Genomic DNA, 288,358 nt, shown 5'->3' on the forward strand with positions numbered 1-288,358 from the left:
AACCACCCATCGATCGTGAAGTCTAAATACAATGTGCATTGATGGATTGCGCACGTTGAAGTATAATTTCAGTGAAATCAAATGAATTTTCTCTTTGCGAATGATTCTGGCAGGGACATACATGACATGGCACACTCTTCTAGAGTGAGGTGTTTCTTTCTGTATTTAGGTGAAGAAATGAAAAATCTCAATGTTTTGTTGGAATTGTATCTATTTTTAAGGAAGAGTTGTCCACATGCACAATATATAAAGTTATCACAGGGTTATTTTGGTTCTGCACAAAGGACGAGAAACAGATAGGGTTCTAGAACTTAGTGTGGGATGTGAAGTTATGAACTTTTTCCCCAGAAAAGGTAAATTTACTTCTTTTTTATTTTACTGTTTAAAATTATTGATGTATATCTATGGGAATGAAAAAAATTTCTCAGGAAAACAATCCAACCTGCCTTCGTCATTTTAACTAAAAAAAAATTGACAGAATCTTGGATATTTCTAAATTTTAAAATATTAGTTGCATATTGAAAAGAATGTTTAGTCAACTCCAACCCCCCCCCCCCCAACACATTAAAGTTCTAGAACCAAATCTGTGGAAAAACTTTTGTACTGCATCGTGTCAGTATTTTCCTGCACTTTTTTCTACTCATATTCGGGTTGTACAGTAAAGAATACAATTTTGAAATAAAAGAAACTTTTCAACCTGCTTTTAATTTTTTTTTTTTATTCTACCTTATCAAACTTTAGTCTTGTAACTATGAACTGTAGATAACATCACGAGAATTCACTTGTATATTATAAATATTTAAACAAAAATTTAAAAAAATACCTGATTGTACATGTTTTATGTGTATTTTCCGTCCTGTTAACTCTTAATCACCGTTGTTGGAGTATAAAAAAAATTATCTGTGAGATGTAACTGTCTTCTTTTTTCTTTTCGAGGGATGGGGGATTTCTTGTTTTTTTTTTTTACATTTGGCTGGTATTATTTTGCTGTGAGTTGTGCATGTTTTTGTTAAAGGGCCCATGTAATGTAAGTTTTTAAGCAGTCCTTGGAAATACAACTCTGTGTCCCATTTAACCGTATTTTCAATGTTCATTTTGCCATTTGAAAGGCATTTTGGTGCCTGTTTGGTTTTTATGCTAATGAAAATTTCCATATTCATGAGCAAAAGTGTGGCGTCATTTTAGGCAGAAAACTCCATGTTACAGCTATTTCAGCACCAACATTTGCAAGAATTGTGGATATTTTGCTGTTGTAAATTGTCTTTTCTTTGGTGATTCGTTGTTGGTTCAGTACATGACAGTAAGCCAATGAGCAAAGTTTTCTCAATTGTTTCAATGAACACATTTTGGTTTCATGATTTGAACAGAAAACCCCTATTAAGTGAATAGTGTCTTCCTGAAATGACAACACTTAAACAGCACCCACATTTGTCAGGAAAAAGCATGACAACTTTTAAATGTTTAAAGAAGTGCACTTTTCAATACATTTAAGAGGAGTAGAATGTTGCACAAATTATGTTCCCAAGTAAAATTCATGTCGTGTGCCCTTTAAGCAAGGTGTATAAACAAGGAGAGTATTGTCCTTTTGAAAAAAAATAATGTGTCTAAACAAAATTGAATGTATAAATGTTTAAATACAACTTCAAATCTCATATGTCACAGCCTCCCAAGAATTTTTCTAAAAAAAATCCTTTTTTGTCTCCAAAATCTTATTTAGGTGTTTCTTCCTAATTTAATTACAGTGTTAGCTTTAAAATATCTGCCAAATTCCAACACCTGTTTTTTTTATTGATTCTGATAGACTCAGGACTTCGTAGCCCAGCCAAAAAAAAAGAAGACCATTGAAGGTACATATGATCATTACTTTGTACATTTTTTTATATTTGAAGCAACAAAAGTGCTAGAAATCCGAAGTATCGGGTGCAGAACAACTAACCAGAAAACAAACTTGCAAAATATTTTCAGTCTCGTCAATTTTGGGCCGGGGCACACAATAAGTGTGCTGGCACACTTATTTTAAAACCACCTTCCATTTTCTTTTGATTGGAACTATTTCAAGCGGAATAGCAAGATTTTTATCATTAAATCGGTAGGTGTGTTTCTGTGTAATAAACAATGTTCATACGTGCCTTTAATTCACACGAGATGACGTCCAAAATGTAATCAGTTGGATAACTATATGGTTTTGGATTTTTGTGGAATAAGATTTCTTTTTCAAACATTATGGGTTTCGGTTAAATGATTTCAAATGTTATCCACTCGGACAAGAAAGGGAGTAAACTTCGAGTGTGCTTATTATTCTTCCTTACACTCTAATAACAGTAATTTTCTTTACTTTTTCCAAGGCGTAACTTCCAAAACAGGAATTCTCAAAAGTTATTTTGTTTAAAATGCGTTTTGGGTCATTATTGAGTTATTTCTGTATTTATTAAAAACGACCGTGTCCTAATTAATTCTGCACATTTTTGTTGTCTGTAACACCACGCTATGTATCTTTGAAAAAGTTTGATGTAAATTAACTGTATGAAAGATCTAATGTCCAGAGTACAGTCAATATATTCAGGTGTTTTTTTGTAAATAAGATAAATGAATCATTGTGATTTTTCTTTTTTTAAACACATGCACCCTCTTGTTAAAAAAGGTGAATTAATCTAATAAAAATGAATACTGTAAAACATGCTGGACTTCATAACATTGATGGTGTCATTATTTTCTTGTCATATTGTCAGTATTTTTATGTCTGGGTTTTATCTGAGGCTGGAAGTTTTGCTGGTTTGAAATTTTGCATTATGATTGGCCGGTTGGCTGGCTGGCTGGCCAATTGGCAGGCTGATTACTGGCTGGCTGGCTTGCTTGCAGGCTGTGACTGGCTGGCTGGTTGGGGAAAAAGCTGATTTGATAGGTAATGATTGGTTGGTTGGCTGGCTGGCCAATTGGCTGGCTGGCTGGCTGGCTGTCTGGCTGGCAGGCTTGCTGTGACTGGCTTGCTGCCGGCTGGGGGAAAGCTGAAACTAGGTAATGATTGGTTGGCTGGCTGGCCGGCCAACTGTCTGGTTTTCTGGCTGGCTGGCTCCCCTATGGTTGGCTGGCTGGCTGGCTGGCTGGCTGATGAGTTGTTTGTTATAATAAGCTGGTTGGGTGGCTTGTGTGCTGGCTGGCAGGCTGGTCACCTGAAGGCTTCCCTGCAGGCTAACTGGCGGCTTGCTGGCTACTAGACTGGCTTGCTCTGTTCCTGTTGGAGTGGTGGCTGCCTCTGGATGACTCTGGCTGGCCGATTTAGGTGGCTGGCAGTGATTGTTACCGAGGGGGATGCCCCCCCCCCTCAACCAACTCAGAACTTGTGAGTCTTTATTATGGTCCCCCCCCCCCCCGAAAAAAAGACACCTTAAAGGGAATATACATCATTTGCTTTTGCTGTAATTTTCAGAAATGGATGGAATTGGGGGGTTGGAAATATAAAGCAAATATAGCAGCACTGACTTTTTGGAGGTTTTGGGTTCGAAAATGCTATAAAAACCAAGAAAAACGATCATTTTCCTGTAGTCTGGTTCCCTGACTCCATATCAGAAGAAACAGAGCAGTTTACATACATTGGGGAATTGTAAGGTCAGGGAACCAGTCTAGCTGGCTCGTACCCGTTCATAGGTTTGTAATCGATTGCAAACAAGTGCAATGGTCAATTGGGGCCAGTATTTGAAAAAAAGCCAGTTGTTTCCAACGCTGATCGGCCGATCAGCGTTGGAAATTGATACAAAAATACCACTTTTCTTGAAAATGACAGTATACCAGGTGCCATAATTTTACAGGATGCTTTAGACTGTCATTTACCAACATCCTATTAAGGTATTTCGCAAAAACTTGGTAGTTTTATTTTTCGATGTTTGCAAATGTTGTATATTCCCTTTAAATGCATCTTCACACAAAATATACCCAAGTGATGCCACTTTTGGCCAATAGCTTGCTTTCCTTCCTGAATATTTAGTCTTGAGGACAGCAACAATCAACATTCATATGTTTGCCATAACAGCACAGCAAAAACAGAATACAAGACTACTCTGAGGGTATTTTAATTTGGAAGGGGTGGGGGTTGCCTGTGGGGTGGAGGTTGGATTAGGGACTAGATGGCCGATTTTGAAGGGGGGGGGGGCCGGACGGCGATCACAGATCGATTCAGAATGTTCATTAAAATTGTGATTTTCAGCAGCCCGTGCATTCTTTAATGACTCGATCAGGTGCAGCCTCGGCCCTGTTTTTTTTTTTTTAAGTGTAAACTTGTGAGTGGGGGTTCAATGTTTATTGCAGGGAGGCCGGCCGGGCACTGACTAACGAACTCCCCCCCCCTTTAAAATGTAAGTTTTTGTCTCCTCTACAGGGCTAGGGAAGGCACCCCCACCCCTTCCCAGCCCACACCTAAATGGAGAGGATGATAGGCGGGGCACCCCCCCCCCCCCATGTATATTTTCCCCTTTTATTTTACGTCTTTATATTCATGCAAAATGTTTACTATCCAGCTTCACTGGGACCACGGAAGGAAAAAAAAAAGACACGACAACCACATGGCTACGCATATAACGAGGGCGCTCGTTCACTGGTCTAATTCGATGTGATACGTTTACGTACATTACTATACGTGGCCGTACGACGTGCAGTGCGTCGTCTTGTAATGCACCTGCGAACTGCATGCTGCATGCATGCGATATATGCACTGAACCGATTACCAAAATGGCGACAGGCGGTGGATCTATACCTTTCAATAAACGTTCGAAAACTAGCCCACTCGAGCCATCTTGTTCGTCAGAAAAGGTAAGTAGGCTTCTTTGATCATTAAGGACACATGAGAAACGTGCGATGACACGGTTTGGGGATGTATTGGTATGACTATTGTAAATGTTTGAAGATGAGGACATGGATGGAGTGATCGTGTGTTGTTGCGAGTGATGATTGTGTGAAATGACCCGGAAATTCTTTACGCAATAATGATACTTAGTGCATGTGGTAGCGGAGTACTACTGCGGTACGTTTGAGCCTTGCCCTTGAGGCGCGTGTTATGTTGAACCATGGAGGAAGGAACAGAGATGAAACTATCGCAAAATTCTTTGTGGAACTTTCAAAGTTAATGCATCTTTTGTTTACTTCCACTGGAACTTAAACAAAAGATGCATTGTTGCCTTTTTGGTAGCCCCATAATGTGGCCTATTTACTTGACTGCCTCCGTAAACATAGGCCACACATCCACATGTACAAAAATCGTGTCGACTTTGCCAAATTTTGATTTTCACATTTATGATTTAGGCTTAGGCCTAAAAAAAAAAAGAGTTATGTTGGCGTAACCCGACCGACCCTAAAAATGCGGCCGACCCTGGATATTTTTTTTTTTGAAGGGAAGAAATATAATTAAAATCTATAGAAATGAATTTTAAATGCGTTTTGAAACCATTTCTGACCGTTTCTCCTCAATTGTATGATGATAGCGCGCGTGGAACTTTGGAGTGCACAATGTTTTGCACCTTCCTCTCCATGACACAACGAACATGCAGAAGATCGCTCAGGCCGCGCCAACAGGCAGTGCGCGTGCGGAGATCGATGCACCATGCATGCATGATAGATGCACATGTACATGTACAGTACATGTACAGTACATGTATAGCCTCGTCCTAGACTGTTGCACGGCGCGAACTGCTACATACACTATTGAAAATACTTCGCTATTTATTCCATGTTAAAAAAAATAGTTCATTATAATATAAATTATTTTAATTAATTTCCCACTATTTTACACGATAACAATTGATATATATTTATTCTAAAATTGGTAACTATTCTTAACCCCGGCGGCCGAGGCGACCCGCCGGCCGGCCCCCGGCGCGCCGGCCCGTGGTGGTACGCGCGTACCGTACGCCGTCGCATCATGGCGCCCGGTACCGAAGCGTACAGTCATGACAGTGTTTCCATCAAGGGCAAATGGGGATCTTCGGTCATTTTTGACCGTTTAATCGTGGAGGTAGAATTAGTTTAATGCGGATAAATTTGAGTCTAGAGCTGGGGGTAATCGCCCAGAGCTGTGCCGATGGTGTAAAAGCGGGTTACACCGTGCTAAAAATACAAACTTCAAAGGAAGAATCGGGTCCATATAAAGATGTCGATGCAGATGAAACGGCTAACATTTTGTCTGATTTTGGATTCCGCTTTTTGATATGTACCTTTGGAAAGGTTGATGATGAGATTAAAAGTATACAAATATTGTGTGTAGCCTTGTTTTCTTTTGTTATCGTGTACTACTACCGGCTTAATGTCATTTTCGTTGCTGGGATTTTAAAAAAAAAAAACAAAACAAAACAAAACACGAACCTACCTACCCTATTTTTTTTGGCCCGTTACACCAACATAACTTTTTTTTTTTTAGGCCTTAGTTTGTAGGATTTTTTTGCTTTAGAAGCATACTCACCCTCTTTATAGGCTAGTCAGAAAGTGCTGCCTTTTTCAGATGTCTAATTTTTGTGAAATTTCATGTTGAAATTTTGATACGCAAACGTGTAAAAATGAATCTGGAAATTTCACGAAAAATATACATCTGAAAAAGGCAGCACTTTCTGATTAGCCTATAAAGAGGGTGAGTATGCTTCTAAAGCAAAAAAAACCCTACAAACTAAGCCTAAATGTGAAAATCAAAATTTGGCAAAGTCGACACGATTTTTGTACATGTGGATGTGTGGCCTATGTTTACGGAGGCAGTCCAGTAAATAGGCCACATTATGGGGCTACCTTTTTTGGGGGAAAAATGTAGTGCTTGGCCTAATCCTGATGCCAAATGTGTACAAAGTTTATAATGAGTCCGAAATTGTTTTGTTTTTTGCACACATTTGTAAGCATTTCTCAGTCCAAATTTCTTTTATTCACTGAACATTGCTATATTTATGGAAACCAACCATTACATGCATGCGTAAGTTGTTCCCCGAAGTTATGTCCATTTAAAAAACCTTTTGAGTTGTGGATCACAAAGAGAAATTTAATCTAATTGATTGAGGTGTTGTTCAATAGCAAAAACAAATTTGTGTAACTTTTAACATGCGTACATCATGTCCTCAGTTAAACTCAAAGGGTCCATGAAATTATTTGTCTTTGGAACCTATTTTGTGCAACTTTCTACTTTTCTTAAATGTATAAAAACTATTTGACATCTCTTTCTGGTTGAAAAGTGCCCTTCTTTAAACATTTAAAATTGTCGGTGCTTTTTCGGACCGCTGAGGGCGCCGTTGCTGTGATGTCATTTCAGGAAGACACTTTTCAGTTGAGGGTTTTCTGTTCAAATTGTGAACCCAAAAATTTGCTCTTTGAAAACATCTATGTGAAAAGTTTGCTCATTGGCTTACTGCGGCCATGTACTAACGTACATGTATCAACGAATCACCACAGAAAAGAAAATTTACGACAGCAAAATATCCAAAATACTGGCAACCTGTGGTGCTCAAATAATTCTAACATTGAGGTTTCTGCCTGAAATGACATCACGTTTTTGCTCGTGAATATGGAAATTTTCATGAGCATAAAAAAAACAAAAAGGCACGAAAATCCCCTTGAAAAGGGCAAATCAAAGGTTAAAGGGAGCACAATGGTGCAATTTTCAAGGATTGCATTAACCCTAACTCCCTAAGGTGATTTACTAGGAACCTTCCTCATCCTTGCAAATCCCAACACCATATGGTAAACTGTGCACATGAACAGTTGGACTCTGATTATTGGTGGTATGCCTAACCCCATGTAAAGCACAATCGGTTTACTAGTGCAGTACTCTTCCTAACAGATCCCAACAAATCCTGATGTTGGAGTTTGGCTGGTTGGGGATGGTTTTACAAATTGCATGGGCCCTCTAGAGGGACCTTTCATCTAGAATGTGCCAATTTGGGCAGTAAAACAGTAAAAAAAAAAAACACCTGTCTCCCTGAAATGATAATTATAGTTGGACATATGTTGGAAAGATATGTACAGGACACATATATCGCATCACACACAGGGTTTTTCAACATTTTCTCTTTACGTTACAAAGACACATAATTTTCTATGACCTTGACTTTTGAAAACTGGCTGTAAACAATTCAAAGCTTACAAGTTTGGCAAACTTTCAATGAAAGCACACCTTGAAATTTAGGTCAGTTTTATGTTTAAGCAGTTTTTGTGTATACTTTGTAAATCCACCCTAAGGCCGAGTAAAAAAAAGTAAGTAGTTTCTCGTCTGTCCATTTTGAAAAAATGAAGGAGGCAGGTTTTGTTTTTTGTTGCTTTTTTTCTTTTACCCAAGATGGTAGCTTTTTCAAGATGGCGGATGGATGTTTCAATTTTCTCGACTATTTTGCTAATACACAATGTGTCCAAAGCAGACATGATCCTTTCTTCATGTAGCTACAATTTGTTGGAAACAAATAAAAAGACAATATTTATTGACAATATGCATGCAACATATTGCAAATGTAGGAATTTAAAAAAATATAAAATAAAGGAGGCGAAAAAAAGAACGGACAGGGATGAGAAACTGGTTATTTGTTTACCCGGCCTAATGTACACAGAAGAACAACATGTTCGTCAAACTAGAATTCAGCAGTAATCCCACAAGCCAGAGAGCATCATTTCAGTTTGATACCAGTAGTCAATCAATATGATGCTTGCCTGCATGTACATTGTATTCTGGCCCATCCGATGCATGGCCACAGTTTTATCTTATGTGTCAAGCACTGGACAAAAGAAAAGGCGGGTCAAGTTACTGAACCTGAACCTGAAATATACTCTTAAATTGGGTCTCTACCAGTTTGTCCCAGTTGGAATGCTTGTATATTGTGCAGCAAACGTTGTGTGTACATTTGTTTTGTACAACAGGGACTGTTGTTTCTATGATGGTTAATTTTAGGAAGTGAAGAAGATGTATCACATTTTCTCTTAAGCCCTAAGGCTACTGCCTATTTTGCACAATTAAGGCCAAAAAAAAAAAAGTCTCCGGTTTCTGGTATGTGCGCGCGTCGCCGTAGCCATGCGCGTCGGCAAAATGAAAAAGTTTTTTTTCAATAAAAGATGATGTCTCAAAACCGCCAAACTCACTGGTTTGACTGGAATCCTGCTGCTGCACAATTTTAACGTGTTTTTAGATGGGGTTTTGATCGAGAATAAGCTTTATGTGGCCTCTCTGGCCCCCGATATATTTGCACTAAGTTTAGTCGGGCACCACTTGCAGTCATCAGCCGACATTTGAAGCAAAAAAAACAGGTAAAAAAAAAAAAAGCCGCGTCGCCGCACCACTTTTTGGGCAAGCTCCATACCAGAAACCGGAGACTTTTTTTGGGGGGGGGGGGCCTAAAATGGCTCTGCACCAATTAAAGTTGTATTCCCTGTACTATCTTCAAGTTTCATCTCAAAAAAATTGATTCCTTTTCTAATTGCTATTTGTCTAGCAATACCAAAGTTATTCACTTTTGAATGAGACATCGACCAAAAAATTCAGCCCATGCAAAGCGGATCTGTTTGAGCCCAAAACAAAAACATTGTTTTTCAGAGTGTTGTACACAGACATCAAAAAAGGAAAAAGACATAATTGTGGGATGGATTAGAACTTGCAAATTGAAAATGTATTAACCCTAATCCCATAAGAGTTCATTTGGGGTAAAGTACCACATACATGTACTTCTAGTACTACAAAAATTGTGTATGCAGAAAGCCAGTGCTGTGCCCACTTACAGGCTGAAGTACTGCACACTACAGTTTACTACTAGTATTTTGTAGCTTTAGATGAGGTTAGGGTTAATAGAAAAAAATGAATTTGTTAAAGAGCACAGAGAATGCAACTTTAACCTGATGTATGACCCGACTGCCAACTTCCTTTAGAAATAAGATGTTGGTTGTTACGGGTACATTAAAGGGAAGATGCAACATTTGCAAACATCAAAAAACGAAATGATCAAATTATCAGAAAATATCTCACTGGATTGTTAGGGAATGACAGTCTAAAACATCCTGTAAAGTTGTGGCTCCTGGTGTGCTGACATTTTCAAGAAAAACTGTATTTTTCCAACGCTGGTCGGCCGACCAGCGTTGGACAAAACTGGCTCTTTTCAAAAAGTGCTCGTAATTTTTTCATATTTAGTTCGTCTGCATTTTCTTTGCAATTGATTACACACGTGTGAAGACTAAATCCTGCTAGACTGATTCTCTGATCTTACAATTCCCCAATGTCTATAAATTGCTCCGTTTCATCTTAAGTGGGGTCAGGGAACCAGACTACAAGAATATGATTGGTTTTCTTGGTTTTTCCAGCATCTACGAACCTAAAACATGAAACAAGTCAGTGTAACAATATTTGCTATAACATACCAATCCTCCAAATCCATTTATTTCTGCAAATTGCAGCAAAAGCAAATGTTGTACATTCCCTTTAAGGTAACAGTCATGTGTGGCTTATGTACATGAATGTGTACGGAGATACATAAAAGATGTCAGTGTTATTACCGGTAGTTGTTAGAAATTAAACTGTAATTTAAACTCAACATACAATGTACACATGGGGTTAAATACACGCCGTACACATCATATACTTGTGCAGTGACTAACACATGAAAAGTTCCTTTCTGAAAACACCTAGGGGAGATTGGGATGCACATGTATACATTTACTTAGGGTTAATCATTGCCATGGGTGGTTATTGAAAGATTTAAACTCCCAATCAGTTTGTCCTGTTGCAAAACGGGTACAAGACTCTGTGACAGTACGCTGGACAAATCCACGAAAAAAAAACTTCCAAAGTAAAAGAAAACACAGTGATCTTCTCCCCTCCTCAGTTTCTGGTTTTCCAACTCAATCAAACACTTAAAATGCCAAGTCAAACCAGATGAATTAACCCGACTCTCTCAGATCATTCACAATAACCCAGGAAGTTTCAAAGCATCAGGTTTAGAAGGATAGAGCAAAGCCACGTTTTATACACATACGGGATACATGGACCTTAACCTGGGGCTTGATGCCCATTGAAAGTGATACGAAGAACGGACATGTACCATTGACCTTGCATATTGCAGGCTTTCAAGAACATGTACGGTATTCCTACTTTTTCATGTTTTTTTTTAGCACTACATTTCCTTTTTTCCTTGAAATTCCCACTTTTTCTACTTTTTTTGTCCTACAACTCCAAAAAATGAAATCTCAATGAATATTTTTCATAATTGTCATTTGTGAATCACACAATGAAGGGCTTGGGCGCAGGAGTACTGCCCCAAGACCTTAGTTGAGGATGCAGCACAAGTGTTGTGAGTACAGAACATCCCAAATGAGGCTTATGATGCTGTGGACGTGGGTGAGTAGCAACGAAAACTACTCCTGAAAGCCCGCAAAAGTCCTACTTTTATCCTGATTTGTCCTCCAAAGTCCTACTTGGACCTTTAAAAAAAAAGGTGATAATCCTACTTTTTCACCTGGGTCTGCTTGAAATCCTGACATTGGTTAATTTTGGAGAATTGAGCAAAATGCACTGTGGTGACGTGTTGGGTTAAAAAGGCATGACAAGACATCCATCTCAATACATGGTTAGAAGTACATGTACATATTTAAATTTACTCATGCTACCGGTACATTACTGACATACCAGTTGTTGGTAAAATTGTTTTGTCACAAAGTGGATGAAAACATGTACATGTAGACTTTGTGATGTTCATGTCTAGAATATTCTACACACAATCTGAAAGGCATGTAGGATCATCTGCTTCTCAAGCATTTTGTTCGTTTCCAATAATAACACCACTCAAAATCCAAAGAAGAATGTTCGGAAACCTATTAATAATTAACCTGTTGAAGTTTCAGCCGAGTGGATATTACACTTTTCGAGAAAACAGTGAAAAACCATGCGCAACCTTTTGATCACGAAAAACGATTTCGTCAGTAGAACTCCTTATTCTTCTGAATGACATCAAGCCAGACAGAATTTCACAGTATATTAAGTACCGGTACCAGTACAATCTATAGTCCAAGTAAGATTTTTGATAATAATTTGGTTTACTTTTTGGATAAATGCAAATGATCCTTAAGATCCTATCCTTTAAAATGTCCCCTACCAGTGTTCAGGCAAATTATAATAATCTCATTTACTAGTTTCATTATTTTTTTGAGTTTGGGTGATCTACTTGGCACCTTTTAATTTATTTTGTACAATATTTTTGGTTGATGAACATATTGAATGCTCTATTTTTGGTTCTCATTTCTGGCCAACCCTATTGTGGGCTCCCAACCCAGGAAAAAAAAGGAAAAACCTCTTTGGAACCCCTAGATTATTACCCCCCCCCAAAAAAATTAACACATTAAAAAAAAATTGAGAAATCAGGCTCTGTGTTATTTGAAAAGCTATTGAAAATGAATACCAGATTTTTACATGAAGTACAGCATAAAGCAACCAATGGAATACCAGAAGATGAGAGGATGTTGCCTGTCGTCGTATTAGGTGTCTGTAGTATACCTTTTCTGGTAATGGCTTCCACTACAGCTAAAATGTTAGTGAGCTGCTAGGTGCAAATATAATGTACCGGGCAAGTCAACTACATCTTGCCAAATGTGGCTTTATTATTGTATTCAGTGATATCAACTCATGATAAACTCATCGCAATTATAAACAAAACTAGAGACAATATGCACTTGGCATCATTTTATTTAGCCATCTATGTGGGAGCAACTGTAATTTTTTTGTCTTCAGAATTTAATTTTATTCAACCAACTGAATGAACGGATTCTACTTCAGAGGCAAACAAAATATGAGCACCATAGAAATCAAAAGGGATACCTTTACTACTTTGTAGCTTTAGGGGAGGTTTTTCTAATGAGCTGCAGCCGATTTCACAAAACTTTGTGCAGCACTTGGCATAACTCCACTTATGCAGCATTCTGTTGCGCAAGTTTCAAAACATTCACATTTGGCAACATTTCAGTTATGACGCATTTCACAAAAGCTGCACAACGGGTAAGTCGGCGACTTACACAACAAATTATTGCGTAACTTACGCGTCATTTTAGGTGGAGAACGTTATGGTGTAACGAAGTGACAATGTGCTATTTTAGTTACCGACTAATCGTGATTGTTGTGGAGCCTGTTATTGTCCAACTTAGCAAAGTCGATACAAGCATACTTACAGTCACAGCTTTGTTTCGGAGTTAACAAATTGCTATTTTATCTGTGACAAAACTTAATAAGAGTTGCCACAGAATTCCAAAGAGGCAAACTTAATTCCAGAATGGCGGGCGGAGGTGATTCCATGACTGTTTCATGATCAAACAGAAATCATACGGAAACAGACGTCGTAAAAAGCTGTTACTATCCTCATCCAAGTTGTGTGAATCATTTAAAATGTTGTGCAGTTATGCCAAGTTTTGTGAAATAGCTCGCACGTTTATTGCGCAGCTATGCAACAAATTTGTTGCATACATCCTACCGGTAACATGGCGTAGGCTATGCACTGTTTCGTGAAATCGGCTGCAGGATTTGAAAAATTGACATTTGAAGCAGAATTTTAACCCCCTGGCTTCCAACTGATGTTAGGTGACTGAAACTGTTAAATATTACTGTTCAGTTAATATGATTCAGTTAAAATTTTTATTTTTTTCAATGTGGACTACGGTACGGTACCTATACCCAGTACATACATGTTGTGCCATATTTGTTTGTACTGGGATATATGGGAGATCAGTTGTGTCTGCGAATAGGCCACTCATATACCGGTACATTGTACAGTACAATGTAAAATATCAATAGTCACGATGTGTCATATTAGTTTGGAGTTATAAATGATTTGTATAGAATCAAAAGTCTGTGGTCAAATGTACACAGCATGTCCAATTGAATCCTCTTCAGGTGCAGGTGATGGTTTTGACATGAGTCATTGAGAATGATTTGCTGCATGCTTTTGGTTTCCAGTCTCGTGAAATGGGCCACAGTTTCAACAGGGTTAATGTGAAAGTTCTCCCTTTGATGTTGACATGCTAGTGGAATGTACTTTTCACAAGGACACACACATATGGCTTGTAATGCACATGTACTTAAGTACATGTGCATGGACTGATGGAAAATTTGCATACATGCAAAAGAACCATAGCAAAAATGTGCTAATGGTTAGCATGTTTCTTGGGAAAGCAAGGGATTTTTTCTTGTGTGTGTATGTTATACAAATATTGAATGCTTTGAGTGGTGTAGTAAAACTAGCCTCCCGAGGTGATCCATGGAGCATTCTATTTTCCCGAGGCGAAGCCGAGGGAAAATAGAATGCTCCATGGATCACCGAGGGAGGCTAGTTTTACTTCACCACGAGATAAGCATTCAATATTTGTTTTATAGCCTAACACTTCACCCACAGATTCGCTTGGTTTTAATATTTTTAATTATTTAAATCTGAACACCGTTGAAATAAACTTCAATTTCAATACAAAATTGGTGGAAAATGTATTTCTCTCTTCCAAACTACCCCTTCGCGAAATGTTTGAACCCAACTCTGTGGCGCGCTCTCTTTGGAACAAAACGCGCTACATGTACCCCCCCCCCCCCCCCCCCCCCGGTACGTGCAACGCGCACACCAGCATGCATTTGCACACAAATACCGCGCCGTGGTACTTTGGTTGCTAATGGTATAGTACTTTGGTTGCTACGGGTATAGTACTTTTGGCCGTGCACAGAAAGATAGCAAAAATAGAAAGTATTATGTGACTCGCTCTCGGCCAATCAAGACACAGAATCTGCGGGTGAGGTGTTATAAACTATACTATACACATGCAGACAAGAAAAAATCCCTGGATTTCCCAAGAAAAATGCAACCGTTAGCGTCATCCTGTTTAACAGATTACAGAGAATTCTGTGCTGATTGGTAGGGTTAACTCATAATTTCTGCAAAAACCATTTAAGTTGTCCTCCATGTACATGTACATGTATGCACTTGTCATCAAATTTGATGACAGTTTTCTGTTATGGGCATCAACAACTCTCTGATAAAATGCTTTAAGTTTGGTTACAAAAACTTATGTACATAATTTGCTTCTGTAACGCTAAGAAGAAAAACTACCTGAATGATTTTTGGGCTACAAAAAATTTGTGAAGTAACTGTAGTTCCATATCAAAACAAGAACAATTCTTTGTTTCATGTCTCGTTCAAAAGGGAATATAGTGCTTTTGTTCAAAAGTGAAATACTTACATGTAGTTGTAATTCTTTTGTGCTGCTAGAAAAAAAATAGCAATCTAAACTCAAAATTAGCTTTGTGTGAGCATCTCTAAGCAGTGGTGACTATTAAAGGGAAAAATACATTGTGCACAGAACAGGCCTTTTCTGTGGCACTGTAACTGTTTTTGCTTAAAATTATTAACAAATTTATGCTTGGCAAATTTGTGACCTAAGCGAAACAGCTTCAGCCTTCGTAAAAGTGCACCTTGTCAAATCGTCAGTTGTGATGTTTAGTGCCTGTCCACTGGCATTAGTGTTTTAAAATTGGTTTATGCTAATTTTTTGTGTCCACTAAAATCCATATTGTCCGTTTCTGAAATTCTGAGTGCGGTTCTACTGTAGGCCTACTGCGTCTCTGCAGACGGCAATATTTTCCAACCCTTGTTTTGGGTAAATTTGTCGTACCTTGCCGGCAGGCGAAATTGGCTCAAGACTTTTAAGATACTCATCAGTTGTCGTTCTCTAAGGAGACACACAGCTGGAGGACGCGGCAAATAGGATTGTCTTTTGCGTCTATCTCGGTGGCCGCGGCGTAGCCACGGGCTAACGTGTGTCACTTGGCAGTCAATTCCATGGCTTGAGAGCGAACAAATCAGATCTGATACACTCACAGCCCGGTTGTTGAGAGTTCCTTAGTGTAGCTGTGGGTTTGCTGAGACGATCGGTGATACAAAACGCCATTAAAGATGCCATCTCAGAGAATCTTGAACTTGCGACTGGCTATTACAGTGTAGCTTACATGTAGCATCTTAAATATGTTGTTTACGAACATACACCGGTACATGATGTCTTTCACATGTTCATGTACAGTAGCCATTTTTTTCCCGCCCAGTTGTTTCATTTGCAACTTGGACAATCATGCCATACATGTACATTGTGTTAGTACATGTACATGTATGTACACGTACATGTACAAATTTCTGTTAAGAAAGGGGATGGGTAAAATGATGAAATCAATTGGTGAATTTGTGTGCTAAAACAGGTAGGGGGAGACGGGGGTTAGTTGGATCCATAACACAAACAGGTTTTTTGCAAGAAACAACAACTATGCCAATTTATTCACACACATGTGTGTTGCTAATGTAGCATATAAAATTCTCAGAATTGTTGATGGTTATTTAAAAAATCCATCTTGATCACAACTACGACATGTGTTCCAACTAACCCCTCCTATGGGGTAAGTTGGAACATGGTATGGGGTAAGTTGGAACTTGGTATGCTGTTAATCTGAAAGTATACTACATTTACTTAAAAACTGCATTTATATTTGAGTCCAAGTAAAATAATTGTTCCAAGCACTGGTGATGCTCGTAACATTTTTTTAAATTAACAAACTGGCAAGAAATGGCACAAACAGCACCAAGACAAAAAAAAACACAGGAAAATTACAAGGCAAGAGTCAGTTACAAGCCTTAACATAAAAAGACAACATCAAAACGGGAAATTTAACTCCCCAAAAATAACATGAAAAGCTTGCATAAAATTTAGGTAAGGTCAACGTGTAGGTCTATGTGCTTTCAAAATTGTTTGCCAAGTCAGAATATTTCCTCAATTATCATCATTATGTTCCAACTAGCCCCCATCAAAATGTTCCAACTAGCCCCAATGGCCCATGTGACATTTGTTCGCTCACTCTACAAAACAGGGGCTCCAATAACATATCTTTTTAACCTTATTTTGTAGCTTAGTACTGGAGCATATGGTTACACCTCTATGTTCCGACACCCCTATGTTCTGACTGCACATATTCCTATTCCTAACCCTAACCCTAACCCTAACCGGGAGTAACACAATCTAGGTTGTCGGAACATAGGGGTGTCGGAACATAGAGCAGTCACCGGAGCATATAATATCCCCAAACTAGTCACTGTTATCTATTAACACCATTAAGAAAGTACACATTTTTTGAATGGTGAAAAAATTACTCAAAAGGTGAAAAAACAAATTTATCTTTCCCACTTGAGCACTGTTGTTGCAGTGTTGCTGCAGGCAATATGGTGTATGGCTGTTGCTAAGGGACACCTCTTGAGGGCATCATTTTATAAAATTTAATTAAGCTGTGCAAGAAAATTCATTGTTTCAACTAACCTCGTGTTCCAACTACATGTAACCCCCATCTCCCCATGTACCGGTAGCTTTGTGTTTTTACATAAATTTGTAACATTGTATACATGATACCATGATACACTTGTAACATGCAATGTGTATTATCTACATGTACATGGGGAGTACATTTTAGGTTCCTTACATACATGCTGTACATAATGTACATGTAATTCTATTCTTCCCAAAACAATTTTGCATCTTTTTAAAAGTATACCAAGCTTGATATATTTAAGCAATTTGTGTATGGAACCTGTACTACATGTACTGGTAGTGGCACCAGTTTGTACAAAATAGCATGTATATGTACAGGTATTTCGTGCATGTGAACACGTAGTAGATATGTGCCATACATGTATTGGTACAATATGAGATTATGGGAGGTTGTGGACTTTTGCATGAATATGCCACATTTACGGTAATACAGAAAGCCATTTACCAGATGCTAACTGAAATCATTTTGTTACTAACTCCCCCCTCCCCTAAAGTCTGACATTAGGAGCTTGACCTCTAAGGCAGTTTCAGAATTGTGTGGGTCTTGCATGCTTGCTGCATATTGCAGCAAGCTTTGTGAAGGGCATGGGCATCAGTCAGGCTCCTACATTGTAGTTCCAGCGTGTAACCACTAACCACAGAGCAAGGAACCACTGTTGATGTTGAACGCTGTGTTATCATTACATAAGAAGGCCGAGAGGCTGAATAGGTCAAACGTATTCGTTAGTGTACAATTACCTGTGGCACGAGCAAATCCGGCCTGTTCTTGACCCAGAGTCCATTGAGTCAATAGCAAGCTCAACTAGGTGCCTGAGCGATAGCCCCTAGGGGAGGTTGGGGGATAACATCCTGACTATTGACTGGACTCCTGGCTGGCTGCAAATGATTGAAATATTAATACACAGTCCGAGGCAATCCACTGCATTGATTTTTTTTTTTTAGTAGGGCAATATGTTTCCGGATTGCTGTGTTGAGGAATTCAGATGCATACATGGGATCAAAACCAGTACTATGATTGATCTCTGAAGTGCTGCACAAGCAATGCTTTTGGCAGGCTGCGTTTTTAATGCCAGTGTTGAATGTTGATAGACTTCCTGTCATGGGGGGGGGGGGGGGGCGGCGTTTGTTTGACATGTATGCTGAAAATACATGTATGTTCAGCATGCATACATGTCAAACATTTAATACTACACATGTACATGAACATTTTTGCCTGATGTCAGAAGACAGTTTTGTTCCTTACCCATATGATTAGTGTTTTTTGCATGAGATTTTATGCACATGTCAAAATGTTCAACTTCTTTTAAGCGATGGTCAGTGCGTGGAATGCTACCTCCATGGTCAGTGTGAGAGTTCCACTGCACATCATGTATACAGACAGCTTTTTTCCCCCCGGAAAATACCTCACCCCGGAAAATACATGTACCTCAGGCCAAAAAAAAAATTAGTTCTGCTTCCGATTACATGCCTTTCCAAAATAGGTTCGGTCGGTCGGAATTTATTTTTTTTTTGCCAATTTTTTTTATGCAGCTTGTATGGGGTATTCAATTATATGCGAAGTTTTAGCCTGAACTATTTCTATTGCACTACGAAAGCTATACACGAAATGGCAACAAAAAGTGAGTAAAACCTACCTTTAATTATTGTCAACATATTTACGTTCGATAATTTCAAAAAATAATGGAAAATTCAGGCCATTCGCACCATATGCACAACGCTAGTCAAGACGCGGGGAGCTGGCCAAAACTCCGAGGTGTGTGATGCGTGCGTGTGTGGCGAGCGGCCCACCATGGGCCGACAGACCTGTTTTTACCGTCAACAATTTCGGGAAACACGCGGCATGTATCACTCCAAATACGAGTAGTGCGATCTCAAAATGAACTCTTGAACACAGAAAATACATACATGTACACAGACAAGCTAGAACAATTCTGTAAATTAACTTGCAAAAATGTTCTTTCTCCATCGGTGTTTTCTTGGCATTTTTACGATGTCGAATCCGACCAGTTGACAGTGGCCTGCACTGCACTGTACGCGCTATCGGTCACATAGCTAGCTATGGACTGGTTACCGCATTTTCATTATGTCTGGCCCATGCGCGGCGCGGCGGGAACCAGTCGTCGCCACGTGATTATAGTCACCGTGCGTGACATCGAATTGCGAAGTAGTTATATCGCGAAGCGAATTTGTAATAACGGAGGTTTCTTTTGAAAAAAAGGGAATGTAAGTAAGAAAACAAATAAATACAAGCATTTTTGGATGCAAAAGGGTTGTTGAGAGGTATTTTGTGAAGACAGAAAAGACAGATTTTATTTGTATTTATTCAATTTTTGTTTTTGTTTTTTTGTTTTTTGGAATTGCCGATAAAATTTTTAGGGTCGCAGCCTAAAAATAGGGTCGGTCGGGTAACCGGAAGCAGAACTATTCTTTTTTTTGGCCTCACCCTTCATGCATTATTTCATGCTTGTTTCATTCTAAATTGCATATAAGTTGATGTGCTAGTGAAATGAGTAGCCTAAATGTCAGTTTCCCTGTGGCACGATGATGTGTGGTTCTCAAGGGTCTTTGTATAATTTGCCGGGACTGAATACCGAGGACAGTTAAATGGGCTGCTAATCTGCCATTGATCTGCAGGGTTGTGGCCACTAGTCCAATAAAAGCCCTGAAAAGGTCAGGCTGCCGCTGAATCAGGCTGAGGTAATGCCTACATAATGGTGTTTGGTTGGGCAGGGTTTAATCCCTAGACATACAATAGTACATGGTAACTGTCTGTATGGCGTGGCCACTTGTGGTTGAGCACGGCTGTTTGGTTGTCTGGAGCAAAACTGTCAATTGAAAGGCGTTCCAGTCATTTTATCTATTTGCTGCAAGTTGTAAAAGTGACGTCTTTCTGCATTGTTGAGTTTCATGCCTCTGGGATGTTGTTTACATTAACATGCACATAACGTGTGCATTGTGCTGGATTGTTGTTGGTTAACTAGCAGGTCCAAACATAATATATTTCGGGTATTAAAGGGAAGATACAACATTTGCAAACATCACAAAAAGAAATGATCAAATTATCATGAAATACCTTACTGGATTGTTATGTTAGGGATTGACAGTCTAAAGCATCCTGTAAAATCGTGGCTCCTGGTGTGCTATTAGTCTCAAGAAAAATGGTATTTTTCCAACGGCTTTTTTTCAAAACCTGCTTCTAATTTTTCATACTTAGTTATTCATTGTTTTCTTTGCAATTGATTGCACACCTGTGAAGGGGTACAAGCCTGCTAGACTGATTCTCTGACCTTACAATTCTCAAAAGTCTATAAATTGCTCCTTTTCATCCTAAGTGGGGTTGGGGATCCAGACTACAAGAACATGATTGGTTTTCTTGGTTTTTCCAACATCTACAAGCCCAAAACGTGAAACAAGTCATTTTAACAATATTTGCTATAACATACTAATCCTCCAAATCTATTTATTTCTGAAAATTGCAGAAAAAGCAAATGTTGTACATTCCCTTTAAACAGCACTGAAAACAATTTGTAAAAGTAGAGGGGGAAAAGTTGTTTTTGAACATTTTTTGATTCAATATGAAATCAATACTATTTTACTCGTACTTAAAACTGTCATGCGCTATAATTTCTGCTAAATACTTTTACATTGAAATTTTTTTAAAGAATTTACTGTTTTAATTTTGAAAAGTTTTTTTATTGGCATTATTATTAAAATGGAACATATCAGAAAAAGTATTGGTTCTCACTTAAAGCTATAGTCCATCATTTGCAGCCAACCGAAAAAGTAACTGGCGTATTATTGTTGAAAAACATACTTGGTTGAAGGATAGTAAGTGGACTAAACTCCCTGTGAAATTAATCTTTCTGGCAAGCTATCATTTTGAAGTAATCAACGAAAGAAGGCCTTTGCAACGGTGCGTCTTAAGACGCACCGTAGGAAAATTTAAATTAGTAGTTCGTTTTGTTATTCGGCGCAGCGCACGCAAGCATTGGCACGACGCACAGGCGCGCGCGGTTGCTATAATTCGTCGGATCAGTGCGCGACATCGCGTATCGCGTAATTCAAAACAATTCAAAACATGATTCAGCAACTTTGATTTGAAATTGAGATCCTGGAATGCTGTTTTTCTCGGAATATACAGCTGAAGCTGAGCTGAAACTTCATCAGGTTAGTTGTTCAGTATCCTTCATTAGATTTTGAAGATTTTGTTGCTTCAAACGAACAAAATGCACAAATTACAAATGATGGACTAGGCCTACATATCTTTAAATGTGAATAAATAGAAAGAGAAAGATGATCAGACTTTATCCACGCAACTAAAAGAACTGGGATATCAGGATCTTAGTGAGCATACCGTAGGTACCGGAAGGTAGATATACATGTAAATTTGCTAAAACAGGGATGGCAGTTTTCCGGCTTTAGCTGGAATTCCGGCTTTTCATGTCTTCAGGCATGCAATTTTTCCTCGGATCCCCTGATTTCCTTGTTTTTTTTACTTCTCATGAATGCCAATACAAATTAAAACAATACTGTACAAATTCTTTTGTGGTTTGGAGTGTCCTTGTTTCTTTTCCAAATTCTCAGTTGCATGCTTTTGTGTTTTGGGGAAAAGATCTCTGGCATTCCATCCCTTTGCAGACTTGAAAATAAATCTTTGTGTAGTGTGCATGGAGAAAACAAAATGTCATCCACCCATTAGGAAAATCCGTTTTGCATTGCTTGATAGTCGCTCATGAGCCAATAATAAAATTGAATACAAGCTACGTGTTGTCAGCGTGATAGACTCGAACCGAGTGCGCTTGGTCAAGCGTTAAGTTTTCTGCATTAGTGCATTCATATTGTGTGGCAAACGATAGTTTAAAACCCAAGTGTACTCGTTGTGTGAGTCTTGGATCATTGTGCATGTGTGCCTGCTTCACAACGATTGCCATGCTACCGGTACTGCTAGAGTACACGAATGTATGTATTGTATGCTCATTGTCGACATAGATTCATGTACATGTAACACGTGGGTGGTACCGGTATTGCGGGGATTGTGTTATTAGGGGCCCTGTTTCTTGTAGAGAACAAAAATCCACTTTTAGGTTATTGAACAAGTACCAAAATACATGTCCATGTATGTATGTAGTAAGCGACAGTCCTGAATCCTCCAATTTTAATACGATTTTGCATACCCCCTAGAGAGTTACATGTAGGGTTATTAAAAACCAACAGGTATGTGTATGTGGTACATGTAGATAGAGGGCAGGGTTTTGAATTTTTTAGGGAAATGTTGCGGACAAACGATGATGAAGATGACAAAACGCAACACGAAAACAAAGATGGTGGGCACCACAATGCACCATGAATGCATGAAACCAGGTCGATTTGTACGGCACCAACTGTAAAACGCGTTAGAAAATAGCATTTTTTTCCACAAGAAACTGTTCATAATTACAAGAAATAGTTTCATTACAATTAAGAGAAGTCTGCTTTAGGTAGAAAAAAAGGATTTTGGAATGATAAAAAAACAACTGCGACTCTAATTAGACCAGAGCTGAAGAGGAGCCGGTAAATACATGTACACAACCGTCGGTATGGCGACGTATGTATGGTGTATTACGATCGTGGCAAATTTTTTTCCGGCCCTGCAGCAAAAACCCACTGACGCCCCTGATTGCATGTGTGCACAAATGGTGCAATATGCCCTTTCTGGCTCTAATTGTCACTATTATGTTAATTAATTCCAGTCGTGAAAATCAAAGATGTGCTCTCAACTCTTACAGCAAAATATTTATCCTGCGACATACTGGTACATGTACCTGTCCCGACAAAATTTGCCATATTTCCAAAAGCAAATTTACTGAAAGGGGCACTTTATGAGATTGTCCTCGAATTCGTTCAAGGAATCTGACATCATTCCACATTCACAAAATCAGCAAAGTAAAAGTTGAGTAAGATCATGGAGCAGGCTGGTAAAGGAGAAAAGAAGCTGTTCCATATATTTAAGAAAAAAAACAGTTGATATTATTGTTTTAACCCAGTGCCGGCAAATCTGGCGACTCCGGAAACTGGGTCGCAAAACTACAGCGATAATGGTCACGAATGTCAGAACAAATACCGCAATAATGGTCTAACTTCATACCACATGTATACATGTAAGTGTTCATGTTCAGAGGTCAACATGTTTACAGCTTTCAAAGCCCAAACGAGTATCTACATGTATACATGTACATGTACATACCCACATGTACACCCTACACATGTACACATGTACATGTATGTAATACATGTACAGGCTCCACCAAAAAAGGTATTGCATGTAAGCCATGCTGTGCATTATCGTGTAATGGTCCACTCAATGTTGAGAGGGTGAAAATTTCGTCAAAATGATATTTTCATTTTTTATCACGAATGACATCTTTAATACAGGTAGTTTTAGGTTTCACTCACAGAAGTGATGATTTTGATGAATAAAGTGGGGACAAAAAAGATTATTTTGTGTGCCTCGTTGTGTTGTTCTACAATGTACAACAGAGCCAGCTATTTCAAAGCCTGTTTTCTCAGTTGTGTAGGTTGAACTCCAAGGAAGTAATTAAAATGTAAATACGTCATATATCCAGAACGGGAGGAACTATGGAGCTCTATTATATACCAAATGAAAGCTTACGTTGTTGGCTTTCCAACCAGGTATATAACTCAATTCACTTTTTTGCGACATCATACCCTTGTTTGTGGAGCTGGTTACAAATGCAATGAAGTGTTTAAGTGTACACATTGTACACACTACACAGGTAAGTGTACTGGTACATTCACCTTTTATAGTACCCTGTTGTTTATCAATCTGTGTGATGGTAAACATAATTCAATAGGCGGTCAAAGGCGTTGTATGCGTAGGCTGCACTCTAGACACTACTACATGTAAATGTGCATGTACTGGTACATTGTGCTCTCTAAGTATCCCATTACACCTGATGGATAAATCAATCATATAATTATGATCTCAGCCTCTTCTCCTAAGGCGGTGGGAGGAGAAACTGTCACACATTGCTGTTGGGACAGCTAGTTTTCTCCCCCTTGGCTCTAGGGATCTGAACGCACTAGACTCTCACCCCAGCACAAAGTGTGTGTTAGCTGGGTGTAGTGTTACTGAACTGTCTCCAGTGTCAGGAGGGATAATGTTGAGTGTGTCTGAAGTGGATGTCATTGTACAGGATAGAACGGAGAGTCGGGAAGAACAGAGAGACACATGTTGAGCTTTTTTGTTTTTGGCTACCGAAGGGATGACGAGTGTATAATTGACAGGGAAAAGAATCCAAGTACATGTACATGTAGCCTACTATAATGATTCTATTGCTCAGAATACCGTGTAGCTGATTCAATTATCCCAAGCTCGAAAATGATGTTTAAAAGATGATCATTTTGCTGAAATTGGTTTTGGTGGTCAGAAATTGCCTCAGATCACACCACAAAAAAATGCTTTTCTATAACTGCATGTCTTCTCAACTAACCCCCATTTACATTTAACTCCCCACATTTTCATCCCCAACACTACGCCCTATATACCCGATCTATGATCGGGTAAATCAGCTTGTTGTACATAAACGTGTGCATATGTTTGGAAAATGTACACGTACAGTACATGGGTGTACATGTATACATGTGTGTAGTGTAATTAAATGATACAGTGCATGCGTGAACGTATGAGATTGTCCATGTTTAGTTGAAACATAAATTTGTTGTGACAATTGATTTGAAAAAAAAAAATCCAATTACATACATATGTTTACATTCGTTGGTTGGTTTCGCACACGTGTATACCAGTTCATGTACATGTACATGTATGTTGGTTGACATGTACCCGGTACTTGTACACAGTTAACCCTAACCTTCCAAAATCCTCCAAAACCCTCCAGAACGGTTTTGGAGGTTTTTGGAGGATTGAGACTGAAATGTCAAAAAGTGTCACTTGATTTTGGAGGATGCATTGCGTCCAGTTCATGGGCTGTACCCTGCATTGTTTATGTTCAGCCATGCATGTTTGAGCCATGCCCCTGCATTATGAACGACATCATCCCCACAGCTTCTGAATGTCATCGGCACTGCCTCAACCAATTAAAAGTGATTGTTGGAGGATTTTGAAGGATTGAGGTGATGGGCACCCCTCCACTGCACAAATTCAAGGAATAACGGAAGATTTTGGAGGATTGAGGCTGCATCCAGTTTTTACATGGTTGCAATTGGAGGATTTTGCAGGATTGAGGATGGTTCCTAGCCAAAAGGAGGGTGTTCTAGCTATGTTTATTAGCTTTTTGCACTGAATGGTACCCGGTAACTGCACATGTACACATTTCGGAAATGAACAATTGAAGCGTGCCGTTAATACCAACCTACATACGTGTACGTGTAGGATCATACACATGTTGCCCATGCATGGACCATAGACAAGTTTGTGTTTTATGTCCAGTGTTGGCAGGTGAATTTATGTACGCTCACCTTAATCTAAATTCCCAGATTACCAATCTACCGACCGGTATGCAAACAAAATTTCCTCACTTGCACATTTTGTTTTGGTTCATTTCAGATCCCAGTCAAATGCCCAGTGGCCGGAAATGGTAAAGTCTCCAACGGCAACATGGTGACCAATCACGAGTCTGTCTCCCCCAGGAAGGAAGCTAGATCCCCCCATGGCTCAGCCAACAAGAGTGCCTCGCCCGGACTTCAAAGCCCGTCTAATAACCGACGGACGTCTCAGACCAGATATGACACTCTCCACGTGGATGTGGACCTTGCAAACCGGCGCTTTGAGACGGTTTCCCCCGGTAGGAGATGCATGTCAGACTCTAAACTCAGTGTCGGTAAGAGACAGAAGAATATCCAAGCATCGTCGAGTCACAAGAGGAAACTTGAGTTCCCATCTTCAGCCTCGCCATTGTCAAAGAGGAGGCGATCGGACGGTGGGAGTACTTCTAGCTCTCCGGCATCGCCTTTATCAAAAAGAGATGCCTCAGGCAAGCACGTGGACCATAACCAGAACTTCAAAGAAGTGAGAGAGTGCACCAATAATAGAACTATCTCCACAGCAAGCCGAGGGCAGGAGTATAAATCCAAGCACAGTATTGGCCACAGGAGGGCCTCCGCACAGATCGGGACATTGTCAGAAGCCATGCTGACAAGCCCACGGAAACGTGTGCCAACTCCCCCGCCTCAGACTACAACGATGACGCTGATGAGCCACAAACTGGAGATAGAGGATGACAAAGGACACAAGTGTGTGTGGGAGACCAAGAAGAAGATCCCGGATCTTGGGAATTTGTCCAATTTACCGTCCGTTAAGACGACCACTCCTAGCACACCCGACAGTTTGTCGGAGGACATTAGCGACAAGTTCCTTAAAGTCGACAACGACATATTATTTAAGAAAGAGTTGGCAATAGACATTGTTGTGACAGACTGTGATGGGGAGTCGCAAAATCCTGAGGTACAGCAGCAGGATGTTTTAGCGAATAGTGCACTTTCAGAAAACCCAAGTGGAAATGTAGAGAAAGAGAGCCCCTCAGATCCGCACTTCAAGCAGATGCCGTCTGATAGTTGTGAAGACGAGTCGTCTGTTTTCACCGAAGATTCGAACACGACGGATGACAGCGGCCCAAAAGACGCAACAAATACTAAATCCAAGAAACAGTATGTTAAAAAGAAGTGGCAAGACGTCCAGCCGCGGGCACCGAGGAAGCGTCGAATTGCCAGCCTGACTGCCGAGACTAAAGTGCATCTGCTCTATGAGAAGGATGAGGTCGAAGGACCAAAGAAGCACACTGGTGCTAAAACTGCCAAGAAAGTCTCGGAAGCACTGACCGTCTCAGCCGCAACGCCTGTGATGCCAGCCCAGTGCATGGAAACGACACCCTTCACATTCTGCAAGCACCAAGTCGTGACTCAGTCTGGTGCCTCCATGCCCTGTGCCGAGTGTGTACAGCTGTACTATTCCCTGTCCCTGAAGCAAGCCCAGGAGCAAGATGGGCCGTTGAACTTGGTCCTGAATGACCGGAGCTGTGTCTGCGGCAGCCATTCCTGCGTGCAGAGCGAGAGTCGCTGTTGTACATGCACAGCACCGGCTAGGACTATGGGTCCGGAGGGTCACTGCAAACCCACCAGTGACACTAACAGTCTGGTCCAAGCGGTGCACAGCCCGATGTCAGCCCCAGTCGTCAGCACCTCGAAGAGACCCACACTGGTCCCAACCAGCATGAGGAGGGCTACAGTGGACACAGCCGAGTGCCAGAAGTTGACGTCATTCTTGAAGAGCCCCCTGATGCTCAGGATGTCCAGACATTCCACCGACGGAGAGAGCGCCCCCAGCGACATGCCGGGATTAGTCAACGAAACGCTGGAGCAACTTTCCATGTTACAAACAGGTAAACTAATTTCACAGTTTGTAGCACAGTTTTCAAAACTCTTGTGGATTTTCTGCACACAATATTAATAGTACCATTTCCAAGGTTTGCAAAATTGCATCTCATTAGTGCTATACGCAGAGTGTGATATGGACCGTGCTATGGATTCCAGTTAGCTTGAAGGTAAACTTGTACACGTACCACGCGTAATGTACAATATGTACATGTGCATGTGGGCATTTCCTCACTAACGGGGTACAATTGACTGCAAATTTGGGATGTGAGATGGGGACACTGGAGGGTACAGCAAAGCAAGATATTTTGTTCAGTTGCTTCCTGTGCATTCCTGAGACCTTAATGATCATGTGTACAAACAATATATAAAACCTTCTTGCAGGGGCCATCGTAAAAATTATGTGCGTAACAAAAGACACGACACTAATTATCATGTGCATGAATTCACCCAAATTTCATCTCATTCATATTTATAACCCATTGAGGAGTGCTAACAGCCACAATGAACACAATAGTGTTGGTCTTGAAGACACCTGTACGTGTATACAGTAGGTAACGTACATGTACGTAACATGGACAGAAATGTTGTGACATTTCTCTGTCCATGTTACATACGTCATATGCTGAACATAATACCCTGTGAAATAAACAGTTGATTGTCTTGGTTTTTACAGGTAACACTGCTGTGTAGGGATAAGAATGAAAAAGGCACAGTATTTGATAAAGACGTTTATTGTACCGTAATTATAACTTTCTATCAATAATAACAAACTGTCTGTCCATGTTACGTACATGTACATGTACAGTACGTAGCACTGAGCATAAATATCTTGTCAAATTTGCCTGGAAAGTCTTAAATTCTTTAAAAGCCCAATCCTCCACAATGGGGTGGGAATGTACAAGTGGAAAATAGGACAAACAATTTGGCATTATTATCCTGCCTCATTTCCCAATCCTATGTCACACTCTTGTACCCCTTCAGTGTGGAAAGGCCCATTGTACCGGTACAGTGCAAAAAGACTGACCCTCACATAGTATTTCATCTGTAGTGCACTTTGCACTCGTATGGGCAGCTGTTCCTCAATCCTACACAATGTATACATTTACATGTGTGACATACATGTACTGTGCACGTGCACATGAGCTCTGCATCTGCTATTCAATTGTAAAGTACATACATTGTACAACATGCTACATGCTACAATACTCCTACATGTTGTAATCACAGTAAATACATGTATAGTATGCACATGTATGCAAACAATGCAGAACAAGAAGCTGGACCAGTACATCACTTACAAAACACCCCACGGCTTCAACAATTATACATGTACAGTACATGTATACGTGGCCAAACCAGACTAGCTAAACTGTCTATCCATGGTCTACAGTACATAAACCTGCTTGTAGTCCGCCCCTGTAAACATTAGCATTGCTGTAGCACATGATTCAGTTACTGTGCAGTGCATTGTGAATGTAAGTATTGTCCAGCTTATAAAAGGTGGAAAAGTTTCAATACCATCCATCGTGTGAAGTAAAGTGATCATTAGTACTTGCAACAAATATTCCATTGCAACTTTGAGCAAATACCGCATATTACCATAGAGCTACCGTAGCATGCGGTAGATCTTATGGCTAGATTTCAGCCCGTTTTTGTGCTTCGAGGAGCATGTAAAGTTTAGTAATGAATTGACCAGCGATGCTTTACCTGCAAAATCTTGGTAGCCCGTATTGTGCAGAGTAATGCAGACATTATACATGTACATGTATAGACCAATATTGTTGATTGGTATTGAATGGTTCACACACAAGTGGGTGTCATTTTGACCGCAGATCACAACTTACCGGTACCGGTATTTGAACATGATCGAATCATGATACAAAGTACATGGAATTTATGGATGTGGGGTCAAGACGTCGGGATCCAGGAATAGTGATGACATCGGGGTGTTCAATACATTTTTGATTTTGCCTCTCACAGACTTTCACAGAATTAGCCTATATTTTATAAACACTGTATACTCAGTGTTGCCCTCTCCCAACCCCGAGTGATTGTGAGAATAAAATCACTCGGGTGGGACTCAAATCCACGACCTCCTGCTTACTAGCGCACACGTCTTACCACTCGACCTCCGAGCTTGAAGGGACAATTTCTGCTTCACAAAAATCCACAAATGCTACCCCTCTGTAAATGTTTGATGTCATAATAGCCAATTTAAAAGTCAGTGTGCAGACAATGGTAACATTTTTCCTATTGTGATTTTAAGTAAGATTTGAGGCTTTGCATGGTGGAGATACTAAATAATGAAAGGTTTGCGGAAACACCATGTGCGAATAATTTCTCAACTAAGAGAATGGTTCTGAAAAGAACCAGAGGTATAAACTCGACGTTCCGGTCAGTATGCTCTGACCTCTCCTGAAGACGGTCAGAGCATACTGACCTGAAGACGGTCAGAGCATACTGACTGAAATGTTGAGTTTATACCTCTGGTTCTTTCAAAACCATTCTCTTAGTTGAGAAATTGTGATTTTACCGGTAACATCTCACAGAAACAAAAGATTACTCCAATGCAAACACAGGTTGACAGTCTTTGCTGTGTGTGGTCTCTTTTCAGGCGGGATGATTCCCCCTTTACTGGCTCCTCCTACTCTGCAAGCCCAGCTCCTGCCCACCACCAACCACCTCCCCAAGTCCCGTATTCCCAGGAAGATCCTGAACACGGCCAACCTGAAGCCAGGCAAGGCGGGCCGACGCAAGTCTACCAATGGCTGGAAGGGTGTCGGGGAGCCTGTTCTCAGACCCGTGGTTCTCTTGGTGAGTCTGCATTGGTCTGAACAAGCTGCATGGGCATGCAAGGCTGACAAATACAATCTCTGTCATAAATTTTAGGCCACAGAAGACTTTCATGTAAAGGTAAAAACAACAATTGCAAACATCAAAAAACAAAACTACCAAATTAATTATGAAATGCCTTACTTGACTGTAAGTGAATTGAAAGCATCCTGTGAAATCGTGGCATCAGGGCCCCATTTCACGCTGCTGCAAAGCACAAAAATTTGCTTAGCACAAAAAAAGCCTGGCTTATAAAAAGCACTTTACTAGCCAAAACTGCTTGTGATTTTCATGCTATAGCAAACAACAGCTGAATACTAATCACGAGCAATATACATCACATGGGAGTTTTGGCTGGTAACCTGCTTTTATAAGCCAGACTTTTAAAGTCTGCTAAAGTCTGCTAAGCACATTTTTGTGCTTTGCAGTGCCGTGAAATTGGCTTTAGCTGGTGTGCTGTTATTTTCAAGAAAAGTGGAATTTTGTATCAATTCCCAACGATGGTCGGCCTACCATCGTTTGACAAAAACTGATTTTTTTTCCTCCAAATACTGCCCCCAATTTACCAAATTTAGTTAATCCACATTTGGTTTGCATTCTCATACGCTTCCATAAACGGGTGCAAGCCAGCTACAATATAGTCTGGTTCTCTGACCTGACAATTCCCAACGTCTATAAATTGCTCAGTTTCGTCTGAAGTAGGGTCAGGGAACCAGACTACAAGAACAGCATTTTTTCTTGGTTTTTCCAGCATCTATCAACACAAAACTTTAAAGAGATCAGTGTAACAATATTTGCTATAAAATGCTGACCCCCAAATCCATCCATTTCTGAAAATTACAGAAAAAGCAAATGATTATATTACCTTTAAAATGGAATCCTTGACAGCTTTTCATGTAAATCAAATTAAGTTTTTGCCCTTCACCGACGTATACTCAGTGCATTACCTCCCGATTGTAAGTTGGAAAAAATTCCATCTTATGAATAGCTTTTCATGTGTGAGAAAAAATATTCTCAGCCAATCTATATTGGTATAAACTTTTTTGAAACTTTCTTTCAAAAGTTTGTCACTTTGGCCTTTTTAAGGGGGCCAACATCTATAACTACTTAAAAGGATATTAAAAAAAAAAGTCTTAAGTGACTTTGCGGTTACATTTAAATAAAGCCAGAGAAGATTTTTCAAATTACATTCAGAGATTGACAACTACACTGTATGTGTATGTTCATGTTTCTCATTAGATTTGTTTGTCTGTGCGCATTTATACATGTAACAGAATGATGCAGTACGCGAGTATCGCTACTGTTACGACGCCATCCGACGCAAGGATGACGAGATTCGCACGCAGGACTGCGTGCTGCTGAGGGCGTCAAGCAACCGCCGGAAGGAGCCAGCGTATGTTGCTAAGGTGGCCTCTCTGTGGGAAGACCCTGACTCAGGTGGGACACTAGAGGGCGTTTTTTTTTCTGAACCGTAGGTTTGACAACAGTAGTTGATCCATGAGTATAGATCTTCCTTTAAACTTCGACTCCCTGTGTTTGTTTGTTTGTTTGTTTGGTTTCTTCTTTTTTTTTTGGGGGGGGGGGTGCTTTTCGCTACGAACATCTATGCATCATCCTAAATCATCCTCTGTGTTGGAAACAAATGGTACTGTACGTTCTCCTTACTTTAAAGGATTTGGGTTAATGTAAGTACAATACAATGTGTCATTTGTGATCTCTTCAGTGAAAGATTTGGGAGAATTCAGGATGGCCCCCAACAAACAAATTGGGCAAATTTGGTAAAAGACAGTATGCCTTGTCCCAAGAACGATTTTCAACCAGTAAACATGGGATTTTACCATGGTGCATTTTCGTAAACCTTTCTAGACTCCCTGTCAAACTTATCTGTTCACATTCATAAAATTGTGGACGGTGCTTTTGTCCTACATGCAGCAAGACTTGTGCGGCCCGCTAATCTTCCCCTTCAAAATGGAATTTGTTTCTACGAGTATCTCATAGACACTTAGTCAAATGATAAATGGGAAAATAAAATAAAAAATTGTGCCAGCAAAAAAAAAAAAAAAAAAAATCAAAAAAATCAACGACCTTTGACAAATTACTTCTTGACTTTTCCCTGTATTATTTGTCGGCCTAATAGTGCCAGCTTCATGTGGACTTTGATGTCTATCAAACTTGAACACACACAACAAATCACAATGTACTTGTCAGATAATTGATAAAACCCAGTGTACACGTATGTCGTCAGTTTTCTGGATAATTAATATTTTATGAGATTACTAAAACAGAATGCTCATATTGCAGGCATCTTGAATACATAATGGATCATTTCCTGCCCCAGAGTTATTAGGCAAATGAGGTGGCTGTTGAATTCCACACGTCAGCCCCTTCTGCAGGCTCCGTAAATCATTCACAGTTGATTGTCTGTCTGCATCTTGAGGAGGGCCATTGATATTCATGAGTTAAGCATTGACAAGTGAGAGGAAATTGGATTGCTGTTTGTTTGTGTATAGCGGGACGCTGACATCACACCTGCGTGTAATGGAGTCGGTGCCCAGATATGCTGTTGTGGATTTTTTGTGGCATTGATGGCACTGAACTGTTGCTTCTTTAGTGTTGGACTTGTAACACATGGAGCACGCCATCTTGAAAGAAAACTTGATTAAAGCAGGAATATATGAGGCGTTCTGGCAAAATGAGAGAGAACTGGGCAGAGGTGGAAATGAGGGTTTGCTGGTATTTAGAAAGAGAGTACAGTTTTCCTTACAATGCTGTTTGTTGCACTTCAGTACATTGTGTTGACAAGTTAGGACTGTTTAAAGTTCTCATGTATCGACATACTGAGAAAAGGCACCCTAACCCACCTCACTCCTCCAAAATCCTCCTGGCGGTTTTGGAGGATTCTAGAGGATTGAGGATGAATGGTGATTGAATCAAATGAGGATTCTGGAGGATTGAGGATGAATGGTGATTGAAGCACATGAGGATTTTGGAGGATTGAGGATGAATGGTGAATGAAGCACAAGAGGATTTTGGAGGATTGAGGATGAATGCATTTTGAGGCAGGACTGTCTGATGATTTTGAAGGATTTGGCGTTAGGTTATCCTTCATTTAAACACGAGTGCAAAGTTTTGGGATGAGGAGGATTTGGAGGATTGAGGATGAATGCATTTTGAGGCAGGACTGTCTGACAATTTTGAAAAATTTTGGTGGAGTTGAAAAATTTTGGAGGATTTTGGAGGATTGAGGATGGTTGTAAGCAACAAGGGCCTAGGGGGTTAGGGTTAAAGTTTTCAATTTTTTAGTCATGAAAATGGAAGATGCAAATTGTTTTTTTCCTTAAAAACACTTTTATTCCCCAATTTTCATACTATTTCTTTAAAATATGTGTAGTAAACATAGCAAAGATTATAAATATAAATAAATCTGAAAATCTGAAAAATTATCCACATTAATTTTTTTTTTTTTTGGCATTTTTCTCCCCTATGATATGGCATGTGCCCAGTACCATCACATTTTGTCAGAAGGCCTCACATGTGTTTTAAGTTGCATGATGCTCCCTTAACACTCCCTAACCCTTCCAGAAGATTCAAAATACACTTGTAGAATCTTGAACGATTCAGCGAGATTTCTACTTTTCTAGTAAAAATCAAAGAAACACTTCCACCCCCCCCAAAAAAAATAGTGCCTCTCAGAAATGTTATTCCAAACATTTTGAAGCTCTAGATTTCATGACCTTTTAAAGATTTTATTTTTTTTCTCTGATTTTCAGGGGACTTGATGATGACGCTCCTATGGTACTATCAACCGGAGCACACGGAAGCAGGCCGATTACCTCATCATCTTGATGTAAGGCCATGTCCAAGTCACTGGTTTTGCCACTATGCTGCTGTGGTTTTTGACATAGACACACTACAACAAAAATACATAGCTGATGACCAAAAAAAACACCCTTTTGAGACACAACCTAAAAGTCAATGCAATTCAAGTTTTCAGATTTAGGTAGTTTTCAGATGTGCAAACCCGGCCCGAATCCGAAACCAACCTGACCCAAACCCGATTTTGGGTCGGGTCGGTTTGTCCATCATTTCAGTCGGGTCGGGTGGGATTTGGGTAGTTCAGATCGGTTTTGGTTTATATCAATAATGTTTCGGGTCGTTTTGGCCTGGTCAACCCAACCCGATGCACAACATTACTGGGAACTAGTCTACTCACAGGGCAGATCAGCAATGGTGAACAATCCAGAGTAAAGGTATTTCAGGGGGTTGTAGACAAAGGGGAAAAAGTATTGTTTTGCTAAAATAAAGCATTCAGCATTATGTTAAAAGAGAATAATCTTTACTAGTAAAAATGAATGTAGATCCGATGTAGTTTCAGGCAGTCTCATAACGAAAGGTTTTCACTGGACAGTCAAAAGCTAGAGAGTTAGTGGTGTGAACTGTTAATGTAAACAAAAAAATAGGTTTGCCCTTTTATTGACATAAGATTTTAAGCAGTGAATCTAGCTGGATGGATTCAAACCAGCCAGCAGATCTTGTCAGATTCAGTGGTCAAGTAGTTAGTTTTTTGCCCTAGTAAGCAGGTGGTGGTGGGTTCAAGTCCCACCCAGGGGAACTTGTGAATTTTTATTTTTCATGCGTGGTCCCAGAGAGCACTGAGCACTGCAGATAACATAATGCCGGTGAAGGAAATAGCACAGTGATACAGTTTACATCGACGCAATCCAAAATTCCATGATACACGTACGTGATTTTTGTACTTTTCTGGTTGCCTTTGCAGCACGAGCTGTTTGCCTGTCGTCACTGGGATGTCAACAGTGTAGCTTGCATTGAAGACAGGTGTTATGTACTCACACCAGCTGAGTACTCAAGGTAAGTCCATCAAAGTGTTTTGAGCAGGGGCGTAAATCCTGAGGGGATGAGGAGGATGTATCCCCCCCCTCCCCCCTCTCCCCCCCCCCTCCTCTCCCCCCCCCCCCCCCCCCCTCTTTTTGGAGCGGGGGGGGGGGGGGGGGGGGGGCATTGGATCATGTTGCAAGACTTTCATGGGTTATCCTGGCCAATTGCTGAATAAGGCCACAAAAAAAAAGTCTCCGGTTTCTGGTTGGAGCTTGCCCCAAAAGTGGTGCGGCGACGCGGCTTTTTTTTTTTACCTGTTTTTTTTTTTTTTTTTTGGCTTCAAATGTCGGCTGATGACTGCAAATGGTGCCCGACTAAACTTAGTGCAAATATATGGGAGTCCAGAGAGGCCACATAAAGCTTATTCTCAATCATAACCCCATCTAAAAACACGTTAAAATTGTGCAGCAGCAGGATTCCAGTCAAACCAGTGAGTTTGGCGGTTTTGAGATATCATCTTGTATTGAAAAAAAAACTTTTTCATTTTGCCGACGCGCATGGCTACGGCGACGCGCGCGCATACCAGAAACCGGAGACTTTTTTTTTTGGCCTAATCATAAATAAATAATTAAATGGATTCTTTTCCTTGTCTTTTGTCTTACGGTAAAGGTATCGGGCCAAGCTCCAGAGACAGAAGGAGGCAATCGTCCCAGGGAGGCCCTGCGTGCCGGAGAACCCCGACAGCTACCCCTGGACGTACCGCCTGCCTCCCGATGACATCAGCCCCGAGAACGTGTTCCTCTGCAGACAGGTGTACGACTTTCGGCAGAAGAGGGTCTTGAAGAATCCATCGTGATGGCAGGATCCCTCGGTGTGGGTGGGATCCTCAATGGATACAAGGTAGAAATGGATGGATGCAATCGGTAGTGTTACAGTCGGATGCTGAGGCGGACTGCCAGTAGAGTCTCCACACTGTTGTGAATAAAACACCTGGTAGCAGGACTCAGCTATTTGTTACAAGTGTGGAACTTGTGCTGTATAGGGCAGTGTGCATTCTGTGGCTCTTTTGGAGCAAACGTTACTGGGGAATGGTTATTTCGTGTGCATTATTTTCTGGGTTTTTTTTGGGGGGGGGGGGTGGGCGGTGTTTCCTAGGTTGCTAGTGTGCTGTTCATTGGTCTGGATTATGCCATAAGCAAATCGTGTGTCTCGGTTTCACTCCAGAACCCCACAAATTTGCACAAAACATGTTGTGATTGTGAACATACCACTATTCATTTAAAAAAAAATAGTTCAGAGAAAATAATCAGCCGTAGAAGTACTGCAGAGTTGAAAATGTTGGGAAAATGGAAATCCAAAGCATACGCACGGATTTGGCCAACTTTGAACACAAAATGACAAATACATACATGCCATTCAGCTTGAGTTAACAAATTCTATACTGACCTGTTAGCATAAGCCCATATGCAACCTTAATATGTGGACTGCTGATTCTGTCGGGTATCTCATCAATGCATAATAGGGCTCGCTCAATGACGGCCATCTCTGTAAGAGAGCTGTAAGTGTGTATTTTACGCAATCAGGCATGCGTTGCGCAGTGTTGGAAATGTTCCAAACACGTGTGCTTGCTCGAAATGTGTTCAAAATACGACGCAGCCGATGCGCGTTATGCAAGTTGACGATCAAAATGCCCATGCACGTGGTTGGTCTGTAGGAAATGACGTCATTTGAACGAGACCGATACTTTGCTGGGTGTTTTAACACTCCCCCCCCCCCCCACCTTGATGATGCTGTTTAAGCACTATTTCATGGCGTGGATGTGCTGACGGTTGCGCTGCATGGAGATTTCTATTGTTTCTACTTCACTGATTTAAGCAACTTTTTCCTCTGGGGTTAAGCATGCTTTTGCGTGCTTACTGCTTAACAGTCTCTAGACAGAGGCTCAGTTGGTACAAAATCAGCTGTTAAGCAGTGCTATGAGATGGGGCCCTTTTTAGTTTGAAATTTAGTTTTTGAAATAGAAAAGGAAAAGGGCAAAATGTGTGAACTCAAATGATAAGTGTTCTGTATATATGCGCCTCGGTATACTTTACTCACTGACTCAGGACTGGCGAGTGCAACACATTCAAAATGCTTTGTAAGTTTCGAGTATTTTTACTCTCTTTCAAAGACTTTGTCTTGTGACCCCATGCCTTGTTATCTTTTTGAAATGCCCTTTAGCTGAGATCTAGAGAACTGTTTAAGTCTGAAGTAGATCTAGTACTCAAACAATATCTGGGATGCTACATCTGTGTTATAGTCAATTTATAATCAATTTCGTATTGCAAACTTTTACATCACAATAAATGCACAGCATCACACAATATTTTTGATGTAGATTTTCTGGTATTGAACCCCACAGTATGCCCTGTTGAGATTTTACTTGGGATCTTACGTGTTTTAGAATTCTCCATGGGCGTAAATCTTGGGGGGGGGGGAGGATTTTGAGGTTATCTTGTAACTTTTCAATGGTCGCATGTATAAAATTATTGTGAAAAACGGAGAACAAACGGTTAACTTTGCAATGGTCAAATGTATACAATTGTTGTGAAAAAAACAAGAACAAACGGTACAATGCCCTGTTTGATGTAAGGTTTAGGGACGTAAGCGTGGAAGTTTCCATTTAAATGTACATTTTTGTGTCATGAAAAGCGCCCCCTTGCCGTCACGTGGTGTCCAGCACCTCCCTCCCCCCCCCCCCCCTTGCCGACACGGATTTACGCCACTAGAATTCTCAAACCCAAGGTTTTTATGATGAAAGAATCCTTTGAGATAGTTTACTTAGAATCTTCTAGAAAGTCTCTTTTGTAATTTCTGTTCATTTTCTCAACTTATCTATTTGTAGGTGCCAGGGGACATACATGCACACTTTAGGGTTAGATATTCAGTTCGCCCCTCAGTCTCACAGAATGATTTACTCGCGTCTTGTGACGTGTCTGAAATAGATTATTGGATTATACAATTGAAACTTTCGTTTTTGTTTGAAATATTATTATAGATACATGTAGATTCATCATGTAAGTTATTTATAAATAATTTGTACATTTCATGTGTTCTTTGCTATTCATTGGGAACATACTTGGAGATATATCGTGTGGTCACAAATTCTATTCTTCCTTGGTTTTTTTGGTGTGTGTTTTAATTATGTGAAAGTTTACCAGAGTTTCAGAAGTTTGCCTAGAAGCTGTTTTTTTGGTCTAGAAAAGCTTTTGAGTGAAACCAAACATAGACGTTTCCATTTATAACTTATTGACAAATAAATAAATAAATAAATCTGTGTAAATCACCTTTTAAATAAAAAGATATATAAGTATTAGGTTTAAACATGTACAGTATTTGATGTATAGCTGTCAAACGGATGGAGTGTAAAGTGAGCTGTAAAGTCAGGGTACATGACCGGAATAGTAGGGGTCTTAGGATGATATTCATGTTATATTAGTGTGGTACCATCCCTGTAAGAGTCATCTGAGATATATTTTAGTATTCTTCTATGCACTTTCCTGCTATATTTTTTTGCACGTGGAATATCAATTGATGGAAAGATGACAGTTTCTTAAAGTGTGAAAAGGGTGTTGTTTCCTCTGTGTGCCCCCGGAATGGGGCAATTTTAGGTCAAAGTTGCTAGTCAGGTTTACATGTACATGTGCATGTACTTCTAAGGGAAAAAAAGTAAGCTACGTTTATAGAACAAAGACATTGACAAATTGGGGAACCGCCAACATAGGGCTGGATAGCTCAGTTGGTAGAGCACCAGAACGGCAATCCGGAAGTCGCAGGTTCAAACCCTGCTCCAGTCAATTTCTTTGTTCAACTTTGTAAATTAAACTGTTTAAAGTTTGAAACGATCCACCATCTAAAAAAATGCCCACATACTGGGAGCTTCTAAAATTGAATTTGTTGTTAAATTTTGGGTGAAAAAAGGCATATACACAGCCAAATGTTTTGAATTTTTGCTAAGCCTGGCAAATGGTTGGGAAAGACCACGGAATACTTTCCATTTATTTCCAGTGGGATCCCTTTATAGAAATTGAGGAAAGAAACATGAAACTGTTTCAAGAGTTGTACTGCTTGATGTTCTTTGAAGAATGACCTGGTTTTGTTTTGTTTTTTTGTTTTTTTGAGGCAGTGACTTTTGAAGGATGTTTTGATTGCTCTCGTTCTTGGAATTTCATTTTCAGAGTGTCTTGACTTTTCTCAAATCTCGTGAACGAGAGCATTACTCCAGGAATTCGTGACATGAATGTGGAAGTCTGTTTGCCATTTGAAAACCTAATAGTTGTATTTTCCGTGAAGATTTGAGCTTAGAAGAAGCCAAAGCAATACGTATGCTATGTTTGACACCTCTGCTTAGAGGCATATACCGTAGGATCATTTGCTTTTCATGCATTTTGTTTCCAATAATAACACCGATCAAAATCCAAAGAAGAATGTTCAAAACCTTAACCTGTTGAAGTTTCAGCTCAGTGGACATTGCACTTTTTTAGAAAACAGTGAAAAAGCATGCACAACCATTTGATCAGGAAGACGATAACATCCCTATCACTCTTTATTTCCAAAAATGAATCAATTGACTGATTGTTTCTTGACTTCTTCAACATGCCAGCAAGCCAGACGGAATAATTCCACGGGGTGTTTGGTACCAGTACGATCTTTCATCGAAATCAGTTGTTTTTTTAATATTATATTTCGGCAGGTTAAATGCAAATGATCCCGTATATCTATATTCGTGTGCTTTGGAGCTTCTTAAGATGATACTTGTTACATCCACGTGTGTTTGAAACTATTTTGTTATGATGTGTTAGGTGGTGGTGGCGATACAGTTACACTTCCCTGTTTGCCTCATAGGATTCTGGTGTGGATTTTTACCCCTTAGATCTAGCATTTAGCTAGGTATCCGATTGGATCACCCTTACATGGTATTTATACGGAGCTTATGCGTGTTTAAAGCTGATTGGACAATAGTCTGACAGAGGGAGTTGACGACTATTTGAAATTAGGCTAGCTTTACTGGAAGAAACTGACAAGACAGTCTTGGCCATATACTGGATTTGGAATTTGTTTTTGTTTTTGCCATTAACATTTGTTGACCTCTTCTTTAAAAAATTGTTTTTAATTTTTTAAGCATTTCAAGCCACGTTCATAATGTTTAAAAACACGGTTTATAATGTAGGCCCTCTTTTTTATGAATCCCATGGTTTGTATGGTTAAAGTTAAAAAGCGAAGACTGATGTTTCTAAGAGTACCCTTATGATAAGTATATAATCATTCTACAAAAGGAAAACAAATTGGCCATTTGATATGTATTTTCAACAATTTTATTGCTCAGGAAGTTACTGTATTTGTATCCAAAAAAAAATCGGAAAATACATCTCCAAATTTTATTATTGAGTACCCTATCAAACTTAACAAAAATGAAAACATTTTTTGTAAAAAACTTAAAAAGAATCTGTTTCACTTTTCCAAAATTAAACAGTTTGAATGTTTTAAGAAAATTCCTTATCGCTGGTTTTTAAAACTAATGAATTCCTTAATCTAAACACCTAGGGTTTCTTTCGCTGGGAATCCTCCCACATTTTCCTCCCAAAATCTAAACCGGTTGCGAAATCGTTCAGACCCCCCTGAAACGAGAGTTGTTGGGTATCTAATCTTTCAAAGTATTGCATTGCCCAAAGTGGTTTTCTTCAAATGGGAAGATTGTCTCTCTTCGAAATAATTACATGTGTCATTCCCAAGAATTGTTGAAGGATATTTTTTTTTATGTATGTCTTTTAGAAGTTCACGGATACCATGCTTCAAAATGCCACATAAATGGTTGTGTAGTGAATCCTTCAATATCTTACAAAATATGGTATAGAATTTTGGAGGGCATTACCGGTGTTGTTGTCAGATTGCCCTTCCATTAAGCATAAATGAAATCACGGAGAACAGAATTCAGAAAAGTTCAGTGTTTGAAAGATTGCCTGTTCACAAAGTTAACCTGCTTGCAAACCTTTTAAACTACATTTTTTATTCAATGAGTTAAACAAAAAATGACTCAGATTCGCTTATTCATTGGTGTAGTTGGAAGAGAAAGTTCAGAACAGATTTTAAAGTAGATGTAAAGTCGGTTCTAAATGTACATTCATTCTTGGAGTACACCTTAATTCATGAAATATTGAGGATTAACTTTATCCCAAGAATCTGCAACTTTAATTAACTCTGTCATGGTAACTGTTCAACAAACTGTAAACATGTAAAGAATATGTACTATTAAAATACTATACTTGGAACTCTTTGAGTGATGGTTTGTTTTATTTTTCTTCGTTGAAATGGGGTAGACATGCCATAAAAATGGAGAACAATGCAGTTATTAATTTTGGAAAAGGGGTTCCTTTTTTTGTGCCAGTATTAAAGTTGAACTACCAGTACGGCAGATCAGATCAGGTGATGGTAATATGCCTTTGATGATACAAGCATGGAATTTGGCACACAGAGTATGTCATGAGAAAGATATTTGGCTGTAGGGCCATCGCAGATTTGTCCTTTGAAAAATACAAGCAGAGGAACCATTTTGAAAATTGCCTGTTATTCTACCTATATTTTTTCAAAGGACAAATCTGCGATGGCCCTATAGCCAAATATCTTTCTAAGACATACTCTGACTGTGTGCCAAATGCCATGCTTGTATCATCAAAGGCACAATTCCCCAAATATATCCCCTATCTGACTTTTTTTTTCTATTCTGGACGTTTTCAATCCTCTGAAAATATGGGGTGCTTTTTTGCCCATAAGACAGAAAAGATACAACTGAACTATTCTCGGGCTGCAAATAATTCGAAAATTATAGCAATTATTCTATTCTACAACGTGGGCCATGCCCCCCCCCCCCCTAAAAAAAAACAGGTCGTAAAAAGGCAGCCACTGCGTACACCACCCGCAAAACTCAACAAAAGCAATACATTTGCACCCCTCCCCATGCTGTTCATATTAAATTTGGGGCGGAAAATTTTGGACCCACGTTTTCGGGGAAAAAAATGTTTTGCCCCCTCCGAAAAAAATTGTGTTCTGGATCCGGCCTTTTATACTTGAATCCGTATGTTTTGATTTTCAACACACACACTCAATCATAGAGATTTAATATTCCGTTGTACGTAAAATACCAACATGAAATAGTGTAATCGCTTAGCTCAACAGTTGCGCCTGAACTGATCTCACCTTTGTATCAGATTTATTGGGTTTTGCTCTATTTTTAGGGAGTATAAACGATTGCTCTATGTTAAAATTGTCCATCACGAACTGCCAAACAACACTCGGAACAATCTTTTCAAAGTAGCTGTTCAAAAGTCCAAAATGTATCGTCAGTTTAAAAATAGTTTTATTGAAAATGCCCTTAAAATGCATAAAATTAATCGTTGATATATGACCAGTGGTACGCCTGTTGTCACTTAATCGCCGTCATATAAGACGTTGTGAGCAATGCACTTCAAGAACGTTACGTAACAGCACAATGTGAGCATGGACAGCGATCCGCGGGGGGGGGGGGGGCTTGTGGGTGGGGGACGCCGATAAAATGGGACGCGTTTTTATAATTATGTGTACTGTGTATTGATTCCACCTAACTTCCGGTTTGATGAAGTCACAGCATTACGATGCCCATCTTCGATATAGCTGACATCCCAAATGGGTTCCGATAATCGATTTTAATGGGGAAAAAGACCGGAAACTGACCATTTCATGACAGTGATTTCTAAGAATGAAAAACAAACAACTTTCAGTCCTGTTTTGAGCATGCAGGGAGCTATGGTTCTTCTTTTTTATTGAAGGCCTATTTGTTGTCCACAAACCTTGAACTTGGCCTTGGAAGTTCATGATCCACAAAAAAAAAACGACATTAAAACCAAACGGCTGTTTACTCTTGGGTACCGGGTGAAAATCGCCTGTTTTGACAGGATGTCATTATTGCAAATTAAAATAAAGCATTCAATTATGTTACTATCATGGGATCGACTAGTCTGAGTATCACCCGTTATCCACTTGACTAGGGAACGACCGGTTGGCCCTCAAGTATTTTGATCATTCATGTTTTGGCGCGCATGCATGAGCTCGAGAGCCAATGAACGTCTTGGGGATAATAAAAAAGTTTCTTCGCGAAGTTTCAGAACAAATACGTCATCGTACCAGAAGTTATGGTAGGAAGGATGTGAAAATTATTAGATCCGAAAGTGTTTTCAGTATGGATGAGTATGATTCCTTCCTCCATGGGATGAGGCCTATTTTTTACTAAATGTATGAGTGATCATCTTTTTGGGAAATGTCATATCACCCGATTGTCATCAAAATAACCGCCGATATCGAACAGAGAGTGAATGATGGCTAATTGAAGCTTTGATTTTTCTGTTTGTGTAGAACAACTCGAAAACTATTTTGCGTATTCTTGGCAATAAATAAAGCATTTGCTGTATCTTTGTAAAATTGTAGCATAAATGGCAAAGCATATCGCAGGACCGATCGATGATCCACATCAATATGCACAACTCCAACGTAAACGCGCATCCCTGGTTTCCGACTTCTCGAACACTAGAGGGCGCTAGCGCTCTTCTAGGCAGGATTTAGACAAAAACTTCTCACAAAGTCGCGGATGAAATGTTGACGTCTTGATGGTGTTCGTTTTTGTTGAATTCTGTTAAGTTTCTTTTTGCATATCCGGGGACAATATTGTCATAAACTTCAAGATGACCACTGTTCGCCCTTTTACATGCGAAGACCTGTTTAAATTCAATAATGTGTGAGTATTGAATTAAAAAAAAATATGTCCAGTTTCCGGACATAGCATAGCCTACCTGCTTGAATGTCGGTCACTTCGGCACTTAGCCAACTCGGCACCTTGCCAACTCGGCACCTTGCCAACTCGGCACCTACTCAGCACGTAGCCAACTCAGCACCTAGCCAACTCGGCACCCAAAATCTTTGAAGCCCTCTGCAGTGAAGCGCGCCCTCTTGTGTGCGCTCTTCATCCGCGGTCGCGTATTGCATCCGGGCACTACTCCTAGAACTATGAGGCTCCACGTAGTGGAGCCTCATAGGTTCAGAACCCCGCAAAATTGTTGTCAGCACAAAACACTAATTAAGTACAAAAACGTCCATCCCAACGAAGCCGTTTCCCATAGAACCGCTGCACAGTTTGCCCCTAAACTCCGTACAATACCTCATGACATACTCACGCTATGTGCACCCAACAAACATCGGTGGATTCTGTCGGTTTTTTGCAAAAATGATGGAAAATATGCCCTTTCCGCACTGAGCCATCCTGACACTTGAAATTTGCACGCGCGCTGAATGATCGCAGTCATTTTCGGTCCGATCGCTCGGAGCGCGCCGCGGGGGGTATGGTGTAGGAGCGGAACGATAGTATGCGCATGCGTACAAGTGCGAGTACGTACCCCCCGCGGCGCGCTCAGAGCTATCGAACCCGAAAATGACTGCGATCATTCTGCGCGCGTGCAAATTTCAAGTGTCAGGTTGGCTCAGTGCGGAAAAGGCATATTCTTCATCATTTTGCCGAAAAACCGACAGAATCCACCGATGTTTGTTGGGTGCACATAGCGTGAGTATGTCATGAGGTATTGTACGGAGTTTAGGGGCAAACTGTGAAGCGGTTCTGTGGGAAACGGCTTCGTTGGGATGGACGTTTTTGTACTTAATTAGTGTTTTGTGCTGACAACAATTTTGCGGGGTTCTGAACCTATGAGGCTCCACTAGTACGTGGAGCCTCATAGTTCTAGGAGTATCCGGGCACTTCACAGAGCGCCAAAGATTTTGGAATGACAGGTAACAGCCGCGGTGCGCTTTGCCAAAGTTGATGCACGCTCAGTAGATGATTAAAGCTCTTGTCTTGTTCCTTGACCCCTTTGCCGGCCTTTTTTACTATTATTACGGTGGCCGGGAAACAGTCTGTTAAATAGCAGAGACGCCATGCTTGTTCAAAACCATCTGCATTCTTTGACGAATTAACATGATTTTCGGTACCGAATTTAACGATTTTGTTGCTATTTAGCAGTCATACTATAGCTGGGTTGATTTTCTGCTGACAAAATAATTTTCTGCTCACAGGCCGTACGTGGCTCTGTGACTGATATACGGAGGTAGTCCAGTATTTCAGTCACATTTATGGGACTAAACATGATTAGTTTGTAAAACATCATGCAGCCGCGGCAGCGGTTACCAGCATGACCGGTGGACCGGGGCGGTGAGTGTACCGGGTACTCTGTGGGTGGTACTGTGTGCATCGCAACTCGCGCGCTTGAGCACCAAGATCGATTTGCATAAGCGCGACGTCACAGCTTTGGGGTCATTGCTTCTTACATTCAAAATGGCTGCTATCAACAGACGATTTTCGTGTGCGTATGTAGTAACTGATTCATAGTAGTTACTGATTAATAGTAGTTACTGATTCATGTGTCATTATTGATTATTGACCATTTTTAATTTCATTGTAATTCTTTTCTCTGCAGAAATCTCGATCCTCTTACTGAGACAGTATCCTTTGAATGAAAATGCAAATCTACTTTTATGTAAACTTCTAGTACATTTCATTAATGACTGTGAGAAACGAAAGTGTTTCTTCAAAGCTAACTGATAAGTGGCAAATAATGGAATCCAATATTAGGTGTCAGAACTTCAGAAGGTTCAGCAACTGCAAAGCCAAACTGACGCATTCATTCTTCCAGTAATTCAACCCAAAAAATATTGACCTTATCATAATTATGACTCTTTGAATGTGATTACAAATTAATGGGTAGCGCTGTAGTAATGGGGGAGTGTGGCCTAGTGGTTAGGTTTTGTGCCTCGTGATCAGAGGGTCAGGGGTTCAAATCCAGCTACTGGCCATACGTTGTGTCCTTGGGCAAGCCACTTTACCCTCACTTACCTCCCTCTACCCAAGGGAGCAAGCAGGGGGCGTATGACCTACTGTAGTGGTTACGGTTTGTGATACATAATCAGAGGGTCAGGGGTTCGAATACTACCACAAGCCATTATGTTGTGTCCTTGGGCAAGACACTTTACCCTCACCTCCCTCTACCCAGGGGAGCAAGCAGGGGGCGTTTGACCTAGTGGTTACCGTTTGTGATACATAATCAGAGGGTCAGGGGTTCGAATACTACCACAAGCCATTATGTTGTGTCCTTGGGCAAGACACTTTACCCTCACCTCCCTCTACCCAGGGGAGCAAGCAGGGGGCGTTTGACCTAGTGGTTACCGTTTGTGATACATAATCAGAGGGTCAGGGGTTCGAATACTGCCACAAGTCATTATGTTGTGTCCTTAGGCAAGCCACTTTACCCTCACCTCCCTCTACCCAGGGGAGCAAGCAGGGGGCGTTTGACCTAGTGGTTGCGGTTTGTGATACATAATCAGAGGGTCAGGGGTTCGATTACTGCAACAAGCCATAATATGTTGTGTCCTTGGGCGAGCCACTTCATCCCAACTTGCCTCTCTCTACCCAGGAGTATAAAGGGGTACCGGCATTAGCTGGGGAGTAACCTGCAATGGACTGGCATCCCATCCAGGGGGAATCAAAATATTTTCAGTCGTTGCGTGGCAGGGAAACCGGAGATAAATGCCGGCCTGACGGGCCATTATGGCTCATGACAGACTTTACTTACTTACGGTGCAATTAATATGTGATATCTGATTTCACTACCTATTCAAAATCTACTCAGCTGCTGTTCTGAATCACTCCAAAATGTGAGACTGACTTGTCTTACAATCACTCTTGATCGTGTAACCCCTAATCCCCACCAATCCCACCGCAGTGTCAGTGTTTCTTCAGTATGTATCCTTGACACAGATGAACCAGTATGGAGTTGCCTTCTATCTACAGTATCTGGCCCACTGGCCTGAGTACTTCCAAGTGTGTGAGTCTGCATCGGGAAAGATCATGGGATACAGTGAGTGATAAGTCTAGTACAACTGGGCAACACTTATTAGGGTTGTACACTAAGGCCAAAAAAAAAAAGTCTCCGGTTTCTGGTATGGAGCTTGCCCCAAAAGTGGTGCGGCGACGCGGCTTTTTTTTTTTTTTTACCTGTTTTTTTTTTTTTTTTGGCTTCAAATGTCGGCTGATGACTGCAAATGGTGCCCGACTAAACTTAGTGCAAATATATGGGAGTCCAGAGAGGCCACATAAAGCTTATTCTCGATCATAACCCCATCTAAAAACACGTTAAAATTGTGCAGCAGCAGGATTCCAGTCAAACCAGCGAGTTTGGCGGTTTTGAGACATCATCTTGTATCGAAAAAAAAAACTTTTTCATTTTGCCGACGCGCATGGCTACGGCGACACGCGCGCATACCAGAAACCGGAGACTTTTTTTGGCCTAACCCTTACCTTCCCAAATCCTCCCCAAATCCTCCAAAATCCTCTTTGCAAAATGAAGGATTTTACAGGTGTTGAGGCAATATGGCAAAAACGTGTGGCTGATTTTGGAGGATGCGCTGTGTCAAGGACTTGGGCCGGACCTTGTGTTGTTTATGCTCAGCCGTGCATAAATATAGACCTAGATTATACTTGAAATCCTCCGCACTGCCCCAGGATGTCACTGGCTCTGCCTCAACATATTGACAGTGATTGCTGGAGGATTTTGCAGAATTGAGGCAGTGGTCACCCCTCCAAGGACCACATTCAAGAAATAACAGATGATTTTGGAGAATTGAGGCTGTATGCAATTTTACATGGAGGCAGTATGAGTATTTTGCAGGATTGAGGTTACATCCTAGCAAAAATGTCTACGGAGTTAGAGTTAAATAGAATTGGCAAAATTTCTGGGCATGTTATCAACGTACACTCATGAGGCCCCCTTCAATGGAGAAACCACTGTGCGCGCTATTGTACAAAGCAACTGCCCCGTACGGATTATCTGAACAATGGGTAGCACAATGCTTTCGCCATTGAAGGGGGCAACGGTGATAGAAATGACAGCATTACCGGATTGGTCTATGGATAGCACAACTTTTCTGCCAACCCTTTTTGCTGGTCGAAATTGATTTCCACCACTGGTCCAGCTAGCAGCCGACTTCACAAAATCTTTCACAAAAAATTTATTGCGTAAGTTGCGCAACATTTCACTTATGACTCATATCACGAAAGTTGGATAGTGCGTAAGTCCGCGACTTGCGCAATAAATTATGGCGTAACTTGCGCGATCATTTTAGGTGGCGTAAGTTGTGTCGTAGCGACAGAAAAAGACATATATTACCAGCAAATCAGGACTGTCATGGAGCCTGTTATTGCACAACTTAGCAAGGTTGATACAAGACACTCGCAACTTTATGTTTGAAGTAAATTAATTTCTATTTTACTCGCAACGTAATTTTTAGAGTTGCCGACAAAATATAGTCGGACAAAATAATTTTCAAAATGGCGGGTTGAGGAGATCCAACGACTGTTTTTCGCGAACCAGCAAATTCACACACAAACAGCCGTCATAAATGATGTTTTTATCCTCGTCCAAGATGTTTAAATTATTTAAAACGTTGCGCAGCTACGCCAAATTTCGTGAAATCGATCGTAAGTTTATTGCGCAGCTGCGCAACAAATTTGTTGCGTAAGTCTTTTTTTTGCCACACTTTTTCGTGAAATCGGCTGCTGGTTTTGCAATAGAATGTCATCACATCATATCCTGCACGAATAGCTTTTTTTCTTTATTTTTGATCAAACATCCACATTGACGTTTCGCTCCAATCCACTTTTGTTTGCAGTTATGGGTAAATCAGAGGGCTCAATACCCCAGGAGACATGGCATGGTCATGTGACCGCCGTGACGGTCGCCCCCGAGTATCGTCGCCTGGGTCTGGCCGCCAAGATGATGAACTTCCTGGAGGAAGTGTCTGAAAAGTAATTCATTTTGATTGTTTTCAAAACTTTTGTCTTGTTCTATTAGCAACTTGCCAATTTTGATGGGCGTAGATTGAACAATGACTTGAAATTACCAAGAATAAATTAAGTATCAGTTAGGTATAACAGAAATTGGTGTCATTTGAATGGTTAAAATTTGAATAACATACTCGTGATAGGCTAACAAGTAATTTTTTCTTCAATTCTTTGGATAGTGTTTGGTCTAGATAATATGTGACCTGTTCTGTCAAAATCAGACTTTTCTGGGCATAAAGTCAAAAATGAGATTTTTGCATGTTGTTAAAAAAAGTTCTTTTGCCTTTTGATAGGTGGCTTAAGTTTTGAAACCGGTCATTCCTAGGCAGAGTTATGCTATTTTGAAGTTCATTGTGTCGAAAAGTAGAAAACGGAGAAAATGGCCACGAACGTCACAAAACAGTAATTTCTTTAACTGATATACCTAAGCCAATCATCAAAAATACTATATTTAGAGTTCAGTTAGGGTTTCAAACTTTTATTGTATATTTTAGACATGTGCAGGATAACAAATATGCAAGAATTAGAAAATCCAAAAAAAGATCACCCCCACAGCATTTTTTGGCCCTATCTTGATTTCAACCTCTGCCCAGAAGCGTCTGCTTTTGACAGAACAGGTCACATATATGCAATTGAATGTACTCTGGAAATATAAGCAAGTCAATCTCATAAATGACGGGATGTACTGTGTTTTAGCAAAAGAAAAGCTCCAATTTGAACTGGATGGTTTATCATGGTACATCTGCTGCATTCTTAAATATTTTGCATTGCCTCCACAGGCAGTCATGTTTCTTTGTAGACCTGTTTGTCCGCGTGTCCAACGAGGTTGCTGTCACGATGTACAAGCGCCTGGGCTACACCGTGTACCGTAGAGTCATCGAGTACTACTCGGGAGACCCAGACGAAGATGCATTTGGTAAAAAAATAAAGGCATCTGGCTGTGTTACCTTGATTCCTTTTGTGAAGTTATGGGGAGAGTCCCTCTGGTTGTTGCTGGCCGCCGTGTTTGGGGTTCACGGCTTAATACGTCCCCTGTAAACCAGGGAACACTTCTCTTACCCTCTCCTGTGAATTCCACTCTCAACACTAAAATATCTCAAAAAAACAATTGAAAGGCAATCGGACTGGTTTAGAACTACTTGTGACTTATGCTACTTCAGTGTTGTTATTCCGTATGAATGAGATTTGAATGAGATTGTACTAAAAGCTACTTCAGTGTTGTTACTCCGTATGAAAACTTACAGGGTGAGTCAAAAAAAGAAAACCCAAATGGCTGGACCAATTTTTTAATGAAGTTCTGCATGTAACATTATCAAAATCTAGGATATGAAAGCCCAATAAATATGCTTTCTTTTAGGACATGACTCATTCAAATCACTGATGTACTTTTCAAGTTACGGACTTTTGAACACAACCACCGTTTTAAAATCTGTCCACGGATCACAAAAAGGTAATTGTGCTTTCAGCAAAACGAAAACAATTCACATAGGGATGCGTGTCAATTGTTTTCATTTTGCTGAAAGAACACACTTTTTTTGTGATTTGTGGACAGAACTTAAAAACGGTGGTTGTGTTTAAAATTCTGTAACTTGAAAAGTACATGAGTGATTTGAATGAGTCTTGTACTAAATGAAAGCTTGTTTATTAATTGGGCTTTTATATCCTAGATTTTGAAAGTGCTACATGCAGAACTTTATTAAGAAAATGGTCCTGCCATTTGTTTGTTTTTTTTTTTTTTTTACTCACCCTTTACAATAAACACTTGCAATTGTCATTTTTCTCCTTTGTAGTTCCACCACTTGCCCAGGACTCTCCTGCACATGTTAAGAAAATCCCAAAATGTCTCCACATATTCTGTTTATTTGACATCTTGCTTTTGTTTTCATTGCAGACATGCGCAAAGCACTGAGTCGAGACAAGGATAAGAAATCGGTCGTACCGCTGAAGGACCCTGTCTACCCAGAAGATGTTGAATGACGCTAACAAGGTGAATCCATGCTGTAAACATCAAATCGTCGAATCCTGAGAAAGGAACATCTGTTTTTCACAATTTAGGTAGTTCCTACTGAAATACATACACCAAGTTTGGTATGGCACTCTGCTCACTGTACTTGTAGACTTGAGAGCCCCAGTCCTTACAAGACAATCATAAATTAATCTCGAGCAATCCCATATTAAGTTAATTGATAAGCATTTCTTTTGAATTGTGGCAGAGACATGTCATTGTCATTGTTTATCCTGTAGTACATGTGACCTTACACATGTTTTGACTTGCCGTTAACTTCCGATTTGTCTTCTGGATCTGGATCTCAGTGGATTGTTATACTCAGACTGTCGGACAAAATGGCTACCTGCATCACATCAGACTTTCGTTGGGCTCCACTAAATTGAGTTGCAGTGTACATATATAAATGTACAAGTTGGTTTACAATTGCCATATTTAGATCTGAGCTAGAGAAACGTTTATTCAGTAAATATTTTATGAAGTTTACAGCATGGATTCACCTGGAGAAATTTTCATTTGTTTGTACAAATATGTAATTTTTGTTACTTAATGTACCATGAATTTAAAAACATTTCTGCAGTCAAGCTACCGCTGTTCTAAAGGACACCAAAACTTATAGAAGATGCCGTGGCATTGGGCGAAAATGTTCAATGAACCATATTTTTGAGCCAATGGGTTTTTTTGATGTGTTTTCTGTGTACAAGCATTAGAAATATCCTGTTTTGTGAAGCAGTTAAGTAACTTGACTTCAAGCTAAAAATTTAAAATTGTTAAATTTTTGTTTTTGAACTGTATAGTAATGTGTGAACTCACATAAGGAGTCATGCCTGTTTATAGACCCCGAAATGGTGTAAAACTCCGCCATTCGCTCAGGAATGTGGCTTATTTTAACACTGGGGCTGTCAATTTTGAATAATTTAGTATTCGATTACTTGAAACTGCGTTTGACCAAATATTCAGATATTCGAAACTGCCAGCTGTAACTTGCGTGCTGCGTCTATAAACATTTACATGAAGAGCGCGCCAGTTAAAAGTTGCCTGCGGCAATCGATATGGGGCGATATGAGTGTTTTGCAGTAAGTGTTTTATATCTTTAAAGGGCTTTAACCTCCCAACAGGATGTGAACGATGAAATGCCGCCGACCAGAAACAGTTGCCATTGACAAAAAAGTGGCGCCTGTCAAAAAGCGCTGAAACTTTACGATAAAATAACATCACAGTTGTGTGTGTATTTGTGTAGTTTTTAGTTTTCGAATATTCAAACCGGCTAAAAGCTATTTGAATTTTCGGTTGATGATCGAATATTTGAGTATTAGGTAGATTCGGGACAGCCCTATTTAACACGTATAACAAAACGTTTGTTAAAATGACACACTAACATTTTTGCAATCAGAGCTGTACGTTGTCGGAATAAATTTATTTAACGGAATGAATTTATTCATTTATGTTATCAGTTTTTGAAAATTGGGACTAACCCTCTGAACACGATTGGCATTCGAAAGTAAATGGAAAAATTGTTCTGCTTGTTTTTTTTCAAAGCTAGGAAAAACTATATTCCTTTCCTGAGAAGGAATGTTTTTTGTTTTGATTTTAATCAATGGTAACTCAGTTAAATGCTTAAGGCTTAAGGTATGATTTTTTCTCCATCTCATATTTTTTTCCCCAATTTTGTCATTTAATTTAGTATTGTGTCATTTGTTTTATGCAATAATGCTTATAATGTGGAATGGATTCAAATTCAGGCTAATGTCGTCCTCATCCTCTTGTTAGCTTTTACTTTTCCTTTGTTCTTTTGTTATGTTTGATATTTTGAAAATAAACCACATTATCTAAATTAGAAGAAATATGAGTTGTATCTGTTGAACTTGAAGTTTTTACAAAGTTTAAACTGCTGAATAATCCCCAAATGAATCCCATATTGGCAAAATATTTCACGAGATATTTCTATTCTGTACCTTTAATAAATTCCATATTTGCTCATAATAATTAATAACCACTTTGATTCCATTTTTGGCATCTGTAACCTTTTGCAAATAATTATGAAATGTGTAAAATAAATGTTATTAGGGTGGAAATCTGGATGTCCATGGCTTTATGGGGCATTTGTCTTTGTTTTATTTTACGTTTTCATCAAGAAATGGAGGGAAAACATGCACAGTAATTAAGCTTATATATTGCAACTGCTTAGGTTTTTCAATTGCAAGGAGCACATGTGGGTCCTTGCAAAACTGGGAGCGCTGGCGAGAGTGTACGCGTACAGCGCCCTCTACGTCTGTCAAGTGTGCAGGCTGTCAAGAAACAAGATGGCGTCCCCCAGGTGTGTTGCGGATCCGGAGGTTTTGGAGTATCAGAGATTTCTCGATGATGGAGTCCGTACGCATTCTTCAGATGAGCAGGTAAAGCACTGAGTATCAGACTGAAATAGGGGGATAATGTCGATAGATTTGAGTGTTGAGGGGTTACTGTTTCACAGCAAACGAGAGCGGGGAGTTTGCAAAGTGACTGCAGCCTTGAACTTGGACTTGGTGCAGCAGGCGAAAAACAACTCAACGTGCTCAACCCTTTTGGCGATCGTGTAGTGTAGGACCCCTGTTTAGTTTCGATCCAATTAGTGTCAAGGGTGTTTTTTATTACCCAAAAATGACCTTTTTCCACCTAGAGCAGACTTCTTTCAATTCTAGTGATACCCTTTTTTGGAGTAATTGCAGAATACCCCGCCACTCGGAAATACACCCCTAAATTCTCTCTGGCTGGAATCACGAGGTTGGAATCACTGGAAAAGAAACAATTCAAGTCCATGCCAGCTACGCGGATACTGAGTGGGGGTCCATTATTTGAGAACCAAGCAACACAAAAGGAATGGGAGTTGCTGAAAAAAATTCTAAGTCCAAACCAACCACCCTGTTGGCGGCTACGCGGATACGGAGTGGGAGTCCCCTTGAATATGCTTGAGAACGAAGCAACACAAAAGGAATGGGAGTTGCTGAAAAAATTCTAAGTCCAAATCAACTACCCTGTTGGCGGCTACGCAGTTACAAAGTGGGAGTGCAATGGAGCATGACGCATAGTACATACAAGTAGCGCTGAGAATGTTTATTGAGGTCAACCAACCGTGACCTCGTAGCCGGCTACGAGGTGGATAGATCGAGTGGCGGGGTATTCTGCAATTGTGCCCCTTTTTTGTAATTTTGAACAGTTTCTTGGGGTAGAAATTATGATTTTCCTATGCGGTTTACTTTACGGTTGGGGCCGTGCGATTCAGCGCACCTTGCGCGTTCATGGTACGTCGCACGGTGATTGCCATCTTAATTTTCGTGGTTGCATTTTGTGTTAATGTCGCCAACTAGTTTGGTAGGTCAAATAATTTAAAAAGTGGATTTTGGGAAACAATGTTGCTACCTGACGCACTTTTTTTCTTCATATATCATCTCAATGAAGGTCAGTCATTGCAAAAATGATGATAAGACATGAATCTGGGACTGAGAAACATTTACAATTTTTGAGGAAATACTTCGAAAATTTTCTTGACTCTCCATAGACTTTGTACACAACCCCTGAAGTGGCGCGCGTCAGGTTGCAACATTATTCCCGAAACATGTTTCCTACCTCCATGCTGGAAATATTCAGCTCACTAGGGCTAGGCTCATGGAGATTCACCAGTATAGAGCTGGAAAGACTGCCTGACTTAATAACCAGAGGTTTTCATTTTTAGGTCCGATATTTTCCATTTTCATTTAACTTATCATTGTACAAGTAGGCTGAAACACTCCCCCGCATGACCAGGGACAGGAGTTTTATTGTACAACAAAGGATCAACTCAAAATGAGAATATGATCATAAATTCAATTCAGTTGACACTTTCGCCAATAAACCAATACAAAGTTGGATAATATAATACAGTGATATTTAAATGAATGGGAAAAAAATATGAAGGTAATTACCACCAGAAACACAATAATGCTTTGAATCTAATTATTTAAATGAAGATTAATAGAAAATGAAATTAAGAAAAGAGTATTATAGGAGAGTACACGGCTGTTCACATAAGCCAAGTCTTGTAGGTGGAACAGCCTGGACAGACTATACAACATAATCACAAGAACAAAATGACAGACACAATTGGACACACAGACAAAAGACTAATAAAACCAATGCAAGTCATAAACCAAGCTGATGCAAGATGAAAAAAAAAATGCACAAAGATAATAACGAAAACGAAAGAAAAACTAAATATTAATTTTTGTTGTTGTTTACTTGGCCTAATACTAAAGATGCAAATTTAGGGGTTGGGAGTGAGAAGAATATTTCACTCTTTCCATCGAAGCCGAATCCATGCGAGGTTTTAGATTTGTGAACCAAATGAAGTGGTTTGGTAGCTGGATAGGATAGACGCTTGTTTTAAGCATTGTAGCTGTGTGTTTGTTTATGCAACTCAAGTAAAATTTATAAACATGTTTCCATGCAGATTAATGTGGAAGAATCTGTGGCTGAAATGTTTGAGACGTTCCTGTTGTCTAGAGACGATGACCATCCAGATAAGACAAAGTAAGCTGGCCGATTAATGTTTCCTTCCTTTATTTCATTTTGATGTAGGCCTATTTAATCAAACGCAGTGGCTATCGTCACAGCAGTCAACTGTTTAATTCCCTGACCTGACAATATTCAACGTCAGGATCTTTATCTCTTGGAACCAGACTATCTTTTGCAGAAGGAAGAATTTTAATCTCCATACACCCCCCTCCCATCTCAAACCTCCAACAGACGTCCCATTTTCTGTCTCTCTCTGCGTCTATTCCCAATCTAAAATTGATTTTTTTTATTGATTATTTTACCCTATACATAGTCAATCGTAGGCTATAGTTTATAAAAAATTGAAGAGCGTACATAGCATTTTCCATCGTATCAACAATCTCAAAGCGCTTTACAATTATTCCCCTGTTCATCAGACCACGAGACCACGCGGCAGCCGATATATCAGTGCATATTCGGTCCTCTACCCTCACAGGTGGAGAGAGGCAATTGTAGTTCAGTGTCTTGCCCAAGGGCACAAACACCATGTTTCTGGCAGGGTTCGAACCCACGCACTTTCGTACAGGAGTCAAACACCGTAACCACTGGACCATGGCATTTATCAAAGAGCAAGTCAAAGCATAGTTGACATTATTTGAATTTTGATTCTAATATTTTGATCATTTCTTTGGCTAGGCCCAGGTTGCATCGGAAACGCCACATCAACTTCCTGTTGAAAGGCCTGGTGGCACTGTCCGAGTCCTATGAATGCTTGGATGCCTCCAGACCATGGATCTGCTACTGGATTCTGCACAGTCTTCACCTGTTGGATCAGCCAGTCCTGCCAGAGGCCAGCTCGGGGTAAAGTCATGCTGGGTTTTCCCGGTAGTAAGGATGTGACGTTTATACGTTTAAAAGTTTAAACGTAAACATTTCTAAATCCGTTTACAAATTTTCCACAAACGTTTAAACGAAAAGCAAATTATAAAAAGGGACCTACAGTCACACAGTCTTCCTTTGAGTTAAATCTACATAGCACAAATAATGAACAATGTTTTCAAACCTATTTAAACCTTCCAAGCACTTCAACACTTGATTACATTCGGGGCCCACGTAGTAAAGTTTTTACGTTTTCAATGATTGCCATTGTTGGTTTATAATGTCAATCACACCGGTCTGCGGACATAATGAACATGTGTCAGCCTTTGTGAATAGCTAAACGTTTAAACGATTCTGAAAATATTTTCTAAACGTTTACAAAATTTAACGTAAAGTCACATTCTTAATTGGAAGTGGTGTAATTGGCATAATAATATGAACACTCTGAGAGATATTTAAAACTTGCAGACAACAGGTAGACTATTTCAGTCACCATAATTCAATTTTGTGGACAATGCATCTCGTAATGGTGAAGAAACCACTAACCGTTTGAAACAAACCTTCAAAATGAAACTTGAGAACAACTCAGTGGCTGTAGCATTTTCACAGTGTTACAAACATCGTAATATTAAACCTCATGCACATGCAAGCACGTAATTGGAGTAAAGAATCCTGCTCAGGAACAAAAAAGGATCCAGTTCTTTCATTTTTGTTGCTAGTGGTGTAATGAAAACATTGTCCTCAGTAGTAAAGATTGTGATTTGATCATCCCAATCTCTTCACTCACACACAAGTCAACTTTTTTTGTCAGGATTATTATATTTTCTTCTCTTTTTTTGTCCAGGGTGGTGACATTTTTAGCCAGATGCCAGCATCCTGAAGGTGGATTTGGGGGTAAGAGATACATGAATGCTCACAGTGATTAACTCGCAGATTTTTCTTTATTGTCTTTCTTGTTAGCAAAGTTGTCGAGGAGTAGTGTGGCCTGGTGGTTAGGGTCTGTGGCTTGATCAGAGGGTCGGTAGCTCAAATCCAAGTCCCGGGGATGTGTTGTGTCCTTGGGCAAGCCACTTTACCTTGCCTTACCTCTTTCAACCCAGGAGTATAAATGGGTATTGCATTAACTGGGTAGAAACCTGCAATCAAGTTTCAAGCGTAAAAGAAACCATTCTTGGTCATTTATTGCCAAGCAAACTGGAAATAAACACAGCCTGATGAGTTTAATCAGGGTTTGACCTTAACTTTTTAAGCTCTGGCAACAGAGCTTCTATAAGTCACTCGGGTGTCGGTTGATCGGTTCCCCAAAATAATTGACCAAAAATTGGCCCCCTAAGTGACCCATAAAACTGTCAGTACCAAATTGTAACTGTCCACCAAAAAATTCAAACAAAATACATTAAATATTTGACAATTGTTTGTAACAATTCGTGGAGTTCTTTATGAATATTGTGTGCATGGAGGCAAGAAAATGTGGTAAATGTAACAGTCACGTGGTATGTAATGCGCTAGGAACTTAGGGACTTCTACACACCTGTAACTATACATTACCCCTGCCTCTGGCCCTGTGTCAGGTTTACGAGTCTCCATGGCCTATAGGGGTGAGGCCAAAAAAAGATAGTTCTGCTTCCGATTACATGGCATTCGAAAATAGGGTAGGTAGGCAGGGAGTTTGTTTTTTGGCAATTTTGTTTGTGTACGATCATATGGAGGCGTCTGCGTGTAGTCAAGGGTACAAGGTAGTAATTGATGGTTTTGGGTGTTGTGTTCTCATTTTTTCCCATAAAAAAATTAGGGTAGGGGCTGTCAATTGTCAATTACGACCTTGAAGTGAGTAATTGTATCATTTCATGCAATCGCACTTGTTTTTCGCTAGCCAGCCAGGCTACTGAAACGGACTCTTAACTAGCCCGCGGGCATTTTCACTAGCCCGCATGTTTTTCTTTTATAAATTATAGAGTGTCTCATAAACAACAATGTGCATACATCTAAAACGTGTGTCCTGAGGCAATCTTGTCAGTGTTTTTGAAAAACAGATCTAATAATTTAACCCTAAACAGTTAATAATATTAGACACAAATTGATCAGGTTTGCTTTCTGAATTTACATGTAATGATTTTTTTCTTCCTGTCCTTCCATCTTTGCCATAGCCCAATAATTTTTGACTCGCCAGCCGGGCTACTTAAGTAATAGTTTGGCTAGCGGGCTACCGCCAAAGTCGAACCCAGCTTCTAATATATATTGGCTTAAGCAAGACCGTACTTAATAAGTTTTTATATATGAATTTTTTTGGAAATTCAGCTCATGCATTTAGCAGAATCAGATGCTTAATATTTGGAATAGCCTGTACAGGTAACAGACACTGATAATCAGATGCCAGAATTGAGTTGAATTTTTGCGTATCTAACTTCTTATTTTCTAGGAGGTCCACACCAGTTTGCCCACTTGGCTCCCACATACGCTGCGGTCCTGGCCTTGATGACAGTAGGCACCCAAGAAGCCTATCAGGTTATCGACAGGTGAGAGCACAGACCAGTTGCAAATCTGGGGACCCACTACTGCATGTGCTGTAATGTCATTAACCAGTTTGCGTCAGAGGATGTGATAGCACGCACTGGCTGTTTTTATACACAGGCAAGGCTGACTGGTTAAAACGTCAAGATTGCCTTGACTCGCCTCCGGGTGATGTCTAAACACGCTAATCCCTTGTGCCTTTAGTACACACACACAAAGTCGGGAAGTCTGTGGAGGCCGACCGTGTGTTGATCTTGAATTTGCTGTTGTGCACGGCCCTATTGTTGTACAATTTAGGCTCCAGTGCACACCTCGGAGTATTGAAACATATGAGGTTTTGGCAAGAAATATCGTACAAATACTGTTGAATTGACTCTTGCGAATCAGTATTTGTGGCGTTTGGCTGTATATCAGAAGTTGGCTGGAAAATTGTGCCTTTTGCGAAAATCGAAATTTTTGGCAAAATAATCCCGGTGCAAAGTGGTTAACATGCATCTATGTTTGTAAATACTTTGTTGCAGACCCAAGTTACAGTCTTTTCTGATGAGAATGCGCTCACCAGAGGGGGCTTTTCGCATGCATGATGGTGGCGAGGTTGACGTGAGGTAAGTCTTCACTCGAATATTGCATACAGGTTCACACTCAGAATTTACTTGTGGAGGGGTGCTTGTTTTTTTGCCATCGAAGGAAAAATCGTTATGCATGTACATGTGCACATGCACATGTACGTACACTGTATATGTTTTACACCCATCGATCTCCATTTAAAGAATCTGGATAGCTCAGTCATCCATTCCGAGCTGCACAGAAAAGTGAAGCTACGCACTGGTTTCCGATCCCTCCATTCGAATGTAGGGAGGGAACCAGCCTCAACTACTCCCATTGTTCAAAATAATGAAAACAGAGTACCCTGAGGCTGAAAGTCGAATCTTGTTAGTACAAACTCTGTTAATACAAAATTCTGGTTGTAACAAACACAAAGCCTTAGTCCCGACTGTGCATTTATGTGCACAATGAATGGGACTGATGTTCCTCTTAATACAAAATTCTGTTATAACAAACAATCTGGCTAGGTCCGAACGAGTTTGTATTAACGAGACTCGACTGTATACAAAACTGCTTCTTTTTTTTGTAAACAGAAATTTTATATAAAATATATTTTGTTGCCATTTTAATTTTTTTGAAAACAAAACGTAATAATTTGTTGAGTAAAAATTGTAAATTAAATTAAATATCTTTCCTTACAAATCTATTGTTCTTGGAGTGTTAATATGGCTGATGGCGACCTCACTTCTAGCAGCCAACTCTAATTGGGTGAAATCTGAATGGGGTCCAATCTTATTGGGGTCAAGTCTAATCGGGGTCAAATATAAATGGGGTCAAATTGATCTGAATGCACAACTGGTCCACTGCAGTCTTTATTCCTGGTTGAAATCTCAGTCCAAATTGGAAATATATATGCACAACACTTGGAAAATGTGATGATAAACCTTTTTGATCTACATGTACATAACTGTAGTTTAAAGCCAAACCACTTGTTATAGAACATTTTTTAGTGACCACTATAGTCTGCGTGAACAGGAGTCTGTTTCAGATGAAGAGCTTTTGCATTGAAATCCCAGAACATCGCTTTACACTTACATACTCATTTGACGTCGTGAAACAGTTGTTGAAAAATTCCCTGGAGTTGAAATGAAATTGCGAATTCACGACGCAAACACTTGCCGTGACGGCACAAATTGCAATCCCGTTTGCTTTCGCGACGAGTATGAATTCTAATCTGAACAGCCAGCAGTTTTTTGTTGCTGCCTCAGAAATCAGATGAGGTGGCTTTTAAAAAAACATTTTTAACCGTTTTCTACATGTATTCAGCCATCAAGACATCTATTTTCATGTAAATTTAGATTCTTTTGTTTTTGAAATTTGGTTTTAAAGAAAAAAGAGGCGAGGATTTTACCAATGTATTGAATTTAACATCATCCTCATGTTAATATGCAAATTGTTTGCTTGGCAAACGAATACTCTGAGTACAACCAACAGTGACCGTTGAAATTTTATGTACTTTACATGTTGAGTAACTCTGCTGCTTTTGAGAATTGTACTTTTCATAATATTACTAGCTGTCTGAACATACATATGCAAAATATAGATAATCATATTTATAAATGTTAAAATATTTCAGAAATATAATATAACATAATGCAACTGCATAAAAGCAGAGTTGTAGTAAAATCCTCAAAAGCCAACAAACAGACAAGTTCATCACAAGTTCTGCAGTCTTGAGTCTTGTCACAAGAAAAATTGTCATAATCTCCAATAACCTGTGACTTTACTTGTGATTAAATTATGTGACTTGATTAAAAGACTTGCTACACAGCTCTATGTACATGTAAATATGAAGGTTTTATTCATTGGTCATCATCTTCACCATCAGACATGTCGTCATCTTCATCATCATTGTTTTCTAGCTCATCCAGTTCTTCCTCCTTCTCACCCTCTCCCACCGTCCTCCCATCTTCTTCATCATCATTTTCATTATCCTCATCATTATCAGTATCATCATCATCATCATCCCCATCCCCTCCTTGTCCCTCCCCCAGCTCATCATCATCTGCAGCATCGTAATCATCATCTTCATCCTTATCTTGCCTCTCAGCCTCCTCTCCATCATCATCATCATCTTCATCATTCCCAACTTCCTCAAATTCCTCTTCTTCAACTTCTTCAGCCTCACTGTCCCCCTGTGCCTCCCCATCCTCTAAGTCCTCCGCATCTTCAAACTCCTCTTCTTGCTCTCCATCCTCTTCATCCCCATCTTGGCTCGTTCCTCTCCCTTCATCATCACTATCAACATCATCATCCCCGATTTCTTCACCATCGTCTTCCTCGATTTCTTCACCATCATCTTCCTCATTATCATCTTCGCATCCATCAAACACATTGCTTCCTTCGTCATCGTCAATTCCTCCCAATTCCTCTTCCTCCTCATCCTGGAACTCCCCCTCCATCTCGTTGCCAGGGTGATCCTCCTCCCCCACCAGTTTCCCAGATGCAGTCCCTGTTTTTGTCTCCATCTTGTTGCTACATGTACATTGGTCTCCATCATGTGGCTGTTTCTGAGGAGTTGTCTTGACATGTGTCTCAACGCCAGGACTTTCCTTGGTTGTTACCTCCTTGCAGTTTGATGCATTCTGATGATCGTCTACATCCCTCGGATGTTGCCGTGCATCCTGGCTCTCTCTATCTTTAACTGTCTCATGTTTTTGAATGTCATCTCTCTTTGGTCTTTTCTTATCACGACTTGTAGATACCGACATTTTGGTGGGAGGTAGTCCAATAAGTTCATTTAGCATCTCATCTGATCGGAGCCCCTTCCTCTTTTCAAGGAGTTTGTCTGTTATTAACATAAAAAAAACCTTTGGTTATGAAAGAGACCAAAAGAGACTGAAGTACTTGTACAGTTTTTGTTTGCCAACCATTTAAATTCCTGAAAAGTGAAACAAGTGTTTTTTTTTTTATAAATCCAAATAGAGATGTATGTAAGTAAGTAAAAGAAGTATGTAACATACATACTTCTCATTGTATACATATGTATTTTGTATTGTTACCATGAAAGCTTTTGCGGGGATTGAAGTTCATACAAGTAATGTGTGGCCATGTACATGTACAATTGTACATGTATACAGAGTGGAAAAAAACCCCCCGAAACCCAAATGTCGGGACCATTGTTTTAGTGAAGTTCTGCATGTAGCACTTTCAAAATCTAGTATACGAAAGCCCCATTCGTAAGCTTTCTTTTAGTACAAAAATCATTCAAATCACTCATGTACTTTTCAAGTTACAGAATTTTTAACACAACCACCGTTTTAAGGTTCTGTCCACGGATCACAAAAAAGTTCAGTGTTCTTTCAGCAAAATGAAAACAAATCACATAGGGATGTGTGTGAATTGTTTTCGTTTTGCTGAAAGAACGCAAACCTTTTTTGTAATCTGTGGACAGAACTTTAAAACGGTGGTTGTGTTTAAAATTCCGTAACTTGAAAAGTACATAAGTGATTTGAACGATTCTTGTACTAAAAAAAAGCTTATGAGTTGGGCTTTCAAATCCGAGATTTTAAAAGTACTACATGCAGAACTTAGATAAAACAATAGTCCCGACATTTGGGTTTTTTTTTTTTTACTCACCCTGTATGGTAAACCTGTATGAAAGCAAATAATGAATGACAAAATTTACAGATTTTTTGCCGTCTATTTTTGGTGAACTGGTACAATAGACATACAACCTCATGACGTCACGCTTTGTTTTATTTGCCCATTCATATGAGAGCCAGGTGGGTTTTGCATCCCACCTGACTCTCATAGGAAAGTGCACATGTAAACAAAGTGTGACGTCATTAGGTCTTAGGTCTATTTAAAGTTGGAGTGACCTCAACTTTTTTATTGTTAGCTGGTACCCATCTCTTACCCATCATTTCAACACCCATGTACAAGTGTACCGGTCTAGAAGTCTCCACTTTCCTTTCGCCATGTTTAGGAAGACGATTGTTCTCAATGTCCATGCAAGTCTTTGGAACTTCAGTCCGGGGGCTAAAGTCCCAGCTGAAGTTTTGGCTGTGTGCAGCCGTTCGCCGACCTTGTCTTGATGTCTGGAAGAGGTCAAAGGTCGAACTCCTCTGCTGGTCTTTCCTTGTTCTCTTTCCAGTGCTTTTGCCGCTGGAGTTTGAGTTGGACAGTGATGGCAGGGACTGAGTTGCGCGACATTTGATGGTTGGGATGCCGATGGCCAATCCCAGTTTACCTTTGGAGGATGAGTGGTTGCCGCGGTGACGCTGTTGTCGGGCGGCATTCCCTCGGAGGCTTATCTTTGGGAGGGACTGAGATTCTAGGGATGGCGGCGGGGTGGCCGTGCACCGCAGTCGCCGGGACATCTCAACTTGGGGATAGGACTTGCCCCTGCGATGTTCATGTCGCACTAGAGTTCTGGGTAGCAGCGTGGGCATGATGCCGGCATTCTCTTGGCGGATTCCACCCCGGAGTGATTGCTCTGTCTTGAATCTCCTGCCGTGCTTGTAATCCCCGAAGAGAGATATCATTGTGCCATCCATCGGGGAATCCTTTTTATGAACCCTGGAACGGAGAAAAATAATTCTTTTAGAATTTCTCTCTCAGATGTTCGGTGCACTCTGTCACTCAGTTACAAAGATAGAGTAAGGAGGGGAAGGAATACATCAATTGCCATTGTAATATGCCCGGCATTCCAACAAAGATGATACGAGCTTGGACACATTTAGCAAGGTTCATTTTTGGGACTTTGTGCCCTACAAGCGCAAATCAGTGTGCATTGTTTCCCAGCCACGGAGCTCGCTCACAAAGTGTCATCTTCTGTTCGTGCACTGGGTCCATAATTAGATGTGAACATAATTTTAATTGCAGAAAATATTAGGGTTAAGATGACACATTTGCTCAGTTGCCCAGGGCAACCTAACATCCATCTGGCTAACTCGGTGAATTACCAAACCAGTTCCCACTGTACAGTAATTAACCCTTCTGCTATTTGAACAGTCACAGTCAGTCAAAAATCAATCCTCTTCCCCTGCCATGCCTTTTACACAGGCTAGTCACCAGCAGTCAGATCATATTTCAAGCAAGCACTGTGACTAGTCAAATTCAGTCAACGGACAAAAAAACAGGCAAGTGGTGGGCACAGCTGGCTTATCAATCACCCACAGTCAAAGCATAGCTGTATCAAGTTATAAACAGTCACAGCCAGTCAATCCTGCTTTATGTAGGCTGGGAGCTCTTAACTGTTGGAAACAGTCACTTGATTGATTTTGACTGAAAGGACAATGCACAGAATGTATGTTTGCATAGGAGGGTCAATTACACAATCATTTTGTTCACATTACAAAAATACAAACATATGTCAAAATACAACCTAAATATAATTCTATAGTGGTTAAGGCATTTGTTACTTAAAAATAGAAAAACAAATTTTTGTCAAACTGCTCACTGCTATGCTCACTGCTCACTGCAATCAGTACATGTATGCTCAATTATTCCGTTAGAATATACAGTGTATAGGTGTTACCATATGGATGAACCCTGGAGGAAGAAAAGAACTTGTCACGCCAGCTGCAACCTGCCTAACATGTCACTTTAACATGCCAGTGATACACTAAGCATCAAGGGTCATAGTGGCAGCATGATTTTCTGACCCGACTGTTGGCACTGCACTCGTGCAAGGTACAGGTTACGCATACTGTGTACACTGCAGCAAGATTGGGCTTCAAAGTACAATTCTATCGGCGGGGAATCAATAATTTCGGCCCACAATAAGCACTCGATCCGTCGACCCAAGGGCCGCCAATCTCTGTACATTGGAACTGATTGTAAGGAGGGTAACAGCTAAGGGTGTTTGTACAAGCAACAAGAGAAATCAATATTGGAATGTGTCAAATCCCTGCTAATTATTGATGATGTATGCTGAGGTGGGCTGGTAAGGTAATGCTGACTAAAACTGATCAGCCTGACTGAATGAGACCAACTTCATGTTTTGATTGTCATCATTTTCATTTGACATATTGTGTGGTTTTGTTGGGGGGGGGGGGGGGGTTTAGGCCCATCAGATACAGATACTAACCCCTGCAGAATATGATCTTTCTTATTATCACTATAACTACTATTTGTTATGACTTTTTGGGGGTGTCAGAGCGGGGGGGGGGGGGGGGGGGGGGGGGGGGGGGGGGGGGGGGGGGTTCGACCCCCCCCACCCCACCCCACCCCATCCATGCCTGCTGGTTCCTGACACTGAATTCAGGTTTCCAAAGTCCATCAGTAAATCGATAGTTTTAATCACGGCTTGAAATGTGTACAAGTACATGTATGGGCAGGGCAAAACTAGCTGATTTTTAACACAGGTTTGAGACATCATGCATGTGGATTTTTATCGACCAAGAAATTTAAAATATGGTTATTATTAACAAAATCAAAACAACCAAAATTTTGGTGATCTCCGGATGAATGTATGCGGCCTACTGGTACCAAAAAATCTACAGACTCTTTACCCCCCCCCCAAAAAAAACCCCAGCCTCGTATAGGCAATGCTGTTATTAGACGGAGAAACGCATGCGTCCTTTATGCCCTTCTTAAATGTTAAGATAGTAACAAATGGTTTATAAGGAAGATTGAAAAGATGACAAAAGTTACATATGTACATGTAAGACTTGAAGATTTGCAAGGTGAAGATAGCAGTCAGATAACGCCATGACAAATCTCTTTTTGTAACTTTGTGAGGTTCTTCTAAGAACTTCACAAACGCACAAAAAAAGTTGTAACAATGCTACCGTAAACCTTTATCCTAAAGTTATACTCGGACAACATTTCTGAGTCCATTTGTGGCAAGGTACAAATTACTTTTGTGGTGCATCCGAATAGTAAGTAATCTAGGACAAGCCAGCATGCAATAAATAATCAACAAATTAATGCAGCCTATGGAAGTCATGATGCAGGTACATTGATATAAAATAAAATTTGAAGAAACAAAAAGCAACTGGACTAGTAGAGACGACATGTCAGCACTCGGGTACTTGGGTATCCAGTTCGAGTGCACAGCTCTACTCATTAATTAGTTTTTCAGTTAAAAGTAACAGCTGAACTGTTGAACTTTGTTAGAAATAAACTATATTTGCATTTTCACATGTAGTTAATTAAACTCGGATCCATTTCGATATGAATAATTTTTTTTTTCACATGATTAACAAATTTCAAATTATACCTTGTTTACATTTTTACATTTATATGTTATTACCCATTATATGTATTTCAAAAGTTACTTAATATCACAATCACAGTAAGCACAAGAAACACACATACACCACAAAATGCTTACCTTAAATTGCTGCCCGAGTTGATAAAACCTTGACCATTATTTTCCAAAATCCTTGTTCACTGTCCCCCAAAAAATTCTACTGCAGTGGCTATAAATACATCAATGTTTTCTTAATTTATAACCATCAACAGCAACTTTGGGTATCCAGGAAAAGTTAAACTATCAAAAACTTCCAAAGAGTCCCACAGTAAAAGTTTCACGACGTGTAGTTGAGTTGTCCTGCAGTAGATGCACTTGTTTGAGGAAAAAATCTCCGATGATCAGTGCTCAGTTTGGATAGGCAGTATTTATCACTTGGCAACTTATCAGGAATTCCAACAAGTGTCTAATCTGCTCTAAGAGCCCATCATACACCTCTTTACGCTTCCAACAGCCGCTTCTTGCCACTTCTGTGGACTCTTGAAGACATCTTTTCTTCCCAACAACACAAACAACAACTAAATGCTCAACACTTCTGAATGCAGCCACTGTCCTTTGTGGGAGTTGCATAGCTACATGTACTGTACATGGTACATCACTGCACGGTAGAGCGACTATAAATGCTGTTTTTTCCCTTGTTCTGAACCAGCGGGCTTCGACTAAGCCCTCCTGGGGTGCCAGAATGCCTGAACTTTTGAGCACCTTCCCCCTAAATTCTATTGTGGGTCACTCATGGGTGTCTAGCTCTTTTATGGTTTTCTATTGACAATCGGCCATGATCACTCAAAAAGTTGTTACTGGAGTTGTGAAACCAAAATGTCTAGTTTTAGGGTTGTATGTACTTTTATTGGATTAAAATGTAGTTTAGTGGAGTAGACACCCAAAAAAATGGAAGCATAGTTACATTTTGGGAAGGAAATCAGAAGAAAAATGAAGACTTTTATCGAAACGTTGTGATCATAGACTCACAATAATGAGTTGAGCCTAGAATCAGCTTGAATCTTACAACTTATGAGTATCGTTGGCATGTTTCATATTTTCATGCCATCATAGTTTTGTTGACATTTTCTGTTCATTTAAAACCCAACTCATAGATGTACAAGAAACATGCATGATTCAGTTTCACAGACATTTAACCTTACAATTTAACCAGTGCCAATATTCAAAAAAAAACTGGACACGGCTTTAAGACACATAATTTTTTTCCCTTATGGCCCAGGAAAGTTTTCAGTTAGTTGTAGCTGTTGTCATGGTGACAGTACTCCACTTGTGAAGCTCTAAGGTCAATTTCATGGTCAAAGTGGCAAAGTAGTTGACCCGTATAGTTGTTTTATTGGGGTGAATTTCAGTGGTTTTGTTGATCAGTTCACAACCTCTTGTTTGACAACAGGCATTTCATTCTCTTTCCTAATACCAACAAACCCTCAATTCGACCTCTGCCCACTTCTGTCTCATGTTGCAAGAACGCCTCACATACATGTATTTAACAAATATCAAATATAAACAAATATCTATGAGTATAGATGCAAGAAACAAAAACAAAACATGCAGCAAAGAGCATTTAATTTTCTGAAAATGAACTGTTTAAATTATGATTTTTTCTGTCTTTTTAAAGCTAGGTCCAAATTTGCCGGCTATCAGTGTCACTAAAAAAATAAGCTTTCTGAAAATATTACTTGATTTGGTTTGGATAATATTGACTGAATTGATTTGGATACTATCGACTGATTTGATATGTTGGTGGATTTGATTAGGATAACATTGATTGATTTGATTTGTATAATATTGACTGATTTGATATGTTGGTGGATTTGATTAGGATAACATTGATTGATTTGTTTTGTATAATATTGACCGATTTGATTTGGATAATGTTGATTGATTTGATTTGATTTGGATAATATTCCTTGATTTGATTTGATTTGATTTGGATAACATTGATTGATTTGATTAGGTTAATTTTACTTAATATGATTTGGCTAATATTGACTGATTTGATTTTTGATTTGGATAATATTGATTGATTTGAATTGATTTGGATGATATCAACTGATTTGATTTGGGATAATATTGATTGATTTGATTTGATTTGGATACTATTGATAGTTTTGATTTGGATGATTTTCGTTGCAGGGGTGCTTACTGTGCAGCTGTAGCAGCCAGAATAACCAATGTGGCAACGCCGGAAATGTTTGACGGCACAGCCGAATGGATCGCAAGGTGAGAATTAGTTTCTTGGCGAGGCACATGCTCACTAAAAACTCCATCGGTCATGGAATGTTTTGAAAGGTGGTTGAACACACAAAAAATGGCTTCTTTAAAGATATAGTCCATCATTTGTAATTTGTGCATTTTGTTTGTTTGAAGTGCAACAAAAGTGCTCAAAATCTAAAGAAGGGTATTGAACAACTAACCTAATTAGCTAATGAAGTTTCAGCTCAGCTTCAGCTGTATATTCCGAGAAAAACAGCATTCTAGGATCTCAATTTCAAATCAAAAGTTGCTGAATCATGTTTTGAATTGGGCATGAATTCGGCGTCCGAGACACGTTCTCACTGAGCCGATTGCAGCTGCGCGATGTCGCGCACTGATCCGACGAATTATAGCAACCGCGTGTGCGTCGTGCCAATGCTTGCGCACACTTCGCCGAATAACAAAACGAACTACTAATTTAAATTTCCTACGGTGCGTCTTAAGAAGCACCGTTGGAAAGGCCTTCTTTCGTTGATTACTTCAAAATGACAGCTTGCCAGAAAGAATAATTTCACAGGGAGTTTAGTCCCCTTACTATCTTTCAACCAAGTATGTTTTTCAACAATAATTATGCCAGTTACTTTTCGGATAGCTGCAAATGATGGACTATAGCTTTAAGACGCACCATTGGAAAGGCCTTCTTTCGTTGATTACTTCAAAATGACAGCTTGCCAGAAAGAATAATTTCACAGGGAGTTTAGTCCCCTTACTATCTTTCAACCAAGTATGTTTTTTAACAATAATTACGCCAGTTACTTTTCGGATAGCTGCAAATGATGGACTATAGCTTTAAAATTGTTTATAAAAATGTCCACACTCTTGCCATCTGAACAGAAATTGATTCTTGCTGGCATGGTTCAGTTTCAGATTCTTGTCAGAATGTAGCAAAAAAAGGTGTTCAGCCATGGGGAAAAGTGTCCTAAACTTCACAATCGAAACAAAGAACAAAAACAATGGCTTTTTCGACAATTTGGCGAAACAGCCAAATGGTATTGAAATACAGGGAATATGAACTGGGAGATAAAACAACAAAATATTCATTTAAAAAATAACAAGAAAATGAGCCAGTGAAAAAAATTGAAATAATCGTGTGCAAGTAAAATCAGTAACTTAATGTAAAAAACAAATAGGTAAAATGTCCACCTTCTGAAAGTAGGCCTCACAACGAAGGGAGAAAATGTACACCTTTATTTTATTTAATTTGTTGTAATCTTTTAGGGTAGTCCATTTCAGTTGACAAACTTAACAATTTAAAAACCTACAACTTACATCAAATTAAATTTAATAATTAAATATAAATACAAAAACACGACAAATACACTCCTGCTGTCCTGGGTGACTGATCAACAGGTGATTTCAAAACAAATTCCAAAAACCGTCTTATGCCAAGGTTGAATTCAGTGGTGCCATGAGATGCCCAAGAATGTGCCATTGCTACTTGTACCTTCCCTTTCAGCACAAAGTCCGTGTTGATTGTGACAGCTTAAAGAAAAACAAGGCAATAATTACACAAAATCTCAAATAAACATAAATTTGTATATTTTCCATTATTGTCCTTATTTTAGAAGTAAACTTAAGAAAGGATCAAAAGCAACATACAAAATAAACTGTATGGAGCAGGGACTGAACCTGCAACCTCCGGATTACCGCACCGATGCTCTACCAACTGAGCTATCCAGCCCTATGTTGGCTGGTTTCCAATTATGTCGTTATCAAGTCTGACTAGCGCCCTTGAACAACGATATTGACAAACTGGGAAACTGCCCACATACAGGGCTAGATAGCTCAAATGGTAGCGCACTGGAAAGGTAATCCGGAGGTCGCAGGTTCAAACCCCGCTCCAGTCAATTTCTTTGTTCAAATTATTATATCTGAACCTTTGTTTCCCTTTGTGGTCACTTGATTAAAACAAAAAAATATCCACACATGGACTTTTCATCGGCTTTGTTGTTGGCTATTTTTGTGTTTTGTTTTGGTTATCTATCCTATAGTTGCCAGTCGTATGAGGGAGGTTTTGCAGGACAGCCAGGTATGGAGGCCCATGGAGGCTACTCCTTCTGTAGCGTAGCTGCCTTGGTGCTGCTGGGTCATGAGAGGCTATGTGACACAGAAGCGTTACTGGTGAGACCTTGACACAGAAATCTCTGAAATGCTTTCGCTCCGGACAAAATGTCTGAAACATGAACAATGGTGATGATATTTCGGATATTTTGTAACTGTTTCAGACATTTTAAGTCTGAAACATAATCTTATCTTACAGTTCAGACATGTTGAATGTCTGAACCATTAACCTGTTAAAACCATTTACGTTTCAAACATCTTGTTAGCCTCAAAATATCTGAAGTGTAAGCTTAACAACAAGCTGGCCTGTCAGTCAACTGGAAATGTGAGAAGCTTAACAAGGCCAATTTCTTGGTAGGGTTAATTTGAGGTTTACAGGGTGTCTGAAACGTATGTTGTTTTTACAGGGTTACATACAGTGTCTGAAACAGTGACCAAATATCTGAAAAACAATCACCATTGACCACGTTTGTACATTTTGTCTGGCACAAAAGCTCGTCAGACATTTCTGGTTCCTAGTGTGAATTTGTTTCCTGTAAGATTCGGGTGAGGTTAAAGCCATTGTGACATTCCAAAAAAACTCACAAGGTTTGAAAAACAAAACATTTCATGAATGGGATTGTTTTCTTAACATGACTCGCTTGACACACACAACTGTTTTCACACAACTGAGAGCTGTAATTCCCTGAATTACATTTCTATATATAGAAATGTACCTGTTGCTTGCTAGTGATACATGGTTGGTGATGGCACATAATTGCTGCCATTACTAGGGTGAATTTTGCAAGCATCCATGGCTGAAAATCAAGAACAGAACATGCATGCAACTACACTGACGAGAAGTGGAGAAGTGAATCATTGCTCTCAAACTCGGCCACAATGCATTTAAGGTCTATATTGTAAAGACCTGAGACCATAGAAAACTGCTACAGAGTCAAGTGAGAATTTCTGACATCAAGCCTGGGCAAGTATTATACAAATATAGCATCGTTTGAGGGTGGATAGTCGATATTAGAAATATTAGAAACATTGAAAGTAGAGCCTGTAAGTTGACCTCAAAGCCAGTGAGATTTTACGAGAATACAACACATCTGGTACTGTGTATAGGATCTACAACATACATCCTATTTTTTTGCATTTATCTTGTGTCCTATCTGGGCCCATTCAATCAAGGGCAATAAATGGATATTTTGATTGAAAAGAAAGCATTACAATTTACAACAAATTGAAAATATTGCGAATTCATGACGATTATAAAATTCAAATTGTTGACCCCAACTTCCGTTCAATCCATCATGCAGATAACAAATGGGTAAATTTGGACACAGGAGTCTGTGACTGGAGTTTGGTACCATGATTTTTACATAAAAAGTGAACATGGCTGGACTGGCGAGACTTACACACGCTATTGACAAACTAGTTTTCAAGTGGAAGCTGAGGGAACTAGTTTGTCAGCTTCCAATACCGAGGGTAGTCTGAGTATCAGCCGTTTTCCACGGAGCCAGTCTCCGTATAAAATCTGATATATCAAAGCTTGCAGATTTATGCGATTAATTGGAGTCAACTTTACTAAATCATGACGTCATTTCATTCCTAAATCAGGACTAAATGTTTGATTGGCCAATTGAAATGCAGTGATTTGTAATACAACAACAGCGAGGCGCGTATCGCGTAACATGATATGTGAGCGCGTGACCACAGCCTTTGTTGCTGTGTCTAGGTTTCTTTTTGTATCCATGTCTGTGACGCGACAACGGGTGAATGACCGAAGACCCGATATAGAAAGCGCCCGCTGATTGGCCAAAATCTAGAGGTCAAGATGCGGTTGTCTTGCATAATTAATCAGCGAATCTGCTCAAAAATTACAGACAATGGCTCCAGCATTTTGCCGCGAGTCATTTTGGACATCAAATTGGCTTCACATAGTGCAATCACATGAGATACAAGGTAGCCTTTCAGTTGAGCTCTTGTGTTCCTCCCCAAAATGGCAGAGATGGTTGAGCAACCGACAGATGAAGTATGAAGGAGGTTTCCAGGGACGGACCAACAAGCTAGTGGATGGTTGTTACTCCTTCTGGCAGGCTGGTACCTATCCGCTCATCCACAGTATACTAGGAGCTCACAAAGATGCTGCGCTCAGTGCTACTGATTGGATATTTGACCAAAGTATGTCTTACTTGTGTTACTTTGAAGAGAACAGTTTTTTAATGTTAAGAATTTTAATTTTTACCTGAACAATCCACTTGTGTCTCCTTTGTTTATTCTATGTATGTAAGACAGTGCATGATTCAGTCAGCACAGATTTTGATTAGCCCTCCTCTGCAAACCTACATTCTGTGCCAAGTAGTCCTTTCAGTCAAAATCAAGTAACTTTTTTCAACAGTTAAGTATTCCCAGCCTACATAAAGCAAGATTGACTGGCTGGGACTGTTTATGTAACTTGATACAGCTTTGCTTTGACTGTAGGTAATTGATAAGCCAGCTGTGCCCACAACTTGCCTGCTTTGTCTGTTCATGGTCTGTTGACTGCGTTTGACTAGTCACAGTGCTTGCTTGTATGTATGATCTGTGCTGGTAACTAGCCTGTGTTAAAAGTATAGCAGGGGAAGTGGATGGAAATTTTGACTCGCTGACTCTTTAAATAGGAGGGTTAAGCACTGTGGTTGACCATAGTTTACTGATAGCTGTGCACATCATAAAGCACAACGGGGAGCCAGGACCAAGGAGTTTCAAGATGACATTTTGACCAGCGTTTGACAGAGACATTTACACATTGTAATTAGTGCGCAATCATAAGTTAACATCACAAATCAACCAGTAATCAACGAATGGTCCTTGCCCGAACTTGCGCGTTGGTGTTTGAGAGGAACACACCTAGCAATGACACTAACTAGGATCAAGTTCAATCAAGAACCACTTGCTAACTAGTGGTTGATAAGTGATATATCTTGGTATTTGAGAGGAACACACCTAGCAATGACACTAACTTGAATCAAGTTCAATCAAGAACCACTTGCTAACTAGTGGTTGATAAGTGGTATATCTTGGTGTTTGAGAGGAACACACCTAGCAATGACACTAACTTGGATCAAGTTCAATCAAGAACCACTGGTGAACGAGTGGTTGATAATAATAATAATAATAAGACAGTCTTATATAGCGCAAAACATAACCGAGGGAAATCTCAATGCGCTTAACAAAGCAAACATAGGTAAGCAAAAATTACAGTGAATGAGAGTAGGCCAATTGAAACAGATGGGATTTGAGGTTAGATTTGAAGTTGTCTATGGTTGGAGCTGTTCGAAGTGGGGATGGAAGGGCATTCCACAACTTGGGAGAGACGTGTGAGAATGCCTTTGAGCCGTATGATTTGGTCCTTGGTATAGTTGTTGTGAGGAATCCCTGGGAAGATGAACGGAGAGATCTGGGAGGATGGTGTGGTTGTAGCAGCTCAGTAATGTAGCTTGGAGCAGTTCCGTTTAGGGCCTTGAAAGTAAGCAGAAGGGTTTTGTAGCGAATGCGCTGCCGGATGGGCAGCCAGTGGAGGGATTTGAGGGTTGGAGTGATGTGGTTGCATTTCTTGAAAAGGGATACCAGACGGGCAGCTGAGTTTTGGATGCGTTGGAGTTTGTCAATTTCTTTGTCTGGGAGGCCAGTAAGTAGGCAGTTGCAGTTGTCCAGGAGAGATGTAACTAAGGCGTGGACCAGGATTTCGGTGGAGCGTTTATCGAGAGATCTGCGAATTTTGCCAATTCGCTTCAAAGCAAAGGATGCCTTTCGACATACAGCGTTGACCTGTGGACGCATAGTAAGGTGGCAGTCGAAAATAACACCTAGATCGCGGACTGATTCGGAGGGTGTAGCTTGGAAGTCGCCAGCAGTCAGATGGGGGATTTTTATGCTTCCTCTGGCATGAGATGAGAACTTTTGTGCTAGTTCTTTCTTTGAGTTGTGGAGGGGTAGGACCTGAGGAAGTTGTTCTGATGTCAAGCTCCGAACAATCCGGAAGAGGTCACTCTGGCTGCTATTTGTTATCTTCTGTCGTTGGTATCGTGTCTTTGCGGCTTTCAGGGCAGTATAGTACTCCGAGAGGGACTGATGCATTGCTAATTGGTCAACAGCTAAGTTGGACTTCATCCATTTCCTCTCTTTTGAGCGCTTCTTGCGTTTCAGCACTCGCAGGGAATCGTCGTACCAAGGGGCATGTGGACGTAGCTGAACCTCAGTTGACCTAACCGGGGCGTGGTGGTCAAGGGTGGTCTTAAGTGTGTGGTTGAACAGGTTGACTTTGGAGTCAAGAGCCAGGCTATCCGTTTGATTTACTCTAGCGAATGAGTTTTCAATGTCGGACTTGAAACTTGTAATATCGATGCCCCGGAGGTTGCGGAAACGGACTTTGGTTTTTGTGGCTGCAGGACGTGAGAGGGCAGCACTGAAAGTGACAGATGCATGATCTGACGGCATGGCGTTTATTACAGATACACCTTCAACACAGTGTTCATGTTCACTCACGATGAGCAAGTCGAGTGTATGCCCGTGCGAATGGGTTGGCTGTGATATGAGCTGCTTGAGGCCAGCAGAAGAGAGCAGGTCGTTCAGGGACTTTGTTTCTGGCTTATGTGAGCAGTCAACGTGGATATTAAAGTCACCGCAGATGACAGCATGACTTGTGAGGAGGTTGACGGTTTCAAGGAGCTTTGAGAACTCGCCGAAAAAGTGAGATATAGTGAGACCTTTTCCTGCAATGGGTGGTCTGTATATTGTGACCAGGGTGAGTGGGTCACGTTTGTGAGAGCTGATGGTGACCTCCAGGCATTCGAATGTTTGGAAGGAGTGGACTTTGGTGGTGGTTTTGTAGTTCTTACGCAGAATGATGCAGATCCCGCCACCAGATTTCCCCTTACGTGGTAGCTTCAAGAGGCAATAATCTGGTAGAGTGTTTATGATATCTGCCAAGACGGGGGCATCACGATCGTCGCCCTTGAGCCAAGCCTCTGTGATAGCCAGGATATCAAGATTTTCAGACATGATGAAGTCACAGATTTCAGTAGTTTTTTTCATCATGGAGTGTGCGTTCCAAAACGCCACTCTGCTGCGTGGTATATGACGAGTGTTGATCAAGGGAACGGTGATATTGTTTGTGAAAATAGGATGCTCATTGTAGCATTGGCTTTGTTGTGGTCTCTCTGTGTTTGATATGATCACAGGGATACGTTTCTGTCTCTTTTCCCATGACCTTCCACCTCTTTTTGTGGGTTTCGACGAGGATATCCCAAGGTTTTTCAGTGCCACATACACCTCGGGAGAAACTCTGTTCTTGACCAAGCTAAAAGGCTTGAGTTCATCTCCCCTGTAGTGGTACCTACATGTACGATGCAAACAATTCATGGTACCCAATGTGAATAGAATCACTACAATAGAGAACAATGCAGAGTTACCCATGCCTGCAGATGAACCCAGTCATGCTGCGTGGTGAAGACTGAAGGCAGAGATTCAATGGGGATTACTGTACTGTTGTGGCTATGGGCTGGCTGTAATAGTAGTATGGCGGCTCACTGGTGCAGTGTAGACTCACATGCAAAATGTTCAAACACTGAGTCAAGGAGATGAGGGTTACCAACGGCACTCAGAAGTGTCAAGCAAAATCCATATCACCAATGGAAGAGCTGGTAGGTAACAGGTTGAGGTTTTTCTCAGGTAAACGATTGCAAAAGTAACATAGAGCAGACAGAAAACGGGAGTGCAACCTTTCGGCGCAACTCAAAGTAGTTCTAACAATGATAAGTGATATATCTTGGTATTTGAGAGGAACACACCTAGCAATGACACTAACTTGGATCAAGTTCAATCAAGAACCACTGGTGAACTAGTGGTTGATAAGTGGTATATCTTGGTGTTTGAGAGGAACACACCTAGCAATGACACTAACTTGAATCAAGTTCAATCAAGAACCACTTGCTAACTAGTGGTTGATAAGTGGTATATCTTGGTGTTTGAGAGGAACACACCTAGCAATGACACTAACTTGGATCAAGTTCAATCAAGAACCACTTGCTAACTAGTGGTTGATAAGTGGTATATCTTGGTGTTTGAGAGGAACACACCTAGCAATGACACTAACTTGGATCAAGTTCAATCAAGAACCACTTGCTAACTAGTGGTTGATAAGTGATATATCTTGGTGTTTGAGAGGAACACACCTAGCAATGACACTAACTTGGATCAAGTTCAATCAAGAACCACTGGTGAACTAGTGGTTGATAAGTGGTATATCTTGGTGTTTGAGAGGAACACACCTAGCAATGACACTAACTTGGATCAAGTTCAATCAAGAACCACTGGTGAACTAGTGGTTGATAAGTGGTATATCTTGGTGTTTGAGAGGAACACACCTAGCCATGACACTAACTTGGATCAAGTTCAATCAAGAACCACTTGCTAACTAGTGGTTGATAAGTGATATATCTTGGTGTTTGAGAGGAACACACCTAGCAATGACACTAACTTGGATCAAGTTCAATCAAGAACCACTGGTGAACTAGTGGTTGATAAGTGATATATCTTGGTGTTTGAGAGGAACACACCTAGCAATGACACTAACTTGAATCAAGTTCAATCAAGAACCACTTGCTAACTAGTGGTTGATAAGTGGTATATCTTGGTGTTTGAGAGGAACACACCTAGCAATGACACTAACTTGGATCAAGTTCAATCAAGAACCACTGGCGAACTAGTGGTTGATAAGTGGTATATCTTGCGCCTGCACAAAGCATAAAAGAGCTCTCAACACACTGTGTGCTACAAACCATCGACAGTGTATCTATAGACATTTATCATCAACAGAGTCTTGCACAATTACAAAGGGATCACACTGCTGTTAATGACATCGTTCTTTGCATTATTTGGTTTTGTGAGAAAAGATGTCGTGTTTGCTTTTCAGTGTCGTTGCAGGAGTATATTCTTTTGTGCTGTCAGCATAAACATGGAGGACTGGTCGACAAACCTGGCAAGTAAGTTCTTGTGGTGCTTGTGATTGTTGTTCTATTTAAAAACACGACAAGGCAAGTCTATTAAAGCTGGTCCCAAAGCACAAAATTCTGGTGAAAGCTCAATTCTGGTGAATAATGAAATTTGGTCCAAAATTGAAGTGGCGCATTTGAACAAATCTAAAAAATATCCAAGTGAACATTTAGGATTTCCTTTAAAGTTGACCAATTCTGATAAATCATTATTACGCCCTATCCCACTCACATATCCAACTATATGCTCTTCAAAATAAAATTGGAAAATCAGCCAAACTAAATTTTCTCCCTTAACTTTGTAACAGCTACAAAGTAAACTCAAGGTTTATGAACGGGAGTATTTAGAGCTTGCTGAGTAAAACTTTTGCTCTAGCAAGGCGCTAGAGGCGAAAAATCAAAATGCGCCACGTTAGGGGCCGCACCATGTTAGGGGACGTCAACAATATGATGTTATGCTACATCACATAAATGAACAGGCAGGCCTCACAAAACTGGTCCCATACCAGTGTACCAGTGTAAGTCACAAGCGATAGTGAGAAAGGTAACCAGTCTAAGTCATAACTGACAATCAGTCGGGGAGTCAGTCAGTCAGTCAGTTGGTGAGGTGTAAAGAGGGTGCTTAGCTGGCCCTCTGGAAGAAGCAAAAAAATGTACATGTACTTGAAAATTAATTTTGTCTTGCTAGCATCTATTCATTGATTTCATTGGCAGGGCTCGTGATTTTTACCACACCTGTTACTGCCTGAGTGGTCTGTCGGTTGCTCAACACTTTGCTGCAGGGAAGCTGGCCCACAAACTCTTAATGGGACCACCTGAAAATGAACTGGTAGGACTTCCAAAAGTTGTTTTGGAAAAAAAAATTCTATTAAGTTTCAAATTTTGAGTGTGACTTGATATGTCCATCACATTCTCTTTATGAAAAAAAGTATTTGGAATAATTTGGCTGTTTTTCTGCAAGTAACCAGGCAGTTGGTTTAATCTGAGATAGATAGGTTCGATTTTAAGCTTTTTTTAAAGTCTTATTGGAGAGAACAGGCTTCCAAAACTAACAACCTGTTCTTTTAATCAACCTTTTGTCTTGCTCCCAACAGAAACAAAGCCATCCACTGTACAATATAGGCTTGGAGCCTGCCTATCATGCCAACCAGTATTTTGCCACCTTGGCTGTACCAAAATGAAGGGCCAATCATCTTCTAGGTGCACAGGGACCGATGAAGAGATATGACCCACCGTATCTGCTATGCTTAAGTCTGCCCTCGTCTGCATTAGAGTTCCAACCTCAGTTCTCTCTTTAATTTACTACACGCAAGTTTGATCAAAGACTGTTTCACCGTTGTTCGAATAATTCTGATCAAATGTACGTTAGTTGATGATGGCTGACTGTTTGAGTCCACAAATTTGCATCAGCTTTACGGAGGTTGGTCCCTGGTTTAGGTTACCAGTAGCTGCACACATCTTTGGGTGCGTCCGTTTAGCTCACCCGGGTCGACACGGGTCAGCCCCGTGCCGTTCGATTAGCTCTGACGTCATTCTCGGGGCTCACCCGGGTCAGCCACCACAGACCCTGCTCGTGAAGCAGAGTCAGTGTTGGAAATACGTCACACGCATGCATTGTTCATTCAAAGAAGTATGGCGGCGGAACAGCGAAAAGTTCAAGTGAACTTAAAAATTAAATATATTTGAAGTCTAAAGGTAATTGTTTATTGAGTTCATTGCGACTATAATTCATAGACATGAGGCTATAATTCCAGTCCAAATTTTTTGAGTTTGCTATTGACTAAAAAGCAGGGATGTTTGATGTGAACGCCAAGTATGAAAAGTAGACAATGCTTTGTTTCCACTTATGAGAGCTCCAATGGGAGGAACACACTGCAGCACGCAAAGTAATATTTTACCATTACATCCTAGGACAAGGCATTGTCTTTCCCTTTATTCCTATAATATAACACTCACCCATCGACTAAGCACACAGACTTACAGTCAGGTTGGTGTAGCGGTACTTTCCTCGCCTCTCACCGCTGTGACCCGGGTTTGATTCCTGCCCGGGCCAATATGTGAATTGGGTTTTCAGTCCCTGCCTGATTCCTTGGGATTTCCTCAGAATATTCTTCTTGGGTTTTCCTCCCACATCTAAAACTGAAATTTGTTCATATTGTCTTCTCTTTACTGGGCCCCATGGGAGACCTATGGGTTCCACTGAATGGACTACCCAGTTAAAATAGTAAATAAATAAAGTAAACAAACATTCGAGGATCGTTTGTAACGTTCCAGGACAACCAAGAATCTGTTGTTCTCTCTTTGTGTTGTTGACCTCGGGATGAATGTAAGAAACGAGTGCACTGTATCGCAGGCATATGGTTCGAAGTACTTGTAACATATATGTTCTTGATGAGCTTGCAAAACTTCAGCATTTCCACGAGAGCATTAAGGGCCGTCAGCAATTCCTCCCATTACTTATGCAAGGAGTCAATAGCCAAGTGTTTAGTGTGTAGCAGTGTTTGTTGCAGTGGCATTATGTGCATGTACATGTATGTGCATGCACCTCTCAGTGATTTATACGTACATGTAAAACAATATTTCAAGTGTTACACGTCCAGCGTTGGCATTGAGTGCTTTGTTTTTGCCTAGTAAAAGTTGCTGTCGCATGACCACACCTCGTCCTTTTCCACTAAGATTCCATTATCTACACATATTTCTGGAGTTTAAATTGTTTTTTTTTTATGTTGGAAATGTATATGTGTAGGTTTTATTACATTAATTGCGACTACCTGAATAGGTTTGATTCAATAAAGTTCTTCAGGTTTAAAGCTATAGTCCATCATTTGCAGCCATCCGAAAAGTAACTGGCGTAATTATTGTTGAAAAACATACTTAGTTGAAAGATAGTAAGGGAACTAAACTCCCTGTGAAATTATTCTTTCTGGGAAGCTGTCATTTTGAAGTAATCAACGAAAGAAGGCATTTCCAACGGTGATTCTGAAGAAGCACCGTAGGAAAATTTAAATTAGTAGTTCGTTTTGTTATTCAGCGCAGCGCGCGCAAGTATTGGAACGACGCACACGCGCGCGCGGTTGTTATAATTCGTCGGATCAGTGCGCGACGTCGCGTATAGCTGCAATTCAAAACATGATTCAGTAACTTTTGATTTGAAATTGAGATCTTAGAATGCTGGTTTTTCTCGGAATGTACAGCTGAAGCTTAGCTGAAACTTTATCAGGTTAGTTGCTTAGTATCCTTTATTAGATTTTGAACTCTTTTGTTGCTTCAAATGAACAAAATGCACAAATTACAAATGATGGACTATAGCTTTAACCTGAAAAAGCGGGCAAGTTCAGGAACACAAAGTGGACACAGTTGCCTAAACCAGATATTCAGTTCGGTTTGGGTCGGTTTGGTTTCGGGTCGGCTTTTGCTTGAATTTTTGTCGGGTAGGGTCAGATTAGGGGAGTTCAGATCGGTTTCGGATTATATCTGCAATGTTTCGGGTTGGTTTGGACTGGTCAGCCCAAGCCGACACACATTAGCTCGAACCCTTGTCATGAGTGTCATGCACGTCGGCAGTGCTTTTGAAAGTCCCTATCAATTCATGGTCTCATCCAGCTTTTGCTTTATAATTGTTGAGTTGGTACGTACTTTTGCACGAGTCCATAGCTTGTACTGTGCTTCCGCCATAACTGGGTCTCTCTGTGAGTGTTTATGATTGGTGTCTAGATTGGTCTGCATGACAAGGCCAAGATTGAGTATTTCCAAGAGAGAAATGCTTCTTTGAAATGAACATGGGACTCAGCTGGACAACAAAAGAAAAGAGACTACTCTGGAATTAGCTGGTAACAAGCAATTGTTTTATAGTAAGCACTTAATGATGTTGATTGTTGACTTTCATTCATTTGAGCCAATCACGCACAAAAATGAATCTTTAGAACAACACTTTCAGAAAGGTTGTTTTTATTTTGTCAGTGAACTTTTGTGTACATTGTATGAACTTTTGTATTTTGCATTGAGCCGAATGAGGGCGTTAAGAAACATTGACCTTTGCTGTGGAATGTTAATTTAAGTGCATTATTAAAGAATTGTAATACTGTTAATGTGGTCAGTTATAAGTAAGAGGAAAGTGTTTCAGCAAGACCAAGAGGTCAGTTGGCAGACTTGACATACAAGCTGCCAGTAAAACTGCCAAAGTAAAAAAATAAATAACTAATAACTGAGTAGGCATTAAAACTAACTGCCATGTATGTTCTTGGAACTGTAAAAAGTAAAGGTAAAGATCCCATAGCCATTACTGGCCGTAGGGGCAGTGGGATGTTAGAGGTCCACTGTGTCTTGGGCGTGGCATATGAGTGGCGGGGCCCAGTCCTCTCCTCTCGCTGTCTTACCTTCCCTGAACGAATCAGGTACCCATTTTACTGTTGGGTCGTCAGGGAGAGTTTTCCAGTTTTTGGTTCGAATGGGATTCGAACCGCCAACCTTCCACTCCGTAGCTCCACGCTCTAACCGCTCGGCTACGAGGCCCCTCTACTTGGAACTGTACCATCTCCCATTAGCCTGATGGGTACAAGGGAAGGAAATTGCCTAGAATGTTTAGGTACAACAGGCAAAATGGGCACTGTCGACGTATAGTGCTTCCCCCTTGAAACCTGTTGTAGCATCTCTAAAATGATTTTGCAGATTTGCATGAAATTTGGTGACTTTTTCAAACTTTTTCAAATTTTTTCAGGGGTCAATATGGCACCAAAATCAACACTGTGAGATGTCAGTAGTTGTCGTGGTGACTGATTAAAAAATAACCCTTTTTTTGTACAAAATTATGTTTACCCACACCTTTTTAAGTATTGACCTCGGACTAAAATTCATGTTATAGAATGGCTGCTTAACCAACATTCCTGCTCAATGTTAGGGGGAAAAACAGCCAAAGCATACGACAATTCGGATGGGGGGGGGGGGAACTTTGGGAGAAATGGTCTTTCTTATAAATACGTCAACTGAATTTCTCTGGAAGAGTATGTTGAAATGTTTTGTGGCATCAAATTCACTCTGCTTATCCATTTGTCTGAACTATGAACAAACCTTCAAACCGTACATTAATGTCTAAAAAAAAGAGGGAAATTGAAAAATACCACAGAAGAAATAAATCACTCGGACTCGGCTGAAATGTACATACACATAGTCCAATGTTTTCCTTTTATTTCTTTACCTTCTGTTCAATAAGTCCATCGCAAAAAGGAGCAAGGTCGTACCTGAATAACCCGGCTCATGATTAAAAAAAACATGAAGGATTTCAAACGGTAAATAACCTAAACACATATCTGAAATGTACAATACATACAAACTGAAATACCAATGCATTTTACTGCCCTCCTCTGAACTTTTAAACACAATGTTCTGCTCTGCAGTTGGAATTACCAGAATGATCTGAAATTAATTTATTTGGAAACTTAGGAAGTTTAATGACAAAAATAATATGTTTATGGTTTATAAAACCTGACTCAAGTTTATTTGGACTATTGCTTGATTCCAGGTGTTGTCACTACATGTAGTTGCCAAGTGCTACTAGTTTGTGCAAAAGTCATCTACACAACCAACTGCCAACTGTATGTTCATAACAATTGTTGACTGCTAGTCCGAGTAACTAGGACTCTACAAATCGCCTTTTTTTAACATTTGGACAGATTGCCCGACCATGTCCACATGTTAAAAAAGGCGATTCGTAGAGTCTTTAGGTACTCCGACTAGTTGACTGCTGCAATATGGCGTTTTTAACACCCGAAGGGCGCCTATAGAACAGCAGATTGGTGATGGGATTGCTCATTTGATGATAAAAGAATGGAATTTGGCACACAGTCTGAGTCAGATTATGTCATGGGAAAGATATTTGGCTATAGGGCCATCGCAGCTTTGTACTTTGAAAAAATATACTGGTTGGTAGAATAACAAGCAATTTTCAAATTTTTCAAAATGGCTGCCATTTCATGTTATTCTACCCATATTTGTTCAAAGGACAATTCTGCGATGGCCCTATAGCCAAATGTCTTTCCCATGACATACTATTCAGGCATGCAACATGGAATTAACAAAAAAACGAGGAAATACCAATCTTTACAGCACTTTGTACAGTGTTTTTTAATTTTAAATGGCAAAAGTCTGAGGTGAAAAATGAGGAAATCAGCTGATCCGAGGAAAAGTTGCATGCCTGACTATCACTGTGTGTCAAATTCAAAGAACAATTCCATCAGATTGTGCACCAATCTGCCTGACTACTAGGACCCGAGGCCAAGGATGCTATGCGACCCAAGGTAGTCACAAGGGCGGATCCAGAACACAATTTTTGGGGGGCCAAAAAAAATTTTGGTCCCCAAAAAAGTGGGTAAAAAAAATTACGGCGTGAGGTTCGGGGCCCGCTTAAGGGCCCCGAAAATTTTTGGGATTCTAGATGCTCTGTGGTGCGATCTGAGGCAATTTCTGACCACTTTAACCAATGTTTTTTTGAGGAAAAGATGGTGGTGTACTCATTGCCTGCCTTTATTGCGATGTCACATAAAAAAAAAAAAAAAATTGGTTTCGTTTTGGGGGGGGGGGGGGGCCATGGCCCCCTTTGGCCCCCCCCCCTGGATCCGCCCTTGGGTAGTCACATACGAGAGTCACAAATGGCATATCCCACAATTCAGCAGTCAACAATTTGTTTTTATATCGTGCCATTATTCAAAAAGATGAAAGCTTTTAACTTACTATTCAAGAAATAAATTAAATCACTGCAGCGTAAGCTTTTAATCACTGTGAGCTTTCTCGTCAGATTTGAGATTGCATCTGTTGCACGCCGGTCCCTACACAGGCACCCTTCACGTGCGTGCAAATGTAACACGTTGTATATGAGATAATTTGTATGCAGCACTAGTGTATATGAAGTAAACAGTAATGTTTATGGACTGGGCATGTGGCCGATCTAGGCCACGTTCGGGCAAGGACCATTAGTCGACTAGTGGTTGATTTGTGACGTACCTTACGCCTGCGCACTGATAGCAACGTGCGAACGTCTCTAGTCAACTGGTCAAAATGTCATCGCAAAATGTCTGAATCCTGGCTCTCTGCTAGCGTTATGAATGCGCGCGGCTATTGGTTACCAGCGAAGCAACCAACCACAGTAGGCTGGTTCCAAATAGTCGACTAGCGTAGTCAACCACCGTCGACTAGACAGAGTTCGGGCAAACGTTAGTTAACCATTGGTCAACTATAGACCTTGCGCGAACTTGGCCCTAGACCATTGAAATTATAGTATCTTTGACACGATAAAACATAAATATATTTTATGCTGGGTGCTCTTTGCAAATATAAACATACGAGACACACATCCTTGTTTCAGTGTATTACAGAAAAAAGTGGCAAACGGAAATTTCCACATTAAAGAAGCCGCATGTGCATAATTCTCCTGGCCTGTGTCCCTTCCTACATGAACTACTTGCATACTCCATTAATTGCCCAAACGAAAAAAAAATAGAAAAAAAATGCAGATATCTTTATCGAAGTAAAACTATCGAGACTAGACTGGAGTGCCAGTTGACCCCAAACTTAGCCCCCGGGGTTTAAATTCCAACTTTTTTTTTCAGTTTTATGTTTATACGAAAAATGAAAATTTGGATTGATGTTTATCTCATTAATTGCGCTCTGTTGCAGCTTGTGAGTTTCTTTATGCCTACAAAATACAAAACGGGTACAGAAAGGCGTGAACCCCAGCTGTGCTTGCACCCTCACAGGAATAGAAGATATAAAAACATATGGATTTGTGTTGCCATCTGTTAGGAATAGTTAACCAATAAAGCTGCAGAATTGGCAGCAAGGGTAGCTTTTCTTTCTGTCAGTTTTAGCAGTTCAATGCATGAAATACATTAGAAATATCGCTGCAGCTTTTTCCTATCTAACCTCCATCCCAGTGAATGTTCAAAGTGTTTGGTATAAAATGGCAAAACGGTGCCCCTAATAAATAATTTGTTATGACAACGTTAAGAAGTGTATTGCCAGTGATGACTTGCAAGGAAATTTAGAATCAAAAGTTCGATAGTAAAATTCAAACCATCTTTGCGAGTGGACAAGTTTCTGAGAAAGGAAAACTGTTCAGAAGAAATGAGGTTAAATGTCAAAGGTCATAAGGGACTACTCCCCCACTCGGTGAAGCCACTCCCCCTTCCAGTGCAAGTTTATTACAAAAATATTCATCCGCCACAAGTTACACACATTAACATAATATTTACACAAGACAAACAGAAACAAGAACACCTATAATTTTGTCTCAATAAAATGAAAACCCTCAAGTTTCTTAACTTATGCAAAGTGACTGAACTGGAAGTCAATTCCCCCCCCCCCCCCCTTGTCAGTAGTCTTGATCCAAGCCTGGATTCTGATTTTGTTCCCCTAACGGCCAGCAGGCATGCAACTGGGAATTAAAAAAAAACAAGGAAATAATTTCAAACCACACAAGCCTTCGTACAGTGTTTTTCAATAACAAGACTTTGTACAGTGTTTTTCAATTTGTAATGGCATGCATGAGAAGTAAAAACGAGGAAATCAGCGGATCCGAGGAAAAGTTGCATGCCTGTAGGCCAGCCATTTGCAAGCCTGATCCTGCCACCGTGTAGATGGAAGGCACTATCAACAAGATGAATCCAATCCCGTCTTCGCAACTTTGCTAATCGGATGAGAGAAATTCCTAGCATACATCATGTGCACTCCATTAGTTAGTCTATGGAATATCCCCTTGCACAGCACCGGTCTATGATATGCAAGCAGATTGGGTAATTGATTATGCAAAACAAAACTGGGTCTTGACCTCGAGATTCTGACCATTCAGCGGGCGTCTTCTTTATCGGGTCTTCGGTAACCCATTGTCATATACATGTGTACATCTAACAAAACCTAGACACATCTATTATGCTTTTATGTTGTGAATTGCGTTAGAAAAAATAGGCTGTGCCATGCGGCTTGTAACGATATGTCATGTGGCCTGTAACGATATGTTACGCGATGGGCAAACTTCCTGTGGCTTCGAATGATGATCACATAATGTTTTAATAACGCGCATAAGGCGATTACCCTCTTGCACGTTAACTTCACGCCCACGATGAAACATGGTATCCAAACAGACCAATCGACAGCTTAGTCCACATTTCTGATCAAAATCACATCACAGTTTGTAAAGTCGACTCCGATTGGCTGGCGCGCGGGGTTGCATAAATTTGCATGCTTAAATATATCAACGTTGGACTGGAGACAGAGGGCTCCATTGGCCAACAAAGACAGGATTGGGTTCATCTTGTTCTTGCCCTTAATGTCAGATTTGGCTTACTCATGCATGCCATGTGTCAGGGTCTGGCTGCATTGGGGTAGACAATCTTAGTTCAGTCTCGGATCAAGACTACCTTGTCAGTGTCTGAGACTTGCATCGAAATATCCCAGAAACTGACTTGAAAGCAGGTGGTGAAATTATGCCATGACGCCAGATTTGTTCAACCAAAAAACAAACAAACCAGATGTGCTTCGTCAAAGTTATCAAAGGAACTGAACACTGCAGGTGACAGCTCAAAATTGAGGTGCTAGTTCATTTTGTCAGAGCAGTGTTGTTTCCAGTATCAACAGCCTGGAAGGCTTGTGCAGGGTGAGTAAAAATAAATAAAACCAAATGTCGGGAGCATTGTTTTAGTAAAGTTCTGCATGTAGCACTTTCAAGTTCTAGGTTATGAAACCCCCATTCAGAAGCTTTCTTTTAGTACAAGAATCACTCAAATCACTCATGTACTTAACAAGTTACAGCATTTTAAACACAACCACTGTTTTAAGGTTCTGTCCACAGATCACAAAAAAGTTCAGTGTTCTTTCAGTGAAACGAAAACAAATCACATGGGGATGTGTGTGAATTGTTTTCGTTTTGCTGAAAGAACGCACACCTTTTTTTGTGATCTGTGGACAGAACTTTAAAACGGTGGTTGTGTTTAAAATTCCTTAAGTTGAAAAGTACATGAGTGATTTGAATGATTCTTGTACTAAAAGAAAGCTTATGGATTGGGCTTTCATATGCTAGATTTTGAAAGTGCTACATGCTGAGCTTCACTAAAACAATAGTTCAGACATTTGGGTTTCGTTGTTTTTTTTTATCACCCTGTACTGAGTGTGAGTGAGTATGGCCACAAAATAAATGCAGAACATGTACAAAATACACACCAAGAAAAAGTTGACTAATTAGCCTCTGTTCAGGACGATCCTTCTCTACAAAGAAGTCCAGACAACTAGGCACATACACACCTAGGAAATACTCCACACTTTTCCAAGTTCTCAAAGAATGACAAAAAGTACAATAAAATCCAAAACTGACAAGTAAAGTTGGAGAGTGTTTTGTACCCACGCCTTCCTTGAAACGTTTTGAAATTTGATTTACTCTCATCCAGCAATTTGAATTTTTTTACGAGTTTAAATATTACTGGTCTTGTTTTTCTGAACTTAAGTTTCTTAACTTATCAACTCCAAGCTGACAATGGGGTTAATTGTACAAGGCTGTTTGTAGATTTATCCCACTTAAAGCCAGAGTCCATCATTTGCAGCTATCCAAAAAGTAACTGGCGTAATTATTGTTGAAAAACATGCTTGGTTGAAAGATAGTAAGGGGACTAAACTCCCTGTGAAATTATTCTTTCTGGCAAGCTGTCATTTTGAAGAAATCAACGAAAGAAGGCCTTTCCAACGGTGCGTCTTAGGAAGAAGATAGAAGTGAAAGAAGTGTTAGGGTGCCTGGATTGATCTGTCCTACACAATATGATGATTTGTTAGATAAAATGTGACGGTCAGCAAGGAGAGTAAGTTTACGGTTGCACCACGTGACAACAAATTTCTTTTGTTTTTTGGAACCACATAAACTTACAAAATAGATTTCTTGTCAGGTGGCTCAACTGCACACTTAATGATGAGGATTTGTCATCGGGGCGAGACGCGAGACAAGGAAAGCGGGGTACGGCAGCGACAAAATATATGCACACTCTCTTTCTGACATAAGTTTCATATATATATACAAATTCCTCTAGATCATGTCTTATTTACTGGCAATTTGATCACACTAGAAATGGAAGCAGACCCTTCGTGGGACGAGCCGTCGCCCATTTTTAACCTCTTGGGCGGGATGTGGGACCTCTCCTCGGAGGAATCGGAGTCCGAGTCGGACTCCTCGTCAAAGGCTGAGATGGCGGGACCTTTGGGGTTGCTGAGGAGTGCCAGACCGTTGCTGACCACCAGCGGGTCACCTGGGCTCTTCTCAAGTTGACGAACTGCAGGGAAGGAGAGGAGTGCAGGGAGGGTTAACACCTAGTTGCAAATGTAACACTGCACTCACAGACTGTGTCTCTAGATCAGCCAAGAATGTGCCTCAAAGAATATAAACTTATTTGTTATATCGTGTCTTAGACACTGTAATTTCATTGGACAACCAAAATATTTTGTCGGACAACCAAAAGTTCCAGGTTGCCAGCCCGACGGGCAACCACTTGTTTTCACCAATACTCACACATTTTTACACTTTATTTTAGTTCATAGGATTTTTCAAAAGTTCCAGAATCCCATACATGTGCACTTTGTCGAACAATGATCATAATATCGCCATTTTGTACTCAGCTGCTGTGCTATCGCCAATTGATGTTGGTAATCTACGCATAAAACAATAACGGGTACCAGCCAAAACACAACAGCGGTCAATCTCAATCTGTACGTACGGTCCTGCAGTAATGTTGCGCGTACCTAATGTGTGTAGGCAGCGAACGCAATCCTGTGTGTACATGTGTTTCCAACTATGACCGAACCACTGTACACCATGTACCAGCGTGGCGCAGAGCGAGTGTACCGTACACACACACACACAGTTGGTCACGGCCAGCCACGCACGCTTGCAAAATGGCAATAGCGCAGCATCCAAGTACAAAATATTGTGGTTGTCCCAGGAGGTCGGACTACCAATTTTGAGAGCCCTGACATGCCCGAGTCACTTTAGGTAAGCAGCATTATTATGAACATTATTAGGATTTGGCCTTCAGTTTGAGGCAATATTGAAAGTTCTTTATTGGGCAACTGAAAATGAAATTCTAGCAACCAGATTTCAAGCACCCCAGCCCGAAAGGGCAACCTATATTTGTACAAATTTTGCGAGGCCTTATACTTAAGCCTTCTTTGGTGCAACATTTTGTCAGTGGAAGTCCACAGAAGTTCAGTGGAGTTCTTCATCCTGAATCCTTTAAGTCTAACTCTATACAGAAACATACTGGCACTTCGTTTGGACTCAAACTTTCAATGGTAATCAAGCCCTGTTATTATTAGCCTGAGCTCTGCCTTCCTCAAACCTTCAAAAATCCATCTGGTGGACTCTGAAGTATCCGGAAGGGTTGGGGTGAAATAGCGTGTGACATGAATTAAACTGAAAAACTGAAACATTTCTATTGTAAACGGTGTAAAAATAACGAGCCCAAAAGGCACTGAGATGAAAATAGCATAAAAAAGCCAAAAAGGTTCCCAAAAACCATAAAACATGCCGACACCAAAAATTCAATTAACGTCACCCTGACACAAAATTCCATCTTTTGAATAGTTATGCAGTACCCGCTGCTATGTACATCAGATTCGAACCAGCCAACCGATCCCGTTAGCTCAGTGGTCGAGTGGTAAGACGTCTGCACTAGAAAGCAGGAGGTCGTGGGTTCGAGTCCCGACCGAGTGATTTTTTCCAACTTTCACTCGGGAGGTAACACACTGAGTAAACAGTGTTATACATTGGTGAAGGGCAAAACCTAGTTTGATTAACATCACCCAACGCAAAATTCCATCTTATGAAGGGAGATACTTGTAAGCATGGACTTAGGGTAGTAGTTTTTTTCCAACAAATAGAACTGGAAGAATTTTCCACTCCTAGTTCCAGGACAATTTCTCCCAACTTACTCTGCTGATCCAGTTGCAGGTTCTGCCTCTTCAGTCCGTCAATGTCTGACTGGTGCGAGTTGTTCTTCCTTCTCATAAACTCGATGTACTCTGTGGCTTTGTTCAAAATCTGGGCTCTGGACGCCTGCAAAAAAATCCAGAATTGAGGACATTGGTTCATGAATAAAAAAGGTACCATAAATAAAATGAGAGGACTGTAGTTTTCATTTTTACACCAAGGTCTAGCAAGTCACTCACTGGAAACGGATAGTGATCAAATTTTTGAGGGCAATTGTTGAATGAAATTTTTCAGTTAAGACACTCATTAAACATTTTCGGATTTGATGAACACATGGGCCATTTCTCCTATACAACATATGCTTTTGCTGTAATTTTCAAGAAATGGAAGGATTTGGAGGTTATTATTTTTATTTTATAGTAAATATTGTTACACTGACCTGTTAAAAGTTTTGAGTTCATAGATGCTGGAAAAACCAAGAAAAAAATGCTGTCCTTGTAGTCTAGTTCCCTGACCCTACTTGAGACGAAACAAAGCAATTTATGGATGTCGGGGAATTGTTAGGTCAGGGAACCAGACTATCTTGCACCCGTTTCATGGATGTGTAACCAATTGCAAACAAAATGTGGACTAACTAAATTTGGTAAATTGGGGGCGATATTTGAAATTGGTTCTTGGCTGGGTTTTACTCCTGCTTAGCGTTACAGCAAAGTGCAAAGTGGACCCCTTGACATCACCTTTTCCCCTTCCAGGTTGGGCACGGCATCCCTCAGAGAGTTGAAGCTGTCTTTGATGTGATCTCGTCGCTTGCGTTCCAGAGCGTTGTGGTGGGCTCGCTTCTCTGCCTGAGGAGAGAGAAGGGAAAGTCAAAAAGGTTCAGCACTATTCAGATTTTTTTTTCCTGTCTGAATAGGCACTAAGCTCAACTGCAATAGACCATTATCAAGTTGCGGCCATCTTGATTTTTTCCCCCATTCAAATCAACGTAACCAAAGCGAGGCTGGAAGGAAAAATAGTCTGGTTCCTTTTTGCAAAAAAAATAATTAAAAATACCATTCAGTAGTGCTACGTGATACAGGGAGTATGACCGATATGGTAGCAGCATGATAAAGGTTTATATATTACTTGGGTCCAGCGGTGTCATCAAGCATACATGTGCCTGGGGGGGCGGGGTGGTTATTACAACCAAATTGAGTACGAATATCAAGAGTATCCCTCAACATAAAAAAACACATAAAAATTTTGTTCCAAACTAAACCTGAGCAATGCAATGCACTCAAATGAGCAGTACCATCCTGAAAAAAAACCTTACAATTTTGTTCATTTGCAAAGATTAATAAATTGGTCTTTTGATTTATTCTCTTTGGTACGGAAAATGACACTGTCGTGATTGGCTGTGAATTCATGGATGTACAGAGCAATTTAATATCAACGGAGTACCGAAGTGCGCTGCGTATTCTGTTCCACGCTCACAGCTTAAAGGGAATATACATCATTTGCTTTTGCTGTAATTTTCAGAAATGGATGGAATTGGGGGTTGGAAATATATAGCAAATATAGTTACACTGACTTTTTTGAGGTTTTGAGTTCGAAAATGCTATAAAAACCAAGAAAAACAATCATTTTCCTGTAGTCTGGTTCCCTGACTCCATATAAGAAGAAACAGAGCAGTTTACATACATTAGGGAATTGTAAGGTCAGGGAACCAGTCTAGCTGGCTCGTACCCGTTCATAGGTTTGTAACCGATTGCAAACAAGTGCGATGGTCAATTGGGGCCAGTATTTGAAAAAAAAGCCAGTTTTTTTCCAACGCTAATCGGCCGATCAGTGTTGGAAATTGATACAAAAATACCACTTTTCTTGAAAATGACAGTATACCAGGTGCCATGATTTTACAGGATGCTTTACACTGTCATTCACTAACAGTCCAGCAAGGTATTTCAAAATGATTTGGTAGTTTTATTTTTTGATGTTTGCAAATGTTGTATTTTCCCTTTAAGTGTGTGAAGATGATCAGCGCGCGAACCAGAGTGAACCAGAACAATGACAGTTGACGTCACACTTTGGTACTCTATACAATTATTATTATTATTATTATTAATGGTTTATTGTTCTATTCTATCGCTGCCAGCAGCGGAATTGCAGAATAGTTACATAAAAAATAAAATTACACAGAGATTTAAAGAATAACCATCATGAAAGGGCATAGGAAGGGAGGGAGTAATAGGGACGGGTTGAGGGGAATGGAGCTGGGAAAACATGTATGGTATTAAAGTACACAGATACAAAACAAACAGTAAAAATACACACTTTGCTGAACAGTTACATGCACAGTTCTTTCCAGTCTCTCCCCCTTCCCCCCACCAGGATGAAACAGTTCCTCCGCCCATAAGTTATCTGAGTCCACTCTATTAGCATTCTCTCTTTGTATGATGATGTATATTCTCAGTCACCTGCTTGGAGTGGATAAAATAACTGTCTAAATTCCTAGACGACTAGTAATATCCTGAGCGGCCCGGCCCCATGTGTGAGAATGAAGCTTAGCTCCCTTTTTTCGTATTCAGTCATGGTTGTTCTATTTTTTTCCCAGAAGCTTTTAAAAAAAATTGTGTTCAAATGCTCCTATTTGTCAAGAATCACAACGTCTCCTGTTCTGAAACTACGATCATGACGACCAATCGACCAGATTCCTTCACATGTACAGCAATCGCAGAGTTCTGTGCCTCGTTAGTGCTAGGCCTCCTGAGTTGGTTGGTCCTGGTTTTCCACGACTGTTATACAAGACTCATCACTTAACAAAAAGAAGGGGGCCTACTGTTCAACCTATCTCACACATTTTTTTTAAGGGGGGGGGGAGGACTGTTTCGGAGGCTGAAACAAATGGGAACTTAGTAATAGCAGAACTTAAGAGGAACCATGGGCAGCAAACATGGGGAGATGTGGCTGAGGTTCATGTCCCCCCCCCAAAAAAAGAGAAATATTTTTGGGCTGGGGACGCCCATGGTGATATCCAACCACCCCCCCCCCACCCCAGTCTATGGAATAGCTGCTTGCACACAAACGCCTATGATGTTCGCACTGATTCGGCGATGAAATTATCCACATGCAAAACAAGACTACGTCTTGACCTCCAGATTTTAACCATTCGGCGGGCATCTTATATCGGTCTGCTGTAAGACTGTAACCCGTGTAAAACATGGCAGCCACTTAACTACTCAACAGCTTAGGCCGAATTTCTGCTCAAAATGACATCACAATTTCTAAAGTCGAGTCCGATTGGCTGGCGTGCGGGGTCGCATAAATTTGCATGCTTGGATATCAGACGTTTGTAGTGTGGCTCTGCAGATGTGAACGCCTGAGCCCCCAGACTAAACCCCCCCCCCCCCCCGATAATATATCCCTGCCCTTTTACACATATCGTCGTGTCAGTGCAACAAGGTCGTAACTCGATTCTGCGACAAAGTCGTATCTCACGCAAATACGCTCTGTACAAAAACGTCGTATCTCGACGTCTATTGACTTAGCGTGTAACTCCGGGTAATTTTAAGCGAGATACGGCCTTTAACATTCTAAAACTTGCGTTTCACGTAAACGCTAAGAGATACGACCTTGTTGCACGACGCGACGATACCGGTATATGCAAAATTGTATTTTGGGGAATGGGCTTAAAACTGCATCTCTGAACAGCTCCCCCAGAGTGAGTTGGTTCCCCCCCAAAAAACAAAAAACCATAAAAAGCTACTGACCTCTCGCCCCCCCCCCCCCCCCCCCCCAAAAAAAAGTGGAGGGAAAGATTAATTTTGAATGATTTTATTGCTTTAGTTTTCATACAGTCACATTTTCAACAAAACAATTTCGGTCTTTTCTTTAACACCAAATTGACATTGATACCGACTTTATCAATCCATACGACTGACTTTTAAAGTGAATAGTCATTCTGAACTTGTTTACCCAAGCTTCAACATGTCTAGGTAAAGAAAAAAAATGGGTGAACTGTGGAATCACTTCAAAAGCTGTCACGAGTTTTTGATTGTCTGGGCCTCACCTCATGACATCAATCCGTCAACACAATGAACTTAACTACATACGTAGGACCCAATGTATTTCTATTTGATGGGATAGATCCAGTTTGCGTGTATTTTTGGAATACAAAATAATCTGCATGTCAAATGAAGATAAACATCACACAATGCATGGCAGTGTTCATTGTACCTCCTGTGTGTACCATTTTTGACTTTTAAAATAAAACTTTGTTAGAGAAATTAGGACCGAGTTGTGGGGACTTCCAACTTTCTCCACAGCATTTTTGGTCCCCACAATAACTATCGTTTATCAGTTGTGTGGTCCACAGAACTATGGTAAAAGTAGTTACTTCATGTGTGCATAAAATGCATCCTAAGGAAGCATAAACTCAATTTCAAGTTTGCAGAGTCCAAAAACAGTCACTTAATTTGTCATAATTATGGGCAATTCTATGCGAAGTGCACATGGCTGAAAAGTGGAAAAATGATGACACATGCATCTTCTTTTGCACAATCTTCCTCCTGCTTCATATGCACCTTAAGTTTCACCTCAGCATTAATAACATCCTAGCCTTTCTCCAAGGCCATCGTGGCTTAGAGCGGCGGAGCTGCGAAGCCCGAAGCGACTGGAGCAAAGATTTAGTCAGCACGCACGAGTGGCAAAGCCACGAGGCCTTTCCCAACTTGATTTTGTTGAATTATTCATAGTTTTTTTTATGCAAATAAGAAGAGTGCTGAAGGTAAACCAATCACAATGCGGATTTTGCCTAGTCGCTTCCATGTTTAAAAGAAGGGTGAGTAAGGAAAACGTAAGAGCAAATAACTGTAAGTTCAGATGAAAAACAAGTTCATACACTCAAATAATTTCTTGAAATACTTTTATAAGTAAAATTTACGCCGTCACGATCTCGTGGAAAACTAGACCCGCATTTTTTGTTCTTAAATTTTGTGCAAGCATCTGGGCACGTCGATGCGTCCGGGTAGTAGCCACGCACGCACTAAAAGGCCGATGATTGGTTGGAATTTTGCTACCCTTTGGGGGTAGCAAAAATCGAGATTGTAAAGAAAAACATAAGAATTTCTTGACAAGTTAGAAAAGGCCCTCGCGGCTTCGCCACTCGCGTCTGTGGTCTCCCGCTCCAGTCGCTTCGCGTCTTCGCCGCTTTGTCTAATGCGGGCAAGTTAAGCCACGATGGCCTTGGTGAAAGGCTAATACATGTAACATCCAGAAGTGGACATTGCTGAGTACCAGCGTAGATGCTAGATGCTCAATTTTTTTTATCTCACATGTCAAGTACAAACGCAGAGTTAAAAAAGGCAGTGTATTAAAATTGCAAATATATGTCCTGCAGAGATTTGCTTTGGTTTAAATTTTTCAGAGGATTAACAAAAATATACGCCTAGGCCCAATAATGAAATATAAGCATCATCACTTTACACATCTCCCGCATAATATGCTGACACTACAGGCTAAAAGTTACAAACTTTTTTTAATAGACCTTATCCGTAGCACCCATCTTAGGAAAGAATGTAGCATCCAGACGCCATTTCTTTGGTTGTGTACTAAGTCTATGGAGAGCTCAGGGCATTTTCAAAATATTTTCTAACAAAGTTGGAAATGTTTCTCAGTCCCAGATTCATGTCTCTTCAACATTTGTGAAAGAAAGTGGCATCAGGATGCAACCTTCTTTCCCCATCTTATGGCAATAGCTTTGTTTTGCTGGGATATGCACTAGTGAACCTTTTGTGCATCCATTGTTACGAATTAAAATAACAAAAGATGCCCTCTAAAGATGGCTGCATAACATGTATAAATAAGGTCTATTCCAAAAGTACCAATGGCAATGTTGTACTTATTTGTTTTGTACAACTTAAGAAGTCCAGGCAGCAGATTAGATCTTGTGATTGTGAAGTTTTGAAACAAGATTGTACTTAACACTGTAAACGTAATGCATGCAAGTAAGAGAGAACCAATTTAAGTTTTCAAACATAAGGGATTTTGAAAAGAATCCAATTTGAAACACGTCGAACGACACAACAATCCAAGGCCAGACCCAACCCATGTCATGCATGTGTACGTGTTGACCTGACGGTGTGTGCGCATGTAAACACCACACCACATCACATGCGTGCAAGACACACGTCGCTGTGGCTGTACGTGCATTACACGGCACGCATGCACATGCATACCAATGAACACGCTGCTGTCAACATGTAAACATAATGATTCCACGCATGTATCCTCGGTACTATTTCTCAACATCTGAACCGAACGTTCCACTTCTGGGAGGATTATTTACGAACCACAATTCACAAATGAAATGAAACAAATATATCTTGATAAAGTATATATTGATGTCTGCTTACATCGCTTTCGATCTCAACATCGGGCTCATCGTCACTCATTTTTGAAGGATTTTTGGCCTGTGTTTCGGTCGCTTCTCGGTCAATTTCTTGCAATATGGCGTCTGCTCAACGCCACGCGCAGAACCACGTGTCTGAAGTGGGCGGAGCAACAGCAATATCAATCCGCTTTATTTAAGAGAATACAATTCGTTTGCTAGCGGTTTCCAATACCTAAAGTTGGTCAAAAATAGATAAATGTTGTTTTTCATACTGTTTTTGGTCACAGATCCGGAAAAAACAACATCAGTTAAAAATAGGTACTTCTTTGTTCAAGCGGCAGGTTCAGGGAAAAAGGCCTAATCGTCAACAACATTATCTCATGCAAATCAGTACACTGCAGTGACTATGAGGGCGCTATCTTTTATTGACGGAGCGAGATACATCTCTTCAGTACATGTCCGTACGTCAGCTGTCAAGTCCGGACTTGCATCGTACGGGTGGTTGATTATAATATTTTTCGCGAAAAATACATCGTGTCGAAACATGCAGCTATATGCCCGCAATGCGACGATGGACGTAATATATAATGGCTGACTAGTCGCTAGATGTGTGTAAAAAAAATAGTAAAAAACATGAGGCTATATATTTTTTACAACAAATTCGTCCTTTCGTGAAAGCGGCGATGAATTAAGAATGAAAATCTTGCATCTCCTTCCGCAAGTGACAGTCAGGCATGTTTTCACTCACACATGTAGCATGGCATGGTATATAATAAGGGCGGATCCGATCGGGGGGGGGGGGGTGCAACCCGCACGGGGGCTGTCCACCCCCAGCACACCCCTGCCCCCCCCCCCCCCCCACTACCCCAACCCCGAAAAAGGTGTGATTAAAGACGACTGTTTTAAATAGATCCCTAAACGTATGAGTTATAAGTAAAAGGGGAAAGAGCAGTGAACGGGGGAAACAGGAGGAGGGGGGAGGGGGGAGGGGAGGGACGTGCCCCCGCGGCGTGCCATCCATGCCCCCATTTGAAATCTTGAATTTCAATAACAAAAGCATATCACTTAATTGCCTTCAGGTGTTCCCATTGAAAAAGTGGTGCATCTCGGGTGCGCCCTCGGAATTTTGACCCTATAGTTACGCCATTGAGAAAGAGCATCATGATACCCTTACGTCAAATGAGGTCCTGCTTCCCCGCGCGCCGGCCGGCTACCGTCTGAGCCGCCGGTTGGGCGCCCCACTGCAAGCTAAGGGTACCGGGTCTCTCTGGTTCTGGATCCGCCCCGTTGCCGCGTACAAGCAGGGTCTGTATTTACTTTGTCGCCCTTGTCTCGGGCATGTAGGCCTACGCATTGCGTCGGGAGATGATTTAGAAACAATAGTTAACTTCTCTGTATCTTTTATTTATTCTGAACTTGAGCGATCCACAGTCAGACATGCGTTTCAAAAATGCAGCACAAGAAATGTTCACACTAGATTTTACACATCATAAAATAGTAGGCCTATCACATAGCTCAAAGTTAGACTTATAAAGGTCGGGTATTTCATTTGTAACCACTATTGATTTCACCCACTCCAGCCCGAAGGCATGGGCCATGCACGATCAACCCGGACTCACTGGTCGAAGCAGTAACAAAACCCTGTCCAGTTCCTGCAAACTAAATTGCATCTGTCCTCGTAGACAAACCACAACCGAAGAGTCAGTGAGGAAATAAAAGAACTCATCTCCACCCAACCCGCCTCAAGCGACCTGTCAGGGCCAATCTCCAAAGCAGAACTCTCTTTGGTTAATTGTTTTGGGGATTTGAGTACTACATGATCATGCGTAATTCTAACCCAATTAAAACTGCTGAAGAAATTCACCGACAAGAAACTACCGAACCAATTCTTGGTCATGACCGCCAAAACGCACGTACCCCTGCATGCATGTTGCCCATGGTCGTAGGCATCCAACCCGCGAGCATCAGACGTGACCATCTGACCCTCAAGCTCTCACAGAAGGCTAACACGCCCGGTAGCTCGTAACCCGTACTTGTGAGCTAAAGAACGGTCCCTCACTCTCCCCGTCCTGGGTAGCAGATCGATGGAGAGAGCAGTGGGAGAGCATGACCACCAGCCTGCACGAGTTCATCAACAAAGCCAGCAGGGCACAACCTCGAGCGCAAGCCCTGGGTTAGGCTCAACCGACTACGGACGGGATGCGGAAAACCAACTCGTTCCTCCACCTAGTTGGCACCAGAGCCGACAACACCTGCCCCTGTGGGTCTCCACAGACGACCACACACATCCTACGAGAGTGTCCAATCTACGGACCTGCTGGCCTGATCGACCTTGACGACACCATTGGAGTGGTTGAGAACTGACGTTCCGGTGTGATACCTCCAGGAACGAGCTATACGAACGACGACGACGATGATTTCATCTGTCATTTGTGATTCTAGGATCTCAATTTCAATTCAAAAGTTGCTTAGTTTTGAATTGCGCTTGTGCGTGGTGTCAACGCCGAATTACAAACCAACAACTATTAAAGTTAAACGAAAATTTCCAAAAATGCGCACTTGACATCCTGCTAAAGGGACGTCAAAGATATTTTTTTTAAGACATCGCAAACTTGTTTTCACTTCATCGCATTTTTTTTTTCGTGACATCGCAAACTTTTGCAAACAAATGAATGTTTTCCTTTTCGTTTTTCAAAACATAATTCATGCATTTACGTTTCTATAGACAAAAAAAATGAAAAGGACATAAACGATCACGAATTGAGCAAAGACTGGCATTTACCCAGCTCGAACCCGACCTGTCGCTCACAGAATTATGTGCTTTATAATTGGGAGACTTTATTTAGGCCTATATAATAATACTCATCAACTCTGTCCAGTTAGATTTTACTTCCGCACTTAAAATAACCCATTCATTTTGTACGTAAAAATATGATCAACCGGTGCTAGAGGGAAAAAGTCATGCTGTAAAACACGTATCAGTGCGTTCAAAGTCATCATACGACCATCCTTAAAGGTGGTGGGGAAATATTATCGCAACAATTTAATTCGCGACATCATCAATGCATGTAGTGAATGTCATGTCCCGAAAAATTTGACGATGTTGTGGAAAAAAATGCGACTTTTAAAAACTGTTCTTGTTTGTGCGGGGGTGTGGGTGTAGGTGGGTTTGTTTTTGCATTCAAGGAGACGATAAAAACAGAGGACAATTAAGTAGGGTCCACATATTCCCGAAGGTCCACATGCACAATTTGACCGTGTCAAGACATATGGGAGGTCTTCCTAAAGAGGGGGAGTCCACGTTTGAAGGTGTTTACACACTTGCGTGTGTGCCATGGCCTATACACCGCGTTATGCGGGGAAGTTTTTTTGTTTGTTAGGCACATTAGGACCGATTTATGGGGACTTTCTGCTGTCCCCACAGCATTTTCGGTCCCAACAAATCGTACAGACGATCGAGTGTTTGTCCCTACAACGGGGTCCGCTCATAAGTCCGACGCCTCATAGGTCCGTCGCCTCATAAGTCCGACAAAATCGCATCCCCTAACCAAATAAAGGCTCATAAGTCCGACGCCTCGACATAGCTCCGACGCCTCATAGCTCCGATGCCTCGTAGGTCCGACAAATTAAACGCCTCGTTTTTCCGACGGTCGGACTTATGAGGCGTCGGACCTATGAGGCGGAATAAATAAATGTTATGCCTCATAAGTCCGACGCCTCATAAGTCCGAAATTTCGGACTTATGAGGCGTCGGACCTATGAGGCGTCGGACTTATGATACGGCCCCCACAACTACGGAACAAGACTGTGTGTGTTTTATGACACACACTGCGGTATTTTTAAAGCCCCTTAAATACTTCGAAGGCCCCCGTTTTCGCGGCACAGTGCCTATTGGATAATCCGGGCCTGTACCCTAGTTGTCCCCCAAACGCTCCCCCAAACACCACCCCTCCCCCAAAAATAAAGCAACTCGGTTTGAGTTTTGTACATGGACTGCTTCTACCCCCTCTCAAGTATGTGCTTTTAAATTCAATTATTTAATTTAATGTCCCATGTTAGTTTCATTTTTTATTAGTTACATTGATTGTATTTTTTCCTGAATTTGGTTTGAGGGCCGCTTTTGTAATAATAACCCTGAATCTATTTTGAAATCTAAAAAGAAACCTTTGATCTTGAAATATTTAGGTACTTTGAAAAATCCTTCACCGTTGTATGTATACAAATTCACTGATCCTCGTCAATGGGGGGAAAATAATTATCAAATTCTGTTAAAAAAAAGGTGTTGCCGACTAAATCTGTTCCTTGCTGTATATTCCACTCACAACAAAAAGCTAGAAATCGACGTGAGTAAAAGCGCCCTCAATTGCCAGACGAGTGCCAGGTAAACGTGGTCCCTTCATTAGCCGAACGTTATCTTTTACGGACGGATACCAGTTTCATAAACCTTGCATCTCGTGTGCATTGCTAGAAATTATCTTTTGCGCATGCGTTGTGAGCTCTACATAACGAAGTCGTTTCCTTCCGCGAAACTTCACGGTGACCCGTTAAATATCCCGAATTTAGATGGAAAATGTGCATAAATGCAGCTCACAATGGAACAACATCTTTCGAGATGACGATATTGCGTGTCTAATTTAGACATCTGAGGTAAGTTTGTAATTATCAACCTTTGCTTCAAAACAAAAACCTGGTGTTTTTCATTGGCTTTTGCATTGGCAATTGGCATTGGCAATTGGCATTGGTTTAACGTACGTGCACGTTTAACAATAACATGGTTAACCATGCGGCACATTGAATTGTATGTATTTGTGATTTTTTGTGTGTTTCTGTTATTGTTAATTAATGATAAGTTTTATGAAGGTAGCGCCAGTGGCAGTGCAATATATTATCAACTGTGAATCGGTGCCCGATTGTTTTTCATATTATTATTGACTGTAATGTAACGACACGGCACAGTGTCAGTGTCACTGAACATGGGCAATTTTTATTGACATTGACATTGTGTATTTGTGAAGAGTCTTTGTCTGGTTCCGCGCTAGACCTCCGAATGTGGCTTGTAAATACGCGTTGTCATTTTGAAACAAGCGAAATCGTCCCTCCAGCTCCATGACAAAAGTGAACATTACATTACTGTGTAGCCCATGTTGGATCCGTTGTGTACACGCAAGGGAGTCCAGGTAGCCCAGGTTGGACGAAGTCTTCATTGCATTACGACTAACGTTCAGGATGAGAATTCTCTACATAAGACCACCCAAAATTTGGACCAGAATTTTGTTACGTTTTACCTCGTTACAATTACAGAAGCTTATTTCACGCCTACATTTTCTATGTGTCCTTCTCTATTGATCCAGGGGTTCAGGAATTCCATATGTGATGCTGACCGACATTAATCAGGAAAATAAACTCTAAAGCAACGTTAAACTTGTACGTGTTTGTAGTCTCTTTTCATCAGTTTTATTCCCGAGTCGTACGTCATATACGTGCACACGAAAGCGCGCACGCACGCTAGCGCCCTCATTTGTTTAGTTTTGGTTGGAACAGTGACGTCACTCCAGCCAACCGACGTCACGAAAACGCTCAACCAATGACCAAAGCCGAAACATGTTTCTGGTAACTGGCGCGAAAACACGCTCGGTCATTGGATTAGCGACCGCGCCTTCAAGTAAGTGCGCGTGCGTATGAGGATGGTTACTAAGCAAATCGCGCGTGCGCACTGCATATTCACGCGGCATAGTCTGGCTCCCAGACCAGACGTGATATGAGCGCCGAGTATAATTGTCAGGTTTAGGGAACCAGACTACACGCTGCACGGACGTACGTCATGTACGACTAGAATAGACTCGGCGGTGAGAAACTGATGAAAAGAGTCTACAAACACGTACAAGTTTAACGTTGCTTTAGAGTTTATTTTCCTGATCAGCATCGCATATGGAATTCCTGAACCCAGCGGCCCAATAGATAAGGACACATAGAATAGGCCTACTACGACGTAAAAATTGGCTTCTCCAACAAGGTAAAAATATTGAAAATATTGGTCATAAATATTTTCGCCCGGTTTTGAGCACTTCATACCCTGGACTCCCTCCGTTACGTAGGGAGGAAAGGGAGTCCACCTGGGCTAGAGTTCAGGGTATGACTCTCTCCTCGCCATAGCGAAAAAAATTATAACACATTTTTTTCCATATTTTTACCTGACGGAGGAAGCTGAAATTTCGCTTACATATTCCTTGTGTCCAGAATTGTGCCTGCGATGGGTTTAAAAAAGGCCAATACATGTCCGCCGGCGGCATGTTTACCGAAAATAAACCGCAATTCCACGCTTTCGTTGAAAACATTTTCAGTACGAACTCCGCGTGTGAAGATTACACGCGCGTACATGCACACCCGCACGCTGCCGCCATGGCAGCCGGCCAACGGCACGCGCGTGTACGTCTTCACGTGGAGAGTTCGTACTGAAAATGGACTCGGGTGGCCAGGGACCAAAACTGGACTTAAAGACTTATTTTTCAATCCTCCCCATTCAATTGAAAGTACGTAGGCATACTGATTCATTACTCTTGGAACATTTTGTTCAAACGGGGAAATAGCGCCCTCTTTTGGCCCTCCCCGACTCCCATATTGTATCCCCATATCCACGTAGCCACTCCGGAGAAACCTACATGGGACTTGGACTTTTTCGATCCTCCCCATTCAATTTTCGCAGTTAGTACTGATTCATTCCCCGTGGAGGATTTTTTTTTAAAAAGGGAAAATACTCACCCCTCTTTCGGCCCTTCCCGACTCATTCCCATTTATCTATCTGTGTAGCCACAGGGGACCGACATTGAACTTCGACTTTTTCCAAACTCCTTCAACTACGTAGCCATTGATTTTTAGGGTGTGATTTTCAAGTGGCGGGGTATTCTGCAATTACTCTGAATCATTTATGGAAATTCAAAAGATGCACGCTACAGTACATTTGGAGTAAAGAACTAGGCCTTGTTGGCGCCTGTGTACCTTTCTATGGAGTTTCAAATCCTGTGATGGTAGATGAATTACCTTGTTAAGATGGCATGAAAGAGCACATTGTGGGTACATGTACAGGTATGTAGAGTGTCAACTATTACTGTATTAAGGCCTACTGTAAATGATCATAGTGATGATCATGGAATACAATGTGATAAGAAATAGTGTGAATGTGCCCGATCATTTTTTGTCCATTTGTCAGTAAGAAATTAAGGACTCCATGCACGAACTAGAGAGGGTGCTTTTTGACCACTTTCGAGAGCTCCTTGGATGGGACACACTGCATGCTCATACAGTCGTGTTTTACTATACTCTCGAGGAGAATGCTTTGTGTTTCCCTTTGTCCCTGTAATATAGCACTCTCCCATAGACTAAGCACACAAACTTACTACAGAGGACCATTTCCAACAAAAGACCCAATTTCCAAGGACTGAAAGGATCTGTTGTTCTCCCTTTGTGTGTCGGTCCTCGGGGGTTATGTAGAACACGCACATACTTGTTTGCGCACGTCATACTGTCTTCATGTGAGCGTCAGGCGTCATTCATGTAGGCAATGCAGTCAAAATTCCATACGGTTGTCTAAGGGGCGTGGCTAACTCGCAAATGGCGATAGGCCAATTAAAGTTAGGAATGAGCAGAATTAATTCAGTTGTCTAAAAAGTTACTTGGTTTCTTGTTAGTTGCAAACAAAGTAAATTACTTCAGGGTGATTATGGAGTGACATTTAGGTCATTGCCTTCAATGATTTTGAGGCCAGAGAAAGTTTGTAGTAAACTTTATAATAAATAGTTATCAACATTTAACCCTAACCCCCTAGGCCCTTGTTGCTTACAACCATCCTCAATCCTCCAAAATCCTCCAAAATTTTTCAACTCCGCCTAAATTTTTCAAAATTGTCAGACAGTCCTGCCTCAAAATGCATTCATCCTCAATCCTCCAAAATCCTCCTCATCCCAAAACTTTGCACTCATGTTTAAATGAAGGATAACCAACGCCAAATCCTTCAAAATCATCAGACAGTCCTGCCTCAAAATGCATTCATCCTCAATCCTCCAAAATCCTCTTGTGCTTCATTCACCATTCATCCTCAATCCTCCAAAATCCTCATGTGCTTCAATCACCATTCATCCTCAATCCTCCAGAATCCTCATTTGATTCAATCACCATTCATCCTCAATCCTCTAGAATCCTCCAAAACCGCCAGGAGGATTTTGGAGGAGTGAGGTGGGTTAGGGTTAATGTAAAGAAGTGTGTGTCCCTGACATCACATAAGTCTGTAATCATTTGTCTACAAGGAATAATACTTAATGAATCAGGGTTCATAAATTGATTGTTCTATGGTGAAGCCAAGTAATTAAGTTGGAAGTGTACGGGTAGAGTTGGGCATACATGTATCAAATCTTTTGAGTGAAAAGGTGGACAATTTAGAGTAAAATTGCTGTCCACATGAGGAAAAAAATGCGCCGATGCCGCACTAAGCGTATAGGTTAAACCCTAACGTACCTGAATCCATCAAATTCCACCCCCCTGTTTTGGGGGATTTCGGCGAATTCAGGATACATCCATATTGAACAAACTAGGGGATTTTGATACATTCAGGATTGGAAGAATTCGGAACTGGCGGATTTTGATGGATTCAGGATACCTCTATTTTGAGCTGTTGGGGGACTTTGATGGATTCAGGATCTCAACAGTTGAACTCTTTTGCAATGTTTGTGGTCAAGTAAATACTGCTGGTACTAGCCCTGCCAAGTCTGTCACATAACATGTACACACATGAACTGGGTGGATGGGAGCTACATGTGACTGGGGCTATATATAGGCCTCAGCATATAAAATGTATAAACAATGGATTATGTAAATAACCCATCCAGGCAATGCAATGCTGGGATCGCCATGCTTTGGTGTATTTTGATGGATCCTATGCAACAGCACACATCACAATTTTCATGCGAGCATGGTATCCTGAATCCGTCAAAATCCACCAGAAATTTAGGTGATGGATTTTGAAGACTCTATGGAAAAACAGGCTGTACTTTTTTTCATGCCACCATGGTATCCTGAATCCGCCAGAATCCATCGAGACTTTTGCTGGTGGACTATTGGCGGATTCAGGATACCTCCAGTATCTACACTGGGGGATTCTGATGGACTCAGGATACCAGCATTTTTTGCATGACAAAATTGGTGGATTTTGGCGGATTCAGGATACTTTCTAGTAAAAGAGCCCCAGGAGTTAAGGTTAATTTTTTTGTGGTACCAGGCATGGCAGGCTAATGTGACAAATAACAGCAGTGTGCAGATTCCTGCTGCCAATGCGTCACTTGCCAGTAAATGTATTAATGAAGAAATAAAATGATTATGTATCACCTTTCTTTACTTTTACACCAGCTACCGGTAAGGAGTACAGGAACAATGGGAGGCTATGATTTTGAAAGCGATGACCGGTGGAAAGACCTCCTTCTTGCTGCTCTGCGGAAGGTAAGCCTTTCATGTGCTGTAGCCCTAATGCCCTACTTAGTATTTTTCTAAGTAGAAGACCAATGTTTCACCAGTTAATGTACTTTTCCTTATGAGTTAAACTTTACTTAACATTTAATAATTTGTTATGCATGCAGGGCCCCAATGGGCACTAGTTTTTAACTGTTTGGGCATACCCTGGGTAAAGAAATGGCATAAATGAATAAATGTCCGTCAAAATCCATCACTCACTCGGCTTCATATAATGCTTCAGGACCAAATCTGTTGAAATCGGTTGCAGGTGGTTTTACCGTCGCTGATGAGCAATAAAAAAAAATTGGTTACACGCTACGTGTTGTCAGCGTGCTAGACTCGTTCCGAGTGCACTCCATCAATATTAATATTGCTGCATGGATGCACCACTTTCGCATGTGTACAGCAAGTGATACATGCGGTTTAGCTTGTTCTGGTGTGCAAGTCTAGGGTCACTGCGTGCATGCTGCTCTACAGCAATCGCCATGAAAGAACGTATTGTACATAATTTACATTTAGTGTAGACATACACGTGCGCGGTATTGCAACGTGAGTATGTATGGTGTACTGCGATCATGTCAATATTTTCAGGCCTTGGAACAAAATCTACTGGAAAGTGTACCGCAAGATAGCTCTCTAGTCATAGCTCCATGGACCTTTACATTGAAAGCTACAGTAGGAGTGTTTTTTTTTAAAAATCTTGCAGGTTCAGAGAGATGTGCATCCTTCCTTGATTGTAGAAGAGGCAGCACTGGAGTACATAGAGTCCCTCATCGTCCGGCTGCTTGGCATGCTGTGCGCCGGTCAGCCCCACACTGTCCAGGATGTGGAGGAGCGAGTCCAGAGGGTCTTTCCACACCCCATCGACCAGTGGACTATCAGCGATGCTCGCAACGCCCTAGAGAAGGGCAAGAAGAGGGCCCCGCTATTTTTGCCCGTCGATAAGATACATTCTCTGCTGAAGGTAAGGCTGGCTTGAAATCTGGGTAACAAATTTATTCCTGTAGTCTGTTCAACTTTATGGACAGTACAACGACATCTATTCCATAGTTCATTACTTGTGCCAACTGGGGGTTGTGGAACAAACTTCCTTGTCAAACGGTTTTGTTAAGAATTTTCAAGAGGCCATCGCAATCCGTAGTATATACTTTGTATTGAACTTATATGGTTGCAGTTTTACAATGTTGAACTTGCTTACTTGACCCTAACGTTCCCAAATTCTCCAAAATCCTCTTTGCAAAGTAGAGGATTTTGCAAGATTGAGGCTACATGTACATGGCAAAAATGTGTGGCTGAATTTGGAGAATGCACTGTGTCAAGGTCTTAGGCCAGACCTTGTGTTGTGTATGCTCAGCCGTGCATAAATATAGACCTAGATTATACTTGAAATCCTCCGCACTGCCCCAGGATGTCACCTGCCCTGCTTCAACATATTGACAGCGATTGCTGGAGGATTTTGCAGGTTTTAGGTAGTGGTCGCTCCTTTAAGGACCACATTTAAGAAATAACGGTGGATTTTGCAGGATTGAAGGCTGTACACAATTTTTACATGGAGGCAGTTGGAGGATTTTGCAAGATTGCGGTGTCCTCCTAGCAAAAAAATGCCTGGGGAGTCAAGGTTAATGCATGTTTCGTCAGTGCCATTAATTTTGTCACCCGGGATGATTTAAAAAGTGGATCTCATAATCCAAAAAGGCCAGATGAAGAGTACAGGTCCTCTTTCTTTTTCATTTTGTCGCCATTTCTTTGTTTCTAGGAGGGTCTAGGTTACCGCGTGGATTCCCAGGTCTCCCTGTATCTAGTGGCTGTCATGCAATACATAGCTGCTGACATCTTGAAGGTAAGGCATTGGGTTCATAGGGGTTCATTGGTAAGGCATTGGGTTCATAGGTGGTTCATACATGTAGGTAAGGCATTGGGTTAATTGGGGTTCATTGGTAAGGCATTGGGTTCACGTGGGGTTCATAGGTGGTTCATAGGTAAGGCATTGGGTTCATTGGGGTTCATTGGTATGAAATTGGGTTCATAGGGGGTTCATAGGTAATGCATTGGGTTCATTTGGGGTTCATAGGTGGTTCATAGGTAAGACATTGGGTTCATAGGGGGTTCATATGGGGTTCATAGGGGGTTCATAGGTAATGCATGGGGTTCTTAGGGGGTTCATAGGTAAGGCATTGGGTTCATATGGGGTTCATGGGTGGTTCATAGGTAAGACTTTGGGTTCATAGGAGGTTTCCCAAACCACGGCCTCGTCTCCCAGCCGTGGCTTTATGAGATTTTTAGGCCCCTGATTTTATGGGACACGAGCTCAATATTGGCCCATGCTTTAGGTACATCACATCCTATAATAGATGCTCAACGTTTAAAGTTCTTCCATTAGTTCTGGATGTTAAACGCTCCTTAACCCTAACCTCCTCATTCCTCCAAAATCAACCAGGCGGTTTTGGAGGATTTTGAAGGATTAAGACTGAATGGCAAAAAAAAGTGTCAGTTGATTTTGGAGGATGCATTGTGTCGAGGGCGTAGGCTGTACCCTGCATTATTTATGTTCAGCCATGCATAATTGAGGCCCACAATATGCTGGATACCTTCCGATCTGCTTCTGGATATCATTTGCACTGCCTCAACGTATTAACAGCGACTGTTGGAGGATTCTGAGAAATTGAGGCAGTGGTCGGTCACCCCACCAATGCACAAATTAAAGAATTAACTAACGGATGATTTTTGAAGGATTGAGGCTGTATCCAATTTTACATGGTGGCAATTGGAGGATTTTGCAGGATCGAGGATGGTTCCTAGCCAAAAGGGCCTAGGTGGTTAGGGTTAATGATTCTGGAGCTGAAATTGGAGACAAGGAATTCTAGGGTTTTTGTTTGTTCTTTTTGTAACCGTTGAAGGGTGCTTTTTCATGGCGTCCATATTGGTACATGTATCAGACTTTCCAAGGCTTTGTTCCTGGATCTCTGCACATTTGCAAGAAATCTAAGAATATGATATGTAGTGCTTATGTATGTATGTTTTATTTTTGTTAAGAATAGAGGCGTGTTTTTTTTTTCTCGGAAATTTGTAAGACAGATGAAATTCCTGTTGTAAATCCTCCTGTAACTGCCTGATTTCAGATTTTTTTCCAAATTTAAAAAAACATATGGACACCATACATGTGTATATACTTTTCTTAAAACTCTCCTGCTATTTAAACAGTCACAGACAGACACAAAAAATCAATCCTCTCCCTCTGCCTTGCCTATTACACCGGCTAGTCACCAACAGTCGGATCATATTTTGAGCAAGCACTGTGACTAGTCAAATCCAGTCAACAGACAAAAATAGGCACGAATTAGGCACACCTTGCTTATCAATCACCTACAGTCAAATCATAGCTGTATCAAGTTACATAATAAACAGCCACACAGCTAGTCAATTCTGCTTTACATGTATGTAGGCTGGGAGCTCTTAACTGTTGAAAACAGTCACCTGATTGATTTGGACTGAAATGACAACTTGGCACAGAATGTATGCTTGCATAGGAGGCTTAATATGACACCTTAAATTTACAATGTACTTCCAAGTTAGTCCAATTTACATCCCTGCAAAAGTGCGGTATTCGCCATTAGAACTGTTGTGTACTTGGTCTGACGTTCAATTCAAAGGTTACATGTACTTATTTTAAAAAAAAATTGAAAAGTGGGAAAAAGTGAGGAAACAAAAGTAGAAAACGTTCTCAGCAATTTACCTGTAGATTCCTGGAAGGCAGGTAAAGTGAAAGTGTGAAACAGACTCAGTTTAATGGTGACATTTCAAAGCCTGGATGAGCTGGAAAAGATTGTCTCCTGAAAAAAAAACCCAACAACTGTACAAAAATCGAATTGATTCTTGCCATTGTCCTTGTCCAGTGGAACTGAAACCAACAGTTTATCCGGGCTGTGCCATCCAATTAGCCGGATGGCATGTCAAGTGAGAGTCTCTAGAGTGAGCCCGGCCATTAACAACGCTTGTCACCCTTGAGACGGGCTGAAATGTCAAACCCCCTCTTCTTATCTTGAAGGGGACGAGTGGGTGCAAAGACTGTCCCCGATGTCACGAGATCCGGCCCAGAACAATCAGAAAAGGTTACGAGTAGAATAAAAAGGTCATAATGTTTATCACCCGCCCAACCATACCCTCCCTCTAAGACATTCAGGCTTTTCAGCGAAACCAAGTTCCAAACCCTTTGTGATCGGATGCAGTACAGGGACGCAACCAAATGTCAGGGTCTATTTAAGATGCATTTCCGGGCAGTTTTGTTGAACTTGGGGATAGTAAAATGTCAGGCTTTGTCGCCCAATAGACACACTCTAGATGCAGATTTACGTATGTATGGATCTATTGTGACTGAAATACTGCATAATTAGGATTTTGGGCAAAGCCCTAGCAATACATGTACTTGCAGTTAATACTTTATTTTCTGGAGATTTTTTTTCTCCACATTTTTTTTTCTCCACATGAATTAAAACAAATAGACCGATCCATGTACACATGGTTTTAATTTGAAACTCGGCATACACATCAACCTGATGCCAAGGTGTGCCTAGAATACTGTATGTATTTTCATTTTCCAAATTTTCAAAATAAATTCAACTATTTGGAATGTACTTGTAATATACATGTAAGAACATCAGTCTAACACCCAGCAAAATTTGGAAAAAGAAAATGTATAGTATGAGCAATTCCATCCCAATGGTAACTCATGTTACATTTGGAGGGGCCTACCGTCAACTCTGTGTTGTTATTCTATAAAGTTAAAGCATTGAGGGTGGATTTTTCTCACAGAAGATGCCTTGAAATTAAGTGACTAATTGCAACAAAAAAGGACCAACAAAATGAAGTTCTATTGGCTTGGCAATAAGTTTTTTATTGGTAACTTGCGAACACAAAAAGGACATGCACAAATTTGAAAAAAAAAACCTTGCATTTGAAAGTTGTCCTCAAACTGTAGGCCTATACAGATGGTAAAATCTTTTTGGTGCCCTGACATTGTAACTTGGGTATTTAAGTCTCAAATTCTACATGTACCGGTACCATTACAATTATAAAGAATCCTTAGATGGATAGATTTTGGTAACTTACGTTACCGTAACGCACGTTACGGTGACTCACGTTACAGTTTGTCTGCTTATCTTGGGTACAAGTTGAAACATTTAAGAAACTAATGATCAAACAAAAAACTCTTTTGGCATAGAATATGAACCTTTTCCTCTTCCTTAAAAACAAAAAGCCACTTGCATTTTGAAATTCTGTGTGAAAACAACCTGCCAAAATGACTAGCTAAATCCCCTATACCTTGTATGATTATAAATGCCCCTCTTCATTGTATACTGATGCACATGTAGCTCTACGAAAGTATGTGCACACTTTCAATCTAAATACTCATTTAAAGTGCTACCTTACCTTTCCAATTGATTCTACCCCACTAACACGGCTGCCCACCACTTATACCTAAATCCATAATTTTTGGCAAATTACCAGTTTTTGACCAAAAAATACACTGAAATGTAAGATCTTGTTGTCCCCTTTAAATTTTATACCACATTTGAGGTTGTGGTGCTTGTAATTTTGAAGATTTCATAAATTTTCAATTTGTCAGCCTTGTCCGCATTGCCCATATGCTCAGGCATTGGAAACAAATTGTCTCTACAGTATGATGTACATTGTGCATACAAAATGTCAAGCTCCAACTCAAAGGATGTGTACATGTATGATGAATATTACAATTGTTATAAGAAAATCCTTTTATTGCCACATTTTTGTGTGTGCATGGACATGATGGAGGAAACGACATCTTGCAGTGTAGAAGCATGTCATGTTTCAATTTAGTGCTTCAATTGTACATGTACTGGCCAAATTACACATTGAAAAGTGCTGCAAATTTAAATTGTATGGAGGTGTTGTGCAAAGGTGAATTTGCAAATCTTGTATGGTGCATGTACAGTTAAACATGTGCAACTCACATGGACGCACATGTTCGTTGGTCCAAAGTATGTACATGTAGTTCATTTACGTGTACATAGACATGGTACTGTATACAACATATGTACATTAACCATGTCAACATGCAGTTTGCATATGACTGTATTAGTGTACATTGCGTGTAGAGCAAACATTTCATTGTTACATTTCATTATGTACACTTTTGTCTTCGTCACTGTTATGTTTACAATTTTACAACTGTGCAAAATGTTGCATTCTTTGGTAATATACCTATGCACATGTTTAGGACGATCTGCCAAACATTGTTACATGTACCTTAATATATTTATACAATGTATATTGTTACATGTGCATGTACCTTAATATATTTATAACAAATATTCAGACCCATTGACTCATATTGCTTTTTAATTTTACACAAAGGTGTACAATTAAAAGAAAGGTACCAAAAAATGGTTTTGATTTAGAAAAACAAAAGTGGATTTTCTAGTTCGAAACCAATACTCAGCCACACCTTTTTGAAGAAAAAGAGCGAGGGGACAAAAAAGGGAGAAAAAAAACCCTGCGTGTATTTCCATCAGTTGACGTGTATATGTGCAACCCTGGACCACTACTCTGGACTTCCTGGTTTGACAAATTGCATCCAGGGTATCCAGAATGCTCCGTTTTAACCCTCGGCGCTGTTTCTGTTCTATTGTCATCATTGTAGCCACACTGTGTTGCGCACTCTCAATTCTTAATGAAGGCTGTCCTATAAGATTCTGGCTTCGTGCTTTGTGAAGATTTTCCTCCTTTTTTTTAATTTTTGGGTGCATCTGCATCACATTATGTGATGTCTTACAAGTACAGCAATGATTTGATTATAGACGTAGTGCCTGTGTTTATTCATGTATTGAGCCATTACTGATGGACAATGCAAGGGGAGTGCACATGCTCTACGGACATTTAAACCGAATTGACATGAGTCAGTCTCGCCAACAATTTGCCTCGTCAGACACTACTGTCAGAGGTTATTGCATTACCCCCAAGGTGAGTGCGGTATTGCACAAAACATGCAGAAATGCAGAAATTATCACAGACATCGTTGTGGATGTTGTCAACGTCTTGAATGTTAACACGCATGCACCGATCTTGGATGTTTTCAAAAAGAAAGGTTTTGTAATCCGGAGTATGTAGTCCAAAGCCAACGACAATGATTTTATGTGTTCAGATGTAGAGGGATTCAATTATTTAGTAGCATGAAAACATACAATTGATGCACGGTATTAAGCCAAGGTTACATAAACATGGACTCAGGAAGGTTTCAGATAAAAATAAAGTTAAAGGCGAAAAGCCGCTTCACTTTATTGCTCGTAACAACTCACACAGCTGTGCTGCATCTTTTTGGCCTGCATCTATCATCCATAAAATCATTTTGAGGATGTATTAGACCCTAACCTCACCTAAAGCTACAAAATACTACTGAGTAGTAACCTGTAGTATGCATAATTTCTGTCCATACAAGTGTGCACAACACATGTAGTATTCTGTGGTATTTGGTCCTTGACCCCCAAAGAGCATTTAGGACGTTAGGGCTATTTAAAAGTAGCCTTAATTTTGAGTAATTTGAAAAATCTTCTTTCTGTAATGAATTTTCCGTTTCTCTCAGGCTATGTTTTGTGTGAAAATGGATAATATTGCAAGTGGTGAATTTTTGCAAACAGCAGAAACGTTCGCTTTAATATAAATGACTGCATATTAGAGTTTTTAAACAGTGGAACTGCAAGCATTTATAGTAGCCTGTTCCGAAACTACGCAAGCTTTTGTCAAAGCCCTCTGTGTGATGTACATGTACCAGGTACTTGTACATTAATAATTAATGCAGCTCAAACAATTCTACATTGCTGGTCGCGCCCAGGGTACGCCTTCAACCCTTGTATGTAAATAGACGTCGAGCTCCTACCCTAGAAACAGGCTTGGCTCAGTGCCAACGTGTGTAAGCAGCCTTCTTGATTCCTTGCCAACAAACGTGCGCTTGCGTTTATCCATCGGGGGAAAAGTGAAAATCCTTCCTAGAATCATAAAATCCCCCAACCCTCCCTCCCCCCTAAAAAAAAATTATTGCTGCTTTAGAGGTCTCTTTTTCCTGGTATACCACATACACTTCACATTGACCTACACGTATACATGATGGGTTTTTCTGGGTATAAAGGATTTTTGCTCATTGTGAAATGGACCCCACGCATGCAGCAAATGCCACCATAAAAACAGGAACATTGTGTGCTTGGACCGGATAATTGATGCTGAGCTTATAAAAAGTATTTTTGAGGCCTTCTACAGGCACGGTTACTGTTTGCTTAAAAGGGAATGTACATCATTGGCTTTTGCTGTAATTTTCAGAAATGAACTATTTGCAGGGGTGTGAAATCTCAGCTTTTTAGCTGATTTCAGCTTTTTTTGTTTTGGATTTCAGCTTTTTTCCCTCACTTGCTGTGTACAAAAGTACAGGAGATTTCCAAAATTCAGCTTTTTTACACCTTTTTCAGCTGTTTTCAGCTATTTTTATCAGTGGTCACTCACACCCCTGTATTTGAGGGGTTAGTATAATAGAACAAATATTGTTTCACTGACATGTTTGAAGTTTTGTGTTCAAAAATGCTGGAAAAACCAAGCAAAACAAAAATGTTCAAGTAGTATCGTTCCCTGACTCCATTAGTAGATGAAATGGATCAATTTATATAGATGCCGGAAAATTGTAAGGTAAGGGAACTAGTCTAGCTGGTCTGCACCCGTTCATGACGTGTAACCAATAGCAAACAAAATTTGGACTGAAAAAATGGTAAATTTGGAGCAGTAGTTGAAAAATAGTTAAGTTTTTCCAACGGTGGTCGGCCGACCATTGTTGGAAATTTATACAAAATACCACTTTTCTTGAAAATGACTTCACACCAGGTGCCATAATTTTACAGGATGATTTAGACTGTCATTTATCAACATCCTAGTAAGGTATTTCGTAAATATTTGATAGTTTTGTTTTTCGATGTTTGCAAATGTTGTATATTCCCTTTAAAGGGAATATACAACATTTGCAAACATCGAAAAATATAACTACCAAGTTTTTACGAAATACCTTACTAGGATGTTGATAAATGACAGTCTAAATCATCCTGTAAAATTATATGGCACCTGGTGTGAAGTCATTTTCAAGAAAATGGCATTTTTGTATCTGTTTCCAGTGGTGGTCGGCCGACCACCGTTGGAAAAACCCAACTATTGTGCAACTACTGCTCAAAATTTACCATTTTTTATTCAGTTCAAATTTTGTTTGCTGTTGGTTATATATTCATGAACGGGTGCTGGCCAGCTAGACTTGTTCCCTTACCTTACAATTTTCCGGCATCTGGATATTGATCCATTTTATCTTTAGTGGAGTCAGGGAACCAGACTACTTGAACGTTTTTTTGTTTTTCTTGATTTTTCCAGCATTTTCGAAGAAAAAACTTCAAACATGTCAGTGTAACAATATTTGATCTATTACACTAACCCCTCAAATAGTTCATTTCTGAAAATTACAGCAAAAGCCAATGATGTACATTCCCTTTAAATAGAGGTACGTGTATATTATTGGGGACAGATTCAGGGCTTTTGATCCACTTGTGGAACTTGAGTGCTTTGTCACCCCTAAAAATCACTGGAACAGACATACACCTGCATCCTGTATACATGGAATTGGACACGATGTGAGCTTGATTGTGTTTGTTGGGGGATGGTTTGGTTTGTTGACGTCCAAATTGACACGGTTCCATTCGGGTGGATAGTAACTTTGTATTGTTGCGGTGCACACATGTACATGTAGGGGAGCATCAGTGCCTGGCTGAAACAGGTTTTCCCCCCATTGTGCCACTTGCACTTACCACTGTTTGTCATACGGTAGATGCACCCCTGCTAAAGGAATCTCTGGGATTTTTTGGCTGTTAGTTTGGTGCCTGCTAGATTTTTCTGACCCAAAATTTGTCATCTGCTTTGTGTTTGTATGATTTCTACCTGTATTAGGATTTGAAACCCATACGTTTTTTTCTTCTGCTATTGGCTGTACAAGTATGACTTGAAAAAAAAAATGGGCCAATGTGGCTTCGAACCTCCCATGCATTAGCAAGGAACAGATGCTTGAACTACATGCATAAAGAGCAATTCATGTACATGTACAGTTGTAAAACTTGAAATGAGCAGTGTTCAATCATTGATGAATTCCTTCATTATTCCTCCATGGTTCAATGTACATGTACCGGTACATGTACATATATAGAGGAATAGGCCTACACGTTTTAAATTCAGTATCGAGGGTAGTAAATGAAAAATACATGTACATGTAGTCATTTACGTAAAATGTGCACATGTGCCTCAGGGGTACATACAGGTACATACAAGCAATGGTCCGAAGTCACCATCCTTCAGAATTTGAGTGCATACATGTACATGTACATATGTATGTGTACATGTACAATAATAAGCTCTGCTGCATATGTACATGTACATGGTTCAATCACACAATGGAGATCAAAGGCCAGTGCATCTATCCCTATTTGCCATCTGGTTCACCCAGAGCAGTATTCTCATCTAAGGCAGAAATCAATCATGCTTTTTTGGCTGCACTTTTGTCAAGCCAGCTGGAAGCAGGGTCTGTTACAGGAAGCCCATGGCTCATTTACACTACATGTACATGTGTACATGTTGTCAATTGTAGCCAGTTTACTAGTGTGCGGGTACTGTACGATAGTCTATGAAATAATAGATGCTCGCCAAGTGAGCCTCTGTCATATGCATGCAGATTTGGCGTTTATTTATTCAAGACTTGGACTTTCCCTGAAATCCAAACAAAAAAATGGGACAGTGCCAAGGTACAGGTATGTACCCATTTTTTGGAAAATGGTCTCTTTCTGTTTAGGCCAAATAAAAAACAAAACATGTTTAGTGTCCCCGCCCGCTTCCTTTTTGAAGGCCGCCTTCTTTAAAAAAAAAACACACGAAAAAATGATAAATTATAAATAGTGACATCATTTCGGCGTCTTTGTCTGTTGCCCATGTAAAGCTGGTATGTCATTCCTGAGTCCAAGTGATGGTCATTTAAAAAAACAACTGGCGGCCATCTTGAAAAATAGCCTGGTCGGGCACCCATTTTGGAAGGGGGGAAAAAAAGTGCCTCCTATCTTTTAAAAAAAAAGGCAGGACGCTAAACAAGTTTTTTTATATTTGGCCTTATGTGCAGCATACAGGTTTCGGAAATGTGCAATTAAAACTTTTTTGTTTGTTTGCGTAAGTTGATTTTTTTTCTTTTATTGACCCAACTAATATGCAACCAATCTCAGTGTTTGTTTCCCATGTAAATCAATGCACCAAATGTGAAATGAAAATCAAGGGACTTCAATGTTATCTCAAAAAATAATAATAGTTTTTGTTTACCTTTGCAAAGTGCACCATGTACCTAAAAGGCATGTTACCGGCACATGTACATTTGCAGAGGGTATGCTTACATACATACATGTACAGTGTACATCTACATTTGTACCTGTATCGGTATTAAATTGACAGCATTGAACAATATTTCTTGGTTGGTTCTTGGTTGGTTCTTCTTCTAAATACTCCACGTGGGAGTTTATACAGGAGACCAGAAACACCGGGCAAACCCCTTCTCTTAGCGATAAGTGTCACTGGGTTCTTTTACGTGCATTGGATTACACAACACACGGGACCTACGGCTTTACGTCCCATCCGAAAGACGAAGCAATAATTGTTAAGTGCCTTGCTCAAGGGCACAAGTGTCCACCCATCGGGCTTGAACCCTCACCACTGTTGCCTCTGAAACACCAGAGCATGAGTCTGGTGCTCTTAACCGCTAGGCCATGACACTCCAATATGTTGGCTTCAGAATATAGTTTTTACATACAGTGTATCAAACTCTTCTTGAGGTGTGATCACATTTAATATTCGAGTTTCATTTGTTTGATAAAAAAAAATGTTTTCAAAGAATTCACTATTGCAACAGTTAAATGTGGCCATTTACACGTGTACAATGTATGTCTGATCATGGTCTGATAGTGGGTTGGGTGTATTTCTTTTGTGCGATGAAGTAGTATACCAGTAGGACAAATTGCTTTTTCCATTTTACAAGCATTTTTTTTGTTTACAATTTCATGGAACTGCTACCCATGCATCATTGTTGTGTCTTTGAAAGCTGGTGCGGAGGATAAGAATGTTAGGATGATGGATGATTGATGTGGTTCAACATTACTTTGTATTACTAGGAAAGGTCTGAATGCACAGTAAAGAATGGATACCGGGTAGTATTACTAACCAAATCATTCCAGTCCTTCCTCCATTGGCTAAATACCTTTAAAAGTATAATACAAAGAGAATGTTATCGTAATTTTGATACACGTGACAAGCATACAGCACATTTGTGATGCGATCAAGCTTAACCCTAACACCCTAAGCCTTTTTTCTAGGAACCATCCTCAATCCTCCAAAATCCTCCAAAATTTTACAACAGTGCCTAAATTCTTCAAAATTTTCAGACAGTCCTGCCTCAAAATGCATTCATCCTCAATCCTCCTCATCCAAAAATGTTGCACTTATGTTCAAATGAAGGGTACCCAGCCCCTCATCCCTTCAAAATCGTCAGACAGTCCTGCCTCAAAATACCATTATGCCTCAATCCTCCAAAATCCTTTTCTGAAAAAATACCATTCAGCCTCAATCCTCCAAAATCCTTTTCTGAAAAAAATATCATTCAGCCTCAATCCTCCAAAATCCTTATCTAAAAAAAAAATACCATTCAGCCTCAATCCTCCAAAACCACAAGGAGGAACACCAAGAGATTCGATGAAGTGATGTGATGAAGTGGCCCTATTTTGGCCTGAATCTCCAAATGAAAGTTCCCGACAAACGATTCATTTAGTCACAGACAGTCAAAAATTTCCTCCACTTCCCCTGCCATGCATTTGTATACAGGCTAGTAAAATACAGTCAAATCACATTCATGGAAACATTGTGACTAGTCAAATTCCATCAAAAGACAAAAGAGGTAACTTTTAGGTACAGCTGTCATATCAATCACCTCCAGTCAAAGCATGGCTATATCAAATTAACAAGGGGATTCTTAACAGTTAAGAGCAGTCACTTGATTAATTTTGACTGCTGTGATGGCGTAGCTGAATTTGCCAGCCAGAGAGGGAGGGTTAAAATACATGTATAAATTTGGCTCAAACTTTTCGGGGTCGCAAAAGTGAAAGTGATACCACAGAAAGTTGAGATCACAAGATTTATTGACATACAATACAATTATTCCTAATGTTTCATTTGTTTGAAATGTTTGTTTTTGAATAGCCTGTTAGTGTTACACCTACATATGTAGTTGATCTAGATACATGTATTTCACTTTCAGCAGAATGTGAACGTATGAACAAGGCACCCCTTTGGTTCTCCAGTGTTCGTGTGCACTCAACATTTTTGGAGTTTCTCTTGCCTTATTTTTGTATCTTTGGAAATACAAACTTTTACCACGGATATTTTTGCTATTCTTTTTAGCATGATGTTGTTCAAACCAAATGCCTATTTTTCAATCCGTTGATACGCCACAAATGTACGAGAATGTTTCACAAGACTCCGGGGTACTTTTGTGGTGCAAAGTTTTGTTGTCCTGTTCACCAACATTTTGTTTGTTTCGTTTTCTAAATGCAGTTGGCAGGAAACTACGTGAAAAATATACGGCACATGGAGATATGCTGCCAGGACATCAAAGTGGCCATGTGTGCTGACAAGGTGAGTTTCTAAGACTAGAGATGGAAGCAGCATGTTCTTAGGAAGTTATTTTTAAAGTGGTTTTGTTTGATGGGCATCTTTGTGGCAAATACAAAAAGGGATGCTTCGTTGCAGATTCAGATTTTATTAACACTAATTATCCCAATCCTCCAGAATCCTCTTTGCAAAATGGAGGATTTTGCAGGATTGAGGCTATATGGCAAAAGTGTGTGGCCAATTTGGGGGATGCACTGTTTCAAGGTCTTAGGCCGGACCTTGTGTTATTTATGCTCAGCCGTGCTTAAAGTTAGGCCTAGATTATACTTGAAATCCTCAGCACTGCTCCAGGATGTCACTGGCTCTGCCTCAACATATTGACAGTGATTGCCGGAGGATTTTGCAGGATTGAGGCAGTGGTCACCTTCCAAAGACCACATTCAAGAAATAACAGATAATTTTGAAAGATTGAGGCTGTATGCGGTTTTACATGGAGGTAGTTTGGAGGATTTTGAGGTTGCATCCTAGCAAAAATTCCTAGGGAGTTAGGGTAAATTAATGACTGAAGATTGACTTTGACTGATGGCTAATGATTGGACACTGACACCTGACAACTTTGGACTGATGACTGATGAGTCGTGATTCCCGATTGATCGACTATCAGTGATCAGTAACTGATTGGCCTCTCTCTGCAGGTCCTGATGGAGATGTTTCACCAAGACGATGAGGAGGTCTCCATGTCCTCCTTAGCCCTGGAGGACAGCGAGGAGTCTGACGACCGGACCGGCACGCTCAAATACGACGAGGTTGTCAAGGACATGATCCTAGAGGAGACCCAGTACATACGGGACCTGAACCTCATCATCAAGGTCTTCCGTCGCCTCTTCTCTGAGGAGTCTAATCTGTTTACTGAACAGGTGAGAAGGGGACATTTTTGGTAGAGCTTAAACCCTTGGACTATGCTTTTATCAGTCACAGGTAGTCAAAAATATCTTCCACTTTCTCTGTCAAATCCCATCAAATGACAAAAGAGGTAACTTTTAGGTACCGCTGGCATATCAATCACGTCGAGTCAAAGCATGGCTATATCAAATTAATAAGGGAATTTTTAACTGTTAAAACAGTCACTTGATTGATTTTGACTGCTGTGATGGCGTAGCTGAATTTGCCAGCCAGAGAGGGAGGAGTAAATTACTAGAGCGCTAACTCCTCATTCCTTTCATGTATAATACTTTTAAACATGTTCTGGGCGCAGACATTTTGAATGGTTATGCTTGATTGTAGAACAAATTTAACGCGAGAGTACCACAAACGTGGCTGCACTTGCACAGTTTTAAGAGTGTACTTTTTTATGTAGAGCAAAACAAAACACTATACTATTGATTGTGAGGCTTGTGAGAAGAAATTCACAAGCTTACTCGGGTGGGACTCAAACCCGTGCCCTCCTGCTTACTAGTGCAGACATCTTACCACTAGACCACCGAGCTTGCCGGCGTCGGCTGGCCGATTTGAGTCTGATGTAGCAGTAGGTACTGCAACCAAGCTGTTTATAATATGGAATTTGTGTCGGAGATATGTACATTTTTTTATTGGGTTTGCCCTTAACCAAAGTTTTTTATAAACATTGTGTACTCAGTGTTGTCTGAGAGTCGGGCAGGACTCGAACCCTTGACCTGCTTTATCCTTGTGTGGTAAGCTATTCGTTCTTAGTGGAATTTGCTCATAAATGTCATGGTACCATGATCATTGCAACCTGTGTGTTTGGACTCTTAGGATGTGGCAGACATCTTTGGCAACCTCTTAGACATCCACAGTATCTCGGTGTCCTTCCTGAGTCAGCTGGAGGATGCCATGGAGATGATGGACGACAACAGCTCCTATCCTGCCATTGGAGAGTGCTTTGAAGAAATCGCTGAGGTACAGAAACCACAATTTGATAAATCAAGTATTTGACACATTATAAAAAGTTCTATCTGCGATTTGCTTGCACCGTTACGAAACCTTTGGCATCAAGCACGAAAGTCATGCTCGGTCACAAAACTAAGAAATCATGTGATTATCGTGGAACAAGCGGAATCTTGACACAGAAAAATCGCAACCATACTTATGTCACCCACAATGTGATGACGATTCCGTGGTGTACCGTAGATGTTATTACGTGACTTGTTAAAAAATGTTGCGCATACCGGTATGTTAACCTGAGTCATGTGCAGATCCCAAAACTGAGAATTCATGTGTTAACTGTGGAGCAAGCAGCATTTGATGCAGAGTTATCGTGCTCATGTCACCCACAACGCGACAGCGATTCCGTGGTGAAGATGAGATCACGTGACTTGTGCACATGTTGACCTGAGACATGCTCTGATTACAAAACTGAGAATGTCGCGCGCATGACATTGTAACTTCAACAGGACGACCGGGATTGATTCGCTCCTTTCGGAAGCACGTTCCATCGTGGTGCACAAGTTTTTCTGAGTTTTCGTGATTTCATGTCATTTTAAGAATCCCTTTTGAAATCTGGAATCTCTGAGGTTTTTCCGTAAAGGTGTTATTATGAAAGTTTTTATACAGGGTGTGTAAAAAAAAAACGAAACCCAAATGTCGGGACCATTGTTTTAGTGAAGCTCTGCATGTAGCACTTTTAAAATCTAGGATATGAAAGCCCAATTCATGAGCTTTCTCTTAGTACAAGAATCATTCAAATCACTCATGTACTTTTCAAGTTACGGAGTTTTAAACACAACCACTGTTTTAAAGTTCTGTCCACAGATCACAAAAAAGGTGTGTGTTCTTTCAGCAAAACAAAAACAATTCACACACATCACACACATGGGATTTGTTTTTGTTTTGCTGAAAGAACACTGAACTTTTTTGTGATCTGTGGACAGAATCTTAAAACGGCGGTTGGATTTTTCATTCGCCCCCGGTCTCACTCCTGCGCCAAACGATTTTGACAGTTTTTGTTCATCTCTCTGTGGCCTTTCCATGATCTTTTCCAGGGTGAAGAGTTTGAGCCATACATCCCCTATGCTAACCAGATCCTGAGCAGAAAGTGCCGAGATACTCTCGACAGATTGCTGACGCGGCCGGAGGTGGTCCGCTATTTTCAGGTATTTTTTGTTGTTCGTCAAAGTTGTTCCCAGTTTAAAATCTGGCAAAGCATTTACTTTAAAAAAACCAATCAGGTGATTTCTTATGACATGGAATTTCATATGGAATTTCATGTCGGGGAGATTTTTGCCATATTTTTAATTTTGGATTCAGAATGATTATTTTTTGGTGTGTGTGCAATATTTTGTTTTGCAATAAAGAAGCTTAGGTCCTTTTACCCTATGGCTTTGATGCAGAAAGTACCCCCTACTTCAGTTACAAAGACAGAGTTAGAAGGGACTTGAACATATTGTCATCATACACTCATGTAAAGATTTGATGGATTTGTGCACACTCACAATGAAATTAATAATTATCCCTCCTATTGTTCGATCAGTCAAAGACAGTCAGTTTTTTTTATACTTTCCCTGCTATGCCAGTGGCGGACCCTGGGGGTGCGGAGGAGGCACCCACCTCCAAGGCAATGCCCAAAATTTTCTCAAATAAGGCCATTGTTTACCTGAGAGAGCCCTTATTCCCAAGGCGTGTTTGCTAGAATTGAAACCTCAATCCTCCAACTGCCTCCATGTCAAAATTGCATACAGCCTCCATATTCCAAAATCATCCGTTCTTTCTTGAATGTGGTCCTTGGAGGGGTGACCACCGCCTCAATCCTGCAAAATCCTCCAGCAATCACTGTCAATATGTTGAGGCAGAGCCAGTGACATCCTGGAGCAGTGCGGAGGATTTCAAGTGTAATCAAGGCCTAAATTAATGCATGGCTGAGCATAAACAACACACGGTGCGGCGCAAGACCTAGACACAGCGCATCCTCCAAAATCAGCCACACATGTTTGCCACAAAGCCTCAATTCTGCAAAATCCTCCATTATGCAAAAATGATTTTGGAGGATTTGGGAAGGTTAGGGTTAATTAGATATCATGGTTAAGTGGTTCTGTCATGGACATTACAGTTCCTTTCATTATGCTGGAATTATCCAAAGATGTATAAAGCCCTTGTGTAAGTAATGCAACGTGTCGTTTTTTGTTACCACTCCAGCTCCAGGATAACTTCAGGGATGCAGTCGTTTACGTACTACCCAAGCTCCTTCTGGAACCCATCTACCACTGCATACACTACTTTGATGTACTTAAGGTAAGCAGATTAACAGGGTAGCAATATAGACTCCTTGCACCAGTGCCCCCTCAACGGTTATACAAAGAGAGGGTTGAGGGGGACCGGTGGGAGGGACATTAGTTTGTATGCCTCATGCTCATGACACGACAGGTTTATGTGCTCACAGATTGAAATTAGACGGGTGTACTTTGCGCAGTGCTCACGTGAACCAGTATGCGCATGCGGCATGTCCCTTCCACTGGTAGTGGTCACAAAGGGCCAACTTCTGTTTGTGCATGCAGATGCTGGCTGCTGTGATGTAGTCCATGGCGTTTTATAGTACACCACGGCAAAACAATGTTGCGTTTGCTAGTACGAGGGGTGATTGATAAGTTCGTGGCCTGAAGTAGAAGGAGTTGAGCTATACAGTTTTTATTAATATTGTGTGCAGTTCAACTTGTTGAATGATAAGACAGAAAGTTTGAAGTTATTATCTGGCTTGTTTTTCTGTTACAGGTAAGCAAATCTTGACATTCACTGGTTCCTGAGAATGAAACCGTGAAAATGAACAAATATGGAAAAAAAATCAGTTATGGGACAATGTTGCCATTTTCGAGAAGTCGTTTGTTAAATTTTTTTGTTCGATGGAAGTTTTCATTGTTTTTTTTTTCATTTTCAAGGTTTAAATCTCAGGAACCGGTGACTGTCAAGGTTTCATTATCTGTAACAGAAAAACAGGAAAAGATAATCAATTTGTCTGTATAATCGTTCAACAAGTTGAACCGCACACAATATCAGGCAGAACTATATAGCTCATCTCCTTGTGCCTTAGGCCACAAGCTTATCAGTCACCCCGTAGTAGCAGTAGTCCCATATGGCATACAGACCCATTGACCACATCACAATAGACATTTGTTTTGTAACACTGCATTGTTTATTTTATTAAATGTTTTGAATCTGTGGACTGTGTCCACTTGTTTGCATAATGCGTGGCTTGATCATGTGATTCCAACTTTCACTGAGAAAAAAAACATCTATTGTTTATCATGTGAAGTATTGATGGGCTTTAAAAACTTGATAAAACTAACGTGGGAAAAAAAGAGAAAACAATTGGGTGACTGTTGCCTGTTGGCAATGACAGATACAAGAACGTAGGTGAGAGTGGGAGAAGCATAGAGCTATATTAAATTACTAGAGCGCTAACTTGCTGTACAAAGTGATGTCTGCTGGGCGCATCCATGTTTGTGCAGAAACCTATGGAAAACTCAAAATTGAGTACGGCTTTAGAACGGCTATTTGCATATATCTGCATTTGTATTCTATACCGATGTGATACACCCAAAACCAAAACGCACAATCAGCAAATAAGCGTTTCTTTCCTTTGTGCAAATGACGCAAACGTGTGCGTTATACTTGTGTGCTGCATTTAGAGTACAATATTCAAACTTCATTCCATCTAATTTCATTATGTTCTACAAACACGCACATGAATTCAAAATGTCTGCACACAGGACAGCTTCAAAGCGTCTCCGCGCGCTAGAATGAGGAGTTAGCACTCTGGTAATTTAATGTAGCTCTACGGGGATAAGTTATTTGGACCATGAAAGCGGTTTTCTACATTTTAACACCCCTGCCTGTTTCAATTCACAAGTTACTTTGTTGTGTTACAGCTCCTACTGAAAACGTCTCCCAATGAAGACGACAGGGAAAGCTTAAGACAGGTAAACCAAACATTTTCTGATAAACGCAATGTTATAAAACTAAATGCTATATTTAAATTTTATGCCTTCTAATCTCAGCCATGTAACTATTCCTCGGATCAGCTGATTTTCTCGTTTTTCACTTCAGGGCAATCCCAGCGTTATGTAATGTCCGTTACAGCTTTTAAGAGCTCAGTGAATAAACCTGAAAATATATTTTCCAAATCTTATACATCCAACATCTTGAAACTGACATTTGCTTGTCCTTCCCTCATTAGGGTTGGTTACCATGAGTCATAATTAAACCCTGTTTTAGAAGAACTGTTATTTCTATCCACATGAATTAATGAAACAAGTCAATGCCAAATGAATTACAGAAACAATTCAATGCAAAAGATGTACTCTTTGTTTCAGTCTACTTCATATAAACAGTTGTCATTTATTCTAACATGTCTTACAGTCAGTCCTCCACAGTTTGTAAGTTGTATAAACTTTGTGCATCGTTGGAACAGTACCAATCTGTTACATATTATTGGAACAGCTAGTTTAGTTTCGGGCTACCAAAATGGATCAGATCATATTTATTTTGGTCTTAATGTTTGTCATGTACATAAATACATGTGACAATTTTTGGTCCCTGGGGCTTTTCATTATGTCATACATCTTAGTTTTAATTTCTTAATTTCCAGTGTACGTGTATTGGTATTGTAGTGTATCAACTCTTACTCATTTAATGGCCGTGAGGACAGAGTATCTTTAATCACACACAAGGTTCATGTATAAGCCAAATCGGTGTTCCAACTCAACATGTGCATCAAGATTTGACAGGTTTTCATTTCGAGATGAACAATCCTATGTTCCTGCTGATGCATACATATGGACTTTTGGTTCAAAATCTCAAAACTTGTGAATGCACCATTTTTATCTTTTTTTATTGCATGAAAAGTTGACTGCAACTTTTTTCCGATATTTAATGAGGAGACCGGGTTCAAGAATGTAAATCAAGGCCTGAAATATGGTTAGCATTGCCCCTATCCGCTCCGTTCACAAGTACCCCCTCACCGGCAAAGGAAGAACAGTTGGGGGTGACCGACCGACGCCATCTTGCCTGACTGCAATTCATTTGCTGCGAAGCGTGGCCACTGCGTGTACATATACAAATCCCCTGGTGTACGTGCGTCACACACAAGGAACGGTGCGCGTCAACCAGCGAAATGTCCCGCCCATGGGACGTCGTTGCTAGGTAAAAGGGCGCCCTCTTTGGTCGGCGCACGGAGCCCATGGACTTGTTTGAAGTTATGAATAGTACTGTTTTTATTTTCGACTGAACATTTCTGTATCTGAACAGCCAATTCTGAAACAATGAGAGCTAGTCCCTCTGAACAATGCCACAGTTGTATCCTGCTGCAGTTGGTGACCACAGACTCTGTGGCAGTTTGTCTTTGAGATTTGTGACTTAATGGATCTTGCTACACTGAGCAGGCTTGTCATTTTGACAAGTGTTGCATGTTGCTGCGTTCAGCATGGTTTCTAGCCAAAATATCGGGGGGGGGGGGGGGGGGTAGGGGTAATGTGTTCTTGGTTGAGCTGGAATACCAACTAAGGCCAAAAAAAAAAGTCTCCGGTTTCTGGTATGCGCGCGCGTCGCCGTATTTGTGCGCGTCGGCAAAATGAAAAAGTTTTTTTTTTCAATGAAAGATGATGTCTCAAAACCGCCCAACTCACTGGTTTGACTGGAATCCTGCTGCTGCACAATTTTGACGTGTTTTTAGATGGGGTTATGATCGAGAATAAGCTTTATGTGGCCTCTCTGGTCTCCCATAATATTTGCACTAAGTTTAGTCGGGCACCATTTGCAGTCATCAGCTGACATTTGAAGCAAAAAAAACAGGTAAAAAAGAAAAAAAGCCGCGTCGCCGCACCACTTTTTGGGCAAGCTCCATACCAGAAACCGGAGACTTTTTTTTTTTTTTTTTGCCTAAGGGCTTCTATCGGTGAATTTAGTGGTACATGTATCGGTAGTCCCATCCATTACATGTACATTGCTATGGAAGGGAAGAGGTGAAGGGAAAAAGCAATATGCTCCCATACCATTTACAATACCATTTACAATTTACCATTTACAATTTACAGAACAAGAACATATTTTGTATCGTATTTTAATATGGACTCCATGCAAAAGTACAGACCGGTGACAAAAACGCATGATATTACTGTTACTGACTAACACTTACATGTAAGTCAAAATCGACTGTGACCTTTCCTTATGCTCCTCATATGTTCAGGTACTTCAGGTTTGTTCACATTCATTGGAAAATTGGTTTCACACAAACCACTTTTTGCACATGTAAACCAGTCTGTGCATGCGATGGGCCTATCCTTGGCTCTGTTCAGATCTCAGCATCTCAGTAAGCTGCTTTTGACAAGTTTTCATTTCATAAACTTGGAAACTTGAACCATATTTCAACCCAATAGCATGGTATGTTTTTAAGAAGTATGGACAATATGCAGGAACAGTACAGGGTGAGTCAAAAAAAGCGGAACCCAAACCCCATAAAATATATTTCATATTTAAAAAAATATGTAGCACCAAAAATAATAATGAGTGGTAAGCCAATTTCATAAGCTACTTTTTAGATGAAAAAATTACTGAAATTGCTCAATCCGTTCAAAGAATATCACCATTTAAACACAATGACCCTAAAACCTGTCTCGTCCAAAAAAAGCAATTCATTGTGTGTTTTGACTGTTTTGGAACAACAAAGAAAATGATACCGAATACTTGTTTCAACAACTGTCACCAACAGTAGTACACAATATATTTATTAACAACCCTGGTCAAGCAAACAATATGATTGATAAAATCTACCTTTTTTTAAAGGACAGGCCTTCAAAGGGATTCTGTTGAATATTTTTAACGTTTAAACTGAGATTTTATCACTGGTGATGTTTGAAGACAATTGCGACGACGATTCTTGAAATCACATTTTTTGGAAGAGACAGTTTTTAGGGTCATTGTGTTTAAACGGTGGTATTTTCTGAACGGATTGATCAATTTCAGTCATTTTTTTCATATGAAAGTACCACATGAAATTGGCTTTCCAGTCATTATTTTTGATGCTACATATTTTTTAAATATGAAATATAATTTTGGGGTTTGGGTTCCGCTTTTTTTGACTCGCCCTCTAGTTAGCATCCTGTGAGCATTCTGAAAAACAAAACTCCAGTGTGTGCAACATACCTTTTTATGTGCATGCAATGATGTGCATTATAATACCAAGTTACATATGATATATTTTCCTTTGAATGTGCACAAATCTGTCACGTCTTTACATGGATGCTGAGCGCACACTGGCAATGACATTCAATTGTCAGTAACATCTCTCTTCGTCACCGCGGAGGGCATACTTGTGCACGGAGACCATACCTCTGTGGTTTCGCTGCTAGGCTGTCTGTTGGACCCATTGAATCAACTCATAATGCACTTCTCTGTAATTGAATAATAGGCGTCTGGAGCCCTGAAGACACTACAGACAGACCTGGAAAGAATTTGCACAGCGAAGAACCTACCGAAACGAAAAGCAGGGTATGTTTACACTTGGTGTATTGAAGATGGCTTTAGTTACTAACTCTAACTCCCTAGGCATTTTTGCTGGGATTTAACCTCAATCCTGCAAAATCCTCTAACTGCCTCCATGTAAAAATAGCATATAACCTCAATCCTGCAAAACCATCCGTTATTTCTTGAATGTGGTCCTTGGAGGGTGACCACTGCCTCAATCCTGCAAAATCCTCCAGCAATCACTGTCAACATGTTGAGGCAGAGCCAGTGACATCCTGGAGCAGTGCGGAGGATTTCAAGTAAAATCTAGGCCTAAATTTGTGCACGGCTGAGCATAAACAACACAAGGTCCAGCCTAAGACCTTGAAAGAGTGCATCCTCTGAAATCAGCAACACACTTTTGCCATGTACGGAATCCTAAATTCTGCAAAATCCTCCATTTTGCAAAGAGGATTTTGGAGGATTTGGGAAGGTTAGGGTTAATGGGAAAGAATAGCATCTGAAAGTATCATTGGTGCGTGCACATATTGATTTATAATTGCAGTAATGTGGTTTTCAAGTTAACCTTAAAACTACTTTCATGATTGTAAAACATGAAAGGCATGAAAATTATGAATTAAAATCCACCTGTAGGCTCTAGCTTTAAATTTAACAAAAGCAGAACACGCCTCCTTTGGGTCAAACATAAACATGGGAGGATTTTCAGAAAGGATCTGAACACTATTGATTTTGGAATTAATTGCCCTAACATTGCCTAATGAGACAGAATTAAACCGTCTGAAATTAACTCTGGGTAATTTTGAGCAGTTGATGTTGGTAAATGTAAGCCTAAATTACCCCATACACTAAATATGAACCACTTTGAAGGGGATGGGGTATAAACTTTGAATGATTTTGGGTGATTTGACACGGAATGACCCAGCAGCTTGTATAAGAGAAGTGATGTGCATTGTTGAAACAACCCATGCTGATCCATGTTGTTACTCTGAAATGTTGAAATACAGTGAGACGCTGCGGTTCCACAGACGGGTTGCCTCGAGGCAGCTCAGCATCCAGAAGATGAACGAGATTCAGAAGAACATTGAGGGCTGGGAAGGCAAAGACATCAACCAGCTGTGTAATGAGTTCATCATAGAAGGAAACCTGGGCAAAGTCCATGCTGGCAAAAACAAAAAGGTAGGTTGGGCTGGTTTATTAACCCCCCACCTATTTAAGCAGTCACAGACAGTCAAAATTCATTTCCACTTCCCCTGCTGTACTTTTAACAAAGACTAGTCACCAGCAGTCAGATCATGTGTCAAGCAAGCGCTGTGACTAGTCAAACTGGGTCAACAGACAAAGCAGGCAAGCTGTGGTCACAGCTGGTTTATCACTCGCCCGGAGTCAAAGCATAGCTGTATCAAGTTACTTAAGCAGTCCAAGGCAGTCAATCCTGCTTTATGGCCGGAGCTGAAGGCAAGGGACATTATCGGTGAACATGCCCTAACAGGTATAAACCAGCTGGTTCACACTGCTCCATCATCTTATTACTCCCATTCATAAAATACCTTTTTTGGTCAAGAACTGCGAAATAAGTCAAAAAGTCGACAAAAATCTGACGATGTTTCTGACTTTTTAATCTCAGACGGAACAATTGTTCCTCTATTTAAAAGACAAGTTTAAGTATAAACAATGTAAAAGTAATTGCTTTATTATTTAATAACTATTTTTTTCTGAACTTTAAAACCTACAAACTTTGAAGACTTAATGTTCTCTAAAATACAATATACAAGAGCAGAATTTTTTTAGTCCTGATTCAGGTGCTGGTTTTAAATACTTCTCAACGGTGTTTAAACAGCAGCTTAAGACCACCTACTTGACAGGCTCTCCACCAGTAGGAATAGGTTAACTGTCTTTAAGTATTTATGAATGTTTTTCTGCCTTTTTACAGGCAAACACGGAGAGACACATCTTCTTGTTTGACCTGATGATAGTCTGCTGCAAGCAGAATGCACGGAAGTCGGTTACCAGCAGCTCGCCAGAGTACCGGTATAAGGAACGCTATACACTCAGGAAGATCAGTCTACTTGACAGGGAAAATTCAGACGGTAAGGCGAATACAGCTTCAAAATGTTGACGATATTTTTTATCTTGATATGTTTTGTAATTCTTCAGTGTTACATCAATGTTGTCTAATACAGGGTGTTTCAATAAAAAGGAAACCCAACTTTGAAGAACCAGTATGGACCGACTAAATGTTTACTGGCTATAAAACTGGTATCGTCTGAAAGCGTAATCTCTATACTTTTCAATGATACCTTGTTTACATTTCCAGGGTCATGCATCACTGAGCGCCACTGTCATGAGATTTTGATGCAAAATTGCAGTTGGTTCACTTTCATGTCAAACACAATAGGCATGGTGGGCATGAGAATAAGTATTCAAGAAGAAGACACGAGTGCATAAAAAGACCCCCCCCCAAAAAAAAAACCCCAAACAAGTCGGGTTGGTTTCAAAACTGGATTTTATTGTTCGTCATGACTTTCTTGATTTGAACCATGCCACGTTCAAAAAAATGTGCCATTTTCCCGAGGATTAACATTCAAGCCATTTCACAGACATTTCCGTAACAATACGCACAAGACAGTGAACCAACTGCATTTTTGCATCCAGTTTTCAAGACAATGATGATCACTGATGCATGATGTTATTTCTGATTTGATCTAATTTTTATATTGCGCCATGTGTGTCATTTATGGCGGATACCGGCGCGTTATAAATTGCCGTTATTATTATTATACTTCTCATTATTATGTTCAGTAAGATGTTGGTCCTTTTCCTGTTGCTACTGTGATGAGGATTACATGTATGATGATGATGCTGTTGCCTTTGCTTGTGATTGCTGCTGACGTGATGTGTGAATAAATATGTTTCTTGTGTTTTTTCCTGTCTTGTTTAGATTTAAAGTATGGATTTGAGATCAAGCTTAAGGAGCAACATCCCCCGATCATCTTTTTTGCCAAGAATCAGGAGGAGAAGACGAGTTGGATGGAGGCGCTCACAACGTTATGTTTAAGAAGGTAAGGAGCAACTTGAGCCATAAACTCCCACACATTTTGGGGCTCATTTCATGAAAGTTTGAACTGAAACTCGGTAAGCATAACCATTATTTGCTGAGCAAAAAATGGTTACCAGCCAAAGTGTCATTCAGTGTTTTTGTGACTGGTACTTGGCTGATTCATGCTTAGCGCAGAAACTTGCTAAACAAACTTATTTGCTAAGCTGATCCCTGAAATTGGGCCCTGGTTTGTTTTCGATTTTAAAGGGCCCATGCAATTTATTTTCTTTTATGCAATCCCTGGAAATGAACCTTTGTGTCCCATTTAACATTAATTAACCTTATTTTCAATAATAGTTTTGCCATTTTCAAGGGCGTCTTGGTGACTTTTTTGTTTTATGCTAATGCAAATTTCCATATTCATGAGCAAAACGGTGATGTTATTCCGGGCAGACACCTAAATGTTATGACTATTGCAGCACAAAAAGTTGCTAATTTTTTTGATATTTTGCCGTGGTAAATTTTCTTTTCTTTGGTGATTCATTGTTGTGTCAGTACATGGCAGGTTTTGTAAATAAAAATAAAGATATTTTGCCGTGGTAAATTTTCTTTTCTTTGGTGATTCATTGTTGTGTCAGTACATGGCAGGTTTTGTAAATAAAAAGGGTTTGAAAACATCGTTAATTATTCGTGCAATTTTGGTTTAACTTAAAGGAAGACTGTGTGAACGGTAAACGTTGAACGTAGGTTCCTTTTGTATAATTCGGGTTTCGTTTAAACATTTAAACATGTAAACATCACATAAACGTCACATCCTTCGCACAAAGTTTATAGTACATACGTGCATGTATAACTGCAGTGCAGTCCAGATTTCGGACACAGATTTTTGTTCGGAGCCGCTACAGCCTACCTGTATATTCCAATTTTTTCCCCATAGGCCAGTTATATTCCTAGGTTTGTTTCCTATTCCCAGTACTTCTCACAATTGTACCACATCTATCTCTTTCCATTCAGTACTATTGAGAGAATGTTAGATACGATATTGGCAGAGGAAGAGGCACAGCAGCCACTACGACTGCCTACAACAGAAGAATACAAGTAAGTCTCTAAAACTTACAAAGTTTCATTTTAGATTTTTTGAGGATTCATTGATTTTTAAAGTAAACAATATCTGAATGAAACAATATCTGAAAAAAAGTTTACACTTTTTACAGAGGCAGATTTCTTATAATTGAAGAGACATGTTGAAATTGTTTTAAGATATTCCTAAACTACAAGATCTTGGTCGTATATTGTGAAAACGGCGTTGAAAATAAAGCTCCAGTTAAGAAATAGCGGCCATTTACAGAAGAATGGTCAAAAACTAGTTTGTCCACATCTTTGCCAGTCATGTAGACCTAGTTACAATTATTGCAGTTCTTTGCGCATGCAGTGCTATTGTGTTGACCATATCTCATAGACTTGCGTGTGGACAAACTGGTTTATGACAATCTTTATTTAAACCATCACCATTTCTTAATGTTGGCCTTATTTTCAGCGCCATTTTCACCATATACCACAAAGATGCTGTAGTTTAAAAATATCTTGAAATAATTCAACATGTCTCCCAAATTCCAAGAAATTTACATCTGAAAAAAAGTGTATTTTTTTTTTTGGACCACCCTGTAATCTGCACCTGACATAAATAAACCACCATGAGAACTCTGCTGGTTCATATTTTTTCAAACTTTGAAGCCACTTGCAATAAAAGAATAAGGGATGTTATAGCTGCTATGTTTTTTCCCCCAGAACATTCCAAGTCCACCTCTGGTTAAGTCTCCTATGTTGTTTGTGTGTACATTGTACTCCAGTTGGAATACTGTTCAGTTTATACATTTCCCAGTAATGACTTCCATAAATTTCCAATTTTCTACCAAATGCAGATATGCAGAGGAGGACTCCCCAAATAATATTGTCTTTGAGGAAGGCCAGAAGTCCCGAGCTGGGGTACCGCTGATCAAGGGCGGTACCCTGCTCAAGCTGATAGAGAGGCTGACCTATCACAAGTACGCCGACCCCTCGTTTGTCCGGACCTTCCTGACCACCTACCGGTCGTTCTGTAAACCGCAAGAACTGCTGTCACTACTCATTGAGAGATATCCTTTGAACTGTCTCCAGAAAATTGGGACTTGAACGGAACAAGTTTTTGTCACGTTATCACAGGTCATCTAGTCTCCAGCCAGGTCACAAGCTATTCAAATGCACTGTGGTTGTTTATCTCCATGATATTTGTGACTTTACTGGTGCTTGACTCTGTGATTTAACTTGAGATGGACTTGTGATTTGACTTTTGATGGACTTGTGATTTGACTTGTGATTGATTTCACTGCATTTTTTTGTACATGTATATATCCAAATCAAATTACATGTACCAGTACCCTTAAGGGCATATAGGATTATTCGTGTTTCATGCATTTTGTTCATTTTCCACTCATAACAGCACTCAGAATCCAAAGAAGAATCTTCAGAATCTAACCTGGTGAAGTTTCAGCTTTCATGCAAATGATCCTATATGCCTTTAAGCTTGAACCTAGAGCCTCAACTAGGGACCCTTGCTGTCAGAATCCACCACTGCAGTGACCCCATACCAGCATCTTATTTCCTGCTCAATTTTAAAAGGAGGAGGTGCTTTTTCCCCCAAAATGTCCACTAGGTACATTTTCTAAGTTGGCCAAACACCCTTTCTTTTAAAGACTACCCCAAAATGCCGGTCAGATTCTCTAGCCTAGTGTCCTCCTTTTTACCAGAAACGAAGACCCCCCCCCCCCCGAAAAAATTGCTTACTGTATTATTGGACTTATAACATCCCAAAAGATGCATATCTTTTGGACTGAGTTTCATGACTGCTAATCACAATTCCACACTTACAAATCACCATTCTGTTCAAATAGTGCTAGCAAAAAAATCTATGCCTTCCCTGTAAGCACAGAATCTTTGTGATGGGATGCACGCATCCAAAATTCTTTGCTAACTCAATTATCAGTTGCTAATCTTAACTAAGCATGCAATTGGGTCATTCTATAAATTTGGGGCCCAAAGTGTAACATTTTTCCCGTCCCTGTTACCTTGGTACTTTGTAATTTGCCATTCAAGCATCATTAAAAGTGACTTCAAATGATTGTTTATTTGTTGGGTAGGTAGTTTGCTATTCATAATCACTTCTGGAGGATGACTGCATTAAGGAGTGCATCAGAATTAAACAATCATAGATGTCAGATGTAACAGGGACGGGTAAAAAAGTGGACCCCAAATTTATAGAATGACCCAATTTTCAGCTACAATTAGTGGATTTGTCGCTAGTGGTAAGCAGAACTATGAAATTGGGCCCGGTTACTCCTGGAAAATGGTTACTCCTTGAAAAGGGCGGTGGAGTGGGGTTTGGACATGACCTTTGACTTTGGTTTGCCTTGACTCTCGGGCTGTTACGTTTGAGATTCAAGATCCAGAACCGACCGAAGAGGACCGCCTCGCATTGGACAGAGGGGCCACCGTGGTCCGGGAAGACTTGAAGAGATTTCGCAAGGAATACGCACAACCTATACAGCTAAGGTAATAGTCTCACACTTTCAGTAGTCACTCTTCCCAAAATGCTTGGGCCATGAAAAGAACTTCTTGAATTTTGGGACAGCTGTGCAATGTACTTGGAATGAATTTTTATGTCTTGAATTCAATAATCGTATCGTGCTCTTTGAATGTTACATATTTAAATATTCATTTTGCAGATATTTATAAACGTGGTTATCAATACCATGAAATTCTGTGATGATGTTGAGTGAGAGACATTTGCACTTTTACCCTTACTCCCTAGGCATTTTTGCTAGGAAGTAACCTCAATCGTGCAAAATCCTCCAACTGCCTCCATGTAAAAATAGCATACAGCCTCAATCCTGCAAAATCCTCCGTTATTTCTTGAATGTGGTACTTGGAGGGGTGACCACTGACTTAATTCTGCAAAATCCCGACAATCACTGTCAATAACTTGAGGCAGAGCCTGTGACATCCTGGAGCAGTGCGGAGGATTTCAAGTAGAATCTAGGCCTAGATTTATACACGGCTGAGTATAAACAACACAAGGTCCGGCGCAAGACCTTGACACAGTGCATCCTCCAAAATCAGCCACACACTTTTGCCTTGTAACCTCAATCCTGCAAAATCCTCCATTTTGCAAAGAGCATTTGGGAGGATTTGGGAGGGTTAGGGTTAATGCTAATGACCAGGCAGAATGTCACAAATCAACAAGTAGTCAGAAAATGCTCTTATCAAATTTGCATTTGAATTATGTCTCGCGTTTGATCATCAGAGTCCTGAATGTGTTAAGACACTGGGTGGACCGTCACTTCTACGACTTTGAGCGCAACCCAGACCTACCCAAGAGACTTATGGAGTTCATCGACCAGGTCAAGGGCAAGGCCATGAGGAAGTGGGCGGAGTCAATCAAGAAGATTGTACAGAGGAGGGTAGGTCGTGAACCTAAACCAGTGTCAATCATAATCAAGCCAGAACATTTAAGACTAAGGTCGGGGAGCTGGTACTATCCAGTTGCTCCCAAGTGATGGTTGATCCCTTGCTCCTGATCGGGGAGGTTGGAGGTCGGCACTACGACACCTCTGATGGTCTGATGCAGCAGTAGTAGTTGTGCAGCAGTGGTGGTCATCTGTTATAAGTCTAATGTGGATGAGTTCTTCTGCACAACCATAACAGATTGGGGTTTAGATTTTCGTCGGGGTTTAGTGGGTGCCAATATATTAATTAAATAATATTTGAATAGCTTCTGTGTCTAACTTTGCCGAAAAGATAAGGTGTCTGTGACTAACTTTGCCAAAAAGGAAATACAAATTGACAAGCTTTTGTCTAGAAATAATAATATAATTTGGGCAGCTTTTTTGCCAGCAAAATATAAAGAAGGATTGTATTTATTTACAAGGAACAAAGAATAGATAAAAGGAACCACCTGGATTATCGACAAATATAAAAGTGGTAATGAAATGCGACATCACCATAGCTCACCTATTAGCTGTATACTACTGCCGAACCTGGTTCACTATGGCGACGAACTCACGGAACTAATTATTAAGGAAAATAAGAAGACTGGAATCACGAAGTATATGGATGTAAAGCCTATCTTGCTACCAGTGAAGCTAACACAGAACTGAGGGCCTGGTGTATGGAACCAATGGTCTTTATAAAGACAGGACGCGCTTGGCTACAACCGTTGCGTGTAAGTGCAGCTGCCTATATATAACAAAAGGAATTCCAGGGTACTACCAGGGCATGGCAGTAATGTTTCCTCCTTTGACCTGCTAACCAACTCTGTCATATCTCACTTGTCTACTTCTTTTCTTTTCTTTTCTTGATCTGTTACAGCAAGAGGCTGACCAGTGCATCCGTGAGATCACATTTGAGAAGGACCCACCCTTATTGGAATGGCACATCACAAAAATACCTCCTGAATTCGACCTCATGACGGTATTTTGCTTTCTATCTTTTTTGTAGATCAAAGCTGATACTAAGTTTTAAATCAGATTCTTGACTCTGCTGTACTCGGGAATCGACTCACTGTAGTGGCTGATTGTATTTTACTGACGGTCAATTCCAGGCATCCGCTTTGTCTTAAGATTGGCTGCACCAACATGAATTCAAAGATTAAGAAAATCTGGGAAAAACAAATGCTTAAAGGGAATGTACATCATTGGCTTTAGCTGTAATTTTCAGAAATGAACTATATGAGGGGTTAGTATAATAGATCAAATATTGTTACACTGACATGTTTGAGTTTGGTGTTTGAAAAGGTTGGGAAAAACCAAGACAAAAAAAAAATGTTCAAGTAGTCTGGTTCCCTGACTCCACAAAAGATAAAATGGATCAATTTATAGATGATGGAAAATTGTAAGGCAAGGGAACCAGTCTAGCTGGCCTGCACCCGTTCATGAACATGTAACCAATAGCAAACAAAATTTGGACTGAAAAAATGGTAAAATTTGGAGCAGTAGTTGAAAAATAGTTAAGTTTTTCCAACGCTGGTCGGCCGACCACTGTTGGAAATGTATACAAAAATACCATTTTCTTGAAAATGACTTCACACCAGGTGCCATAATTTTACAAGATGCTTGAGACTGTCATTTACCAACATCCTAGTAAGGTATTTCGTAAAAACTTGGTAGTTTTATTTTTCGATGTTTGCAAAATGTTGTATATTCCCTTTAATAGAGAGCTTTAAGAAAGCTTGCAGCCATTAAAAGAGCAAGCTGTATTGTGTTGTCCTTAAAAACATTGATTTGGGAACAAACTTTAGGTTGTAAAGAAGCATGTTCAAAGGAGTGATTGCACTTCTTAACGAGTTGGCAAGTGTATACATGCAAAAGTTTTGTGGTATTCTGGATGGATGACAGATAAACATGCAATGAGCGAAAAATATCTGTCTACGACCCGCTCGCAGCGAGCGAGGCCGTGAATATGAGGGTGATGGCTTCAACCCGCCTGGCATGAGGTCGAGTGAAAGTAACATGCCTCGTTCCAGTCTTGTCAAAATAATCCCTGCGTGAACTGGTAAATAAACTACAACGGTTCATCAGTTGATATTACTGAGGTTTTCCTGAATGTAATTTTTATTTAAACTTTGCCAAAGAAATTGTGAGTCGACTGAACGTAATTGTTTTGTGGTGTCGGAGGGAGTTGTGGAAATAAAATTTAAATTTTGTTGTTTTGTTTCCATTGGCGTCCGTAGTTACATCCCATTGAGATTGCTAGGCAGTTGACGATACTGGAGGCTGATTTGTTCCGGGCTGTCCAACCCTCTGAGCTGGTCGGTACCGTCTGGACAAAGAAGGATAAAAACACCACCTCACCTAACCTACTCAAGATGATCCACCACTCCAACATGGTAACAGCCCTCGTTATTCATCATCACATCAGACAGGGGCGTTGGCACAATCATCATTCAAGCCGAAACACCGACTCTTAAGTCCCACCTTGTGGTTTTATAACGTAGCGCTCAAACTACTATCCTGAAACCTCAGTATTATATTCACATCTATCCATAGCCAAACAACATAAAAATGCATCCGGTATTTTCTGTTTATTTTGTAGGATCCATTTATTTTGTTTTTACACATGTGTTTGTTTTTTCTTTTCCTCCAAAAGCTTATTCTGTGGTTGGAGAAGTGCATCGTAGAGGCTGACAATTTTGAGGAGCGTATTGCTGTCTTGTCCAGAATAATAGAAATAATGATGGTGAGTAGCAAGAAGCCAGTTTAGTATTTCAACTGCTCATGCGCACAATGAAACCCACTAGGCCCTTTTGGCTAGGAACCATCCTCAATCCTGCTAAATCCTCCAATTGCCACCATGTAAACATTGGATTCAGCCTTCATTCTCCAAAATCATCCGTTATTTCTTAATTTTGTTCAGTGGAGGGGTGACCATTGCCGCATTCCTCCAAAATCATCCTCCATTAACTGCTATGGGTGGAGTCAGTACCAATGCCATTTAGAAGCAGTGCGGATGATATCGAGCATATTGCAGGGTTCCATTATGCATGGCTGAGCATAAGGAATGCTGGGTACAGCAGGAACTCGACCCATTGCCTCCTCCAAAATCAACTGACACATTTTGCCATTCATCCTCAATCCTCAAAAATCCTCCAAAACTGCAATGAGGATTTTGGAGGATTGAGGTGGGTCAGGGTTAGGGGTCATTCGGGATAATAGAATGATCGAAGGCACATGAACGCGCATGAACGCTTGGGAGTTTTTATACAGGCATGCAACTTTTCCTCGGATCAGCTGATTTCCTCTTTTTTCACTTCCAATGTGTGCCATTGAAAATAGAAAAACACTGTACAAAGTCTGGGAAACATTTGAATTTCCTCTTTTTTTTGTGATTTCCCAGTTGCATGCCTGTTTATATTTCAATAGAAACAAAGCGTGCACAAAGTACACACTAAATACCTGCAGTGTCTTTGTGTGTGCGCGTCAACTGCAAGGCAGCAGTGATGTTGAAGTGTCCGCCGTATCTCTCTCTTTGTGCCCATTACGGCATTGATGTGCTCGCCCTCATGTGATAGAGTTACATTAGGTAAACAGTCCCCTTTGTTTCTAATTTATGCGCAAACAATATGGCGTGCACAGTGTAAAATATCAACTAACATGTTCCAAACTGCTTATAACTGAGAAATGAAGTTGCCGTTAAAAAGTTAAGACGAGATTGCACATTACAGGATTTGGCCCACGGCCTACATGTTCTCATATTTACTTTGTTAAGAGAGACATGACTTTGTGATTGAAAGCTCACTTTTGATTCCATAATTTGCAGGTGTTTCAAGAATTGAATAACTTCAATGGCGTGCTGGAAGTCGTCAGCGCATTGAACTCCTCGGCTATACACAGACTAGAGCACACATTCAGGGTGAGTCGGCCTGTCAGTTCTATTGATTAAAGGCACATAGGATCATTTGCTATCATTCTCAAGAAAGAGGAACTTTGTATCAGTACTATAATAATAATAATAAGGGAATAACAGAGTGAGGACCTGGTCTTCAGTACTATAATAATAATAAGGGAATAACAGAGTGAGGACCTGGTCTTCACTGCGGGGTTGAGGGAAGGCCTCTTAAATAGACCGAGCCGAAGGCAACTAGCTTGACTAGGCTTGTCTTCACTTGTTAAAAAGGAAAAACCATTTAGTTATGAAATTAAAGAAAAGTATAAGGCAAAAAAAAAAAAAATACTCGGTCTCTGGTCAGCGCGCGCGTCGATTTTAATCATGCGCGCCAACCTTTTTTTTTTCTTAAAATTAACATGGAAGCTACAACAGCGCCCTCTATTGCCGCACCTACTCAAATTTTTGTACCAAGGAGCACCAAGGAATGGGGAAATTGCACCAAGGCATTTTTTTGTGGGCCTAATATCATTTTTTTATAACACTAACTTGTGGAAAGTCTTTTTGAAATTGTCACTCTGTTCAGTTATAGCATTCCTTTGAATTACTTTGGTGTTACTTGCACAGTTTCAAGTCGAATTTGCATAGTAAAACTGTATCATTTATATATTTGCAGGAGTTATCTCCCAGGAAGAAACAGGCCTTGGAAGAGGCCAAGGAACTCTCCGGAGACCATTACAAGAAGTACACAGAGAAGCTACGGTCTATTAATCCTCCCTGTGTACCATTTGTAGGTGGGTACCGGGCTCAGGCACATTGTTATATCAAATGGACCTTACAAATATCTGATTAAGACCCTTTCACACTATCCAAAATATGAAGATCCTGGGCAAATCCAGAGATTTCTGGAACCGCTTTCACTCTAACAAGAATCCAACATGGCATCTACTCGGGTCCTGTGCTGTAAATGGATTGAGAGGCTGTAGTCGGGTAGAAAATCCCAAATTTACCGCCACCCAGTTTAGATACTGGTGGAAGCATATGCCTTGTTTAAAGCTATAGTCCATCATTTGCAGCCATCTGAAAAAGTAACTGGCGTATTATTGTTGAAAAACATACTTGGTTGAAAGATAGCAAGTGGACTAAACTCCCTGTGAAATTAATCTTTCTGGCAAGCTATCATTTTGAAGTAATCAACGAAAGAAGGCCTTTCTAACGGTGCGTCTTAAGACGCACCGTAGGAAAATTTAAATTAGTAGTTCGTTTTGTTATTCTGTGCAGCGTGCGCAAGCATTGGCACGACGCAAGGGCGCCCGCGGTTGCTATAATTCGTCGGATCAGTGCGCGACATCGCGTATAGCTGCAGTTCAAAACATGATTCAGCAACGTTTGATTTAAAATTGAGATCCTAGAATGCTGTTTTTCTCGGAATATGCAGCTGAAGCTGAGCTGAAACTTCATTAGGTTAGTTGTTCAGTATCCTTCATTAGATTTTGAACAATTTTGTTGCTTCAAACGAACAAAATGCACAAATTACAAATGATGGACTATATCTTTAACCGTGTCCAATTGGACCTGGATTCACACTACGATGACCTGTGTTGATTTTAAAAACGGATGTGCAAGACAACAGTAGGAAAAGGCCGTTAGTCTCTGGTCTTTAGCTTCAGGAGGTCTTAGACCCCTGATGTTCTGGACTGGTACAATCTAGGTTCAAGTTCTGGGCCAGGAACATTAAATTCTTTAGTACGAAGCCAGAATTGAGAATCGTTCCATGTGTTTGGGCATTAGAAGTAAACTGCGTTATGAATAGGCTTGGGCGATATTTCAATAATACCGTGTAGTGACAACATTTGTTTGATACCAAACAATACCGAATGATCCTGATTTTGTCAAAATACTGGAAGAAAAAGATGACCTCCATATGGAATTTCATTATCACAATTTTCCCTATTAAAAAAATGTGGCAAGATGTGTGCAAAATAAAAGCCCTTTAAAAGGTGATCGAAACAACTTGGCAAGATCTACACCACAATGTACATGTTTATGGATGATTGTTTAAATTCCTTGTGGTCGCGGTATCTAGATCAGGTGAAAATTGTGCCTACTAGTCATCCAGCCAGGCCTTTGAAGATCTGCTCATGCTCATGGGCGTCGCCAGGATTTTTTTTAGAGGGGGGCAAAAATTTTTTTTGACAAAAAATGCTTGTATTTCTCAACACATTCTCGATTTATCAGTTTTAGAGGGGGGCAGGGACAGTTGCCCCCCCCCCCCCCCCCCCACTCATTAAATTTACACCACTTTGTCTTCGCGCCTCTTTTTCTTTTTTCTTTTTTTTTCTTTTTTTTTCTTCCTATTTCTTTTCTTTTTTTTTTGCTTTTCCAGGGGGGGGCAAGTGCCCCCCCTTGCCCCCCCCTCGCGACGCCCATGCTCATGCTGCCTGTTTGCAGTTTTCCAACCACAAAGTGTCTTATTGTACTTTGATGACATAAAAGTCCGCCCAGAAAAGTACCGTCCCTGAAAGCGTCATATTTTTGTGGCGGTACACCATGGACTTTTGAAAATCTAATACCGCACAAGTCTAATTATGAATCACTCCTATAGCTAGAGTATTATTGCTAAATCCTAACCTTCCCAAATCCTCTTTGCAAAATGGAGGATTTTGCATGATGGAGGTTATGATAAAAGTGTGTGGCCGATTTGGGGGATGCACTGTAACAAGGTCTTAGGCTGGACCTTGTGTTGTTTATGCTCAGCCGTGCATAAATTTAGGTCTAGATTATACTTAAGATCCTCTGTACTGCTCCAGGATGTCACTGGCTCTGCCTCAATATATTGACAGTGATTGCTGGAGGATTTTGCAGGATTCAGGCAGTGGTCACCCCTCCAAGGACTACAATCAAGAAATAAAGGAGGATTTGGGAGAATTGAGGCTGTATGCAATTTGGACATTTGAAGGATTTAGCAGTATTGAGGTTGTATCCTAGCAAAAATGCCTAGGGATTTAGGGTTAAATAATTCATGATAGTTTGTGTGAGTTTTTAAACCAAACTCTTTTTAACCATTACTTGGACTTCTTTCCTCCCCCTATCCCTCTCTTTAGGCATGTACCTGTCCAACATCCTCTTCACTGAGCAGGGTAACCCAGACTTCCTACACTCAGAGGTGGAGGGCCTGATCAACTTCAGCAAGCGGCGGAAGGTGGCGGAAATCACCGGGGAGATCCAACAGTACCAGAACCAGCCCTACTGTCTGCAGAGCGACAAGGGAATTAAGGTCAGTAATTTTAAAAGATGGACCCTCTCCGCCGAGCTAAAACAAAAACTTGATGCCTTCGACACAAAGGCCCTCCACCATATCAAGGGTATTAATTGGCAGGATTTTGTGAGTAACAAAGACCTCCGTCTTCTCATCAATCAACCTCCGGTCTTGCATCTCATGTCTTCGGCTGCTTGGGCATGTTGCTCGGGCCGATCCACCAATGGAACCTGCCCTTCTGCTGAAGGAGCCTGTCCCCAACTGGCTCCATCCAAGGGGTCGCCCCCGTTTGCGTTGGACGGACAACTTGGAGGGAGACCTCGGGGCAGTGGGGCTGAATCTGTCAGCCAGTTGGAGACTTACCAAGAACCGGCTGGACTGGAAACTGTGCTCTGATACCACTTTTTTCCTCAGAATCACAAGCCCTTTTAGAGTTTGTTGCTTCACATGGTTTATTCACAAACTTCACCCAAGGTTTTCTCTCCACAGTACAAGGCCCAAGTCAAATACATGTATACGGTCTTAAGTTGAATGTTTTTTTGGTTTTTGCTGTTGGTATTTTTTGCAATTGGTTTTGTTTTGCCAAAATTGCTGTGTTGTGTATGTGTGTAATGTGTGATATATTTTTGTACAACCCAAAAGTTGTTACAATCGATAACGAAGTTTCACATGGTGTTACTTGTACTCAATGATTTGGCAACCACAACAGCAAAACTGATTTGTGCTACGTGATACTTGCAAGAATCATAAAGATGTATGCCAGGATTCATGCCAGGATTGGCCTGTTCTAGTTGAAAACAAGTGGGATGCTTGAAAAATGTGGGGAAAAAGGAATAAAAAAAAGTTGATGAATGCAGGAGTGTTAAATTTCATTGGCTTGGTTCTGAAGTCATACCTGCATGTGATTTGAATTTTTCAGAGATTCTTTGAAAACTTGGACCCCATGGAGGACCAGTCGGAGAAGGAGTTCAACGATTACTTGTACGAGAAATCCTTGGAGATTGAACCCAGAAATTGCAAGCAACCACCGAAATTTGTAAGTACAAGTCCCTGTGTAAACCAACGAATCCTGGTTTTTTTTTTTAATTTAAGAAAGGGATTTACCAATCAGTTACCAATAAAACTGCACAGAATCTACCGGTGAAGTTGTTTGGCATGGTACAGAAAAACCAGCCTCCTTCAGGGAACCATGAAGCTTTGTATTTTGAATGCTCAACATAATGAAAAGTCACCGCGGGATACTAGTTTTCCTAAACCACTTGAAGCAGTCAACATTTGTCTACTATTGACCATCAAAGAAAGAGTACTAACCACTTCCTGAAAATTACAGAAGTCTGGAATGTAGGCGGGTTTTAGCAGTACCTTCTGCCTTGTTGAATGCCTTCTTTTAAACAATACTTTTATCTTTTTATTTTCCCTCTGCAGCCTCGCAAGTTTGAGTATTCGTTGAAGTCGCCGGGGATCAAGCCCTCTGCTAGTCGCCACATAGCCGGTACCCTGAGGGGTCAAAGCGGAGGGTCCAGTATGGAACTGAGGTCACCGCTATTCTCAACGGTACCCTGCCTCAAAGTCTTGCTTTCTTGTTCCTCTTTTGTTTTTTGGCCACTCTGTCTAATTTGCAATTAAAAGTTGCCAAATTCAAAACCGCTCACAATATCTCAAAATTTGAACGCCAGAAAGCATCATGTGTATATCATTTGGAGCTTTCACCATGCTTTGTGTCTTGTTTTAAATGTTCTCACCAATTCTGTGACAGTTTTTGAATAACTTTGAGTGTTTTTGCAGACCGCATGTAGAAATTTCAGTATAGGTGATAACCATATTTTTGTTCAAGAAACACAATTTCGTTGTTAGTGTTATCAGAGTAAACCGTATTTCCTTGGCCTTTAAGCTGATTTCTTCTGAGGCTTTCCTTGCCAAATCGACTCAATTTGTTATTAGGTTGTCACTGTATTTGATGAATATTGACTTCCTTAGTACACTTAGGGAAGAACTCCACCCTTAGTTAAAAGCTCACTGAGTAACAAAATGTGCTATTTCAAAACATTTAATCCCCTATTTTGCAAAATGGAAGTATAGTAAAGGCAGTATGAGGTGGGAAAACCTAAAAAGCTTGTGTGAGGTTTGCCATGTAACAAAAGAACAGACAAACATGTACTCTGAACAATGACAAACCAAACATTTATAAAGTTAGGAACAAGGAGCTAGTTGATACTACACTTTGACTGGCATAGATAAGATCATCAGGATCTCATTTTTGTACGCTGTTTGTTTCTTATGTAACCTCAGCTTATTTACCGTCTGACTCTGAGTTTTGCAAAATCCATTTAACAAGTACAACCCCTAAGGGCAAAAAAAAAAGTCTCCGGTTTCTAGTATGGAGCTTGCCCCAAAAGTGGTGCAGCGACGCGTTTTTTTTTTTTTTACTTTTTTTCTTCTTCAAATGTCGGCTGATGACTGCACATGGTGCCCGACTAAATTTGGTGCAAAATATATGGGAGTCTAGGGAGGCCACATAAAGCTTATACTTGATCTAAAAACACGTTAAAATTGTGCAGCAGCAGGATACCAGTCAAACCAGTGAGTTTGGCAGTTTTGAGACATCATCTTACATTGAAAATTTTTTTTTCATTTTGCCGACGTGCATGGCAATGACGACGCGCGCGTATACCAGAAACCGGAGACTTTTTTTTTTTGGCCTAAGGGCCCGTCTCAAATCATATCCAGGACGAGTTCCTGACACGTTGCAGGGTTCTGAACAACTTCCCCGCAACGGAGTTATCAGTATTGATGAGTCAAGTGTGAATATTTCCCAGGAACATGTCGGACAAATGCAGATCGTGTTCCGGACAAAGTGAATAAATGTGGAGTGCTGTGGCCTCGTGGTTAAGGGCAATAATTCTTGGGCAAGGCACTTTGTCACCCATTGCTTCTCTCCACCCAGGAGTAAATGGGTGCCTGCGAGGGCAGAGATGGTTCTTGTGATTGAATTAGCTTCCTTGCGCCTAACAGGCTGCATCGAGCTGTATACACCCCAGGGAGCTGAGATGGTATTTGGAATGTTTCATGTGCCCGATGAGCAGGGTAATAATGATGTAGCGCCTTGAGCACCAGTCCTGGTGGATACGTGCGCTTTATAAATATCCACTATTATTATTATTATTATTATCTACCCGCAACTTGTCAGGAACTTTTTCTGGATATAAATTTAACCGGGTCCTAATGTAATCACAAACCAACTTACTTACCGGTAATACTTGTGCACAGTGTTTGATCACCAGGTGTACACTCTTGCAGTAACGATGATTTACCTACTGTCATTTGTATTCACTTTGGCAGAGAACAACAGATGAGGAGTCTATCACCTCCCCCAAGGCAATGAGTGGGACTCCGCCCTCCCCACACACCCCCACCACTCCCTCTAGTAGCTCCGTCTTCAATGACAACAGTGTTTTTGCTAATGTGGAGATAGGTAAGGACTCGCCAACTACTGGGGAGTGTGGCCTAGTGGCTAGGGTTTGTGACTCATGATCAGAGGGTCAGGGGTTCGAATCCAGCTGCTGGCCATATGTTGTGTCCTTGGGCAAGCCACGTGTTTATTGCAGTCAGTAAATCATGTTTGCTGTCAAAATTCACTGATGAGAGGTGATAATCTGTGTTGAGTCAGTGGTGACAATATCAGTGCTCAACTACAGACTTTTTCACCAGTGTCTGTGGTTACAATCCACTCAGTTTCAGTAATGCCAGTGAAAAACATTACACAAATTTAGTTTCAATTCTATGGGGATAGTAATGTCATTGCAGTGCATTGTACCAACCATTATAATCTTATAAGCTTCCTAGAAAACAAATGGCAGGCAAATTGGTCAGTCATGACTTGCCGTGACCTATGCCACTCATTTGCAACTGAACTGATCCCTGTTTTATTGCTGGTGTTTTGCCAGGTTGCAGCGGCCAAGATGACGAGGAGCTTCCTCCCCCAGTCCCACCCAGGATGAGGATAGGCAGCAACTCCCCGACTAGACCCTCAGATGTCTCAGAGCCGCCCCTCCTGCCACCCAAGACTAAGCCTCCACTGCCCCCACGCCGGAACTCTGCCCACCACCCTCCCAGTTACCTGTCCCAGCACAGCTCGCCTGCAACTCACTACACTGGGGGTGCTGCCGCGGCCTCCTCCGCATCAACTCAGCCTTACCCTTCGGCCCAGACCAGCCAGCCAGACATGAACGGCAGCATCCCTGCCGTGCCACCTAGAATCCACCGTAAGAGTCCGTCCTTCCCTCAAGACCACCACATACGCCGTACGGCCTCGGTCAGCACCCCGCCCTCCTGCTCGTCACCCAATGCGTTCTCGCACCGCCGGGAGGTGCCGTCGCCGGTGCCCCACCCGACCCAGTTTGAGTCCCCCTGGGTGCCCAAAGTCAAGAGGCCCTCAACCCCCACTCTCAACCAGTCCTTTCACTTGCAATTTGCAAACTTGAGTTGTTCTTCCACCATGCCGAATCCAATGCAACAGCAGCAGCAGCAGCAACAGCAAAAGTTCTATCAGCAGCAGCAGCTGTACCAGCAGCAAACTTTTCAGCAGCAGCAACACCCCCACCACCATCACCACCTCCATCAGCAGCAACAACAACAACAGCAGCTGCAGCTGCCGCATCAACAAACACTAGCAAACCAGCACTTTGTTGAGACGCAGCAATATCAACCATCAGTACCAAACAGAGTCTCTCTGAGTGCGCCCCCGGTCCCTCTCAGACCCCACGAGCAGCAGAACTCCCAACCTAAGGGCCACTCCGTACCCACAGAACAAGTCTAATTGCTCCATCCCATTGACAGTACAACTGAGGTTTTTTTGTTAAAATATGTCTTAATTATTTAATTCCAGTATATATCTGTGAATCTGATTAATGCCGTAATTGAGAATGACGCAGGTGACATCGCTTCATATACTAACTCCATGTACTTACTCCGAACAACATCAGAGAATGCCTCTGAAGAAGTCCACTTGAAACTCTCTGCAGCGGTTGGAAATGTAGAACAATCCGCATCGTCGTCATGAATCACGGGAAGGAAGTGTTAACATGTGAATCACCAAGGTACAAGTTGCAGGATTCTCCTCTGTGCTGCATTAGTCTCTTTATTGTCCTGACAACCCGACAGCAGTCTAACCTGACTTGAATTGAAACCTGCCCCATGAGGCATAACTTGCAGGATTTGGAAAGCTCTGAGATATGTACGGCTGACCTGACAATAGGAAGCCTCGACAACAGCTGCTAAAAGCACCAACGTGTGGTGTTTGTGCTGCACTCAACCAGTTGATAGTGCTGCACACTCTTAGCAGACCTCCACTTTAAGGTGACAACCATTGGGTCCTGCCAACTACTAGGCTACTGTTTATGTAGGCTGATCACATGCTCGCATCTTGCATCCAGGGGGTCAACGAGAACCAGTGTCGGAAGGGTAAATATTTGTATCTTTCCATGGTGGGAATCCATTGCATTGGACGTTGGTGCCATGTCTCCCTTCAGTGTGCATGTGTGGTTCTGGTTAAACAACCAGATGCTTTGATGCTCAGTTTGTCTTCAGGAAACTGCGAGATCCTTCAAGGGGAGTCAAACACATATAATTCACAGTTGATATCGGCGATACTACCTGAGGCTGCCAGACGTGGCAATGTTTCATCCCCTTGGCGTTGAGGTTGGATCAAAGAAACAAATTAAATGGTTTAGAACGCGGAATTGCAAAGTATTGGCAATTACACAAATGCGCATAATTATTATTAGTTTAGGACCATTCTGGTACGGGTCTTTACTCAGCTGAAGACCAGACCAGTGTTGTCACGTGAATAAGCACTATGGTACGACTATGGATTGGCAGAATCTCTTTTAGATGTAAATCAATGATCTATCATGTAACCAGCCTTTGCAAAGTTAGTCTAAGAGTAGGAATTGTTTGCCTGAATTTTACCAAGTCCTGCAGATCAAGTGACACAGGGTACACTGTATAAACGAATACGACTTTTTTTTTACTCCAGGACACTGTAGCAGTTTTTTTCGTCTGTACTGAGTATTTGCCACTGTAATTGCATTCCTCTTGAAAATTGCTAGTCGTATGAATGTGGATGCTTTGGTTATTTTATAAATATGTCTGAATAGAGAATAGGGTCTAAATCCATGATACCATGTGCTGTCTGTCAATTTGGGGTGTTACAGTGGTCAGACGACTGCAAACGGCCATCACTTGAGCTTGCTGGATTTTCCATGCCCTGCGGCAAGGCCGGCCAGACTCACTATAAGATTGTATTACACAAACATGGTTCTTGTCAGAGGGCTGGTGTCTGGCTAGGTTTTCAGAGACAGTAGGGCAACCCAGGCAAAAGGGGCACTGACCAACTTATTTTTGAATGAGGAACATGTGAAATATGAAATTTGTAACCAAAAAATGTCGCAGCAATTAAAAAAATTAAGCAAACCAGACTTGATTTTAGAACACAATCACTCAGTGGAGGGTTTTGATTGGACAAATCAACTCTTCCAAACAGCTCCCCTTTTTAACGATGTGAAGGCACTGTGCCATGCTGAAGACCTTGCTCTAGTGATTGCTAGAACTCAGTTGCTAGTTCAACTATTCGCAGATGAAAATAATTTTACATTCTTGGTACTGAAGTTGAAGTTGCCTAACATTGATCCTGTTTCAGTGCAGGAAACACCTTATGAAGGAAATTGTCCCAGAAACTAAAATCGCAAAGGTGGTCCGATATGTTACTTAAAATAGTTGCTTTTGTCAAAAGTGGTGAAATTTGGTATGACATCATTTTTGCCCTTATTTTTTTTTTTTGAAGGGGGGGGGGGGGGTGGTTATAAATCAGCTACATGTAGATTTTTCCCCGACGTCAACTTAAACCACTAACATCCTGTATTGTCACAAATCGTCACCGTTTTCACGAAGGGACGGGCATGTCAAAATTGACAATTTTTTCGATTTTGAGTGTTTTCACTATTTTGCTTTAAAACATGGTACTTACGCATTCTGACATGTTTCTGTGAGCAAAACATCATTAATTATAGAATAACATTAATGATGCCTGGGGCAGGCATCTCGATAATTGCATTTTGCGATTTCACGAAGAGACGCGAACATGCCTGCCCCTTGATTACGTACAAAATGTATTGCACGGAAAGGCGTAAAAGTAGGTCAACTGAGATTTTTGTTTGTACGAAGGGACGGGCATCTTTGTTACATTCTCAGCTGCGCGCGCGCGCGTAATCACACGCACCCTTCCTATAGAAAAACGCATCGAACAAGAAGAGCGTAAATTCGGAAAAGTGGAATTTTTGTTTTCACGAAGGGATGGGCATCTTAACTAATTAATTTTGGCTAATTAACCACTGTATTTGTTAATATTACTGGGTTCAAATTAAAGTTTACCTATCGAAGAATTATGCCAAGGTTTCCTTACTGCATAAAGTTGTTGCAAACTAGTAGTTTTTGCAGTTTTAAAAACGGAGAAACTTCTCTTGTGATTATCTCGAAAAAGGTTTTTCTTCAAAATCCACATGCCTGTCTCTTCGTGAAAACGGTGACGAAATATACAGCTGAAAAATCATACTTATTTGGCAATTTTTTACAAAAACTAATATTGTTATAACAACATGTCCCTTCTACTGCCACATGATGTATTTCTTTTTAATAATGAATTGGCAATAGTTGGGGGCGGGGGAATAAAAACTTGATGAAAACTGCTCAAGTTATTTCCAAGGGTTGTCTTTTGTTCAGATTTGGATATCAGAATCAAATGAAAAAGTATAAAAATGCAAACAGAAAAGACCAATAAGTGGAATAGAAGGGGACTGCTTTTGCTGCCTCAACACACAACACATTGTCCCGGTTTTCAGAAAAAAAAAAAAAATTGCGGTAAGACAATGTGCTGTTTCACGAAAACCATCACAATGTACATTCATGCAGGCAACTGAATGTGCATTTCCAATGACTCTTTCGTGAATTGAAACCAATCCGAAATGCATCCTCTGTTCCTGCAGACAAAGCCAAGTTGTGCAGCATTTGTTCCAATATGTATACTTGATTGATTTGGCATGATTTACCCCTTCATCAATTCACGATCTCTCTGGTTTGACCTGTGGGTTACTCCCATTGGTTATTTTTATACGCTATCCCGGCAACCAATCAAAGCGCAGATGAAAAATTGTCAGTACCTAAAAAAATATATTTTTACTTTTTATGAAAACGTTATTTTTTAAAACTTGGTTCTTAAACTTGTTGATGGCACCACGGAGAGAGAGTCATTGTAAAACTTGATATTCTTCAAATGTTCGGTTTGGAACGGCTCAATAAGCATGAATACAAGTCCAATTCTGTCATGTGAATTTAATATTTGTTCATGTTATATTTAAACTATGTATGTGAGCGACTATTCACCTAATTTACTGAATGTGCTATTGTATATACTTATTGTGTATATGTTACATAATAATTAAATGTTTTTATTAATATTCAATCAGATTTTGCTTTCTGTGAAGTTTACGACCACAGTAAATGTTAATTTTTTTAACAAAATGTTTTGCAAGCATACCTCTATGTGAATAAGTTAATGTGAGGTGGATTTAAAGTCTGCACTCTTTGTATGGCCTGTGGGGTTTTTTTTGGGGGGGGGGGGGGGGAAGCAACCCTCCAACGCCACAAAATCTGTCTCAAAACTAAAAGTTTGGAGTACTTTTGTGATTTTATATTTTCTGTGTTTTCTGTATAGCGAGGCTACCATGTTAACAAGTGGTTGATGATTAAAGGAAAATAGAAAAAAAAAAAAAAAAACCCAAATGTTGGGACTATTGTTTTATTGAAGTACTGCATGTAGCACTTTCAAAATCTAGGATATGAAAGCCCAATTCATGAGCTTTCTTTCAGTACAAGAATCATTCAAATCACTCGTGTAATTTTCAAGTTACGGAATTTTAAACACAACCACCGTTTTAAAATTCTGTCTACGGATCACAAAAAAGTTCAGTGTTCTTTCAGCAAAACGAAAACAAATCACAGGGATGTGTGTGAATTGTTTCCATTTTGCTGAAAGAACGCACACCTTTTTTGTGATCCGTGGACAGAACCTTAAAATGGTGGTTGTGTTTAAAATTCCGTAACTTGAAAAGTACTTGAGTGATTTGCATGATTTTGGTACTAAATGAAAGCTTGTGAATTGGGCTTTTATATTCTAGATTTTGAAAGAGCTACATCCAGAACTTCACTAAAACAAAAGTCCCGACATTTGGGTTTTTTTTTTTACTCAGCCTGTACAATAGTAATAGTCTTCACATACTTTGTCTATTGCAGAACACAGTGTGCGGTACATTACACCAAAATGGAGTCACAAAACGTGTTTAGCCACATTTGTAATTGTTCTCAACTCCATGTGTTATCATTCATCCCAAAGTGTCAATCCCATCAGTAATTCGTTAATAATACAATTCCTGTTACACTGTTTTCTTTCTTCATTCTCGACTTAATATCTTGAAAAGTACCCTATGCAATATATCTACTAAATTGTAACAGTACAGTGTACGTCCCCCGACGAAATGAAAACATGCAAAAGAAACATTTGTAGAAACCTTATTTTGTTAGTATCAGTACTTTATAAAACACATCAAAAAGCTCATTTTCTGAAAATTGTGAAAAAGTTGCTAGATTTCAGGGGAAAAAAAATTCATTATAGAGCCTTTGCATTCCACAGCCATTTTATTGTTATTTTCATTCGATAATGCACTTCTCTTGCATATAGCTCTGTGCCACAAACGCACCTCAGAGATGACTGCCATGCAAATGGTCTATTGATGGAGTAATTTATAGGAGCAATATCCCAAGTTATTAAAGCAGAAAGTCGGCTGTATTATTGAAAAACTTTTTTTTGGTAAAGCAAACCTGTGATGCTTTTAAAGTTGCTTTCCCAAATTGTTCAACAAATTTGATTTTTGTTCTCTTAAAAAAGGGAATATGCAACATTTGCTTTTGCTGTAATTTTCAGAAATCAGAAATGGATGAATTTGGGGGGTTAGTATTTTATAACAAATATTGTTACACTGACTTGTTTGAAGTTTTGTGTTAGTAGATGCTGGAAAAACCAAGAAAAACAATCATGTTCTGGTAGTCTGGTTTCCAGACCCCACTTAAATTGAAATGGAGCAATTTATAGACATTGGGGAATTGTAAGGTTATGGAACCAGTCTAGAAGGCTTGTACCCGTTCATACATGTAGATGTGCAACCGAATGCAAACAAAATTCAGACTAATTAAACATGGTCAATTGGGGGCAGTATTTGAAAGAAAAAAGCCAGTTTTTTCCAACACTAGTCGGCCGACCAGTGTTGGAAATTGATACAAAAATACCACTTTTTTGTTTAAACGTCAGCAAACCAGGTGCCATGATTTTATAGGATGCTTTAGACCGTCATTCACAAACACTCCAGTAAGGTATTTCATATTAATTGGGTACTGTTGTTTTTTGATATTTGCAAATGTTGTATATTCTCTTTAATAAAGTTTCAACTTGTATGGTTTATTATTCGAACCAAAGTTTTTTTCTCTTTTTTGGGAGTCTGCAACCCTCTGACAATCTACAATATAGATACTGATTGTGGGGCGGGAACCAGTCTACCCCGTAAGAGTGGAATTATTTTTGGGACGTAAATAATTTGAAATTTGTAAAAGTAATAATTCAATAACAAAACGTGTGCAGATTTTGTCTTATTCAAAAGTGAATAACTTTGGTATTGCTAGAAAAAAAAATAGCAATTTAGAAAAGGAATCTATTTTTCAGAATGTAACTGGAAACACGAGGGGTATGCAACTGTAAGAACTGTGTTCATTCAGAATGAGAGATTACAAAAATGGATGTTCCAAATAATTTAGCATTTATCTAGTGTTGTGTGTGTGCACATGGATGTGTTTGCTCAGTGGGACGGTGCGCGTGCGTGTTATAGGCTAAAAGTGTGTCGTACAGGTATTGTGTAAAATAAGTTTAACGTGTAAAACATGTATATTACGGCTTGGAAAACTATCCAACCCTGTGTGATTTGGTCAGTTCTGTGACAGACTTAATATTTGTTTAGGGTCAGTACCATTTGTGAAGTACGCTATTTTCTATGGACAATTGAATGTGGTGCAAAAAAAAAAAAACGTAATAAACATCTGTAAATAAAATAATCTCTGTTATGAAATTTGAAACGCCAGTGTTCGTTATATTTATTGACTGCGCAGATATCCCTGCAGTTGCAACAAGTTTTAAGTATAGCCTTGTCCTTTCTTGTTCTCATTTCCCCCCCCCCCAAAAAAAGATAGTCGTAAGTGGAATCATGTAGGTATACAAGATAAAATTATACAAGATCTTCAATAACTTTATATAAAATAATGCACACTGTGTCAAAGTATGTACAATTTAGTCTGCTGAATACCAAACGTTATTACAAATTTTACAAGAATTTATTAGATGGGATCGAAATTAAAGAAACACATAATTAACGTATTACCCACTACTTGTATACAAATGGTACAACAAAAGAATTGTCTCTTGGGATAATGTTAATTTGATCCCCGCATACTCCTTCTCTTAGCGATAAGTGTTACTGGTTTCTTTAACGTGCATTACCCAACACACGGGACCTACGGATTTACGTCCCATCCGAAAGGCTAGTGGTTACAAGTTCCCCTTGCCATTACTGTCCGTAACTTTGACGTTCCCTGAAATCTCTTGAGTGGTTTGTGAGCGATTTGGCCCCCATCCCTTACAGAGGAAAAATCAGAAGTGCTTATAATTGCGGTTCTGCTATCAAGCTTGGGAGGGGACCACACTTTGACAAGAATGTTGTAACTATACTTGCCAAGTATTATTGCAGTTCTGCGCTATCAGCTTCGGGCGGGAACAATTTGTGATAATATCACTTACCAAACGTCTGGTTAGCTCGATAGCAGACTGTTTTATTGCATTATCATACGTGATACGGGGCAAAATCTCGGAGACAAAGACGACAGTATGTGGGAGTATCTCCTGCGTTATGGAGAGACACTGCCTCGCCATGATATTTAAGAGTTGCACACAAGAAATCGCACAACCCCTGTGGCATACAATATCTGGTTCCACCGGGGGCTGGGACTGGAATGTCCGAGCGGATGATCGAGGTCGTCCCCGCCTACGCTTCACGCCATCGACCGGCCCAGAGGCAGCTCGCCCCTTAGACTTGGGCATAAATCCAAAAAGCGATGATAAATTATTTGAAGCTTCAATTCCATTGGCCTCAAATCGATTGTACCATTTTTGGCTAAATGCCCCCCCCCCCCCCAGTGTTTAAAATGCTATGGACCGCAACAATTTAACCGAAATTTAAGATTATTCCTTTACAACCATCCTATATCAACTCAAAAGTCACCCTTTATAAGTGTAAATTTGATTTACACAATGATTTCAATATTTACAAAAATAGTACACATTTACATTTTGCAATGATTTTCAATGTTTGGGAACATAAAAGTAATACTCAATATGACATTGCATCTGTTTAGTCAGTTTTGATGATAAGTATTACGATAGACCAGCCCCCCCCCCCCCCCCCCCCACCCTATAATTGTACTATAAACAATTATACACCTCTGTTCATATCCTTAAATTCCACATTGTAGTGTTGCAATCTTTGTAGTGTTGCAATACAGACTCCTTCCTGTATTACTGTACGGGGTGGATACAAAAAAAGAAACTGAGATATTATTGCTAATTGGAACAGAAGTAGGGCACATGTGAATCAAAGGGAGATATCCTCTGTTAGGGTTGAATCTCCTCTTTAAAATGACACCCTGGTCATGTCATTACATTCACGGTTGACTGAGCAGTGACCAATTTTATGAAAGGGTCTATTTATAGAGACTTGCGCCACTTTTCAACTGTGGTTTTTGTGGTGTCATTGGTCACAGAGTTAACGGCTATGGTTGCCAATCAAGGCAGGCTGGGGGGGGGGGGGGGAACAAGAAGAGATTTCACCATGAAAAGTGGCGCAATTCTCTAAATAATGAGTCACATGCCAAATTTGGGATGTGCATGTGAAACACATGTGCACATGGTATGTTCCCTACACAAGAGTGGTCACAAAGCAATGTCTACTGTTTCTTGCATCATGAGCATCATTCAGAAAATCGCTTGCTTCTACTACTCAAAACATGAACATAGAGGGAATGGTCATGTCAAGGTATTGGGTTTGATGGTTGGGGGTCTGGGTGTTGCTGGCTTCTCGTCAGTAGGTGAGAAGAATTTCAGGTAAACCACGACACCTAGAATGGCTAACTCCACGAGAATGACGGCCATCAAGATCAGCTTGTTGGTTATGATCCTGTGAATACCAACAAAAAATGATCATTGGTGAAGATGAACTGTTTTATGATCGGAGGAAAATTTATCGAAACTACGTGATGTTGCCCACATGCGGGTCCTATTGGATCAGTGTATTGACTGGAGCAGGATTTGAACTGCAGTAGGTTCACATCCCACTCTACTCAGTTTCTTTTGCTTAAAGGTAGAGTATATCATTTGTCACTTGTGCATTTGTTCCATTTGAAGCAACAACATTGCTCAAAATATAAAGAAGGGTGCTTAACAACTAACCTGATGAAGTTTTAGCTCAGTGAATGTTGTATATTCTGAGAAAACAATATTCTAGGATCTTGATTTCATTTCAAAAGTTGCCAAGTCATGTTTTGAATTGCGCCCGAAATCAGCGTCCGGGACACGTTCTCACTCGGTCGATTGCAGCTATGCAATGTCCGCACTAAACCAACGAATTATAACAACTGCATGCGCATGTGCGTGGTGTCAACGCTTGCGCGCACCCATTCACGGCTTCGCCGAATTAAAAACGAACTACTAACGAAAATTTCCAAAAATGCATCTTTAGACACATCTTTGGAAATGAACTTCTTTTATTGTTTTCTTCAAAATGACAGCATGCCAGAAAAATAATTTCACAGGGAGTTTAGTGCCATGACTATCTTTAAACCAAGCATACTTTTCAACAATAATTTCTTCAGAAACTTTTTGGATAGCTGCAAATGATGAACTCTACCTTTAACCTTGCATTGGTTAGAGCTTAAAGAAATTTGCCACCAATAGCACCCTTGGATAGCGCAGTGGTACGAGAAAACTGTATTTCCCTACCTTTGACTGTTTTTATTTCCTACATTACATCACGTGAAAAAATATGTACTTGTCGCCTACCTTCTTCCCATGGTGTTCAGGACCCTCTTGCTTTTGCCCAAACTCTGGTCCATATTCTGAAGCTGTTGTTTCAAGTGAAAAGATTATTATATTAGTCTGTGGATGTCATTCTGAGAAGGCATTTCTCTGCCAATCAACAAATTACATTGTCCAAAGTCTGTAATCTCCTTGACCATTTCTAGATGATGGCTCTATGTAAGATTTGAAAAATACACTTTCAGGTTTAATCACTGAGCTCTTAAAAGCTCCGTCACTGACATTACAAAACGATGGAATTGCACCTCTGTTTTTGACAGAACACATCACAAATAGCCTGTCATCTTAAAAGAAATATATACAGCATTTGCTTTTGCTGTAATTTTCAGAAATGGATGGATTTGGGAATAAGTATTTTATAACAAATATTGTTACACCGACTTGTTTGAATTTATGTGTTCATACATGCTGGAAAAACCAAGAAACACAATCGTGATCTTGTAGTCTGGTTCCCTGACCCCGCTTGAATTGAAATGGAGCAATTTATAGACGTCAGGGAATTGTAAGGTCAGGGAACCAGTCTAGGTGGCTTGTACCCGTTCACAGTTGCGTAATCAATTGCAAACAAAATTCAGACTTACTAAATATGGTAAATTTGAGACAGTATTAAAAAAAGCCAGTTTTTTCAACGCTGGTCGGCCAACCAGCGTTGGAAATTTATACAAAAATACCACTTTTCTTGAAATGTCAGCACACCAGGTGCCGTGATTTTACAGGATGCTTTAGACTGTCATTCACTAGCAGTCCAGCAAGGTATTTCATAATAATTGGTAGTTTTATTTTTGAAGTTTGTAAAAGTTGTGTATTCCCTTTAATGCAAAAGCATCGGTACAAACCTTGTCTTTAGCATTCAGGAGTTGTTCTTTCTGGCCGTCCAGTTCGTCAATAATCCCCACCCCAATCTCATCCGTCTCTGCTGCTATCTGATGGGTTCTAGCCAGGCTGTCGCTGGTCCTGTTTAGTGTCTCCTGTCCTTGTAGAAGCCTAGATTTCTGATTGCTCTGAGCCAACTAAACATGAACACATATAAACAAGCTCAAAATAATCTCGGAAGTTGCAGGCCAATGAGTTTGTATTCATTCATGAATGACGTGATTTTGCCATGTAATTTCTGGAAGGAGTACAGAATGAGTAAAAAAAAAAGAAACCCAAATGTCGACACCAAGGTAAGTGTTCTTTCAGCAAAACGAAAGCAAATCACATAGGGATGTGTGTCAATTGTTTTCGTTTTGCTGAAAGAACGCACATTTTTTGTGTGATTCGTGGACAGAACTTTAAAACCGTAAGTCTGTAACTTGAAAAGTACATGAATGATTTGAATGATTCTTGTACTAGAAGAAAGCTTATGAATTGGGCTTTCATGTCCTAGATTTTGAAAGTGCTACATGCAGAACTTCACTAAAACAATACTCCCGACATTTGGGTTTCGTTTTTTTTTACTTACCCTGTAGTGTCTTGAGTACAAAAATCAGGCTGTAGACCTGCTGTAGCTTATAAGTATTTGTTGAACTTCACAAGGCAAACGTAGTGACCTCGATAATGCAACTCTGGACTACCTCACTGGAGACCCATTAAAGTGACACATGGCCTGAGGTAGTTGGCCAAGGTGATATATTTTGCACAGGTGTGCATCCAAAGTCCGTTACGAATGAACCAACTAACTAAAGCCCGGTTCATACTCGGCACGAAAGAGAAAGAGAAAGCGAATGCGAATTTGTGATGTCATGGCAAGTATTCGCGCTGCGAATTTGTAAAAGTTGAACATATTTCAACTTGGGCAAATTTTGCAGCGAACGTGCCATGACGTCAAATTCGCTTCACATTTGCATTTGCGTGAAGTATGAACCGGGCTTAACAGAGAGACATAAGGACTTGAAGAGCTGCATGCTTGTCCGCAGCTAAAGATGACACAGGTTTTCCGTTTGCAGCTGTCATAGTACACCTCCTGTTTGCCCTAAATTTCTATATAAGAAATGCATTCCCCATGCTATTTTCGAGTTTCTCCTCGAAAAATAGATTTGTTTTTTTCAACTGTTATTTTTCCAGCAATAAAAAAGTTATTCACTTTAAACGAGACATCAAACGAAATAATCCACCAAACGTTTACTTATTGAATTGTATTTTTCTCACAAAACTTGAATTATTGGCACTTGACAAGAGCCCGATAAACAATAACAGTGACCTCTTGGGCGACTGTGCCATATATGTACATGCAGGAACTTCTGGCTCAGTTTGAGGAATGCCAGTATTGCGTTCTGGAGGGCGCATTGCCAAAGCCTACCTCAGAATTTCTCAGTTCAAAATTTGAAGTTCAACCTTCCATTGTGTTCAAAAAGTCAGAAATGATTTACTGCCAGTCACGGCATCAAATAAAATGTTAAGTAAAACTATATTTACATTGATTTTGTCATCAAAATTGCTTTGTGAGTGGAAAAGTTCGCTGCGGCCACTTCTTCCATCACCACTCCGCTTCTGAAAGGTCATTCAAGAAACAAATAATTGAGTTACTGTAGAGTTTCACGTGCAAGATCAATGCAACATGGTCAATATAATGTCACTGTGCTTACAAGACAAGTCTAACGCTCCCTCTCTGGCTGGCAAATTCAACAAAGCCAACCCTGCAGTCAAAAAAAATCAGGTGACTGTTTGAGTGCTCCCTTCTCGCATAAAGCAGGCTTGACTGGTTGTGACTGTTCTGAAACATGATGCAGCTATGCTTTGACTGTAGGTGACTGATAAGCCAGCTGTGCCTACCAGTTACCCGCTTTTGTCTGTTGGTGGAATATGACTAGTCACGGTGCCTATAGATATATGATCTGACGGCTGGTGATAGCCTGCCTAAAAGGCACAGAAGGTGAAGTGGAATGAATTTTCGACTGTCTGTGACTGATCAAAAAAAAGGAGGGTTAATTAAAGCTGGACCCAGAGCACACTAAATTCTATTCAATTGATTCAGAATAGCTTAAAAGTTCTTAGAATACATGGTACATGTATTTTGACGGAAATGAAAATCATGTCATTTGCATGATTACTTGACTAATTGCCTACACATGTAGGAGTAGCATGTAAGTACTTTGGAGGATTGAGATGGGTTAGGGTTAACCCTAATTAGCCCTCCAGGGTATCACGTCAACATTAGCACTGCCACATTCAATTGCTGTTTTAACAAAGCTTATTTTCTAAACTGTAAGGGTAAATACATATATACTGGTAGCTGTTGTTGCTAATTTCGAATCTACATGTGGCTCATCTCTACCTGTTCATTTACCAAATTTGTACTTTGTTCCATGGCTTTTTATTTTTGGTGCTAGCATTTTATTTGGAGGCATTGTATTGGTTTTGTATTCTTACTAAAATATGCTGGATGACGAAATGCAGTAGCGATAAATCCAAGAAGAGGTAATATTAACATTCAAAGTTTGTCATTTGTGTCAGGATCACCGTGCAACCTACCAGGTCCCTGTTGATTTTGTCCAATTCCCTTCTGTGGTTCCTGACCTTGGCTACCATCTGACTGCGATAACTCCCAGGGGCTGGCTTAGCCTCCTCCTCCATCTCTTGCAGCTGACAAGAACAAAACATAGCAATTTCTTTCTGAACTCTTTATGGTCTTGATTTTTTGAATTTGATTCTTTCTGGTATCCCCCCCCCCAAAAAAAATCATGCGCCCCTCGGGTGTTCAAAACATCATATCCCACATCACAGCAGTGAACAATTGTTTTGTTATACCTCTGTCTTGGATTCCTTGGACTTTGAAAACACGAAAACAAACAGCAGTAAACACAACAATCGTGACAATCGAACGTCAACTCACATGCATGTCAAAACCGTGCTCGAAACAGCTGATCGTCTGCTAGTTCACTGCTCCCACTCATGTGTGAAAACATGGTGAAAATAACGTGGGTACCAACGATACAAGCATTTCACACCGTACGTACCGTACGTACAAAGTCATAGCCCTCTCCCTGTGGGATATCACGTACATGATACACCACAGGGAGTGTGCCATGACTTTCTATATACTTAACACGGGATCGTTCTAGGTATAACAAATGTACTTGGCTTAGAGATATGAACAATTTGATTCGAATATTTTTAATATCAAAGATAAAAACAACGCGCAAAGCCCGTTTCATATTTCAAAGACTGTTGGATGGGGAACATTTAGGTTATTACATTTTGCATCAATCTCAATTTATTTATCTTTTTTTTTTGGGGGGGGGGGGGAACGGGGAGGAGGGGGGGGGGGGCAGGGGATGAGCTGGGGTTGGGAAGGCAAGAGGGCGGAAACTCTAGAGAAGGATTTGTCAAAGTTACTCACCACAGCAGCTGCCTCTTCCGAAGCTCTCTCAGCATCTCGAATCAACTTCTTACGTTCCTCTGCAAACAATTATCCCCACAGAAATATCATTCAATGCATTTAGTTCTTGCAATTTGCAGCCAAGGAGTACATTGCAATCACTGCAAGTATCGTACCTTTTAAATGTGAAGTACAGGCTGATATTTTTGTCGGCAAACTTTGTTGGACTGTGGACAAGGTGAGCAGGGGCCATACAAATCGGGATATTTTGTAACAATTTGTTTGCTGTCACTTGGGTTTGAGCGACTCTCCACCAGAGTTGAATACACTTGATTCCAAACCAGTTATCAGAATCATAAGATCCTCTTTCGTAAAGGCAAATTCTCTTTCTGTAATAACCACCTCTTGCTCCTTAAAGGGAAACATCAAAAAACTAAATGATCAAATTATCACGAAATATTTTACTGGATTGTTAGGGAATGACAGTCCAAAGCAACCTGTAAAATTGTGGCTCCTGGTGTGCTGACATTTTCCAGAAAACTTGTATTTTTCCAAAGCTGGTCAGCCGACCAGCGTTGGAGAAAACTGGCCTTTTTTTCAAAACTGCTCCTAATTTTTCATATTTGGTTATTCCACATTTTCTTTGCAATTGTTTACACACCTGTGAAATCGTACAAGCCGGCTAGACTGATTCTCTGACCTTACAACTCCCCAAAGTCTATACATTGCTCTGTTTAATCTTAAGTGGGGTCAGGGAACCAGACTACAAGAACATGGTTGGTTTTCTTGGATTTTATAGCATCTCCGAACCCAAAACGTGAAGCAAGCCAGCTTAACAATATTTGCTACAACATACTAAACCTCCAAATCCATTTATTTCTGACAATTACAACAAAAGCAAATGTTGTACATGTACATTCTGTTTAAGTGTCTATCCCAGGCAGCACCTTGTTATTCTGAAGACTGGCTGACTTAAAAAAGAGTTCAATAAAGCCGGAATGTAACAGCATCTGCTACACCACAAAAATCTGATGCACACCAAGGCAAGCTGATATATTTCTTCATTGAAAACTGCATACATGTACGTGAACATTAGTTTGAAAATAATGTTTAAGAGAGAGAGAGATTGATTCCGTGACATGCTACAGCCAGAGAGATTCCATCTTCATGACCTCTGTCAAGTGCTACACGTACAATTCTCAGGTGAATTTCATTTACATTTTTTCTCAATGTTTGGTGAGGAAAGTTTTAATTCTAAAATGGAACCATATCTTCTGAATGTCATCATACATGTAACGGATTCCAAACATCTTAGAGACACCCAACCCTTATGCTACAGTCCATAGGGGGGCCGAGGAACGAGAAGCAATTTTCACAGGCAACTTGGCAGCAACCAATTCCACTGTATTAGCTAAATAAACCCTATGGAAGAACACAGACATTTTTCCAACAGTTTTGAGAAATTCCTCGAAACACTGTTGTTTCCTTATTAGAGATTACTTGGAACATGTGGCCTGTATATTGCTTGGCGTGACACAGCCCTGTAAAGAAAAGGTATTATTCTTATTAGTCAACATACTCACCCCCACTGGATTTGGGAATGGTGACCTCGATCCGATACTTCAAATCTTCCAAGAGAGTGGCTAACTCCTCCTGGTATCGTTCAAATTTCTCCGATGACATGACTGACAAATTAATTTCCCAGAAATGTACTCATCACAACAGACACGAAGCTTCTAACTACGACACCTAAAATACAATCAAAGAAATTCTGTACTATTAATACAAATGTACGGCACAGATTTGCAAAAATATAAGTTTAGAAAAAAACAAGATCTGCAAATAGACGGTTTGCAAATTGTTACACCCCTCTACATGCATACATTGTATGCCAGTCAAGAACAGGCAGCAGACATGTATTCTAGTTATTATGAAACCATGGAGGTAGCAAAAGACTGTTTCTTAACCAGTTTGCGCCGGACGACGCAATGGTTTTGCGGTATTCGGAACAGATGACGGATAGACACCAACAGAGCGAGGCCGGAAATATCTGTCAGTGACCTGCTCGCAGCGAGCGAGGCCGGAAATATGAGTGTGCTGCCTGATGAGGGTGATGGCTTCAACCCACCTGGCTTGAGGTCGAGTGAAGAGTAATCAAGCCTTGATCCGTTCTTGTCAAAATAGTCCTGGCGCGAACTTGTTAATCCTGCCAGTAAGTAGTAAGGGTCAACACCGTCACAGTTTTGAGATTCATATGACAGCCCACCATTATCTAGTCCGAGTATTATCCGTTGTTCACTTCAACAAAGCCTGCACGCTCCGCAGCAACGTCTGATAAATTTGACTTTTTAGGGCATATTATCACTTTCTGATGGCTGATAGGGCCTAGTATTGCGCCTATCAGTTGTTTCCCCCACCCCTCCCCTCCCGGGCTGCCCCACCCAAGATGTGGGGATTGGCACAAATCCCCACCCCTTGGGCAAAATTTAAGTGACAATCCCCGACCATGCCCCGACTTACATACGTGGGGCGCATTAGCATGATTAGTGATTGCCTTTCCATTAGTACGCCAATGTTAACAATGTAATTTGAGTGACCAAAATCCCCACCCTGGGGCATGAAAAACGTGTCCAAATCCCGACATCTGACCTGGGGTAGCGCAAGGGGGGGGGGGGTGAGGGTTGCGGGAAACATTTGATAGGCGCATAATATACATTTTTTGTAAGTATTAGTATACTAATTACTAAGAAAATCATTAGGGAAAAATTGGCGATCGTGTAGTGTAGGGCCCCTGTTTTGTTTTGATCAAATAAGAGTCAAAATTGTTTTTTATTGCTCAAAAATCACCTTTACAATCAAAAGCAGACTTTTCTCAATTCTAATGACACCCGTTTTGCAATTTTGAACAGATTCTTAGGGTAGAAATCACGATTTTCCTGCGCGGTTTGTGCCTTGCGATTCAGCGCGTTGTGCGGTACGTCGCGCGGTGATCGCCATCTTTGTTTTCGGGTCGCGTGTTGTCGCCGCGCTTTCATCGTCATTTTACCCCCAAATTTCCCTCAAAAAAATAAAAACCCTGCCCTCTATCTATGACATACCTGTTTATTGAGAATGTTGCCAACTGGTTTGGTAGGTCCAATAATTTTAAAGTGGATTTTGTTCCCTTATAGGAACCGGGCCCTATACTTCACGATCGCCGAAAGATTCCCATATCTCGCCGTCACTAATTTTTCCCTTCAGTGACCTATCAGCCATCAGAAAGTGTTCAGGGAAAAATTCCATACTGGGACACAACTTTACCTGCTGCTAAACACATCAATTTTCACCTCACCTTGTGATTTCACCCAAGAGGAATCCAGGAAGCTGTGTTAATGCGAAAAAAAATTAGGCAAAATGTGTTTTTAGAGCCCATTTTGGATGCACACGTCGTGCAGAACTAAGTTGAAGCAGCCCGTCAAAACTGATTGAGTGGCTAAAAGACAGCGGTACGTTATACGCATGACATCGACAACCATGACGTCGCATGAGCCAGCCAATGATAGTGCAATACGTCATTATGAATATTTATTTTCTCATGAATATTTAGCTTATTTCAATGGCTACTTCAAATACATCCAAAGATTGATTATTGCAACAGCGATCGTGCGCGGCCTAGCGGTTAAGAGTCTCATGTTTCAAGCAAGAGTCCGAGGTTCGAATCTTGATGAAGTAAGTGACTGATTAATAAATAGGAATAAGGAAAGGAGAGGGTGAGAGTAGAGGATGGAAAGTGGAGGGAATAACCATAAAGGATACAACTTTTGGCGCTTGAAAATTAATTGAAAAAAAGTTGTGGCCCAGTACGGAATTTTTTCCAGTGTTAATAATAATATTAATATGTCCTAAAAAAGTCAAATTTAGCAGGGAAAATATTGAGGTACTTACTGAGAAAAAACAATTAGAAATTTTCAGACGAGTCTACTACTAGTCAATCATACAATGATACAGTTTGTGCACAGGGTGACAAGTCAAGTGATGGCCAGCACAGCAGATAGGCCTATGCCATATGGCATTGTATGGGAATCTTTCAAGTTGACTTTGCATCCTTGCTATATGGTCTGATCTACGGCATCAAAAGCTTGAAATGAGTCAATTGGCTTAACTTATAATACCTCTTACTTAGTCAGTGTGCCCCCGTGCTACCATCCTCATCCAAAATCTCAAGAAAAGTTGAAATTTCTTTCCAAAGCAAAGGTTCACACACGGATCAGTTAAGGATCACCCGAGTCAGTCACTTGATCACTGATCATGAGTGCTAAGAGAGCGCCCTCAATTGTTAGGAAGTTTGGTGGGATAATAGGATCCGCAGTGACCGTTTTAGCCAATTTTCGGCTAACTTTGACAGATTTTTTTTGTAAAAAAAAAACGAGTTTGACAGAAAATTTGACAGAATGGATTTTTTGGGCAGATTTCTGGCAGAATTCGGCAAAAATGGTTATTTGACCTAAAAAGATAGCAAATTTGAAAAAAAAGGTAGATTTGTGTAAAAATGCTTCAATCTTTTCAAACAAACCCTTGCAAAATAGGACAGGTTGCCTTGTCTATGTGCTGAGGTTCACCTGGAATCGGATTTCGTTGTGACGCAACCTCGTTTTGACTGAAATTTACGCTATTTCATAACACCTTATATGACTACATATACATATAAACATTATTACTTATAATGTAATTTGAAGCTTTTAATTAAGGTAATAGTACAACATCTGCATGTGATTTTAAATGTTTATAGTGTATTTCGAGTAATTCATGGGAATTTGGCAGATTTTTTGATAAATCTGACAGATTTTTGAAGTGCATTTAGCAGAATTTGGCCATGACCTTACGGTCACCCTGATAGGATCTGCTGGGTTTCGCCTTTCGCTCATACCCCCGCCCAGCTTTGCAGGGCGGCGGGGGACAACTTGGTTTCGCCTTCGCCTCCTGTTTGCAGGGGGCGCGGTGTGCACCTCACTGACGAGGGGAGGTTTCGCCTCAGTTTGAATATCACGAGCCTCGACTCCGTGTAAATGACTAAACGAAATCATTATTGAAATGATTTATTTATCATAATTCATGAAACATGATATTCCATTCAATGTTCAAACACTTTCAACAGAGGGACGCTCAAAAATGTTTTTATATTCTAATTATGGTAACTCATGTGGATGTGATTTTCTACGGATGCCAAATTTCCAGTGGGGGGGGGGGGGGACTGGGGGAGAACTTTTTTATGGGGGGCGTGCGCCCCCCCCCCCCCCCCCCCCCCCCCCCCCCCCCGAGCAACGCCGCTGCGGAGAGGATGCCAGATGTAGATTCGATGAAATCACGATGAAATGTCTCGAATGGCCGTGTTGCGCATACGATTCGATGGGCATCCCGGAGCCTGGAAATCAAGGACCGCTTTGCACGCAAAGGATTCAGGAGATTCCGATAAACCGGCAAAATTCTTCACGTTCGTATCGGGTCCGTGATGTTTTCTCCCTCGAATTTCATGGGAATATCTGTCATTCCCGTGCCATCCTGTGCCCAAAGAAAGTTTTTGGATAATCCTATGTAAGTACTGAACATGCAGGTGCTCAACTTCGCGATTGCAGAATGGGAATGTCTTCATCCGGGCTTTAAAATGGCGATATATACACCGCCATAATTATGTCGTTGCCATGTCTATACATTCCATCTTCAATAATCGCGACGTTTAATGAGCACTTGCATGTTCAGTACTTACATTTGAGGTTATCCAATTCCGTTGGCATAGGATATTTCATTCTTACGAAATTTGAGGGGAAACAGCGACCAGATACGAACGTGTACAGCGCGTCCCAAAGTACCCGCATCATTTTTTTTTTGCGAGGCTCTAGCGTCGCCGCGGAAACACGTACCGCCATTATTTTTTCATTTTAAAGCTTGGAATCTTAAATTTATCTCTGGTTAGTATTAGTTTGATTTTTGAAAGGGTTTTGAAATGATTTGTGTTCGAATAAAGGCATGTCAAAAACAAAAACAATCGATTTCAAGGAAAACCAATCATGCTCATTTTTTTCTAATGTGGAAACGGTTCATCATGTTCACGATGTGACGATCTCTTTGCCTTTTACTTTCTGTGTTTCCTATTCTATTCGATCCATGACGTGGCGTATCCAGAGGGGGGCAGAGGAGGCACTCTGCCCCCCGGCGGATTTTTTTCACAACATTTTTGTTCAGCAATTATTCCAATAAATGGTTAAAATGGTTATAGAGAGTTCTGACGTCAATCCCAAAAAAGAAAACCCCCTCAAAAACCATTACAATGCGCCATGAACTTGTATATAATTTGCAGTACACATACTTTTTTGGTCAGTTTTTGAAGAGCGCCCCCATTTGGAAGGTGGGTCCCCCCACCCCCACCCCCACTTTTTGAGTTTACGGAGGCCAAGTGTCCGGAGAAAAAAAAAGAGTCAACCTTTCGGCGCGGACGGTGCGGTTGCCCCCTGACATCCATAGCTGGATACGCCACTGATCCACGTATAATAAATAGACTGCACCTTAAATGAATTCACAATATTGTTCTTCGTTTCATGTTCAATCTTGAAATTCACGTGCAAGTATGTATCTATTCAAAAAGCGCGCTCAAAGTGTGACTCGAGTTTGTGACATCATCGATTTTCCTTGAAATCGGTTGAGTTTGTTTTCGACATACCTTTATTTGAACAGTTTCAAACTCATTTAGATATCAAACCAATACTCGCCAGGGATAAAGTTCAGATTGCGAGCGTTAAAATGGTAAAAAAAACAAACAATGGCGGTACGTGTTTCCGCGCACCGACGCTAGAGCCTCGCAAAAAAAAAGTTGCGGGTACTTTGGGACGCGCTGTAGAATTTCTGTTTATCGGACTTTCTGGATGGTCAATCACGCCCTTCTGAATGCTTTGCGTGCAAAACGGTAGGAGCCTTCAAAAGTCTCAAAAGTTTAAACATTTATTTGAAGAAAATATCCATAATTGCAGAGCGCAGTTACTCCTTTCAACACTCTTTAGAATTTGAAAAAAAAAATCTGTTTTCCGTCCCCCTCCGTAAAATCAACAATTTTCATCAACACTCACTCTAAGGTTGATGACTGTATAACTGGCAAAGAATACCAACTTCCAAGAAAACATAATAGAGTGAAAAAAAATCTCAAGATATCACCAGCAGAGCCCAATAATGGTCATGGCACTGCTTAACAGTTAGCAAAAAATGTAATGAAAGGAAATTGTGTATATGCTTACGGTTGCGCGCGCATGGAGATTTCTATATTTAGGCAACTGATTATTAAAGCAAATTGTTTCCTCTGGGGTTCAGCATGCTTTTGCTAGGTTCACTGCCTCGCAAAAACTGCCCTGGGTTGAGATTTACCCCAAGACGTCTGGCATCGCAGCTCTGCATGTTTTATAAAATCCAACACAACTTAGTAAACATCCAATTTCCACATATCATTCACCCGGCAACCTACTTCGGCAGACATGATCACCAGCTCAAATACAGCATTCCACAAGCAAACATGGACAGCTACAAATATTCTTTCTACCCACGTACCGTATACGACTCTGGAACCGACTGTCATCATCAGCAGTTTTGTCACCTTTTAGGCTAGCTGTCGGGCAGATGAGGCTTCCTATGGGTGCTAATCTGCTGTAGTCCATCAACCCATTGTTTCACCCAGCACCCTTACTATATATTCTTCGTCTTGGTTGGCCACCTTTCCTGTGGGTGCTAATCTGCTGTAGTTCATCAACCCATTGTATATATTGCACCCTTATTATATATTCATCGTCTTGGTTGGCCACCTTTCCTATGGGTGCTAATCTGCTGTAGTTCATCAACCCATTGTATATATTGCACCCTTATTATATATTCATCGTCTTGGTTGGCCACCTTTCCTATGGGTGCTAATCTGCTGTAGTCCATCAACCCATTGTATATATTGCACCCAGCACCCTTATTATATATTCTTCGTCTTGGTTGGCCACCTTTCCTGTGGGTGCTAATCTGCTGTAGTTCATCAACCCATTGTATATATTGCACCCTTATTATATATTCATCGTCTTGGTTGGCCACCTTTCCTGTGGGTGCTAATCTGCTGTAGTTCATCAACCCATTGAATATATTGCACCCAGCACCCTTATTATATATTCTTCGTCTTGGTTGGCCACCTTTCCTGTGGGTGCTAATCTGCTGTAGTTCATCAACCCATTGTATATATTGCACCCTTATTATATATTCATCGTCTTGGTTGGCCACCTCTTTCTTTCTTTATTTTCTTCATGCACCTTTGCCTGTGACGTCACATCTGCACCAAATCCCAGTGTAGGCTAGCAGTTTGCTGAATAGGGATCACACCTTTGAAGATTGAAGACTGCTGCTTACAATCTCCATGAAATTAGACGGAGGCTCTGTTAGCAGCAAAATCGTGTGCTTAGCAGGGGGTCCGCTCATAAGTCTGACGCCTCATAAGTCCGAAATTAAATTTCGGACTTATGAGGGGTCGGATTTATGATGCGTCGGACAAATGAGGCATAACATTTATTTATTCCGCCTCATATAGGTCCGACACCGCATAAGTCCGACGCCTCATAAGTCCGAAACTGCGTTTGTTCATTATCGGACTTATGAGGTGTCGGACCTATGAGGGGGAATTTATGCGTCATAAGTCCGATGCCTCATAAGTCCGAAATTTCGGACTTATGAGGCGTCGGACCTATGAGGCGTCGGACTTATGATACGGCCCCCTTAGCAGCGCCATAAAATTGAGCCCATTTTTTTAAACAATGGCCCTGTCATAATATTAACTTTTCACAAAACTTAACAGCTAACTCAATAATTATGTCACAATATTGCCATTTGCATGAAAAATGCATTATTAGATTAGGCTTTATTACTCACTAATTCTGTGCCACTCATTTTATTTTGTCATACATGTAAAACAGATTTAACAGCATTTGGCGTTTCATATTTGAAATGTTTCATTATGTGTCCTTCCTTTTACTTTCTTCTACAATTTAATAATGTTGAAATAGTTCACTCTACAACCCGATAACCATATTGAAATCCAACTCCTACAATGACACCAACTTCTGCTCAATATTAAACAAAACCACTCTATTTTTTTTCCAGGTCAAAATTTATTCGACACCCTCCAATGCTCTATGCCATTACAATCCAAGGCATTTCCCAATGCCCAACATCTTCACATTTGAACCAAACCACGAGAAGTTCACTTTATCTTAGTTACAATTACATCATGTACGTGCGCTAAAAAATTAAGCATGCTCCACTTTTCTATTGCAACATTTTCTCGGGAGTATATTCCACATTTTGTAACTGCCCCCGTTGCCCCCCCCCCCCCCGCGACGCTTATGTGCTTCAGAAAAGTTTGTGCAAACTAAACGGTTCTACGTAAAATTCAAGTCATGGACCCAGCAGTACGTGCATTCGTGTGTAATTGTCTACAATTCGTTACTTTGTTTAAACACATACTGTGGTTTATGTAAAACGTGCTCAAAACCCACTAAGTATGTGCAAGTATGTCTGCTGCGATGGGACTAAAACATTCCAAGTAGATTGTCAACGCTTAAGTTGAATGTACGCAGGTTATTATGAGACGATGTACGTCACGGAGTCCATGGTGTCGTGCCTCTGAAAAAGTCATGTGAACAGTCCTCAACCAATGCAATTTCTTATAACCATATCGAATATTGACCTACCGATTATAACTTGAGAAACCGTTCGCAGAAACTCAACTTAATTTGGAGTGGAGCAATGCTATGCTTATATGGATGAATTTGGTATGTCGTCCAGGTTTTCCTCGGACTTTTCACACTTAGGTCTACTTCTCTCAGTCACTTTAGAGGACACTGACATGTCACCAAGCGTCGGTCGTTCCGTGTCTTCTCTTCCACGCCGGCAGGTGCAGCCGAACGCCTGTAGGAAGGCCTCTCGGTACCTGATGTTTGTGCCGCTGTAGATGATGGGGTTGACAGCCGAGTTGAGGAGAGACAGGAAATAGGTGACAGGAACCAAGAAGGGGGCATCAGAAGGCTGGAGGACCTGACCAGTAGCCGCAGACAGAAAAGACAGCAGGTTGAGGGTGAGGACGCGAGGGGCTTGAAGCACGAAGAACACGATGCTGTTGACGATCAGCATGCGGGCGACTTGATTGCGGACCAGTCGACTCTTGGCATCGGTGTTGGAGGCAGATCGGCCGACGGCGCGCCGCCCCAATCGACGGACAATCTTGTAGTACAAGAAGCTGTTGACGATCAGCCCCAGAAACCAGACTACGACGTACAGGCAGTGAGCGTAGACGGCAACCCAGGGCTCGCCGGCCGTGCAGAACGACACGGTGTCTGGAAGGGAGTCGTACTGGCCATTGTCCGAGTCCGGCCACAGGACGCAGTAGACGCGCACGGTGATGAAACGCGAGCAGACGGACAGCGCGAGCGCTACAGACACTGTCCAGAATACCACCAGCAGGGCTGTAGTTCGTCCAGGACTGCTGGCCTGTCTGCTCTGCAGAGGACGGCAGATCGCGTAGAAACGCTCCAGGGCGACCAGAGTCACGATGGCGTTGGAGGCGAAGTTGGGAATGTCGAATGAGAAGAATAGTGCCGCGCACTCCAGCCACGACGACGTCTGGAAGTTGAAGACCACCGGGGTAGCGTAGTAGGACCAGCTGTAGAGACCCGGGTACAGGACCAGGCAAGAGATGTCAGCCAGTGCCAAGTTGGCCAGGTAGAAGTTGGTGATGGTCCGCATGTGTCGCACCTTGTAGATGGTGTAGAGGAACGCCAGGTTAGCCGGCAGACCGACCAGCCAGACGATAGGAAAGCCAATCCTCACGAGAAAGAACTCGGAGGCCGTTTGGAAAAATCTATTCCTCGTTGCTTCATCATTAAAATCAAGCAAGCCGGCAACTTCGTCACAAAAATCAGACTGGTTCAACGCAGCCATGCCGAGAAATTCTGAGGCTGTGTACTTGCACAATTCACCAAAAGCAAAACTTACGATGCTGTAAAAATATGATTATGGGTGCGGGAGCCAAACGGTCAAGTGATCATGTGTACTGCATGTACTACGGCTTTATAAAGAGCCTGAAAGTTCACCCCTGGTAAATCTTTACAAAGACAGATAGAGAGGGCAATAATTTAAGAGACGATCAGTTTGACGGTCAGTTTCACAGAGCGCCTTTCTGATTGGCCAAAGAATTGCAGCCTTAACGCAAAAGGATGGGAAACCACTGCGAATGGATGCAGTTAATTTTCCCCACGCAGGCGAATTGAATGTGAATTATATGTGGTCCTAAATTTGTTCAGTTGTTTTCCTTTTTTATCTCTCATTTTCTTACATTGCTACTTTAACTTTTGCAGGCGCGGATCCAGACTCAATTCTATAGAAAACATTAAAAATAATGCGAACACCCCCCGGTGCTGAAACTTGTCCGGAATGATCGAATTTGCTCTTAGTGTCGCATTAATTTACAAAAGGGCGCTCTTCTAGACGTCCATTGGTTACTCATGTCTGACATCAGGTGCAGTTCGACTTTTTAAAACTGTTGGGGCAAAACATATTCGAATAATTTGTCACGTTCTCAATCTTAACTGAAAAGAAAGGGACACAAGAAAGGCGTTTTTTATAACTATTAAGAGTTAAATTTCTCATTGGGATATAGTCGCGAGGCCATCGGATGGCAAAACAGCTTAACTCATTTGAAGCAGTGTTGTAGTCGAGTACTTTTTCCGAGTACGAGTACTTGCACTTCCGAGTACAAGGACAGGTCTCCGAGTACGAGTACTCATACTCGTACTTCCGAATGTAGCCATATGGCAAATGGTTCATTGTGCATAGTGGCCGAATCCCTGTCAGACTGATATACAGACCCAATCACCGCTGGCTGTTAAATTTGTTTATCCGGACGTGCACAGAGGAAAATCAGGAAACTTCGATTTCTCCGCAAGCCAACCAACCATATTAAACTGAAAGTATCGATAAAATAAGGCCGTGGTATTGTCAAGCTATACCAGTTTTTTCTCGAGTACTGCTGTTCGAGCACTGCTACTCGAGTACGAGTACTTTAATGATGAGTGCAATTTCGACATGTTGACTACGAGTACTTTGCTGCCCGAGTACGAGTACTGTCATTTCGAGAACGAGTAGTGCTTTGCCATTCGAGTACGAGTACGAGTTCGAGTAGTCTAAAAAAAAGTACTCCAGTAGCACTCGAGTACGAGTACCGAGTACGACTACTACAACACTGGTTTGAAGATAGCATGACCTATCTGACACTCTTTTAAAAAATGTTACCCGACTTCTTGATGGCGTCTTCAGTTTTCACGGTAAAACAAACTAACTCCGCTCAGTCCAAGGAAGATAGACTATTAGGGCCTATGCAAACAAAATACCCCAAACGGAAGAAAAATTTAGCATTACACATAGCATTAAGTCTAACTTAAGATATATATTGTTTTCACCAACAACTTATTAGAGTTAAGTATTTTTTTATAATTTACGGCCAAGATTTTTGATTCACAAACTATTTCCGAAACCGTCAACCATTTAATATTCTCAAAATTGAAGAAATGTAAAGCACAATATTCCTTATAATCACGCATTCATTCATTTACCAACCCAGTCATCACAAAAAGGCAAATATGCGAACTTCGATTCAATTTCTCAAAATGTTTTTTTTTTGTTCAAGTGTATTATACGTTTTGCCGTCCAAGGGCCGCAAGCTCTGCTGTCATTATTATTTTCACAACTATTTTTAAAGCCCTTTAAAACTTGTGTCAAGAGAATAGCAGATACGAATCCGTTTCTTGAAAGTGGAAAAAAACACCCATCAGATGCACTGTGTGTTGACCCTCCTGACTCGCAGCGCAAGGAACATGGGCCATTAGAAATCGATCTATACGGTAGACGCACAACACTCTTAAAAACAGTCTCGATAACATCACCATTTTACGTGTTTAGTTCACGGGGCACGCTATCGTGAAAATCCATCTCGCGTGAGATTGTTGAGATGGGTCCGGTCTGGTGAAGCGGCAAGTGTTTTTTCTTTTCCGGAGCGCACGTACCGCACCGTCCGCACGCCATTCGCTCGTTCGTACTCGCTTCATTTTCTAATGGTCACCATTATCCGCCCAACTTTGTGTACACCCACGACGCGTTGTAGCCGAGATGGGTGCAACCCTGCAAAAAAATTCCCATAGACACTAGTGCTAAATGCACATACTTCTAAACATTCAACTTTCTTTTAAAAATACTCAGAACTCTCACAGCTATTCAAGCGGCACAGAAAAATGATGATCAATGTGTCATCTTTCATTTCCTTTTCATTTTTGGGTGGGTTGACCATTGACTTTTCGAGATATTCTCACCCAAAGAAGACGACCCTTATTTTCCCCAAAGCGGACAAGTGGCCATTTTGAAAAACGATCCCTCCACAACATGGCAAAATAGCGTCACTTTCGAGCCCAATAGCATCCAAAATGCTCAGAGTTGGAAGCCCCAAGTCCGGGCCAGAGGTTCATTACCATATCTCTTCAATTCCCCAATTTTATGGCTCTCAAAACTCTCTAATATAGAATATTTTGAGGGTATAACTTTTATTCATGAGCTCGGCGGACGGATTTTTGGCCTATTTACAGGCCTGCACCCAGATGGACTTTTCCTTCACAACTGTCCCCTCACTGTAGGAGACCTATGGTCTCTGGAAGGGACTCATAAACAGCTCCAGCAGGAAGCTCCTTTTTCTTTTAAACAACTGTCTGGGGGTATTTACTTTTCTATGGGAGCACAGTTTATGGTCGCCCTTGAGTGGAGACTAGTACCATTCTGCGCGCGCCTCGAGGTCCAGGTGAAATGACGTGAACTTTGTCTTCCACTTGGCGCCTTCTGAGACAGCCAGTTCCTCGTCGATCCAGTCATTCAAGAGGTTGTAAAAGGGAGACTTTTAATTTTGTTTTTGACTGTGCCATTCTGAAATCGGTCTTAATGGTGTCTGGATGAACCAACACGGATGGTGGAGCAGGTCCCTGCCATAAAGTATAGACACGGGAAAGAATTTTTTTCTTTTATCGTGTCCATCCAGTACCCGGCAAATGGGAACAACATGGCGCAGCAAGATCGTACCCATGGGAACGAGGTTGATGCTGCATACATATAAACATGCGTTTGGGCTGCTGGTGTCAGCCTGAGGTACTAGGTCAACGCGCACAAGCGGGATACGCGGTAGGGCGCGCGCAGGCAGTTGCCGTGCAGATCTCAAGTGTGGCGGCTGTAAGCTTCGCTCGTACCTATACACGGTATGCACCGCTCAAACAGGGCGCTGGGAAGGACTGATTTTTGTTGTTGGATGTATGACGTGATTTCTTCGAGCCCTCATTGGATATAATCTGTTTGAACGATAACACGGGTCAAGCTTTCAGCCTGCGCATGACATGTGCACACAGAATGTACGTGCATTGGAGGCAGTAAGCTCCCCACAATGCCTTGCGCGCCTGTGTTTCTCCACAAAATTTTGTGAAAGAGATTAGCCCTTCCCAGCACGTTGTTTGTGCGGTGGGTACGAGCGAGCGTTCAAGCTGGCTCCGTGAAAACCGAAGCTCCAGATTCGAATAAGTGTTGTTCAAGATTACTGGGAAAAAACCTACAAGTTAGCTCACCGATTAATTGTGTGTTCCTTGTTCTGAAGAAGTGACTACAAAGCCATTGGAATTTTGTGTCTATAATTGTGCCTTATATTTTGTCCGTTAAACCCCGAAAATACCTATACTATTTGGTTGAATTTTAATCTTAACTTGCTTATAGTTTGATATATATAATATCATGATGATGTCACCAAAAGTTCCACCACTTCGAACTACAGTTTATGTTCATACCAAGTTTCATCCTCTTCACTTGAATAATTTTCGTTTGATTTGAGGCTTCTGTTTGCCTTTTGAATTCACATAACTGTGACTCTGGTAACCCCTGGTAACCCTGGAAGGAAACATGAGGCTAATTTTCCTTCGGAAATCAAAAATATCCATTAAGGCATGGTCTATCAGATCACAAAGTACGGACATGATTTTTCTCCATGAGTTACAAATGAACGAAGACGGTCATTTTGTAACTAAAATCACTTGTAATTTGAACCTGATGACGTCATCATGATGTCATAGAATATGCGCACGTTGGGATAAGGGTGGATTTTTGTTCCAAGTTTTAAGTTTATACCATGCACCATTTAGAAGAAAAGTGGCGGAGAATTTACCTCAAAAAAAAGAAAGGAAGAAAGAAAAACTGGAACAATTTCAAAACGGTGACCGGGTGGCACCCGATCACCCAACAATCAAGAACAAAGGAAAATGCTAGTTATAACTATGTCGACGCCTTACAAAAGGGTAGTACTGCAGTAGTGAAGTTTTTGTTTCAAGATCTTAACCAAATGTGACAAGTTTGAAACGCCTCCTTCTTATTCTTATGACCACTAATCCAAGCGGCGTGAAACACTACCGTTGTACTGGTGTCTTCTCGACACTTTTCCATGTTAGGCAAAAATGGAAAGAAAAAGTGCCCGTTTGGAAAGTTTTTGTTATTCAGGTGCTTAATGCGAAGGGCTGGAAAGAGCTGAGATCGTATTATCGTGTTCAAGACATCCTGATCCATTTCAAGTGTCTTCTGTGTCTCCAAAGTCCTAACGAAGTGTTTCAAGAAACGGAGAGTCTGTTCTGTTGGACGGTAAAAGGCCAAACCCGCATTGTATATGTCAAACTTATCACTATGGTAAGCGATATCGAAATCGCCTTCGAAGTAAGGAAAAGGGTCTCGGAACCAGAAAGTGTCGGCATCAAGAAAAAACACTTCATATCCACGCTGTACAAATTCTAGTATATATGTCGGTCTGCGATTGACGAATTTATTGTAGTCACCGGTTCCATACTGAAGGTAGCGGACGTTCTTGCTGTCCATTTTGACACCACTGATGTCGTGTGGTTTAATGACTTGCAGTCCCGGATGAGGGTGCAACGATAGCTCCTTGAACGATTGCTCATCTTCTGCGATCACTACGACGTCGGGACGAGCACTTGTTCTCTCGATGCTCATCAACAAGTTATGGGTGAAATCCAGGAATGCTTCGTTGGTTGTGGTCAGGACGAGTCTTGGAACATGCAGAAGCTTGGTTGTAGGCACAGGCTGTGCAGGCAAGGACTGTAGGCCCATTGGATTACTCGACTGCTTGGATGACAACCAAACAACTGTGAAGAGGCAAGTAATGATGTGCGCACAGGTCAGGTCATAAGTGTACGACAAGGGTGACTACAGTCTATGTTCCCGACACCCCTATGTACCCCTGTGTTCCGACAGCCCTATGTTCCGGTTAGGGTTAGGGTTAGGGTTAGGGTTAGGTGTGTGTCGGAACATAGATGTGTCGGAACACAGGTGTGTAACCATCCAAAGTTTACCTACAAGAGCAGGGATGAATACTAACTAATAAGGAATGCCTTTGTCACACAGCATTTGAAAGGTTGTAATTTGGTTTGGCTATGGAGGACTTATGAGGATTCGTGATAGACTCGAGTTTTACCTCGAATAAAAGACTCATTTTTCCTATTCCTATTTGTTTTTAGCAAAAGTTATCTTATTGAATGAGCCACCCGGCGAAAAAAAAATTGGTCCACGTTTAATTAAGGAAAATAATCAAACTTCAAATTATAGATCTTCCCGTCCAATTTTGCAACACGTTCATTCAATCAGATTATCATAAAAACGGGCAAGTGTTTTCACACTCGATTCAATTTAATAAGTGGAAGGTAGGCAGCAAATCACGTAACTTGTGAATTTCTTTCGTGGGCTTTGGATTCAGTCATGCTCACTTTACAAAAGTAACCGTTCAATGAAATTGGGCGGTTGAATAAGCAAGAAATTACGGTGTTATGTTACATGTAAAACAGGATCTAAAATGACACGGCTTTTAATGGAATGTACTTTTGAAGGAATGTGACTTACAACGGAACGTACAACTATTTCAATGACATTATGAATGCCTGGGATGGAACAAAGAAAAATGCACTTCAGAACTTAAAAAATATGTAAAGTATCAAAGTGATATATATTATAATAACGGAGTCTTATATAGCGCACGTATCTACCAACAATTAGTACTCAAGGCGCTGGAAATTATGTCTCCCATATTATGTTTTGTACGCGAATTGGGGACCTTCTGGAATTGGAGACCCTATTTTCCTCTATTGTTCAACATCCCCTATTGTATGCAGAAACAAACTCACACACACAAATCACAAAAGGCATTTTTGAAAACATTCATGCGAAATCGAATGGTATTTAACTGCGAATTGAAACCGCATTCGAAACTGACTCTCTGAAACCTAATGAAATGTAATGAACATTCTGTCAGATCGAATGAACAAGTTACGAAATCGGACGGGAAAAATCCATATTTGCGACTCGACAATAGGTAAGCTCTGGCAGGGTAGACTGGTTCCCGCTTCCCCCATCGAAATTGGCAATGACCGGGACCAGACTACTCACAGAGCGAATTATGTTTGTGCGCAGAAGAAAATAAAAGCCTTGTTTCAAAGGATTACAGACGACCAATATAGAAACAAAAGGTGTTGTCGTTAAGATTTTGTCGGACAATTTTGGAAAATGTGCATTTGAATTTGTAAAACATAAATTCAATTTGGCGCTGATTTTGAGAACGACGTATATGTGGGTTTCATTTTCGCAATAACTAGCATTCGATTTCATGTTGTGTCATTCAAATAAATGAATGTGCACAACGTTTCATTTACAGGATTACAAATACGTGATTAGGCTTTCGGTTTGACGGATGCAATCTAATTCGCAAAAAAAAAAAAGATTTGTTATTGTGACACGGGCTGAATTGAACATTCTTTTTCATATATGTCATAATTTAAATTCGCAATGTTTGCATTCAATTTAGATAAAGTATACATCCTATACAAATCATGATACAGCTTTGACTGATTCATTGATTAATCAATGTACTTGTAGGCCTAATTGATCATTAATGTGTTAGTTGTTATGTACACAAAGGGCTATTTGAAATAGGCAAATGACATGTTAAAAAGATAAAAATCTTACCAAAATAAAATCAATCACAATAATCTTGTAGGCATATTTTTGGGACGGTAAAAGGAAACTTTGTTGTTTCTTTGTCTTATTTGCATTTTAATGTCTTTCTGTATTTCTTAAAGTTCTCTCTAATGTTATCAGTTCGATTGCTTGGTTATATGATGCGATTGTGGCAAATTCTGAGCAAAAAAGAACGATTGTCTTCATCTTAGGTTTTTATGTAGGATTTATTACAATAGTTGGCATGTTTTGAAAGACTACACCACTTTGGTTTAGCTCAATCATCATGAATATTAAAAAATTCAACCATTCAATCAAATATTCCTCATATGTTACTTTGTGAACAAATAAATGAATTCCGGTGCTTGACCAGGCATACGTTAAATCACAGTGCGCAGGAAATCGGCTGCACATTTAGCGAAATAGATTGATGATAAATTAAAATGAATAGAGATTGCGACGGGGCATTCGATTTCGCGCTAAAATGAAATGTCAATATACCAAATTCAGCGCACATTCGGGAAATCGTACGCTGATTTCTTACGACTGAATGCACCTTCATGGAAATAGAATTATCATTCGTTGAATAGAAACAGGGATTTGAAACGTTCATTCTATTTCGCACGAAAACGAATGCTTCTTTCACATATTCTTGTACACATTTTCCGAAATTGTCCGGGAAAACCTAGATTAAACATAAAAGTTAAAAAAAAACATGTTCAGAGGGAAAATTCGAATTCGTTAAACAGCTCGGATAGTCATCTTTCACTTGAGTGTTATAATTGGTTTGGTGCGTGCGCACGCGCTCCTTATGGACTGCCATTTTAAACTGCTACATGTGCCTTGAAAATAAACTTACACCAAAAACACAAACGTAAATTCAAAACAGCGATTAAGATTTGAATAAACTTACTGCACAAAGTGACACTGAGAAAGCCCCAAGCTGTGAGGAGAAAATACGCTCGTGTAGCTGAAGGATTCTTCATGGCTCCCGCTTCCGAGGCAAAACGTTAGGAAACTAAAATTAGGGAAAAAATGAAAAGAAACTTGAACAGAACAGAATATTTACAAATGTTTCATGTGTTGTCTTTGGTTCAGAGATTGCAACGTGCCTCAGGCAAGGGCGGATCCAGAACATTATGTTTTTGGGGGGAGGCCCAAAAAATAAATTTGGTTCCCAAAAATTGGGTCCAAAAATTACGGCGTGTGGTGCGGGGCCTGCTCAAGGGCCCCGAAAAAAAATTGGGACTCTAGATGCTCTGTGGTGCGATCTGAGGCAATTTTTGACCACTTTAACATTTTCTTTTTGAGGAAAAGATGGTGGAGTACGCTGTGCCTGCCTTTATTGCGACGTCACTTTAGAAAAAAATCTCACATGATATTTTTTTGGCACTGTTTGATTTTAGTGTAGCTGGTTGCAAATCAACGATGCTCAGTCATTGATACAAGCGAAGTATTTTTGTAAAGCTGCTAAACCACCTTAAAAGATTCAACCGAATATTTGTTCAAATTGTAGGTTTTCCTGTAATATTTCACACTTTGCTCATTCGGTCATGCAAAAAGGCAAGCGTTTTTACACCACTTTCAATTTAGCGAAAGTTCAAAACATTTCAGGTTATCTTCATTCACTTGCAAAAAGTAGGCAGCATATTATGTAACTTTTGCATTTAATTTCGTCAGCTTATAGGGGATTTCAATTCCGCTTGGGAATTCAATTTGGCGCATTCGTTTACAAAATTAACACGTGTTTAATGAAATTGGGCAGTTGCATTTGCAAGATATTTTAAACATGTAATTTAATAAAGGAATGTATAGCTATCTCAAAGAAAAAATAGAAGGAAATATTAGAAAAAATGCTTAACGGAAATAAAAAAAAAATGTAAAGGGTCAAAGTGATAGAAGTAAATAAATGTTGGCCGAAAAAATACTGTGTAAAAAGACAGATTTTGATATGCCGACCAAGAGACCAGTTTGTTATTGGTATGATCACTTTGTGGAAATGTCCCCTAAATAAAAAGATAATCAAAATCCTATAAATTTCTGTCAACGAAACTGATAATTTTATCACCAATAAGAATTCTATTTAGCGACATGTAAAATGCCAAATTAAATAGACTCCAAATTCCATTGCACTTTCGTTCAAAATGAATAGGCTTACCGGTATTTAAAATTCGCCGACTCTGTTCAAAATTTAAAAAAAAATATATATATAACGAACAAACGATTGTGATTTTCTTGCTCAAATTTTTTTTACCACATCTGAAAACATTTAAAAGAAATCGATTGGTCTTATTGAAAACTAGAAACCGTATTCGCACCCGACTCTCTGAAACCTCTCCCTGTGTTTCTCCCTATGTGACGCACTTTTATTATAGGTTTTCCCGAAAAAAAAATTTAAAACATTTTTTTCATTCAAATTTACCTCTAACATTCAATTTCGTCCGAGACAAATTTCACACGCTTTTAACAAAACCATTTTAGTCATTTACCATTCAATTTCAAAGCACCCTCTTTAGACACCGGGTCGAGAATATTCGTCATTACAGATCAAATCCGTCCAAGCTGTTGCCGAATGGCAGCATTCAGAGATCAAATTCGTCTTATATAAATCAATTAGACGAATTTGATTTCCGAATAACACGGTTTGGCGTAAACGAGACGAAATCGAATACCCCAGGACGAAAACGTGTGCTCATTGTTTGAATTTGCTTGAACTGAATTTGAAGTCGTCTGACAAAAGACGAAATTAAACATTGAAAGTGCACTTAATCGATGTTCCTGGACGAATTTGAATATTAGAAACGGTGAATTATGATGATCAATGTTTTAAAATAGCCGGGAAAACCTATATTACAACTTCGATAAAAAATCTGCCAAATGAGACACGATTTTATAAGCTCACCCAGCTTTTGTCAACGTTGAAATCGAATCAATTGTGTGTTGACACGAGAGCAGACAGAAATGTCTCTGAAACCTCTGTGCGATTGAATGAACAATTTGCGAAATTGGAAGGAATCGGAAGAGATAATACTTTAATAGTTACCCCGAATTTTCCTCCGAACAAAGCTTCTTTATTACTCCTTTTGTGACGCGCTGTTTAGTATAACAACTTCGTTAAAATCTGCTTAATGAGGCACAATTTTATAAGCTCACCCAGCTTTTGTCAACGTTGAAATCGAAACAATTACGTGTTACCATGAGAGCAGATAAAAATTGGCTGTAAACCATACCAGATAGAATGCCGTTCAGCCACCATGTGGGATATTTCACGCAGAAATATGTACATAAGGCCACACTTTTTATTTTTAGGAATAATTTTTCTTTAAAGGAGGCAAATTTCAGAGGATGGAATAAAAATGAAAGTAAAATTCCTCTGATATCTGGTTTTTGTGTGTGTGTGTGTTAGTATATATTAATCATTTCTGGTAATAAAAGCAAAGATTCCTCAGAGGCGTCCTATAGGCACTGAATAAACCCGTAGAGAGTAGACAATGAGAAGAAATTACAGTTTTAGAGGTAGGAGGGAAACCCAGAATGATGTTCTAGGGAAACCCACGGAATCAGGTAGGGACTGAAAATTAAAACCCAATTCACAAGTTGGCCCATGCATGATTCGAACCGGCGGGTGACAATGGTAAAGTCGAGGAAAGAACCGATTCGCCAACCTGATTACTAGATGCACTATACCAGCTTGACAAGGGTTGCCTTGTCATATTCAAATTATAATACATATGAAACAAATATGTCCTATTAACTCTTTAAGACATTTTTCAGTGTTAATTGTTTTCTCTTTTTGCGAAATTAATGTGACACTCAGTTTAAACAATAACTGCAGCTTTGCCCAATGAACATTAACCTTATTATTCATTTTTGCCAAACAATATTCAAGCAAACGTTTACTTCCCCCAGTATTTGTTTTTCTTTTCACCGCCCAAATTTCTGTTGACTTAGAGCAACTGAAACAAAAATCGGGATTTTGGATATAGTGGTTAACGCACACACTCATTAACGACAGCAAAGTCCAGACAAGAGGCATTTAGGGAAAAACAACAAGACTAATGTACCACATGTCTGCTACCCCCACCCACCCTCTTAATTAAACCCCCACCCCCTTAACCAAAGTTGCATTCAGCCCTGATTTACTTACAATTTTGTGCATACAGTATGCTTACACTTTTTTTGCTGTTATGTACTTATAATCAATAAAGATATCCCAAAATAGACAATTGAGGGGCACTATAGGTCCTGAAATCCCCGAAAATTTCATGTTTTGGATTGTTTACTTAGCCTATTTCAAACATCTGGTTGAAAGGAAACCAACCTAATGTCTTACCGTTCCCGAGAAAAGACAAAAAAAAACCCGTTTGTTAACATCGGACACGATGGATTACAAATACGTTTTTCGTGTCGTTCTCTACGAAAGCCCTGTAGTGCCTTCAAGTATATATTTTGTCCAAGTTCGTTTTTATGAGATACATTTTCTCGAAGTTCGTTTTTATGAGATTTATTTTACGGAGTTACAGAGTTTTATGAAGTTACGGAGCCCCTAAAGGGACATCCAAAATTATTTCCCTATCTCGTGCGCACGACATAATATCTCGTGCGCACGAGATAATTATCACGTGCGCACGACATATATCTCGTGCGCACGAGATAATTATGTCGTGCGCACGAGATATTATGTCGTGCGCACGAGATATTATGTCGTGCATACGAGATAATTTTTTTTTTGGATGTTCCTTTAGGGGCTTCGTACCTGACACGCTGCTTTCGTTACACACAAACTCGTCCGCTGCACGTGCAGCAAGCTCCGTTAATACTTATAATTATCTCGTGCGCACGAGATATATGTCGTGCGCACGAGATATATGTCGTGCGCACGTGATGATTATCTCGTGCGCACGAGATATTATGTCGTGCGCACGAGATAAGGAAATAATTTTGGATGTCCCTTTAGGGGCTCCGTAACTTCATCAAAACATAACTCATAAAAACGAACTTCGAGGAAATGTATCTCATAAAAACGAACTTCGAGAAAATGTATCTCATAAAAACGAACTTCGAGAAAATGTATCTCATAAAAACGAACTTTGGGAAAAATGTATCTCATAAAAACGAACTTTGACAAAATATATCTCATAAAAACGAACTTTGGGAAAAATATATCTCATAAAAACGACCTTGGACAAAATGTATCTCGTAAAAACGAACTTTGGGAAAAATGTATCTCATAAAAACGAACTTCGACAAAATATATCTCATAAAAACGAACTTTGGGAAAAATATATCTCATAAAAACGAACTTGGACAAAATATATACTTGATGGCACTACAGGGCTATCGTAGTTCTCAGTGTACGATATACACGTTGTGTGTCTCGGGAACAGCGGTGACTAATCACCAATGCACAAAATATGGTTTCTTCAACGTCCGCAAAAGGCGACCACTTTACGAATGAAATCACAACTAGCATCCAAACGAGCTCGTTCTTTTTCATCCTTAGTCATAACAAGGGCGGATCCAGAACACAATTTTGGGGGGGGGGGCCAAAAAAAATGTTGGTCCCCCCAAAAAAAAGTGGGTCTAAAAAATTACGGCGTGGGGTTCGGGGCCCGTCAGGGCCCCGAAAATTTTTTGGATTCTAGATGCTCTGTGGTGCGATCTGAGGCAATTTCTGACCACTTTAACCAATTTTTTTGAGGAAAAGATGGTGGTGTACTCATTCCCTGCCTTTATTGCGATGTCACATTAAAAAAAAAAAAAAAATTGGTTTCGTTTTGGGGGGGGGGGGGGGGGGGGCATGGCCCCCTTTGCCCCCCCCCCCTGGATCCGCCCTTGAGTCATAATAGTGAATGACTGCGAAAATGACAAACTCGGCTTGGTAAACATACACGACACAAGCCCTTTAATCAGAATGCTTGCACTCTTTAAACGGTTGTGGCAAAAAGTGTTTTATACCAACACACCTGTTTTCTCCAATAGGAAAGTTTGTTTTATTTTCATTTTGTTTGCAGTAGACCGTATCATACCGTATTTCAGTCCAGTGAGAATAGACGAGGACCCGGATATATTAGTTAACAGGCAAATTTGGTGGCAAAGTGTTTATTGGGACTTTAGTTATCGCCCAAAACAATTTCAACCTTGGGTAAACAGGTTAATTAATCTTTAAAGAAAAAATCAATGCACACGTATTTCCGATTCCTAAACGAAATCCCTCCCCTTTGAATAGTTTGGCAAACTTGCGAGTTTTTGAGATTAAAATAATTTAAATGGCAAAGGTGCAAACGTTATGAAAGATATGACAAAACTATTATTCAATGAGCGTTTTATGAACGTCACTGTTATCATCGCCATTGTGATAATTTGGGGAAAGAGATGGCCGTAATAGATGCTGAAAAACTGATTCCATTTTTATCTGCTGAATGACCTTTTAAAGTGGCGTAACGGGGAGGGGGCATCGGGTCACGCCCCCATTGAGGCCGCCCCCCCCCCCCCATTGAGGCCCCCCGACAGAAATTACCTTTAAATGTTCAAATCTTAGTGAGTGTACCTTCTGAAAAGAGGCCACGTCCATCCTACCTGAGTGCTCAAATGCAACTTGCATTGAAGCATTTAAACTAAAAAAATTGCAAAAACTTATCAAGAAAACCACCACCCTGTAGTGACTGCCTACCATTTGGCGTGTATTAAAACTTAAAACTCAAAACAATCGGTTACAGAACAACCCAATTTTTGTCAGTTGCAGTTTTCACCCTTTCTTGGGTAAAATTAAGCCAGGCATTTTGTTTTAGCGCTGTTTTACTCGCTCGATAAATAAACAAATGTATGGAGGCCAATTCACAGAAAGCAATAGCTTGTCAGATGTTCTGACGGGTTCGCGGGTGATATTGGTTGGTCGTGATAGCGCCCTCTCCGCGGCGGCGGGTTTTTGCGGCGGCGGGTTATCGCCAACCTCGTCTCCCGGGTGTCGAACAGTACGCGCCCATCACTACCTGCTCTCTCACCCTGGTATTGGATCATTTACATGTGCAAGATTTTTGAACACGTATGCAAATGAGGAACAGTCATGGCGCCATTGATATGCGTTACACATTAGCGTTTGTTTTTGTATGCGGTGTCTGAGATACAAACAGAGTCAATTAGTCGCAGCGCGAGCACGGCGTGAGTAACGAAAACACGATGTAACTGTAATATTGAGACAACATGCAGTATCATAATTAATATGAGCAAATTGGAAAAGGAAATTAGTATTTTCGAGAAGGCGTGGACGAATGATTGCGAAAACACGTACTGCACGTTGTGAATAATAGCACCAAGTACACTATAAAAATCCATTACTATTGCGGTATCGAATCAGGATACAGGAAGAAAGTTTCCTATCCAGGGCTTACTATTGGAAACTAGGTTGGAAATAAAGTGAGCACTGGGGACGAGGTTGGGTTATAGCGTACCAAACAATAACAGCGTCTAGCCCCTAGACTAATTGTATATAGACTTTTCGTCAAGTGCTGACGTTACCAGTCAGGTTTGCATTCATAAACCCATGCCTGGTTAGCGCAGCAGCATTGTCCTGAGATATTATATCTAACACTCGAAAAACAAAATGGCTTTATACTTTTGTATTCCTTGGAGGTTATCAGTGTTACGAAACCTTTGCTTTGTTTCCCAATGAAATATCCACACCAGTTTATTTTGGTGAACCGGTTATAACCGGTTATATCTCTGATTAACACTTCCTTGAGCGCTCGTTTTTCCATTTTTAAACGTAATACATTTTTGTTATGTAGTGATTAGAAATAATTTATTTACTTTGCCCATAAGGTCAAATGAGGGCGCTGTTTGAGTTAACCGGTCAAACTTCCACGATTTTGTTGGGGGGTTATGAGGATATAGAAATAGTAAGTTCATCAGCTAAGTAAGGGGATATTTTGACGATAATTGATAACTAAGGGGTTCTATCTCTCATGAAGTGCTGTATTCTCAAAAGTAAATTTCTTTTATTGTAAAATATGTGAATGTAGGATAGAGCACATGCAGTGGCGTAGCCATGAATTTTTCACGGAGGGGGGCGCTGGGGGGCTGAAACATTTCATGGGGGGGGGGGCGTCATGTAGATCAATAATAATTTTTTTAGAAACTCATAATCTCAGTGGGGGGGGGGGGGGGGGGGGGGGGCGACTGGGGGGGGGGGGCGACAAGGTTTCATGGGGGATGTGCCCCCCCCCCCGTGGCTACGCCACTTAGCAGATGATGTTTTTATCGTGTGCGCCTTAATACTAAACAACTGTTTACGTTAGCGGGGTTTGGCGGGCACTCTCTCCGAGGTCTGTGTTTCACTGCACTTGTGACAGCGGCAGATATCTTGTTTTTATCAATATCGGACCGATTTAGTCCTACAGCCGATGGCTGGAATGTATTGCTAGACACCCTGGAGCCCGTGCAATGGCTGGTATGGGATGAATTGAATTATTTTCATGTTATTTTGGGGGTTTTGCTATCAACGAAAGTGAACTGCCAAGACACCGACTGGGTCACAAGTCATACATGTACGTTAATGTGGTAAGGCTGTTGTATTTGCAATGGAGTTCTTTGTATCTGGGTTGGACTATGTAGTTTTCTAGGATTGATTTATTAATTGCACCCACTTGTATTGTGATTAATGGGATACGTGCACATGTATGTGAAGTTATGTGAGTTTATATTGGTTAATTTTTAATGTATTTGATTACTAGGTTTTTGTGATGAATGGGAGAAGAACGACTAATAAAATTGATGTGATTGAATCATCACCCCTGAACCTCGACTCCACACCGAGTTTCACTACAGTTACGAAGGTATAGGCCTACTTACCATGCCCATGGGGGAAAAAAGCCTTTTCGATTGTCGGAGAGTAATTTGATCTTTCGCTGTGTGGTTGGAAGCGTAGGTTTAATTTTGGTTGCATGTGCAACAAGCAACGTGCACATCGCCCTCCAGGGAGGTAAACACATTGCGTTATAAAACAATCGCGCCATTCTACATCGGACATTGCAGGTACGTAAATTACGATGGAAGATATTAACTGTATATGGCATAATTACATTACGGTATATCCATATATGATAATTATGTCGTGTATAATACGGTATATTTGTGGTTTATACAACTGTATCAGTATTACAATGTATATGGTATATGTTTCAAATCATTCTGCATGACATAATGCGTAATGAAATAGGCTGTTTGGCAATTTTAATTAACTGACAAATGGCCCCTTGTATTCTCGTCCTCAATCAAGAGATCGGTAAAAGCTCTTTAATTTCAAAAATTACGTTTTATCTGAAAGGGCATGTACTATGAAACTTTAAATGAGAAGGTTTCATCTATATAAGATGCAACAATCCGTCTCCATATATGACCCTCCATATCAGCAGGTGTTTATTTTCTCTTGAATTTAAAGGTATGTTTACGATGCCTCTGAAAAACATATTTGGTTGTCAGTGAGTGTTAATCATCAGCAGTGTGGTTGCAAGCGTAGGTTTGGTTCTAGTTGCCTTTGCAACAAGCACTGTACACATCGCCCTTGCTTTGGCCGTTCTGGTGGGTGAGTATTACCATAGCGCACCAAGGAAGGGCTAGAGGTGGGTGCTTGACCCAAAATACGCCCTATGCAAATATTATAATGTGGATTTTAGCGTCGTTTGCTCAATAGACACTGACAGTACAGTCATACTTATTGCAGTGACCAGTGCCTCCTAGCGTCAGATGAGGTCCGCCAGCCATTTTATTTAAACATCTCTGCACTTTTCAGATCCCGCTTTCGCATTCGCTGATGAAACGTCTCCTTGCGAATGTACACTCTAGTTAAATCTGATTACAAAACAGTCAAATCTGCACCCAGCTGATAGCTGTAGTCAGCTGGGGGCACGTTTGACTGTTTTATAGTCACTAGGTATTATACGAATGAAACGTTTGTGATAAGCTTCCTGAAGAGTAAAACAATAATTGTACATTGTATATGTTTAAGACTATAGTGACGGACAAGTGCAATCATCACTTATTTCTTTCGTATCTCACAGGACCCGCTCTTGGTATTTCTGCAGTCCTCAGTAAGACTTTACTCGCACGTCATTTCATCAAGCACTATGCCTTGGCTTGTGGGATTGGTCACGTCGGAAAAGCGGTATCTTTTCTTGCTTTAGCCCCGTTGACGCAACTCTTCTTGGACACTTACGGTTGGAGGGGAGCAGTGCTACTTATTGGTGGGTTGAGCGTGTATCAATTACCAAGCGCTCTCGTAGTGAGAGACGCCAAACCTCAGTACGAGTCCCTGAAAGACGGTCCCCGTGATAGTCCTGATATTACAGATCAAGCAAATCAGGGAAGAAATGAGAGTGGTGATAGTACCATCTCTATCAAGGCGTTCTGGCTTCGTCTCTACAAAGCGTTAGACTTGGCTATATTCCTTGAGTTCAATTTCTGGATTGGTGTCACTTGCCGTTTTGGGATCACCTGTACCTTCATTTCTTGGCTGCTGTATTTCGTTCCTCATCTTCAAGTCAAAGGTTTCTCGGCCCAAGTAGCTGCCTCGCTTTGCACATCGGCTGCTGTTGGATTCGCCTTCGGAACGGTCATCTGGTCTCCTTTCATCGACAGAGGTCTCATCAAATGCTCAACAGCGATAATCATCAGCAGCCTCGCTCTGACCCTGACGTTTGTGGTAGATCCTTGGGTGCATGACATCATCGGTTACGTCATCGTCACCTTTATATTCGGCTTGTTTGCCTCGGCCCTCTACACTCTCATTGACATCATAACGAAATATTTGATTGACCAAGATCGGCTTGTCAGTGCGTTTGGATGGATGAGGGCGTTTTTCTTCGGCCGTCTAATCGCAGGTTTTCTACCAGGTCTGTGAAATTGTTCGGGTTTGCAAGAAACAACAGAAACCATTTTAAAGGGTTGTCTTCATTTCATTGCGGTTTCTTCTTCCCCAGAAACCTATAATTCCATACTGATATACTACTTTGCACGTAATGTTAATGTAAACAATGATTTCAATTAAGCCTCTGTACTAATGACGTCACACTTTGTTTACGTGTGTGCTTTCCTATGGTGCCCCAGGGGCTCCATAGGAAAGTGCACATGTAAACAAAGTGTGACGTCATTAGTACAGAGGCTTATTCACTAATAATACCCATTTTCCCCGTTGATTTCATAGGCTGGATATACGACGCACGAGGCACCTATGACATGGCGTTCATCCTTCTTGGCCTCATACAAACCGCTTCTCTGATTCCACTGACATCGGGATAGTGCGGAAAACTTTCTAGGGATGCCTGCATCGCCTGCACATCTTAAATCTCTCTCCTATCGATTTTGTTTGGTAAAATATTGTTGGCATTACTCATCACAAAAGGCACATTAAATTAATATATGTTATTGTACATAAAAAAATACCAATTATGTATTAGTGCAAGTACCACCAGCAAGCATGAGGCAATTATGCAATTACATGTGTATATATTTTCAATTAACTTTTCATGTTAACACCTGCATGTCCAATTCGGACGATTCACAATGCAGTGCGCCACCAAGAGTTTGCCATTGAGAGTCTATTTTTCAAGTTTACGGTCGACAAAACATGGCCCATTTGAATGAGTGTCAGTAGACAATTTGAGCTAATTATTAATGTGATAGATTGGGGCATAGCATTCTGCCGCCTTACAAAAAACACCATAGTGATAAGAAGAAAAGAAAAGGGCAAACAGATCCTCGAATCATACGCTTACGAAACTACTGACGATTTCAAATGTCCCGCGCTGCAAATTTGTGGACCATTTCCCACAATGCACTGGGAAAAATGAACTTTCCGTGGCAAACTCTTGGCGGCGCACTGCATTGTGAATCGCCCGAATTAAGGATGCACGTAAGGATGCCCAGCGGTGGCAGTTTGTGCAGTAAAGATAACTTGTGACCCTGACTCAGAAAAATGCATCACTGAGTGTCAATTCGTGTCCCCCAACCCCCTTCAAACTGAACACCATCTTCCTATAGGGGCACTGTTCAAAGCAGGTCATTATGGACGTTAATGGACCACTCAGATCAGTGTATTGGACGCACGATTTTGCAGACAGGACGACTTTGCCGACAATAACAATTAGCGACGCCCGTGCGTGTTGAGCACATTGGTTACACCTCTATGTTCCGACAGCCCAAAGGTTCCGACATCCCTATGTTCCGACAACTTAACCTTTGTTCCGACACCCCTATTCGTTTTTCCACACCCCTATGTTCCGACTGCACACATTCTTGTCCCTATCCCTGACCCTAACCGTAACCCTTACCCTTGCCCTAAACCTTAGCCTAACCGTCACTGGGAGTAACACAATCTTATGTGCATGTTGTGGGAACTGTAGGGGTGTCGGAACATAGGTTGCACTAATACATGATTGGTACTTGCACTGATAGATAATTGGTATTTTTTTTATGTACAGTATATTAACTTACCACGGAAATATTTTGCGGTTTATTGGAATATCGAAAACCTGGTTAAATGATATCCATGACCCTCTAATACAAATCCCAAACTATGTCATTGAGGGAACCTGTAGACAAAACAAGAGGGGTGGTGGGGTTGCACTCTATATACAAGAGGATTTGGTATATACTTTTCGCAACGACTTATCAATTAACAATTCTGATATTGAATCATGTTTTTTTAAAAACTTATTAATACAGATAAAGCCAATGTTATTATTGGAACTATCTATAACCCCCCTGTGCTTTAACCAACAACTTTACAGAATGCTTTAATACTATGTTGTCACTTATATCTAGTGAAAATATTTTGTGTGTGTATATATCATGGGTGATTATAATATCAATTTACTCGAGTGTGATATTGACAATACGTTTAGTGTACAGACCTTTATGAATACTGTTTTATCTCAATCATTTTATCCTATACTATTGACAAACCAACAAGGATCACTGCTGATAGTGCAACTCTAATTGATAACATTCTAACCAATGACCTTTCGAATCTTTCCTCTGGTGTTTTGATGACTGACGTCACAGACCATCTCCCCGTATTCTTAGTAACCAACAGTGTCAAAGGAAGTCCCCGAACCAGCAACAAATTCCAAAATCGTACTTTTAATGCCAGTAATGTTGAAAACTTCATTCATGATCTAAATATGATTGATTGGGATTCTGTAATACCAATTAAAGATATACATCGTATGTATAATGCTTTCCTATCAAATGTCCAACAACTTTATAATAAAAAGTTGCGTTACAAGATGTTAAATGCCGATTTAATAAATGTAAATCATTTCAATCTGTAACTTCAACTAGCCGACTCATTACGTGTGGAGTACCTCAGGGTTCTGTGTTGGGTCCTTTACTATTTCTTCTTTATATTAACGATTATGTAATACTTCAGACACTGTAACATTTTGTTCATTTGCAGATGATACAAGTTTGTTGCACACTCACGATAATGTAGATGAAGCAATTAGTAACCTAAATATGGAACTTGAAAAGATCAGTACATGACTTCTCGCAAATAAATTATCTATTAAAGTCAAGTCAAATTATATGATTTTTTTGTGCCAATCAGTACAAGTACACACAATCCGTTCCTCTGAATTTGAATAACCCAAGGCTTAGTCAGGTTACTTGCGTAGCTCCTTGTTTGTCGATGTGTGTACAGCAACAGGGGGTAGAGATCTGGATCCCTGATCAGGCGACGGTAGGGAGGCAGGCTGATGCAACACCCACAGAAAACTCTGACTCAATCAGTTTCAGCAACTCAATTTATTCTGTCATGTGTCTCCCAACAAGACTCCACTCAAAAAGACTCAAAAAAGAGTCCAATAAGACTCCCATTCCAGGGTATTAGTCAAAGAGAATACAAACCGTACTCGGGTACAGTAGGTCTTTCTCCAAACGGCCCAGTTCAAATACAAGACAAGACTGATGAAAGTGAGACCTGGGAGTTGTGAAAAGATACATGAAAAATGTGCTTGCTATTCTAAAGGGCACGAAACAATCTTGTCAAGTGAGGGCGCCCTTGTATCCACTACAATTTCCCTACTTTAAGGCACTGGCCCCCAAGTGGTCCAAAATCAGTATAAAGACCAAATACTAGTTGCACATTTTTTCCTTCATCCAAAATAAAAAAAAATCCTTTCTAATACCATAGCACTTTAAACCATTGTTTGTTTAAACACTTAATAACATAACTGTGTCAAAAGGTAACACAGCACAAAGTTATACAAAGCTTGTAATCAACATACATAGATCATGAAGACAGGGTGATATGGGCTAAATCCATTACCAAACTTTACATATACTGTTACACATCCAGTAGGTTCAAGGTCAATACCAACCTTACACAATGTATTAACTATCATTTGATACAATGTAACTATATACACGCACATTCTCTGTATTTAGTCTGGAATGTCACTAAAATTACATCGTACAATGCACACATTACAGTGTAGTTTCCACCAAATTATAAAGTTGAATGAAAACTAAAAGTGTAAAATTCCATCGAATTTCTCTACCCTGAATGTCAAGTGTGAGACTTCCTGTACAAGAAGTTCAAATAACCAAACCTGTAAATGTAGCTTCAACATGCTTCATTACACTTTTACCGATATATCCAAAATATACGGCAAAAACCAATGCTTCTAGGTTTTATGCCAGAAAATAAAACAAAATATCAATGCCTAAAATACTTCTAGTAGACATGTGATGAAAACAGATGCAGTCACTTTCTCGCAAAAGTAAACAATAGGCTGTATAGGTTTAATTATAATGTAATTGGCTAATCATCCAAATTTAACTTTCAGATGGTAATAAATGTAGCTCTTCTGGCAGCCATTCAACAATCACCACAGCCATTCTGCATTAACACAAGATATACAAAAGCTATTGTTTGCATTTATATTGTATTTCTTCACCCGGTGGGAGATGCATGGATTTGATGACAGCTGGCCTTGCTGCCATGATTGCGTTTTACCGCAGGAGTTAAAAAATGCTCGGAGTTGGCCGACGTAGGCGTCCACCAGTGGCCGCTGCCAGATGTCGATCGCAGCAACAGTCGAACGCACCGTGCTTTCCCAAATGTTTGCACCCGAGTGAATAGACGAGTACGGCCCCTCGTATCGCGGTCCACCAAAAACTTGACTATGTCGTCGGGGGTGACCATGTCCAGATCTGCACTATCTGTGAAATAACCTGAGCCCTGGTTCTGCTTGAGGAAATCAGTAAAATTGTTAACTAAGCTGCTCTTCTGTCTGTTATAAGGTAACGAATCGACCTTGCCGTCAAGCTCCTTCATTCTGGACTCCCATCGGGCAAACTGGATTATGAAAGGAGACAAAATAAGATTGAAAGCCTAATGTCTAATTGCCAAACTCTATGTCGACCCCCGTTCGCAAACCAAGAAGACACCTTAGAAACCTCTGCAGACGTCCATGCAGCCTCAAACTGCCCCACAGTGTCAAATGGACTTCGTCTGCGAGGTCATGCTGAATTATGTGGTCATTTGAGAGGAAGTGCCAACCCGCTTCCTGGCAAGCCTCCTTCAGTGCCGAATTTGTAGTGGCAACGGAACAGTTGACCCTACTGCTCCTTGTCTGCATATTCCCGACAGGACAAACCGGACCGTTGGATTCTGTACACATAACTGTTTCACCGCCAAGGCAAAGACCCTCAACAGCCGCTTGACCCCAGCTGAGCAATCTGCACTCCTGCTCAAATCGTTAATGCCCCCGTGAAGGACTGCGACCTCAGGCATCTGAACCTTGCTCATCGAAGCTAGCGATCTGCATAAGGTCTCCATCCTAGCTCCCCCGGAAACCACCAGCCTAATGCTCAAGGAAGCCGGCCACCCAAAGCTGCCCATTCCTCTGAACATGGAGTCAGAGACTACGAGCACTGAATGCTGTTGCGGAATATGGACTCCTCTGGAAACCCAGACATCAGCGGGGAAGTAACATCTGAGACCCCAAAGCTCAAACGGGAGACCCACGGTATTTTTAACATAGCCTTCACCCGTTGGGTACTCGAGAACCCCGACCTGCTCTGCTTCCGATATGCGCGGAGACTGCTGAGCAAAGGATTTCAGGTATGGCCACCGTGACCTTGGATGTGGGTGTTTGGGAGCCACCAGTGTTACGACCACGCCACCACATTCAAGAAACAACTTGATGAGAGAGGGCACAAGAACAAAAGGTGGGAACACGTACAACTCCTCACCACGAGGGCATTGCTGGGAAAATACGTTAACACCAGATGTGCTAGGAACTGGAAACCTCGAGAAGAACTTCAAAGGACGGCCGTCCCGGCCCTGGGGAACGTTTGAAGGAAGCGCCATGAGATCCCATGAAAAACCGAATCTACCTCCGAGCTCTGCTTGGAGCAACAACCAGGGAGACCTTGTGAGTCGAGCGTCAGCCTTGGATAGCTCCCGCGATGGTAGGTCGGCCCGATTTATTCCTGACGGAACCCACTGCAACTTCAAGTCGAAATTTGCCTCCAAGGTGAGAGCAAAGATGAGTTTCAGAATTCTGGCCAGTGCCTGTGACTTTGCCTTTTGCCGTGCCCATGCAGCATACAAACTCTGCGAGTCCACCTTCACATCCACTCTTTTATCCCAAAGCATATCTATAACTGATTGCAGCACAAGACATAGGGCCAGAGCCTCTTTGTAGCAAACATCCGTCATGGCTTTGACGCTAGGCGGCCAATAGTCACCAAAGGTAACATCTCCATCCGGAAGCTCCAACACACCGCCCCATTTGTACCCGGATGCATCAGAGCTGAGCTGAATTGTCAAATGGCGCTGATCTCTCCAAGGGATGGGTTCGGAGAGGGAATCCACGAAACGCCAAAAGAGAACCTCGTATCGCACGTCTTGAAAAATCGGCCTTGAACTGACGTCGTCTAAGTTGGGTAAAAACGCACAACAGTCCCTCACAAACAATGAGGCCGCCGGAAACACCAAGGCGAAACTTTGGCACTTTCCGATAAACCGCAGGAGGGTCTTTAGGAACACCGAGCCCATGGATAAAATCTCCTCTCTTACTTGAGCAAAAGCACACTTCTTCTTCTCCGGAATCCAAAAGGATAAGGACTTTGAGCATATCCCAAGACCCAAGTGGACCATTGCCGACACCGGCTCAAGCTGACTTTTCTTGAGATTGATGAAGTAGCCCAATTTCGACTGCATGTAGCATACCACGTATAAAGCTCTCGCAGCCCTGATGTAGGCATCATCTGCGATAAGAAACCCGCTGGAGCCCTGCAAAGAAAATATATATACAGCACTTAACATCTGGGCTGTCCCTCTCCTCCGGCTTCTCCAAATGAAGCGGTCATCGATCCAAATTTCTGTCTGAATTCCCCGATTTTTCAACCATGTTGACAAACAGAACCCAATGGTGGAGTATACATAGGCGCTATTCTTGCATCCGAAAGGAAGAGTTGTGTCAACAAAATAAAATCCAGCCCACTCGAAACCACAAAAGGTCTTTGACCTTTCAGATAGCAGAACCTGCTTATAACCTTGTGCATCGTCGGTACCGGAGAATCTATTACCTCCCTTAGTGACTGACTTATCAATCTCCCCCAGAGGCACCAAATTGAATGGCGTGTCTAGGCGGGTCGACTTCACCCACCTTGCCCAACAATTCCACGGAACCTTCGATAATGCGCTTCGCTATCGTTCCATTGATAAATGGTACGAAACGTTCGCAAATAGGCGCGTTTTGAAAATACATGGCTGGAGGGACGCTGGAGTTGAATTCCCTTCCTCTATAGCTACCCTGGAAAGGCTGAAAGAACTCATAGAGGTCCAATTTCTCACGGAGCCATCTCCGAACTTGCGGGCCGTTGGCCGGGCATTCTTTCAATACATCTTCCCGTAACTCTGGTTGATCATGCAGACCTCCCGCTACGAACATATTTGGGTCACGGAAGCGGAGTGATTCAAAGTTTTGCATACTTACTCCGGATAAAACATCTGCCGGACTCGGGGCGGATCCATCTGGAAATGAGGCAGCCTTTCCCGCTATGTCCACCCAAGAGCAAACACCCCTCTCGCGCCTGTTTGTCTGAGCGCCTTCAGGATCAAAGAGATGCGCCGACGAACGCTCCCACTTATGCTCCCCGAGAATCCGCAGATACCTCTTGTATTCCTAAATTGAATCATAACGAGCACTAGGCCTAAACTCGGGCACTGGGGTATACACTCTTTGTAACATTTTCAAGCCAACCATACAGTCGCTTCATAATTTATTTCTTGCAAGTATAGATACAATGTCAAACATAGTAAACTCGATACATCAAATATCATAATACTTTCCCTGCTGGGAAAAGTACCCTCTGAAACCCCAACCACGTTTTCCTCCATTCCGCTCTTGCATAATATTATCCCCCATTGAGGCCTTTGCATACGCCCATGCATACGCCCATTATAATATGCAAATGCCGGCCCAGAGCCCACAGCTACCTAACAAGTACTTATTAAAACATAATTCCGTAAATAGCATCATATCACTGCTACAAACGTAAATGCTCAAAATGAAGAAGTATATTAAGATTACTCGACTACATCCCACCACCAAAGTCTCTTTGACCCTGAAATGAGTCGCCGGCATGTCAAACATGCCTCTAAACTATTTCTTTGCAGTCCCGTGCAAAATGGCCCTTCCTGCGGCATCTGAAGCACGTGTCTCTCTCCCTAGGCCCTCGCGAAAATTGGCCTTGACGAGGCTGACGAAGGTCTCCCCTGATGCGCAGCGGTTGTCTAGCGGGCCTATTCAAGAAACCTTGACTGGCTGATGATTGAGCTTTTAACTCAGATGGGAGCGCGCTGAGGCCCAGGTGCTTTCTGGAAAAGCGCAGCCGCTTATCGGAGTCTTGTCCTGTAATCGACTTGTATAATGTACATTGCAATGCCCGGTGTCTTGGCCTGAACGTGCTTTGTACAATCTGACAACAGATTGACATACAACTGCTGTTCCTTCATATCTTCTGTTGACAAAGGTGCAAACTCGTCCACATAGCTTCTGAGCAGAGACATCACATACGCTACGTTTCGACCATAGCCCGTCTCCAAACACGCTTTAAGCAACTCGAGCCGCTTAAGCTTGTGCACCTCAAGCGCAGACTTGGCCTGCATTGATTGTTAAAACATAAAACCAAGCTGCATTTAGTTGATCACTATATAAAGGGGACGCATTGTAGGCATGGACATCCTCTCAACTCTTTTGTATCGGGTTGACACAGACTTTGTACTCGATATGCCCTAGTGCCCGCCATGACACCCCGACATCATGTGCCAGGATGCCATGGGGCCGCTAACGAGATCGTTTACCTCCAACTCAAACATGGAGAACGCATCCAAAATATTGTAAACTGGCTCAATTATAGGCGCCGATGGCTCCAGCCAAATTGCACCTCTTGTGTCCATACAATAACAAATCTGACAGATTTCCACCCCCATGCGGTAAGCATGGTGGCAAACTGCATTTAGGAAGACCTCCTTCCATGCACCCTCGATTTTTTTTTTTGGGGGGGGGGTGGCACCCCTTCCTTTAAAACGAGGACAATTAAAGAATGGGCAAAAACCCTGCGATGGGACCCGAGGAACAAATGGGCACAAGCCTAAAGAAAACGGAGTGGCGGGGCACCATCCCCGCCCTTCCAAAATTTTAGGTAATTAAGGCACAAATAAAGGCGTCGTGCACGCAACCCGCACAACAAAATACAAGCGACAGGAGGTGCTAAACTTGCAGTCAAATACCATTCTGAGCACGGCACTTCTCCCCCACAGCCAGAATTCCCGTAATTCAATTATTCGATTCCACAAAATGGCATATTCCAATCTAGGTTGATCACTTAAGTCAAATTTATCAATCAATTCTATCAAATCTATCAGTTCTTCAAATTTTCAATTCTCAAATCTTCAACTCTTAATTATTCTCCAATTTTCAATTTCTGCACTTTCCTTCAAATGTCGTGAATCTTTAACTCAAACATTCCTTGTTTGACACTTAGTGTTTTATCACCACAATTAATTCTAATAACCTTAATTCTCAACTTGTAACAATTCAAAACTTCAAATCACCAATTAATCTGTGAAGTTTCACACTTTCACTTCTTAAACTTCAATCACAAAATCTTTGTTCAATCTCAAAATTCTCATTTCGTTTCTTAGATTCAGTTATTAATCACCGTATCTTCAATTTGACCTCAAAATTCACAAATCGTAATTCACTTCAAGTTTATCAATTTTCTCTTCTGTTTAAGTTGAAACCTTTCTGTTTCTATCACAATTTCTCTTTCAATAACACTTTTTAAATTTTTGTTCAAACACTTCTTCCAATTTTGGTTCAAACACTTCTTCAATTTTGGTTCAAACACTTCTTCAATTTTAGGTCAACCTTCTTTTCTTTCTGTATTAATCTCAAGTCATTTAGATTACCAATACCACATCAAATATTATCTTCGGGAAAATTGAATAATTATTAATCCTTCTTTCAATCTTGTTGATTTAAAAATATTAACACTCTCACATTCAAAATCCAAATCAAGTTTATGGTATTTCGCCAGTTATTTTATACAATCATAAAGGTGACTGCCGCCAGGCCAGGTTCCTGTCAGCCTGCCAACTGTCTATGCAGCATCACACAGGTTCCAAGGAGTCCAGTAGAGGTAGGGGTCCTCGACGAGAGCTTCAGTTCTTCGGGATAGTGCGAGGCTCACTCTACTCGGTGGAAATATCTCCCCATTCTTTGTGCCATCTGAGATTAGAAATTTTACAAGCCAAAATGCCACTAAGATTCCGCACCATTTTTAGCAAGTAAAGAATTCAATCTCAGAAATCTTTGCGACAAACACAAAGAGCATTCCTAAAACGGGTATTAAGGGGCCTCACCGGAAGCGAGACCTCACCTGATGCAACCCCACATCTTCGTTATATTTCCAATGCAAAACAAAACCTTACAACGTGGAGAGCTAACCTCTCGCATCCTCTACCGTATATCAAACCTGCTATGAGCATTTTCCACTTCTCATGTTAATCTTCGGATATTCCCCAACCCGATGGTACCGGGTTTAAAGTTCTTGAGCCTCGAGCAAAACACGTCCAGCTGCGAGCCGCCAGAATCGCGACTGACATTGAGTCAGTCGCCCTGTACGTCCACAGCGGTGCAAATAGGCTGACGTGTTGAAGCGATAGCTACGGAATCACTTTCGAATACACAAACAATTTTTTTTTCTCGGTTGCCCAATATCATGTCGGGGTCACCGTCACATCTGACCTATGCACATCGTGCCTGTTCACTTTTCACCATGAAAATCCAAGTGTCGGCCTAACAGCATCCTATTTGGTGTGGTTAGGCCACTGTTTCTGCTCTCTTCGCAGCATACAAGTCTTTCGATTTCAACAGTGACAACAGTCGGGTGAGTTTAGAATATGTTTGGCTCATTTGGCAGAGTTAACGCACATTCTGGATGAAAATGATGATAGGCTCCATTGCCAGTACTGAGCGGAGGGAATTTTCAAAATGGCGCAGTATTCGCGACGGAGCCCTCGCTAATAAACAGTACATTTCATTTTTCATTCCGATCGTAAGTAAGCCTTAATACCCAGGCGCGGATCCAGGATTTTTTGAGACGGGGGGCACACTGTTGGAGCAAAATTATTTGCCCCGAGACTTAATGCGAGCGCGAAGCTCGAAGCCTTACGGCGTGGGGTCCGGGGCCCGCTGAAGGGCCCCGAACAATTTTGGATTCTAGATGCTCTGTGATGCAATCTGAGGCGATTCCTGGCTCCTTTCCCCTGAATTAGTTGAGCAAAAGTTTTTAAGATTTTAAGGATTTATTTTAAAACATACTCTTACTTTTACAATTTTTAAGTTACTGTGTGCTTGAAAGTCGAAAATCATTTTACGTCTTTATATTTTCTTGCTTTTTATTTTGGAAAAGGAACTGTATTGACTTAGTTTTGTAAACTGTCGCAACGGTGCGTTGTGGCATTTGCTCCGAGGACTAATGCGAGGGCGGATCACGCGGCGTGGGGTTTCGGGGCCCGCTTAAGGGCCCCGGAAAATTTAGAATTCTAGATGCTCTGTGGTGTATTCTGAGGGGATTCCTGGCCCCCTTTCCCCTGAGTTATTTGAGCAATTATAAGGATGTTTTTCATTGGTTTATAATATACTCTTGCGTTTACAAGCCTTTTCAGTTTCTTCTGTTCTTCACTTGTGTAAGAAAACATTTTCGTCTGCATAGTTATTTCCGTGCTTATTTTTGAAAAGGAATTGAATCTTGCAAGGATGAGTATAAGGCATCTTTCCAAAGACCAATGCGGAGCGCGAACATCTTTCGGCGTGGGTCCGGGGCCCGCTTAAGGGCCCCGGGAAATTTTGGATTCTAGATGCTCTGTTGTGCAATCTGAGGCAATTCCTGGCCCCTCTTATCCAGAGTTATTTAAGTAAATTGTTTTAAGATTATGAGATTTTTTCATTGATTTAAATATAATCTTGCTTTTACAAGCCTTCTCAGTTCTTCTGTTCTTCACTTGATACCATGTATTTTCGTCTGCAAGTGTCTTCGTGCATTATATTTTTTAAAAAGGAATTGTAAATACTTAGTTTGTAAATTGGTGTAAGGATGCTTTCTAACGTTTTGTTTCAAGTTGAAATTTTCAGTTTATCAACAAGAAGAAAACGCCTGAACATGTTAATTGAATTCAATTTTAAAATTAGTGTAATTTAATCAAACTAAAACATAGGAGCAATTAGCCTGCATTGTAACTTCACAGCTCAGTTTTATCTCATGACTACAGAAATTAATCATACGGTCATTCAAGTTTCTACCTCTTTTTTTTGCATAATGTAAAATGCCCAAACATTTTAAAGAAATGTTCTTCTAATTCAGTTAAGTTTCAATTTCAAGAATAGGGCCTATTGCACGTGCATGTATTTGTAAACAAACCATCGGCAGATCGGCGGCGCAGCAAGACAAATTGTGTGAGACACTGCGTCTGGTTTTTACATTATAATAGACATCGGGTCTTTCGGCGCCATGATTGCAATTTCCGCATGGTACAATTTTGAAGGTCATTTAGTTATGTGTAAAACAAATTACAGTAAATAATTGTTGATGATAACGTTGAGAAATAGACATCGGGAATAGGTGTATACCTCCCGGTCCGGCACGGATGCCGGCCGGCGTAATTTTTATTCCTAGGAGGGTTAGGGGCAATGTCATGAATAATTCAGTAGTTTCGATGGGAAAATTATGTTTATCCATGAGAACGGACAATGACATCAACAGCATTGTTGTTAGTTACTCAACTAGTTACAATACATTAAAGCATTTTAAAGAACGGTTGTCATCGAGCTACCACACAGTAGCCTAGTGGATAGCGAGATGAGCTTATGGATACAAAGATCCCTGGTTCGAATCCACGTCGTCGCTGCTCATTTTCATCAGCTATTTTTCTTCTCCAAATTTATCACTGAGACAATTTTAAATTAAGGGGAAAATAGAACGAGAACCTATAAGTCTTGCAATGATTCACAGGAAAAACGGAATTATTCATGACATTGCCCCTAACCCTCCTAGGAAAAAAATTACGTCGACCCGCGTCGCCACCGGCGAACTACGATCAAATTTATCCCGCTTGCAATTCAAAAAATAACACACTTGCTTTCTGTCTAGCTTGCAAGAGCATGTCTCGAGTGCTAAAACTTGCCTTTGGGCAATAACTGCTGATTGTTTTTGTCCTCAGACAAACAGATCTCTTTTATGTACCAAACTTTTCAGATTTGTATTTTCTGCAACGCGTAGTAACGTCAAAACCCAACTTTTGGATCTCAACTTTCTTCGTTAAAAAAACGTTTTACGGACGGATCCATGACCTTCAGGGGTGTTTCATTTTTTTTCCAGGGTTTTACATCGTTTCTCGAATAAAGTCTTTACGAAACAGTATGATGACGTGACGTTGAAGAAGTCAATTTAAAACGAGGACATGTTTTGGACTCCGTGAAAAAAGTATAATTTGTAATTCAAAGCTCGTGGAACTGCTGGCAAATTGTTCTTACTAAAACACACCCTTAACTAATGGTTTGGTCCAAAGAGCACTGCGCAACGTGTGTTTGTCGCGCACATAAAGCTGCATGTTCGTTGAGAATACAACGTTGTAAATCGTGTACGTTCGTATGAATCGCATTTAATAACGTTATATGCAGGGTAATACGTACGTACGGGGTACGTACGATGGGATCGCGGTTTATTTCGAAGCTTCTCGAGTCGAGTACGCAATGTTTGCAGGCTCACGTTTAATATCGGCGCCGGTATTTTTGTAGGGCGGTAACCTCCTCCTTCCCTCACCTCCTCTCTTTTCCCCCCTTCTATTCCTTTTTTTTTTGGACTCAAATTTGACGGGGGGCACGTGCCCCCGCGGCCCACCCCTGGATCCGCGCCTGATACCTCACATCTCATTGTATTATTCAAATTTATGTTGTATTTTTTCGTATTAATTATGTTTTTTTCTTATTTTTTCGGAAACTGGATGACCGAGATTGGGCGACTGTGCGAACTGCTACGTACTTTTTGTTGGTGGGCCAGATTTTTATTGAATTAAGAGCATACATTTTCTTTTTACGAATTTAGTATTCTCTGTACGAACTGCTACGTCTTTGTTCTGGTGGGTCAGAATTTTTTAAGGGTATGGTTTTCGTTTTTACGAATTCATTATTCAACACTTGTTTTTTTAAGAAAGTTGCCTTTTAAACATGTTCACTCAGTTCATTTTGTTTGCATCATTTATTGAATACTAACTGCACATGGCACAAATCTCTGGTTGACCAAAGCATAAACTTGTTTAGACCTAATTGATGTACATCAAAACTGAAGACAAACTTATGTAATTCAAGTACATCAAATCTGAAGAGAAATTAAGTAACACAAAATTAAAATAAATAACAAGAGTCACACAGACACCATTATTAAATTTATATCGATATTTTAATATGTTGGTCATTTCTTTGCATTTAGTTCTGTATATATGTGATCAAGCTAAATGAGTCGTTTGTCGGCAATTATGATTTTAAGATACAGCCCAAAATTGGTCAGTATAGGGGTGGACATTTCGAAATTTACTTTTTTCTTTGTAAAATCGGAAGGCTACATAATTATGTCCTATGTCAACTACTTTTTTCCCGATAAAAACTCACGATAAAGTCGTTGAAATGGGACATTTTTGCTAACCTCTTAACCTGAAATAAAGCATGTTTATTGTTGCTTAACAATAAACACTTCAATTTTGAATGGCTGATTTCTCTACTTGATTTCTGCGTTTTCTTCTTTCTGTCTGCCTGTGTTCTTAGACCCATAAATTCTGAAGGGAAAGTTGTATTCGCATGGGGTTTTCACCAAATATAAACTGAAAGATAGTCAATTAATAAATGTAAAAAAAAATCGATGAGGGTCGACAAACGACTTATTTAGCTTGATCGCATCACATATTATGTCGAAGAAAACTATTTCTTTTGTAGCTCCAAAAAGGTTTCTACGATAAGTTCAACTATAGACTATTGTTTTGCTAACAAAAATTTAGGATTTTTAATTACTTGTTTACTCTTGAGACATCAAAATAGTCGTCAAAGTAGAGCGATCAAGGAAAACGTTGGCTCAATTCAGAGACGCTCTTTCTTTAGACTAGAATACCCGTAGGAATGTTTTTGGGTTTGGGTGTTTTCGTATTAGTTTATTTCCAGTCTGTCAGGTTTGACAGGGTTGGGTTGAGAAATTAAATTTAAGTTTTTTGGGACCAATATAGTTGGTTGATCCTTGGGTGTGAAGGACTGTTTGGACATGAGGAAAGTGTACTTCAAGCGCAAAAGAAAGTTTTATCTAAACGAAAGCTAATCGTGTTTGATTTTTTTTTGCGAGAATTGTCGTCTTAAAAATTGGACATCAAGTCATCATGGACTGCAGACAATCCGAACGATCGTTTTGAGCAGCACAAAATGGTTCATCGGAACACCACAGGATCATCTGTAAAATATAAAAACAAAATAAAATAAAGTAAATGCATGTACAGTTTGGGTCGAAAATATGTTTAAGTAGTGGAGGTAGTCTTCTTAGTACGGTTTGACCTTGGGCCTAGAAATATGTAAAGGTCACATAAATATGTAAATATGGAAATATGTAAATATAAATATGAATTAAGGGATGTGGAAATTTTTAACACAGTTTAACCTAATGAATGGATGGGATGAATAGGTGTGGGTATAAGGGACCGGGTACAGTTTGACCAATTCTATGGGAAAGATTGCATAAGGTTTGGAAAAAACATATATATATATTTTTATGGTACATTTGGATCTTAGCCCGAATGTGAGTTTCATACGTTAGTCCCTGTGAACGACCAGCTGGTCGGATCTTTAATCCCCCAACAATAGACGGGAGAGGGCGCGTGCCAATTCAGCGCACTAGTATTGTTACGAAGTTAATCCGATCGATACAAAAAGTAATTGGATTTCCGAATGCTCGAAAGCAGAAAGCAGCGACAGATGGCAAAAATAACCTTTGCGTTGATCAGACTGAAACGAGTACGATTGTCTATTTGGAGAATTATTTTAAAGTCATTTTTATTGGGTTTATGGGTATTGTGCAACGTTGCGTTTTCCAAGGTATAAACAAACACTCACCGCAGCATACTTGCAGGGTACAGCCTGTGTCGGCCATGGGGGTATATGATAAATCCACGATCCATAATCCATGCGTCTGTACGGAGACCGGTGGTCGATCACCCTTCGATGATCGTACCGATCCTGGAGCAAATAAATAACTCCGTCCGTGCGCCTATATTCCTCTTGTTAATCGATACAATACCAATTACACTCTTCTACACTGCCACCAGAATCATCCAAGTAAAAATATATGTCTGTGCGCGGTGATCGTAGAAAAGGGAAGGTTTTGGCATCAGCCAGAGCAAATGCTAGTACACATGGACACTACTGTATTGATTACGGCCGTCCGATCAGATAGCGCTACAGTTTTCTTAATCCGTGACGGCTAAATTATCGATTAGGCTCTATAGTCTGCAGAGGCGCGTACAATAAGGAACGGATTCAGTGGTTTAAAGCCATAACAAAACGTGCGGGCATGTGGTTTTTAAAGGGAACTACGGCCTGGAAAGTGCCCGATTGAGTGTATAGGAATAACACAACCATCATTGTGCATTTTGTAATATTTCGTACTAGAACGACCCCAAAACCAAGCTATAGCCTATCCATAGTTAAAAATTCAGTCGTAACGTGGTAAAAATGGTGCCCCTTTAACGCTGTCTGCATAGGAATGCACTGAACCCTAGTTGTACCTCCGTGCCGGATTTGTTTACAAAATCGAGGATGACTGGGTTTTATCTACGAGTATTTTACGGGGGTTATTTAGAGGGCGTGTCCAAGCACTAATTTTATGACTGAGAGTAGGCTTTTCTGATTGATAAGACAACACAAACAAAGAAAAATACAACTGCAGAAAGTATATACGTTATGACATTATTACTTTATTGACTTTATTATTGCTTTATTAAAACACTAATGTTTTTATTTGTCTGTCCCAATGTATTTCTTCGCAATTATATCGTCATTGTAATGTTGACTAGTCTTTAATCATCACTGTCTTCCTCGCTGACGTCTTCTTCATCTTGATGGAACAATCCGTCAAATTTCATCTGGTGTTTAGGCATAATTCTGCCGAGAGCCTTTTGTACGCTAATGCCCTTATATATTTTTTCTTCGAGATTGTCCACAATATCTTGATGAGTATCGTTATCTTTCAGATGTAGGTAGCTTGACAGAAAATCCCTGTACTTGTCAAAAAAGATTTGCTTGACTGCCCAGAGGGTCTTCCTATCGGCCTTTTCCTTGGCCTGATCTTCACCCATACCCTCGTTGATGTACTTTTCATGTTTTTCACTCCACATGTCACGAGTCGCTTCTTTGGACTCTTCCAACTCTTTACCCTGCTCATCCTGCTCTTTACCCTGCTCATCCTGCTCTTTACCCTGCTCATCCTGCTCTTTACCCGGCTCATCCTGCTCTTTACCCTGCTCATCCTGCTCTTTTCCCTGCTCATCCTACTCTATGACGTAGAGCAGGATGAGCAGGGAAAAGAGCACGATGAGCAGGGTAAAGAGCAGGATGAGCCGGGTAAAGAGCAGGATGAGCCGGGTAAAGAGCAGGATGAGCAGGGTAAAGAGCAGGATGAGCAGGGTAAAGAGCAGGATGAGCAGGGTAAAGAGCAGGATGAGCAGGGTAAAGAGCAGGATGAGCAGGGTAAAGAGCAGGATGAGCAGGGTAAAGAGCAGGATGAGCAGGGTAAAGAGCAGGATGAGCAGGGTAAAGAGCAGGATGAGCAGGGTAAAGAGCAGGATGAGCAGGGTAAAGAGCAGGATGAGCAGGGTAAAGAGCAGGATGAGCAGGGTAAAGAGCAGGATGAGCAGGAAAAAGAGCAGGATGAGCAGGAAAAAGAGCAGGATGAGCAGGGTAAAGAGCAGGATGAGCTCAAACAGACAGGTCTCGGCACAATATATATTAAACCAATTCATCCGTTTCTTGTCATTCGTAAATCAGCCTTTATAACTTCAACATGAATACTTTTTCTGCAGTCAAACCCCATGCTTGTAACCAGTGTGATAAAAGCTTTGGACGGAGATATAATCTCTGGCGACATACCGAAAACGCTCATGCCGAAGATGACTCTGAAATGAATGGGGTTAACGATGATTCTGAAATTGAGGTTATTCAATCTGATCATCCTGACGTCGTGGATGAATCGGGCTCGGAAACGGACTCGGAGGTAGAAGATGACGATGAAGATGAGTCTAGTTCTGAATTAGAAGACAATGCTACTTTCCAAGACTGGTTGGAAGAGTCCAAAGAAGCGACTCGTGACATGTGGAGTGAAAAGTGAAAAGTACATCAACGAGGGTATGGGTGAAGATCAGGCCAAGGAAAAGGCCGATAGGAAGACCCTCTGGGCAGTCAAGCAAATCTTTTTTGACAAGTACAGGGATTTTCTGTCAAGCTACCTACATCTGAAAGATAACGATACTCATCAAGATATTGTGGACAATCTCGAAGAAAAAATATATAAGGGCATTAGCGTACAAAAGGCTCTCGGCAGAATTATGCCTAAACACCAGATGAAATTTGACGGATTGTTCCATTAAGATGAAGAAGACGTCAGCGAGGAAGACAGTGATGATTAAAGACTAGTCAACATTACAATGACGATATAATTGCGAAGAAATACATTGGGACAGACAAATAAAAACATTAGTGTTTTAATAAAGCAATAATAAAGTCAATAAAGTAATAATGTCATAACGTATATACTTTCTGCAGTTGTATTTTTCTTTGTTTGTGTTGTCTTATCAATCAGAAAAGCCTACTCTCAGTCATAAAATTAGCGCTTGGACACGCCCTCTAAATAACCCCCGTAAAATACTCGTAGATAAAACCCAGTCATCCTCGATTTTGTAAACAAATCCGGCACGGAGGTACAACTAGGGTTCAGTGCATTCCTATGCAGACAGCGTTAAAGGGGCACCATTTTTACCACGTTACGACTGAATTTTTAACTATGGATAGGCTATAGCTTGGTTTTGGGGTCGTTCTAGTACGAAATATTACAAAATGCACAATGATGGTTGTGTTATTCCTATACACTCAATCGGGCACTTTCCAGGCCGTAGTTCCCTTTAAAAACCACATGCCCGCACGTTTTGTTATGGCTTTAAACCACTGAATCCGTTCCTTATTGTACGCGCCTCTGCAGACTATAGAGCCTAATCGATAATTTAGCCGTCACGGATTAAGAAAACTGTAGCGCTATCTGATCGGACGGCCGTAATCAATACAGTAGTGTCCATGTGTACTAGCATTCGCTCTGGCTGATGCCAAAACCTTCCCTTTTCTACGATCACCGCGCACAGACATATATTTTTACTTGGATGATTCTGGTGGCAGTGTAGAAGAGTGTAATTGGTATTGTATCGATTAACAAGAGGAATATAGGCGCACGGACGGAGTTATTTATTTGCTCCAGGATCGGTACGATCATCGAAGGGTGATCGACCACCGGTCTCCGTACAGACGCATGGATTATGGATCGTGGATTTATCATATACCCCCATGGCCGACACAGGCTGTACCCTGCAAGTATGCTGCGGTGAGTGTTTGTTTATACCTTGGAAAACGCAACGTTGCACAATACCCATAAACCCAATAAAAATGACTTTAAAATAATTCTTCAAATAGACAATCGTACTCGTTTCAGTCTGATCAACGCAAAGGTCATTTTTGCCATCTGTCGCTGCTTTCTGCTTTCGAGCATTCGGAAATCCAATTACTTTTTGTATCGATCGGATTAACTTCGTAACAATACTAGTGCGCTGAATTGGCACGCGCCCTCTCCCGTTTATTGTTGGGGGATTAAAGATCCGACCAGCTGGTCGTTCACAGGGACTAACGTATGAAACTCATATTCGGGCTAAGATCCAAATGTACCATACAAATATATATATATGTTTTTTCCAAACCTTATGCAATCTTTCCCATAGAATTGGTCAAACTGTACCCGGTCCCTTATACCCACACCTATTCATCCCATCCATTCATTAGGTTAAACTGTGTTAAAAATTTCCACATCCCTTAATTCATATTTATATTTACATATTTCCATATTTACATATTTATGTGACCTTTACATATTTCTAGGCCCAAGGTCAAACCGTACTAAGAAGACTACCTCCACTACTTGTTTAAAATGTGAAAATCTGCCCCGTATAAAATATGTACAACTACAAAAATAACCAGGCCTAATGCCGTTAAAAAACGGCGAATGTTCCGAAACTAACTGCGCGCCGGCAAAAACACCGTGCACACACAACCACTTTGACCGACAAGTGCGCACACAGGCCCGGCAAAAACAATGTCACCGTGCACGGTACGTCCACGTTGACCGGCGAGTGCGCAAACAGGCCCGGCAAAAATGATGTCACCGTGCACGGTACGTCCACGTTGACCGGCGAGTAATTGGGGGGGGGGGGACTTCCTGGTACAGTTTGATCTTGGGCATAGAAATATGTAAAGGTCACATAAATATGTAAATATGGAAATATGTAGATATAAATATGAATTAATGGGGTTATGAAATCCTGGCACAATTTGACCTATTGTATGGATGAGATGAATAGGGAATAGGTGTGGGTAAGGAACCGGGTACAGTTTGACCTATTCTATGGGAAAGATTGCATAAGGTATGGAAAAATATTACAATTTCAATAGAATATGTATCTACATGTAATTGCAACTGAGTGGTGCAATGTGAACGAACAGCTGGTCGGATCTTTAATCCCCCAACAATAGACGGGAGAGGGCGCGTGCCAAGTCAGCGCACTAGTATTGTTACGAAGTTAATCCGATCATCCGACGATACAAAAAGTAATTGGATTTCCGAATGCTCAACAGCAGAAAGCAGCGATAGATGGCAAAAATGAATTTTGCGTTGATCAGACTGAAACGAGTACGATTGTCTATTTGCGAGTACGCACACAGGCCCGGCAAAAACGATGTCACCGTGCACGGTAAGTCCACGTTGACCGGCGAGTACGCACACAGGCCCGGCAAAAACGATGTCACCGTGCACGGTAGCCACGTTGATCGGCGAGTGCGCACACAGGCCTGTCATCGTGCACGGATGGCCACGTCGAACGGCGAGTGCGTGCGCAGGCGCCTGGCTCCCTCATCTTCCGTTTCACAGATTTTGTTTTCGAGTACGGGTACGAGTTGACTCGGATACGACTTGACTTGGGTACGACCTGACTCGGGTACGACTTGGCTGAGGTGTAAATTTTGGGGTACGAGAGGACTCGGGTGAAGTATTATAGGTACAGTCTTCCCTTTCGATTTTGCAAAAGTTGTTGAGTCAATCAGACAGAATGTTTAGTTCATTTTTAATTGGTTTCAGAGAGTCGGGAACGAATACAGTTTTTAATGTGCAGTTAGACCATCCTATTTCGTTTAAGGGGCCATCCAAAATTTTCAATGTTTTTAAATTTGGATTTTTTTTCCAAATTGTTTTGACCCACCTACCCACCCCTATTTTCGATTAAATAAAAAATGATTTGTTAAGCAGTATTAAAAATGCAAATACATGTATAGTGGTGTTCCCAACGTGGCGCACTTCGACATTTACGCCGACTTTCCTCATCAGTGTTGCCAAACTTCTTTGTTGACAAACTTCAAATTCATTCAGTGAAATACTGTTACTTTTACCATATTAATGCTTGCTATTTAAACTCTGTGAACAATTTGGGTTTTATACACGAATTCCAATCATGGACTATCGGTCAATCGTGCACGTATTGTTTGTGCCCTTGTCCTAGGTCCACGATAACAGGTGTGTAAATACTCATCTTTACACATTATATACTACAGGCCATTCTGTATGACTGTACGTTTGTCTGTCTGTATTGGGGACGAGGTTGGAAAACAAACTCGCATAAGGAACGCTGGTGCATAGGCAAGTCAAAATATCTAGCTTTTTGTTTTTTCTTGTTTTTTATGAATAGTGAATTTGGGTTTTCAATTATTTACCTTGACCCACCCACCCACAATTTGGAAAAAAGATCCAAATTAAAAAAAATTCAACATTTTGAATGGCCCCTAAAGGTATAGGCCTAGTCCATCATTTGTAACTTGTGCATTTTGTTCGTTTAAAGCAACAAAAGTGCTCAAATGCTGTATATTTCGAGAAAAACAGCATTCTAGGATCTCCATTTCAAATCAACAAACCTTTCACTTTGTTTGCATAACAAATCTGTCTTTTTTATCAATCTGACCCTTGACATTTTTCAAGACAAAAGGATTGATATATTTTTAATTTTTCCTTCTCAAACAATCGTATTTTTTTCGTATATAGATAGATAAACTTTATTAAAAATCCAAAACTGGAAATTACATGTTGTCGTCTCTCATTAAAAATATAAAAAATTCAACATACGCTACAATATTCAGGAAAAAAAAAATATGGAGATCAATGCGTGTATTCCAGGGGTTAATATCACGCAAAGCACGACAGGAACCAATATGGCGCAGCAAGATCGTACCCATTGAAACGAGGTTGGGTTCTAAGCGGATTAGTGTCTATTGTGTAAACATAGTGTAAAAAAGCTTCCAGACTCTATATACCCATACATGGATTGCCGGCATCTATATATTCATTTATTACATTTTCAAAAGTTAAACTTCATGCAAAAGTGAAGGCAACAAATTGTAGAGACGTTCATGTCTATTTTGGAGAAGTTACCGACATAAAGTACATTTTAGGTCAAAAATCATAAATTCAATGTTGTGCCTTGGCAATGGGACAAATTAGCAAAATTCTTTTGACAGCTCATGGCAAATATAATTGAGTAACAGGGGCGGAGTTAGCTTTTGGGACGGGGGAGGGGAGGACTTGATATGATGGGACTCAGGAGGGAGGTAAGTGAATGCGTGCTAAAGGCACGCTCTGCTGGGGGTTCGGGGCATGCCCAGAAAATTCCTGAAATTTAGGAACTTTAACATTCCATTTATTATTCTGCCCCTTGTCAGCGGCTGAAAGGGCGGGGGCGGGGTTGCAACCTCCTTGTCTGTTACGCCACCGAGTGAAAGTTCGATTGCTAACAAAAATGACAGGGTTGAGAATTGACATGCCAATACTTCCTGGAATATACAGAACAACTGACTCATTCTGTTACAAAACTCCCGCAATGTATTACGTGTAACTTCTAGCGGCCAATGACATTTAAGCTTTTAAAGTGCGGATCTGTTCTCACAAAAAGTCCTTTGATGTCCGAATTGACCAATGCTTGTAATTTTTTTTTGATTCACAGTTTTGCTCCTAAATAGGCGAAGACGACAACCAAAATGCATAGGCCCCCTAAACACTGCTTCGCAGCTTTTGTTGTTGCAATTATTATTCTGATAAGCGGTAAGTCAAGGCTCGAACTGAAGCTTGAAAGAGCATCTATAGATTGCCAGTTTCTAATTTTGCCCTGTTTACTTCCACAGGCTAAGAGCCTACAGGGTGAGTCAAAAAGAAAGTGACCGAATTAGAAAAACTATTAAAAAAATGTGTGGCTTGCCAACCATTTCAGAAATAAATAACAGGATAAAGTACATGGCATTGGCTAGTAACTGTGAACATTTTACGTAATTTGCATACTCTTTTTCCAAGTTATGTCTTTTTTATTATGAAGATTAGAACATTCAGCTGTCCACCACTTATCGATAGGCGAAGCCAGCGAGGGGTAAGGGGGTATTTGCCCCCCCCCAATATTTTTTAAAGACTGCCCTTTTCTATTCAAATGCCTTTTTTTCACCAGCGCTTACCCCCCCCCCTCCATATTTTGTAAAAAGTGCCCCCCTTTTTTTAACAAGTGACCTTTTTTCTGAAAAATTTTCCTTTTTAAAAAAGAAGTCGTGCCCTTTTTTGTGGCATTTGCCGTTCCAGGTGCCTTTAATTTGACTTTCGCGCATGTATCGCCCTGAAAAGCACCATATATTGTCAGTTAGTGTGCACAATCGTCAGTTTTGAACAGCGCCCCCATCGACAGATGGTACCAGACCCTTTTAAGATGTACTTCATCAACCTCGTCCCCAGGGTGTCGAGCAGTAGGCCTACGCGCCCACCACTACCTGCTCTCTCACCCTGGTATTGGATCATTTGCATGTGCAAGATTTTTGAACACGTATGCAAATGAGGAACAGTCTGGTGCCTCGATATGCGTTACACATTAGCGTTTGTTTTTGTATGCGGTGTCTGGGGTAAAAACAGAGTCAATTCGTAGCAGCGCGAGCACGGCGTGAGTTACGAAAACACGATTTTTGAAATCAAACTGTTACGATCTTATCGAGACAACATGCAGTATCATATTTCATAATCATATGAGCAAATTGAAAAGGAAATTAGTATTTTCGAGAAGGCGTGGACGAATGATCGCGAAAACACGTACTGCACGTTGTAAATAATAGCACCAAGTGCACGATAAAAATCCATTACTAGCCAATTGCGGTATCCAATCAGGATACAGGAAGAAAGTTTCCTATCCAGGGTTTACTATTGGAAACGCGGTTGGAAATAAAGTAAGCACTGGGGACGAGGTTGGTACTTCATTGGTACATCAAAACAGTAATTAATAATTGGGGTCACTTTCTTTTTGACTCACCTTGTATATTGGATTAATTTTTGACTCGGTGCAGAATAATTGCATACTTTATTGTATTTCTGAAATTACGATTAAGATTGTCAAAGAAACTAGGGCCAGTATTGATGTTTGGAGCTCCAACTTCAAGAGTTTTTTTTTAACGATAGTTTGGTAATGATTAAAGATGTATTGTTCGTAAACTTCAACAAGTAAGTTATATTCCTCCTGACGAATTTTAACCTTTTTGAGATTTTATTTACAGGAGCCAAAAAAACACTTCCTATTTTGGTTGCTTTTTCCACACATAACTGGAAACCAGTTTACCCTACAAGAACCAAATGCGGGCCTTTACTAATTTGAAATTTATACAAAATTATCTGATAACTAAACGTTGGTCAAATTTGTGGTTAATGTCCCATTGTATAGTGAATATTAAACGTTAATTGCATTGCTACAACCATTTTGAAACAAAGTGTACTTTCTTTTTAGCTGGGTGAAGTTTGAAAAAGCTTCATAATCTTAAGTGGCGTTTTTGTTGTTTGTTTTGACTACAGTGGGTTGGTTAAAATGGAACTCACTCATCAACACATGCAACGTTGTCTTGCCTCAAACGGTTGTTTACTCCACCGCAACTTGCTCCTCCCCAACTAAGCAGTATGTGCCGAGATTGGTCCTCACAACGTCCAATGAGAAGCTCGTGGATTTCACCGAAAATCTGTTGAGGAGTATTGAGAAAACAAAAACCTACCCTGTCCTGATAGTCGACGCTGAAGACGAGACGTCCTTGAGGGCGCTTTCAAATCACACCTATCCCAAACTGCACTTCAGAAATTCGCATGACGTCAGTAAACTGAAATTATTGCTGGAGTACCTTCAACTCGGTTTGGAGGTGTTTTACGTCAATGCCGATGCGTACTGGTTTCGAGATCCTTTTCCTTATTTCGAGGGAAGTTTCGACTTCGCTCTAACAAAGGACAGGCCGCGAGTGTGGAATGTTGGTCTGGGGTACTACAAACCAACGCATCGCACACTGCAATTCCTGAAACGGTGGATAGAGCTCTTAGAAACTACGAAAGGAAGCAAAGAGCAGGACATCTTGAACAAACTGCTTTCGTCGAGGTATATACCGGATCTCAAGATCAGACTTCTGAACAGTGAAAACTTCCCTAATGCTGGTTACTTTTTCCCAATGTACCCGGCCTTAGAAAAGTGCCGAATAGACACAAGCGATACCATTGTGTTCTTTGCCGAGTACATAGCAAATCACACGGAGAAAAAAACGGCGTTACAGAAATGCAAGATGTGGATTAATAATGGTACCGTGGGATTTTAAACAAAAGGCACTGTTTTTTTTCTCAGTGAAGTAGAGATAATTAGTTGTATTGTCATTTGCTTTAAGGACTGGACACCACATAACACCAGGGGTGCTGTTCATTATACCCAAGGGCGGGATTTATCAGGATTGTCCCTGATTTTAGGAATTTGTGTCAGGACTTTCGTAATATCATGATTTTTGAAGAATCCCTTTTGAAATCTGGAATCCTATAGGTTTTACCGTAATATTATTGTGTTTTTACCTATACGAAGGAGTTTACGAACCACGCAAAAGGGATATTGTGTGGGGTACCTGTTGGTAAAGGCAAATATATATATTATTGACCTTACCTATACGCTCCGGGGCGCTAGGTGACCCTCAAACACTCAGCTGATTAGTTCGTGGATATTTCGTTCTCCCTCAAGTTCACTCCCTGGATGCCAATGTACACGAAACCTACTGAAACCAGGGCATTGAATGTTTTCTCTATACTGCTCGTTCTCGATTTTTCAAAACTATTTAATACAATTGAACGGTTGGAAAATTCCAAGATAACCAAACAAAATCCGTATTTTGTTTCTTACCACACAAATCTGAGGAAATGATCCGATAGCCCATATCCCCCGGTCAGAAAGTGAGAGGCAATATTGTAACCAACCATCCTACAGATGTAGTCGCTTGATAAGGCCTACTTTCTTCAATAGGCATTCCTTTTACAGTATGGAAAACATTCTCGGGTTTACAATTTACTGTTATACCGCGCTTCTTAACTTTACTTAACTATAATAAGGCCTGTTTCAGTTGTGCTTATGTCGTGTCGAATGAAATTGAATTCAGCGCGACGTTAGAACCGTGTAAGCACGACAGTGGTTTCAAGCATCGAACTTAATCACAAACGCCGATCGAATTCAAATACATCTAACATGGCGGACCAAAATTTACTAAAAAAACGCGATTTTGTGTTCTTCAGTCAAATTGGAGTTGCATGAAGAAAACTAATTTTGCTTTAGAAGGTTCTCCTTAAACAAGTAAGGTACTGATTCCCGGAGGAAAGCTTTACTGGTAAGCTTTATCTGTACTCTTTTTGTTGTCAAGGCCAGATGAGAACGTTACGCTAATTCCTCATCTGTCAATGGGTGCAAACCGGTAAATAGGCGGAAAATTGTCAATACGCGGCCAAATCACAATTTGTGTACCCAAATAGAGCGTCAGAGCATTTTGCTGAACATGAACTTGAAGGTTTATAAAAAAAAAATGGGTGGAAGCCATGCACTGGAGTGTGATCTCGTATTTTTGTAAAATTTTCATGAAATTGCGCCCTAAAATTGCTCTAATTTCCAATGGAGCGCAGGCATTATTTTTGAAAATGGCGATGGGCCACCTGACTTCTTTTCGGGGTGATCATCTTTGGATGGAATTTCTCACAAAAGTTACCATAAATTATGAAAGAACAAAAAATGAACAGAAAATAAAAGATTATGAAATAAGCTTTCATTTGATGGGTGCTGTGAGTAGTTTTAGTTATTGTTTGGAAGCACGCGTAATTATTATTGAAGTCTATAAATAAATTAAGTAAGTCTTAATTTTATGGATGACTGGTCATTCTATTTTACATAACCATGAAAATGCAAATCATAAGTACAATGGAAACGATTAAAGTTAATGAATCAAGTTTCAATGAGTAGGCCCTATGCGATGAAAGGAAGATCAAAGGGAATGGCAGATAAAGGTTAACTAAAATATTATGAATAAAGCTAATGACAATAATTACTTGAATTAAATCATTTGGGCAGTTGACAAAGCATAACGTCAACAGGTCTTTAACCAAATTAAATTGTTATCTGATATTTTCTAACTATCGAGATGATAGTAAAATTAAGACACTTGACCAAGCAACAAAGGTCAATAATCTTATAAATCAGATTAAATGATGTTTTTAGTCTAGGTATCTCTGTTAGTCTAGGTAAAAAAACTAAAGCAAAGGATGTGATAACTTTAATTTATGAATATAATAAAGTTATATTTAATTATTGAAAGACTCCGTAACCCCACAAGTCATGCTGTAATTCAGAATTACTTATTTGGTGAATAAAATGACATAAATGGAAAAACACCCCTGGGATTCTTGAAAATTTTCCAAAGGTCGCCAAATTTGTTAATGTGTTTGTTTGGTGATTATTTGTTTACTCGCACACACGTTGCGAGCATGTGCATACCTAAACGATGTTCACTGCAGTAGCACGACGCGCGGTTTTAAACGTCGTGCTACTGCCCGTGTCGAATACAATTTCAATTCCAAGTTTGGCCGGCCAACTTCGAATTGAAATTCTATTCGATACGGCAGAAGCACGACGTTTGAAACGGCGATGAGCACGGCAGACCCTTGTCGAGCTAAAGTCTTCTGCCGAGCCGAAATCAATAATTGGTTTCAATCGTCGTGCTTGTGCAGTGTCGAATAAAGAAAACTCAAGTTTATTTCTATTCGACACGGCATAAGCACGACGTCTGAAACAGGCCTTTGCAGGGTGGCTTCATTTTCAGTAGGGGCACTCAATGAGATATTACCAATGCAAACAAATTTCTGTTTCAAGTTTAAGGGGGTTAGGAAAGGCCTCAATGGAGGAGGGACAAACCAAATGCTCCTCCCCCTTGGCGTCACTCTATAAAGGTTATTTGGCAGAAAGAATGGAATCACTACTTCGATATCTATTTGGGCCATCTCCCAAATTTCTGAAGCGTGCTTAGGACAGTAGGCATTTCGATGATAATGACAATGATTATGAAAATGACGATGACTACAATGCCGTTCTTAAAATGTTCTTTTTCAGAATAATCTTGGTCACAATGCTTATTAAGTTTGCGCCTTTGCTATTTGATATTACCTTAAGTTTAAAACATGCAAGCAGGCCCGGATTGTCAAAGAGGCACAGTAGGCACTGTGCCTAGGGCTTACAAAAAAAAGGAAGCGTACGAAAATATCGCAGTGCCATAAAAAAGGGGCCTACCCACACACATAAGTGTGTATTTGCCTGCAATCGGGGACCCCCTATTGTCCCGCTTTTGCTTGTACTTTAACTTTTTGGAAGACGTACCTCCCATATGTTTTGTACACATTGCCAAATTGGGGACCTTCGGGAATTGGGGACCCTATTTATCCTCTATTGTTCAGCGTCCCTATATTGAATGCAAAAATAAACTCTCTCTCTCACACACACCCACGCTTACATAGGCATAGAAGTGGGGTACTTCCTTTGTTCTCGTGTACTAAACTTTTGCAACGTCACACACTAATTTCAAAATAATCTTTTAACCTGAATTAATTTCCTGAGCTGAAATTCGGACTTAATATCCCTTTTCTAAAACTCTTCCATTTGCGACGGATTATTAAACCCACCTTGGAAATTCCTAGTTTTTGAGTAAAATCCATATATCTATTTCGTGAAAAACTTGTGGGGTACCAAAACGGTACCCCGCAAGTCGGTGGGCATTCCTTGTGGGGTACCTCCCATTGTTCCGGTACCCCACAAGGCAGTGTTTGTACACGCACACACCCACGTTTGTTTTACATACCTAGTGTGGACATTCCTTTGTTTTTGTGTAGTTCAGGAAAACCATTGAAAAAACTAATTTTTCTTAAACTGTGAAAACTCTTTCAACCCAATTTTTTTCTTATTCCCTTTAGTGTTTCTCTTTATTTTCCACATATAAACCTAACCCCAAAATGCCTCTAAACCTGTTTTCCAGAGAGGGGAAAACCTTTTGTGGCCCGGTGGGCAAGTCCACACAACGTCGCTGTTTCCTGGTTAATGTGGACATCTTGTGTTCGGAATTCCACACAGCTAATGTAATGCTTGTCTACCCTAGCAGACAAGTGTGTATTTACCTGCAATCGGCACACCCTATTGTCCCTCTTTTGTTTTGTTTGAAGACCTCCCATATGTTTTGTACACGAATCCACATTGAGGACCTTTCGGAGATTGGGGACCCTATTGTCCTCTATTGTTCAACGTCCCCTATTGAATGCAGAAACAAACTCATAAACGTGTACAGCCGCTTAGTTATGGTGTAAATCGAGGATTTTCATTTGTTCCTCAACCCTTTTCCTCTTTTGCAACAGCTCTCGTTGATTTTGTTGACGTTTTCTAACCGAGAAGTCCTCAATTTGGTTCCTGTCCTTAATTCATCGATGATTTGCACGTGTGTATATACCGTAAACAAAAGCATATCGTTACATAACTCGTGTGGACATTCCTTTGTTTTCGTATAGAAAAACTAATTTTACTCACACTGTGAAAACTCTTTCAACCCAACTTTTTCCCCTATGATTCCCTTGAGCACGGGTAGCGCCAGTATCACCCTGGGAGGAAGGTACACTTATCATCATTTATGCTTACGTCACCATTTCGCCACGGAGGTCATTTGGCATCACTGGAAAACATGAATTATGCAGTACGTATGCACATGGATGTCCCGGATGATGGTAGTAGATGCATGCCTTGTTGTGAACACGTGCATCACATGCACCGCGCTATACTAGCGCTGAGCGTGGACTGAGATCAGGCGTTATGTATGGGCTCCTGAAAACTGTGCAGAAGCCTTGAGTGTAAAACAGTGTTCGTTTCATTTATTTAAATTAAACAGCAGTACAGGGTGAGTAATAAAAACGCTGAACCCAAACCCCCGAAAATGTATTTCATATTAAAAAAAAAATGTAGCACCAAAATAAGTAAAATGACTGGAAAACCTATTCCAGAAACTACTTTTAGATAAAAAAAATACTGAAAATGCTCAATCCGTTCAAATAATATCACCATTAAAACGCAATGACCCTAAAACCTGTTTCGTCAAAAAAGAGCAATTTATTGTGCCATCATTCTGACTGCTTGGAACAACGAAGAAATTGACACAGAATACTTGTTTCATCAACTGTCAACAATTAGTAGTAGTAGCTGTAGTACACAATATCTTTATTAACAACCCTGGTCATTAGCAGTTCGCAAACAATGCATGATTTATAAAATCCACTTTTGGTAAATGATGGGCATTCAAAAGAACTTTGTTGAATGTTTTCAACTTTTAAACTGAGGTTCAACTTATCCCTCAGTGGTGATGTTTGAATTTGAAAACAAAAGTTAATTGACAAAGTTAAAATCAAGTTAGTTGTTCAAAGCACCGGCCGGCCAAGTTAAGATTTTTAGCACTTTTGTGCTAAGAAACGAAAATGGTCCCCCCCTACGGAAACTTCCAAAAGTTGATGAACATCACTGACATTGCTGTTTTTAAACTACTATACGGGCCACGTACAATTCCTTGTAAGTTTGCATGGACATGGAATATCAGAACTGAAAGTTTCGTAGAAAGAAACGGGAATAATATTGTATCAAGATCCTCTATCTACAACAATGAATAAATAAGAAAGAAAAAAAATGCATTGTCGATGACGTTTTTGTTTTATGTCGTTCAAATGTAATGTAATTTGATCCGGTTCGACTTAACTTTTTTTCACTAGCCAGCCGGGCTCACTACTGAATGTGCTTGCCGGCCGCGTTGTCACTTATAGAGTGTCCTAAGGCAATCTTGTCAGTGTTTTAATAAACAGATCCAATAATTTTACCATAAATTGATACAGCAACAGATTTGCTTTCTGAATGCAATGATTTATTTCTTCCTTTCTTTTCATCTTTGCCCGTAGCTGTAATTATGTTTGACTCACCAAACGGGCTAGTTAGACCATGGAGGAATAAACCATCCATGGTTTGACTTGCCCGCCGCTATCTTGACCATAGACTTTGCTATAGTCTATCGTTTGCATACAAGCCAGTGCCTACATCTGGCGCATGGCCTCCTTGCGTCGGCCGTTTGCACGGATCTGCATAATTCATGTTCTAGCAACGTCATACGACTCATCAACTTGGTGACGTTGGCATAAATTATGATAAGTGTACCTTCCTCCCAGTGTGATACTGGCGCATGGTGCTACCGTTTCTCTTTATTTTGCGACAAATAAATGTAACAAAAGAATTCCTCTGAACCTGTTTTCCAGCGAGGGGAAACCTTGTGTGGACTGGTTTATGTGGGGATCTTTTGTTCGGAAGTCCACACAGTGCATGTAATGCTTGTACATCTTTGTAAACACCGGCAATCGTGGACCTTCTATAGGTCTCGTTCAAATGACGTTTTTCCTACAGACCATCCACGTCAACCTCGTGCCCCGTGGGTACGATCTTGCAGCGCATGTTGTTTCCCATCATGCCTTGCGCGATCGTAACCCCTGGAATTGTGTAATTTAAATATACCAAAATACGGTACATTATAATTAGGGCTGCAGTTCATCCGTTTTACGTGCCGACGCCATCTTTAAAATGTTAAAAGTTGTGATTTTGAAGAATCAATCCTTTCAAACACAACGTTTGGACGTTGTGTTAATTAGCAAAGATTTGTATTAAATGTACGTACCCCTTTGGTGCCTTTACAACCACAGATACAGAGTTTTTTTTTTGCGAAAAACGCGGCCGACATAATCCATATCGTACAGGCTTCGCGACTTTTGAATCATAATTTTTTTTTCGTACGTGACGTTACGTGCAAAGCTAAGCACGCGAGCGCGAGCGCATTATGGGCGCGCCCGGCGTGCAATCTTCAAAATGCCCGCACAGTACGCTGTGAATAGCCATTCAGCGTCATTTACGTCATCATCACAGCCAGGGGTTAGTGTAAGGAACGAGCACCCGCCCCTGGAGTCGAGGCTGCATCCACGTGCATCGGCATTTTGAGCGTCAACTTGCATAATGCGCATCGGCTGCATTGTATTTCGAACACATTTCGAGCAACAAGCGCGCGGGTTTTTAACATTTTCAACACTGCGCAATGCGTGCTTGATTGCGTCAAATACGCAGTTGCATTTTCTCCTACAGATATGGCCGTCATTGAACGAGCTCTCGTGATTGTCCCTAATCCCCATTTACTTTATTTAGCAACAGTTCTCATTGGTTTTGTACACGAATTTCAATCGTGGACTATCGGTCAATCGTGGACGTATTGTTTGTGCCCCAAACCCATAGAGCTATACTTACTAGAGCGCTAACTCGCCATTCTTCGTCAAAGATCGACACACCTGGCACGTGGCATCAGACAGACAGCAGTGGAGGACACTTACAGAGAGCGCGATGTCAGGGCCCAATTTCACGGCGCTGCTTAACAGTTAGCAGACAAGTTGTGTTTAGCATAGCAGAAAAATTTGCTAACCTTAAGCACTATTTCACGGCGTTTGTGTGCTAACGGTCGCGCCAGCATGGAGATTTCTATTGTTACATCACTAAGTTAAGCAAATTTTTCCTCGGAAGTTAGCGTGCCTTTTGCTGTGCTTATGCTTACCGTCTCCGTGAAATAGACGGAGGCTCTGTTAGCAGAAAATCGTGTGCTTATAGCAGCGCCGTGAAATTGGGCCCTGCAGAGCCCAATTTCACGGCGCTGCTTAACAGTTAGCAGAAAAGTTGTGTTTAGCATAGCAGAAAAATATGCTAACCTTAAGCACTATTTCACGGCGTGGAAGCGCTAACGGTCGCGCGTGCATTGAGATTTCTATTGTTACGTCACTAAGTTAAGCAAATTTGTCCTCTGAAGTAAGCATGCCTTTTGCTGTGCTTATGCTTACCGTCTCCATGAAATAGACGGAGGCTCTGTTAGCAGAAAATCGTGTGCTTAGCAGCGCCGTGAAATTGGGCCCTGGGCGCAGACATTTTGAATTCATGTTCGTGTTTGTAGAACATAATGAAATTAGATGGATTGAATTTTGAACGTGTACTCTACATGCAACGCGCAAGTAGAACACACGCAAACAACTTTAGCGCGTCGACCATTGACTGTTCAAAAAACGTGACGGCAAAAAGCATCTGCAGCGTTGCGCTGTGTGCGTAGAGCAAAATGACACGCTCATTTGCTGATCGTGCGTTTCGGTTTTGGGCGTATTGGCTTCGATAACGCACCGGTAAGGAATACAAACGCAGATATGCAAATAGCCGTACAAAAGCCGTACAAACTTTCTAGGTCTCCATATGTTTGTGCACAAACATGGATGCGCCCAGCAGGTCCCAATTTCACGGCGCTGCTTAACAGTTAGCAGAAAAGTTGTGTTTAGCATAGCAGAAAAATTTGCTAACCTTAAGCACTATTTCACGGCGTGGACGTGCTAACGGTCGCGCGTGCATGGAGATTTCTATTGTTACGTCACTAAGTTAAGCAAATTTTTCCTCTGAAGTAAGCGTGCCTTTTGCTGTGCTTATGCTTACGGTCTCCATGAAATAGACGTAGGCTCTGTTAGCAGAAAATCGTGTGCTTAGCAGCGCCGTGAAATTGGGCCCAGGCATTTCTTTGTACACGAAGTTAGCGCTCTAGTAATATAATATAGCTCTATGCCTAAACCTCTAAATTTGTCCTATCCGCTCCGTTCACAAGCACCCCCTCACCGGCAAAGAAAGTACAGCTGGGAGTATTTGCCGCGAAGCGTGGCCACTGCGTGTAAATAGAACAAATCCCCTGGTGTACGCGCGTCACACACAAGGAACGGTGCGCGTCAACCAGTGAAATGTACCGCCCATGGGGCGTCGTTGTTAGGTAAAAGGGCGCCCTCTTTTGGTAGCGCACGGAGCTCATAGGCCCTTGTTGCCAATGTTTACATACTCACCCACACGCAGAGAAAAGTTTTCAAAAGTTTTTAAAAAGTGTTTAAAACGTTTTATAAAAGTTTTAGGGTTTTCAGTATTTTCGATTTCACCAACTGACGCTGTACAATGTACATCATGTAGGCATATAGACCCTCCGTATATACATTTTACGTGTAAAGTCTGTCATTCTGACGCCAACCATGGGCGTCGATCGGTGGGGGACGGGGACATGTCGTTCCATCCCCAAACTATTTTCGTCCCCGCCCAAAAATGTTGCCTTTATTTGATTCTATAGCTTAGAATAGCTGATTCAGTTACTCCACACTCGAAAATGATGTTTAAAGATATAGTCCATCATTTGTAATTTGTGCATTTTGTTCGTTTGAAGCAACAACAGTGTTCAAAATCTAATGAAGGATACTGAACAACTAACCTGATGAAGTTTCAGCTCAGCTTCAGCTGTATATTCCGAGAAAAACAGCATTCTAGGATCTCAATTTCAAATCAAAAGTTGCTGAATCATGTTTTGAATTGTTTTGAATGGCAGCTATAGGCGATGTCGCGCACTGATCCGACAAATTATAGCAACCGCGCGCGCCTGTGCGTCGTGCCAATGCTTGCGCGCGCTGCGCCGAATTATAACAAAACGAACTACTAAATTTAAATTTTGCTACGGTGCGTCTTAAGACGCACCGTCGGAAAGGCCTTCTTTCGTTGATTACTTCAAAATAATAGCTTGCCAGAAAGAATTATTTCACAGGGAGTTTAGTCTTCTTACTATCTTTCAACCAAGTATGTTTTTCAACAATAATACGCCAGTTACTTTTTCGGATGGCTGCAAATGATGGACTATAGCTTTAAATTATGATCTTTTGCTAAAAGACACTGTGTAAGTGGTCAGATAATGCCCCGGGTCGCAACATAGAGCGTCTAGAATCCATTTTTGGCGGGCCCTTAAGCGGGCCGGACCCGTTTAGGCCTCGAACTTGCATTAGTTCTGATCAACGATACACATGCATGTACCACCCAGATTGACGCCCTCGGTGCACAAACAGGCTATTGCACAGCTAGGACCTATACCACTTTGGCCTGGCTTGATTTGTTCAGTGCTTCGTATTTGGTGCCGTTGCCTAGGGCGGAGTAGGGCCTACGGAACACTCAGGAGCTAGGGCCTACGAAACACTTAATCCAGGTCTGCTTGTAAGGATCCTTGCCTAACTATTCAAAAGTTAGGATTTCGCTTAGTGTCGGGAAATACATGTCTTTCAATAAAGGCCTTAAATTTGCATTCCTTGTGGTTTTTTAATTAGTAAAATGTTTCCCTAAGGTTGAATTTTGGTCTCCAAATAAAGACATTGCCACCGAAATTTTGTTGTGTTTTTTTAATTAGTAATTTTTTTCCCCAAGGTTGATTTTTGGTCTCCCACTAAACACATTGACACCGAAAATTCGGGGGGGGGGGGGGAGGGAGAGTAAGGGGGGTATTTACCCCCCAATATTTGGTAAAGACTGCCCTTTTCTATTGAAATGCCCTTTTTTTCACCAGCACTTACCCCCCAATATTTTGTAAAGAGTGCCTTTTTTTTAACAAGTGCCCTTTTTTTATGAACAAGTGCCCTTTTTAAAAGTAAGTGGTGGCCTTTTTGGTGTCTTCAGCCGTTGCGGGTGTTTGTTTGCTTAATTTCTCACCTATATCGCCGTTAAAAGCAGCATGTATTGTCCGTTAGTGTGCATAAACGTCTGTTTTGATCAGCGCCCTCATCGACGGGTGGTACCAGCCCTCCCCCACTATTTGATTTTACGGACGCCAAGTGTCCGTGGGAAAAAAAACCGTGTCTACATTTCAGCACAGATGTGCAAGTGCCCTTCTCAATAATACGCCACTGGGGGGGGGGGGGGGGGGGGGGGTAGCAGACGTGCAATATGATACATCATGGTCTTTATTTTTCCCCAAAGGTCCCTTTGTTAATGTCATCGTGACGTCACAACAATTTGTGTCTATATAACACGTCCCGGAATACCTGCATACCGAGTTTGAACCCGATCGGACTTCCGGTTATGTAGATACAGGGCCATGACGTCGAGTGGCACTTCAGATGGTGCTTTAAGTGTGTGCCATGTTTGAGGTCGATCAGATTTGAAAAACAATCCCAAATTGCCCTGTAGAACGAAAACACGTATATTATCCTATGGGAACGAACCAAAAAAACCTCGAATGTTCATACGTGTTCAAAAATCTAGGCGACTAACACTTCCTGACTTCAATAATATTTTCTTCAGCATGTAACGGAATGATTATTAGGACATAGTAACAATCCAAAATTGATACTATTACTCGAAAATGCCTCTTCATGTAACAATTTTCGAAATAGGCCTATCTGTATTGTTAAAGCCAGAGTCCATCATTTGCAGCTATCCAAAAAGTAACTGGCGTATTTATTGTTGAAAAATATACTTGGTTGAAAGATAGTAAGGGGAAAACTCCCTGTGAAATAATTCTCAACGAAAGAAGGTCTTTCCAACGGTGTGTCTTGCACAAATTACAAATGATGGACTATATCTTTAACAACACAAAAACAAAGGAAACCACACTAGGTATGTCACACAAACGTGAGTTTGTCTTACATACGCAGTGTGGACTTCCGAACAAAAGACGTCCACATAATGTAGGTAGCACCGACGTTGTGTGGACTTGCCCCACGTCCACACAGTGTTTCCCCATTTCTGGAAAACAGGTTTAGAGGCATTTTTGGGTTAGGTTTATCTGTAGCAGAATGAAGAGAAACACTAAAGGGAATCATAGAAAAAAAATTGGGTTGAAAGAGTTTTCACAGTTTGAGAAAAATGAGTTTTTTCACTGGTTTTTCTTAACTACACGAAAGCAATGGAAAGTCCACACTAGTCATGTGAAACAAGTATGCGTGTGTGTGTGGGTGTGTGAGAGAGTTTGTTTCTGCATTCAATATAGGGACGCTGAACAATAGAGGATAAATAGGGTCCCCAATTCCCGAAGGTCCCCAATTTGGCAATGTGTACAAAACATATGGGAGGTACGTCTTCCAAAAAGTTAGTACAAACAAAACAGGGACATTAGGGGGTCCCCGATTGCAGGCAAATACACACTTATGTGTGTGGGTAGGCCCCTTTTTTATGGCACTGCGATATTTTCGTACGCTTCCTTTTTTTTGTAAGCCCTAGGCACAGTGCCTACTGTGCCTCTTTGACAATCCGGGCCTGCTTGCATGTTTTAACTTAAGGTAATATAAAATAGCAAAGGCGCAAACTTAATAAGCATTGTGACCAAGATTATTCTGAAAAGAACATTTTAAGAACGGCATTGTAGTCATCGTCATTTTCATAATCATTGTCATTATCATCGAAATGCCAACTGTCCTAAGCACGCTTCAGAAATTTGGGAGATGGCCCAAATAGATATCGAAGTAGTGATTCCATTCTTTCTGCCAAATATCCTTTATAGAGTGACGCAAAGGGGGAGGCGCATTGGGTTTGTCCCTCCTCTATTGGGGCCTCTCCTAACCCCCTTAAACCTGAAAGAAACAGATTTTTTTTTGCATTGGTAATATCTCATTGAGTGCCCCTACTGAAAATGAAGCCACCCTGCCAAAGGCCTGTTTCAGACGTCGTGCTTATGCCGTGTCGAATAGAAATGAACTTGAGTTTTCTTTATTCAACACTGCACAAGCACGACGTCTGAAGCCAATTATTGATTTCGGCTCAGCAGAAGACTTAAAGGGAACATGAAATAAAATTTTGATTGCATTTTTTTTGCTAAAATCAATAAAGGATGATGTTCTTAACAATATTTTGTGTATGGCGGTGTTTATTTTCTAAGATAAATGGGGGAAAATAATTTGTGAACATGTTTGGTCAAACTACTCCGCCCCACAAAGGGAAGCTTCATTAACATAAAACTTCGCGAGGGGTATGACGCAAGCGAAGGCAGAGACTTGCCGCGCTGCAGGGGCACCGGCATTGCGGCGTGCATCATAATACATGTACATATACATTGCGGCACTGAAAGTTTTTCTGGTGTTTCGTTCGGAATCGAGGAGAAATAACACCCGATTTTCGGCCATGCCAACAAGGTGTGTGGCTGCTGGGTGTAGGAAACTACCAAGGATGGAGTAAGCCTTGATTTGTTTCCAGTAAATCCGAAATATCGGAGCATTTGGAGAGCCAAAGCGAAGGTAAATACCAGAGCAAAGTGGTCCGGGCCCAGTGAGTTCGCTGCCCTCTGCGCTGCACTTTGAGCCGTCGTGCTTTGATGCTGGTCTGTACAGCAACTTGGGCATGCCCCTAAAAAAACATCGAGTCAGTGTCTGAATCATTAGAACTCTGATTCGAATCGGACGAATCTGTACCATTTTCATTGGATTCGCTATGGAAAGAAGAGGACGGTCTTCGGAACTTTTACGGTCATGACGGTCGTCGTTGTGTTCATTCGACAACGGTGGCACCGTGGCACGTCCACGTGTACTGTACATATCCCATGTAGACACATTCGTACGTACGTGTGCATATAATGCCACGTACGGGTACGCGGCGGCTGCACATACACACAGCACAGTAGCTTCGCTAATCCGTCTCGTACCCAGACGTCATTTACGGGCCCTGGATTTCTCTGCCTTTGTTTATGTCATGAACAGCGCCCTCATTTGGAGTTGCCGCGAAAATCAAAAAGGGGGGGGGGTTCAATTTTGGACGGCAAATTACCACACTAAACGTACACCAGAACCAGTTCTGCTTTTAATTCACATTTAATACACATAAATGAATGTATATATAAAATAAAATACGTTATGAAAATTTTGGACTGCATGTTTCCTTTAAGCTCGATAGGGTCTGCCGTGCTCATCGCCGTTTCAAACGTCGTGTTTCTGCCGTATCGAATATAATTTCAATTCGAAGTTGGCCGGCCAACTTCGAATTGAAATTGTATTCCACACGGGCAGTATCATGACGTTTGAAACCGCGCGTTGTGCTACTGCAGTGAACATCGTTTAGGTATGCGCATGCTCGCAACGTGTGTGCGAGTAAAGAAATAATCAACAAACAAACACATCAACAAATTTGGCGACCTTTAGAAAATTTTCAAGAATACCAGGGGTGTTTCCCATTTATGTCTTAACTGGTCATTTATTCACCAAATAAGTAATTCTGAATTACAGCATGACTTGTGGGGTTACGGAGTCTTTTCATAATTAAATATAACTTTATTATATTAATAAATTAAAGTTATAAAGCTATGTATTAAAGTTTTAATACCGAGACTAAATATATCATTAATAATCTGATTTATAAGATTATTGACCTTTGTTGCTTGGTCAAGTGTCTTAATTTTACTATCATCTCGATAGTTAGAAAAAATCAGATGACAATTTAATTTGGTTAAAGACCTGTTGACGTTATGCTTTGTCAACTGCCCAAATGATTTAATTCAAAAAATTATTGTAGTTAGCTTTATTCATAATATTTTAGTTAACCTTTATCTGCCATTCCCTTTGATCTTCCTTTCATCGCATAGGGCCTACTCATTGCAACTTGATTCATTAACTTTAATCGTTCTTATCTTTCACCTCTGTACTTTGCTACTTGTTATATATTTACACCTTAAGAACTCCTACTCCCGGGTGCATGATGCTGATTATAATAGCTTTTGTGAGTGGATTGTGGGGCGGCGGCGGTGAACATTTGAATCTGCCAAGCAGAAAATGGCTGCTGTCTTGTTGCTTGCACAACACTGGAGCTTCACATGTCTCCCTGTACGTCTTGGTTGTACAGTATTGTTTCCATTGTACTTATGATTTGCATTTTCATGGTTATGTAAACACGTACTAAATGGGATTCAGCTTTCTGCCTTGTTCCCTGTGATTCTTTTGTAAGTGCCATGTACAGCTCACAACTCCTGTTGTGATGCACTGAATAGAATGACCAGTCACCATAAATTTCATAAGACTTACTTAATTTATTTATAGACTTCAATAATAATTTCGCGTGCTTCCAAACAACAATTAAAACTACTCACAGCACCCATCAAATGAAAGCTTATTTCATGATCTTTTATTTTCTGTTCATTTTTTGTTCTGTCATAATTTATGGTAACTTTTGTGAGAAATTCCATCCAAAGATGATCACCCCGAAAAGAAGTCAGGTGGCCCATCGCCATTTTCAAAAATAATGCCTGTGCTCCATTGCAAATTAGAGCAATTTTAGGGCGCAATTTCATGACAATTTTACAAAAATACGAGATCACACTCCAGTGCATGGCTTCCACCAATATTTTTTTATAAACCTTCAAGTTCATGTCCAGGAAAATGCTCTATTTGGGTTCACAAATTGTGATTTGGCCGCGTATTGACAATTTTCCGCCTATTTACCGCTTTGCACCCATTGGCAGATGAGGAATTAGCGTAACGTTCTCATCTGGCCTTGACAACAAAAAGAGTACAGATAAAGCTTACCGGCATAGCTTTCCTCCGGGGATCAGTACCTTACTTGTTTAAGGAGAACCTTCCGAAGCAAAATTAGTTTTCTTCATGCAACTCCAATTTGACTGAAGAACACAAAATCGCGTTTTTTAAGTGAATTTTGGTCCGCCATGTTGGATGTATTTAAATTCGATCGGCGTTTGTGATTAAGTTCGATGTTTGAAACCACTGTCGTGCTTACACGGTGCTAACGTCGCGCTAAATTCAATTCCATTCGACACGGCATCAGCACAACTGAAACAGGCCTTATTATAGCTAAGTAAAGTTAAGAAGCGCGGTATAACAGTATTGTAAACCCGAGAATGTTTTCCATACTGCAAAAGGAATGCCTATTAAAGAAAGTAGGCCTTATCAAGCGACTACATCTGTAGGATGGTTGGTTACGATATTGCCTCTTACTTTCTGACCGGGGGATATGGGCTATCGGATCATTTCCTCAGATTGGCGTGGTAAGAAACAAAATACGGATTTTGTTTGGTTATCTTGGAATTTTCCAACCGTTCAATTGTATTAAATAGTTTTTGAAAAATCGAGCAGTATAGAGAAAACATTCAATGCCCTGGTTTCAGTAGGTTTCGTGTACATTGGCATCCAGGGAGTGAACTTGAGGGAGAACGAAATATCCACGAACTAATCAGCTGAGTGTTTGAGGGTCACCTAGCGCCCCGGAGCGTATAGGTAAGGTCTATAATATATATATATTTGCCTTTACCAACAGGTACCCCACACAATATCCCTTTTGCGTGTTTCGTAAACTCCTTCGTATAGGTAAAAACACAATAATATTACGGTAAAACCTATAGGATTCCAGATTTCAAAAGGGATTCTTCAAAAATCCTGATATTAGGAAAGTCCTGACACAATTTCTAAAATCAGGGACAATCCTGATAAATCCCGCCCTTGGGTATAATGAACAGCACCCCTGGTGTTATGTGGTGTCCAGTCCTTAAATGACAAAACAACTAATTATCTCTACTTCACTGAAAAAAAACCAGTGCCTTTTGTTTAAAATCCCACGGTACCATTATTAATCCACATCTTGCATTTCTGTAACGCTGTTTTTTTCTCTGCGTGTTTTGATATGTACTCGGCAAAGAACACAATGGTATCGCTTGTGTCTATTCGGCACTTTTCTAAGGCCGGATACATTGGGAAAAAGTAACCAGCATTAGGGAAGTTTTCACTGTTCAGAAGTCTGATCTTGAGATCCGGTATATATCTCGACGAAAGCAGTTTGTTCAAGATGTCCTGCTCTTTGCTTCCTTTCGTAGTTTCTAAGAGCTCTATCCACCGTTTCAGGAATTGCAGTGTGCGATACGTTGGTTTGTAGTACCCCAGACCAACATTCCACACTCGCGGCCTGTCCTTTGTTAGAGCGAAGTCGAAACTTCCCTCGAAATAAGGAAAAGGATCCCTAAACCAGTACGCATCGGCATTGACGTAAAACACCTCCAAACCGAATTGAAGGTATTCCAGCAATAATTTCAGTTTACCGACGTCATGCGAATTTCTGAAGTACAGTTTGGGATAGGTGTGATTTGAAAGCGCCCTCAAGGACGTCTCGTCTTCAGCGTCGACTATCAGGACAGGGTAGGTGTTTGTTTTCTCAATACTCCTCAACAGATTTTCGGTGAAATCCACGAGCTTCTCATTGGACGTTGTGAGGACCAATCTCGGCATATACTGCTTAGTTGGGGAGGAGCAAGTTGCGGTGGAGTAAACAAACGTTTGAGGCAAGACAACGTTGCATGTGTTGATGTGTGAGTTCAATTTTAACCAACCCACTGTAATCAAATCAAACAACAAAAAACACCACTTAAGATTATGTAGCTTTTTCAAACTTCACCCAGCTATAAAGAAAGTACTGTTTTAAAATGGTTGTAGCAATGCAATTAATTTTATTATTCACTATACAATGGGACATCAACGACAAATTCGACGTTTAGTTATCAGATAATTTTGTATAAATTTCCAATTAGTAGAGACCCGCATTTGGTTCTTGTAGGGTAGACATAACATGGTTTCCGGTTATGTGTGGAAAAAGCAACCAAAATAGAAAGTGTTTTTTTGGCTCGTGAAATAAAATCTCAAAAGTTAAAATTCGTCAGGAGGAATAAAACTTACTCGTTGAAGTTTACGAACAATACATCTTTAATCATCACCGAACTATCATTAAAAAGCTGCCCCTAGTTTCTCTGACAATCTAAATCGTAATTTCAGAAATACAATAAAGTATGCAATTATTCTGCACCGAGTCGGAAATAAATCTAATATACAAGGTGAGCAAGGGCGGATCCAGAACACAATTTTTTTTGCTCTGTGGTGCGATCTGAGGCAATTTCTGACCACTTTAACCAATTTTTTTTGAGGAAAAGATGGTGGTGTACTCATTGCCTTTATTGCGATGTCACATAAAAAAAAAAAATTTGTTTCGTTTTTGGGGGGGGGGGGGGGCGATGGCCCCCTTTGGCCCCCCCCTGGATCCGCCCTTGAAGGTGAGTCAAAAAGGAAGTTACCCCAATTAATTACTGTTTTGATGTACCAATGAAGTACATCTTGAAAGAGGCTGGTACGATCTGTCGATGGGGGCGCTGTTCAAAACCGACGATTATGCACACTAACTGACAATATATGGTGCTTTTCAGGGCGATACATGCGCGAAAGTCGAACTAAAGGCACCCGGAACAGCAAATGCCATAAAAAAGGGCACGACTTCTTTTTTTAAAAAGGGCACTTGTTCAGAAAAAAAGGTCACTTGTTAAAAAATAGGGTGCGCTTTTTACAAAATATTAGGGGGGGGGGGTAGGCGCTGGTGAAAAAAGGGCATTTGAATAGAAAAGGGCAGTCTTTACAAAATATTGGAGGGGGCACATACCCCCTTACCCCCCCCCCCCCCCCCCCCCCCCGCTGGCTTCGCCTATCGATCAGTGGTGGACAGCTGAATGTTCTAATCTTCTTATTAAAAAAGACATAATTTCATCATATTTGTTCACCAAGGACTGCAAAATCACAGCTCTTATAAGAATAAACCCAGGGGGGATCCAGGAATTTTTACAAAATCACACAAAGCATTCAATACTAATATTCTAGTCTTTTTTCTGATTTCTTTCGGCGTAACTCGCATATCAACACTGATTCTTTAATTCGTACCTTTATGCAGAAATTTAATATTTCGAAAAGTGTAGCCACAATATTTTGTTTTCGTTATCTCAGTGAAGAATTTTATGAAGCCATGCATGCAAAAGACATAAGCCATATTTATTTTTGATATTGAGATAATCAAATATTGCATATATTAAGCTCCAAACACGTCATAAAGGCCCCCTCAAGTCTACCGATTCCGATTCTGATCATGAATTCAATTCTAATATTCTCGTCCATTTTCTGATATTTTTCGCCATAACCGATTGAAATGCACGCCTCGCCAGTTTTCCTCTCATATCTGAATGCTGAAAATTAATATTTCTACAGCGTGTAGCCACAAACTTTTCTGTCGTAAACTCAGTGCAGAATTTTATTATGCCCATGCAAAAGAAAAAAAAATATAAAAGCCATTTTATGATAAAATTAGCATATGTTGCATAAACTCCAACGACGTTAGAGGCTCCGTCAAGTCTACCGTTGTCATAAATTCAGTGCAGAATTTTATTATACCCATGCAAAAGACCAAAAAGACCAAAAAACCCCCATTAAAGCCATTTTATTTTAATGTCGTAACCTTAGTGCAGAATTTGATTATACCCATGCAAAAGACCACCAAAACCCCCATAAAGGCCATTTTATCTTAAAATTAGCATAATTATGTTTCATAAACTTTAACGACGTGAGACGCTCTGTCAATTCTACCAATGTCGTAACGTACGTGCAGAATTTTATTATGCCCATGCAAAAGACAAAAAAACCAAAACTAAAAACCCATTTTATTTTAAGATTATCATAATTCTGTTGCATAAACTCCAACGACGTTAGAGGTTCCCAACTGGGTTGTATGCTTGAGTAGCCGTCAATGCAGCACCAGATGTGCGCTTCCTGATAGGCCTACAAGTCTTGTCCAGGTAGCAACAAGTTCAACTGCAGGTTGTGTGATTTTCTTTGTGAAAAACACAGGGTAATGGGTGCAGGGTAATGGGAGGGGTATTGTGCAGTTCAATTATGATTAAGTCACTGTAAACACAAGAAAATATGCCAGCCCGACCACTCTGCGTTTGTAACTCAACAAACGCAAACCTCTAGTTTTAATAGTTTTTTTCTAATTCGGTCACTTTCTTTTTGACTCACCCCGAGGATCTTAACCTGTGGAAGTAAACAGGGGAAATTAGAAACTAACAATCCCTAGTTGCTCTTTCAAGCTTCAGGTCGAGCCTTGACTTACCGCTTATCAGAATAATAATTGCAACAGCAAAAGCTGCAAAGCAGTGTTTATGCATTTTGGTTGCCGTCTTCGCCTATTCAGGAGCAAAACTGTGAAGCAAAAAAAATTACAAGCATTGGTCAATTTGGACATCAAAGGACTTTTTGTGAGCACAAATCTGCACTTTTAAAAGCTTAAATGTCATTGGCCGCTAGAAGTTGCACGTAATACATTGCGGGAGTTTTGTAACTTCCAAAATGAGTCAGTTGTTCTGTATATTCCAGGAAGTATTGGCATGTCAATTCTCAACCCTGTCATTTTTGTTAGCAATCGAACTTCACTCGATAGCGTAACAGACAAGGGGGTTTAAGGAGGTTGCAACCCCGCCTCCTCCTTTTCAGCCGCTGACGAGAGGCAAAATAATAAATGGAATGTTAAAGTTCCTAAATTTATTCTACAATTGCCTAAAAATGCAGTAGAAAGAATCGCAGATTTCAGGAATTTTCCGGGAATGCCCCGAACCCCAGCAGAGCGTGCCTTTAGCACGCATTCACTTACCTCCCTCCTTAGTCCCATCATATCAAGTCCTCTCCCCCCTGTCCCGAAAGCTAACTCCGCCCCTGTCACTCAATTATATTTGCCATGAGCAGTCAAAAAATAATTAATGCGTAGCTATGGACTGTTTTAATACACTGTACAAAAAATGAACTACGTGCTTTCGTTTTCCACCACGCATTGTGGTTTGTTCTCGCATCATTTTGTGTAAGTTATAAAATAACTTTCATCTGTAAATTGTTATTACAAAACAAACATGTAATTTTGCATTTAATACCTTTTCTGTTGACATTATTTATTATTTTTTTCCTCGGGGGCAAATTTTATTTATTTAAAAGAAACTTACTTTTTGCTTGCATTTTACAATATTAAGTATTAAGAATTTAAAGGTTTATGGGCAAAAGTGACGTTTTTTAGGCTAATTTGTCCCATTGCCAAAGCACAATATTGAAATCTTGCACTAAAATGAGAACTGATGCACAAAATTCCACGAAACTTGACGTAAGATGACGAGACAACTTCTCCAAATACAGATGGGCAGAAAATGGAACTTCGTGTAGAATTTCAAATTGTATGGGCAAAAGGGAGTTTTGAGGCTTATTTGTCCCATTGCCAAAGCACGATATTGAATTTTTGATTTTTGACCGAAAATGTACTTTATGTCGGTAAACCTCTCCAAAATAGACATTGAAAGCAAGGTCTCTACACATAATTTGTTGCCTTCACTTATGCATGAAGTTTAACTTTTGTAAATGTAATAAATGAATATATAGATGCCGGCCATCCATCTATGGGTATATAGAGTCTGGAAGCTTTTTTACAATATGTTTACACAATAGACACTAATCCGCTTAGAACCCAACCTCGTTTCCATGGGTACGATCTTGCTGCGCCATATTGGTTCCGATCATGCTTTGCGTGATCTTAACCCCTGGAATACACGCATTGATCTCCATATACGAAAAAAATACGATTGTTTGAGAAGGAAAATTGAAAAATATATAAATCCTTTTGTCTTGAAAAAGGGTAAGGGTCAGAGTGATAAAAAAAGACAGATTTTGTTATGCAGACAAAGTGAAAAATTTGTTGATTTGAAATGGAGATCCTAGAATGCTGTTTTTCTCGAAATATACAGCTAAAGCTGAGCTGAAATTTCATCAGGTTAGTTGTTCAGCACCCTTCTTTAGAATTTGAGCACTTTTGTTGCTTTAAACGAACAAAATGCATAAGTTACAAATGATGAACTATGCCTATAACTTTAGGGGCCATTCAAAATGTTCAATGTTTTTAAATTTGGATCTTTTTTCCAAATTGTGGGTTGGTGGGTCAAGGTAAATAATTGAAAATCCAAATTCACTATTCATAAAAAAACCAAGAAAAAACAAAAAGCCAGATATTTTGACTTGCCTATGCACCAGCGTTCCTTATGCGCGTTTGTTTTCCAACCTCATCCCCAATACAGACAGACAAACGTACAGTCATACAGAATGGCCTGTAGTACATAATGTGTAAACATGAGTATTTACACACCTGTTATATGGGCCTAGGACAAGGGCACAAACAATACGTGCACGATTGACCGATAGTCCATGATTGAAATTTCTGTACAAAACCAATGACAGCTGTTGCTAAAAAGTTAGGGGTACAAACAAAGGAATGAGGATTAGGGACAATAGGGGGTCCACGATTGCCGGTGTGTGTGAATGCAAGTGCATGTATTGTTGATGTACCCATAGATGTACCCTAACATGGCGCGGCCCGTAGTGTGGCGCACTTTGATTTTTCGCATGTAGCGCCTAGCTAGAGCAAAAGTTTTAACTGAAATTTCACAGAAAGTGAAATCTCATCAAGTTCTAAACACTTCCGTTCATAAATCACGAGTTTATCTTCCTGTTACAAAATCAGAAGAAAATTGTATTTCGGCATGATTTTCCGATTTTATTTCGAAGTGCACGGTGAACCCTTTGAAAACGTCCCCCCCCAAAATAGAAAATAATTTTTCTGACAAACTTTTAGTTGGGTTTGTAAGTAGGGATAATATTTGTTTATCAGAAGTTATCAACTTGACAGAAATTCTTAAATGTTTTTTTGGAATTTTCCGTCGTTTATTGAAGTGCGCCACGCCGGTGAACATTCAGCCGATTTGTGACTAATTTCCGGACACCACCGTTTTTGAATTTCAGATTAAATTTCATGAAACCCAAATTGTTCACAGAGTTTAAATAGCAAGCATTAATATGGTAAAAGTACCAGTATTTTACTGAATGAATTTGAAGTTTGTCAACAACGAAGTTTGCCAACACTGATGAGGAAAGTCGGCGTAAATGTCGAAGTGCGCCACGTTAGGGAACACCACTATACATGTATTTGCATTTTTAATACTGCTTAACAAATCATTTTTTATTTAATCGGAAATAGGGGTGGGTGGGTGGGTCAAAACAATTGGGAAAAAAATCCAAATTTAAAAACATTAAAAATTTTGGATGGCCCCTTAAACGAAATAGGATGGTCTAACTGCACATTAAAAACTGTATTCGTTCCCGACTCTCTGAAACCAATTAAAAATGAACTAAACATTCTGTCTGATTGACTCAACAACTTTTGCAAAATCGAAAGGGAAGACCGTACCTATAATACTTCACCCGAGTCCTCTCGTACCCCAAAATTTACACCTCAGCCAAGTTGTACCCGAGTCAGGTCGTACCAAAGTCAAGTAGTACCCGACTCAAGTCGTACCCGAGTCAACTCGTACCCGTACTCGAAAACAAAATATGTGAAACGGAAGATAAGGGCCCTGTCACACTTCTGCGTATCCTAATTCCTTATGAGTTGCGCATTGACATTTTTTTCATACGCAGTCGTACGCACAATACGCACCTCATATGCATCTCTATCGTTTTGTGTAGGTTTTATGTACGCAGATATACGCATGGTACGGCCCAGTACGCAGGATAGTTTTGGGCATGCACAAAACTACGCTACGTACGCTGTTACGCAGGTCATAAGTTATAAATACGAAGCGCCTCGGTCCCGCATCGGTCGAGTGCGTTACGAGTACGCTATGTGTTCGTGACGCACCCCATCAGCATATGAGCCGCCTGTATTGGACGTATACATAGCGTACTTGCAGCGCAGATGCAACGCACGCTGGACGGCGAGCGGCGGAAATGCGGCGGGAATACGCTCTGAAGTGCGTCAAGCATGCGGTCGGCATAAGTCGGGTGCGTCCGGAATACGCTCGGCATGCGCACTGTATACTGACCTATTCGCAGCCCGAAAAATCTTGTTGTGCACTGCATACGCAACTCATACGCATCTCATACGCAATGGATGCGCTGACTTCGTTACTTGTACGCTAGATGTGCGTCGCACATAAGTCAAAGTGATCAAAACATTTCGACGTTAATTGAGCGTACGGCTGCGTATTGAACATTTTTGATAAGGAACTCATAAGGAATTAGGATACGCAAAGGTGTGACAGGGGCTTAAGGGAGCCAGGAGCCTGCGCACGCACTCGCCGTTCGACGTGGCCGTCCGTGCACGATGACAGGCCTGTGTGCGCACTCGCCGGTCAACGTGGCCGTGGACGTATACCGTGCACGGTGACATCGTTTTTGCCGGGCCTGTGTGCGTACTCGCCGGTCAATGTGGACGTACCGTGCACAGTGACATCATTTTTGCCGGGCCTGTTTGCGCACTCGCCTGTCAACGTGGACGTACCGTGCTAGGTGACATCATTTTTGCCGGGCCTGTGTGCGCACTTGTCGGTCGGTGCGTGCACGGTGTTTTTGCCGGCGCGCAGTTAGTTTCGGAACATTCGCCGTTTTTTAACGGCATTAGGCCTGGTTATATTTGTAGCTGTACATATTTTATACGGGGCTAATTTTCACATTTTAAACATATTTTCGACCCAAACTGTGCATGCATTTATCACTTTATGTTATTTTGTTTTTATATTTTACAGATGATCCTGTGGTTTTCCGATGAACCATTTTGTGCTGCTCGAAACGATCGTTCGGATTGTCTGCAGTCCATGATGAATTGATGTCAAATTTTTAAGACGACAATTCTCGCAAAAAAATCAAACACGATTTACTTTTGTTTAGATAACACTTTCATTTGCGCTTGAATTACAATTTCCTCATGTCCAAACAGTCCTTCACACCCAAGGATCAACCAACTATATATTGGTCCCCCAAAACTTATATTTAATTTTTCAACCCAACCTTGTCAAACCTGACAGACTGGAAATAAACTAATACGAAAACACCCAAACCCAAAAACATTTTTTCGGGTATTCTAGTCTAAAGAAAGAGAGTCTCTGAATTGAGCCAACGTTTTCCTTTATCGCTTTACTTTGACGACTATTTTGATGTCTCAAAAGTGAACAAGTAATGAAAAATTCTAAATTTCTGTTAGCAAAACAATAGTCTATAGTTGAACTTATCGTAGAAACATTTTTGGAGCTACAAAAGAAATTGTTTTTTCGACATAATATGTGATGCGATCAAGCTAAATAAGTCGTTTGTCGGCCCTTATCGAATTTTTTTATTTTACATTTATTAATGGACTATCTTTCAGTTTATATTTGGTGAAAACCCCATGTGAATACAACTTTCCGTTCAGAAGTTATGGGTCTTAGAACACAGGCAGATCAAAAAGAAGAAAACGCAGAAATCAAATAGAGAAATCAGCCATACGCAATTGAAGTGTTTATTGTTAAGCAACAATAAACATGCTTTATTTCAGGTTTAGAGGTCAGCAAAAATGTCACATTTCAACGACTTTATCGTGAGTTTTTGTCGGGCAAAAAATAGTTGACATAGGACATAATTCGTCGGCGTTTTCACGAAGTGGCGAATCCGCCCACAGGGCGCGAACACTGCGTTTTGAGAAAATCGGTTTTGAAGTTGGTCACTTTTTGAAACGGTCATTTCGCCCCACTTTTAATCCAAATTTCAAAAGATGTTTCACTGATACAACAGCTCATTAGTTAAATGACATGACCAGATACATATTTCCGCTAATGGATCTGTAGTTTAAGAGCTGTTAAATACGAAACGGATTCGCCGCTTCGTGAAAACGCAAAATGCAGACCTCAACGGATTCGCCACACACAGCGCGCGGATTCGCCACTTCGTAAAAACGCAAAACGCAGAGGTCAGTGGATTCGCCAAACTTGAAAACGAGGCCAAAAGCACTCGCGCGATTCTACGCTCATACGCGCACAGTGAATACGTTCAATCGGCGTGGCCGCCTCGGTTTCGATCGACTAATGGTGGCACTTGCTATTACATGTACTTATTTTGTACAAATTAAACACGTTTGAGGATTGTAGTATTACAAGTACAAGTTTAAATGTCAAGATTACAGTTTATTTTAACTGGTATTGAATTTCCTGCAATGTGACCCTAAACAATATAGCTTATTTCTTATATCATTCTCATTTTAAGGGATGTTTATATAGTGATGGTAAAGCGGTGGATGGATCCAAGTTATATAACTGTTCACATATCACTGGCTGTAGCTGCATGTATTTAACCCTTAATACAAAAAAAATCATACAGACAAGCTACTCTTTAATTTAGCAGAACTTCTTTATTGATAAATTCAGGTACTTCTGAAGTTTACAATTAAGGAACATTTAAAAGAGATTTAAGTAAAAGCAGTTACTGCTTGAGGTTATGTAGATTTTTTTTTACATTCTGATAAATGTTATTCATGAGATGGGCCGCCCTCACACTATCTCCACTAGTAACGCTTTAAAAGTAATCACGATGAATCGATTACATCTGAGACTTTTAATGCTTCAGAGATTTTAAAAGGCTAGTAAACTCCATCGTTACTTGAAGAAAACTCTTCGTTCATAGGGTATTAAAGAGAAATTATCTGTATTGCCTAAAAGGTAGTAATAAAACTATTTCCATGTTACTTCCATACAATTTTCAGTCACATGTTTGGTTTCTCGTTTTTAGTTGTCAGCTTGTTTGTTAGACATCCACAAATAGATTATATGTCAATATTTGCACGCTTCAAAATCTTCAGTTTCATTGGAAGGATTTAAAGAAAATCTTACCCTGAAAAGTAATTGGGCAATCTTTAAGCTGGTGAACTGTACTAAAAGGAGACAGCAGTCTGAAGATAGTTGCTTTTAAATAAATTTGAAATGGACATCATTAAGAAAACACAGAACAGATTAATATTACACATAAGGGACTCATGCATTCCAACTGTTAAGGGGTTTTTGTATGCAAGCAATGAGCCTAAATTAGGACACGAAAAAGGTTCTGTTGGAATCGTGTCGATCGTGCACAGCATCGCCTGCAAAGGCAGAGAGAGAATGAGAAAGGGAAAAAGAATGGTAATTCAATGTTTGTTATTATTCACAACATATATATTCATACTTGCTGCAAGCTATGGTTGCTAACATGTGCCGAAGAGATTAAATCACTGCTTATCATTTTCAATATAGGTTTCTTCTGAATTTCAAAACTAAATCACATCCAGAGCCATTCAAATCCAAACTGTAAGCAAGCATATTGTGTTATTATAAAGACAAACTTTAGCAAAAATCCAAATGTCTAAGGCACAATGAACAAGGCAACTCCTTGTTAAGTGCATGATTTTATGTTGGTGAAAAACAACAACTTTGGCATTAGTGCTTCATAACAAAGGATGAAGGGACATTCAAATATAATAAACCTTTTTTTTATTCTGGAGAGAGTGTACTTTTATCAGTCGCAATATGAATCAACACTTTTCCCTGGTTTCTAAAAATGTGCCTACCTCAGAAACACATGTACCCAGTTTTACAGTTCTGTTCCTGAAGAGATGCAGCATTTTCCACTGCTGCTGAACCAGAACAGCTCTGTAAATAAAACAAACAAAACACACCGGCAATAAAAAAGTACCACAGTTACTTGAACAACTATCATATAGTATTCATTCACTCGATAGTTAAAATTTAAAAGCAGTGATGGCGATATTGTATCCAATGACATCATGTTCTATATGGCTCTGTGATGTACATGTACAATTTTTAATATTGTGAAACTTCATTTTTGTATATTTTATTTGCTATTTAATTAGTCTGGATTTCAACCATGGTGCTGAAATGACACAACATGTTTTTTTCTCAGGGACTTACGTTTCACATCAAGGCTCGCCAAACAGTCTGATGTTGACACTTCTGACACGGCAGATGTCAAGCTTACATATCCTATAGCAGCTGTTGGATAAAAGATGTGGAAACATTTTTTATATTGACATGAACTTATCATGCCGTTATCCGATATGGCTAATGCATTAATTGTGGACATTTCCTTTTGCAGGTTGTGGCATCCTATTTTAAGCTAAAAATCCATGGGTGACATAATTGTTCAACTCGTTTCTGGCTGATTATTTCAAGAAATGTTTTTTTTTTTCACTGGACGTTTCTCTATTAAAGTTACACTAATAGTTCAAACGATTAAAAAGGTTAACTTTACTACCAAATCCATTTATGTCTTGGGCATGTTTATGAAGGGCCTAGGCCACAATGTACTTGTTTCCCCCTAAGCTAAGTACTAATCTTGCCCTGGCCTAGGCTAGGCCTGTCAGCATGGTCAGCACTTGGACACTAGCATTTTTACTTCTTCAAAAGCACTATATAACCATAACTACGGTAGCTCTGGCGCAAGATGATCAAGGGGTGGACTATTTTCCCCACATAAGTAAAGTAGACTTAACCATGGAAAAAGGAATGTTGTGTAAAAATGACCCATTCATGTCAGCATGCAATTAATCACTATTCATACACGGAATTCGTGTATTTCCGACATGCGTATTTTTTGTTCATCTGGTCTGGGAAAAGAACGGTGGAATGACCAAATTTTGCAAAGATTGATAAGAACCATGTATCACAATGTCGAATACAACCATAACTATAATTTAGCTCAAACAATATAGCTCGTCTAAACGGTCAAAACTTACCGACTTACCAGGACGGCCCGTCGCATGATGATGAGCCGTGAGAACGAAATAGTTTTGTATACGTGACGACGTGACAACAACAACGCAGCCCTGAGATATATAAAGGTTATTCGCCACTTCGTGAAAACGCAATGTGTGTGCGTCGCGTTTCCACAAAGTGGCGAATCAGGGATTCGCCGCTTCGTGAAAACGCAAATTCCAGAGGGCATCGGATTCGCCACTTATGTAATTAGCGTAACTAATTAATTAAACATTGTCCGGTTTTAAAACTTGGCAGAAATGTTTAGGACACGAATTTAAGTCAAAATAGCACAAAAACCGAAATTGCCAAAAATTCTGATTTTCGATGGATTCGCCACTTCGTGAAAACGCCGACGAATTATGTAGCCTTCCGATTTTACAAAGAAAAAAGTCAATTTCGAAATGTCCACCCCTATACTTACCCATTTTGGGCTGTATCTTAAAATCATAATTGCCGACAAACGACTCATTTAGCTTGATTGCATATATATACAGAACTAAATGCAAAGAAATGACCAACATATTACATCTTCAGATTTGATGTACTTGAATTACATAAGTTTGTCTTCAGTTTTGATGTACATCAATTAGGTATAAACAAGTTTATGCTTTGGTCAACCAGAGATTTGTGCCATGTGCAGTTAGTATTCAATAAATGATGCGAACAAAATGAACTGAGTGAACGTTGAAAAAATGTTACTTTTTCATATTACAAAGACATTTTTAAAAAGCAACTTTCTTAAAAAAAAGTCTTGAATAATAAATTTGTAAAAACGAAAACCATACCCTTAAACAAATCTGACCCACCAAAACAAGGACGTAGCAGTTTGCACAGAAAATACTAAATTCGTAAAAAGAAAATGCATGCCCTAAATTCAATGCAAAATCTGACCCACCAACAAAAAGTACGTAGCAGTTCGCACAGTCACCCAATCTCAGTCATCCAGTTTCCGGAAAAAAATAACATCATTAATATGAAAACACACTACATATATTTGAATAACACAATCAGATGTGAGGTAGTAAGGTTTACTTACGATCGGAATGAAAAGTGAAATTTACCGTTAATTAGCGAGGGCTCCGTCGCGAATACCTCGCCATTTTGAAAATGGCCTCCGCTCGGCACTGGCGATGGAGCCCATCATCATTTTCATCCAGATTGTAGGTCAACATTAATACCAACACATTAAACCTCGAACTTTATTTGTATTTGTGGTAGCGTAATCGCTATTCTGTTGCCGTTTTGAGGGTACAATCGGAAGTTTTTGTTGGAACCATCCATTCGGGTATGAGTTAACTTCGGTACGAGTTGACTCGGGAACGAGTTGACCCGGGTACGAGTTGACCCAAAATCTAAATTTCCCCTGAATTAACATTCTTTATAACTCCTTATGTGACGGGCTGTTTAATTTTACAAATTTGCTAAAATCTGTCAAATGAGACAAACATATTCTAAAACTCACCCAGCTGTTGTCACTGTTGAAATCGAAAGACTTGTATGCTGCGAAGAGAGCAGAAACAGTGGCCTAACCACCCCAAATAGAATGCTGCTCAGCCGACACTTGGATTTTCATGGTGAAAAGTGAACGGGCATGATGTGCATAGGTCAGATGTGACGGTGACCCCGACATGATATTGAGCAACCGAGAAAAAAAAATTGTGTGTGTATCCTTAACTGATTCCGTAGCTATCGCTTCAACACGTCAGCCTATTGAGCAGGCGCTTTTTTTCAGAAACCTTCCTATGCTTACGTATTATAATGTTTGTATTTCCATTACAGCTGATTTAGATCTTTGAATGTGCCTACAGATGTTTTGGGGCGGCACAGTGATACATCATAAACACCTCCAGAATCTTTGGATCCTCCGATTTTTATGCAAATCTCCTCGTGAATCACACCAAGATTTGGCTACACCGTGTTTGCTCCCTTGAGGACAATTTTCCTACACATTATAACCAACGATCAGGTGAGATTCTAAAATATTTTCCTGTCCTATACATGGGCGTTGTGGGAAAGATTTCGGTTTCATTCCTGACCCAGTAAATGGGGTCATAAATTGGGTTTTCCACTATTTACAGCGCACATAACTTGTTGACACAATGTTGAAATTATAAAATGTACGATGATGCATACGCAACTCTTTTGGTAGAGTGAATGGACTATATTTAGAAAAAAAATGACCTTTTTAATGAATTTATTTAAAGTTCTCCATAATTTTGTACACGGTGGTCCCATACATACCTACTACTGTTCAAGATATCTTGATGAAACTTTCCACAATTAAAACTGGATATATTTGCTTAAATTTGTTTGAAATCAATCAAAATTTATTAATTTACTATTGTTAAAAGCTTCAATGCTTTATGGGTGGACAAACTGTAATGCGAGAGACGGTAATGCGAGTGACAGGATTCCCCTTGTTAATCTTCGTTTTTTATTGTCCTCATTATAATTCAGTATTAGTAGTAATTTAGTCGTTTTGTTATAATACTATTGAATCGAAAAGAGCTGATTTTGCCATGTCCTTTCATATTCAAATTAGAAAACATTCAACATTTGTAATCACATTTGGTTATAGCCTTATATCGTGGGTATATTCGCACACAAAATTAAACAGTTAATCCAAGAAGTATAGAAACCACAGCACTCAGAGTTTGAAAGGAAGCAAAAAAGTGTAATGCGAGTGACCACGGACTCGCCCATACACTCTTGTTTTCTAAACTCTCGAGGACAATGCTTTGTGTTTCCCTTTGTCCCTGTAATATAACACTCTCCCATAGACTAAGCATGCAAACTTACTACAGAGGACCGTTTCCAACAAAAGACCCATCGCCCGAGGACTGAAAGGATCTGTTGTTCTCCCTTTATGTGTCGGTCCTCGGGCGTTAATTATGTAGAACACGTTTACATATTCATGTTCGTGAATGCATGTACCGTGTCGGCTACGTCCGCAAAGACACAGCGGACGTGAAACCACGTTGGCTAGTAAGACTAGTTTCCCTCTCTGCATAGTTCCTACCTGTACTGGAGGGTCCAGGAACCAGACTAGTTACCAACGATTTTTGATATTATGCTAGCTTCTCAAAAAATTATATCTTTAAAAAAAAATGTGAACTTGCCCGAGAAAAATAGTCGACGAAAAAGAGCAGCGACGACTGATGAATATTTATGAGGTATAGTGATCTGTGCTGGGTCAAAGGTGTTCGGTCCGTGCGTGTTCGTGCTGTCGCGCTGCAGACAAAAGTTTGAAATCATTCACGTTAATTCTCTGTTCGAATGAACTGTTTTTCGAAAAATGAAATAATCTTTTATGAGAAAATGTGCTTGATTTGGGTGGTTCTGGCTCAAAATTGATTTTCTCGAGTGATTTTATGTTCGCGCGAAGCATTTTTTGATCATTCGGAACTGATGAAACCGATCTGGAAATAGGAAAAATGGTATCGGTACTTTTGACATTGTATTTTCAGAAGTAAAAGGGTTGAAATTCGGAAAATGCTTGTGTATATAAGATCTTCGCCACTCAAGGTAAACCACTGTATACATTTCATTCGAACTAATGGACCAGTTGAGCACTGAGAAAGCAGCTGAATGATGTTTGATATCCGGAACTAGGAAAACGACTGTACCACTAGCACTACCGCGGTACAGTGTTTTTTTTTCAAGACGGCGGATTCGCTGACAGTTTTACACACTGATGACGTCATCAAGCCTATGCGCCGCCACTACTTCGGTAGGATAGATAAAGCTTCGGATTTTGGCCAAAAATTGAGCCTCATGGTTCATCGCATGGCCTGTTATTTCGTTTTTGAGTATCACTCGTTGTCCACGGAGCCAAGTCTGCTGTGTAACGTCTGAAAAATCAAAGCATGCAGATTTATGCGATCTCGAGCCTCAGCCAATCGGAGTCGACTTTACTAAATCGTGGCGTCATTTCATTCCCAAATCAGTACTCATTAAATACGTTTGATTGGTCAATTTGAATGCGGTGTCTTGTAATACAATAACTATCGATCACATAACATAATACATTTTACGTCTATGTTGCGACAACGATGAATGACCGAAGACCCGATATAGAAAGCGCCCGCTGATTGATCAAAATCTAGAGGTCAAGATACGTTTGTCTTGCATAATTAATCAGCGAATCTGCTCAAATGTTATAGATCATTGCTCCGCCATGTCTATTACATGGACTAGTCATTTCGTATGAGGCTTCAAAATGGCCGTAGCAAAACCCAGCCCTAGCCTAGTCTGTAGCCCCCATTGTGTAAACGGCCACAGACGACAGACTGACATCAATCAGACAGACACCGTATGATTTTGGCTGCCCTCTCCGTGCTCTGTGCCGTTTCCAATGCTTTCTCAAGTGTGACGAGACCTAGTCTATTTTTTTTCGCTGATCAGGCGATCTGGGCTTCGGACCCCCAATAGCTCTTATTTTGCTAAAGAAAATAGAAAGTTAGAGTTAACCACGTTCCCACATTCCTAAACTAATGACAACGCCTAAGACCTTTTTAAGCACTCTCTCCAACTTTCTTTTCATTTTTTCCTTATTTAGTTTCGTAACGTTTTGCCTCGGGTACTATGAAGAATGGTAAAGCTACATGGCTGTTTTTACAGCTCACGGCTATCACGGCGTATCTCATTTTTACGTTGTGTGGTAAGTTTATTCGAATCTTACTAGCTGTTGCGATTTTACTTTTGCTTAATATTTTGGTGTCATTTTATTCTCAAGGTATCTGCACTAGTAGTCCAGCAGATATGTGAAAATGTTTTAGATGTCGAGCCATCGCAAATTTACCCTTTTAGGGGCGTGGCAGCCATTTAAAAAAAGGGGGTTGGACTCATCATGCCCGCTGTGAAAACGGTTGTTCCCACTTGTCACAAAAGCAGGAATCTTCACAAAGACATAATCGTCGGGTGCCCGGCAGAAGGGCATATGAGCGTTCTGACGCAAAAATCATTTTCAAGAAACTTGCATTGAAAGGTCCCATTGTTCCCCCGCGCGCATTTTGTATCCAATGCTCTCCCACACGTAATATAAATCGTAGGAATGTGAAATTTGTCACACGTATGAATCATAAGATTTGGAACAACTATACACGTTAATTTCTGACGAAAATATTTAAATCTCATTAAAATGGAGGCAGTTTCTGCATATGCCCTTTTGCTGGGAACATTTTTGTCATTAGGCGCTATTGCATAAGGGCATATGCACATATGCCCTTCTGCCGGGCACACGACGTAATTATGTAGATTAAAAGTGTTTTCCAGATGTGGAGCAACCACAAAAACATATCTTTGGGGGCCTGGCATCCATTTAAAAAAAAGGGGGGGTAATTATTATGCACACCTTGGGAAAATTGTGCCCATATTTCATGAACGAATAAAACGTCCCACAGACGTTTATATTAATGAGAACAAAAATTCCAGATGTGAAGCCATCTGGAACACAACCTTTTAGAGGCGTGGCAACCATATTAGAGAAAAGGGCCCCCTTTTTCTCTAATATGGTTTCTTTAATATGGGTTTCATTATGCCCACCATGGAAAAATTGTTCCAACATTCATAGAAAATGGAACTTTCCACATACATTGACATTTATGAGAGAAAAAAATTCAGATGTGGAGCCATCGCAAACACACCCTTTTAGGGGCGTGGCAGCCATATTGAAAAAAGGGGGCGGGGTTCTCATTATGCCCACCCTGAGAAAAATGTGCCCACATCTCATAAACGAATGAAGCTAATTCCAACAGACATTAATATTCACGAGAAAAAAATTCAAACGTGGAGCCATCGCAAACACACACGTTTAGGGGCGTGGCAGCCATAGTAAAATGGGGGGGGGGGGGTAGTCATGATGCCTCTATAAAAAAGTTGTGCCTACCTTTCCTAAACGGATCAAACTCCACAATGACAATATATTCATGAAAATCTTTCTTTTTTTTGAATGTGAAGCCATCACAAACTTACATAACATCACGGAATCCATTCTGAAAGGGAGGGGGGTGTGGTTTTTACTCAATATGCCCGCCGTGGAAAATTTTGACCACTTTTCATACAATAAAATCCACATCAGACAGCTCGTTTGATGTGTTGGAGTAGGGCCGCCTTTATAATTGGAGGTGACTGTTGGCAAACCCTTTTTCTTTCTTACACTATGCATTTTGCCTCATCTATATTAACCCAGTTACTGGTTCTGTCGTCTGTAGGATTATTGTTAACCTCTCAACTGCAGCAATTTCTGAATTGGGGTATAGACTGGGGTACCTCAGTTAGTCTTGGAAAGACTATTGTTTCTTCTTCAAATATATTATATGTTTCCCATCCTTTTTTGTGACAGACCCGAAGGCATATGTTGTCAGGGCTACTGATATTTTTTAATGGATTTGGTTGGGGTAAAACACTCATCAGAGATATTGATATACAATTTTTCAGTGAACGGAGGGGGGTGTGTATAGTGGGGGTACACAGATTCATTGAATGTGAAGTCACAGTGGACGTGACCACCATTTTGTGAGGAGAGTACATCGTGTAGTGACCCAATCTGCTGTCAATGCGGCGCAACGGGTAGGGGTAGGGAGATTTTGCACCCCCACTAAGCGAAAAAGAAACAGATAAAGTAAAAAAAAGAAGAAGAAAGAATGGACTGAAAGTCAATATTTTTCTTCACATTTAACGTATATTGAAGACTATTAAAATGACCATAAAATGTCATTATAAACTGTTTTAAACAGCGCCCCAAGCGTCACATGACGCCCCCCCCCAAAAAGGATTTCTTTGGCCCTTAAATGTTAAATGTTAGAGTTTGGGGCTACCATTGTGTGCTGTGTATTTGTAATTATGAATTCACTCTGGAATTTAGATGTGCATGATAATATAGGTACATGTACACACGTTGAACCCTATAACTGGTTAGCCTACCGGAACTTACCCATGCTCTTTGGTATAAGTCATAGTGTTACCAAATAATGTCATATTCAATGTAGGTTATTTGGAAAAAGAACATTAACGTCTGTGGGAATTAGCTTCATTCATTTATGAGATGTGGGCAACTTCCCATGGTGGGCATAATGAGAACCCCGCCCATTTTTTCTGATATGGTTGCCATGCCCCTAAAAGGTTGTGTTCGAGATGGCTCCACATTTTTCTCCCTCATGAATATAAACGTCTGTGGGACGTTTTACTCGTTCATGAAATGTTGGCACAATTTTTCCCAAGGTGGGCATAATAATTACCCCCCCCTTTTGAATGGCTGCCACGCCCCCAAAAGGTAATTTTGTGTTGGCTCCGAATCTGGAAACCACTTATAATTTATAAAATTTTGTCTTTGTGAAGTTTCCTGCTTTTGTGACAAGTGGAACAATTGTTTTCACTGCGGGCATGATGAGTCCCGCCCCTTTTTTAAATGGATGCCACGCCCCTAAAAGGGTGAATATGCGATGGCTCCACATCTAAAACATTTTCTGGCATGAATATGAACATCTGTGCCAAGTTTCACGCTTTTCTGCGAAAGTGCACAATTCATCGATATTTTGTCACATATCCGGGGGCGCACGCGCTGAGGTATACCAAACCACTTCAGACCATGCTCACAAGCAACGGTCAATAATCTCCAAACACGCACGTTATTTGACGATAGTCCGTATACTCTTTAACGAATTCGATTTTTCTTTGATGAATGTTTAACTTGCATGCATGGGCGTCGCGAGGGGGAGGGGAGGTTGAACCCTATAACTGGTTAGCCTACTGGAACTTACCCATGCTCTTTGGTGTAAGTCATAGTGTTACCAAATAATGTCGTATACAATGTAGGTTATGGGCCAATCAACATTACAAGAACTCAGCCACAAAATATAAAAAATGCAATTGTGGGCACAGTGAGTAGGCCCCTCACGCCTCTGAAAGGATGAGTTTGCGGTAACTCCACATCTGAATTTATTTTCTTTCATCAAGTTTGTGTGAAGTTTACTCATTTATGAAAGGTAGGCACAAGTTTCGAATGATTAGTCCCGCCCCCTCCCCAATTTTTTAAATGGATGCCAGGCCTCTAAAAGGGTAAGTTTGGGAATATGAACATCTGTGCCAAGTTTCACGCTTTTCTGCAAAAGTGCACAATTCATCGATATTTTGTCACATATCCGGGGGCGCACGCGCTGAGGTATACCAAACCACTTCAGACCATGCTCACAAGCAACGGTCAATAATCTCTTAACACGCACGTTATTTGACGATAGTCCGTACACTCTTTAACGAATTCGATTTTTCTTTGATGAATGTTTAACTTGCATGCATGGGCGTCGCGAGGGGGAGGGGAGGTCAAGAGGGGAACTCCCCCATCCACCCCCCAAAAAAGGGTGTTTAAAAAAGGAAAAAGACAATGAAAAAGAAAAGTTTTTTTTTTATTTTGGGCACATGGATATCCGTTTTACGAGTATAGCCTGGTCCCCATCCCTTCATTACCGATTCCGATGGGGGAAAAGGGGGAACCAGTACCCAGCCAGAGCTGAACTAATTTCGGGTCTCAAATATAGATTTTCCCGTCCAATTTCGTAACCTGTTCATTCATTCAGAGAGAATGTTCATTTGTTACCGGTTCCTTCGAAATGAGTCTTATTTCTTTTCACCAATACGTTTTCGCATAAGGTGTAAAGCACATAAACTGGTCTTCATTTTTTGTTACTTATCACTCAGTTTGAGATCTAAATTCATGCAGATGTTATGCGGGTTGACTGTTCCTATTGATTTTATTGTGTAAGATTCTGTGTAAGATTTTGCTAAAAACTAGCTCTGGTGGCTTGTAACTCGTTTTGTGATTTGGTCTTATTTCATTTCTAGGTTTCAGAGAGTCGGGCACAAATGCGGTTTCTTATTCGCAGTTAGAGCATTAGGTTTCGCACTGATGTTAAAAAAAGCGTGTGTTTAAAATGTTTCTTGCAAGAAAATCCCATTTCGTTTGTTTGGTTTTCGACTTCGAACTGAATATAGGCAAATTCGATTTGTATTCATTTTCAAAGGAAGTGCCATGAAATTAGGAGTCACCTTAATTTGGCGTTATTTGATGTAATCAATTTAATTTAAAGAAATGTATAGGATTTCAAAAATCGTTTTCAATATCTTTTTATTTCCACAAAGTGATTAAAACCATTAACAGACTGGTCACTGTGGCCTGCATAACATTTATAAAAATCTGTCTTTTTACACAGTATTTTATCCACAGTTTTTCAATATTTATTTCCTTCTGTCAGTTTTAACCTTTATGTTGCGGGTAGGAATATGTTATCGAGTTAGCTAGTGACGTCATAGACGTAGATATTTTCTTGGTCAACAGAGGGCTCTCTCAGCGCACGAGCTTTGTCACAAATTGTCTTAAGTTTGTCAAAACCCGTCAAAAGGTTCCTTTGATTGTGATTATATTTCATATGCCCAATGTTGAGAGTACTGTTATTTGTTTAGAAGTTGGGAAAGGGTTTTGTGGCAAACTCATGGTGGCGCACTGCATTGTGAATCGCCCAAATTAAACTAATTCACAAGTTAGGTTATTTGCTACCTACCTTCTCGCATCATAGACACACTTAAATATTTTAACCTTCGCTAAATAATTGAACTGAGTATGAAAACGCTTTCCCGTTTGTATGCAAATTTGAATGAACAATTATCTGATTGAAAGAACATTTTGAAAAATTGGACAGGTCAACCTATAATTCAATGTTTTTAATTATGATTTCCCTAATGAAACGTGGGCCGATTCGTTTTTGCAGGATACCTTGTATTTTTTAAAACAAAAAGCAATTGAATTTTTTTTCTAGAAATCTTTTAGTTGGAGTGAAAGTTGCGTCTATCACCAATCCCACAAGTCTTCCATACCATGCCAAAGTCGAACTACAACTTTTCAAATGCAATGTAACAAAGGCATTCCTTCGTCTTTATTCGCCCGTTGCACTTGTGAATTGACTTGTGATAAAACATAAAGTACGCAATTACTTGACTCTTACAGCTCTTTGGTTGTGGTCATCCAATCGTTCGAGTAATCCAGTGAGCCTGAATACCTTGCGTACACCTACACATGAGCCATTGCCTACACAGCATTTGCCTTCAACCACGCTGCTACATTTTCCGAGAAAGTCGAGAATCGTCCTGACCACAACCAACGAAGCATTCATGGATTTCACCGTGAACTTGTTGATGAGCATCGAGAGAACAGGCGCTCGTCCCGACGTCGTAGTGGTCGCAGAAGATGAGCAATCATTCAAGGAGCTATCGTTGCACCCTCATCCGGGACTACAAGTCGTTAAACCACACAACATCAGTGGTGTCAACATTGACAGTAAAAACGCCCACTACCTTAAATTTGGAACCGGTGACTACAACAAATTCGTCAATCGCAGGCCGAAATATATACTAGAATTTGTACAGCGTGGATATGAAGTGTTTTTTCTTGATGCCGACACTTTCTGGTTTCGAGACCCTTTTCCTTATCTTGAAGGCAATTTCGATATCGCTTACTATAATGACAGATTTGACATGTACAATATGGGCGTGGCCTTTTACCGTCCAACAAACAGGACTCTCCGTTTCTTGAAACACTTCGCGTTGACTTTAGAAACACAGAAGAAAGTCATACCGGATCAGAATGTCATGAACACGATAATAAGATCTCAGTACATTCCAGACCTTCGCATTAAGCACCTGAATAATGAAAACTTCCCAAACGGGGGCTTTTTCTTTCCATTTTTCCCCAACATGACTAAGTGCCGAGAAGACACCAGTACAACGGTGGTGTTTCACGCCGCTTGGATTAGTGGTCATAAGAATAAGAAGAAGGCGTTTCAAACCTGCCACATGTGGTTAACATCTTAAATAAATACATACCAATTTGTTTGCGCTCCTTTTCAATGCCCTCACAACCGCTCGAAACATCCCGATTGGAACGATCTATGGAATCAGCGGGATATTTTTAGTTTAACGCGGTAACAGTTTTCGTCCTTAAGGCCAAAAAAAGTATCCGGTTTCTGGTATGGAGCTTGCCCCAAAAGTGGTGCGGCGACGCGGTTTTTTCCCCTACTTTTTTCTTTTTCAAATGTCGGCTGATGTTGCAGATAACGCTTCGATCCCCTTAAAGCTCTCAAATATCCTTCAGAGTGGAGCTTGAGGTGACCTCGCCATAAGGCTTGAGAATTCAGCACCCACTTACGATCTCGACCAACACGAACATTCTTCGGGAAATATGGATAATCACTGTCAAGACAAAAATCAGAGAAAACGGTAGTAACGTTAGACCATACATCGACATCGTGCATGAGTGCCAGCCTGGTCATTAGTCTGCTTCCTTACATATTGCGCTAATTAAAAAGCGTTTACAGGTTCCAGATACACGACCATCGCTCCCTCAGTCTGGCTTCCAGACGCACAATAACAAAATTACAACACCGTCTGCAAATGGTGCCCGACTAAATTTAGTGCAAAATATATGGGAGCCCAGAGACGCCACATAAAGCTTATACTCGATCGTTACTCCATCTAAAAACACGTTAAAATTGTGGAACAGCAGGATTCTAGTCAAACCAGTGAGTTTGGCGGTTTTGAGACATCATCTTATATTGAAAAAAAAACTTTTTAATTTTGCCTACGCGCACGGCTACGGCGACGCGCGCGCAGACCAGAAACTGGAGACTTTTTTTTCCTTTGGCCTAATCGAGTGTTATGAAGAATATATTATATGCTTCCGATTAATATAAATTTTATTAGAAAAAAAAGTCGATTAAAGGGACACTGCGTCCTGGAATACGCCCAATTGGGCTACAAAACGCGTTTTGAACGAAATTATCTTAAGCGGAAAAAACATTTAAAAGTAGGATATAAACATCCACACAACTATCCTTTAAAAACTGAGCGCTTCTGTAGTATTCTTGTGTTATTCGTGCGAGAACGACTTTCGGGGTTGCGACCCCAAAAAGTCGGGCTGTTCGTGCTAGTTGTGATTCCAGCCGTAAGGGTTCACCTTTTGCGGACTTGAAAGAAATCACATTTTGTGCATTGATGATAGGTCACCGCTGTTCGTGAGCACGGTGCTGTGTACGTGTGTAATACTAGACACACACAACGTATATTGTACATTGTTTGAAAACGACAGGAAACACTATCATACTCCGTCATTTCGATGTAAACAATCAGGTTTTTTCCCCGTCTTTCTCGGGAACGGTAAGACATTAGGTTGTTTCCTTTCCACCAGATGTTTGAAATAGGATAAGTAAACAATCCAAAACATGGAATTTTCGGGGATTTCAGGACGCAGTGCCCCTTTAACCGCCGTCATTTTTTTGGATAAACTTCACGACTCTATCCAGTTTTTGTTCAAGTTTGTGTGTAGAATTCCCAAATTATGTAAAGTACTTACCTGCAATATAGTTGGAATTATATAAGAAAATGGAGGAGAGACTCAACCTGTAGATTGTTTCTCGTATTGCAATCTGATCCACCCTTAGAAGCTAATAGAACATACCTCATTAGCATAACCGGAGCTGAAGAAAAACTCGGACGAGACTTCGGCCTGTTGGTGTAAATCCCAGGAAAATAAAATGCGAGCAAGATGAAAAACGTGTGGAAAGACTGCGCAAAAAACAAACAAAAAAAACCCACAGATTCCGTGGGAGAACGAAGCTTTACCATCACGTTTGGGAAGGACCTTTTGTTATGCTAATGCGGTATGTTCCATTAGCTTCTGAGGATGGATCAGATTGCAATACGAATTCACTATTTCTTCATTTTATTTCCACTTCATTCACAGGCAAAGAACAAAAAATACAGCATTGACAAACACAGAAATACAAATACTAAGCACATAAGGACAGTGAATTATGAAGTGGAGGGAGCCCGTAGGAAGCAGAGCTTGTCGAGTACGGGACCCGTACTCGTACTGCATGGTTATGTACAGGTCAAATTCAATTGGATAAGTTAGACGAAATATAACAAACAAAACAATAACAGTTACACTTACAGGGACAAAAACACACAAATAAGTTGTGTCCTCAGTGGAAGTAGGTAATTAAAACATACAATCAGACAAACAAATATATTAAAAGAACTATATAAATAATGTGTAGCAATAGCAAACAGGATTAAGCAGCTCGGCATAAGACAAACAAATTAATTTCATGAATTAGTACATAAAGTTAAATTAAACAATAAGAACTGATTTTAGTGTCGTTAAATTTTTTTTTTTTAAGAGACAAGGAGTTAGAGCATTGTGTAAGTTTGTATGAAGGGAATTCCATGATTTGGGGCCTTGATTGTTATCAGGGAAGTATTTGTACGGGAAAATGGGAGGTGAAAATGCGAAGCCTGACGTGGAGAATATGCATGAATATGACAATTTCTGGAAAATATTGAAGCAAGGCAAATGGGTAATTTTATTAGGGCAAGTTGATACATGAAGGTTCCAAGTTGGAGAGAGTAAATATCGTTCAGCTTGAGGGTCCTAAGATTGAGAAAAAATGGGATTGGCATGAGCAAAGTAATGAGAACTGCTGCTTAAGCGAACGGCCCTTTTTTGTAATACATGTAGAAACAGTCTATTAAGTACAGTATGGGATGCACTTCCCCATGCCAGAGTACCGTAATTTAAATGAGGCAAAATGAGAGTATTATAAAGAGATAGCAAAATGCGCTGGGAAAAGTAGACTTTAAGTCTATTTAATACACCAATATTCCTGGCTACTGTGTTATATAGGGAATTAATATGTGTGGCTTCCATGTCAACTTATTATCTTATGTACATGTACAGCCCAAGGATCTTCGTGCAGTTTGTTTCACTAACCTTAATATTTTCTATTAAGATATCGCTCGGTAGAACAGTGAGTGTGTTTACTGAACAACATACGTTTGGTTTTCTTTATGTTCAATGAGAGTTGTTGGATTTAATCCAATTACAGACTGACACAGGTTCAGCATTCACTGTGTTGATTATGGTGTGTATGTTTTAGTGCAAATAAAAGAGATTGGAGTCGTCAGCAAAAAATATGAAGGAAAGTGTGTCAGATGTTATAGAAATGTCATTGATATAAATTAAGAAGAGTAGAGGTCCGAGGATAGATCCCTGGGGGACACCACATGTTAGCATGCGTGGGGTTGATGAACTTTCATTCACAGTAGTGACATATTGCTTCCTGTTGGAATAAGTAGCTGGCGAACCACTCCAGAGATTTTCCTCGAATACCATAATGATTCAACTTGTAAAGTCAGATGTTGTGATCCAGGGTGTCCAAGGCTTTAGAAAATCAAGGAAAACACCCAAAGTATGCTCAGAGTTGTCAATTCCTGTGGTAACTTCGTTTATCAGGTGAAGGATGGCATGAGTATATAGTGCTGTGCTTTGCTCGAAAACCAAATTGGTAATTAGAGAGAATATTATGTTTTATAAGGAAGTCAGCGACTCGTGTGTAGACCAATTTCTCAAGGATTTGTTTGAAAAACACGACAGAAGTGATATTGGCCGATAGTTACTAACTAGGCCTTTATCTCCGCTTTTGTAGATTGGCTATCTTCATGTCACCAGGAGCTATTCCTTGAGAAAGCGAAATATTCACTATTTTTATGTGTGAGAGGGTTAACAATGGCTGAAATAACTTTCTTGATAACAATAGAATTGATGGAATCAAAGCCACTGCTTTTTTGTCGGCAAGGTTGCTTACAACATCAGTTAGTTCTTGTGTAGTGACATGAGCAAGAAAGATAGAATGGGTATTTGGATTATTCGAATAATCTGCAAAAATAATGAGCAACACAGTGAGGAATTTAGGCTGCTAAATTGGAGCCAATGTATTCTGATATATAAGAAGAGTTGTCAGTGTAGTTCCCATTATGGGATGTAACGGAGATATTCTGAGAAGAGGAGTTCTTGTTAAATCAAATTAGGTTTTGCCCTTCACCGACGTTTTTTAAACACTGTATACTCAGTGTGCTACCTCCCGAGTGAAAGTTGGAAAAAATCACTTGGGTGGGACTCGAACCCACGACCTCCTGCTTTCTAGTGCAGATGTCTTACCACTCGACCACCGAGCTAACAGGATAGGTTGGCCGGTTCGAATCTGATGTACATAGCAGCGGGTACCGGCCAACCGATGTGTGTGACGCACAAAGGGCGCCCTCTTTTTATTGGCGCACGGAGCCCATAGACGAATCCAACGGAGACAAATTTGTTGCCTTTGTCGTTGGCGGCGCTGTTGCATTTGCCATTCCGAGGGGCCATTTTTAAAAACCGCTAAACGTAAACATGTTGCGCAATGTACGTGGCAACAGTGAACGAACTGAGACCATCCGTATCGAGCTCCAGTTTTAGGCTTTTATTGGGATTCTTTAGACCATTAAGGCTAAATAATCGACGAAGAAGAATAACGAAGGATCAGGAAAACACTGTGTCGTCGTTGGCTGCAAAAATACACGCAAAAAGCTGAGAAAATGGAAGCTTGCAACATGCGAATTACATGCACCAGAAACGCACGAATATTGTGTGGGTTTACAGCCGTACAAAATGCATCTTTTTCCCAACTGTTCCAACGCCAATTCCGCAGCCAATCGAAAGCAGTGGGTGAGGAATATCAACCGAAAGGACTTCAGACCTTCAAAAATACAGCACTGTAAGTTCCTTTTCAGGGAAGGACTGTGTAATTCATCAGACGGTACTTCAATTCATACTTCATGTTAGTCCGAGTAACTAGGACTCTACGGATAGCTTTTTTAACATTTGGACATGGGGTACGAGTGAAAATGGTCAAAATTTTTTATTAGTAACCGCAATAGGGCCAACGATCTCGGACTCTACTATCGCCCGACCATGTCCAAATGTTAAAAATGCGATCCGTAGAGTCCTAGTTACTCGGACTAACTTCATGTTAGCTTGAGTAACTCCAGCTCTAATGTCTATCGCATTAGAGCTGGAGGCACAACTACGTTACAAGAACCGGGTCGTAAGAATCCCGAAATCACGGACTGTGTATCCCCAGTGCACTACAAAAACGGTCCATTTTGATCCGTGTCCGGGGTCCGTGTACATACCGTTCAATCAGTTACCGTTTGAAAATTGACACAAGAAAAATGAAAAACGAACCCTGTACCGTTTACCCTATTATAATCTTGGTATGGACACAGAAAAAATAAAAATCGTTGACCAGTCAACGTTTCTGCGTCTGAAAAACGAAATCAGAAAAGCAAACTTGTTTTACCATTTATCGTTTTTGAATCTGCAAACAGAAAAAAGAACAAGCAAACCATTTACCCATTTTTGTTTTTGAATTTTTAACTGAAAACTGAAAAAGAAAACCCGTTACCATTTTTTGGTTTTGAAGTATTGAAAAGAAAACTGAAAAAGCAAACCCTTTACCATTTTTTTGGTTTGAAGTTTGGAAAAGAAAAATTAAAAAAGCAAACCCGTTAAAATTTTTTGTTTTTGAAGTTTTGAAAAGAAAAAAGAAACAGCAACCCCTTTACCAGTTTTTGTTTTGAAATTTTTGAACCAAAAAAAGGAAAAGCAAACCCTTTACCTTTTTTGCTTTTGAGTTTTTGGAAAGAAAAAAAGAAAAAGGAAACCCTTTATCAGTTACCGTTTTTGATTTTTTTAAAAGAAAAAAGAAAAAGCAAACCCTTTACCAGTTACCGTTTTTTTAATTTTAAAAAGAAAAAAAAGGAAAAGCAAACTTTGACTCCCCTCCCCCACCCGTAGAAGAACCAAGCTCTGAAGTACTGAACCTTTCAACCTTTCTATTGTTTTGCCAAATTTAAGCAAAGCTTGTTTTTATTTTTATGATTAGGCATTTAGGCAATTTTTTTCTTTAATAATAATTATAGTTTTTCTTTTATTTTTGTTTTATTTATTTATTATTTAACACGATATAAAAAAGCACTGCAGCAACTGTTACTAGGCATACTACGCCGAGACTAGGCCTAGGCCCTATAATGAAAAATAGTGTAGGCTATGGAGGCTAAATATTACTTTCAAATATATTTTATTCTGCATTTGTTTTTGATGTTGTTTTGTAGAAAAAACCTAGGCTAGTACCAATTTTTTTTAAATATATCTTTTTTTTAATGTGGATTCGGTTGGAATCTGCAAACCAAATAAAATTGCATTGAAAACAGGCTTTTTTAGACCGAGTGAAATGTTTACGCTTGAAATGTGTATGTTTTTATTGCACGGTGTGATTAGTCTGCATACCAAAAAAGTTCCGAACTTGATATGATTGAAATGCTGAAAAGTCACAATTCTCAGAATGTTTATCATTAGTCATGTTTATTTCAATCAAGGCATGCGACAATCATGCTTTCAAAAATTGTGATATTTGAACACACTTGAGCAGTATGAATGTGCAAAACAAATCCCAATTTTTAAAGGGAATGTACATCATTTGCTTTTGCTGTAATTTTCAGAAATGGATGGAATTGGGGGGTTGGAAATATATAGCAAATATAGTTACACTGACTTTTTTGAGGTTTTGGGTTCGAAAATGCTATAAAAACCAAGAAAAACAATCATTTTCCTGTAGTCTGGTTCCCTGACTCCATTTAAGAAGAAACAGAGCAGTTTACATATATTGGGGAATTGTAAGGTCAGGGAACCAGTCTAGCTGGCTTGTACCCGTTCATAGGTGTGTAATCGGTTGGAAACAAGTGCGATGGTCAATTGGGGCCAGTATTTGAAAAAAAGCCAGTTTTTTCCAACGCTGGTCAGCCGACCAGCGTTGGAAATTGATACCAAAATACCACTTTTCTTGAAAATGACAGTATACCAGGTGCCATGATTTTACAGGATGCTTTACACTGTCATTCACTAACAGTCCAGCAAGGTATTTTAAAATGATTTGGTAGTTTTATTTTTTGATGTTTGCAAATGTTGTATTTTCCCTTTAATGACAATTTCCTTTTAAGAAAAACGGTCACCAAAATGATACAGCGGCCCTAGTAGTTACCCTAGGCCTAATAATAACAATATTTGTTTTTCTCTCATGTTAAACACATTTTCGAGCGGAAGGGACAACAGTGACATAGCCAAGTTGGGCGGGGGAGGGGAGGGGAGGGGGCACCTGGTGGGGCACGTGTTCCCCCATAAACTTCCAGTGCCCCCATGCAGGTGCCCCCCTGCAAAAATGTGTAGATCCACCACTGCTTCCCTTCCCCAAATTGGGTTGCACGTTGCTGTGACCCTTAGATTCAGAAGTTTCTGTGCCTTGATCCAGTTGATAAATGAAATGAATAAATATTTTAATTACTTTAGTTTGTATTTGGGCCCCTAATTACAATTGAAACTGTAAAGGTTATTAAAAGTGCAAGAAGTTGTTCTATGAACTGAAATCACATCATCACACAGTCTTGTAGGCCTTGCCCAGTGTTTGAAAACGCTCTTTTTAAAGTTTGTAAATGTTTTTCACTTTTCAGGTTACCCAAGACTCAATGTTCCTGTCTGATGACCGGAACACTGCAATATTCCCAGATGATGATGGAACCTACTCCCTGCACCTACTGACAGACAAGGCACATTACGAAGTGAACGGTGACGGCTGCAATTCGACTCCTGCTGTGTGTCAACCACAACCCCCAGCAAGCTCCACAGGCCAATCAACAAGCCGCTTCTCATTCGGCTCGAGCTCAATAGGGGCTCATGCAGGTGGCCAACCATCATGGGCTAGTACTACTCCCCCTTCATTCCGAAGGCCGCAAACGAAAACCTTTGCAAGGTAAACTTTTGAATTATGTCTATACAAACCCTTATTTAAATAGTGCATTAATAACAATATTGGCCAGAAAGTCCACACAATCTGCTATCAAACTTATATAATTACGTAGACCATCATGTGACCCTCATAATAATTTCCATTTTGATCTCCCCTGTTTTTATCTGAATAGAGTGCTTGTAAGTTGTAAGTAGTCTCTGGAATCATTTTGAATATTGTAAACTTGATGGGTTTGGTATAATTATGGTGCAAATTGGGTCCCATGTTGTTTGAGTTTAACTTTGATATAGTTTTTATCAAATAAAACTTAAGTCTAACTTGTTTGCAATTCAACACACAGGAGTGTGCAGCTGGTGGAAGCTCAGGGATCCTCACTGGTGCCCCTTCAAACAGTGTATTAAGACTTGTGGAACCAGAGGCCAATGTAGGCTGTATCGGTGAGAAACTTAAAGACCAACTAGACTCCCAGCAGCTAATCATTGTGGACAGTAAGGGACATGAAATACAAGATAGTCCTGGGACGCAAGGTTGGTGCGTTCCTTTAAAATATGCCCTGTTTTTTACAAAGGAAATTACAGGCCAAAAAGTGTCCACAAAAAGTCAAATAATTTTTTTTGTAAGTCACTCCAGGCCTTTTTTTTAAAAGAAGGATTTCGTATATTTGCACATGGAACAGAAGTAGGGCACATGTGAATAAAAAGCAGCTATCCTCTGTTAGGGTTGTATTGAATCTCCTCTTCAAAATGACACCCTGATCATATCATTACATTCACGTGGTTGACTGAGCAGTGACCAATTTCATGAAAGGGTCTATTTAGAGAATTGCGCCACATTTCAATTGTGTTTTTTTGTTGTCATTTCAAGGCAGGTGGGGATAAAAATAGATTTCACCATGAAAAGTGGCGCAATTCTCTAAAATAGACCCTTTCGTAAAATTGGTCACTGCTCAGTCAACCGTGAATGTAAGGACATGATCAGGGTGTCATTTTAAAGAGGAGATTCAACCCTATCAGAAAGATATCTCCCTTTGTTTAACATTTGCCCTACTTCTGTTCCTATTAGCAATAACATCTCGGTTTCGGTTTTATTTATCCACCATGCATGGACATGTATATTGATTTTGCCAACTGAAATGAACTTCTTATCAACAAATGTGATTGTTTTTTACCATAGGACTTGACTTCTGGAAGAGCCCAACAAGGAAAGTCATGTGTGTGACAGCTTCTGGCCACAGGGACTTCTTGAGTGGAACAAGCAGAAAACCAAGCACAGGTTAGAATTTATAAGTCCATGTGTAGATGAATAATTGTGAATGCTTTTGCCCGTCACTGGTTACTTTATTCATGGAAGCACCCCTATTTATAATACCCCAGTGGTCTGCACTTTACCCTTTGCCTGCCTTAATTCTGACACATATGACAGAGGTTGGGTTCGATCAGTAGATGTAGTGAAAACAATTAAAATGTGTTACCAAGTCAACAACTATACAGTCAACCTGAAAATTGTGTGTGATCTGAAGTAGCAAATATATTTCTATGCTATGATCTCCATGTTAAGATGTGTGTGTAGAACAAGAAAGGCAACGGGGACTTACTAATAAATGTCACAACCAACAGGATCTCAAGTTAATGACAAATCCCAAACAAATTTGTATGGAACAGGTGAGAACAGATAAACAATACCCAATATTAAAAAAAATTAGGATGTTAAAGGTAGTTACCATGCTCTTCCATAAATGAAATTTTCCTCTCCAGCTGTACAGACCATTTTTCTTTTTCAGCATTTCTGCAATAACCTTGTCAATGTTATGAAGTTAACAATAAGCCTCTGTACTGATGACGTCACACTTTGTTTACATGTGGGCTTTCCGATGGAGCCAGTGGAGGCCCACGGTCCACTGAGCACCATAGGAAAGCACACACGTAAACAAAGTGTGACGTCATCAGAACAGAAGCTTATTAAGCAATATGATTGTGATTCTGTTTTTTTTTTAGATGGCCTTAAGTCGAAATAATATTTTGTATGCTTGTTTTGTATTTTCAGACAAAAAGATATCTAGAGATGTAAGAGACATGACCGATGCTCTTGAGGAGCAGGCTGACATGATGGAGGTCATCCTAGAAAAGGCGAAGACAGTCTCAGAATCCATCACTGTAATTGCAGAGGCAACATCCCATGACCTTTTGGTGAAGTTCACCAGAAGGGAGGAAAGGGCATTCAAGGATGCTTTTTCATGCTGCATTTGTAAAGGTTGGTAAATAATGCAGGACAGTTATAGGGGATTAACAATATTTGCGGTTGCTGTAATTTTCCGAAATTGATTGATTTGGGGGTTAATATTTTATAGCTCGTATTTGGCCAATAAAATAGTACATAGTACAATAAAATAGTAAAATAGTATATTTCTGCTTCTGGTGTCCCTACCTACCTTATTCTGAGAGCCAATACCTTATTTTTTATGGGAAAAATTTGAAAAAAAAACCCACCCCAAACCATCAATTTTCAATTTCTACCTGTTACCATTGACTACACGCAGAAACCTCCATATGATCGTACACAAGGGGAAAAAACCTTCCACACCGGCCTGCCTACGCTATTTTGGAATGCCATGTAATCGGAAGCAAACTATTTTTGTTTTGGCCTTGTTCCTAATTTGTTCACAGTTTTTTGTTTGTCAATGCTGAAAAAAAAACCCAAGAAAAACAATCAGGTTCTTATAGTTTGGTCAGCTGACCCCATTTAAATTCATATCCAGCAATTTATAGACATCGGTGAATTTTAAGGTCATCCAGTCTAGCTGGCTCGCAGCCATTAACAGGTATTTAATCGATGGCAAACATACATCCCGAGGGACATTATTTGGAAAAAGCCCGTTTTTTTTCCAATGCTGGTCAATGAATACAGCCTCTGTTCTTAATGGCAGCACACTAAGTATCGTGATTTTACAAGCCTTACACTGTTATTCACTATTAGTCCAGTTAAGGTACATGTATTTCATAACAAATTGTTAGTAGTGAAGTGTTTGAGATGTTTGCAAAGGCATGTTCCTTTCAAGGGTAAACTTAACAAACTGGAAATGCTATAAGGCTGGCCCCATACCTCATGGGCCAAATACTGAACATTGAAATAAATGTTATGATTTAATGTCATCCTTTATTGACATATGGCCTCATTGTGCATTTACACCTGGCCATACTGAATTCCTTGTTTTACAAGCACAAAATGCACCTTGTTGTATTGTCCTTGACTTTTGTGAATCACTTGCTTTTGACCAGTTCATGCAAAATAACCCCCACCCCCTCCCATTTATTCATGAGTAATTAAAATGTCAGCATGCTAGCAGGCTGGAACCTGACATTGACAGTGGAAACATAAATACAGTAACTACATGTAGTTCATTGACAGTAATCACATGTAGTTCATTGTGCCTCCGTGGCATGATGTTGAAGCCTCCCTTCCCAAACCCCAATTTATTTCAGGTAAATAATGTCGCATGCCTGTGTGTCTTTAAAATTCGGACACAGATGTTCAGTGGTTTTTTTTGGACGGTCCTTTCCCTAAGATAGATGCCCTGCGAGATCCTTTATTTTGGCACACATGAATGGTTAATATTAGACATCATCCTGTACCCTCTTCACTTGCTTGTTGTGTGGGAATCGTGTTATTAAATGTGTTTAATTGTGTTTGCATAATTTGTATAACATTATTTTACACAGGGCCAATGAAGAAGCCGATGTTTCACAGCTTGCTGCAAAACTCTTCTAGCCTGCCAGTCCTGCCTGAGGCAATGGTATGTCAACAGCAACCACTGCCCGAAGTGCCGAGCGGACACGGGGGACTGGGGAGCATGACAGCTTGTTGGTGACAGGGCTGGATGACGTTCTGAAAGTTATTGCCAACACGATACATGTAACTGAGTAACAATTTGATATGTTTAACTGATAGAATTGTTACTCAGTTACATGAATCATGTTGAGTAAGTAATACTTAGCATACCTGTATTAATAATACCAACGGGTTTTTAACCTCGTTTCCCGACTTAACCTAGGACTATAAATTACCCCACGTTGAGACGGACGAGGATGTAGATCGTTGGAAATCACACCTTATGTCGTTTTATCAAAATCTGTTAAATTTTGCGATCTACTGCGCTACTACGGGGTGCGGTGTTGGTTTCGATCTTTTAAGCGCGAGCAACAAGTACGTTTGGGCCATCTTTAACTTTCATTTATTTTTTACGGTCAGAAAGATCCTGTACAACCTGGCCGCTCCTATACCGGGAGATGACGCATTTAACGCTCTAGACAACAACTATAATCAGAGAGCATTTACCGATACCTGTTTGTTGTTTGGCATCGATCAAAATAAATCTTTTAAACAGACGAGAGACACGAACTCTAACGGTTTAGGTACCTCGTACATCTTTAATAAAAGCAGGTTTGTAGGGTTTGTGAATACGATAGAGCATTACCCAACGACGACGACAACGTTATTTACGGCGGCTACCACGGTCTAGATAGTCCTAAAAAGAGTGGAAGCCGTTACGTCCCTTGGACGGTTATTTACATCGAACAAGATCAAGTTGTCCAAACGGCTTGGTTAGATTTTATACCCGACACGAGTTCGTTTACCCCCGCGGGGACTGTCAAAATCAACGAATCGATAAGATCTTACGTGTACGCTTTACTCGGTGCGCAGGCTCAAACAAAAACGAGCGTATTAACACCGGGCACCGGATTAGATGCTCAGAGACAATTTAAAGATATAGTCCATCATTAGTAATTTGTGCATTTTGTTCGTTTGAAGCAACAAAAGTGCTCAAAATCTAAAGAAGGGTACTGAACAACTAACCTGATGAAATTTCAGCTCAGCTTCAGCTGTAGGCCATATATTCCGAGAAAAACAGCATTCTAGGATCTCAATTTCAAATCAAAAGTTGCTGAATCATGTTTTGAATTAGGCCTGAATCCAGCGTCCGAGACACGTTCTCGTTACTGAGCCAATTGCAGCTACGCGATGTCGCGCACTGATCCGACGAATTATAGCAACCGCGCGCGCGTGTGCGTCGTGTCAACGCTTGCGCGCGCTTCGCCGAAAAAAACAAACCGAACTACTAACGGAAATAAGACGCACCGTTGGAAAGGCCTTCTTTCGTTGATACTTCAAAATGACAGCTTGCCAGAAAGAATAATTTCACAGGGAGTTTAGTCCCCTTACTATCTTTCAACCAAGTATGTTGTTTCAACAATAAGTACGCCAGTCACTTTTCGGATGGCTGCAAATGATGGACTATAGCTTTAACGTCATCGTAGAAAACATCATCAACGCGGTAGACAACATGGAAACGAGTATCAATCAATTTCAAGACTCGTTGCAGTATGCTAGAACGCCTTTAAATGTTGTCGTGAAACCGGGTTTGTATCTCATTCCTTCCGATATGAACTTGAGGGTTGGAACGCACGACGGATATAACAACAATCTTCAAATAGCTACCCAGAGTATGAAAACTGGTTTGGTGCCAGATTTAAACTCGCAACCTCAACCGGATGTCTCTTAAGTTTCGATGACACTGATGGCACCGATGACGTCGCGGTACCAACACCCCCGGAGCCTATGACGAACGATATTTTATCACCAACACCTACAGTTACTACCAAGGAACCCATTATACAGGGTGAGTCAAAAAAGCGGAGCCAAAACCCCCAAAAATATATTTCATATTTAAAAAAATATGTAGCACCAAATATAATACTGACTGGAAAGCCAATTTCATAAGCTACTTTTGGATGAAAAAATTACTGAAATTGGTCAATCCATTAAAAAAATATCACCATTTAAACACAATGACCCTAAAACCTGTCTCGTCCAAAAGATGCGATTTCAACAATCGTCGTCACAATTGTCTTCAAACATCACCAGCAACTGAATCTTACTTTAAACGTTAACAGTATGCAACAAAGTCCTTTTGAAGTAGATTTTTGTCTTAACCATTGATCTCCATATACACAGACTGGATAGGACATCGCGTACGAACGTGCGTCCGCGCGCGCGTTTTTTGAAAAGGGTAAAGAACACAAATTCGCATTTCGAATTGTGTACACTTTCGAACGGAGGATTAAAAAATGAAGTTGGGTTTTCTTCGGTTTCTTTGTCATTTTTGAAAGAATAAAAGAAACAGAGATCTAAATTGATCAAAATCGACGAGGAGTATAGTCAAGGTGTGCGCAGCATTAGATTGCTGGAGTCGGGAAGTCAGGAGCGTTGAAGAATAGGACAATTATTCGCAAGTAAGTTTTTTTTTAACGAGGCCTATACAACACGGCATGGAGGAATATAAGCACGGGAATGACAAAGCAAATGATGATGAAGAATAGGACAATTATTCGCAAGTAAGTTTTTTTTTAACGAGGCCTATACAACACGGCATGGAGGAATATGAACGCGGGAATGACAAAGCAAATTATAATATCGTTAATGTCGCTGTGAGTTTGAGGGGATGGAGGCCTGTGTGGTAGCTATAGCGAGATATTCTGTTCAAATTCCATGCGATCTAGGCCTGTCATGCTGGTCGGCATCATTTTTCTTTAAAAGACATAGGCCTAAACGTCCATGACTGACCCGGCAATGGCAATGAACAAAAGTTGACTTGTTTAAAATAGTTTATTCGAATAACTTTTATAACTTTTATATGCAAAATCTGATTGAATTATGTCTGCCTTAAACGCCTACCGAAATGTTTCTATTCTTTTTTCTTTATAAAGAGAAACCGAGGAGATGGTTTATGCTAAATTACTGCACAACCGGCAGATTGACCTTCATATCAAACAAAGAACTTCAGCAAAGCCATAGCAAAAACCACCAGGTGCAGGACGATATCCGAGACGGACGAAAATGAAGAACTTCACGGAGGGATGGAATCAACTGTATCATCCACTGAATGGAACATGCGATGTGATAGGCATCTGAGAGTTTGACTTAATCAATTTTTACGATGCGGAACTGTTAAGATTGATTGATTTTCTTTTTGGAAAGAAGCTGTGGAGTTCAACGCAAGTATTTTTGTGAGCTCCCAAGATGACTGACACATTATTGACAGTTTGTATGGTGAAGAAAGCAATGAGTACTTTTACAGTTTGAAATTATATTGTGTGCGCCTTTATATAAGATTATTAGCTATAGCCATTAATACACCGTCCTATTCGCTCACAAAAACGATTCCCATTACACTTACAAGTAATTACATTTATTTTCAGAAGTATAGCTAAACATTTAATTATAAAACAAGACCGTGCGTAGCTTGAATTATTCTTTGACAAAAATAGAATTTTGGTTTGTGATTCATCTCCTTTCACACAATATCACAAGAGGTGAACGATGTCATTCCCTGATCAATCTAGGGACGGGAAGAAGTTTTTACTGATTACTTTGTAAAATTAAGTTTTTTTCTTACCTTTTAGATTCTAATTGGTTTATGTTCGGGTTTTTAATAAATATATCAATCATTTGAATGAATCTCCATACAATTTCTCGTGTGAGTGTTCAGTTAAAAAAATATGATGTCATTTCAGCATTATTATTTAGACAATAATCATTTCATTGATGGAGTAATTCAGTGTGCTCTAATGACCAATGTGCCAAAAATAAATTGGCAATTTACTTACAATCGTTTTTGGGAGGAGGAGGGATTTAACACACACAAAAAAAGGAAAAGGAAATGGGGGATTCTTGAATTTCGAAAATGCATAATAAGAAAGTGTACATCAAGAAAGTGTGGAAAAGCTGTCTGGAGGGATTGAGGGTAACTCTTCATAGTTCAGTTAGTTGTTTTTTTTAAAGATTGTTTTGGAGGAGCGCTTGAACTCCCTCCTGTAAGAAAAAATTCACTCTATAATCCATTACAAAGTGAAAGCACAATGCGCGTTTACCCGTCTGACAGTAAACGCGCCGCCATTGTTCGGCCGCGCATTCGTGCACAAACACGGCGCGATGTCCTATCCAGTCTGTGTATATGGAGATCAATGGTCTTAACCCTCGAGTTCTCTGTAATTTAATCCTTCCATTTGAGCGCCGGTGTCGCGTGCGGTTGCTATAATTCGTCGGATCAGTGCGCGACATCGCGCATAGCTGCAATTCAAAACAATTCAAAACATGATTCAGGATCTTTTGATTTGAAATTGAGATCCTAGAATGCTGTTTTTCTCGGAATATACAGCTGAAGCTGAGCTAAAACCTCATCTGGTTAGTTGTTCAGTATCCTTCATTAGATTTTGAACACTTTGTTGCTTCAAACGAACAAAATGCACAAATTACAAATGATGGACTATATCTTTAACTACTCAAAAACAAAGGAAACCACACTAGGTATGTAAAACAAACGTGGGTGTGTGGGTGTGAGAGAGAGAGAGAGAGAGAGTTTCTTTCTGCATTCAATATAGGGACGCTGAACAATAGAGGATAAATAGGGCCCCCAATTCCCGAAGGTCCCCAATTTGGCAATGTGTTCAAAACATATGGGAGGTAAGTCTTCCAAAAAGTTGAAGTACAAACAAAAGAGGGACATTGGGGGTTCCTCGATTGCAGGCAAATACACACTTATGTGTGTGGGTAGGCCCTTTTTTATGGCACTGCGATATTTTCGTACGCTCCCTAATTTTTCGTAAGCCCTAGGCACAGTGCATGTGCCTCTTTGATAATCCGGGCCTGCTTGCATGTTTTAAACTTAAGGTAATATAAAATAGCAAAGGCGCAAACTTAATCAGCATTGTGACCAAGATTATTCTGAAAAGAACATTTTAAGAACGGCATTGTAGTCATCGTCATTTTCATAATCATTGTCATTATCATCGAAATGCCAACTGTCCTAAGCACGCTTCAGAAATTTGGGAGATGGCCCAAATAGATATCGAAGTAGTGATTCCATTCTTTCTGCCAAATATCCTTTATAGAGTGACGCAAAGGGGGAGGGGCATTGGGTTTGTCCCTCCTCTATTGAGGCCTCTCCTAACCCCCTTAAACCTGAAAGAAACAGAATTGTTTTGCATTGGTAATATCTCATTGAGTGCCCGTACTGAAAATGAAGCCACCCTGCCAAAGGCCTGTTTCAGACGTCGTGCTTATGCCGTGTCGAATAGAAATAAACTTGAGTTTTCTTTATTCGACACTGCACAAGCACGACGTTTGAAGCCAATTATTGATTTCGGCTCGGCAGAAGACTTTAGCTCGACAGGGTCTGTCGTGCTCATCGCCGTTTCAAACGTCGTGTTTCTGCCGTATCGAATATAATTTCAATTCGAAGTTGGCCGGCCAACTTGGAATTGAAATTGTATTCCACACGGGCAGTAGCACGACGTTTGAAACCGCGCGTTGTGCTACTGCAGTGAACATCGTTTAGGTATGCGCACGCTCGCAACGTATGTGCGAGTAAAGAAATAATCAACAAACAAACACATCAACAAATTTGGCGACCTTTAGAAAATTTTCAAGAATACCAGGGGTGTTTCCCATTTATGTCTTTACTGGTCATTTATTCACCAAATAAGTAATTCTGAATTACAGCATGACTTGTGGGGTTACGGAGTCTTTTCATAATTAAATATAACTTTATTATATTAATTTAAAGTTATCACATCTTTTGCTTCAGCTTTTTTAATACCTAGACTAAATATATCATTTAATCTGATTTATAAGATTATTGACCTTTGTTGCTTGGTCAAGTGTCTTAATTTTACTATCATCTCGATAGTTAGAAAAAATCAGATGACAATTTATTTTGGTTAAAGACCTGTTGACGTTATGCTTTGTCAACTGCCCAAATTATTTAATTCAAGAAATTATTGTAGTTAGCTTTATTCATAATATTTTAGTTAACCTTTATCTGCCATTCCCTTTGATCTTCCTTTCATCGCATAGGGCCTACTCATTGCAACTTGATTCATTAACTTTAATCGTTCTTATCTTTCATCTCTGTACTTTGCTACTTGTTATATATTTACACCTTAAGAACTCCTACCCCTGGGTGCATGATGCTGATTATAATAGCTTTTGTGAGTGGATTGTGGGGCGGCGGCGGTGAACATTTGAATCTGCCAAGCAGAAAATGGCTGCTGTCTTGTTGCTTGCACAACACTGGAGCTTCACATGTCTCCCTGTACGTCTTGGTTGTACAGTATTGTTTCCATTGTACTTATGATTTGCATTTTCATGGTTATGTAAACACGTACTAAATGGGATTCAGCTTTCTGCTTGTTCCCTGTGATTCTTTTGTAAGTGCCATGTTCAGCTCACAACTCCTGTTGTGATGCACTGAATAGAATGACCAGTCATCCATAAAATTAAGACTTACTTAATTTATTTATAGACTTCAATAATAATTACGCGTGCTTCCAAACAATAATTAAAACTACTCACAGCACCCATCAAATGAAAGCTTATTTCATGATCTTTTATTTTCTGTTCATTTTTTGTTCTGTCATAATTTATGGTAACTTTTGTGAGAAATTCCATCCAAAGATGATCACCCCGAAAAGAAGTCAGGTGGCCCATCGCCATTTTCAAAAATAATGCCTGCGCTCCATTGCAAATTAGAGCAATTTTAGGGCGCAATTTCATGACAATTTTACAAAAATACGAGATCACACTCCAGTACATGGCTTCTACCAATTTTTTTTTTTCATGAACCTTCAAGTTCATGTCCAGGAAAATGCTCTATTTGGGTTCACAAATTGTGATTTGGCCGCGTATTGACAATTTTCTGCCTATTTACAGGTTTGCACCCATTGGTAGATGAGGAATTAGCGTAACGTTCTCATCTGGCCTTGACAACAAAAAGAGTACAGATAAAGCTTACCAGTATAGCTTTCCTCCAGGGATCAGTACCTTACTTGTTTAAGGAGAACCTTCTGAAGCGAAATTAGTTTTCTTCATGCAACTCCAATTTGACTGAAGAACACAAAATCGCGTTTTTTTAGTGAATTTTGGTCCGCCATGTTAGATGTATTTAAATTCGATCGGCGTTTGTGATTAAGTTCGATGTTTGAAACAACTGTCGTGCTTACACGGTTCTAACGTCGCGCTAAATTCAATTCCATTCGACACGGCATCAGCACAACTGAAACAGGCCTTAATATAGCTAAGTAAAGTTAAGAAGCGCGGTATAACAGTATTGTAAACCCGAGAATGTTTTCCATACTGCAAAAGGAATGCCTATTGAAGTAAGTAGGCCTTATCAAGCGACTACATCTGTTGGATGGTTGGTTACAATATTGTCTCTTACTTTCTGACCGGGGGATATGGGCTATCGGATCATTTCCTCAGATTTGTGTGGTAAGAAACAAAATACGGATTTTGTTTGGTTATCTTGGAATTTTCCAACCGTTCAATTGTATTAAATAGTTTTTGAAAAATCGAAAACGAGCAGTATAGAGAAAACATTCAGTGCCCTGGTTTCAGTAGGTTCCGTGTACATTGGCATCCAGGGAGTGAACTTGAGGGAGAACGAAATATCCACGAACTAATCAGCTGAGTGTTTGAGGGTCACCTAGCGCCCCGGAGCGTATAGGTAAGGTCTATAATATATATATTTGCCTTTACCAACAGGTACCCCACACAATATCCCTTTTGCGTGGTTCGTAAACTCCTTCGTATAGGTAAAAACACAATAATATTACGGTAAAACCTACAGGGTTCCAGATTTCAAAAGGGATTCTTCAAAAATCCTGATATTAGGAAAGTCCTGACACAATTCCTAAAATCAGGGACAATCCTGATAAATCCCGCCCTTGGGTATAATGAACAGCACCCCTGGTGTTATGTGGTGTCCAGTCCTTAAACCAAATGACAATACAACTAATTATCTCTACTTCACTGAGAAAAAAAACAGTGCCTTTTGTTTAAAATCACACGGTACCATTATTAATCCACATCTTGCATTTCTGTAACGCCGTTTTTTTCTCTGCGTGTTTTGATATGTACTCGGCAAAGAACACAATGGTATCGCTTGTGTCTATTCGGCACTTTTCTAAGGCCGGATACATTGGGAAAAAGTAACCAGCATTAGGGAAGTTTTCACTGTTCAGAAGTCTGATCTTGAGATCCGGTATATACCTCGACGAAAGCAGTTTGTTCAAGATGTCCTGCTCTTTGCTTCCTTTCGTAGTTTCTAAGAGCTCTATCCACCGTTTCAGGAATTGCAGTGTGCGACGCGTTGGTTTGTAGTACCCAAGACCAACATTCCACACTCGCGGCCTGCCCTTTGTTAGAGCGAAGTCGAAACTTCCCTCGAAATAAGGAAAAGGATCCCTAAACCAGTACGCATCGGCATTGACGTAAAACACCTCCAAACCGAGTTGAAGGTACTCCAGCAATAATTTCAGTTTACTGACGTCATGCGAATTTCTGAAGTACAGTTTGGGATAGGTGTGATTTGAAAGCGCCCTCAAGGACGTCTCGTCTTCAGCGTCGACTATCAGGACGGGGTAGGTTTTTGTTTTCTCAATACTCCTCAACAGATTTTCGGTGAAATCCACGAGCTTCTCATTGGACGTTGTGAGGACCAATCTCGGCATATACTGCTTAGTTGGGGAGGAGCAAGTTGCGGTGGAGTAAACAACCGTTTGAGGCAAGACAACGTTGCATGTGTTGATGTGTGAGTTCCATTTTAACCAACCCACTGTAATCAAAACAAACAACAAAAAACGCCACTTAAGATTATGTAGCTTTTTCAAACTTCACCCAGCTAAAAAGAAAGTACACTTTGTTTTAAAATGGTTGTAGCAATGCAATTAATTTTATTATTCACTATACAATGGGACATCAACGACAAATTCGACCAACGTTTAGTTATCAGATAATTTTGTATAAATTTCCAATTAGTAGAGACCCGCATTTGGTTCTTGTAGGGTAGACATGACATGTTTTCCGGTTATGTGTGGAAAAAGCAACCAAAATAGAAAGTGTTTTTTTGGCTCGTGACATAAAATCTCAAAAGGTTAAAATTCGTCAGGAGGAATAAAACTTACTCGTTGAAGTTTACGAACAATTCATCTTTAATCATCACCGAACTATCATTAAAAAGCTGCCCCTTGTTTCTCGTACAATCTAAATCGTAATTTCAGAAATACAATTAAGTATGCAATTATTCTGCACCGAGTCAGAAACAAATCCAATATACAAGTTGAGTCAAAAAGGAAGTTACTCCAATTAATTACTGTTTTGATGTACCAATGAAGTACATCTTGAAAGGGGCTGGTACCATCTGTCGATGGGGGCGCTGTTCAAAACCGACGATTATGCAAATGGTGCTTTTCAGGGCGATACATGCGCGAAAGTCGAACTAAAGGCACCTGGAACGGCAAATGCCATAAAAAAGGGCACGACTTCTTTTTTTAAAAAGGGCACTTGTTCAGAAAAAAGGTCACTTGTTAAAAATAGGGGGCGCTTTTTACAAAATATTTGGGGGGGGGGGGGGTAGGCGCAGGTGAAAAAAAAGGGCATTTGAATAGAAAAGGGCAGTCTTTACAAAATATTGGGGGGGGGGGCAAATACCCCCTTACCCCCGCTGGCTTCGCCTATCGATCAGTGGTGGACAGCTGAATGTTCTAATCTTCTTATTAAAAAAGACATAATTTGGAAAAAGAGTATGCAAATTACGTGAAATTGTCAGAGTTACTAGCAAATACCATGTACTTTAGCCTGTTATTTATTTCTGAAATGGTTGGCAATTTAATTCGTTTAATTCGTACCTTTATGCAGAAATGTAATATTTCGACAGTGTAACCACAAACTTTTTTTTCGTTATCTCAGTGCAGAATTTTATGAAGCCATGCATGCAAAAGACATAAGCCATATTTATTTTTGATATTGAGATAATCAAATATTGCATATATTAAGCTCCAAACACGTCATAAAGGCCCCCTCAAGTCTACCGATTCCGATTCTGACCATGAATTCAATTCTAATATTCTCGTCCATTTTCTGATATTTTTCGCCATAATTGATTGAAATCACGCTTCGCCAGTTTTCCTCTCATATCTGAATGCTGAAAATTAATATTTCTACAGCGTGTAGCCACAAACTTTTCTGTCGTTAACTCAGTGCAGAATTTTATTATGCCCATGCAAAAGATCACCAAAAAACCCCATAAAGGCCATTTTATCTTAAAATTAGCATAATTATGTTTCATAAACTTTAACGACTTGAGACGCTTTGTCAATTCTACCAATGTCGTAACGTTAGTGCAGAATTGTATTATGCCGATGCAAAAGACAAAAAAAAAGACAAAATTTTTTTTTTTAAGATTATCGTAATTCTGTTGCATAAACTCCAACGACGTTAGAGGTTCCCAACTGGGTTGTATGCTTGAGTAGCCATCAATGCAACACCAGATGTGCGCTTCCTGATAGACCTACAAGTCTTGTCGAGGTAGCAACAAGTTCAACTGCACGTTGTTTAATTTTCTTTGTGAAAAACACAGGGTAATGGATGCAGGGTAATGGGAGGGGTAATGTGCAGTTCAATTATGATTAAGTCACTGTAAACACAAGAAAATATGCCAGCCCGACCACTCTCCGTTTGTAACTCAACAAACGCAAACCTCTAGTTTTAATAGTTTTTCTAATTCGGTCACTTTCTTTTTGACTCACCCCGAGGATCTTAACCTGTGGAAGTAAACAGGGGAAAATTAGAAACTAATTGCTCTTTCAAGCTTTAGGTCGAGCCTTGACTTACCGCTTATCAGAATAATAATTGCAACAACAAAAGCTGCAAAGCAGTGTTTATGCATTTTGGTTGCCGTCTTCGCCTATTTAGGAGCAAAACTGTGAAGCAAAAAAAATACAAGCATTGGTCAATTCGGACATCAAAGGACTTTTTGTGAGAACAGATCCGCACTTTAAAAGCTTAAATGTCATTGGCCGCTAGAAGTTGCACGTAATACATTGCGGGAGTTTCTGTATATTCCAGGAAGTATTGACATGTCAATTCTCAACCCTGTCATTTTTGTTAGCAACCGAACTCTCACTCGGTAGCGTAACAGACAAGGGGGTTCAAGGATGTTGCAACCCCGCCCCCTCCCTTTCAGCCGCTGACGAGAGGCAAAATAATAAATGGAATGTTAAAGTTCCTAAATTTATTCTACAATTGCCTAAAATGCAGTAGAAAGAATCGCAGATTTCAGGAATTTTCTGGGCATGCCCCGAACCCCAGCAGAGCGTGCCTTTAGCACGCATTCACTTACCTCCCTCCTTAGTCCCATCATATCAAGTCCTCTCCCCCCTGTCCCGAAAGCTAACTCCGCCCCTGTCACTCAATTATATTTGCCATGAGCAGCCAAAAAATAATTAATGCGTAGCTATGGACTGTTTTAATACACTGTACAAAAAAATGAACTACGTGCTTTCGTTTTCCACCACGCATTGTGGTTTGTTCTCGCATCATTTTGTGTAAGTTATAAAATAACTTTCATCTGTAAATTGTTATTACAAAACAAACATGTAATTTTGCATTTAATACCTTTTCTGTTGACATTTTTTATTATTTTTTTCCTCGGAGGCAAATTTTATTTATTTAAAAGAAACTTACTTTTTGCTTGCATTTTACAATATTAAGTATTAAGAATTTAAAGATTTATGGGCAAAAGTGACGTTTTTTAGGCTAATTTGTCCCATTGCCAAAGCACAATATTGAAATTTTGCACTAAAATGAGAACTGATGCACAAAATTCCACGAAACTTGACGTAAGATGACGCGACAACTTCTCCAAATACATATGGGCAGAAAATGGACCTTCGTGTAGAATTTCAAATTGTATGGGCAAAAGGGAGTTTTGAGGCTTATTTGTCCCATTGCCAAAGCACGATATTGAATTTTTGATTTTTGACCGAAAATGTACTTTATGTCGGTAAACCTCTCCAAAATAGACATTGAAAGCAAGGTCTCTACACATAATTTGTTGCCTTCACTTTTGCATGAAGTTTAACTTTTGAAAATGTAATAAATGAATATATAGATGCCGGCCATCCATCTATGGGTATATAGAGTCTGGAAGCTTTTTTACACTATGTTTACACAATAGACACTAATCCGCTTAGAACCCAACCTCGTTTCCATGGGTACGATCTTGCTGCGCCATATTGGTTCCCATCATGCTTTGCGTGATCTTAACCCCTGAAATACACGCATTGATCTCCATATACGAAAAAAATACGATTGTTTGAAAAGGAAAAATGAAAAATATATAAATCCTTTTGTCTTGAAAAAGGGTAAGGGTCAGAGTGATAAAAAAGACAGATTTTGTTATGCAGACAAAGTGAAAGGTTTGTTGATTTGAAATCGAGATCCTAGATTGCTGTTTTTCTCGAAATATACAGCTAAAGCTGAGCTGAAACTTCATCAGGTTAGTTGTTCAGCACCCTTCTTTAGAATTTGAGCACTTTTGTTGCTTTAAACGAACAAAATGCACACATTACAAATGATGGCCTAGGCCTATAACTTTAGGGGCCATTCAAAATGTTCAGTAGTGTTTTAAAATTTGGATCTTTTTTCCAAATTGTGGGTGGGTGGGTCAAGGTAAATAATTGAAAATCCAAATTCACCATTCATTAAAAAAAACCCAAGAAAAAACAAAAAGCCAGATATTTTTTACTTGCCTATGCACCAGCGTTCCTTACGCGCGTTTGTTTTCCAACCTCGTCCCCAATACAGACGGACAAACGTCATACAGAATGGCCTGTTATGTGTAAAGATGAGTATTTACACACATGTTATCGTGGACCTAGGACAAGGGCACAAATAATACGTGCACGATTGACCGATAGTCCATGATTGAAATTGTGTACAAAACCAATGAGAGCTGTTGCTAAAAAGTTAGGGGTACAAACAAAGGAATGGGGATTAGGGACAATAGGGGGTCCACGATTGCCGGTGTGTGTGAATGCAAGTGCATGTATTGTTGATGTACCCATGGATGTACCCTAACATGGCGCGGTCCCTAGCGTGGCGCACTTTGATTTTTCGCATGTAGCGCCTAGCTAGAGCAAGAGTTTTAACTGAAATTTCACAGAAAGTGAAATTTCATCAAGTTCTAAACACTTCCGTTCATAAATCACGAGTTTATCTTCCTGTTACAAAATCAGAAGAAAATTGTATTTCGGCATGATTTTCCGATTTTATTTCGAAGTGCACGGTGAACCCTTTGAAAACGTCCCCCCAAAAATAGAAAATAATTTTCTGACAAACTTTTAGTTGGGTTTGTGAGTAGAGATAATATTTGTTTATCATAAGTTATCAACTTGACAGAAATTCTTAAATGTTTATTTGGAATTTTCCGTCGTTTATTCAAGTGCGCCACGCCGGGGAACACTCAGCCGATTTGTGCCTAATTTCCGGACACCACCGGTTTTGAATTTCAGATTAAATTTCATGAAACACAAATTGTTCACAGAGTTTAAATAGCAAGCATTAATATGGTAAAAGTACCAGTATTTCACTGAATGAATTTGAAGTTTGTCAACAAAGAAGTTTGGCAACACTGATGAGGCAAGTCGGCGTAAATGTCGAAGTGCGCCACGTTGGGGAACACCACTATACATGTATTTGCATTTTTAATACTGCTTAACAAATCATTTTTTATTTAATCGAAAATAGGGGTGGGTGGGTGGGTCAAAACAATTGGGAAAAAATCCAAATTTTAAAACATTAAAAATTTTGGATGGCCCCGTCAACGAAATAGGATGGTCTAACTGCACATTAAAAACTGTATTCGTTCCCGATTCTCTGAAACCTATTGAAAATGAACTAAACATTCTGTCTGATTGACTGAACAACTTTTGCAAAATCGGAAGGGAAGACCGTACCTATAATACTTCACCCGAGTCCTCTCGTACCCCAAAATTTACACCTCAGCCAAGTCGTACCCGAGTCAGGTCGTACCAAAGTCAAGTCGTACCCGACTCAAGTCGTACCCGAGTCAACTCGTACCCGTACTCGAAAACAAAATCTGTGAAACGGAAGATAAGGGAGCCAGGAGCCTGCGCACGCACTCGCCGTTCGACGTGGCCATCCGTGCACGATGACAGGCCTATGTGCGCACTCGCCGGTCAATGTGGCCGTGGACGTATACCGTGCACGGTGACATCGTTTTTGCCGGGCCTGTGTGCGTACTCGCCGGTCAACGTGGACGTACCGTGCACGGTGACATCGTTTTTGCCGGGCCTGTGTGCGTACTCGCCGGTCAATGTGGACGTACCGTGCACGGTGACATCGTTTTTGCCGGGCCTGTGTGCGTACTCGCCGGTCAATGTGGACGTACCGTGCACGGTGACATCATTTTTGCCGGGCCTGTTTGCGCACTCGCCTGTCAACGTGGACGTACCGTGCACGGTGACATCATTTTTGCCGGGCCTGTGTGCGCACTTGTCGGTCGGTGCGTGCACGGTGTTTTTGCCGGCGCGCAGTTAGTTTCGGAACATTCGCCGTTTTTTAATGGCATTAGGCCTGGTTATATTTGTAGCTGTACATATTTTATACGGGGCTAATTTTCACATTTTAAACAAATTTTCGACCCAAACTGTTCATGCATTTATCACTTTATTTTATTTTGTTTTTATATTTTACAGATGATCCTGTGGTTTTCCGATGAACCATTTTGTGCTGCTCGAAACGATCGTTCGGATTGTCTACAGTCCATGATGAATTGATGTCAAATTTTCAAGACGACAATTCTCGCAAAAAAATCAAACACGATTTACTTTTGTTAAGATAACACTTTCATTTGCGCTTGAATTACAATTTCCTCATGTCCAAACAGTCCTTCACACCCAAGGATCAACCAACTATATTGGTCCCCCAAAACTTATATTTAATTTTTTCAACCCAACCTTGTCAAACCTGACAGACTGGAAATAAACTAATACGAAAACACCCAAACCCAAAAACATTTTTTCGGGTATTCTAGTCTAAAGAAAGAGCGTCTCTGAATTGAGCCAACGTTTTCCATTATCGCTTTACTTTGACGACTATTTTGATGTCTCAAAAGTGAACAAGTAATGAAAAATTCTAAATTTCTGTTAGCAAAACAATAGTCTATAGTTGAACTTATCGTAGAAACATTTTTGGAGCTACAAAAGAAATAGTTTTTTCGACATAATATGTGATGCGATCAAGCTAAATAAGTCGTTTGTCGGCCCTTATCGAATTTTTTTTTTTTACATTTATTAATTGACTATCTTTCAGTTTATATTTGGTGAAAACCCCATGTGAATACAACTTTCCGTTCAGAAGTTATGGGTCTTAGAACACAGGCAGATCAAAAAGAAGAAAACGCAGAAATCAAATAGAGAAATCAGCCATTCGCAATTGAAGTGTTTATTGTTAAGCAACAATAAACTTTATTTCAGGTTTAGAGGAATAATGCTTTATTTCAGGTTTAGAGGTTAGCAAAAATGTCACATTTCAACGACTTTATCGTGAGTTTTTGTCGGGCAAAAAATAGTTGACATAGGACATAATAATGTAGCCTTCCGATTTTACAAAGAAAAAAGTCAATTTCGAAATGTCCACCCCTATACTTACCCATTTTGGGCTGTATCTTAAAATCATAATTGCCGACAAACGACGCATTTAGCTTGATCGCATATATATACAGAACTAAATGCAAAGAAATGACCAACATATTACATCTTCAGATTTGATGTACTTGAATTACATAAGTTTGTCTTCAGTTTTGATGTACATCAATTAGGTCTAAACAAGTTTATGCTTTGGTCAACCAGAGATTTGTGCCATGTGCAGTTAGTATTCAATAAATGATGCGAACAAAATGAACTGAGTGAACGTTGAAAAAATGTTACTTTTTCATATTACAAAGACATTTTTAAAAAGCAACTTTCTTAAAAAAAGTCTTGAATAATAAATTCGTAAAAACGAAAACCATACCCTTAAAAAAATCTGACCCACCAAAACAAGGACGTAGCAGTTTGCACAGAGAATACTAAATTCGTAAAAAGAAAATGCATGCCCTAAATTCAATGCAAAATCTGACCCACCAACAAAAAGTACGTAGCAGTTCGCACAGTCACCCAATCTCAGTCATCCAGTTTCCGGAAAAAAATAACATCATTAATATAAAAACACACTACATATATTTGAATAACACAATCAGATGTGAGGTAGTAAGGTTTACTTACGATCGGAATGAAAAGTGAAATTTACCGTTAATTAGCGAGGGCTCCGTCGCGAATACCTCGCCATTTTGAAAATGGCCTCCGCTCGGCACTGGCGATGGAGCCCATCATCATTTTCATCCAGATTGTAGGTCAACATTAATACCAACACATTAAACCTCGAACTTTATTTGTATTTGTGGTGGCGTAATCACTATTCTGTTGCCGTTTTGAGGGTACAATCGGAAGTTTTTGTTGGAACCATCCATTCGGGTATGAGTTAACTTCGGTACGAGTTGACTCGGGAACGAGTTGACCCGGGTACGAGTTGACCCAAAATCTAAATTTCCCCTGAATTAACATTCTTTTTTACTCCTTATGTGACGGGCTGTTTAATTTTACAAATTTGTTAAAATCTGCCAAATGAGACAAACATATTCTAAAACTCACCCAGCTGTTGTCACTGTTGAAATCGAAAGACTTGTATGCTGCGAAGAGAGCAGAAACAGTGGCCTAACCACCCCAAATAGAATGCTGCTCAGCCGACACTTGGATTTTCATGGTGAAAAGTGAACAGGCACGATGTGCATAGGTCAGATGTGACGGTGACCCCAACATGATATTGGGCAACCGAGAAAAAAAAATTGTTTGTGTATTCTTAATTGATTCCGTAGCTATCGCTTCAACACGTCAGCCTATTGAGCAGGCTTTTATTTCAGAAACCTTCCTATGCTTACGTATTATAATGTTTGTATTGTTGTAATGAATGTTCCTACAGATGTTTTGGGGCGGCACAGTGATACATCACAAACACCTCCAGAATCTTTGGATCCTCCGATTTTTATGCAAATCTCCTCGTGAATCACACCAAGATTTGGCTACACCGTGTTTGCTCACTTGAGGACAATTTTCCTACACATTATAACCAACGATCAGGTGAGATTCTAAAATATTTTCCTGTTCTATACATGGGCGTTGTGGGAAAGATTTCGGTTTCATTCCTGACCCAGTAAACGGGGTCATAAATTGGGTTTTCCACTATTTAGGCCTACAGCGCACATAACTTGTTGACACAATGTTGAAATGATAAAATGTACGAAGATGCATACACAACTCTTTTGGTAGAGTGAATGGACTATATTTAGAAAAAAAAATGACCTTTTTAATGAATTTATTTAAAGTTCTCCATAATTTTGTACACGGTGGTCCCATACATTCCTACTACTGTTCAAGATATCTTGATGAAACTTTCCACAATTAAAACTGGATATATTTGCTTAGATTTGTTTGAAATCAATCAAGATTGATTAATTTACTATTGTTAAAAGCTTCAATGCTTTATGGGTGGACAAACTGTAATGCGAGAGACGGTAATGCGAGTGACAGGATTCCCCTTGTTAATCTTCGTTTTTTATTGTCCTCATATAGTTCAGTATTAGTAGTAATTTAGTCGTTTTGTTATAATACTATGGAATTGAAAAGAGCTGATTTTGCCATGTCCTTTCATATTCAAATTAGAAAACATTCAACATTTTTAATCACATGTGGTTATAGCCTTATATCTTGGGTATATTCGCACACAAAATTAAACAGTTAATCCAAGACGTATAAAAACCACAGCACTCAGAGTGTGAAAGGACGCAAAAAAGTGTAATGCGAGTGACCACGGACTCGCCCATACACTCTTGTTTTCTATACTCTCGAGGACAATGCTTTGTGTTTCCCTTTGTCCCTGTAATATAACACTCTCTCATAGACTAAGCATGCAAACTTACTACAGAGGACCGTTTCCAACAAAAGACCCATCGCCCGAGGACTGAAAGGATCTGTTGTTCTCCCTTTATGTGTCGGTCCTCGGGCGTTAATTATGTAGAACACGTTTACATATTCATGTTCGTGAATGCATGTACCGTGTCGGCTACGTCCGCAAAGACACAGCGGACGTGAAACCACGTTGGCTAGTAAGACTAGTTTCCATCTCTGCATATAGTTCCTACCTGTACTGGAGGGTCCAGGAACCAGACTAGTTACCAACGATTTTTGACATTATGCTAGCTTCTCAAAAATCATATCTTAAAAAAAAAAAAGTGAACTTGCCCGAGAAAAATAGTCGACGAAAAAGAGCAGCGACGACGTGTATTCGAACCAGAGATCTTTGTATCCATAGCTCATCTCGCTATCTACTAGGCTACTGTGCAGTGTTGGAGAACTCGTACTTGTACTCGTACTTGAGTACAACTCGAGTACACTCAAGTACCGTCGGCCCGTGTGACAGGTAATTCTGTCCCCCCTGGTAAATGTGTCCCCCCGGACACATTTACCGGCTCGTGACCCGGTAAATGTGTCCGGGGGGACACTTTTACCTAGGTAAATTTGTCCTCCTCCAGGTAAAAATGTCCCCCTGCCCAACGGTGAAAGTGTCCCCCTGGTAAATGTGTCCCCATGCAGTATGTACTGAGAGCAGCAGCGTGTCGCACGCGCCAGTACATGCTGCAAGATTTGAGGCAGTGATTATACCATGTGTACATATGCGTTTCTCTCTACAATGGAAATTCGTCCAATAGGAAATTTCGTTACGCGCTATGATGGGAACACAGACCAATCCAAGGAGACGTTGTATCATACTATCAATGAGACGAGGGCCATCGCCATGCATCGCCGCTGTGTTGACCTATCGCGGTAGAATCGCGATAGACTTCACCGTACTCCGAATCGAAACATTGTGTTCACGTATCATCTAATAGACTAAATTAATTATTTTGTATATTCATGAAGGGCAGACTAAAAGTCCAAAATGTATACCTTGTAGAGTGAATTCATCAAAACAATAACCTTCCGGGTTTCAAAAGAGGGGGACAAAAAAACCTGGGGGACAGAATTACCTGGAGGGGACAGAATTACCTGGAGGGGGACAGAATTACCTGGAGGGGGACAGAATTAACGGGCCAGGGAGGACACTTTTACCTGGGTAATTCTGTCCCCCCGGA

General features: G+C 40.4%; 10 protein-coding genes, 1 long non-coding RNA gene and 1 pseudogene across 13 annotated transcripts; 7 read left to right on the plus strand and 5 right to left on the minus strand.

The window, feature by feature from the left end:
- Window positions 1-4,654: 4,654 nt before the first annotated feature.
- LOC119740892 lies at window positions 4,655-37,000 on the plus strand. Its single transcript, XM_038216364.1, has 7 exons — window positions 4,655-4,803; window positions 25,883-27,713; window positions 30,323-30,522; window positions 31,815-31,977; window positions 34,311-34,387; window positions 35,318-35,409; window positions 36,046-37,000. Exons 1-7 carry the CDS (start codon window positions 4,681-4,683, stop codon window positions 36,230-36,232), a joined length of 2,673 nt encoding a protein of 890 aa, XP_038072292.1. The 5' UTR covers window positions 4,655-4,680; the 3' UTR covers window positions 36,233-37,000.
- A 6,972-nt stretch (window positions 37,001-43,972) lies between these two features.
- On the plus strand, window positions 43,973-53,178 carry LOC119741646 (N-alpha-acetyltransferase 20-like). The gene is made up of 6 exons (XM_038217480.1): window positions 43,973-44,179; window positions 45,906-45,930; window positions 47,252-47,342; window positions 49,153-49,288; window positions 50,104-50,240; window positions 51,216-53,178. The coding sequence occupies exons 1-6, from the start codon at window positions 44,127-44,129 to the stop codon at window positions 51,299-51,301; spliced, it is 528 nt and encodes a 175-aa protein (XP_038073408.1). The 5' UTR covers window positions 43,973-44,126; the 3' UTR covers window positions 51,302-53,178.
- A 413-nt stretch (window positions 53,179-53,591) lies between these two features.
- LOC119741041 (protein farnesyltransferase subunit beta-like) lies at window positions 53,592-80,410 on the plus strand. Its single transcript, XM_038216642.1, has 12 exons — window positions 53,592-53,725; window positions 55,795-55,874; window positions 56,535-56,699; window positions 57,562-57,611; window positions 59,137-59,233; window positions 59,750-59,833; window positions 69,169-69,255; window positions 71,280-71,409; window positions 73,341-73,515; window positions 78,290-78,359; window positions 79,083-79,197; window positions 79,463-80,410. Exons 1-12 carry the CDS (start codon window positions 53,633-53,635, stop codon window positions 79,547-79,549), a joined length of 1,233 nt encoding a protein of 410 aa, XP_038072570.1. The 5' UTR covers window positions 53,592-53,632; the 3' UTR covers window positions 79,550-80,410.
- Window positions 60,608-67,916, minus strand: LOC119741040 (spore wall protein 2-like). Its single transcript, XM_038216641.1, has 3 exons — window positions 67,117-67,916; window positions 63,694-64,355; window positions 60,608-62,622 (listed from the first exon to the last, which is right to left on the minus strand). Exons 2-3 carry the CDS (start codon window positions 64,331-64,333, stop codon window positions 61,637-61,639), a joined length of 1,626 nt encoding a protein of 541 aa, XP_038072569.1. The 5' UTR covers window positions 64,334-64,355; window positions 67,117-67,916; the 3' UTR covers window positions 60,608-61,636.
- An 8,834-nt stretch (window positions 80,411-89,244) lies between the features above and the next one.
- LOC119741728 (protein max-like) lies at window positions 89,245-97,863 on the minus strand. Its single transcript, XM_038217600.1, has 4 exons — window positions 97,710-97,863; window positions 92,058-92,165; window positions 91,323-91,446; window positions 89,245-89,668 (listed from the first exon to the last, which is right to left on the minus strand). Exons 1-4 carry the CDS (start codon window positions 97,746-97,748, stop codon window positions 89,430-89,432), a joined length of 510 nt encoding a protein of 169 aa, XP_038073528.1. The 5' UTR covers window positions 97,749-97,863; the 3' UTR covers window positions 89,245-89,429.
- Window positions 97,864-102,132: 4,269 nt separating this feature from the next.
- On the plus strand, window positions 102,133-149,970 carry LOC119741954 (son of sevenless homolog 2-like). The gene is made up of 28 exons (XM_038217922.1): window positions 102,133-102,334; window positions 107,084-107,173; window positions 107,892-108,149; window positions 108,942-109,025; window positions 120,869-120,949; window positions 121,621-121,842; window positions 122,699-122,842; window positions 123,925-124,035; window positions 125,075-125,170; window positions 126,802-126,852; window positions 130,338-130,417; window positions 131,398-131,569; window positions 132,324-132,480; window positions 133,332-133,452; window positions 134,445-134,528; window positions 135,353-135,565; window positions 136,896-137,018; window positions 137,770-137,926; window positions 138,834-138,935; window positions 140,194-140,349; window positions 140,610-140,699; window positions 141,780-141,872; window positions 142,522-142,639; window positions 144,950-145,122; window positions 146,024-146,140; window positions 146,530-146,658; window positions 148,444-148,576; window positions 149,049-149,970. Exons 2-28 carry the CDS (start codon window positions 107,108-107,110, stop codon window positions 149,918-149,920), a joined length of 4,203 nt encoding a protein of 1,400 aa, XP_038073850.1. The 5' UTR covers window positions 102,133-102,334; window positions 107,084-107,107; the 3' UTR covers window positions 149,921-149,970.
- An 8,177-nt stretch (window positions 149,971-158,147) lies between these two features.
- On the minus strand, window positions 158,148-168,002 carry LOC119741955 (vesicle transport through interaction with t-SNAREs homolog 1B-like). Of its 3 annotated transcripts, none has more exons than XM_038217924.1 (8): window positions 167,862-168,002; window positions 165,287-165,452; window positions 163,725-163,783; window positions 162,845-162,967; window positions 161,801-161,875; window positions 160,240-160,413; window positions 159,368-159,429; window positions 158,148-158,486 (listed from the first exon to the last, which is right to left on the minus strand). In XM_038217924.1, exons 2-8 carry the CDS (start codon window positions 165,384-165,386, stop codon window positions 158,336-158,338), a joined length of 744 nt encoding a protein of 247 aa, XP_038073852.1. In that variant the 5' UTR covers window positions 165,387-165,452; window positions 167,862-168,002; the 3' UTR covers window positions 158,148-158,335. The 3 variants fall into 3 exon arrangements, with proteins under 3 accessions (XP_038073852.1, XP_038073851.1, XP_038073853.1); XM_038217923.1 differs by having other exon boundaries at window positions 167,855-168,002; XM_038217925.1 differs by having other exon boundaries at window positions 158,149-158,486; window positions 162,857-162,967; window positions 167,855-168,002.
- Window positions 168,003-173,504: 5,502 nt separating this feature from the next.
- Window positions 173,505-179,936, minus strand: LOC119741389 (neuromedin-U receptor 2-like). Its single transcript, XM_038217137.1, has 2 exons — window positions 179,656-179,936; window positions 173,505-174,744 (listed from the first exon to the last, which is right to left on the minus strand). Exons 1-2 carry the CDS (start codon window positions 179,934-179,936, stop codon window positions 173,505-173,507), a joined length of 1,521 nt encoding a protein of 506 aa, XP_038073065.1.
- An 11,142-nt stretch (window positions 179,937-191,078) lies between these two features.
- On the plus strand, window positions 191,079-193,144 carry LOC119741390 (annotated as a pseudogene).
- An 18,679-nt stretch (window positions 193,145-211,823) lies between these two features.
- LOC119742044 (UDP-D-xylose:L-fucose alpha-1,3-D-xylosyltransferase-like) lies at window positions 211,824-218,691 on the plus strand. Its single transcript, XM_038218061.1, has 3 exons — window positions 211,824-212,084; window positions 215,794-215,891; window positions 217,662-218,691. Exons 2-3 carry the CDS (start codon window positions 215,828-215,830, stop codon window positions 218,438-218,440), a joined length of 843 nt encoding a protein of 280 aa, XP_038073989.1. The 5' UTR covers window positions 211,824-212,084; window positions 215,794-215,827; the 3' UTR covers window positions 218,441-218,691.
- A 25,241-nt stretch (window positions 218,692-243,932) lies between these two features.
- LOC119740351 lies at window positions 243,933-246,556 on the minus strand. The gene is made up of 4 exons (XR_005272672.1): window positions 246,472-246,556; window positions 245,648-245,728; window positions 245,287-245,368; window positions 243,933-244,821 (listed from the first exon to the last, which is right to left on the minus strand). It is a non-coding gene; the product is annotated as an uncharacterized LOC119740351 (long non-coding RNA).
- A 10,098-nt stretch (window positions 246,557-256,654) lies between these two features.
- On the plus strand, window positions 256,655-257,353 carry LOC119741391 (UDP-D-xylose:L-fucose alpha-1,3-D-xylosyltransferase MGP4-like). The gene has a single exon (XM_038217139.1). The coding sequence runs from the start codon at window positions 256,655-256,657 to the stop codon at window positions 257,351-257,353; it is 699 nt and encodes a 232-aa protein (XP_038073067.1).
- Window positions 257,354-288,358: the final 31,005 nt, after the last annotated feature.

Source organism: Patiria miniata, unplaced genomic scaffold (assembly GCF_015706575.1).
Source record: "Patiria miniata isolate m_02_andy unplaced genomic scaffold, ASM1570657v1 HiC_scaffold_5, whole genome shotgun sequence".
NCBI lineage: Eukaryota > Metazoa > Echinodermata > Asteroidea > Valvatida > Asterinidae > Patiria > Patiria miniata.

Coding starts and splice junctions, on each gene's coding strand:
- LOC119741646 (XM_038217480.1), top strand. CDS start 44,127: ATGACCACTGTTCGCCCTTTTACATGCGAAGACCTGTTTAAATTCAAT. Junction 47,343..49,152: donor GGGAAAGATCATGGGATACA/GTGAGTGATAAG, acceptor TTTTGTTTGCAG/TTATGGGTAAATCAGAGGGC. Junction 49,289..50,103: donor CTGGAGGAAGTGTCTGAAAA/GTAATTCATTTT, acceptor TTGCCTCCACAG/GCAGTCATGTTTCTTTGTAG.
- LOC119740892 (XM_038216364.1), top strand. CDS start 4,681: ATGCTGCATGCATGCGATATATGCACTGAACCGATTACCAAAATGGCG. Junction 30,523..31,814: donor TCAGACCCGTGGTTCTCTTG/GTGAGTCTGCAT, acceptor TACATGTAACAG/AATGATGCAGTACGCGAGTA. Junction 34,388..35,317: donor GATTACCTCATCATCTTGAT/GTAAGGCCATGT, acceptor TTGCCTTTGCAG/CACGAGCTGTTTGCCTGTCG.
- LOC119741040 (XM_038216641.1), bottom strand. CDS start 64,333: ATGGATGGCACAATGATATCTCTCTTCGGGGATTACAAGCACGGCAGG. Junction 62,623..63,693: donor CATGGGTGTTGAAATGATGG/GTAAGAGATGGG, acceptor TGTTAATAACAG/ACAAACTCCTTGAAAAGAGG.
- LOC119741955 (XM_038217924.1), bottom strand. CDS start 165,386: ATGTCATCGGAGAAATTTGAACGATACCAGGAGGAGTTAGCCACTCTC. Junction 161,876..162,844: donor GGGACCTGGTAGGTTGCACG/GTGATCCTGACA, acceptor ATGACCTTTCAG/AAGCGGAGTGGTGATGGAAG. Junction 160,414..161,800: donor ATTTTGATGACAAAATCAAT/GTAAATATAGTT, acceptor GTTCATGTTTAG/TTGGCTCAGAGCAATCAGAA.
- LOC119741391 (XM_038217139.1), top strand. CDS start 256,655: ATGGATTTCACCGTGAACTTGTTGATGAGCATCGAGAGAACAGGCGCT.
- LOC119741954 (XM_038217922.1), top strand. CDS start 107,108: ATGGGAGGCTATGATTTTGAAAGCGATGACCGGTGGAAAGACCTCCTT. Junction 109,026..120,868: donor TAGCTGCTGACATCTTGAAG/GTAAGGCATTGG, acceptor TTCTAAATGCAG/TTGGCAGGAAACTACGTGAA. Junction 148,577..149,048: donor TTTTGCTAATGTGGAGATAG/GTAAGGACTCGC, acceptor GTGTTTTGCCAG/GTTGCAGCGGCCAAGATGAC.
- LOC119741041 (XM_038216642.1), top strand. CDS start 53,633: ATGGCGTCCCCCAGGTGTGTTGCGGATCCGGAGGTTTTGGAGTATCAG. Junction 55,875..56,534: donor GACCATCCAGATAAGACAAA/GTAAGCTGGCCG, acceptor TTCTTTGGCTAG/GCCCAGGTTGCATCGGAAAC. Junction 59,234..59,749: donor GCCTATCAGGTTATCGACAG/GTGAGAGCACAG, acceptor ACTTTGTTGCAG/ACCCAAGTTACAGTCTTTTC.
- LOC119741728 (XM_038217600.1), bottom strand. CDS start 97,748: ATGAGTGACGATGAGCCCGATGTTGAGATCGAAAGCGAT. Junction 92,166..97,709: donor ATGTTGAGATCGAAAGCGAT/GTAAGCAGACAT, acceptor CTCTCTCCTCAG/GCAGAGAAGCGAGCCCACCA. Junction 89,669..91,322: donor CCTGCAACTGGATCAGCAGA/GTAAGTTGGGAG, acceptor CCTTCCCTGCAG/TTCGTCAACTTGAGAAGAGC.
- LOC119742044 (XM_038218061.1), top strand. CDS start 215,828: ATGCATAGGCCCCCTAAACACTGCTTCGCAGCTTTTGTTGTTGCAATT. Junction 215,892..217,661: donor AATTATTATTCTGATAAGCG/GTAAGTCAAGGC, acceptor TTTTGACTACAG/TGGGTTGGTTAAAATGGAAC.
- LOC119741389 (XM_038217137.1), bottom strand. CDS start 179,936: ATGGGCCTACAGTCCTTGCCTGCACAGCCTGTGCCTACAACCAAGCTT. Junction 174,745..179,655: donor AAGAACGTCCGCTACCTTCA/GTATGGAACCGG, acceptor ATATTTTTACAG/CATCGTAAGTTTTGCTTTTG.